General features: G+C 34.4%; 23 protein-coding genes and 2 pseudogenes across 45 annotated transcripts in view; 11 read left to right on the top strand and 14 right to left on the bottom strand.

Moving 5' to 3' along the window:
- Positions 1-5,634: 5,634 nt before the first annotated feature.
- Positions 5,635-7,648, top strand: LOC148194206 (uncharacterized). The gene is made up of 2 exons (XM_088097139.1): positions 5,635-7,335; positions 7,586-7,648. The coding sequence occupies exons 1-2, from the start codon at positions 5,635-5,637 to the stop codon at positions 7,646-7,648; spliced, it is 1,764 nt and encodes a 587-aa protein (XP_087953265.1).
- A 7,810-nt stretch (positions 7,649-15,458) lies between these two features.
- On the top strand, positions 15,459-17,294 carry LOC148194205 (pentatricopeptide repeat-containing protein At2g44880 pseudogene; annotated as a pseudogene).
- Positions 17,295-17,645: 351 nt separating this feature from the next.
- Positions 17,646-18,587, bottom strand: LOC124845914 (uncharacterized). The gene has a single exon (XM_047323108.1). The coding sequence runs from the start codon at positions 18,585-18,587 to the stop codon at positions 17,646-17,648; it is 942 nt and encodes a 313-aa protein (XP_047179064.1).
- Positions 18,588-41,592: 23,005 nt separating this feature from the next.
- Positions 41,593-48,027, bottom strand: LOC124845919 (methylenetetrahydrofolate reductase (NADH) 2-like). Its single transcript, XM_047323113.2, has 12 exons — positions 47,872-48,027; positions 47,169-47,591; positions 46,495-46,555; positions 46,303-46,385; positions 45,811-45,984; positions 45,225-45,398; positions 45,024-45,124; positions 44,821-44,932; positions 44,061-44,141; positions 43,793-43,970; positions 42,049-42,383; positions 41,593-41,940 (listed from the first exon to the last, which is right to left on the bottom strand). The coding sequence occupies exons 2-12, from the start codon at positions 47,571-47,573 to the stop codon at positions 41,857-41,859; spliced, it is 1,788 nt and encodes a 595-aa protein (XP_047179069.1). The 5' UTR covers positions 47,574-47,591; positions 47,872-48,027; the 3' UTR covers positions 41,593-41,856.
- A 13,138-nt stretch (positions 48,028-61,165) lies between these two features.
- Positions 61,166-64,717, top strand: LOC124845918 (BolA-like family protein). The gene is made up of 3 exons (XM_047323112.2): positions 61,166-61,542; positions 61,637-61,704; positions 64,369-64,717. The coding sequence occupies exons 1-3, from the start codon at positions 61,276-61,278 to the stop codon at positions 64,529-64,531; spliced, it is 498 nt and encodes a 165-aa protein (XP_047179068.1). The 5' UTR covers positions 61,166-61,275; the 3' UTR covers positions 64,532-64,717.
- Positions 64,718-67,903: 3,186 nt separating this feature from the next.
- LOC124845916 (P-loop containing nucleoside triphosphate hydrolases superfamily protein) lies at positions 67,904-78,601 on the bottom strand. The gene is made up of 7 exons (XM_047323110.2): positions 77,774-78,601; positions 76,766-77,074; positions 75,377-75,660; positions 71,802-72,833; positions 70,793-70,961; positions 69,804-69,961; positions 67,904-68,406 (listed from the first exon to the last, which is right to left on the bottom strand). The coding sequence occupies exons 1-7, from the start codon at positions 78,411-78,413 to the stop codon at positions 68,164-68,166; spliced, it is 2,835 nt and encodes a 944-aa protein (XP_047179066.2). The 5' UTR covers positions 78,414-78,601; the 3' UTR covers positions 67,904-68,163.
- A 5,665-nt stretch (positions 78,602-84,266) lies between these two features.
- On the bottom strand, positions 84,267-86,174 carry LOC124845917 (HXXXD-type acyl-transferase family protein). The gene is made up of 2 exons (XM_047323111.2): positions 85,672-86,174; positions 84,267-85,445 (listed from the first exon to the last, which is right to left on the bottom strand). The coding sequence occupies exons 1-2, from the start codon at positions 86,107-86,109 to the stop codon at positions 84,495-84,497; spliced, it is 1,389 nt and encodes a 462-aa protein (XP_047179067.1). The 5' UTR covers positions 86,110-86,174; the 3' UTR covers positions 84,267-84,494.
- An 11,037-nt stretch (positions 86,175-97,211) lies between these two features.
- Positions 97,212-98,367, bottom strand: BHLH92 (basic helix-loop-helix (bHLH) DNA-binding superfamily protein). Its single transcript, XM_047322815.2, has 2 exons — positions 97,962-98,367; positions 97,212-97,713 (listed from the first exon to the last, which is right to left on the bottom strand). The coding sequence occupies exons 1-2, from the start codon at positions 98,331-98,333 to the stop codon at positions 97,417-97,419; spliced, it is 669 nt and encodes a 222-aa protein (XP_047178771.1). The 5' UTR covers positions 98,334-98,367; the 3' UTR covers positions 97,212-97,416.
- Positions 98,368-99,007: 640 nt separating this feature from the next.
- Positions 99,008-102,174, bottom strand: LOC124845671 (protein SIEVE ELEMENT OCCLUSION B-like). The gene is made up of 7 exons (XM_088095803.1): positions 101,952-102,174; positions 101,728-101,817; positions 100,873-101,285; positions 100,706-100,794; positions 100,483-100,619; positions 99,894-100,373; positions 99,008-99,808 (listed from the first exon to the last, which is right to left on the bottom strand). The coding sequence occupies exons 1-7, from the start codon at positions 102,138-102,140 to the stop codon at positions 99,203-99,205; spliced, it is 2,004 nt and encodes a 667-aa protein (XP_087951929.1). The 5' UTR covers positions 102,141-102,174; the 3' UTR covers positions 99,008-99,202.
- Positions 102,175-105,297: 3,123 nt separating this feature from the next.
- LOC124845674 (protein SIEVE ELEMENT OCCLUSION B-like) lies at positions 105,298-109,049 on the bottom strand. The gene is made up of 7 exons (XM_047322814.2): positions 108,799-109,049; positions 108,624-108,713; positions 108,060-108,493; positions 107,566-107,660; positions 106,976-107,109; positions 106,259-106,744; positions 105,298-106,162 (listed from the first exon to the last, which is right to left on the bottom strand). The coding sequence occupies exons 1-7, from the start codon at positions 109,006-109,008 to the stop codon at positions 105,524-105,526; spliced, it is 2,088 nt and encodes a 695-aa protein (XP_047178770.2). The 5' UTR covers positions 109,009-109,049; the 3' UTR covers positions 105,298-105,523.
- A 3,465-nt stretch (positions 109,050-112,514) lies between these two features.
- On the bottom strand, positions 112,515-118,722 carry LOC124845673 (pentatricopeptide repeat-containing protein At1g80270, mitochondrial-like). Its single transcript, XM_088095900.1, has 3 exons — positions 118,595-118,722; positions 117,817-118,345; positions 112,515-113,954 (listed from the first exon to the last, which is right to left on the bottom strand). The coding sequence occupies exons 1-3, from the start codon at positions 118,630-118,632 to the stop codon at positions 112,710-112,712; spliced, it is 1,812 nt and encodes a 603-aa protein (XP_087952026.1). The 5' UTR covers positions 118,633-118,722; the 3' UTR covers positions 112,515-112,709.
- A 1,076-nt stretch (positions 118,723-119,798) lies between these two features.
- LOC124829114 (pentatricopeptide repeat-containing protein At1g80270, mitochondrial-like) lies at positions 119,799-122,524 on the bottom strand. Its single transcript, XM_088095901.1, has 3 exons — positions 122,352-122,524; positions 121,595-122,123; positions 119,799-121,207 (listed from the first exon to the last, which is right to left on the bottom strand). The coding sequence occupies exons 1-3, from the start codon at positions 122,384-122,386 to the stop codon at positions 119,963-119,965; spliced, it is 1,809 nt and encodes a 602-aa protein (XP_087952027.1). The 5' UTR covers positions 122,387-122,524; the 3' UTR covers positions 119,799-119,962.
- A 6,269-nt stretch (positions 122,525-128,793) lies between these two features.
- On the top strand, positions 128,794-130,576 carry LOC124840149 (auxin-induced protein 22B). 2 transcript variants are annotated; one of them, XM_088096634.1, is made up of 5 exons: positions 128,794-129,092; positions 129,354-129,544; positions 129,643-129,742; positions 129,844-129,894; positions 130,002-130,576. In XM_088096634.1, exons 1-4 carry the CDS (start codon positions 128,869-128,871, stop codon positions 129,863-129,865), a joined length of 537 nt encoding a protein of 178 aa, XP_087952760.1. In that variant the 5' UTR covers positions 128,794-128,868; the 3' UTR covers positions 129,866-129,894; positions 130,002-130,576. The 2 variants fall into 2 exon arrangements, with proteins under 2 accessions (XP_087952760.1, XP_047172110.2); XM_047316154.2 differs by lacking the exon at positions 129,844-129,894 and having other exon boundaries at positions 128,796-129,092.
- Positions 130,577-134,535: 3,959 nt separating this feature from the next.
- On the top strand, positions 134,536-157,996 carry CPSF73-II (cleavage and polyadenylation specificity factor 73 kDa subunit-II). Of its 5 annotated transcripts, XM_088096635.1 has the most exons (14): positions 134,536-135,230; positions 141,118-141,163; positions 141,241-141,418; positions 142,171-142,243; positions 142,918-143,035; positions 143,339-143,412; positions 146,653-146,789; positions 147,636-147,699; positions 148,657-148,722; positions 149,174-149,243; positions 153,929-154,033; positions 155,008-155,149; positions 156,572-156,668; positions 157,312-157,996. In XM_088096635.1, the coding sequence occupies exons 2-14, from the start codon at positions 141,139-141,141 to the stop codon at positions 157,774-157,776; spliced, it is 1,614 nt and encodes a 537-aa protein (XP_087952761.1). In that variant the 5' UTR covers positions 134,536-135,230; positions 141,118-141,138; the 3' UTR covers positions 157,777-157,996. The 5 variants fall into 5 exon arrangements, with proteins under 5 accessions (XP_087952761.1, XP_087952762.1, XP_087952764.1 ...); XM_088096636.1 differs by lacking the exon at positions 141,118-141,163 and having other exon boundaries at positions 134,537-135,230; XM_088096638.1 differs by lacking the exons at positions 134,536-135,230; positions 141,118-141,163 and adding an exon at positions 141,515-141,632 and having other exon boundaries at positions 141,277-141,418.
- Positions 157,997-159,599: 1,603 nt separating this feature from the next.
- Positions 159,600-163,573, bottom strand: LOC124821850 (serine/threonine receptor-like kinase NFP). The gene is made up of 2 exons (XM_088096212.1): positions 162,204-163,573; positions 159,600-160,864 (listed from the first exon to the last, which is right to left on the bottom strand). Exons 1-2 carry the CDS (start codon positions 163,356-163,358, stop codon positions 160,127-160,129), a joined length of 1,893 nt encoding a protein of 630 aa, XP_087952338.1. The 5' UTR covers positions 163,359-163,573; the 3' UTR covers positions 159,600-160,126.
- A 1,111-nt stretch (positions 163,574-164,684) lies between these two features.
- Positions 164,685-166,027, bottom strand: PNSB5 (NAD(P)H dehydrogenase 18). Its single transcript, XM_047293799.2, has 5 exons — positions 165,751-166,027; positions 165,598-165,658; positions 165,296-165,358; positions 165,157-165,215; positions 164,685-165,057 (listed from the first exon to the last, which is right to left on the bottom strand). The coding sequence occupies exons 1-5, from the start codon at positions 165,952-165,954 to the stop codon at positions 164,827-164,829; spliced, it is 618 nt and encodes a 205-aa protein (XP_047149755.1). The 5' UTR covers positions 165,955-166,027; the 3' UTR covers positions 164,685-164,826.
- A 312-nt stretch (positions 166,028-166,339) lies between these two features.
- On the top strand, positions 166,340-174,769 carry LOC124821855 (acylamino-acid-releasing enzyme-like). 4 transcript variants are annotated; one of them, XM_088096210.1, is made up of 18 exons: positions 166,340-166,484; positions 166,839-166,943; positions 167,257-167,572; positions 168,352-168,576; positions 168,666-168,890; positions 169,014-169,082; positions 170,210-170,348; positions 170,715-170,866; positions 170,956-171,038; positions 171,128-171,249; positions 171,344-171,422; positions 172,097-172,274; positions 173,165-173,225; positions 173,370-173,492; positions 173,580-173,777; positions 174,207-174,275; positions 174,370-174,446; positions 174,514-174,769. In XM_088096210.1, exons 2-18 carry the CDS (start codon positions 166,847-166,849, stop codon positions 174,611-174,613), a joined length of 2,313 nt encoding a protein of 770 aa, XP_087952336.1. In that variant the 5' UTR covers positions 166,340-166,484; positions 166,839-166,846; the 3' UTR covers positions 174,614-174,769. The 4 variants fall into 4 exon arrangements, 3 of the variants coding, with proteins under 3 accessions (XP_087952336.1, XP_087952337.1, XP_087952335.1); XM_088096211.1 differs by lacking the exon at positions 166,340-166,484 and adding an exon at positions 166,544-166,577; XM_088096209.1 differs by lacking the exon at positions 166,340-166,484 and adding an exon at positions 166,610-166,740.
- A 592-nt stretch (positions 174,770-175,361) lies between these two features.
- On the top strand, positions 175,362-185,975 carry LOC124821849 (acylamino-acid-releasing enzyme-like). The gene is made up of 18 exons (XM_088096629.1): positions 175,362-175,521; positions 175,601-175,746; positions 175,829-176,138; positions 176,927-177,151; positions 177,243-177,461; positions 177,562-177,630; positions 178,955-179,093; positions 179,767-179,918; positions 180,012-180,094; positions 180,172-180,293; positions 180,380-180,458; positions 181,173-181,350; positions 181,789-181,849; positions 182,189-182,311; positions 184,190-184,387; positions 184,805-184,873; positions 184,982-185,058; positions 185,664-185,975. Exons 1-18 carry the CDS (start codon positions 175,370-175,372, stop codon positions 185,725-185,727), a joined length of 2,466 nt encoding a protein of 821 aa, XP_087952755.1. The 5' UTR covers positions 175,362-175,369; the 3' UTR covers positions 185,728-185,975.
- A 1,185-nt stretch (positions 185,976-187,160) lies between these two features.
- On the top strand, positions 187,161-191,350 carry LOC124821847 (pentatricopeptide repeat-containing protein At3g23020-like). Of its 9 annotated transcripts, none has more exons than XM_088097589.1 (5): positions 187,161-189,774; positions 190,026-190,075; positions 190,447-190,566; positions 190,646-190,907; positions 190,996-191,350. In XM_088097589.1, exon 1 carries the CDS (start codon positions 187,232-187,234, stop codon positions 189,623-189,625), a length of 2,394 nt encoding a protein of 797 aa, XP_087953715.1. In that variant the 5' UTR covers positions 187,161-187,231; the 3' UTR covers positions 189,626-189,774; positions 190,026-190,075; positions 190,447-190,566; positions 190,646-190,907; positions 190,996-191,350. The 9 variants fall into 9 exon arrangements, with proteins under 9 accessions (XP_087953715.1, XP_087953713.1, XP_087953714.1 ...); XM_088097587.1 differs by having other exon boundaries at positions 190,026-190,566; positions 190,646-190,723; positions 190,810-190,907; XM_088097588.1 differs by having other exon boundaries at positions 190,026-190,566; positions 190,635-190,723; positions 190,810-190,907.
- Positions 191,351-193,221: 1,871 nt separating this feature from the next.
- LOC148194204 (putative CRM domain-containing protein At3g25440, chloroplastic) lies at positions 193,222-197,574 on the top strand. Of its 4 annotated transcripts, none has more exons than XM_088097594.1 (4): positions 193,222-193,774; positions 194,098-194,422; positions 196,199-196,606; positions 196,922-197,574. In XM_088097594.1, exons 1-4 carry the CDS (start codon positions 193,686-193,688, stop codon positions 197,444-197,446), a joined length of 1,347 nt encoding a protein of 448 aa, XP_087953720.1. In that variant the 5' UTR covers positions 193,222-193,685; the 3' UTR covers positions 197,447-197,574. The 4 variants fall into 4 exon arrangements, with proteins under 4 accessions (XP_087953720.1, XP_087953721.1, XP_087953724.1 ...); XM_088097595.1 differs by having other exon boundaries at positions 193,223-193,774; positions 194,112-194,422; XM_088097598.1 differs by lacking the exons at positions 193,222-193,774; positions 194,098-194,422 and adding exons at positions 194,441-195,846; positions 195,928-196,062.
- Positions 197,575-198,660: 1,086 nt separating this feature from the next.
- Positions 198,661-200,996, bottom strand: LOC148194203 (tRNA(His) guanylyltransferase 1-like). The gene is made up of 2 exons (XM_088095928.1): positions 200,828-200,996; positions 198,661-200,512 (listed from the first exon to the last, which is right to left on the bottom strand). Exon 2 carries the CDS (start codon positions 200,275-200,277, stop codon positions 198,742-198,744), a length of 1,536 nt encoding a protein of 511 aa, XP_087952054.1. The 5' UTR covers positions 200,278-200,512; positions 200,828-200,996; the 3' UTR covers positions 198,661-198,741.
- Positions 200,997-201,130: 134 nt separating this feature from the next.
- Positions 201,131-210,593, top strand: LOC124839413 (neurochondrin family protein). 4 transcript variants are annotated; one of them, XM_047315228.2, is made up of 19 exons: positions 201,134-201,381; positions 201,473-201,650; positions 201,724-201,871; positions 201,956-202,092; positions 202,431-202,534; positions 202,668-202,763; positions 203,061-203,154; positions 203,984-204,104; positions 204,185-204,384; positions 204,915-205,006; positions 205,277-205,332; positions 206,307-206,396; positions 206,475-206,574; positions 207,915-208,016; positions 208,102-208,174; positions 209,518-209,681; positions 210,086-210,128; positions 210,211-210,288; positions 210,381-210,593. In XM_047315228.2, exons 1-18 carry the CDS (start codon positions 201,349-201,351, stop codon positions 210,264-210,266), a joined length of 1,887 nt encoding a protein of 628 aa, XP_047171184.2. In that variant the 5' UTR covers positions 201,134-201,348; the 3' UTR covers positions 210,267-210,288; positions 210,381-210,593. The 4 variants fall into 4 exon arrangements, with proteins under 4 accessions (XP_047171186.2, XP_047171185.2, XP_047171184.2 ...); XM_088096285.1 differs by lacking the exon at positions 201,134-201,381 and having other exon boundaries at positions 201,478-201,613; XM_047315230.2 differs by lacking the exons at positions 207,915-208,016; positions 208,102-208,174; positions 209,518-209,681; ... (1 more) ...; positions 210,211-210,288; positions 210,381-210,593 and adding exons at positions 207,185-207,224; positions 207,321-207,549 and having other exon boundaries at positions 201,131-201,381.
- A 718-nt stretch (positions 210,594-211,311) lies between these two features.
- On the bottom strand, positions 211,312-212,809 carry LOC124839415 (CBL-interacting serine/threonine-protein kinase 4 pseudogene; annotated as a pseudogene).
- A 33,524-nt stretch (positions 212,810-246,333) lies between these two features.
- Positions 246,334-248,247, top strand: LOC124839416 (3-ketoacyl-CoA synthase 20-like). The gene is made up of 2 exons (XM_047315235.2): positions 246,334-247,221; positions 247,288-248,247. Exons 1-2 carry the CDS (start codon positions 246,445-246,447, stop codon positions 248,071-248,073), a joined length of 1,563 nt encoding a protein of 520 aa, XP_047171191.1. The 5' UTR covers positions 246,334-246,444; the 3' UTR covers positions 248,074-248,247.
- A 1,765-nt stretch (positions 248,248-250,012) lies between these two features.
- LFR (ARM repeat superfamily protein) overlaps positions 250,013-251,047 on the bottom strand; it is a 3,663-nt gene continuing 2,628 nt past the window's right edge. Inside the window, exons 6-8 of the mRNA XM_047315231.2 lie at positions 250,887-251,025; positions 250,671-250,798; positions 250,013-250,556 (exon numbers count right to left, since the gene is read on the bottom strand). Coding sequence (XP_047171187.2) covers positions 250,301-250,556; positions 250,671-250,798; positions 250,887-251,025 — 523 coding nt within the window. The 3' untranslated portion in view covers positions 250,013-250,300. The remainder of the gene's footprint in view (positions 250,557-250,670; positions 250,799-250,886; positions 251,026-251,047) is intronic.

Below are 251,047 nucleotides of genomic sequence, written 5' to 3'. Positions count from 1 at the left end.
AATTAACCTGCTACTAAACGAATCAAATTTATTGGCAAGTGATTGTTACTGCTCTTTCATTTTATCCAATTCTAAATTTATTTTTGCTCGTGATTGTCAAGATTCAGAATCCCTACAGATTTAATTGTTAAGCATTCTCCTAAGTTTTTGTCTTTTGCTGTGAATTATAAATCTTATAACTGAATGACTAAATAAATAGCCAATAAGAAGGATAGAGGAGAGGAGTACCATCTTTTGCAACCGAACTTTTTTGCTATTTGTTTGAAGAAAGAGCAGGGACTAAAGGTGTTGGTTTTGTTCCTTGTGTTGTTGTGGTAGAGACTTGTGCAGTTCCCTGTATCAGGTGGGATAAATCATTATTAAGAAGGAGCAATATGGTGATATTTCTCAACCCAGAATAGTTCTTTGGTAAAATTAAGCTGCGAATTCAGAACGGAAAAGTGGCTAGAGAATTTCAATCAGAAAATGAAAAGGAGCCTGAGGCCGAGGCTAACACGTTCATAATTGGAAGATTTTATCTGCTGATACATTGTAAAAGAGAGAAAGGAAAGATGTTTCTGTAATGGGTTACTATGAATAATATCACTCTTTTTCACTTTTAACTTCATTACATTTGGGTATTGCTATTGGAGAAATAAATCTAAGATAGATGAAGGGCCTGAAAATCTCGGCACTCATTTTCTTAGTCATTTTTAGTTTCTTCTCTGGTGCTGCCGCCCAATTTGAACGAGTGCTTCCTGCATTTCCAAGTAAAAACACTTGTGTTTTTCATATTAGGATCTATCTAATTTCAGTTTCTGATTGATTTATTAATTTAAGATGACATTTAATCAGAAAGAATCCAACTGTCCCACTTTCGAGACTCTACCACTACCCAGAGGCGGGAAAATCAAAACCCAAAACGGTGCGTAACACGAAGCCCTCATAACAACAACCACCTTACAGTCCTATAGTTAACCCAAATACATAAGACGAACGGTTAACTCGGACTTTGGGGGCATTATGTACGGTATGATAATACCACTTGGGCCACTATTAAGCCCGCGATCGTATAACTAAGCTAATGAATCCAGCGAAGGATAAAACGTTCGCATATGACACAATTAAAATCTAAGCGGTTAGGATAAGTTTATATTTTATTCTGTTTATATTTTTATTCTGTTTATATTTTATTGGGCTTATGCCAACTTAATGTCCATAAAACAACTTATAAATACAAAGCCAGGACCGCAAGGTCAGGTAAGTCCTATTCACGCTCATATTTACATCAATAGATTGTTTACAGCCAAAAAGTATTCAATACTTGAGCGTCGGAGTACCTGTGCAGGTACCTCCCCCCTCGGTTGGAGATTGGAAAGTTGCTGAACGATCGAAGTGCAGAAGGAGCGAGCGTTAAAAGATAAAGGACCACCGAACGATGAGAAATACGGAGAGAGCGAGCATCCCGTTCAGTGTCAAAGTTGCATCTGCCAGGTTAGTATCTCGGTCCCACTAAATTCATACCGAAACAACTACTGTTCTTGATGTTATGTGTTGTATGTTTGGTGACTCAGTAATCTTGATTTTTTTCCTTTAATTCTGTGTTCTTGATCGATGATGTGCGAGCATTTCTTGTGTGTGTTGATTTGAAAATGAGTTGAACTCGTAGCTCTGCACATTGTAATTCCTTTTTGGAATTAAACGACCCCAAGGTGGGCGTGCATGACCGAGATGTCTTCTCGAGTCAGAGTTGAGTTCAACGATTAAAAAAAAATATTGTTTTTAGCTTTTGTAAATTCTTAAAAAAATCTGATTTAGACTATGTGACTCCACATAGTTGAAATTCCTTAGGGAATTACATGACTCCATAGTGAGCATGACATACCGAGATTTCTTCTTGAGTTTGAGATGAGTCTAATGAAAGAAAAAAAAAATTTGAGTTATGATTAGAAGCATGAATTGGATTTAGATTCATTGTGATTTGGATGAACTGAGTGATGATTATTGACCCTGTGATGGGCTTATTTTACCAGGATGTCTTCCTGATATATGATCAATGTACACTGAATCTGATGACAATCCCTTTAGGGACTTCCCATCCAAAGAAGTATCAACTTAACACTAAGACTAAGAAAGGGAAGTTGAATAAGGACTTGATCTTTTCTTTCTAAGTCTTAGAATGTTCTCTTTAACTAAATACATTTACCTTGTTTTATAGGTCACTAATAAGAGTGGAAAACCATAGCCAATCAACCAAAGAAGTTTGGTAAGCTAAGGGAAGCAAAGGAGGTAAAGAAAGGAAGAAAGGAAGTGCTTTTTGGATTGGAAAAGCAAAGCTCATATACAGCATACAGCCAACCAAGCAAACCAACGTTTCCACTTTCTTTTAAAGCATGTTTTCAATGTTTACTGTATGGAACATGTGGCCAGCTGTATATCTTCTCCTGCACACTTCTTATAGAGCTTCATGTACATTTCTAATATGTCCAGTAGCTTGCTAGGCACGTTTCTCTTCATCTATAAAAGAGAAGCCAAATCCTTTGTAATGGTAACTTGATTTGAAGTAAGGAAATGCTGCCAATTTTCAGCTTTTACTCTCAAGTTCAACCTTGTGCATTGTTATCTTGCACCTCCTCTAGCTTCTTTCCTCTTTGGAAAGCTTTCTGAGCTAGAACTCTACCAAACACAGCCACTCAACACCTCCAGCATATTCACAAACACCTTATTAGCACTCTGTAACTCCACTGATTCATTCAAATCCGCTGCCAGTTCTCTGCTTCGGGAAGCTTCTTCTGCATTTCCTGGAGTTGCTTCCATCATTTGGCATCAAGAGCCAGTCATTCACGCTGCCACTGCAAGAGCTAAGTTGCTCTTTCATTCACTTTCTCCGTTTCTGTCATGTGCTGTTCACACTCTGTCACTGTTTCATCAAATTTTTTTCATTCTGTTTTGGTTTAATTCGTGTCTGTGATTGCTGTAATCTTGTTTTCGCTTTTCCTTAGTGATTGTTGCTCATTTTAATCGGTGCTTTTCCATTGTGAGTTCAATTCAACCTTTATTTTTCATTTTCCAGTAATGTCATGGTCATGTCCTGTTGTGCAGTTTTTCAACTCTGTCATCAAGTATTTGATTCTGTTCTAGCTTTCATTTTCGTTTTAAGTGTGTCCTGAGCAGTTGCTAGCTCTATGTTGATCATATAAAGCAATGGCAACATGTCCAACTTTGATCATTTGAGCCAATTAGCATTGCAAATATTGATTCCAGTAGAAAAATCTGCATAAAACATCATTTCTGGATTAATTTGATATCAGCTGATGCAGTCCAGATTTCTTTAGTTTCAAGCTTTGTACAAGTTTGTTTACTGTTTTTACATGTGTTTGAAGAGATAGCAACTCCTAATAATCACAGAATTGAAAAATGAGTAGTTGAGTTGCTTGAACTCTGGTTTCAAATCACTGTTACTGTTTTATCCAAGTTTGTGCACCGTGCTTGACTTCTTTGTTGTGTCTTCGGCCATTTAATATCTCCTAGCTAACATTTTCCAGCTAGAATCTAGTTGCTAGGACCTTTCTTACACGTTTTGTTGATCCATCCAGTTTTGAATCTGTTGCATTTTAATTTCTGGTGCAGTTTTGTCCAATTTTGCTGCATAAGTGGCAACTACAAAAGTGATTTTGAGATTTTGTGTGCTTCTGTGGTGTTTGAAGGTTTGTGCACATACAATTGACCATTTCAAACTTGTTCTTACTGTTCATATGGTCATTTTTGAACCTATCCGAAAATACACCAACCAAACCACCAAATTTTGTTAAAATTGGAAGTCAACCACTGAAAAACTGATATGCACTTTGCTTTGGCTGTTTAAGTGTTTCAACATATGCCATTTGATGATACAAACTTGTTGGAAGTGTCCTCTACACATTTGAATCCCTGCTACTCATTTTCACCACTGCAGTTTCTAAATTTTTCTTGCCACATTTCAAAATCTGGTGCAGATTTGGTGCTTTTGTGTTTCACTTTTGGCTACAGCAGGTGTGAATTGTTGATTCTGGCTGTTTTTGTACATTGTAACCATTTGAATCAGTTTATTTTACCATTTGAAATTAGTGTGCACTGTTCATTTGGTGAATTTTGAACCTATATGCAAAATCACCTTCTAAACCATCATTTTTGCTTAAGTTTGGAAGTGGACTACTGATTTGCTGCTGCAATGTGATTCTTTGCTGTCTAAGTGTTTGTACACATCAAAATTGATGAGATAAACTTGTTTGACATATCATTGGAGCCTTTGATACACTGCCATTTGTTTTGCACACTGCTGTTCCAATTTTCCAGCCACATTTTTGGTGCAGTATGCATTTCTTTGCTGTTTTCTATACTTTAAAAGTTTCAATTTGAAATTTGGATTGGCAAAAGCTAGGGGATTCTGTTCCAACCATTTTTGAATCATTATACAAGTGAATTCAAAGCATCAAAAAGCAAATAACCCCTACAATCCAGTGTTCATGAATCCAAAACCAGAAAACACCAAAATCTGCTGTTCTTTGTGGCATTTTGTCAAACAGTTTGGCATTTTCATCAAACACTTTCACTGCACTTGAATTTGCTCTTTGTTTTGAGTTTTTTCTTGCTTTTCTAATCTGTTCTAGACCCTATCTTAGGTTCCTTTTGTGTGCTAGCCTTTATTCCAGCCCCAAAGTGTTTAGAAATCACCTTTTCTTGACTTCCATATCTGCTGTCATATTAATTCTGCATTTCAATTGGATGCACCTTGTTTTTCATCACTCACGGGTTTTGTGAATTTTGGTGTGCTGGAATATCATTTGGTGGTGGAGTTTTAACATCCAGCTAGGCCTTATCAAAGGGGTAGCATCTTAAGGAGTGGAGGTCTTGCTAACATTGCTTCAAGTGGACTTCAAGAGCAATTTCCATTGGTTGTCCAGCAGTTCCTTGCAGCAGAAAAACACCACTTTAAAGTTACATTTCAGCTCATTTATTTAGCTGTTGCTGCCACACTTGGCTTTGTTTACATTGTCTTACACTTCATTGTATAAGTGGCATTCTATCACGGAACCTTTGTGGTAATTTCCTCTTGGTTTTTGAAACTTAAAGTGACTTGGAAAAATGCTTTTCAAGCAATTCCAGGTGCACCATACAACATTGTAATAGTTTAGTTTCCACTTCTTAGTGTGAAAGTGTGTCAAGTGGCTCCAAGTGTCATTTGCACTTTCACTTAGGGTCGTGCCTCACTCTTTCATTTCTCTATCATCTTTCTTTACTTTTTGCTTGTTGATATTTGTGTTCTAAGTCTCCGTGATAGCTAGGTGCGCTACCATATAGACAAACCTTCGTTTGGTTTATTAGGAGCATCACATTGTTGCATTCCAAAAAGATTTTGAAAGACTTCTATCTAGATATTTTGGTAAGAAACGTCAGGAGACACTCTGGCTAAGGAAGGACAAGGTTTCTAAGCTTGTCTATTGTGACTCACCTCTCCTTCCTGGGAGCTATTCGGTTTCTTTACCTTTAGCATCTGTATAGAAGTCATTCACCAAAAAAAAAAACAAGAAAATCTTCTTTTTTCAAAAGTTTTGCTTCATACTTGTGCAAGGCTTTCAAAAATATTTGTGAAAACACTTTCTCTACTTCACAAGTATGAGTAACTCTAGTATTCAAGGCACCTTTCATCATGATGAGGACAATATGGAATTGAGAGAGGAACTTAATAGAACTAAAGCTGAGTTAAATGAACTCAGACAGATGGTTGCAAACCTCACTCGCAATCAAAGAGGACAAAATAATGAGGAACACTCTCATAGGCAACACCATGATAATGGTGATCATTCCCAACATAGTGATCACAATAGTTTTCATCCTTTTGATCACTATCAACACCCTCCTAGGAGACACCACCATCATAGGAACCATCACGTGGAACCCAAACTTGACCTTCCCCCCTTCTATGGCAGAGATAATGTGGAAGAATATTTTGAGTGGGAGATGAAGGTTGAACAGATTTTTGAATGTTACCACATAGATGATAGGAGGAGAGTGACCTTAGCCACCTTGACTTTTCAAGGATCAGCCCTCTATTGGTGGACATCCATCATAAGAGATCAAAAGATGCATGGCGACTACACCATCCAATACTGGAATGAATTGAAAGCAGCCTTACACAGAAGGCATGTCCCGGCCTATTATGCTAGAGAAGTCATGGACAAGCTCCATCGACTTCAACAAAGAAACATAAGTGTTGAGGAATACTGGCAAAAGTTAGAATTACTCATGTTAAGAGCTGGGATAAAAGAGGAAGAGAGATTCACCATAGCTAGGTTCCAAAGCGGTCTTAACTATGAGATAAGAGATAAGGTAGAACTTTTACCTTATTTAGATCTCAATGATTTTGTGCAGCTATGTGTGAGAGTGGAAGAACAAATTAGAAGAAAAGCTTCCACTAAAAGGAATTACCCTACCACCTCCGAGTATAGGAAAGATATTAAGAGGGAGGGTAGTCCAAGGAGGTATGAAAAACCTCAAGAAAAAGAAAAAGAAAAAGAAAAAGAGAAAGTGAGAGGTAAAGAAAAAGAGAGAGAACGAGAAAGAAATACCTCTCACAAAGAATTTTCAAGAGACACAAGGGGTAGAGAGACCAAATGCTTTAAGTGTGGAGAGAGAGGACATTATTCTTCTGAGTGTCCTCACAAAAGGTCTACTTATCTCTTAGTCCATCAGAGTGAAAGTGAAGATTCTTCTAGTGACTCAGATACTTCTGTATCTGAGGAAGAAGCCTTACCTTGTGAAGGTGAGTTATTATTGGTAAGAAGACTTCTTGGAAGTCAATCCCAAGAACTAGAACAATCAGAAAGAGAAAATCTATTCAGAACAAGATGCAAAATCTTTGAAAACACTTGTTCATTGATTGTGGATAGTGGTTCCTCTTGTAATTGTTGTAGTTCTCGAGTGGTGAACAAATTGGCCTTACCTACTATTTCTCATCCCAAGCCTTATAAGCTTCAGTGGATAACAGAGGATGAAGAAATAGTAGTCAACACACAGGTAACCATACCAATATCCATTGGCAACTATGAAGAAAACGTTTTATGTGATGTTGTTCCAATGGATGCTGGGCATGTATTACTTGGTAGGCCATGGCAATTTGATCATAATTTCACTCATGATGGCTATACCAACAAAATAACTTTCCTCCATAAAGGCAATAAAATCACATTGATTCCTCTTACACCTGAACAAGTGAAAGAGGATGAGATAATAATCAAAGAAAAAATTGAAAAGGAAAGAAAACAAGATAATAGGTTGGACAACCAACATTCTCCAAAGATGAAGAAGGAGACAAAGGTATGCATGTTGTTAACTTCTTCCTTAAAAGGTAAATACCTTGATTCTTCTTCTAAAAAACATCCCTTTGTTTCTGCATTTTATCATGGGGAATGTTCAAAACAAAGTGAATCCAAAAATATGATAAAGGCCAAGACTTCTTCTCATACCATTTTTGTCAAAAGGCCTTCATTTTATCTTCTTATCTTTGCATATATCTCATTCATCATACTAAGTTTTGCTATTTTTTGTAGATATATCTTTGACCCAGGTGGACAATAAACACCAAAGTTGTGCTTTGGATGAACTGAGTGAATTGGATTTAGAAGCATGAATTGGATTTAGATTCATTGTGATTTGGATGAACTGAGTGATGATTATTGACCCTGTGATGGGCTTATTTTACCAGGATGTCTTCCTGATATATGATCAATGTACACTGAATCTGATGACAATCCCTTTAGGGACTTCCCATCCAAAGAAGTATCAACTTAACACTAAGACTAAGAAAGGGAAGTTGAATAAGGACTTGATCTTTTCTTTCTAAGTCTTAGAATGTTCTCTTTAACTAAATACATTTACCTTGTTTTATAGGTCACTAATAAGAGTGGAAAACCATAGCCAATCAACCAAAGAAGTTTGGTAAGCTAAGGGAAGCAAAGGAGGTAAAGAAAGGAAGAAAGGAAGTGCTTTTTGGATTGGAAAAGCAAAGCTCATATACAGCATACAGCCAACCAAGCAAACCAACGTTTCCACTTTCTTTTAAAGCATGTTTTCAATGTTTACTGTATGGAACATGTGGCCAGCTGTATATCTTCTCCTGCACACTTCTTATAGAGCTTCATGTACATTTCTAATATGTCCAGTAGCTTGCTAGGCACGTTTCTCTTCATCTATAAAAGAGAAGCCAAATCCTTTGTAATGGTAACTTGATTTGAAGTAAGGAAATGCTGCCAATTTTCAACTTTTACTCTCAAGTTCAACCTTGTGCATTGTTATCTTGCACCTCCTCTAGCTTCTTTCCTCTTTGGAAAGCTTTCTGAGCTAGAACTCTACCAAACACAGCCACTCAACACCTCCAGCATATTCACAAACACCTTACGTGCACTCCGTAACTCCACTGATTCATTCAAATCCGTTGCCAGTTCTCTGCTTCGGGAAGCTTCTTCTGCATTTCCTGGAGTTGCTTCCATCAAAATCTATATAAATTTGATTCCAGTTCTTGAATCTAACCAATTTTCCTTGCTGATTCTTTGATTTTTAAGATTCCTTTTCATTTTAATGTTCTGCTAGTTGATTTGCATCTATGATAGTTTGATTTGGTATTGTTTTAAATCTGCATATTTCATTTAGTTGTTGATTTCAGTTTTAGTTGATAGTAATAGCATGATTGTTTTGATTAATTCTGTTTAAAGTATAGGATTTGATGTTTACTTTAGATTTTAGGTCTTACCTTTTGATTCATATTTTATGCTTAGTTTAGGTGTATCTCTTGATTGTTAATGCATTCTTTTAGAATTAGGTTTAGCTTCTGTTATGCAGTTTTGCTTCAAAGAGTTTCTTTCCTTATTTTTTAGCATTTGAGTTCTGTTTAGATTGTATGATACTGTTCTGTTTAGATTGTAGGAAGTTGTAGTAAGTAGATTTTGTTGCTGTTTTGATAGTGTAATTTTCTTCTATTTCATTACATTTCAAATTCTTTATTCTTTTAAGCAGATGTTAGTTTAGATTAGTTTCAATTCTTTTATTTTAGTTTCATTCATTTAAAATGTCCCCACCTGTTTAGTAGTTAGTAAGTAAATAATTAGTAAATAACTACAAGACCTTAACCATACACTTTAATCTTAATTAGCTGAGTTCTAGGATTCATACCTAGGTTGTCCCTATACTTCATTAGTGGGGAAACTTAGTTTGTTCTGATTTTGTGCGACCAAATATCAGTTTAACAAATGACACCGTTGTCGGGGACTCGACGAGTTAAGTTTTAGAGTGTTAGGTTAGTCTTGTCTAGTTTGTTTCTTTTTTTTGATAGATTTTTGCTTGAGTTCTGTATTAGAAATTTTAGAGGTTGATTGGTGTTCTTCCATTGAGCCTTTGGTAAGCATGAATTACTACTCTGCATATGATAATTGCTATTTACCTTATAATGCTCAACCACCACAATTTATCTTGTTTTGTGAGCCTTTTAGTGAGTAACCTCCCTATTTTCAACCTTATTGTGAGCAGCCACCCTGGCCTGTTCAACAAGAGTTGTCTCACTGGGACCAGTATGCTGAACCTGAGCAGGAGAATTATCAGTCGCTACAGCCATGGCAGGACCAACTCTGTGACCAATTGCAGTAGGGAAATCCAGCTTCTGAACTTCAAGGGATGACCAATCAAGTGGCTCAGTTGGTAGCTGTTGTCCACAAGCTGACAGGGAGATCTGAAGAGGAAGAGGGCACACTTGCTGCCATTGAGTTTCAAACTTTTGAGAGTCAAACCACTTCAGCCATTGTGAGCTCCACACCACAGTTTTATCAAGACTCAGGTCAACCTTGGCAACCTCAATTTGGTGAATCAGAGCAACAAGATGCATACTCTCCAAATTGTATGGCACACATGTGGAAGGTAGCAGCAAAGTTTGTTAGGAATGAACCTGAAAAGGTAGCTGGTGAATCAAGAAAACAGGTTTTCTCTGAACTGAATATTCAAATTAATATTGATGAGGTTCAAATTCATTTTAATGCTTTTGATCTAGTTAAAGTTGAACCCATAAAACCTGCCATTGATACTGCTGTTTTGATGCCTGCACACACTCACATTTTAGATTCAGTCTTTCACGTAGAACACATTGATATACCTGATGCTGTTTATGATGTGTGCACTGAGCCTGATCACAGTTTTGATGATAATTTTGTGCAATGTGCTGACTCAATTGATTCCGTTGTTGTTTCTGAAGACAATTTCTATGAGTCAATATAGGTTTATTCTAACCTTGAAACTCCCACTGCCACATCTGAATTTCCTATGCCATTTGATGCATTTGATTGTATGTGCTTAGATCTTATAGAGCCTGTTGTTAACACTGCTGAACTTATTGCCTCTAAGGTTATTAAAGCAGCATTTGAAATTGAGCATATTGATGTGTCTATTGCTGTTACAGAGTTATACACTGATTTTGACACTATTTCAATTGATGGTAGCTGTGCAGAATGTGATGTTGTGGCCACTGAATCCTCTCATACTGGTGAGGTTGTCTTTGACGAATTAGTCCAGGTTAACTCTGAATTTGATATTGCTACTGGTATAGCTGAAATGAACACTATTTTTAATCCTTTGCTTGAGTTACCTGTTGTGCCTGATGCTCCTTATAATTCTGAATTGGTAGAAATAATATTTGCTGTGAGTTATACAAATGCATCTACTGATGGGTGCTTTGATTCTGATGCTTATATTCTGGATGATCTGTTAAATGATTCCGATTTTTCCTGTGACAGTTTTGCATAATGGGATGATTCAATTGTTCATATTAACTTTGATCTGGATGTTGCTGATGATATACTTAGTGCAGGTACTAATATTGAGGAGGTTGCATACACTGAAGGCACAAAGGTTATGTTAGGACTTGGAGGGTTTATGAGAGGCGAAAGGTGCTTGGAGGGTTTATTAGAGGCGAAAGGTGAGGCAGAGTACTTAACTGTAAACAGTTAAGTGGGGCGGGAAAAAGGTCTCTGTTATTGTTTTCAGTTAGACAGTTTTTTACTCTTGAGTTACAGACCAGTTTAGACTCGGTGAGGGAGGTTAAACTTCTGGTTTCCTAATTGTATTCTTGATTCTTTGATGTGAATACAAATCATTTCTTTTACAATTGCTTTGTGTTAGAGACTGAGGTGTGAGAGTAAGGGAGATAGATAGGATTCTTACAAAGGTTCCTAACAAAGTGGTCCGACCTGCCGGATCCAAATCGAAGAGAGAACGCGATGGAAGGGAAGTTACATGCTCTAGAGAACATAATTGAAGGAAAAATGAACGTAGTTGAAGGACGAATGGAACACCTGGAGATGGCAGTAGACGGGTTGAAGGCGGAGTTAGCGGCAAACCGGCAAGACTCGATAGCGATGCGTAAAGACATCCAAGAACTGTTACGGTTGATGGGTGTGTGAAGCAAGCCAAACGGGGAGAGCTCTGACGGGAGCCATGGGTCAGTCAATGATAATGGGGTGGCCGGCGCGATGAAGCCGAAGGAGAAAGAGAAGGGGAACGATCAGAGAACCAACCAAATTGGAGGCGACGGGTAGAGTTACCAGCGTTTGAAGGAGCCGATCCTTTGAATTGGATTAATAGAGCCGAAAAATTCTTTGAGATACAGAAGGTGGCGGAGGCGGAGAAGATCGAACTGGCTCACATCAGTATGGAGGGAAGCGCCGGTTATTGGTTTAAATTTTGGAAGGAAAAGGCGAGCGACCGAACATGGGAGGGGCTCAAGGAAGCGTTGTTGATCAGATTCGAGAGTCGATACTAGGGCGGCATTTTTGAGAGGATGGCGGCGATCAAGCACACAGCCACGGTGGAGGAATATGTGAAGGAATTTGAAGCTCTAACCGGACAGACGAAAGCGTTTTCAGGCGACCAATTGTTGGGATACTTCCGGCGGGCTTACGGGAGGAATTGCGATGCCAGGTGAGACCCCACGACCCACGAAACTTGATGACGGTAATGAAACTAGCGCGGGACGTCGAAGAGGCTCTACGCGGGCTAGGTCTGATGGGGTGGACGACATCCAAGAATCCCCCATCATGGGGACGAACGACAAGAGGAGGAGCGGGGGTGGTAAGAACCGATCCGCCGAGGAGCCAATCGATGCGAACGACCCCGACCGAGAGCGTCGGATCCGTCAGACTGACAGTGCTACGGGAGGCGGTCTGGTGAGAGGCGGAATGCACGGAGGAAGTGATAGCCGTGGAAGAAGTTCAAGAAACCTGCCTTACCCGGAGTTTCTGAAACGCAGAGAAGAAGGAAGGTGTTTCCGATATGGGGGCCATTTAGCCCAGGGCACCAGTGCCCGGAGAAGAGTTTACAGGTGGTGATACTGGCCGAAGACGAAGAAGAGGATGTTGAAGGGGAAGAGGTAGAGTTGGAGCCCCCCTGCATGGAGTTATCGACGTTCTCGACCGGTGGGTTGACGCAACCTAAAACATTGAAGTTGCAGGGGAAAGTGGGAGGAAAAGACGTGCTAATATTGGTGGACAGCGACGCAAGCCACAACTTCGTCAGTAAGAAATTGGTGGAGGAACTGAAGCTCGGAATGGAAGACACTCTTCCATATCACGTAAGCTTAGGGGACGGTCATAAGAAGAAGACCCGAGGATGTTGTCCGAGGGTGGTGGTCGACATGGGGGGAGTTGAGATTGAAGAAAAGTTCTATTTGTTTGAGTTGGGAGGAGTAGACATGATCCTCGGAGTTGAGTGGTTGGCCAAATTGGGGGAGATCACGCTGGATTGGGGGAAATCCACCATGTCGTTCCGACAAGCGGGGAAGAAGATTGTCATAAAAGGGGATCCGACGTTGGAGAGAATGGTGATTGAACCCGAAAAGTTGTTGAAAATAAATGAGGCCGAGACATGGGCTCTAGTTTGGAGCTTGGAAGGTAGACGAGCGGGACGAGAGGAGGATAGAGAGGAAGAGGGGCTGACGGTGGAACAGAAGGAGGAAATGACGAGCGTATTGAAGCAGTATGAGGGGGTATTTAAGGAACCCCGCGGACTGCCTCCTGATAGGGACGAGCGACATCAGATCATTTTAAAAGATGGGGCCGACCCTGCCAACGTACGTCCATACCGCTATCCACATGTCATGAAAGAGGAGATCGAACGCCAGGTGGCAGAAATGTTGCATGCAGGGATTATTCGACCAAGTACAAGTCCCTACTCCACCCAGTGATTCTCGTAAAGAAGAAAGACGGAAGTTGGCGATTCTGCATAGATTACCGAGCGCTCAACCGAGCGACTGTCCCCAACAAGTTTCCCATGGTGTTTTTGTGTTTCAAGTAGGTGATGGTGGCGTAGTGTGGCCTGAAATGGTGGGGCCAGAGAAGAAGTTGATGAAGAAGAGGTTGGTGAGACCCACTATGGCGTCGTCAATAGCGACTCTATCGCCGTCAAACTCTGGCGTGTTGCAGTGGACAGAGGAAAGCAGTGATGGAGGAAGGAGCTCATCGTCTTCATCAACTAGGTCGTGTGGGAGCAGTAACGGTGGTTTCTCATTGTTCTTTGGCAAATTCATGACTTCACTTATGAAAATCGATTTTTAACTTGTTTCAATTAATGAAACTATTGTTTTCATGAGATTTCAACTTTGAATATTGTCCTGGATTGTAGCGCAGTCCTGTATCTCAACTTTCTGTATATCTTGTATAGTTATTTGATCTCTTGGGAATTATTTATCTTAAGTTGTCTTCAAGTAGTATGAACAAAATAGCTCAATGGTTATCTGTTTCTATTCCTCTGTGTATCTATCCATCTATCTATATATACATATCTATCTATACACACACACACACACACACACACATATATATATATATATATATATATATATATATATATAAAGATTAAGGCAGAGCACAGTAGCACCTTGGATTCTCTGATTCAATAATACCATCTCACCATTAGACATCATATGGTAGGCAAAGTACAGATAGAAAGGTAACTATATCTTTCTTTAAAATATCAGAGATTCTCTGCAATAGGACTTCTTTATTTACTACCACTTTCTAACATTAAATCTACCCCTGGGCTTCAAAACTAGTGTGAAATGAATTTGGCATGCCAGAGAGGCCTAAAAGATCGGCAAACATTGTGCAGGCTGGCCACTGAAATAGTAAAGCCACATTGTTTGAGATTGCAACTCCAAATTCCTATGCTTCATCCTATAAAAAGTGGGAGGAGAGAGTATTTAAAGTAAAAGAAAAGTAGGAGCGAAAAAAAAACTGACAAAAACCTGTATTGCACAAAAAATAGAAAAAAAGTAGAAGAGAAAGAAAAATAGTTAACGTCGTTTGTACATATCTAACGGAAAGGATTTCATTGACATAAATTCTATTAAGTGAGGACTTAATTGATGCACTTTTTAAAGGATAGATTAATTTGACATTTTTGAGCGAAACTAGAGACAAAATAAGATATTAAACCATTTTTTTTTACTCAATTGAATTATTATTATTATTTTTTAAAAAGTTGAACAATGTTGAATTCAATTTACTTGTAATTTATTTTATTTTATTTATTAAAAATTATTGCAAAATATACTATTTATTTTATAAAATTGATTTCTTCCTTACCAGAAACTAATTCATCTTGTATTGTGTGATTAGTGTGTTGTTTAAAATAAAAAAAAAGTTTATTTTCTTTGTGTTGTTGTTTGGAAATGTATAAAGTTGTTTTTGTTCTTTACATGAGTGGAAGTAATAAACGAATGTTGGAAGAGAATTTAGAAGGCGAAAAGGGTGTAAGAGGAAAATTTGCATGTGTGATAAAGAACTATATCTTGATTTTAAAGAAGAAGAACTTGAAGAAGACACGTTGAAATTTAAATAACATATGACAAAGTTGAAAAATAAACATTTGGAAGAACATATCTTCTCGAGGCTCACGATACTCCATGAAAATTGAAATTCAAGGAATATAGAAATCATAGTTTGAAGCATAATTATACAATAATTTAGACAATTAAAAATATTTGTAATTCTTTTAATTACAAACAATTTGTTTTTATATTTTTTAAATTTAAAGTTATTTTTAGACTTAATGTCTTTGTCTCCTTTCTTTATGTCTCCTTATTATAAAAAGGAGATCTTTAACAAATTACAAAATCTTACTCCAAAAAATATGACTATTGAATAGTATGTCCAAGAAATGGAATGTCACTTTGATGAAAATCAATGTAGAAGAAACATCTATGGCTATAATGACTAGACTCTTGAATGAATTAAATAGGAAGATTCAAGATGCGGTAGAAATTCACCATTTTTTATATTTATTTGATTATTTTTTATTTTTTGAAAAATATAAAAAAATATTTTTTTATATATGTGAAATGTAAATGTTTTCACCTTATATTTATCCTTGCTTTTAAGATGTAAAATGGAAGAGTTGAGGAAGAAGTAGAAGAAGGAAGAATAATGGGAGATGAATACCAACTTCCACAAAGAACCCTATGGAGCAACGTAGAGAGAAGATGCTTAAACCTTCTCCAATGCAAGACAAAGAGCGTTACCACCCTTCTTCAAATCCACGCCTTTATGCTCCGACATTCTTTCCACAACAACCTCAACCTCCTCACCGCTTTCATCACCACCCGCGCCTCCCTCGCCGTCGTCTCCCCTACGCGCCATCACGCGCTCGTACAACACGCGCGCTCCTTCTTCGACCTCGTCCGCATCCGCGACACCTTCCTCTGCAACTCCATGATCGCTACTCACTTCGCGGCTCGCCAGTTCTCCGAGCCTTTCACCCTCTTCCGAGACCTTCGCCGCAAAACGCCGCCTTTTACGCCTGATGGGTACACCTTCACCTCGCTCGTGAAGGGTTGCTCGGCTCGTGTGGCCAGGCGGGAGGGTTCGCAACTTCACGGGGTGGTTTTAAGAAACGGGCTTTGCTTTGATTTGTATGTGTCAACTGCTTTGGTGGATATGTATGTGAAGTTTCGGATTTTGGATGATGCCAAGAAGGTGTTTGATGAAATGTCTGTAAAGAGCATGGTTTCGTGGACCGCGGTTATTGTGGGGTCTGCGAGGTGTTGGAATATGGGTGAGGCTAGGAGGCTTTTCGATGAGATGGAGGATCAGGACGTTATTGCTTTCAACGCAATGATTGATGGGTATGTAAAGACGGGATGTGTGGATTTGGCGAGGGAGTTGTTTGATGAGATGGAGGAGAGGAACGTGGTTTCTTGGACTAGTATGATTTCTGGGTATTGTGGTAATGGTGATGTTGAAAATGCTAGGTTGATGTTTGACGTTATGCCGGATAAAAATTTGTTTACTTGGAATGCCATGATTGGAGGCTGTTGCCAGAATAGAAGATCTCATGAAGCGTTGGAGTTGTTTCGTGAAATGCCAACGATATTGGTGGAGCCAGATGAGGTAACTGTTTTGTGTGTTCTTCCCGCTGCGGCTGATTTGGGTGCGTTGGATTTGGGGGGCTGGATTCACAGGTTTTCCCAAAGGAAAAAGTTTGATAGGTCTATTCGTGTTGGCACTGCTTTGATTGATATGTACGCAAAATATGGTGAAATTATGAAAGCGAAATTGGTTTTTGAGGAGATGAATGAGAGGGAAACGGCTTCGTGGAATGCTTTGATAAATGGTTTTGCAGTCAATGGCTGTGCCAAGGAAGCATTGGAGGTGTTTGCTAGGATGATGGAAGAAGGGTTTGGACCAAATGAGGTAACTATGATTAGTGTACTATCTGCTTGCAACCATTGTGGTTTGGTGGAGGAAGGAAGAAGATGGTTCAACGAAATGGAGAGATTTGGAATTGTGCCTGAGATTGAGCATTATGGTTGTGTGGTTGACCTTCTAGGAAGAGTTGGATGCCTAGATGAGGCTGAAAAATTAATTCAAGCCATGCCTTATGATGCTAACGGGATAATACTGAGTTCTTTTCTCTTTGATTGTGTTTACTTCAATGATGTATCGAGGGCAGAGAAAGTTCTTAAAGAGGTGGTGAAAATGGATGAGGATGTTACGGGAAACTACGTGATGTTGAGAAACATGTATGCTACGGAGCAAAGGTGGAGAGATATGGAGGGTGTTAAACAAATGATGAAGAAAAGAGGAACAAGTAAAGAGGTTGCTTGCAGTGTTATTGAGGTGGATGGAAGCTTTAGTGACTTGTTCCTCCTTACGCCCCAGGCTGAAAGGCCTTGTTTCTCCCATTGGTTCCATCCGGTCATCGGTATTAGTTCTTGGATCCAAGTCTGCCATGGCCACCTCTAATCGTCTTATCCTCTGTCTAGAAGAGGATGGCTGAACCTTCAACCCTGCTACATAACATTCTCTAGCGATCCTCTGATATGTCCGGACGGTACAAATAATTCCCCTATCCGACGGAAACTTAAGTGTGAGGTGGGGCGTGGAAACAATCGCCTCAAATGCATTTAGGCAAGGTTTGCCCAACAACACATTGTAGGTTGTGTTTGCTTCTCCCAGCAAAAACCTGGTCTGGAACTCTTTATCATTCCGCTCGATCCCCAGGCAGGTTCTTAAATCCACATATCCTCTTGTATCCACCCTTTCTCCAAAAAATCCTACTATCTGCTCGTTATACGGAGCTATCAGATCCTCTGATTAATCCATCTGTTGGAATATCTTCCAGTAAAAAATATTAACAGAGCTTCCCTGATCTATCAAAACCTTCCCCACGTTGTACCGAGTGATAATAGCTGTTATTACCATCGGATCATCTTGATCAGGATCAGGAGCATGAAAATCTTCATCGGTGAATGTGATTGGCGACATTGAGTGCTTCCTCACATCTACTCGATGAACACTCTTTAACTCCCTCAGGTTTCTCTTCCTTGCTGACGCTGATGGCCCTCTAGCAAAACCTCCAAAAATAGTGTTTATTGCGCCGCGCAGTGATCCGTCGTGGTTACGACTTCTACTTCGCCTGCGATCCGGGCGTCTATCATCTCTTCTATCATTTCGTTCCATCCTAGTCTTCCTCGGTGGACTTCTCGTCCTCCGTTCCTCCTTCACAAACTTTCTCAGATGGCCTGCCCGAATCAGTTCTTCCACCTTATCTCTCAACACCGTGCAATCTTCAGTGGTATGTCCTATATTTAGATGATAGGTACAATGTTTAGTCCCGTTGGCCGTTGTTGACAACCGAGAGGGTCTTAAACGAATAAGATCAGCACTCAAGGCTTCTTCCAAGACTCTAGACCTTGGCATGTTCAACGGAGTATATTTTTCGAATCTGGGCCCTTTTGGACCATCTCTGTATTTCTGGCCTTTTGGGCGCTCGCTAGGTACGAACGGCTTCTTCCCTTCTTTCTTCTCTTGTTCTGAAGTTGAATTTTGTTCATGTTGTCGCCTTTGAACAACCCTCATCTCCTCTATTCTGATGAACCTTGCTGCTTTTTCTTGCAACTCATCCAGGGTTATCGGGAGTTCTGTAAACAGATTATCCACGAAAGGGGAAGGCCTCAACGCCGTGGCCAGAGTGCTAATGGTAAATTTCTTGCCTACTCCCCTTACTTGCCGCGCGGTTTTATTGAACCGTTCCATGAAATCTCTGAAACTTTCTCCCTTCTCCTGCTTATTATTTGTCAACTCCAGGTACGTTAAATTTTGAGCTTTACTGGCAGAAACTACCGTTCAAACATGTCCCTCAGGATTGCGAAATCGTTGATGGTTTGGGGTCTAAGAGAATGGAACCATGCTAATGCTTCTCCCTTTATTGATAAGGAAAGGACTCTACACCACACATTTTCGTTGGGGGAGTAGATGGTCATAGCATCGACGAAAGACCTCAAGTGTTCCTCTGGATCGCCTGATCCATCATACTTCTCCAGGACTGGGAATGCTCTTTCTAAAATTTGTTCCTCCATAACCGTCGCTGTGAACGGATGAAGTGTCGTTGCTCGACCGGCCGGGACCGGACGGTTTATGGTTCTACACGAGCCGACCTCGCTATGATCCTTACCTTGGTGGCGGGTGATGAGCCAATATTTTTCTCACTTCACTTAGTTTAATGTGCTAGAATTAGTCGGGGAATTATGCTTAAACGTCCGGTATTTTCCTGTTTGTCCTAATTGTGCTTAATTTGATCGGGAATTCTTATTTTAACTAATTTGAATTATCTGAGCTTATTATTTTGCATTATTAATTATGGGAAAATTTTGGATAACTTTTTGGGACATTTGAAGGTTAAATGAGAAATGGCAATTGAGCCCGATGCATCTCAGTCATTTCAATTTTCGCACAGTGCTGCGTGAATGTTGTGTCGACTTGTGTGACCTCGTTTGAGTTCAATTCTTATCCGTTTTCCATGCAATTTTTTTTCATAGTTTCGTCTAGATGTCTATTTTCACGTATAGTTTTTACTTTGTTCAAATTATTTCTGTACTGCTCCCAGTAATTTTTTTACTCTCCTATGTCAGTCCAGTGATTGCTGTTTGAGTGTTCTAATATGTTTGCATTGTTTGCTTGCTGTTTAGTACTTGTGGTGGCTGGAATTTATCATTGGACAATGCATCTCATGGCCACAAAGAGAAATTAAATGTGAATCTAGACTCTTAAATGGTTGCAAGGAGGTCCAAATTGTTTTGATTTGAACAAAGCTGCACGTCCAGACGATTGAAGAAATAAAGTGCAGCTGCCAAATATTTCAATTGTCACGGCCTTGGTCCAGCTTGCTGCATCCAGTATGCACACATTCACATGGATTGCAAAATGCTAAGGTGAATTTTATAGAGTTAGTGAAAGTGGTGTCACGACACATTCATTGTGGCAGCAAACATCACATGTTTTGGATGGAATCAAAGTGGGAGCCGCGCCACCTAGGATTGGAGAATTTCTCTTTGGCTTAGGAGAATGTAGTAAGCCGTGAAGCATAATTAAGGGGGCTGGAATAGGCCACACGTGAAAGGGAGCATCTAGCATTGTGGGTTACGTGTCTTTGGTTGCCACTTCCACCTAAGGAGAAAAAGTAATTTGGCAACACCTTCACGTGAAAAGGGGATGCGCTGTCCAGCACGACCCACACTTGGAAGTAGCACATCAATGGACTCACGACCTTGGCCCAACACACGTCCACGCACACGGGAGGCCCAGCAGCTGTGAAGACGTGGTGCTGGAAGAAAAAAAAAATCATTCACGGTCCAGAAAAAAAAGAGGAGAAGCGAGAGCTCTCGGTTAGAAGAAAAAGGGGGTTTTGTCCAGTGCACAGGGAGAGCGTCAGCCGCCACCCTTTCTTTTCTGCTTTTCACCTTTGAACATTTGTGGGTGGTCCAGCTGCCATGAAGGATTTTCATTTTGGCAAAAAGGGGGGCACAGCACAGCCAGGGAGAATGGAGGACTACGGGTAGCTTGAAGGCACACGGTCTTGGTGGAGAACTCTAGAGCACCCTTTTAGTTTGATTTTCATTTTAGATAAAACAGTCACTCATTACGCTACTTTCATTTTGCAAGTGCTGGATTTAATAGGAATGTTTGTTTAAATTTTAATTGAATGAAAGGTGCATTTTAATTTTGTTGGAGCAGTGCATACTGTTACGGTGTGGATGGAGTCTTTTATCACATTTTCTTTTAAAAACAAACGGTGCATTCCCTTTTGGAGCAAGAGGCTCACTGTACGTCCATGATGGAGGGCACACAGCTGTCACGTCCAGCTTGGTGTGCAAGGGAATTCTCTTTATTTGAAAAGAATGGCACATGCAGTGATGGACAACGAGGTGTGCAGGGGACGTTTTATTTATTTATTTTTTTTTACTTAGAGTCTGCACCGAAATCACTTGGTTGATTATTGATATTGGAATACTACACTATGCTTTTTATTTATTATCTTCATTGCTTCTCGCATTTCTATACGATGCATTTATTACATTCAAGGGTTGATGCGTACTGTGGATTATGTATTTAATTAGTTTAGGCATGGTTCCAAGGCTAACATAGACAGTTCGGTCTTAGAAGCTAGCTCTTTAATGTGTTTTTAGTCACTAATTTGTTATGTTTTATTTCATCCATTTTTCAAGTCCAATTTAATTAACTGGTTGGTGTGCGGTTTAGAATTGTTCGGTTTAATGTTTCCATTTACTTTAAGGTTTCCAAGTATATTCGGTTGTGTTTAATTCTCAATTTTAATTTCGTTATTTGCATTCACAAAACTTTCAAAACCCCCCACTTAGCGTTGACCTGAGACTGAACCACAAATTGGTCCTTGAGAGACGACCTAGGAGTCACTTCCTAGTCTATACTGCATTCTTTTATGCACAACTTTTGTTGGGAGGTGCGACCCTCACATCAGCGGGCATGACCCTCACCTTGGTGACTACTGTGACCGACATGATCTGTGTCTTCTTCCGAGTCCGGCTTCGTTTCCGGAATTTCCACGATAGGTGGTGTTGCAGCACGTGCGGAAGATTGTTGATTAGCTTGCGCCCCTCTAGCCGCATCATGCTCGCCTCTAAGGGTTTCAATTTTCGCCTACATTGCCTCTATTCTTCTTCTCATCTCCTGCATAAACGTTGTCGGGTCCTGTTCCATCCTTATGGCTTCAATAGGGTGTCTTTAAAAATCCTCGGCCCCACGGTGGGTGCCAAAATGTTTCTGCTGGAATGGGACGAGGAAAACTCCTGTTGCTTCTGCTCGGGAATGCTTCGCCTCCACCGATTGGTCCTCCGTCCTCCTGTCTTACCGCTTGGATCTTCCTTTCTCAATATCAAGATGGGGGTGACCTGCAAGAAACACTCTGACGCTCAAGTCAGAATTTATCTCCGCAAGTCTATAAAAATAAGAAAATTAGGGTCTTTACCTTCCTAATAAATTATTATTTATAGGGTTTCAAGGAATATAACCCATTAATTTACCTCTTAATGAGAATCAGTGCAAACCTTAACCGCTCCATGATAACCGTTACATCATTAATTATGCGTTTAATGACATTCAAAGGTTTGTCTCTAGCAAACGACTGCAGAAAGTTCACAAGTATTACTCTACTGGCCGATCGGGAATGAGTGGTAACAATTGCTATTCTGAAATTTTACTGTATGGTTTATTTAATGTATAGACAGAGATAGATTTCTCGCAGCTCATTCTTTTTGCAGGAATATCTTACCTGCAAACAATGTTTTACCTGCATGTTTAGGCAATAAAGTAAACTCCCCACCTGTTACCCAAAAGCTAGATCAGTCAGCAACTATACCTAACAGCTTCACTGAGCAGTCCAACATACTTGAAACTTGTCATGAGCAAGATGAAAACTCCTTATCAGATGATATAACTAATAGTTACAGTTTGAGCCGTGATGATATTTTTGAGAAAAATATGCATAATGGAGTATCTGATGCTATCAATTTTATGGAGACAAACATTCTGATTGCCTTTAATGCTACCTTCGTCGATGATAAAATAAACTTCCTTCCGCTTGTCAGAAAAATAAATCAGTCAACTCCTGTGCCTAACAACTTAACAGGGCAACCTGATAAGCTTGATGTTTGTCCTGAGCAAGGTAAAATCTCCCAGTCACAGAAACAAAATGAAGAATTTTTGGAGAAAAATATACACAGTGGAACTACCAAAGCTTTCAATTTTATGGAGATGGACATTTTGACAAATGCCACAAAGTTGAAACAAAGAAGTTCTACTGATTCAAATGTTGGTCTCGTCCTGTTTGAAACAAAAGCATTTGATTCAGAATCAAACTTAAGCATCTCAAGCAGTATATTGAATCCTCTAAAATCACATGAAAATTGTATAGTAGAATAGTGAACCGAGCAGATATCAACAAATACTCAAACGATCGCTATGCTTAACGATCGGTTTGGAAATTATCACAACCACTCATAAGTGAACGATCAAGTAAAACCAACTCAATTCGCGAACGATCGTCAACCACCTAGACCAAACGATCGCCATATCACCAGATATAATATTAACGACACGATCAGTTACATCATACGCTCGTTAATGTAACCTTTATCAGTGATCATCCACCAACTAAACATAACGACCAGCAAGGGTCAAATACAGGACAATGCCAGGTCGACCCGGTCAAATTACAGTCAACAGACGATCGATTATGTTCATTCAAGCTGGATCAGTTAATCCAAATAAACCAAGGAACAAGCAGTCAAAAATATCTAACCATGATAACGCAAGTTACGGAACTAACTAACCAAGTAGCAAAGACGAGGATCACGATCAAGTGACTGGATTATCCAACTAATCGGATTTTTAGGTAAATGGTTTATCTTACTTCTAGGTTAAATACGAAAAACCAAAGGAAAATAGGTACGTTTTGGATGATTAGGAAGAAAGGGAAAACATTGATATTATTACTGAACCAGTAAGATTCCATCATTCTTTTTTTGCTGACTTGAGCGTCGGAGTGCTTTCGCAGGTACTCACCCCACTCTCCTCGAAAAGCCTTGTGCAAGAGGAAGATATAAGGATAACTGCATTGCGAGAAGATTAGGACGTCGTTCATTAGGTTTTCATCTCGATCCCAACAAATTATACTGAAACATTTTGGTGCCTACCGTGGGGCCGAGACTTGATATACCCAGAAAAGACCACAAGATCCATGGAAGAGAACAACACCCGAGACTTGATCAAGCAGCTGCAGGAACAGATAGAAGCGCAGGCGAAAACCATACGAGAGCTGCAAGAAGTTCAACGCAAACAAACAGAGGAACTAGCGGCGTTGAGAGCGCAACGACCTCCGCCGGAGATATCGGCCTCAAACAAGCAGGACGATAATGAAGGAAGCCACCATGGAGGAATATCCGAACCTGGCAGAGGAAGGAAGGGACCCACTTCTCTGCGGCTTACCAACCTGCTTTCGTTTACGGAAGCCATCATGCAAGCTAATATGCCAGAGAAACCCCCTCCAACATTAGAAAGATATGATGGCTCAGCAGACCTAGACAACCATCTACGAAACTTTATTGACGCCATGGCATTCTACACAGACAATGATCCAGTCATTTGCCGAGCTTTCTCGTTATCCCTGAAAGACGAAGCACCGGAGTGGTATCACACCCTTCCTCCTAATTCAGTGGATTGTTTTTCTACCGTATAAACTCTTTTTGGAAGACAATATGCTGCCAACAGACGACAGGAGATGACACCAGCTGAGCTCGTGAATACTAAACAAGAGAAAGACGAAACCCTGAGAGCATTTATGCAGAGATACAACGAAGCGGCCAGACGCATAAAAGACGTGAATCACACATTCATAATAAACAATTTGCCTTCGTGTTTAAGGCCAGGGTATTTCGCTGAACAATTGTATGCCGATCCTCCAAAATCAATGGAAGAACTCCAAGAAACGATCGCGAAGTTCGTACGCATCGAGGACCTCAGAATTTCCAGAAAAAGGCAACAATAAAATCCTAACAACGGTACCAGGAAAGAAACGAAGCGATCATCCAATGACTATAAAGGTGACAAGCCCCCTCGAAAAGAATCGGGGTGGATACCCAAGTATGATCGTTATACTGCTCTTAATGCACCCAGGGCAAAGGTACTTGAAGAGGCTCTACACGCAGAACTCCTCACCGTGTAGAGAAAATCTTCTCCGAAGAATGCTGATGAAAGTAAAGCCTGCCGTCTTCACCTAAACCGTGGTCATGACACCGAAGAGTGCAACATAGTAAAAGATGAGATAGAAAGACTCATCCGTGCAGGGTACCTCCAAAAATACGTAAAGGAGGAAACGTCCAAAGCACCGATCCCTATGCGGAAGGAAATGTCGTGGAGAAGTCCCGAATGACCGTTCCGCAGAGATGATAGACAAAGACGACGTTCCAGGAGCCGTTCTCGGAACCCAGAACGAGAGAGGTCAGTCCGAGGACGAATTGACACCATATCCAGAGGCTTCGCAGGAGGAGGAGCATCGACGTCTGCCTGGAAAAGACATTTGAGAAATTTAAACACGGTACACATGGTAGACCGACAACGTCGATCTATTCCCAACATTACGTTTATGGATGCAGATTTCCATGCTCTTGATCCTGATCATGATGATCCCATGGTCATCATCGCCGATATAGCCCGATACGAGGTCAAAAAAGTGCTCATCGATGAAGGCAGTTCAGTCAATATCTTATACTGGAATACGTTCCTAAAAATGGATATGTCCGAGGATCTGATAGCCCCTTTCAACGAGCAGATTGTAGGCTTCCCAGGAGAAAGAGTAGACACTCGAGGATACCTTGACCTAAGGACTCGACTTGGAATGGGCAGAGATGCAAGAGAGCTAAGAGTTAGTTTCCTACTAGTAGAGGAAAATACTTCGTATAACGTCCTACTAGGACGACCTTGCTTGAACGCGTTTTTTATTACTTTTTAAGTTTTTTTAATAATACTTGATTCTCATTCTCATGGGTTTTTTTTATGTTTATGAAAAAAAAAAATACATAAATTTATTATTTTTGTTCTTAATTTTCATATCTTTCATTTTCGAAGATAATTAATTTTCTTGTCTTATTTGATAGTAAAATATACTTTAATAATTAACATTTATTTTCATCTCATAAGTTTTCTAAATATTTATTTATTATGAAATAAGAAAAAATTTATATATAATTTTTTTTATAATTCATTTTTAATTGTATCTTGATTATCATATATTTATTTAATAATTATATTCACTCAATTTTTGATTACATTGTGATAAATAAATTTAGTCTTAAACTTTATTTTAAAAATTAAGCATATGAAACCCAAAATAAAAGATCTATTGGAACATGAATACATTAAGTTCAGATAATGAAAAATTAAAAAACATCATACAGTTTTAAAAATAATTAAATTCAGTTAAATGAACTCAAGAAGAAGAAAACCTCAATTTTGAAACACATTGTTCAGCACCCAAAAAGATATGATTAATTCAGGCCAAAATGTTCATAAACACCAAGTTGCACCAAACAAGTCAAGGGAAATCAGTTTGTGAAACCTTCTTGGGCAATTCATCTAATCCATATATCAAAATAATATACTGGTGCAAATTAATATTAAGTAACAAAGATAATGGCATGTTAGCAATAAATGCTTTTGGGCCATTGATTGAAGAGTCAACATTGTTAAGTTAAGTTTCTTAAGGTTAAGCTTAGGCTAAACTCACTTTCTAAGACACTACAACTACGACTGTGAAGTCTTCAAAGGGTAATATGTATATAGTATTATCTCCATGATTGGAATAAAGGAAAAATATTATACTCTTAATCTCTGCTCAAGTAGTATCTGATTATATTTATCAAGCCTATTCTCTATGATCTTAGTAACACTTGGTCTTATACCAAGTGTTCATTCTAAGCAAGTGTTTGGGTCTTACACCATGCACTCGTTCTCGCTCCTTAAGCTAAACTTCATAATAAGAGCGTTCGTTCAATCCCAATAGGGTTCGCTCACTATAGTGTTCAGTCTTAGACTGGCCTTCAGATGGTGATTGGTGTTTAGCTACTCTAAGGGCTAAATATAATTATTAACATTCGGTTTCATTATGTAAATTCTTATAAGTATTATTCGTTGAAGTGTCTGTATTCATTGTTTCCGGTCTAGAGCCTTAGCATTGGGTATGTTCTTTGAGGTGATTGGTTTGTGCTCACGAGAGTCATTTCATTTAATTGACTCATTTTGTAAGTAGCGTTCGTTCTAGTCGTGTCTGTTATATATTAACGTTTGTTCTAGTCGTTCCTGTTTTATATGATTATACTCAGTTTCTTTCTCAAACCGATAGTAATCCCCTTGGTCTTATTCTATTTTGGAATGGGAGATTTCTCTGTCTCGTTCCTAGTGTTCGTCCTCGTTCTGAGTGAGGATTGAACGTTCGGTATCTGATGTCATTAATATTATAGACGTCCGGGCCCTAGAGTACCGGACGTCTAATAGTATTAATACTAAAATGCGAACCCGCGAGTAGTTGCGCTCACTGTTCATCGTCTTCCCCGCGAACGCTGTCTACGCCATTGCTTTTCCAGGTGCGTTTTCTCTCTTTTGGACCGTTTAAATTTACTTTCGACCGATTACATTGCCCTGTGATGAAATATCTTTGATTTGAACCGATTAAAAATCGTTTTCGGTGCGTTTTGGTGCAGTCTCTTGCGTGTTCTTGGGCGGCTTCTTTGATTGTTTTTGGGCTACGTTTTAGGTCGTTCCCTCCTCGATTTCCCTCCCTTTCATTTGGAATCTACTTTTCAGGTTAGCTTGTTCGTTGATAAATTTTTGTATGCATGAAATTGGGTTTTGTGTATGCATGTTTTTTACTCTAAGGTATGCATGTGTTATTGGCTTTTGAATATGCATGTATTAGTTGTGTTATTATAAGTATCAAATCATTGAGAGACACTTAGTTCCAGTTTGAAATTTAACACAAACGATTATTCTTTTAATCATTTGTGTTAAATTTTGAATTGTCCAATTGGACAGTTTGAGAAAACTAATTTTCATAATTTGCAATAACATGCCAATTGAAGTTTATGGATAAGATTGATAAAATTTCGGTTCAGTATTTCTGTTGTTCTCCGGATGCATATTTGATTGTGGTCATCGTTGACTACTCTCATTTCGTGTATTTCGGAGACCAATGCGAAATGCTACCGAAATCTTATCAATTTTATGATGTAGACTTCAATGCACGTGTCTGAGCAAATTATGAAAATTAATTTTTTTGAATGGATAGGGCCTAACCTTGTGAGAGTTAAAAAACTTCAACTGATGTAAAGGTTGTAAGTCATTTATAGTTCTAATTCATTTTCTATGTTATTGAATGATCTAAATTCTTAACTATTTAGTTTGTCAGTTTAGTGTAACCAGCAGCTAGATTCATGGGAATGTGGCTTCTATGTGATGTGTTGGATTAAGACCATCATTCGAGCTGTCATTACAGATGACTGGAATAAGGTAATGATGTATACCTTGAATACATTACAAATCAAATTCATCTTCAAACATATAGATGAAACCATAATGAATCTTTCTTGAATTTTGCAGCGCTTCAAGAGTACATCTCCTATACCAGAGGACACAATTAGGCAGATAAGGCAGGAGTGGACCGCTTATCTTCTGCAAAGATGGAGTTAGGAATAGTTTTATTTGTTGTTGAACATTGCTTAGTTTTAGTTTAAGTTTTATCTTCATAGTTTTGGTAGTGGATTATATTTTACATTATGTAGAACTTTGTTTATATCAAACGCATATATATATTGATGCAAAATTGTTCTGGGACAATTTTCTGCTTTTCAGGTGTGGTTTTATTGCAAAAATAAATTGATTTTTTTAAAAAATACACTCAGTAGACGTCGGTTAATGCACTGTAAGACGTCCAACCCCAGCCCTACCACAAAACAATTCAGGCAGCTGGACGTCGGGGGAAGGAGAGACGGACGTCTGTGTAGACGTCGGGGGGAAGGAGGAGACGGACGTCTATGTGGACGTCAGACGGGCACGTGGGACGTCTATATGGACGTCCGATAACCCTGAAACCCTAAAACCCTGAAACCCTGAAACTTTGAAACCCCAAACCCCAAACACCAAAACCCAAAACCCAAACCCCAAACCCCAAAACCAAAACCCCAAAACCAAAAACCCAAAACCCTAAACCCAAAACCCCAAACCCAAACCCCAAACCCCAAAGCCCACACCCCAAACCCCACACCCCAAACCCCAAAACCCAAAACCCAAAACCCTAAACCCTAAACCCTAAACCCTGAAACCCTAAATAACCTTACAGGTGTATATAAACCCTGAAAAATGAAAACTGAAACCCAGAAAAATTAAAACTGAAACCCTGAAAAATGAAAACTTAAACCATGAAACCCTGAAACCTGAAACCCTAAAAAACCCTACGGGTTTATATAAACGCTGAAAAATGGAAACTGAAACCTTGAAACCCTAAACCCTAAACTGAAACCTTGAAACCCTAAAAAATACTACAGGATTTTACAAACCCTACGGGTTTATATAAACGCTGAAAAATGAAAACTGAAACCCTGAAACTCTAAAAAACCCTGAAACCCTGAAACCTTGAAACCCTGAACCCTTAAAAACCTTAGGGGTTTTTAAAAACCCTAGGGGTTTATATAAACCTTGAAAAATGAAAACTGAAACCCAAAGAAAATAAAACTGAAACACTGAAAAATGAAAATTAAAACCCTGGAACCCTAAAAAACCCTAGCGATTTTAACAAACCCTACGAATTTATATAAATCCTGAAAAATGAAAATTGAAACCCTTAAAAATGAAAACTGAAACCCTGAGAAATTAAAACTGAAACCCAAGTAAAATAAAACTGAAACCCTGAAAAACTAAAATTGAAACTCGTTAAACCCTAAACCCTAAACCGTAAAAAACCCTATGGGTTTCCACAAACCATACGAGTTTATATGAAGCCTGAAAAATGAAAACTGAAACCCTGAAAAATGAAAACTGAAACACTGAAAAATAAAAACTGAAACCGTGAAACCCTGAAACCTAAAATCCTAAAACCCTAAAAAATCGTACGGGCTTTTACAAACCCTACAGGTTTATATAAACGCTGAAAAATGGAAACTGAAACCCCGAAACCGTAAAAAACCCTGAAACCCTGAAACTCTGAAACCTTGAAACCCTAAAACCCTGAAAGCCTCAAAAACCTTAGGGTTTTTTACAAACCCTACAGGTTTATATAAACCCTAAAAAATGAAAATTGAAACCCAAGAAAAATAAAACTGAAACCTTGAAAAATGAAAAATGAAACCCTAAAAAACCATACGGGTTTTTACAAACCCTGAAATATGAAAACTGAAACCCTGAAACCTTGAAACCCGAAACCCTGAAAACCTGAAACCTTAAAAAACCCAACGGGCTTTTACAAACCCTACGGGTTTATATAAACCATGAAATATGAAAACTGAAACCCTGAAACCCGAAACCCTGAAACCCTGAAAAACCCTAGGGGTTTTGACAAACACTACGGGTACATATAAACCCTGAAAAATTAAAACTGAAACCCTAAACCCTAAACCCAAGAAAAATAAAACTGGAACCCTGAAAAATGAAAAATGAAACCCTGACACCCTAAAGAACCCTTGGGGTTTTTACAAACCCTACGAATTTATATAAACCCTGAAAAATGAAAATTGAAACCCTTAAAAATGAACACTGAAACCCTGTAAAATTAAAACTGAAACCCTGAAACCTGAAACCCTAAAACCCTAAAAAATCCTACAAGTTTTTACAAACCCTACGGGTTTATATAAACCCTGAAAAAAGAAAATTGAAACCCTGAAACCTTAAAAAACCCTGAAACCCTAAAACCCTAAAACCCTGAAACACTGAAACCCTGAAACCCTGAAACTTTGAAACCCCAAACAACAAAACCCAAAACCCTAACCCCAAACCCCAAAACCAAAACCCCAAAACCAAAAACCCAAAACCCAAAACCCTAAACCCAAAACCCCAAACCCCAAACCCAAACCCCAAAGCCCAAACTCCAAACCCCAAAGCCCACACCCCAAAGCCCACATCCCAAACCCCACACCCCAAACCCCAAACCCCAAAACCCTAAACCCTAAACCCTGAAACCCTAAATAACCCTACGCTGAAAAATTAAAACTAAAACCCTGAAAAATGAAAACTTAAACCATGAAACCCTAAAAAACCCTATAGGTTTATATAAACGCTGAAAAATGGAAACTGAAACCTTGAAACCCTAAACCCTAAACTGAAACCCTGCAACCCTGAAACCCTAAAAAATCCTACAGGTTTTTACAAACCGTACGGGTTTATATTAACGCTGAAAAATGAAAACTGAAACACTAAAAAACCCTGAAACCCTGAAACCTTAAAAACCTTAGGGGTTTTTAAAAACCCTAGGGGTTTATATAAACCTTGAAAAATGAAAACTGAAACCCAAAAAAAATAAAACTAAAACCCTGAAAAATGAAAACTGAAACCCTGGACCCTAAAAAGCCCTAGCGATTTTAACAAACCCTACGAATTTATATAAACCCTAAACCCTAAACCCAAAACCCAAAACCCTAAACCCAAAACCCAAAACCCAAAACCCAAACCCTAAACACCAAACCCCAAACCCCAAAACCCAAAACCCTAAACCCAAAACTCAAAACCAAAACCCCAAACCCCAATCCCCAAACCCCAAAACCAAAATCCCTAAACCCTAAAAAATGAAAATTGAAACCATGAGAACATGAAAACTAAAACCCTGAAAAATTAAAACTGAAACTCTGAAACCCTGAAACCTGAAACCTGAAACCCTAAAACCCCGAAACCCCGAAACCCCGAACCTTGAAAACCTAAAAAACCCTGAAACCCTTAAAATCGTAAACCCTGACACCCTGAAACCCTAAAAAACCCTAGGGGTTTCTACAAAATCTATGGGTTTACATAAACCCTGAAAAATGAAAACTGAAACCTTGCAAAATGAAAACTAAAACCCTGAAACCCTAAAAAACCCTACGGGTTTTAACAAACCCGAAAAATGAAAACTTAAAACCCTAAAAAATCCTGAAACCCTGAAATCCTAAAAATCCCTATGGGTTTTTACAAACCCTGAAAAATGAAAACTGAAACCCTAAAACCCTAAAAAATCCTGAAACCCTTCAAACCGTAAACCCTGATACCCTAAAACCCTGAAAAACCCTAGGGTTTTTTACAAAATCTACAGGTTTACATAAACCCTGAGAAATGAAAACTGAAACCTTGCAAAATGAAAACTAAAACCCTGAAACCTAAAAAACCCTACGGGTTTTAATAAACCCGAAAAAATGAAAACTGAAACCCTAAAAAATCCTGAAACCCTCAAATCCTAAAAAACCCTACGGGCTTTTACAAACCCTGAAAAATGAAAACTGAAACCCTAAAACCCTAAAAAATCCAAAAACGCTGAAACCCTTCAAACCTTAAACCTTGAAAACCTGAAACCCTGAAAAACCCTAGGGGTTTTTACAAAACCTACGGGTTTATATAAAGCCTGAAAAATGAAAACTGAAACCCTGAAAAATGAAAACTGACACCCTGAAAAATGAAAACTGAAACCCGAAAACCTTAAACACTTAAACCCTGAAAAAACTCTAGGGTTTTTACAAACCCGACGGGTTCATATAAACCCTGAAAATTTAAAACTGAAACCCTGAAAAATAAAAACTGAAATCCTGAAAAGTGAAAACTGAAACGCGGAAACCTTAAACCTTTAAACTATGAAAAACTGAAAACCTAAAAAACCCTACGGGTTTTCACAAACCTTACGGGTTTATATAAACGCTGAAAAATGAAAATTGAAACCTTGACACCCTAAAAAACCCTGAAAACTTGAATCCTTGAAACCTTGAACCCTTAAAAACCTTAGGGGTTTTTAAAAACCCTACGAGTTTATATAAACCTTGAAAAATGAAAACTGAAACCCAAAAAAAATAAAACTGAAACCCTGAAAAATAAAAACTGAAACCCTGGAACCCTAAAAACCCTAACGGTTTTTACAAACCCTACGAATTTATATAAACCCTGAGAAATGAAAATTGGAACCCTTAAAAATGAAAACTGAAACCCTGAAAAATTAAAACTGAAACCCAAGAAAAATAAAACTAAAACCCTGAAAATTGAAAACTGAAACCCTAAAACCCTAAAAAACCCTTGGGGTTTTTACAAACCCTACGAATTCATATAAACCCTGAAAAATGAAAATTGAAACCCTTAAAAATGAAAACTGAAACCCTGAAAAATTAAAACTGAAACCCCTCAAAACCTGAAGCCCTGAAACCCTAAAAAATCCTACAAGTTTTTACTAACCCTACGGGTTTATATAAACCCTGAAAAATGAAAACTGAAACCCTAAAAAACCCTTAAACCCTAAAACCCTGAAACCCTAAAACCATGCCACCCCAAAACCCAAACCCCAAACCCCAAAACCTAACACCCAAAACCCAAACCCCAAACCACAAAACCAAAACCCCGGACCCCAAAACCAAAACCCCTGACCCCAAAACCCTAAAATGAAAACTGAAACCCAAAAAAAATAAAACTCAAACCCTGAAAAAAAAACTGAAACCGTGAAACCCTAAAAAACCCTAACGATTTTTACAAACCCTACGAATTTATATAAACCCTGAAAAATGAAAATTGAAACCCTTAAAAATTAAAACCCAAATCCTGAAAAATTAAAACTGAAACCCTGAAACCTGAAACCTTGAAACCCTAAACAACCCTACAGGTTTTTACAAACCCTACGGGTTTATATAAACCCTGAAAAATGAAAAGTGAAACCCAAAAAAATAAAACCTAAAACCCTGAAACCCTAAACAACCCTACAGGTTTTTACAAAACCTACGGGTTTATATAAACCCTGAAAAATTAAAACTGAAACCTTGAAAAATGAAAAGTGAAACCCTGAAACCCTAAAAAACCCTACGGGTTTTCATAAACCCGAAAAATGAAAACAGAAACCTTGATACCCTAAAAAATCCTGAAACCCTGAAAACATGTGAGAGAGTGTTTTGAGAGATTAACAATAGAAAAATTCTTTGTTCATCCAAGAAAAATCAAGATCTTAGTGAAAACTTTTACTTGGTATTAGATGAAATTGTAATATTTTCGCATATTAGGTGATTTCTTTTATAAAACCTCAGAAAAAGGTATTTTGGAAGTGATGATAGTTTAAAAATAGTGAGACTCGATAATTTTAATATTAAATGATTTAGTTATAAATAGTTTTGTTATAAACGAGTTTCATTATTTTAAAACGTACCATCTCTCTGGAAACCACTTTTCTAGAGTTCTCTACCTTCTCTCTAAGAGTTTTGACTTCTGAGTCATCTCTTTGATGATTAGGAGGTGTCAAATCGATCACGACGATGAGGTCTACATTTCTAGCCGATCAATTTTTGTCATAGAGCAAGTAAGTTTCGACTCATTTTTTTTCTCTCTCGTTCCTAACCTGTTTTTAGAAGAAAGAATGGTCATTGCATGTGTGATCATGTTTCTCCTAGTTATTCTTGGTTAATCTAGAGTTCTAAGAACTCTATTCGCTTCCAATTTGGTGTTTCGTAAGTTCGTCTAGCGATTCCTTGTGTTTCAAGTAATCGACAGAATGTTCGTTGAGTCGGACAATTTATTGTGAGGCAAGGAAAGCTAGAATTTGCTTTAGATTATTGTGTTGGTTTGAACTTAATATATTTATGTAGGATAAAGTGAATTGCATGTATTTGAATTAATTGTTCTAATTATGTTTGAGTTTTAATGATGATCCAAGTGGTTTGATATTTGAATGTTTGGCATGATATGTTTAGAATGTTTCTGCTATCATGATTCTATGTTTGAAAGTTGTATTGTGGTATGAAATATATCTTAAAGTGTTTGGAGTAAGGAAGAGTGAATTACTTGAGTTTCAAGCTTAACAAGAAAGGTTTTCATGAGTGATTTTGAGTAATAGGGGCTGGTGTGAGGGAACTATTTTCTTGGGGATGTTATGAAGTAATTTAAGACTTGTTAGAGGTGTTAGTGGATTAAAATTTGTTATGGAATATAGGGGTAGTGATTTGTTGAAGTTTTAAGGTGTTTTTAGTGTAAAAATAATGTTTTGAGTAGTGAGATTTTGAAGTAATGAGTGTAAACAGTTTTGGGCAGTTGGGAGGTTGATATGAGACCTATTAGGACTTGTCTAAGTTGTTAAATTAGAAAAAATCTGGTGTAGAACAATTGGTGTCATCTTGGGGTCAATTCTTGAGTGTTTTTTTATCCAAATTGAGGTTTTACATGGTGGGATTTTGAAATAAAATGACTATGAGTATTCTGAGGTGTTGAAGTGTGCTAACAAGTGTATTTAGACTTGGTCATGTAGTTTGTAAACTGATAGGGAGGTTAGAAAGTGTATAATTGAGTTTGGGTAGCTTATAGGAGTGAAATTGGGTTTTAATGGGTCATTTTAAGTTACAACAGTGTTTTCAGAGTTTTCTCAAGGTTTGAAGGGTCCTAGAGGCCTTTAGAAGTTGGGGGTAAAGTGTTTAAAGTGAGAACATTGAGTTTTTATCTTACTAATAGCATTGAGCACCCAAATAGGGCCATTTTCCAGTGGCCAGGGTGCTGAGCGCCAGCCCTGGGCGCCCAAGCGTCACTGGGCGCAGCTGAGTGCCACTACACCAGTTTCGAGGGGGGTTTTAGGGTTTTGGATGTTCGTTTTAGACGTTCTTTAGGTCATTTTTGGGGTTTTGAACCCTTTCGGAATTGTTGGTGAGGATTTCAAAGTTGTTTTTCTTACCTAAATATGAGTATCAAGATGTCATGAAAAAATTGTGCTATTGTGTGATTTTATGATGACTTATAAGGGTGTTTGTATTTCTTGAATGTATGATCAGTAGTCTCATATATTGGCATAAGATGTAAAAGTGAAGTGATATCAATGGTTTCAAAGTTATGAAGGTTAGTTTCAAAGTGGAACTTCGTGGTGCGGTTTAAAGTGTGTTAGAATGAATGTAGGTAGCTTAGTCTTGGGGCTTTTCCTGACGCTCTAATGGTCATACATTCTCACATAGAGAGGTTTGACTATATATATATATATATCATTAATTGTTTGTATTCTAGCTTACCCTTGCTTTTATGTTGTATATCTTTGTGTATGTTTTCTCTTTTACGATGATCACCTTAATGGTGTGAGCTTAGGAAGACATTCTTTACAGTTGCTCTAGCGAGTGGTGAGGGTAAAATAGTTGGGAAGTCAGATGATTCTACAAGTGTAGATCTTGTCTTTCGTAGGTTTGTTTTCTTATAATAGTTCCATTATCATATATGTAATATTCATTTTAGTAGTATTTTTACTATTAAAAATGGGATGTTACATCTTTCCATTGTATTTTATTTGTATCACTTTCCTTTGTATTTTGTTCACCTTGTTGGTAACAAGTTAGGATAATTGTGTGTAACATTACCTTTGTTTGTAAATCTTGGAGAGTTTTTCAAGTTCTTTTGTATATATAAAGTGTAGGTTACGTAGGTGAATCTTGTAATCTTAACTCTTGATATATCTTTAGTGAAATTTCTAGCTAAGGTTGTTAGAAAAACTATACGTAGATTCATTTGAATTGAACCAGTATAAAAATTGTGTCATATACTTTTCTTTCATATCAAAGTCTATATCTTGGTAACTGATTAAGTCCTTAAATTGTGCATCGTCCATCTACTTTATTAATTGATTAAAGAAGTATTTTTAAAATTGTTTTGAAAGATTAAAAAAAACCAGATTTTGCAAAAGAACCAATTCAACCCCTTCTCTTGGTTGAAAATATTATTATTAACCATTTTTAACATTTATAATTTCAAAAATATGTACAAAACTAAAAAAAGGCTTATCTATTATTTGAATCCGATGTAATCATGTAGGAGAATTCGAAAATGAACATTTTCACTTTTTTTAAAAACTATATTATCCTTAATTTTCAATTCCAAAAACACTTTAAGATAATGGTGTTATAGTAAAGAAAATAAAGCCCTACAAAAAAATTGGCCAGAATAGTGTTAAACGAAAACTTCACTTCTAAAGACTTATAGGATGTAGTAATGAATATTTTCAACTATTTACAAAATAGAAATTACATTATATCGATGATTAAAATGACTCAATATTAAATGTGAAAAGATAAGAAGTCCAAAATATTTTCCATTATTTTGACTATCTTGAAGGAAATTCTACAAAGTTTGATTTAATAAACAATAGAAGAATTTTACTTGAATATTTTAAAACATCTAAGGTCGGTAGAGTTTATAACTCTAAAATGCTTACTACTAAAAAAATCATTCACATAAGATTTAATGAGACCCACTTAAGCCTAAGTAGGTAAAGTCTTTCTATTAACCATATTTACTAAATAATAGTATTGATATGAGTAATATTCTATATTTTCAATTGCATATGTGGAGAAGGAATGCTACATATTTGTCACAACCTCATTCTCACACCCATTCCAATACACATCTTCGTCCTCATCCTATTTTCATGTAAATTACTAAAATATCCAAAGTTTATTAGGTAACATAAAAAACTTTGTGTGTGTGTGTGCGTGTTTTATATCACAAAATTCACTCATAATTTTGAGGTACTTTCTCTCTTATCACAATCTTTATGCGATGATGTTCCAATTGTATATTATCAACTATAATTAATCAAATATTTTTTAGGTCTATTTTTACTCTTTTTTAATATTTTTATTTCTATTTTATATTTTCACATTATATATGTTTCACTCTCGTTCAATCACAAAAACCCTTCATTTACTAGGTAATATTAAAAACCGTATCTTTTTTATTCTCTTTAATCTTTAATTTTTGTTTCATTTGAAAAGTTTTTGTTTTACTAAAAGTTTTTTGGTTTTTTCAGATTTTCAAAGGACTTTTCATTATATCATACCATTAATTATAATTTTTTTAACATACACATGATATAAATTTTACTTATTTTTAATATTTTTATTTCTTCTTTATTTTTATCATGTAGAATACTTTTTTGATAATTTTTTATATAATTATTTTTATCTTTTAACTCATTTCTCATATGTATAATTTTATTGTTGCAATTGTATAAAGATGTTTCATATATTATGATATAATAATGACTCAATTACACTTTTGGTCCTTAAATTAGTTTGTGCGGTTCAAATAGGTCCTCTAAGTTTTTTTTGTCTAATTAAGTCCTATTTTTTTCTTAAAAATGATTCAATTTGGTCATTTTGGTTAGATTAACTTAGCGTAGTGTATGTACATGTCACATGTTAGTTTGTAGTATTTTTAATTTTTATTTTTTAAACTTTTTCAAAAAATAATTACTGCGTCAAGTCATTATCGTGCCATGTGACAATGTCAGTGTCACCTGACATTGTGTTATATTCAATGTAGTCCTTGTATTTCAAATCTTGATTCAATTGAGTCTCTATATTTTTTAAAATTGAGCAATTTTGTCACTCTCTAGTTTCATCGAGAGATTCTTTTAAGACAATCATAAAGTAATGTAGAAATGTATAAGACTCATCTTGTGGCTAAGGGCTATACCTAAAAGGAAGGGATTGACTTTAAAGAGATTTTCTCTTCGATTTCGTCGAAAGACTCTTTTAAGACAATCGTAAAGTAATGTGGAAAAGTATAAAGTTCGTCTTGTGACTAAGGGTTATACCCAAAAGGAAGGAATTGACTTTAAAGAAACTTTCTATCTGATTTCATCGAAAGACTCTTTTAAGACAATCATAAAGTAACGTGGAAAGGTATAAGACTTTTTTCTTTGGCTAAGGATTATACCCAAAAGGAAGTGATTGACTTTAAAGACACTTTCTCTTTGGTTTCATCGAAAGATTCTTTGAAGATAATCATAAAGTAACGGGGAAAGGTATAAGTTCATTTTGTGGCTAAGGACTATATCCAAAAGAAAGGATTTGACTTTAAAGATACTTTCTATCCAATTTCATCGAAAAACTCTTTTAGGACAATCATGGGTTTTGTTACACAATGTGACTTAGAGCTTCATCAAATAGATGTCAAGACGTCCCTTCTCAATGGCAAAATTGATTAAATAATCTATGTAGTGCATCTAGAAAAATTCATGTAAGAAGACCCAAAGAATATGGTTTACAAACTAAAAAAATCCTTTAATGGACTAAAATAGGTGTCTCGTCAATGGTACTACAAATTTCATCAAGTAATTCTCTCATTTGGTTTCAAGATGAATCTTTTTGACGATTGTGTGTATTATAAATTCAGTGGAAGAAAGTGTGTTTTATTGGTCTTATATGTTTATGACATCCTACTTGTCACTAATGATATAGGCATGTTGCACGAAACCAAGAGATTCTTATCAAGAAACTTCAAAATGAAAGATATTGGCAATGTCTTCTTTGTATTAGGAATTCAAATACATCAAGATTGATTTCAAGGTACTATATGATTGTCACAAAGGAGCTATATCAATAAGGTACTTAAGATGTTTGACAATGTAAGTCAAAGGATGTTATATTTGCTAAGGGAGACAAATTTAGTCTCAATCAGTGCCCAAAAAGAATGTAGTAGATTCCCTATGCATTTGTCTAATGTTTACCCAAATGTGTATACATTCAGATATAGCATACATAGTTAAGATGTTAGACAAATATTTAAGCAGTTTAAATCATTGAAAAACAGTTAAAGGGGTTATCATGTATTTAAAGAAAACAAAGTATTGTTTGCTCACATATAAAGAGGTCATACTAGTTGGAAATCATTAGATATTTTGACTCAGATTTTGCTAGATGTAAGGATGATTTGAGATCCACTTTGGGCTATATTTATCCGTTGGTTAGTGATGTAGTTTATTGGAGGAGTGTCAAGCAAACTTTGTCATTGGACTACAAATCTTTAAAGAAATGGAAAGACTATTTAAGTTATATTGTGACAACAAATCAACCGTCTTATATCCCAACAGTGATAATACTTTGATCAAGTCAAAACACATTGAGATCATGTTCTTAGTTGTCAAGGAAAGGGTACAAAGTGGACAGGTTTCCATAGAACATATAAGGATACACTCAATGATAGCATACACTCTTACAAAGGGTTTTTCACCTAAGGTCTTTCTTGAACTCACTATTTAGATGGGTGTTTGTTTTGTAGTTTGAAGAATTTTTAGTTCAGTGAGAGTCAATTATTTACATGATTTATGTTTGCTATTATGCATGCATACTATTGTATTTGGATAATTTCTTTTGATCAAATATAAAGTTTGATGTTCAATAATTATACTTTGTATAATGATATTGTTGATTGATCTAATTATTGTAAAGTAGGACCCGTTGAAAATCAACATGTACATGTCATTTTTAAGTTATTTTCATGTTATACATTTCATGATAAGTCTATGTGTTTTGGTTGCATCAAAATTAGTGATTATTGATGTGTTTAGTTATAATTAGTATGACAAAAACCACTTTGGTTGTATGTATTAATATAATTAATAAACATGATGAAGTGGTTACGTCCAAGAAATATAATAACAAATTTTGAACTTATAAAATTTAACACATTTATAAAGATATCATGTTTTCTTCACCATGATTTTTATTTTTCTTTTATAAAAATTGAGTAATATAAAATAGTAAAACTCGTACAAGTATGGTTAAATATTGCATTGAGATAAAAAAAAATTATACCTAAATATATGTAGGGAAGTGGTGAAGAATTTTCTTTTAAAAATAAATGAGATAATAAAAACTTTTCCCACTCATTTCCATCTACTTATAATCCCGAGATACATTTACTCATTATTAAACATTTATTTTGTGGAACATACTCCCTCCATTCAAAGAGAAGGATTGCTATTTGATCAATGAAGTGAAGATCATCACAACCTTGGAATGATCATCGTAACTTTCTTATGTAACATTATTTACGACCATTTTATATACAAATTTTTGTCTATGTATATAACATTATTTTATATACAAATTTCTGAACTTACATATAAATTTTGGCCGAACGTAACTATAATATACAAATATGCGATAATATATTTTCATAATATTTATTCACATTTTCATGTTCTAAAAAATAATAATGAGATGTGAAACAAACAGCCGTATATGTCTGATCATATTTTTCAACTTTATTTTTTAGACCAGAAACTATTTAATATCTTAAAATACGTGTTAGAAAAACAATTTAATGGGTTTGACTAAGTATCGGCACAAACTTCTTACATGGTATAAAAACGTTTTACTAGATAAATGAAAATTTATTTTATTTCAGAAAAGGATAAGTATCAAGTAATTTCTCTTTTAGAATATTTTTTATCCCATATAGCATTATTTAGAAAACAAAAAATTAACATTAACTTCACATCTTTTTATCCACATTTCTTTTTTTCAATTTAATCTTTAATAAATAATTGTCTTCTCAAATTAAAATAATTAGTTTACCAATTTTATGAAATAATTATTGTCTAAATTTAATCACTTTTTTATTTGACATGTTCTAAAACTTAATCATTTTTTTCAAATTAAAATAACTATTTATAATAAAAAAATTATCTACAAAATAAGTAAAAACTATTTTTTAATGTAAAAATTATTTATTTTTATTTTTATAATTATAATTTATTAATTTTTGTTATTATAAAAACAATAAACACACATTTTTTTCACTAATATATATATATATATATATATATATATATATATATATATATATATATATATATATATATATATATATATATATAGACACACACACACAACTGTATAATAGTTTTAGACTCTTTATTCTTCACCGTAAAGTGCTTCACGTTAAGTTATATATAAAAAACACCTTCTAATAAAAGTGAAAACCTAATTAATACATTAATCAAACATAGAAGCTTTAATAGCCTTGCCTTTTATGTAATTTTTTTTCTGTTAATTTATTTCCCAAATTTTCACATCGGATTATTAAATTTTCCTAATAGACAGCCGACGCAGATGCTAAAGCGAGGATATCAACTAATTAGCAATTGGAATACATCTGATATCTTTCTCAAGTGTCAACATAGGACGACGAGGTTGCCTGAAACAAAGAAATAGGGGGCAAAATATAAAAGGCACGAGACTTTAATCTTTTACTTTTACAGTTCACTCATGTAAATATAAGAAACAGGAATCCGGTCGTATACAACCATCAAACTCATCCTGGCACTATGAAGAATGACAAAACAAAGACGCATGGGACACAAACATACCCTAAAAATAACTTGCCACTTCAACCATGTGTTACACGGATCATCATATTGAGAAGAAGAAAAGAAAAAGGAAAAGAACTTGACAACCAAGTGAAAGAACGAATAAATAAGAAGCTTCAGTCAGAAATCTGCAAAGGCCGCAAAAAGATCACCATTGATGTAATCGTTGTCCACCAAACTGACCAAGAAGTAGCTTCCACCCACCTGTGACACAGAAAGAATTATCAAAGCTCTAGCTTGTAGCTGAAAACAAAAACACGGCAATGCCATCAAATACACAGGTTTTACAGGACCATAGCCTTATGAACCAACCTCTTCAACAAATTTCCTGGATGCATCACCCTCAGGGTACAAGCTGGCCCATCCTCTTGACCAAATTTCAAATGCCTCATCCTTCCATACATTAAAACTGACAGGATCCACAATGGTCGGTTGTTTTATCTCCTTAGCTGGGAAGACACCCCATGTCACAGCATTAACATCAGTTTGACCCACATTAGAACTCCAGCTCCCTTCTTTATTCACTGCCATATAAGTTAAAGAGATTCGATCCTTGCATTTATCAACAAGTGTATCCAGCTTTTCCTTGGAGCAGAAGAACTCTACATATGCCTTCTGATAAACATACCCACCAGGTCCACCCCAGCCTAGGCCATATATCAAAAACGAAGGATTTAGTGTATAATTTATCGTAAACACACAAATACGGACAAGATATCAATACCCTCAGTCATAAAATTCACTGGATATTCTGCTCGGAAAATCTCAATATATTCTGAATCCCTATTTTGTTTTCAATGTTCTGTTCAATCTTCCTTTTTCATTTTACAAGTATAGTCAATATAAAGTGGTATAGCCACATCTCACTCAAGAATCCTGATCCAAAAATTGAAACAAAACCCTTCCCGTTATCTGGCCGTAAGTTCAGTACTATTTCCTAATCGGCTAAAAGTTAGTTTAGGATTTTAGGCTATAAACAATATAAAGTAATCAATAAAACACTATACCACTGTATCTGTAATATAAATTTAACAAACAAAAATCATATCGGTAAACACCAGATTCGACATGATGTAACTTTTACTAACAAAAAATAAGGAAAAGAAATTAGAAATATAACATAACTACATTTCCCCTTGTGTAGTCACATTCCGAATTGTGGCACCATACTATTTATCCATTAGCAACAGCATCAGATTTAGCAAACCAACAAGAAGCATGAAAAAGAAATTACTAGGAAATTATAAAAAAAAAAAAAAACAGATCTGCAGAGACAAAAATAAGAAATTAAAAAGGCTGGATTCCATGCTTTGAATTTAGATTTGCTTCAATAGAATTCCCTATTTAATCCAATCACAGGCTTCAATATTCAGGTTATGAATAAAGACAGGACAGAAATCCGACAGCCAGTGCTAAAAGTTAACATGCCTACTTATCGTTGTTGAAAATTTGAACCAAAGATACCTACTGGAAGACCATGTTCAAAGGGTAATCAACCTAACTGTTAGTAGCCTCTTTGACAACTAGTAAATAAATGATAGAAATAGAAAAAGGTATCAAAGTATTGGGGAAGGAAATGAGCCTTACTCAACCCTAAAACCTAGCTCAATGGAATAGGATTGTGCGATTCTTGTAGGGAATATTTTGGCAATATTGCTAGCTAGACATCTTAGCATACTCCCATATCCCAGAACTGGACATGTGCAGGTAACCTAACACCAATACTTTAGGCTCTGAATCCCATAAACTAGCTAAAAGGTAGATGATTGTCAAAATCTTGTAGCGAGTATTCTAATCATACCTCTAACAAATGTTGCACATTTGACCATAACCATGGTCCGGACACAAGTAACTGTAGTTGTTTGTGCTTCCAGCCTGCCACAAGTACCTAACACCTTCTAACTCATTCCAAAATGAAAACCTATAGAAATGTTCAACTATCTAACTTGAATCAGAAAGTTAGGCATCTTTCTATAGCTAGTACAAACTAAAATACTGTAAACCTACGACCAGATAATATCATGCATAAATAAAAATAAACTTCCTTTACACCCACCTACAGTAAGAGAATCCGACTTTTCCCCATTAACAGCTGGCTGGCTATTGATTGTGAGGAAGCCTTTTGCGTTAATCCTCTCCAGCTGCTCATTGATGATCTTTGTCTCTGGCTGAAGACCATCTAATTCTGACCAAGGGTTGGTTCTCAACTTTCCAATGCAGTACATTCTGAACCGCTGGTATATAACAAAGGGGGTAAATTTAGATGACGTTTAAGTGTTAACAAGATTACTCTAGCAATGCTCGAAGTGAAAAAATAACTCCACCTCATATATATCTTCAACGCTTTTCAAGGGAACTACCCATTCTTCAATAAGCTTCTTGTCCCGTGCACGTGGTCTCATGAACTACAAGAAAAAAACGATGAATTCTAGCCCTATCAAATAACAAGTACCAATTTCTAAAAGCTTCAATGTAGTTTTAACACTTCTGCTTCTGCCTTGTTTCCTTTCCCATCTGTTTTAGGCTTTGCATGAAAAAGTAATTAGGCTTTGCAATATGACCTTTCTATTCATTTTTTTCAAAACAAAGTTTATACAGCATCATAATCACAAAAAACAATATATGCTACGCAAACCCTTGATTTTCAATGTAGGGCAACTAATATAATTCACATGAAATCCAAGGTTTCAAATTGCAATTTACACTACAACCATAATTGTAGCCACAATATTGTGGTTTTGGAGGTTACCGTATCGGCATCAGAATCATAATTGGGATTGCATCAACTACATTTGTCAACAACTTTCCACATTTGAATATCAACACAATTGTGACCACAATTCAAAACCTCGAACAATTCTTATTAGATCCATCACTGCAGTATGTTTCCCATTTGGATTGATGCATTGCACTTTTAGTTTCTCCACAAAGAAATAATAAAATTTAATTTTAAATAAATGGTCTACTGTTAAACAATCAATTTTGATCTACCGATAGTGTAGAGACCTTTTTATCCTCTGGGAAAGAAAATAAAAGTGTTAAATAACATACATAAAAATAAAATCAGTAAGCAACCGCGAGCACCTGGTAATCAGTTAATGCACCATATGATGGGTTACAGGAATCACCCCAACGCCCATGTGGGTATTGGTCCCATCCTATGGTTCGTGATATGTAGCTTTTTGGACGATTTGCCCTATAATAGTTGTACAAGGAAAGTAAGAAATCCTTCATACCGATTCACTCATGTTATGGAACACGACATGACAATTGCAAAGGTAACATACCAAAAGATTGGACGGACATCTTCTTTAACACGGAAAACATTAGTGGGACGTCTCCATGGTAAGGATCTAGAAATTTTGGACTCTTCAATTAAGCCAAGGTTCTGCCAGGAAAAAAAGAAACAGTAAACATTAATATCAACTTTCAAAAGTTAAGTCTTCCACAAATAACAAATGTACACATCGCATGCCATAGGAGCCAACCATTAGTATTGCTAATGCTGATTTCTCCATATTTAGTGTATAAAGATGCAATGTCTTAATTCCATGAGATAAAATCTTTTTGCACATTTCAGTTCCCAAGTGAACTCCATAAGACTTGACAGCTTCTTCATTGTCCTTGATAGGCTCTAGAGCAGACATAATGTCAGCTGGTATCTAGATTATGTCATTGAAAATAAAACAATGTATTAGAGTCCATGGCAGTTAAGTAATATAACAAATTGGTAAAAAGTGACAAGTACACGAATACCAAGTAACAAAGACATATTATGTGAAAACATTTTATCTTAACATTCATCCCTAGTACTAGTTAAATATGTTCACTCGTCCAACACAACAATCTAGTATGGGATCAATCATTACTCCCAGTGTATGTTCAGGTTTATTTTTTAATAATGTTCTGAAAGAACAACTGATATTTTCTTCAAGTATACATGTATAAAGAGAGATCAATATTTAACATTCAAGTTACTTTTTATTCTTTCTTTAGTCCCCATCCAACAACGTCCTAGAGACTTTTAAACATTTCCAATACTAAATACTTGGTCTACATAAAAAAAAATCTTACCTTGGTTTTACAAAACCCAGTCATACGAAGAAAGCCCTTGTAATTATTAATGGGCATAATTCCAGGTACAATAGGACAAGTTATTCCGATTTGGCGACAGTCATTCACAAATTTCAGGAATGTATCCGTATCATAAAATAACTGGGTGACAATCACATCTGCTCCAGCATCGATCTGCAAAAAAAACATGAACTCAGAATAGGAGGCCCAAAGAAGAGGTAGAGAGATCAACAAAAAAATACCTTGCAAAAGAATCCTTCACCACTGCCTACCCCTCACTTGCTACATTTCATTTTCATTTAGAAGAAGAATAGCCAAGTTTATCCAAGAATGCAGCATTTCTCTTAAGTTTTTTTTTTTTTCTTTTTGCCCTTCTTGTTTAAGAAAGAAAGTCACAGATTAAAAGAATTCCCTAAATTATATTCTAGAATTGAAAAAAAAAAAAAAAAACTTTTAACACAAAATGGGTATATTCTAATTCAACAACTAGACCTTGCTCTTCAGGTATTCAAGATCTTTTTGATAACCTTCTGCTGTAGCCAATCCATCACTTCCTATAACATCCGGATGTGCCTCTGAAGAGAAAGACTATAGATTGTAAGAGAAAATGATGGCAGAAAAAGGAGCATAAAAGCACTTAACAGAATGAGATAATGAAGTTGAAAATAATGAGAAGTGTGTAACCTGGATAACCAGCAACAGTAATGCCAAAGTAGTCACCATATTTAGCTCTGATGTGTTTCACCTACAAAAAACATTAGCATCCTGAAAATCAGCACTCAAGACCAGACAAACTGAACTAACAGGATCACCAGCTAGTATCAAATTTTATGAAACTAAGCCCACGGTTTTATCATCACTAAGAATGCAGTATAATGTTCCAGAACTCATTAACAATGGATTTAAAAATTTCCATTCTTTGTATTTTCAGACAGTGCAGAGTACCCAGGTGCTTTGCCAATATCAAATTTCCATCAAGGAACATGACTGACCCACTTTTAGTGGGGTCTCCCCTCCCCAAACACATTTTTTCCATCCACAAGACTTCAATCCAAATCTAACTCAAAAGAAGCAAGCCAATTCAACTCCAACCAAGAACTTCTTGGTCCAGCAGATCAAATATAGAATAACAAATGACACTCTGACAAATTATAACAGAGGACTCAGTCTGTGCAAAATTGAAATCTTTTCTTAAAAAAGGGTTTCTACGAAAATAGCTATAAACCATCAAAGTCTAGAATTGGTAAAAGAGAACCTGGGTGAGGGTGCTATGGTTCTCTAACTATCCGAGCTGAGATTGGCAAAAATAGAATAAATTATATAAATATGAGGAAATTGGAGGGGAAAGGAATTGGTACCAGATCGCGTGCACAGGCAAAGCCGCCTTCAACCTGCACAAATTTGTCTTGGCCATGTGGGGGGTCACCTCGAAGAGCAAGCACATTCTGGAGGCCATTGGACTTGATGGTCTGGAGAGCATGGTCTATCTTCTCAACAGGCATGTTAGTGCAGGTAAGGTGCATCATGGTCTCCACACAGACAATGTTCTGCATCCTGTTGGCAATTTCCAATGTTAGATCAGCTGTGGTTCCACCAGCACCCCAGGTGATATCACAAAACGAGGGATTGTGAGCCACCATGCGGTCCATCCTCTCAAACAAATTGTCCACCCCATCCTCAGTCTTGGGCGGGAAGAACTCAAAGGAGAACACCACCCTGTTTGGATCAGCTGCGGCATCGCGTATTTTCTCTATGATCTTCATTTTCTACCTTTTTTATAGCTAAGACCATGCCAAACAAAGCAGTAAGTAGATCAGATCAGCTAGATCCAACAACAATGGATTGGAAAACAATAAGAGATTGATTATTCACACAACAACATTTCACACCTCCATCTCTCGCCATTACATCATTTTACATTAGTTGTAAAATTCAGATGTGTAATTATAAAGAAAGGCATGGAAAGCAATAATCCTGAGTCCAATTAGGAACATTTTATAATTATAGCATCAAGAAGGAAAGGGAAGGAAGAATTGAAAGGAACGAGAGCAATAGTCGTACCTTAGTGGTATGAGGTGAGGAAGGGAGAGATAGAGCAAGCGCGCAATGTGAGGAGTGGAGGTGTGGTTATATAGAGACGTACCGACACATATACAATGGTAGATCTGTGAGAGACTATGGTTGGTGGCAACTGGCTACCGGGTAAGGGTCTTGTTCAAATTTCTTCACATTTATGGGTGAGTGGGGACAACAACTAATGCTATTATGTTCTTTTTCACATCTCTTCACAAAAACTTGGAGATATTCTTTTTCAACTTATTCAAAATGGGTTCTGCTGCCACTGTCATTTCCAATAAAAGAAAAAAAAATACATATATATATATATATATATATATATATATATATATAAAGAGACTTTTATATATAATTATTACTTTTAGGTTAAATATGTTTTTGTCCCTAAACTATTAACTATTGTTTTCGTCCCTGTTTTAAAGTAAGGTACAATTTGGTCCTCATTCTTTTCGAAACGTTCGTTTTAATCCTTGGAATTTTGGTTTTAGTCCTCATTTGTTGCTAAATGAGGACCAAATTTTTATATAGTGTTTAGTTTTCGAGGACTAAAACGAACGTTTCAGAAAAGAATGAGAACCAAATTGTACCTTATTTTGAAAGAGGGATGAAAACCAGAAACGACCAATAGTTTAGGAACTAAAAACATATTTAACCCTTACTTTTATTTTACTTTTATAATATTTTTATTTTTATTTTTTTTAAAGAATAAAAATTTGTTATACTTTAAATTTCTAATTAAAATTACTTAATTTTTATTTCGTAATACTATTACAACTTACTCATTTTTCAATTTTATAATTTAATTACTTTTATTAGTTTACAAATTTTAATCTACATTCGAATAGTTAATTATTTACAAAATATTTAAGTACAAATTATACTTAATTTTATATATTCATAATTTTGTAACTCTAAAATTTTTATTTTTTTTCTAGTAATTACATTAATTATTTACCATTTTTAAATATTTTTAACACTTATTTTTTATATTTCATTTGTATCTGTAGTTTAAAAAAATATATAGTTTTCCTAATATTTTAATTAATTATTTATTATTTTAAAACATTTTTAACATCTTATTTTTATATTTTAATTAACTGTTTGTAATTTAAAATTTTTACCTACATGGAATAAAATTATTAAAAGGATTTTTTATTTAAGTACAAATTATATCTAATTTTATGTGTTTATAATCTTGTATAGTTCCTAAAATTTGTATTTTTCCTTTTAATTTTCTCAATATATATATATATATATATAATGTTATTGCTCAGACAATTTTGAGATATATGATACATTTCTGCATAAGCATTTGTAAGATGTTGTCTCTTAAAAATAATCTATAATAAAATATTAAAAGGTAATCAAATAATTATTGAACTGACATTATATATACATATATATCATAAAAATGTTTTAAAAACACTTCAAAACAAAATTTATTGAAATTTGTAAAACAATAATATAAGTATCATAAATTTGAAAAAAAAAATCAAGTGAGGCACACAGAAAAAACATGCCATACACATAATAATTTTTTAAAAAAATATTTAACAACTAAAACATGATTAAATATAAATAAATGTGTTAAAATTGTGTGTATATAGATATATAAAATAATATTTTACTATGATACAATCTTAAAAAAAAATTCACCATTCATATATATACTAACAGTGTATAAAACAGGTTACTAATTATATTAAAAGAAATCATTAAAGAAGGAAAGACATGCAAAAAGTAATAGATTTACAAGCAACAAAATAATTATAAATTAATATATTTAATGTAACGTCCCAAAAATATAACATAAATATTATATTAAAAGAGTCAACACAATAAAAATATAATAAAACAGTTATTTACTATCATATAAAGTAAAGTCTTACCGTCATCCCAAAATAACTATAAAATTTAAACTTTATATACAAACATCTTACACCAAAACTATTTACAAATATTACTCTGGAGACAACTACTCTACAGCATTACCTCCGTTAAGGACATGCTCCAAAGATACCTCATCTCCTTTTGCTCATACCCATAGGACGATCATAGCAAAGAGAGAACCAAGAAAAAACATACAACACAAACACAAATATAAGGGTAAGCTAGAAGAACACAAACACAGATAGAAGGGTAAGCTAGAAGAAAACAAACAATGATATATGAATAAATATTAAACATTTCTCATGAGATACTCACACAGCACATCAATTCAAATTAAACTTTATTTATGACCACCACTTTTTGACTTGACCATCCGGATTAGTATGAATATGTAGTTATGACAGTTCATGCACTTGTTGTGGTGAAATAGCTGGCCCACCCCAAGCTACCACACAATATTAGTCCGTTATCACTCACCTTAGGTCAAGGAAAAGCCCCTAGGTTAGGACCTCCTACTATTCTCACGACATGTCTCACCCCTCTCTACTTAAGAATAGGTGATTATTAGAATGTCAGGATGAACTCCAAGACTGAGCTTTCCATATTCATACTTACAAAACTTTGCAACCACCACTGAGAAATTCCTCCTTGGAATTATCTTCCACACTGTTAGAAACAATCCACTTTACTTTGATACTCCTATAATACTCATACATAGTCATACATCATCCACAAATGTATCAATTACATAACTCAAACCAGTCAAGAACAAGGAAGAAAAGAGTACATTACAACTTGGACCAGTCGCTCAACGCACACACACTCGCTGAGCGACCATAGAGTTCTCTCGCACAGCGATTTGGGTCGTTGTGCGAATCCACTAACAGTAACCCCATACTCCAAACCACTCGCTCAACGACCCAGCTCGCTGAGCGAATAAAACACCAGTAGTACTAGACCCCCAACTCACTCGCTTAGTGACCACATTCGCTGATCGAATAAAACTCACAGTGCTTCCAAACCTCAACCCCTTGCTCAGCGTCCCTGCTCGTTGTGCGAATCATCAAACAGTGTGTCAGACTCTATGACCACTCGCTGAGCGACTCCACTCGCTCAGCGAGTCTGCATAATTCTGTAGCACAAATCTGCAAAATTTTCCCGATCTACCCATAATTTACAACTTCCAAACATTTTCCTCAACTTCTAATCCTCCTAGATTGTGTTATAAACTCAATTGAACTTAGTCAATTGTTTCTAAACCTTACAAACATCATTCTAAAGCGTTTACTAAACAAATTACACTTCAAAATCTACAAAACACCAACTTATAGACCCAAATCTTGTTCTACTACTTTTGGCAAAGTTTTAAGCAACTTAGGGGCTCTAACAAGTCCCAAATGACTTACCTAAACTATTACAATTCACCATTTGAGTGTCCAACCCCCAAATCAAAATTTCACTACCCCACTCCCTCAAAACTCACCTAAAATCAAATGAAAACTACTCATAAAAACATAGCTCCTACCTTGTATTATTCTTAGGCTTTGTTCACTTGGAGGAGATGATTTGGAGGAGAGTGAGTTGATGGATTTGAAGGGATTTAAAGGTAAATTTTTTGTTGTTTATTTGAGTAGATTTGGAGGTAAGTAATAATGGAGTTTGGAGTAAAGTTTGTGAAAATTAGTGTAGGATTTGATTGATATGACAGATAAAAAAATTGTTTAATTGATAGAAATTGAAAATTACCAAAATATCCTTTGTGATAAAAATAATATAAATTTATATTTATTAATAATATATTTTTTTGATAAAAACATATTATAAAGAGAAAAAAAATCAAAATTATTTTCTAAAATAGAAAAAAATGTATTTAAGTAAAATTAAATAATTATATTTAAAATATACGTTTTTAAGAATAAAGTATTATTTTATTCAATACTCATATTTAAAATATTTTAACCGAATAAAGTAATTAAAAAAAGAAATCATTTTAAATTAAAAAATTATTTCAGTATTTTAATTCCTCAATAAAAATGGAATAAACTGATGATAAATTATAAAGTAAAAAAGAACAATAGAGCACTCCTCCCCTAGGTTCTCTGCATTACCATGTTCATTTCAAGTCTACCACCAATCATTATCATGTACCTTGTAAATGGAAGAGGTAAAATGGACTTTTAATAAATAATTAACGCAAATTCCTTTCCATCAGAAGAGATAAAAAAATGCAATGTATTTCGCAAATCTTCGCTCTTCCTTCTTTTTAAATTCTTAAAAGTGAACATGAATTATCACTTAAATCTGTCTCTTCAAATTTGCTTGAAGAGTCCATTGAAGTGAATAGAGCTTAGTTATATCAAAGAAATCACATTCAATCCTCTTTTACCTATCCACAAATGTTGTGCTACTTGGCTAACATAGGTTAAAGTTTAAGAAAAACTAGTTAGAAGCTGAAAAATTAACATTTGTAAAAAGCTATTAATAGATAACTATTAAATTATAAGTTCATAAAAAAAATCTCTACTAAAATAATTGATAATATATAAAATGATAGAAACAAAATTTAATGTTGATATAATATTTCAATATAAATTTTATTTGGAGTGCATAGTTGTTATCTTTATTTATTTTATAATAATTTTTAGTTATAGATCAATGCTTTAAATTACATTTGGTTTCCTTAAATTATTATATTTTTATATTGTATGTTCTACTATTCATCTTATAATATATTTTAAAATATATCCAATTATTAAAAGAATATTTGAAACAGAGCAAACTTACAATTATCAAAAAGGAAAATGACACTTGAACAACCATTTTTGACAACATTTAGACACGCGCACACGTGTCAAAATCTGAGTGGTCCATTTTCATTTAATTTTTCCAACTGGACCACTCAGATTTTGACACGTGTGCGCGTGTCTAAATGTTGTCAAAAAATGGTTGTTCAAGTATCATTTTCCTATGAAAAAAGCTTGTTGAGTCAGTAGCTTCAATTTTACAAATATACAAACACTTGCAGTTTATAACACTATGAAATCCAAATAAGAAAATAAATGTTGGCAAAACTAGAGGGTTTTATATATTAATTTAACTTATAGATTTTAATTTTAAAATTTCAAATCACATTTCAACCCAAATTATATAATGATTAAGTATATTTTTAATTCTTAAATTTTTATGAAAAACTGAAATTCATTTTTATGAAATTTTCATATATTTTAATTATCAAATTTTGAAAATAAATAAATATAATTATTTTACTTTAATTATATTGAATTTTGTATATGTTAAAAAAATTTAACATAATTAAATTAAAAAAAATTATATTAATTTATTTTTAAAAATTAAAATATATCAAAAAAATTTAAAAAAATATTTTTAATTTTACATCAAAATACTAAAATTACATTTAATACTTATATAAATTACCGTAATAAACTCGCATTTTCTTTGTGCTTATTTGCTATTAATTTCCATATTCCTTCTCACTTTTTAATATAGACAGTTACTGTTGTAGTTGGTGGCTTTGGTAGGTAAAGGATGTGGTGGTAGACCAAATACTTGGGTGGTAGTTGGTGGTATGTTTGCATTATCTTCTTAAAACAGAGAAAAAGAAAATGTCCAAGGGTATTTTTCACTCGTACATTTTTCTTTTGCACTCATGAATATTAAAATTAAGTCTTATGAATGATGTCATCTAAATGTTATATAAATTTAATTTTTTTGTTATAGAAAAGAATGACTTTCAAATTTATATGTCTGTAATCGTTTAAGATTATACCATTCGAAACCTTCACCCTCTCTCCATCTCCCCCTTTATTTCCTTGGTCTGCCTCAATATAAGTAATTTGTTGGCTATACCATTCCAAGCCTTCCCCCTCTCTCCATCTCCCCTTTATCTCCTTGGTCTGCCTCATAAGTAATTTGTTGATTCTTAGGAAATATAGTTGTTGCTTTTACTTTGTTATTTTTCTGTTTCAATTCAGTCAAATAATTTATTAGTTGTAGTTCTATTCTTAGGAATATGCATATAAGGATTAGATGATTTTATTTACCCACCCACATTATTGAGCATGTAAATTGTGGATATGGTTATCGTTTTATTTATATGGCTATAAAGTCAACCTATCATTTTATATTCAATGACACATTCCTTAAGGATATATCTTTAAGTATTGTTTTGTGTTCAACTATTGGTATCAGAACTCCTTCACATAGGCTTATCCTAGATATAATTGAATGTGAGAGAAACAATTGTAAGTGTGTGGAAAGAAACTGCATATTTCTTTCAAAGAGAGTGTGAGAAAAGAAATGGCAGAAAGTAGTAACAATAAGTATGTGCAACCCGCAGTTTCGAAATTTGATGGCCACTATGACTATTAGGCAAAATTAACGAAAACTTTCTTCGTTCCAAAAAGTATTGGAATCTTGTAGAGAAAGGGATCTCAGTAGTAGTAGATGTAGCAGCATCTTCAGAGGTAGAACTTAAATTAATGGAGAAGCAGAAATTGAAAGACTTAAAGATAAAAAATTATCTTCATCAAGCTATTAATCGTGAAATTTTGGACACAATCCTTAGTGACGACACATCCAAAAACATTTGGGATTCAATGAATAAAAAATTTCAAGGTTTTATAAGGGTGAAGAAAGTGCAATTGTAAGCCTTGCGTAGAGATTTTGAAGTTTTGAGGATGAAGGAAGTGTTCGTTTGAATGTTGATGTAGTTACTCATGTAATTTCATATGTTTATTACATTCATAAACTCAAGAATAATCTATTAAGTATAGGACAACTTTAAGGAAAAGGCCAAGCTATTTGGATTCAAAATGGGAAGTGTAAAGTTTATCATTCAAAATGGAGATTGAAATGAGTGGAAATAGGATGTTTTTCTTGGTAGCCACTATGATACCGAAAAATCCTACATGTTTTCAGATGGAGTTAGAGAATGAATCTCATCTTTGGCGCTATCAATTTGGTCATTTAAGCTATAATGGCTTAAGGATGCTTTCCTCAAAGAAGATGGTTAATGGGTTGCCCTCTATCACGAGCCCAAAGGATCTATGTACATATTGCTTAGTGGGAAAGCAACATCGAAGTGCTATGCCAAAAAAATGTTTGTGTAGATCATCAACCAAGCTTCAACTTGTTCATGCAGACATATGTCGGCCTATTAAACCAACCTCAAACAACAATAAGAGGACTCAAGGCATAGGTAGACAATTGACTGCAACTTGTACTCCTCATCAAAACAAAGCTATTGAGAGGAAAAACATAACAATAATGGATATGGTGTGGTCTATATTGGTTGAGAAACAAGTTTTCAAGGTATTTTGGCCCGAAGCTATAAGATGGTGTGTGTATGTTCTCAACAGGTGTCCTACAGTAGTTGTGCAAAATAAAACTCCAGAAGAAGCATATAGCGGAGTGAAACCCACAGTGGATCAACAAAGGAGCAAGTTTGACGACAAAAGCAAGAAGTGTATCCTGTTGGGAATGACCGATGAATCAAAGGCTTATCGCTTGTTTGATCCAATCTTCAAGACAGTCATTGTAAGCAAAGATGTAGTATTTGAAGAACAAAAGAGTTAGAATTGGGAGAAGAATGAAGAATAATGCAAGTAGGATATTTTACACTGAGGAGAAGATGAGGAATATGAAAGTGAGACTGAGGAGCATGAAGAAAAAAAAATATTGATGTTTCCAACTCCATGGGTACTGCTGCTCCTATTAATGAACTGCATAATAATATGCATGAGTTTCTAGTTGAAAGGAGGGTTAGAAGAAATAGAGGAGAGTAAATTTGAGTGACTAATTATGAAAATGGAGAAGGCTTGTCAGATGAAGATGGTTTGAATGCAATGAAGATGGTAATCAAGGATGATCCACTTTTCATTTGAGGAGGTTGCTAAGAGCAAGAAATGGGGGGATGCAATGATGAAAGAGATGGAGTCAATAGAAAAAAAATAAGACTTGGGAGTTGACTGACTTGCCAAGTGGAGTAAAGCCCATTGAAGTTAATTGGATTTTCAAGACCAAACTTGACGAGAATGGAGAAATAGACAAATTCAAAGCAATGTTAGTGGCGAAAGGATATACTCAACAATATGGAGTTGACTGCACATAGGTGTTTCCTCTTGTGGCCATGCTTGATATTATTTGTGTTATACTTACTATGGCAACTCAATATTGGAATGTTTTTCAATTAGACGTGAAGAGTGTTTTTCAAAGATGATATTTATGTGCAACAACCTACTAGTTTTGTGAAAAAGGGTGAAGAAGACATAGTTTACAAATTAAGAAAAGCTTTGTACGGTCTTAAACAGACAATAAGAGCATGGTACAACAAGATAAATACACGGTTTACAAAGTCAAAGGAGGGAGGTCAACTTTTATTTGTAAGTCTTTATGTTGATGACTTGATATATACTGGAAATGATTGGAGCATGTGTGATAAGTTTAGAAGCTTAATTATATCAGAGTTTGATATGTTCGATTTAGGAAGGATGATGTATTTTCTTGGAATAGAAGTTATGCAGAGTCCAAATGAAATTTTTAAATGTTAAAGAAAATATGTGAGGTTCTAGCAAGGTTTGGGATGGAGAATAGTAATGTAGTGAAAAATCTCATTGTCCCGGGCACAAAACTTTCAAAAGATTATGCATGAACCAAAGTTGATTCAACCATGTTCAAGTAATTAGTTGGCAACCTTATATATGTGACTGCAACTCATCTTGATCTTATGTATGGAGTAAGTTCAATTAGCATATTCATATCTTGTCCTATTGGGTCTTATTGGCTTGCAGCAAAACGTATATTAAGGTACTTGAAAGGAACAACTAAACTAGACATTTTTTACAAGAAATGGGGAGTACATATATTATGACATACTCTAGCAGTGACTTTGCCAGAGATCTAAATGACCGAAGAAGCACTTTTGGCTTGCTGTTTTTACTTGGTTCCGAACAATTTCATGGTCTTCAAAGAAACAATCTATAGTGACATTATTTGCTACCAAGGCTGAGTACATAGTAGCTTCATTTTGTGCTTTTTAATGTATTTGGATTACAATAGTATTGGAAAAGCTTAGCCTTACAAAGCGTAAGAGCACTTTGATTTTGTGCAACAACAATTCAACAGTAAAATTACCCAAGAATCTAGTGTTTCATGGGAAAACAAACATATTGACATAAAATATTTCAGTTTTTGAAAGACTTCGTAAAGGATGGAGTGGTCAGGTCGAGCTATTGTAATTAACAAATTCAAGTTGCAGACATAATGATCAAGCCTCTTAAATTGGAGCAATTCTTAAGGCTACGTAGCATATTGGACATGATTGAGGCTTCAGAACTAAACTAAATACTATAACATTATGGTTTAAGAAAAAGAATGTTGGCTGTTAGGAAAGATAGTAGTTGCTTTTACTTTGTGTTACGACCTGGCGGGTGTACGAGAGAAGAAGATATAGAAGGAATAGAGGAGAGGACGAGCGTCCATCACAGGAGGACGAGCGTCCATCACAGGAGGTAACGAGGGGCGAGGACGAACGCACTCAGCGAGAGGCCGAGCGAGCGGGGCAACAGGGAGTGAGGACGAGCGTCCGGGATGAGCAGAGCGAGGACGAGGACCGAAGAGAAAGGACGAGCGTCATGAACGAACGGAGCATGGACGAACGTCCTGAGACAAGGGGAGACGACGACGAACGTCCAGCTACGTCTAGCTGGCAAGCGGAAGGATAGGCGGGAATTCAGGGGACGTTCAGCAGAGTATTACTGTAATAAATACAGTAATAAATAGAGTAAATAAGGACAGAATGATTCTTTCCAGATAATTATAATAAATAGGCAATTATGTTTAATTATAATAAATAGGCAATAGCGATTATTCCTTACCTTTTCTGGGAGGAGTAATTAGTATTAATTAAGGGGGCACCTAGGGCTCAGGATATGTTTTGATTATTGAGGATTATTGTAAGAGAGGTTATGCTCTCGTGTGACTGAAGGAGAACCTGCTCCCAGTCATTGGTTGTGTTTGTGCGTCCTATACCGTTGCAGTAATAAAGGAATTTATTCAGTTATTTCTTTTGTCAGTCGTGAGCTGAGAGATTACGTGATCAGGCACGTAACACTTTGTTATTTTTCTGTTAATCAAATAATTTATTAGTTGTAGTCCTATTTCTTAGGAACATGCAGATAATTAAGGATTAGATGATTTTATCTAACCACCCATATTCTTGAGCATGTAAATCGTAGATGTGGTTATTATTTTATTTGTATAAACTATAAAGTCAACCTATCATTTTGTATTCAGTAACACATTCCTTCAACATATATCTTTAAAGTACAGTACATTTTTGTGTTCAACATAATTACCTTTCATCCTAAAGTGAAGAGAGTTACTCTCTCCACCATCACTGCTCCCTACACTTCCCCATTCCTCTTTTATCCTTCAGAAAATGACGGATATCGACATCATCTAAGAATATTTATAATTTCCATGGATGGAAGGATGTTTCTTTCCCTAAGCCTGTCTATCCACTAGTGCACCCCCGCTGTTTTGGTGGAAACATATGAGAAGGGTGAGAGTGTCGCCTATTATGTTGATGATCTTCAAGTACATAAACGGCTTAAATATTCTCTTGCTCATATTGGGACTCACGCTTCTCTGAAAATGATTCTGGTAAAGTATCTCTGATTTTTGGGTTTTGCACCAAACTAGGCATATTTGCCTATAATATTACCGAAATGGGCAAATTCAACCAAATTTACGAAAATGGGGAAGTCGTGGGGGGCCCAAACGACTTCAAATGAAGAAGTCGTGCCCCCCCTGCACGACTTCACACTGTTCATAGCAACAGTGTTGAAGTCGTGCACCCCAAAAACGACTTCAAGACCTTGTAATCGATTACAATGTAATGGTAATCGATTACAGAGTGTTGAAATCATGACCACCCTGCACGACTTCAAATTTGTATGCCACCAAAAGCAATGGTAATCGATTACAAAACATGTGTAATCGATTACCAGGTTGTTTTGGTGCAAGGCAGAAGAGGACACTCGTCTAGGCAGAAGCGGACTCTCGTCCAGGCAGAAGAGGACGCTCGTCCAGCCAGGCAGAGAGAACGCTCGTCCAGAAAGTAAGAGGACGTTCGTCCATCTAGCTAAGAGGACGCTCGTCGAGATGCGCTCAGTGGACGCTCGGCAGGAGCATTGGACGCTCGTCCATTTTCAGTGAACGCTTGTCCACATACAAATCGTCCGCGCCCGGGCGCGATTTTTCCAGAAAGTTTCACGCAAGAGTGCTTCTTCCAACATAACCCACCTGGTAATCGATTACCAAAATGGCGTCATCGATTACCAGTACGTTTTCTGCCTTCACATTTCCAGTCTTGCAGGGGTCAGGATTTCAACATTGTGTAATCGATTACCAAAAAATGGTAATCGATTACAGGACCCAGAAGTCGGTTTTGGGGTGCACGACTTCAACACTGTTGCTATGAACAGTGTGAAGTCGTGCAGGGGGGCACGACTTCTTCATTTGAAGTCGTTTGGACCCCCCACGACTTCACTTTTAGTCAATTTTTGCCTACTTAGGTAATAAATACCACATTTTTGCCTACTTTGGTAACAAAGCCCTGATTTTTAGTTTCTTATGCCACTATTTACTTGCATATATGAATGCTTTATTTGTTTATTTTACACATTCTTTATTTGTTTTGCAACATAAAGCATAAGTCATCACGATTGATGACCTCAAATCTCTCACGACTTCTTGTAATGCTTGTTTTTATTTATAACAATAGCAAATTTTAATAATTATCAACTCTTTCTAGAAACTATCTTTTCTTTGTGTAAACTGATTTTTCATATCATTACAGATTAGATTTAGAGGGTTTCTTTGTTGGATATTCATGAAGTATGGTGATGTTTACATGGTCTTGGTTGTTTAGATCTACTTTGTATATTATTTATTGAGTTTTCTTTGCCTTATCAGTCATACTAAATTTTCTTTTGTCCAAAATAATAGTTTGTTTTTTGAAGGAACATCTTCGATTTGTTGATAATAGTAATCATATCATGCATGTCCTAATCTTTAATTTGAACGAAAAGAAATTGACTTCTGTTAGGATATAGGATGATAGAATAGATGGGTTTATAAGTTAAGGGTATGGGGTGTCGGTTGTAAAGGGATGAGCGGGTCATAACTGTTCTATAAATAGAACTCTTGTAACTCTGTAGGGGTATCGAATATACTTTGTATAAAGTCAGACATTTTAACTTGTAGAGAGGAGTTATGTCCTCAACTAGGGAGGTTATGCTCCCAACTCATTCTTGTAAAGAGGTCTCTTTTCCTGAATAATACAGGAAACCCATTCTTTCTTTCTGTCTCCATCTTTTGATTGAGTTCTTGTTAGGTTCCAAATCCAAGAACCTAACAACTTCTTATTTGAAACTGTAACATTATAAAGTTTTAACTTCCATGATATTGTAGTGTCTTCTTTCAAGTGAACAACTTCATTCATGCATACATACATTCTGGAAATATCCTTATTCAAATCAAAGCCTCGTGTAGTTTTCCTTCGTGTGGGTATGACTGTAGTGAGGAGGTGTAGAGAGTATTTGGTAAAAGTTAAATTAATTGTAAGACATTTTTGAAATTAAAAAGGTAGTAAGAAAGTGTAGAGAATACGAGGTGATGGAGGTAGCAACTCTCTAATGTTAATTGTCTGCTTAAAAAATATGCAAGACCCATAAGTTTGTGATATTACGAAATATTCGGAGAGGTATTACTCAGTGAGTCTTGTAAAAGTTGTTTTTGTTTTTCCGAGAACATCCCATGATGCAATAATTTTTTAAGAAATTATCCACAACCTAAATGAAAGAAAAATTGTGGTTACTGAAAATTGACTTTGAAAAGACATATAACAATGTGGTTGGAACGTAATTGGTACAGGAATCAATTGCCTTAAAACTAAAGTAATTGAAAAGATAAAAGAAAAAAAAATTAAAATAACATTTTAATCCATAAAAAAAATTTAATCATTCTGGCTATTGTCGTTTTTTGTTGAAAGTCACGTAATTATTATTTTTGTCAGTTAGATCCTATTTTTAAAATAAAATAATATATATATATAATATAAATTAAATTAAGTGTAAATTAAATTTAATAAAATATAAATTAATTTTATTTTTAATTAATTAAATTTTAATTTTAATTTTTTAATTTTTTAATTTGTCGTGAGTAATGAATAGTGATTCTACTGTACCAACCAACACTCAATTTATTTTATTTATAAACTGTTATTAAATAATAAACAGATACTAAATAATATGTTACCATTATCTAAATGGCTACCTATTTAAAATATTCACTGACAGGGAGGATGGATATTTTTGCCATTGAGAGGAAAGGAAGGGCACCGCGTGGTTTATCTATTCCCATCCATTTCCAAGAAGAAGGAAAACCAGCGCAGAGGAGATCGGAGATACCATAAAGATGCGGTCTCAGGTGTTCTCGCTCTCAGCCAATACCAGCTTTCTGCGCCAAGCTCTTCCACTTCTCGTTAAACCCTACAAAACCATTCTCTCGCCCACTGCTCTCACTTCCTCATCTGCTTCACAATCCCTCCTTTGCAATATTCCACTTCTTGCACCCGTCAACCTATTCCCCTCCAGTTCTCTTCGCAACTTCACCTCACGAGCCACCCATGTCAATGACGCTGGCTCCGTCGACTTGCCTCTTATTCAGTCCATGCACAACAAGGTATTCTTTCCCACGCATAATTAACAAGATATTTGGTCCATACACAACAATATTTTCTTACACATCTTTTATTAAATTTCATTTTCCCCAACAGATAAAGGAACAACTCAATGCAGAATCTGTCACCGTGAAGGATGCTTATGGCGATGGTCGGCATGTTAGGTGAAATTTTCTTTCAACCCATGAATTGAAATTTTGTGTCTCAGAATTTAATTTAGTCTGTTAATCATATATTTTTTGGAAGGGATTAGATATCCTCTAAAACATAGAAACTGAAATGCAATAAAGTGCTTTAAGAACCTCAAAAGGCAATAAACTAGTAAACCTCCCTAACCCCTATCAGAAATGCAAACTCTTAAAATAGACCATGAGCTGAACACCAGAGAAAGTCCACAGACTGGATAACACAACATATATTGTTGCAAACAAAAATATATACACTTTACTCCTCTCACTCACACCCCTGAATGGTCTTGACTATTGAGCTGTACTCCCAGGCCTATTGGCGGATACCTCCATTTTCATGACTAAACTACACGAATATCTCTTGTTGAGTTGCATCACGAGTTGGGTAAGGTTCAAATTTAAATACAACTATACAAGCAACCTTGTACCGGTCAACATCAGAATACCTAACAATTTGAGTTTTTCTTTTATCTTTGTGAACAAGGTTTTGCCAAAAGCATTCTTAATGTATGTTTGGATCCACATGTCTGCATTCCTATGGTCTTAACAGGGAAAGTTTAAAAGTTTATAAAGGCAGTGTGAAAATGAGTCACAAAGAGATAACATAGCATACCACCTAACTGTAAGGATCTCCCAAGGTCTAAATACAACTCTCCTTGATTAGGTACAAGTTTAATACTTGGATCCATTGGTGTCTATTAGCTTAGCTTTTAACATTCCCGTTGTTCTAAAATATCTCGAGCATATTTTCTCTGTGATATGACCAAAACACCTTGGACTGAACAACTTTAATACCAAGGAAATATTGCAATTGACCAGGTTCTTTTATCTGGAAATGTTAAGCAAGACATTTTTTTAGATCCTTATCATTATTTGTGATAACACTTAAGATTAATAATAGAGAAAATATACTTTAGAGGGCTTGAATACATCTAAGATCTCATATTTATAGTTATAGAATTTTGATACCATGAGAAGAGGACAAATCAAAGGCCTGAACTAGAAACCTAGATACAAAACTAGGTACAACTCATGGGTACAACAGGTATTAGTTTCCAATACAACTACTTTCTACCCAAATTTAATATTTATTTTAACAATAACAATGTCATTCACATATGTGTGGAACCAAACACACATGGGGAAGATTGTATGCAAGGGAATGATGATGTATGTTTTTGCTATATACGGCTCTATTTTGAGGAGTATGAAGGCATCAAGTTTGATGAAGCATATCATTGGATCCATGAACGGTTGGAATTGGCAAGACAAGTAGTCTCTATGAAACACACATGGATATATCTAATTATGTTTTTATTTCATTAGAAAATGTTTGCTAGATAGGAAACGACTCTAGTTGATTTTTAACTAACCAAATTGAAGTATATTTAGAATAATCATTAATAAAAGAACTACTGAATACTGCACCTTCTTTGGTGGAAACCTTGTGACTTGGAGGAGCAAAAAATAGTAGTAGCCAAATCAAGTGTTGAAGTAGAATTTCAAGCAATGGCCTAAGAAATATCTCAAACTTTTATGACTGGATATTATATTGGAAGACCTAAAGATAAATTGGGATGAACATATGAGGTTATATTATGATAATAAATTTGCGATTAGTATAACTCATAATCTGGTGCAGCTCAATAGAACTAAATGTATTGAGGTAGCAAAAAATAGTAGTAGCCAAATCAAGTGTTGAAGTAGAATTTCAAGCAATGGCCCAAGAAATATCTCAAACTTTTATGACTGAATATTATATATTGGAAGACCTAAAGATAAATTGGGATGAACATATGAGGTTATATTATGATAATAAATTTGCGATTAGTATATAACTCATAATCTGGTGCAGCTCAATAGAACTAAATGTATTGAGGTAGCAAAAAATAGCAGTAGCCAAATCAAGTGTTGAAGTAGAATTTCAAGCAATGGCCCAAGAAATATCTCAAACTTTTATGACTGAATATTATATTGGAAGAACTAACTATAAAATGGGATGAACATATGAGGTTATATTATGATAATAAATTTGCGGATTAGAATAACTCATAACCCGGTGCAGCTTAATAGAACTAAATGTATTGAGGTAGTCAAACACTTTATCAAGGAAAAGTTAGACAGTGGTTTGATTAACACTTCATTTGTGTCCACTCAAAACAACCTTATAGACATGAACTGCATTACCTTTGAAAGAATTATTATCCAAGTTAAGAATGAAGAACACTTACAAACTTGGGAGAGTGTCAAAATTGTGCTGCTCATTGTGTATTTTGGAAAGTTTTTTATGGAGTATATAGTTGGTTTAGTGCAATAACTTTAATTTTGTTAATTTTATTTGAACTTTGTTAATAGTTAAGTTAATTAAATACATGTTTGGCCTTTAATAATTGTCATTTGCGATTGTTATAGGAATAGTTAATGTTAATATGCGATTATGCTTGAAAGAACCACTAAAGATTTAAAATTTATAAAGCAAAAAACTAAACATAAAAGGTTCCTTTCAAGAATAATTGTATTTTAACATTAATTTTTCACTTAATAAACACATGACAATAATTTTTGTGCCATCAGCTGCTTTTGGGACTTTGATCACAGCTCGGCTGGGACATAACCCTAATATGTGTTGTGATGTTGCAGTATTGATGTGGTATCTACTGCCTTTGAGGGACAATCAGCAGTTAATAGGCAAAGGATGGTCTATAAAGCTATATGGGAGGAGCTTCAGAGTGTAGTCCATGCAGTTGATCAAATGACTACTAGCACTCCTGCTGAAGCAGCCGCAAGAAGTGACAGAGGATAATGAGAGCATACTTTGACTTCTTATTCACGCTCTTTATAGATTTTTGCATTGCTGTTTTCTAGGAATGAATTCCAAATTTTAAACTACCATTACAGTATTTCACATGCTACTGAACATCAGGTTTTCAATGCCACACTTCCTTGGAGTTTCTACATTCTATAATTTGGCAGTCAATTACTTGGCCAATCTGCCTAGGTGAGGTCTTTTACATGGATTAAGTTAAATAAAAAAAAATGCAATAATCTCTTGTTGTATATCATTTACGGACAAAATTATTGACATCTAGATCCTTAAAAATATTTGTCCATTCCTACTATACTACGTGATCTTATAATTAATTACGTCGAGATTAAAATCTTTGTACTTTCATACTATAAGTTCTACGTCGTCAATCAATTAAAATTTATTCATAATGTCTTTTAAAAAATATTATTGTATTAATCAATAAATTTACAACATATGAAAATTTTATTTGAACCACGAAAAATAGGAAAAGTCAATTAATGATGTACGAAGATTTTAATTGAACAATAGCGTAAAAATATTTTATGTACCAATCATTTTTTTACTTTTATTTATCTGTTGATAATAATACTTTGACAACATTGTTTGACAACATTTTGACATGGGTCACGTGTTAAAATGTGATTGTTTCACATGGAAAACAAATATGAAAAATTAGAATGACGTGAAAACAGAATTGAGGACAGGGTTTTAAGTGTGGGGTTTATTTTCACTTTTTAGAATTTGAAACTGAGGCAAGTTTAGAGAGAGAACCCAAATCCTAGAGCGCTTCCTCCCACCCACCCAACCTACGAGAGAAGGAATTCCCTCACACCCATCCATTGCCGCCAGAGTGTCGTCGTTTACGTCAATCCACCCACCCACCAATCTTCGTGCGTTTTCCTATTGTTTTTGCACCATGAGTTTTACTTTAATATTTTAATGTAATGTTAAATTATAATGTCACATTAATGGAAAAAGTTATTATTTGTAATGATTTTCAACTTAAAAGTGATGTGGAAACAATTATTATCCCATTTATGAAGAATTTCGTGGCCAAAGAACCATATTTAGTAAAACTCATGGTGTAGAAACAACAGTGGTAGCAAAGGAAAAATAAGTGGGTACTTCAGACAAATGTTTTGCACAGGCAGGTCAACTACGAAGATCACACTCATTTTGGAGTGCCTAATTTATTTCTCATCATTTTTTCAACTTAAAAGTGATGTGGAAATAATTATCATGCCATATATATAGAATTTCATGGCCAAGGAACCATATTTAGTAAAACTCATGGTACAGAAACAGCAGTGGTAGCAAAGGCAAAATAAGTGGGTACTTCAGGCAAAGGTTTTCCACAAGAAGGTCAAATAGGAAGATGACACTCATTTTGGAGTGCCTAATTTATTTCTAATCATTTTTTTCAACTTAAAAGTGATGTGGAAACCATTATTATGTCATTTATATTGAATTTCATGGTCAAGGAATCATATTTAGTAAAACTCATGGTGCAAAAACAGCAGTGGTAGTAAAAACAAAATAAGTGGGTACTTGAGGCAAATGTTTTGCACAAGCAGGTCAACTGTGAAGATCACACTCATTTTGAAGTGCCTAATTTATTTCTCATCATTTTTCCAACTTAAAAGTGATGTGGAAACAATTATCATGCCATATATATAGAATTCCATGACCAAGGAACCATACTTAGTAAAGCTCATGGTGCAGAAACAACAGTGGTAGCAAAGGTAAAATAAGTGGGTACTTCCGGAAAAGGTTTTCCACAGGAATGTCAACTAGGAAGATGACACATTTTGGAGTGCCTAATTTATTTCTCATCATTTTTTCAACTTAAAAGTGATGTGGAAACAATTACAAAGATCACACTCATTTTGCACAGACAGGTCAATTACAAAGATCACACTCATTTTGGAGTGTCTAATTTATTTCTCATCATTTTTTCAACTTAAAAGTGATGTGGAAACAATTATCATGCCATATATATAGAATTTCATGGCCAAGGAATCATATTTAGTAAAACTCATGGTGCAGAAACAGCAGTGGTAGCAAAAGCAAAATAAGTGGGTACTTGAGGCAAATGTTTTGGACAGACATGTCAACTACGAAGATCACACTCATTTTGGAGTGCCTAATTTATTTTTCATCATTTTTTCAACTTAAAAAGGATGTGGAAACAATTATATTATGCCATTTATATAGAATTTCATAGCAGAGGAGTCATATTTAGTAAAACTCATGGTGCATAAACAGTAGGGAAGACGCACGAAAATGGGTGTGTGGGTGGTAAACGTAAACGGCGACATTCCGGCGGCAATGGGTGGGTGCGAGAGAAGTCCTTCTCTCGTAGGTTGGGTGGGAGGAAGCGCTCTAGAGTTCGGGTTCTCTCTCTAAGATTAGGTTTTCTCTCTAAGCTTGCCTTAGATTCAAATTCTGAAAAGTGAAATTGAACCCCCGCACTTGAAACCCTGTCCCCAATTCTGTTTCTACGTCATTCTAATTTTTCATATTTGTTTTTCATGTGGACGAGTCACATTTTGACATGTGGCCCGTGTCAAAATGTTGTCAAGCAATATTATCAAAGTATCATTATCCTAAAGTAAATTATCCTAATTTATATTTTATATTATGGTCTTTGAACTTTTACTCAACTTAAATTCAATATGTGGTATTTTTAATTAGAGCACAATCCCTTGCTAAAGAGGGGTATGAAAAAAATATTCAAATTCGTATTAGTTCAATCCACTTTAATTTAAAATGGATCGTTAAAGTTTCTATTTTTAAATTGAAAATTTTAAATTAAAGTTTCTATTTTTAAATTGAAAATTTTAATTCAATTAATTGAATTTAGATTGAATATGGATTGAATATTTGTTTAGATTAAAAAATAAAATAAAAGTAGTGTTCACCTTAGGAACTGAATCGGTCTAAGACAATGTTAAATAGTTTGGCATCGTTAGGTCTAAGACAATGATATTCTTAACGACTTGTTCTACAAAGCTAATCTTAATACCTTACCCCTCAACTTATAAGTACAAAATCCATACAACATATATAAAATTTAGTTATCTTTTATATACAATGACCAAATTAAAATTTAGAAAAACGTGAAGATCATCCTATGTTGTATGTCTAACCTAATTATTTTAGTTTGGATTTGAAATAAAACAAATCAAATAACTATATAATTTACATTAATTTAATTGGTTAACTTTATATTATTGATTTCATCATATTCATGTTTTTGTGTTCGTTAGAATCGATCAAATCCTGTAAACACGTTCAGAGTAAAAGATCACAAAATCTAAAACAATCAGTTTTTTAAATTACACCCAATATGAAAAGCAAGGTCTGTAATGTGAAATCAATCATGCTATAAATGTCATTCCAATTTTCAGGGTTTCAGTTGTTCCCAATTGTCATGCTCGTGCGGTACTTTATATGTTACACAATGTTGAATTTATGAATTGCTATACAGCTATACAAGTTTTGACGACACGAAAGAAAAAAAGAAAGAAAAAAAAACTATTCACCCCTACCTCCCGTCCAACATTAAATGCCCATAGAGCAATTGATAGGTCATTTTTAAATGTGTTTCATGCTACTATTGCACACTAATTAATGGAAGGTAATATTGGATTCATCCCAAGCCCGTATCCTCCAAAACTACCTGGTTCTGCATGCTTCACTCTACCAAAGTGTCTAATATGACGAAGAAGTCTTGCTAAGAAGGTATTGTGGCATATAGTCGAGCTGTCACAGACCAAAGCCACATGTTTGCGTGCTCTTGTGATGGCAACGTTGATTCTTCTGCTATCCCCGAGGAATCCAACAGCTCCCAATGTGTTTGATCGAACCTATTTTATTATTATTATTATTATTATTAACGGGGGAAAACAAGTACAAATATGTCAGTTCATGTGGAAGATCATAATCAAATTGTTTTTCAAATTTAGAATCTCTTACATGGATCACGTATCTCAAGATTTGAAGGTTCAATAGTAAACTGGTAGTAGCAACTAAGTGTCAACAAACATTAAAGAATAACTTTACATAACATCATATGTAGAAGTTATTTATGAACAAGTTAAACGAGATAGTGATTAGAATAGGACATTATGGAATGAATACAGTGACAGTATCAACGTTTAAGGAGTGAGTTTACATAAAGCCTTCATAGGATGGTGGTTAATGACAGAATCGAGGTTCTATGGACCAAGTGATTAAAAATGTTTGATCCTTGTTATCACTATCTTTTAATAAAAGTAAAAATAAAAAAATTCTATTGGGTCTCAAACCCAAAAACCTCTTGCATAAGGAAGCACAAGAGAAATAAAAACCATTCTTTTAATGTAATGACTAAAATAAACTAAGATGACCAAACTTCAGTTATTGAAAAGAGGTTATATGATGAAATCTTCAATAGGAATAGGATGTAAGGAACTTCTTTCAACTGGCTTCATCCTACTCTAAATGGTGTATTGTGATCATAATTTAACTTTCACATGTTTATTGACACTTTCCAAACATTTATTTTTGGGAAAATTGCACTACCTCTTAAAGTCTTTAAATGATACTCACAACCCCTTTAATTTGTACAAGTGCTCCTCAATTATATTTAAAGTTTCACCTTGGTAATATGTTTTTTTATCAAATGCATTACATATTGCCAGAGTAAACCTCTGAATATGATTGAAGAATAGCACCAACAGTACTGTAGGTACCGTATGTAAGTTTTTTCCCTTAGATAGGCATTTACTCTGTAATGTGATTTTAATAAAGTGACACATATACTCCTTTATTACTCCATTTTTTCCAAGTCCCCGATTGTGTGTGTTTTAAGTTCAAGATTAATTAATTTTCCTTAATTATATCCTTACTTTCCATCAAACTTTTAATTAATTTACATACTTATCATAATAGTGGAAATGAAAAACAACTCAATTGCATTTATTGTATAATATAAATGAAAAGGCTAAATTAAGAACTTCATAATTATTTTAGGAAAAAATTTGTTGTATTTCTTGGTATGTGAACAAAAAACTTACATGATACTTAAAAAGAAACAAATGTGGTATTGTATAGGGAATGGTTTTTCTTTTAAAACTAGAAAGGATATAATTGTCATTTAAGAAGACCTTAAGAGAGGTAAGGGCAAATTTTCTTTTGATTTTTCATTAAGTAATAACTTATTTTTATTTGTTAACCAAAACATTGTTGAAATGATGGATTAAAAATTGGATTTGGATCATACCATCGATAAAATTACCGCATCAGCTTCCCGACCTTGAAAACTGTCAATGGTTGCAACCTCTGTGCCTGCGGCTTCTGGAAACTCATCCAGCCTGTCCCTCAAAAGTTGTACTTGAGCAACATAGGGAGATTGCACTGCAATAGCAGCTGGGCTAACACCTGCATTTCCGGTTCAAATTAACACGGAACTTACATCAGCAAACACAAATGACATAAGTTGAATCAAAAGATTTCAAAAATGTGAAAGACAACTTACTTTGCTAAAATATGATAACAAAAAGTGATATGCAGTAATATCATTTTCTTTTTCCTTGAATTGAAAATACTATGCTCAAATATTAAGGGGAGGATTGCACTACAATAGCATAGCGGTTAGGTGAACGCCACATTTTAGATTCAAATTAAAAAGAAAATCTTACGTCAGAAAAACAGAAAATAAGGTTTCAAAATTTGAAAGCCTGAGTGCATGGCGAAGTATGATGGCATAAAATAAAATGCAGTAATATCCTTTTTCTTGGATTAAATATAATATGCTTTAAATATTAATGAGGTTTGGAAGCAGTAGAGAGACGCTGACACTATTTTTTCTACTCTTTCTATACATTCTTAATTATAGTGTGAAAACCTAAATTTTGACATCTGCTACTTGGCAAGACGGTTAATTTTAGAAGATGTCGAGGAATGAATTAATTATCTGTTTGTAACAGTAGATTTTGGTCTATGAAGAGAACAGACTCATGCACCAAGGTATGGACGAAAACACCTTTAGGAATAGACCACATTGATCTAATGTTAAAGGTCCATTCACTATAGTAGTTGGGCGTCGGGGTAGTGACCAAAATACCATTTATTGCCCGCCTGTCATCTTTCAATCTTAATCATTGTGTTTTGTTCTTGCAATTTCTTCGTTAATCGTAAAACATTCACAAGGGGAAATGTTTTATATTATAAGCTATTGCCAAAATTTAAACCTTAGTCAAATGTCATTACCAGAATAAATTAAGGAAAAGACATGCTGCAAAACTATCTCAGCTTCTCCTTCATTATAAAGTGAGCCTGTTCCAGCTGGATCTAGATGCTCTTCGCAACCAACTGACAGACTTCCATATGGCATTCTGGTATCTAACAATAGTAGTGGGCATTGTGTTATCCAGGTAGGCTGCAACAACAGCAAAGTCAAACTTTCCATCCATTTAATAAGCAAAATATGGCAAAAGTAAAACAGTCCATAAAATTGCAACAAACAAGAAGCTGATATTTCATTTGCTACATTCATACAGTAATTCTTGACAAATCTCTTTCATGAAAAGTTGTCTTTTGAGCATTTGTAGCATTATATCGTCTATCGAGGTCATCTTCAATACAAGGGTCACATCATAAGGTTTTATTTTAATTTATGTGGGTTTCCACAATGACACATCACTCTTAAAGATCTGACAAGTTTTACTCTGATGCAAAAGGTCTGTACACTTTTTTATTTACACTTTAATACAAGTACAACCTATGCGTAAGTAAAAAATAATCTTTTATTATTATGATCCAAAGTCTTATCTAAGACCCTTTTTTGTCACATTAGCATGCTCCAGTGAGGGTTTCTTATAAGACCAAGGTTTTAAATTTAAGACCATGATTATGACCCTTGCATTGGATCTAAGTATCTGGTAGTTAAACAGCGTAATGTAACGCATTTAGGAGAGTCCACGGTCTTTAATTTCTCAGGAGCATTGTCATCTAGTATTTCCCTTTTTAGGCTGTACTACGTTGAATCAAATTTGAAGCTTGTTGCTATTCAACAAAGATTCTTTCGCTCCTTTATCAACAGTGACAGGGTATCAATATCAAAGAAAAACATGATCCTGTCTAGAAAGATTTGTTTTGTAGAATGTTCAAAAATCACTTGAAAGATTTTGAGTAGCATCTCTAGAAATTAAAGACCAAGATATGAAAAAAAAAACCTTCACTTCAATGAAGATGGAGATATCATTGATGGGCATACTACCTTGACGAAAGGAGAGTCTACAAGAAGATGAGAAGATACAGTATCAGAGGACTTCAACAATCCTCCGTACATCTCCTTCGAAGCCCAACTAGAAATAGCATCATTCATTCGGTATTGTGTAGTTAACCTAGTGGTGAGAATCCCTTCATGTAAAGTTGCAGCTCTTTCCAATAGAGATATTCTCAGACCACCTTCCAAGGCCTTTCTAGATAGTATGACAGGAGCAAGTTGGCATTGATCACCAGCAAGAATACACCGCTTACCTTGCAATATAGGAATCCAGCAAGAGGGTTCAATTGCCTGTCCAGCTTCATCTATGACGACCAAGTCAAAAGTATCTAGTCTTCGAATCAAAGGGTCAGCCGCTCCAGTATTAGTGGCAAGCACAACCTGAGCACTGGATAGAACTTCATTTACTATCTGCTTTTCCTTTTTCTTCAGTGACCTTCCCAGCTGCTTCAGAAGTTGCCGTATGCCCGCAGCTAGTGAATCATCCCTTAAACAATGTCTTAGATCTTTTCTTAAATCTGACTTCTTTCTCTCATATTCTTCTCGAAAACTTGCAAGCTTAGCATTTACAATTTCTTCCAAAGACTTCGATGCCACTGTTTTTGATATCCGGGCTGGATTTCCAACCCGCACAACATTTAATCTGACATTAGAAAGTTTTTCAACCATGTTATCTACAGCTGCATTAGTAGGTGCTGTAACAAGAACCCGTTCACCTTGCTGAACAGCACATGCTATAAGATGCTTGAGCAAACCAGTCTTGCCTGTACCGGGAGGGCCTTGGATAACTAACACAGGCCTCTTTTTATTCAAACCCAGTGCAATTGCTCTCCCTTGAGAATCATCAAAGTTGTCACTTCCTAAAATTCTATAAGATTTTTCTTCTGCCCAGTCAGCAAAATTATTCTTCTCTAGCCATGCAACATCTTCCCCATCTCCAAACAGAGTAGCAACAACAGAAATTGAAGGATTCTTCTTACGCAAACCATTCTTCTGAAGCAGCATTAGAGCTTCACAGTTCCGCTGATAAAGTCAAAAGCTTTATAAATTATGTGTATTTACACATAAATTAAGTGAATTAAGCACTACAATTGTAATGAAATTAAAAACCAGAACCATCACTGTGAATTATCTTAATTATATTAGTTTGTACAAAGCTGAGATCACCAGAATGTAAAATTTCTTTTTGGCAGAATAAGTAGGTGCTGGGTAGTTAACTCGTTTAAAAATTTCACAATGCCTGACCTTTCCATAGCAAGTGGCAGAATGTTGTAACCACACGACATGTTTTACCACACAACTCAAAATGGTAATTGAATTTATTACTACGTATTCACTTTATCAACATATAATAGTTAAGTTATTCACTTTCATAGACCACAAGAGCACTGAAGAAATAAGTTCACTAAGGACAATTAGTACTATTTTTCACCCTCGAAGGCAAAGGAAATATAGCAAAAGTTAAAAAATAAGGTGCTGACCTATGCTTTATTAACAGACTAGGGTCATGCAAAACAAATAAAAAGAAATAAGACAGCAATGCCACCAACAAACTATCCACTATAAAATAAAGTTGTTGAAATTATAGAACTTTAGGTGTTGAGGGAAGACAAGGAGAGAAAAGAAATAGAATATTCTGAAATCAATATTGATTTTATATGGCATAATGTCACACAACATTTAACATTGAGCCTCATCTATATTAATACTAGACTCATAATCTGGATTAAATGGGGAAATAAATGATGAAAATATAAGCAAATATGAAAACTAATCTCAAGAGATAATCTAAGATATTTCAAATTACTCCAAGACATCAAGATTTTTTCATGCACTCTTCTAACAGAAGTAACTGAAGGATAGTAAGTAACGAACAGCATCATTTACAAATTATTTCATGACTAAAAGTATATATGTTTCCGGATCAAATGCAGTTGATGAGCAACTTAAAACTTTGAAGTAATGAATGACTATTCTTCAGAAAAAGAAATGCACACTTTTTAAACATGGCTTAAGACTACATACACTGTCGTTTTGCATCTTATCACCAAATCACGCTTCCCAATTATTAACAGAAATATGACAACACTAAGTCCACTACAATTTTTCCGTTCAATCCTTATTGTTTCTATCACAGTTCAATAGATGCTAATGTATGATGAGTGATCAACATATAATCATTAGAGCAGAATATATAAATATTATTCATACATAACATCAGCAATTCCTTAACCCCTAGAGCACCTTGGCAAGGCAGAGAAGACAGCTATAATAAATCAAAGATTTAAATTAAGTAGATCATAGAATTTCTTAAATACAACGAGACATACATGTTTCTTTTTTCATAACCTTGGGGAATACCTACATAATATAAATAAGAAATTTTGAACCAACTAACTTCCACAGCTAGCCAAGCAGCAGATTTGTCAAAATGGATTAAAACCCGTGAGCCAACCCGACCCACCACATATTCGAGCTGGGTAAGGTTAAAAAAATTGGCAAATTCCAGTTTGGACCAAAAATGGACTCAGTCCACTAAGAACCTAGCTCATCCGGGTTGAACTCGTCGTGAACGAGGTTAACTCATCAACTCAAACATAAAAGAAAATCCACTTTGCTCTAACTTAAAAATCCAGCCCAAAACACAAGCAATTTTTCTTTTTTTAATTTTGGGGGAGAGAGGCCCAAGCCCATGACAAATTTTGGGATGAATGATTTATTTATCATAAAAAATGAGAATAAACAAAATTTTAGAAAAGACTTGGACTTTTTGATTTTAGTTACATATTAAAAACAATGTTAAGTGAGTAACTTGTTTAACCCACCGACCGTGGGTCAGACTGGGTTCAAATTTCTTGAACTCACTAATAAGTGAGCTGGGTTGGGTTGATTCACTAAGTAGCCAACCCGTGGTGGGCCGAGTCGCTGAATAGCTCATTTTGACAGCTCTACCAAGCATATAAGAGAGCAAAGTCATTATGATAAAAGTGGTAAGGGGTGATAATCTTTCTATATTGTCAACTGTCAAGATTTAACATCAACTTTCTAGTAGTAAAGAAGTTGTGGACTAGGATTACGAAAAGGAAGATGCATATTGACAGTTTATATAGTAAATATGTTCCTAATTATTGGATTTGTTCACCTTCCTAATAAAAATAGTTGAATTAACTAATTAATAGTTGACCATATTTTTTTTGTCTTTAGATATCGATGATTTTATTTTATTGTACTTGACTAAACACAAATAGTAGACACTCATTACACCTTGATTTGGATCTCTACTCAAAATTTCTTAGCTTCAGATTTCATAGAAATCATTGCACCCTTTCGCAATTTTTTCACAAATGTTTCTCAGAGCCACAAAATTTTTGGGTAAACACAATAAAAAATGCTAGCAACATGCTCTTTTGAAGACAAAATATTATTGGAAAATAAATAATGAGTCCCTCTCATCCCATGATTTTGTACTTTTCAGTAAATTTTAACTAACATTAGAAATGTGTTAGAAAGAGAGAGTGTGTTGTTAACAACACTCATCCAAGAAATCAAAAAATAGATTGCAATACCTCGTAGGTAAGTGTATCAGCCAGTCCTTGAATACGGTCAATGCGCACATTCTTCCCAAATAGTTTAGAGAACGTAGGGTCACCATGGCGTGACTCTAAAGCAACTGTAATACTATAGCCATCATCTCCAAAACTGTTCACAAATCCTTGTATGCAAGAAGTTGTAATTGCACCCCTGCTGTCGTATGTTCTTACACAAACCATGTCTCCGGGTGAAAGAGCAGTAGGTGGTAACCGGTGGTTCCCTTCAACCTTGAATAAAACCAGATGCATTCCCCCCAGTCCTGTTTACAAAATGAATTATGACCATAGCAGGCAGACTGGATTTAAGTACAAGTTACAAAGACTAAATTGATATAACTAGCATCCTATGCATGCACCCCATCAGTTAAGACGAAATGCTTATGCATCATTTAGACATTTAAATATAGCTTATTGATTTTCTTTGGGTTTTTAACTTAGAGTATAGACATCCAAGTGATTGAAAAGACCACACATACTTATGATTTACATTCTAAACCAAGATGAGTAAAGGTTCATCTAGGTCTAAATCTATGATTGGGATTGGGATTTGAGTATGGAGTACCTAAGTCCCAAATCAAGTATGGGATGTTTGGCAGAGTATTTAAGTGTTTGATTCTATCTCCTTAATAGCTAGCTTTTGAGGTTGGGTTTCCTAAGTGTTTGGGTGTTTATCATTCTACCTTCCACGTGTATCTACTTTCTAACCTCAGTAATATATACTTTCACCCAATATTAGATGCAGTAAATAAAGCATGCTCAAGTGATTTAGTAAACATATCAACATTCTGCATTTGGCCACCCTGGTTACAGGCATGATCACATAATGATTGGAGAAGAATTTCAGGATAATCTCTAAATGTTTTAACGAACTAAGACAAATGTTGGCAAGCATGATCACTTTACAAAGAACAAATTGGAAAACCGAATTGAGTCTTTATTTCATGACAAAAACATTTGAAAGAGAGAAACGGCTTAGACTGATTTTCCATTAAAAACAATTGGGTACAATAAGCATAAACATCAATAAAATCAACAAATATCTGACTCTTGAGTAGATGCAGTACATTTATGAGGCTTCCTCAAAATGAACAAAAGAAAATGGAGATATATCTCAATAACTGAATTGATTGGAAAACAGACTGCGAGTATGTTTCACCAAGATGTTTTATATAGTCCATATCTAAAATATTAATGAATTTCCTGTAGTTTACTACATTAGATCATATAACTCATTAGCATGTGAACAGTTCAACTTGTTATATAGCACACAAACACATAAAGGAAAGACTAAATTTTAGAAGGAAGGTCAATGCAATATCATGATTTGTCTGAATAAGTGAAAAGAAAAGAGCAAAAGGAGAAGACCTGTAGAGGTACTGATGGCAGTTAAATTACAAATGGTATCGCAGTGTTCTTGTTGAGGCTGGCTATGACTAACCAAGAAATCAAGAGGTTTTGAAGAATCAGAAACATCATCTGGTTTAGGAACGGCATCCAATTCCTCCTGAGTAAACTCCAATTCAGCATCCCTTTCGACACTGAGTAGTTCTGACATGCGATTGGTGAATTCATCAATCCTGTGCTGTATTGCTTTGACCTTTTCCAAGTCCATTCCTAAAACGCCTTGGACACTCTTGGGTTGTTCTATCTTTCTCACAACTGCTCTATGCTGAGCTGTAAATGAACCATTAGACACTAAGACCATTTCTTGAGTTAAAAGAAACTGATAGAAAAATCCCCTCCCATTGAACACGGATCAAAGATATGAGATACACACAAAGACACCACAAATAGAAAATACAAAGCTTCATCTTAACACATTTTGTAATCAAGTAATTGGTATAGAATATTCACCAACTTCACCGATGACTCATCTCTGTTGGGAAACTTGACTGACCATCTTTAGTAGGACTTCCCCTCCTAACCACTTTTTTTTTTTTATCAACGAGGCTCGATCCTGAAACTTTGTCCATGGGGACCGTATCTCATATTTTTTATGTCGTAAGATTACAAGTTTTCTCGACGAAAGAATTCTCTCCACTACACGACCGCTCTCAGTCAGAGTAACCCATTCTTCAGGTTGAAGGTTATTCTCATCCCAATAACCTCTGTTTACAGAGTAGTGAATGACTTAAAGAGACTCTGAATAAGCAACAAGTAATTGTTTCTCAAAATTCCAAGAGTCACCCCTTCATAAATTGTAGCAACAGTTGCAACCTTTCACTTGTCAACTTATTACATCTTGAATTCACATTAGAAATTTGAATTGATTTTCTCAACACAGTTGGCTCAGGCAGTGGGAGCACCGAATGCATAATATAGTAAATTAATTTAGATTAGTAAGTGTTTAGGTCAGGAGAAATAAAGAGAAACCTGAATTGGCGAGCTGCTTAAGCAGTTTCCAAGACTTGGTGTCCCGCCAGTCCTGAATGGAGTTGTCGTTCTGCAGGTCTTGGAGAACAGCGCGAAGCTCCCTCTGAAAATGGTCGAACAGAGTGGGGTAGTGCGTGCAGGCCTTCAAGCAAACACCTTCAAGGCCAATGGGCATAGGAACCGCATTGAGATAGGGCTGTGCCTGCATAATAAAAGGGAGACCCGGTCCCATGCGCTCCCACAACTCCATCTCTCCCAGCATCTCCGCCGCAGCTAAATCAGACGACATGGCCCTCATGCTGTCGCGAATCCATCTCATAACACTCTTCCCGAGATCCTTCTTCCCAATTGGGTCTCCGTTGTGATGGACAGCAGCAGCCTCCTCCACCACCACCTGAGTCTCGCAACTTCTTCTTCTCCTTCTTCTGGTTTTAGAGTTGGTGGAAACCTTGGGTTGGGTGCTGTTAGTAGCGTTCGGAATTAGGCGATAGAGTCGAAACGAAGGGGGGAAGGAAGAAAGCAGGTGGGTGGAGGCATTGTTACAAGGGAAGTGGTGAGTTGGAGTTGCAGTTGCAGCAGGCCCCAATTTGAGCGTGGGTGGGACTCTGCCACAGAAGAAGCAAGTGAGCGCAATTTCCATTACTGCAATTCAAGAACCATGGTATTACTAACTTGACTCATTCAGGAATTAGTACTGTAAAGCATAGATTTTTCTTGGAGAAGCAGCGAGAATAAGAAGATGCCATGGTGGAGAATTTGAACCGCGAACTGCATTTGAGGCGTGGAAGGAAAGTGGCTTTGTTTTATTTTTCTTTTTTCTTTTCTCTTTGTTTAGTTATGTGACACGAGTGAAAAGGAAAAGTAAGAGAAGGGCAAACTCAAGATCCCAGCTCCTTCTTTCATTGGCTCCTACGATTTTGTGGCCTCACGTGGCACCCTTTAACCCTTCTACTTCCTGCTCACGTGTTCCCTTCCCAACCCAAAGCTTTTTTATTTCCATAATAATAAATTATTAAGCTGTATCTAATATTCACAAACGGTCACTATTTCTATTTTCTTTATTTCTAAACTCAGTATTGTTGTGCCTTATGCACAATTTCTTCCTTCACTCGTTTTTTTACCTGACATCTCTTTTCTTAAAGGAATAAATATTATTTTATTCCTTTAAATATCACGCGATTTTAGGTATAATAATTTTTAATTTTGGATGGCATTAACTTTTGTTTGATGTGACTAATGGTCAGTCTACATGTCATGTCACCTAACTACTTGATATGATAGTAAAAGTGTGGTGGTCGATCGGCCTAGTGGATGGTCGACCACTCGGTCTGGTGGTCGGTCGGCCTGGTGATCTTTGTCCATAACTGTTTGGTCTTTTCCCAACACCGTTCGGTCTTTCATATATTGCACTCCACCCGTCATCATAATCGTTTGGTCTTTGCCCAACATCGTTCGGTCTTTGCCCAACACTGTTCGGTCTTTCATATAATCCGCTTCTATTGCATTGTTCTGTTGATTGTAATAGAACCCACCAGACCGACCGACCACCAAACCGAGTGGCCGACCACCCACCAGGATGACCAACCTCCACACCTTTACTGTCACATCAATTAAAAATAGTCAGGGAATGTGGCATCATACGTGGGTTGGCCATTAGCCACGTCAAACAAAAGTTAACGTCATCCAAAATTATGGATTATTTATAATAGTTTCAAAATCACGATGACTAAAATGAGAATAGAGACAAATCGCGTGATAATTAAGGGATTGAAAACATATTTAACCCTTTTTTGTATTTGAGCCCATTTTTCGTTTTTTCAATCATTCAATATTCATTGCTGGCATTAGTTAATAGTTGGTGTTCTTACTTGTGATCTCTTATTTTAGACAATTAATAAACAGTATAGTCGGAAATTGTAACATCCCAAAAATACAGTAATCACCATATAATAGAATTAATTACATTTAATAATAAACAGTGCAGTCTTACACTAATATTAACGTTCAAAAAGCCGAACGACGTTAAGTACAAAGTTAATTACAATTTAACAGAATAAGAAAAGTCATAGTCGAACGGTTTTACAAAACCAAATTACCGAACGATCAAAACTAACTAACTATCAGCTAAAACAAAATAACCGAACGCTCTAAGGTTCGGCCTTGACTTCCACGTCCACCAGATTCTCCTCTTCGATTACATCTTCCAACAATGCTTCTCCTTCTGCTCACATCCACATGGATGATCATTGTAATAGACAAGACGAACGTACAAGAACGAGAACATATAAGGAAAAACACAAGGTAAGCTTATGTAATTTAATTCATACATCAACATATAAATTAAACATTCCAACAATACAAGAGCAGTTCAACACATATAACTATATGAAAGCTACCACTAGACGGACCGTCCGGACTGTATGAATCTGTGTAGCTACAGGCGTTCATGCACCCGGGTGATGTAGTAACTGGGATACATTCAACAGCTGCCACCCGAGGTTAGCCCTATGCAAAGTACCCCTAAGGACTAGGACCTCCTGCCGTTCCCACACATGATCTACCCTCCTTTACGTGAGGATGAGTACTCACGGAACATCAGGATGAACTGCCAGCATTAGCATGCCCACAGTCATACTTTACCAATTCCAATATTCCATACATGAGTCGTTCCTCCCCGGAACGCTCGTTCAAAAACCAACACTGTTTATTCATCTCATATACTGTTCATTCTTTATAATCTTTCACTTTATTTTTGTTTTTATCATCAGTTATAAGGACATAAAATAACGAACATTCAGCCCTCTTCAGAACGAGGACGAACAACAAGAACTAGGTCGATAATTCTCCCTTTCAGAACAGAATAAGAATAAGAGAGTTGCTTTTAGATTTAGGAAATGAATCGAGTAAAATAGTGAAATTGGTGACGAACGGTATTTACCACTTGAATCAGTTAAATGAACTGACTCTCTTGAGTTCAAATCAATACTTAAAGAATAAATCAAATATGGAGACCTTAGAACGGTTCCAATGAAAGAAGTCTAGTAAAAAGGTTGATGAACGATATTTATACTAGTTCATATACAAAAATTCAATGCCAGTAAGTGACCGAACATGGTAAGGGAAAATATTACTGAAGTTGGACGAACGCTATTTTATCAAGATTGATTATACAATAGTACGACCGCTTGGTATAAAACCGAGCATTAATCAGTACGAACGCTAGTTATAAGACCGAGCACTACTTAGTACGAGTGCTAGGTATAAGACCGAGCACTACTTAGTACGAGCGCTAGGTGTAAGACCGAGCACTACTCAGTACGAGCGCTAGGTATAAGACCGAGCACTACTAATCTTAAAGTACGAGGGCATATATATATATATATATATATATATATATATATATATATATATATTACTTTATTTCAGATATCAAGGTACAACTATGGTGGACCGAACGCTCAAACATAGTGTTTCCACATGGGGACGCTCGTTCTCAACTAGAATTCTCTCCAAATGAAAGAATTCCATTTTTAAAACAGTTTACTAGAAAAACTGAACAGTAGAGGACCGTTCGATTACGAACGTACATTATCATAGTGAGAATTTCATATTCAGATTTTCATCTATTTCTAACTCAAGTTTCAACACATCAATTCATACCTTATAACTTCATATCAAATATCAATTTACATACTTTAGAATCCATATTAATAATTCATACTCCAAAATGATTACTCATATTCACATTCATACATATCAACCATCATCATACATATCAACCAGCATGCATCATATTCATTCAGTCAAACCAAGGACGTTCATACAGTAAGACAACATACAAATACCAATTAAATTAAATAAGCTTCCCTTACCTGGATCAGTGAGTGAAACGTCCTAAACGTAAGATTTTGGGTTCGCCCGTCTACAGCTTTCTACCCTCAAAGATCACTTACTCTTCCAACTAAATCTAACCATATAAAATCAAGAATAACTTAGACTATACCCCTTCATGCAACCAGAATTTGGCTTTGCATGTAACAAAAGAACGCACGACAAAGAAGAGAAACTTACCAGCTCAAACTTGAAACTTGTTCGGTTTAAGAGGAAGCTTGGGACGCCGGGAATACTCCTACGGTGCCTGAACGGTGATCGGAGAAGAGAAAGATGAGTTATAGTAGAGAGAAGGGAAATGTTTTCTAGAGAGAAGAAGGAGGAAATGAAAGATCAGATTTTTGGAAGAAGAAAGGTGCATGCAGAGAGAGTGGGAAGAAGGTTTCAGAAAAATCATTTTTCTTCCCAAGTAAAACGAGCGTACACTCTCCTGTGGACACCTGTCCTCCACTACTGATTTTCGAATCTTCCATTCTTGACACCTGGCGTCAGCTTACAGAGTTGTGGGTGCGTTTTAATGGTTCTGAGCAGGGGTTTTGAGTGTATTTAATGAGATTAAACAGGTGGGGTTTGGGTTGAATTTCCGAGGTCTCACAGAGATGAACGTTTGTATAGGTCTTAAAGTTACTTAAGTTTTTCAAGAAATAAGTTTTTTGTTTCTTAAATTCTTTTAACAATTATGAATTTCACAAGATTTTTTTTAATTATTTATGGATTGTAAAATATGTGTGTATATATATGGGTGAAACTATGCATTTTATTATATTGATTTTAATAAATTCATATTATTTGTATTAATTTTTTTATTTTCCTATTTATTCGTGTATGTTTCTATTATTTAATTTACCTTAGTAATAAATTGATTTTTTTATAATTTTATCATGTAATTTATCTCTAATTATTAATGTAAAATTATTTTAACGACCTAAATTAACCACGGTTCAAAAGTTAATGTAGTAAAAAAAGTGCAGTAAAAGAAATAATTTTGTAAATAAAACTAAACATAGTACATATGTCTGTTGGAAATTGTATCGATTATATTTGTTATTTATTATATATACATTATTGATAATTTATTATGGTATGTGTTTAGATGAGGGGAAACTAAGAGCCTCAACTTATTCAACTCATGGGTATAAAAAGAGTAGAAACATACATCAATACATTAATGAAGGAAAGGAAACAAATTAAATTTATTTGATTATCAACCAACGAGTACATATTTATTGAACAATATATAGTAAAATAATTAAACATGTTGTAGAAACTAACATTTAATGTAGGTATAATTGACATTAATTATATCAATCAACTATTATTATATGGTTACTTTACATATGAAATCTTCTCAAACTATTTAAACAAAAGACTAGTAAGTTTAATTTATTTGCCATCTATTATTTATATTATAATATCAAGTTTTTCTATCAATGAGAACTTTAACATGTAATATTATTGATAGATTTTTATTTTTATTTTTGTCGAAAATCAATACTTGACAATACCTAAACATACATATATTTCACAATTTTCTACAATATTGTATCACAATATCAAATAGAGATATATACAACAATGCTCATACATCCAAGCATTCTCTTCGCTCATAGTCTATAATAAGTCAAAGGAAGAATATGTTAAGTTACACCACATAATTGCAACACAAGACAATATACTTGGTAAAAATATATTCTTTTTTAGTATGGAGGCCTCATGAAAATGCCTACAAATTCACTTGTCTTAATTTCAGGAAAAGTCCAAAACCGTTTGTAAAAAAAAAACAAAACTATTCATTATACTTATTTCTAATTCTTAATAATAGAGCGGATATGAAGTCTTTTTTATGAAAATTTTCTTTGTAAATCTACGTAGTTAAAAAAATCCACTCTAATATATAACTTTGTGTGTTTTGAAATCTTATACAATGATACATTGGTCCTAAGCTTTATTATATCTTTATAAAATGTCACTTAATTTTGGCATAAATTTTATATTTCTTATACTTAGGAGTTACATTTGAAAAATATTTTTTATTTTCTAAACTTTAAATTTAAATTGATGTGAGGTCATGTGTCACAAATTAGACTAAAATTTTAGACAACTTTTATTTAAAATTTAATCACAAGTTCTTTAGAATAAGTCTTATTTATTTAATTACTAATTATAAAATTATTTAAAATTAAAGTAATAAACATGGTTGGGTTTGTGGGGTCAAGATTAAGTCTTTTAATGTTAGATGTCTCTTTACTTTTAAGTCCCAATATAATTCTTTAACTGTCTTCACAACTTTGAATACGCTAGAGTGTAATCGGAAGAAAGCACTCTAATGCTCAAGTTAATAAATAGTAGTAAAAGTAACCAACTATTTTAATATTAAACATGTATTAATAGATTTTTGTGATGAACTTTTGTTAATTCAATTAAGATCTATATAACTTGGGTTAGAATTAACCTAATTATTTTTAACATTTAATCTTGTTAATATTCATACATTTTGTTGCTTCTCGTCACGACGGCGTTCATACAGTAAAAAATAACTATAATTTTGGACGTCTAACTATATTTCAATGTCTTTATTACATAATTTAGATACTTGTGGGAATTTGTGAAATAGTATATACTGATCTATGTATTATGTTATCAGCAACGTTTTCTCAACTCAAACTTGACTTTCAATAGAGACAAGGGTACAAAAGATAAAGGATTAAAAAGTAATGACATTTAAAGAGAGAAATAGTACTTAATTTAGTGGCGGTAGAAAGTAGTGTAGTGATGGGTTTGTGAGAGAGTGAGAAGAAGGTGGAATTCGTTCCTGGATTGGTAATTTAGACTACAAGGAAGAAAGAAGGAGCTGCCTGGAATTTGAAGAAGAAATAGTATTAATAGTTGGTGGAAGGCGATTGTTGAGCACAGAGTCCAACTCCTTCTCAAACCTCTGCATGGCTTCAGAGGGTAAGCAAACTGGCATAACCAAACCTTCTTCTCCCTTATCATTTCTGAAGGGTATGTAAAAGCTAGCCACACCAGGAATGGCTCCAACACCGCCCTTCGCGGGTCCTCCATACACAGCTTTACCCCACCCAAAGTCAACGTCTTCGAACCCTGCTCGTCTCACATCCGACACCAGATACGACCTCACCACCGTGAAGTGAGGCCGTCCTCTTGTAACCATCAGATCTGCCAACGACTGCATGTACTCCTCGCTCACATCCGCCTTCGCCTTCCTCACCAACTCCAAAGCATACCCCAACGGATTCTCGCATAACTTTCCCGCAGTCGTAACCGCCACGGAGAAAGCAAAAACGTTGCCGTAGTAACCTTCTGGCAGAGGAGGGTTGAATTTGGAGCGCGCGTTCACGATGCATATAATGCGGACCTCCTCGTCGCTGTCAGGTTGCAGGGCCAGGGTGCGGCACCTCCATAGGCACGCGGTCAGGACATCGAAGCTGGAGCACTGGTTCTGGTGAGGGGGGAGGAGGCGCCGGATGGCCGAAAGTTCGCTGCGGCCGAAGAAGAAGGAGCGGTGGGCCATGTCGTCCACGGGGATGATCGTGCCTTTCGTGTCGGGGACGACGTCGTACTCACGGTGGATGCACGTCACTCGCGGTGGGTCCCGCGCGTTCAGAAGTTCTCTGCGCCACACAGGTGGGACCGATGGCTCCTGCCTCCCGCGCGCTATCTCTCCCACGGCGTTCATGAACTGGACCAGCCCCGCTGCGTCACTCATGGTGTGGTTCAGACGGAGCGCGAATATGAAACCGCCGCACTTCAGGCGCGTTACCTGCACGCACCCGTCTGCTTTGTCAACTCACGTGTTTTCACCATGCAAAATCTTATCATCATATTTTTTCAATTTTTTAACCTCTTGTTGCTCAACTATTATTAGTGTGCTCTGCTTTTCCATTAGGCTATTGGCAGTAATACCACTGATATACTCTAAAGTGACGTTTTCCTTTACGAAGAAAGATGGTTGAAGTGTGAATGAATGAATGAATGAATGAATATACCTGGATGAGGAGAAGGGGAGTGTGAAGAACTCCTTGGGAGGAAGGAACATCGTAAAGAAGATTCTCCCAGCAGGGGAAAGGAGGTTGAAGAGCGTGACCAAATTGAGCGAGTGTGACATCTGCATCAGCTTCAATGAATAAAACACCCTCCCCTGTGCAGTCCACCATGAGTTTCCGACCGGCTCCTTCCCTCAGCCTACCTGCAAAGGGATAGTAAAACACAAGCGTTTTGGCCAAAGCCTCTCTGATAACCCCAACAGGGTCTCTCCCTGCCAGCGCTGGATCATATCGATAGAACTGTATCACTGGAATCTGAAACCTTAACCCGTCTTGGTCATCTATGTCTGAGAGCAGCTTCACTTCGCGAGGAGTGGCCTTCGCCGGAGCTATCAGCTCTGGCTCCCGCCTCTGCACCTTAAACACCAGAGATGTGTCCATTATCCTAAAGGAGAAGGAAGAAAAGGGAAAGAGAATGAACACTGATGTGGAGGAGATGCATCCCACAGCACTTGTATATATAATTGAAATAATGCCCCCACATCCCACATTCTTGTTCTGTCTCCACTCTTTTACTGTTTTCATAATTTTGTGGAGACGTCTCTGTCAAATTATTTGTATCAAAAGTATATTTCAAACTTTAACATTAATCTATTTTATTTTAGAATCATTATTTTTCTCTCTTTATTTTATTTTAAACTCATAATTCTTTTCTTGATTACATTGTTTGATTTTGTTATTAGTGGAGGTAAGGTAGTCATTTATTATTAATTAAGTATATTTTTCAATTGATTTATAATTAAGTAAATTTTATTATGTAATAGGTATAATTAAATCTTTTTTATCATGTAATAGATACCTAATTTTTTTATATTTTAATTGAACTTTTGATAAAAGTCATTAAAATTTCAAATTTTTCTTTGTTTAACTGTCTAAATTTATAATGTTACGTTTAACTTTCTATTATAAAGATTTTTTACTTCAAAGGAAAAATAATTACAATAAAGAGATATAATAAAGAAAAAAATATTTTTTATTTTTTATAAGTAACAATAATACAAAATAAATATCATATACACTCGCTTGGTGATAAAATAAGTTAAATATAAATGAAAAATATTAAAATTTAAATATTTTATAAATATAATTTTTTAACAAAAAAAATTAGATTTGATATTTAACTAATTTTTAAATTAGAATAGTAATTATTATATACTTTCTTTCTTTTCTATTTTAAGTAGTCGACAAACGCATATGGCAGGCATGGAGAAAATATCTAGTTGGAAACCAAACATCTTTGAGTAACTCGTAGAAAGTGAATTTGATTCACTTGATTTCCATCCATTCATTGCAAACAGCCAACTTTTCCATAAAAATCCAACATTCTTTACTATTACCATGCATAAGAAAGTAACGAATGACACACTTTTATATTTATAAAAAGTAAATTAGTTACAAAAGTGTAAATTTTTTATTGTTTTAAAAAACAATAAAAAAATAAGAAAAAATAATAACAAATGAATATAAAAATTTTAGATGTGTCAAAAATATTTATTTTTCTAAAACCACTTTCCTTCATAATCTATCTATAACTAATTTGCGACATTACGACTAATTGTATGTTTCAAAAGTGAAACGTAATTAATTAATTAATTCGGTTTAAGTTCGATTTGATACGATGAAAATGTTAAACTGTTTCGGTATACATTTTCCTGTGTGTCTCTGTTGCTCCTGGATGTCTGGGATGCTTGCATTTCTTCAACTGTTGTCCTTCGTATTCACCAAAGGAGGGGGAGGTACCTGCAAAGATACTCCGACGCTCAAGTCAGATGTGAGTTATGGAGCTGAAGCTCTCAAGAGAGTAATTGGATACTGCTCTGAAATATTATTCAGGATCTCTAGAGCATAAAGAGAACGTACCTGGACTTTGGTCCTGTCACTGTATTTATAAGCAAAATAAAAATAACCACCTTACCTAAAAATGTGGCTAGTGGCTTTGACAAATATCTTAACTGTCTAAAATATCTAAGATATTTATGTTATTACATAAATATCCTTACTACATAACATGCCCCCCAAGTCCGAGTTAACCGCTCCGTTTTATGAACGTGGTAACTATAGGACTTATGAGTTTGAGGGAGGCTGTCTTTGCTGTAATTAGAGAGCGTGTGCAAGTGAGGAATTTGATGGACCAAAAGGAGGCGAAGATGAACGGCAAAAAGCTGGAGCAAATGAGGCCGAACGTGAGGATACGTATGACCCAGCGATAGAGGTCGAGTGGTATGCGAGGCCGATCATGAGGACTGTTACATAGGTCGAGCGGTCGAGTGGCATGTGAGACTGAGTGGTTGAAAGCAAAGGGAAGTCGAACGGCCGACTGTCTTGAACGCTCGTACGCATGGGTTGTCGAGCGCTGAAAACCAAAAGGTTGAACAAATTTGGGGCCGAACGGCCAATTTCTTGAGCGCTCGTAAACATGGATTGCCGAGCGGTTGAGCGTGAGGATGGTTTGTGAGCGCTCGTAAACATGGACTGCCGAGCGGTTGAGCGTGAGGATGGTTTGTGAGCGCTCGTAAACATGGACTGCCGAGCGCTCGTTGATGTGAATTCACGAGCGGCTCTTGAATGCTCGTTAAAATGGAATGTCCAGCGAAGTTTGGACGCTCGTTGTTTGTCGAGCATTGAGGACTGAGTGGATGAACGTCGAGGATGGTTTGAACGTTCGTCCCATTGCTCATCGAGCGGTTTTCTGAACGCTCGTTTATATCGACTTGACGAGCGCTCGTCGCCGAAGGCGAGGCCGAGCGGTCTATTGTTTGAACGAATCCAATGGTCGAGGCCGAAAGGCCGATTGCTTGAACGCTCGTCCACAGTGACTGTTGGACGTTTGAGGACGAACGTCTTTGTCGCCGGATGGCTGATCATCAGCTGGGTCGAACGATCGTGACGCTCGAATGTCATAGCGCTCGTCACGAGGCCGAACGACCGACAGACGCTCGTACAGAGTGATTTTTCGAGCGCTCAAGTGGGATGTGAGGCCGACTGTTTGGACGCTCGTACATAGTGATTGTCGAGCGTCCTTGAAGCCGAAAGTCGAGGTCGGACGCTGGATTATTTGAGGAATAGAAGTTGGGTTGGATGACGTGGAGGCCAAACTGAATGACGCGTGGGTGGAGCGAGTCTTACGGAAGACGTGGAGAATGGGTCTGACAATGCGGCAGACCTGGAGGCGCCGAAAGGGCTCGTCATTGATTTGGGAATTTAGGGTTTTCGGTGCTCAATCTCGATTCTGTTCCTTGGGGTTTCGATTCCTGTGTGAAGAGTACGCCATTTTGAAGGCGTGAAGATGGCGTTGACAGCGACGCAGTGATTTGAAAAAGCGGCGGCGCCATTGAGCTTTGGGTTGCGATTTGGGGTGTAATTGGGAATTTGGGAAATTAGGAATTGTGGTTTTGTGCAATCCTGGTCAGAGTTTTTCTCGTTGGGGATTTGGGGTTCTTTCGTTCTCATTCTCGAATCTGTTTTTAGGGATTTCTGGTGTGCCTCTGTATCCTTAGTTCTAAGGAGACATGAACTGAAGTCTGGTGGATGAAGCACGACCCAGTGATCAGAACGTTAGTGACGGTAGTGGTGGTCTTCTTTGCGGACCAGGCTCATCACCAACTGTAAAGGATCGTTCCCGTTTTGGCGAATTAGGGTTGGTTTTGATTGCGCGTGCGAGTGCAGAGAGGCTGCTGGTGGTGGTGCGGTGGCATTGCTCTTCATTTATTGGACGCACTCATGGAAGATCTTTCATCCAGTAAGGACGATACCAGAAATGGAAGAGTGTTATTGAGTAGATAAGCAAGGAACGATGTCGTCAACCATAACGGCAAGAGAGATTCGATGTGCATTCACGATTTTATGGAAATGGATTCACCGTTGCACTTCGATGGGACAAAACGATACCAGTGTTTTTCGCTCCCAACAGAGATCTTTTACATTCCCAGATTTGATGATACTTCTGAATTAAGGTGTTCACCGGCGCGACTTCGCAGAGATGTTCGCGGTGGCGTTAATGGCTCGCGGAGGAAACTCTTGGTGACAATGCAGTGATTTGAGGGAGTAGCTCCTTCCGAAAAAGTGATTCATCGAGGCCGAGTGCTCCTCTTGCGGTTTTTGTGAGATGACACTCGGCCCCACGGTGGGCGCCAAAATGTTTCGGTATACATTTTCCTGTGTGTCTCTGTTGCTCCTGGATGTCTGGGATGCTTGCATTTCTTCAACTGTTGTCCTTCGTATTCACCAAAGGAGGGGGAGGTACCTGCAAAGATACTCCGACGCTCAAGTCAGATGTGAGTTATGGAGCTGAAGCTCTCAAGAGAGTAATTGGATACTGCTCTGAAATATTATTCAGGATCTCTAGAGCATAAAGAGAACGTACCTGGACTTTGGTCCTGTCACTGTATTTATAAGCAAAATAAAAATAACCACCTTACCTAAAAATGTGGCTAGTGGCTTTGACAAATATCTTAACTGTCTAAAATATCTAAAATATTTATTTTTCTAAAACCACTTTCCTTCATAATCTATCTATAACTAATTTGCGACATTACGACTAATTGTATGTTTCAAAAGTGAAACGTAATTAATTAATTAATTCGGTTTAAGTTCGATTTGATACGATGAAAATGTTAAACTAATTCAATTATTTCAATTTCATTGGTTGAATGTGTTGATTGATTCAATAAAACGGGCATCTAATTTTAAACTTGTTCAATTTATTGTTTTTTATTTTAAATTTTGATCATAAAAATATCAGGAATATTTTGACAAAAATATAAGGTTACTATTTAAAAAATAAAATGGAAAGAGCTCCACAAAAATTATAATATTTAATAATAGAAATATAAAGTAGACGATGTATTTTTTAGTGTAAGGAAAATACAGTTATACTTTTAATTAGCGTTTTCGTATGAAATGTTTTAAATTAATCTTATATAATTAAAAAAAAGTGTTTCTGGACCGGTATTGATGAGTTCTTTTGCATGAAGAAACTAAATTTTGAAAGAAATTATTACAGAAGAGATTTTATGTGACATCCAATTTCTTCGATTTAAAAAACTTTTCTCGTATATAAACAATATTTCTAAAGTAAAAACACAAATTTTAAAATAAATGTACTAATAGTAAAATTTATTTGAAACCTAATTAAATAAAACTAAAAATATAAAAGTAAGTTTTTTTAAATTTCTTGATATATTCTTTGTTACTACAATTGTAATATTAGGTGATAGGAAAATATAGAAAAATAATGGATATATATCGAAGAGTAAGAATAATCCATTCATTGATGAAATGATCTTATCCTTGTGTAAACATCATAATGTGTAACTTAGTTTTATATTATAGAAGTGAATCTGCATATTTTGAAAATGATATAACAAAACTACAAAATGTAAAATAAAAAGTAATTTTAAAAAAATATAATAAAAATACTTAATATATACTTTTACATATATCTTATATCATAGTAAACATTGCCTTCTAGCCAGAAGTTGAATTATAGTACACAATTCATCATGGAAGACAAAGGTCAGGATTCATAAGTTCTTAAGAAATATTTTTTATAGAGTCTTAACAATTTTTTTTTGTTAAATTATATATCTTTTGTAAGTTCTTTTATATTAAGAATCTTAACAAAATTCTATTTTGATAGTTAAGTCTTACTGACGGATGTAAAGACTTATTTATAAATAATTTATTAAAAAACTTATTCAATCAACGTGTTGATATTATCCAATGAAGTTCCATGAAAGATTAATTAATTTAAGCTGGGAAATATTGTTATTTTCTTTTCTCTGTGCTTAATTTTTCCTCACCAAAAAAAGTGCAGATTTTAAAAGAAGTCTTGGTGCTTGAATATAATAAAACAAAATGTTTTAGAGGATAAGATTTGCGCAGTCAGTTTGGACTGCAGAATATCTTAATTCCTACTTTTGACCAATTTCTTCGTGTTTAATATTAAGTCTTTTGTAATAAGTACATAATTCTTGTTATAATAACTTCTAATTATTTAAAAATTAAATAAGAATTATTTTATTTCAGAAACTAAATTACCATCTATTGTTTTTATATATTGGACAAATTCTTGGTTGTTGTAATCAGATCTTTATTATTTGGTTTAAGGAAATAATGCAATGCAACTTTAATAGTGACTTTTGAAACGACTTGACTTGGTAGGAAGGGAGTCACCTCATATGACAAAATAATAAGCACTAGGTTAATAATTTATCATACTAAACAACAACCTATAAAAAGAATATTACACTTACACACAGCTAAGAATAAAAACCATAAAAAATAATATGAAGAAATTTTGTCAAAAGTTTTTTTATTAAATAAGTTAATATTATATCATTGATTCCCTCTAATATCAACAAATTATTACCATCGCAAGTTTTTTACTTTTAGTTCCTGAAATTTAGAATAAATGCTATAATATTAAAAAAATGATTTAACTCCATCAAGCAAAATTTCCACGTTGATTAATATATGAACACTTAAAACAGATGTAGACATAATCATTAAATTTAATAAAACAAAAGAAGATGATTGTAAACTTTGAACAAGGAATGGTACAAGTCCTTGTTCGCGTGGCAGAAAAAATTGCAGAAGTCAGTCATGGTGAATATGAACATGCAATTTATAAAAGAGAAAACGACAAATTGATATTTGTTACAAAAGCAGCTTTTGTCAATTTTTCTTGAACTCTCTTTCCTCGAAAATTTCCAAAGTCTCTCAGAAAAGGACTTAGAATGAACATGTAGTGGGTTGTTGAATATGTTACTAAAAAATAGTTGAGTGAAGTTGGAAAGCATTGGAGCAAAGATATATAAATAACAGTTTTGATCGATCGTCAAAAACTAAGTTTCCTCCGACCTTCACTTCATCCATATCGCTTTTGATTTTTCATATATATATATATATATATATATATATATATATATATATATATATATATATATATATATATATATATATATATATATATATATATATATATATATATATATATTACTATGTGCTTATAGTCGCCAATCGGTACGGTGACGTACTGAATTGAAAAGATCGAGTGGTCGATGCAGAGTCTCACAATCCGTCGACATCAGTTAAGCAGAGTTAAAATGCAATTAATAATATAATAATTATTGATGAGTGGTTAAGATTTATATTAATAATTATTAAAAGATAAATTAATTACTCAAATTCTTATAAACTCTATTAATAGAGTTCAATGTTGAGATAAAGACACTTTTATTCATGAATTACTTTAAACCTAGATAGAAAAATTCTGATTTGAGTATATTTTGTAGGTCATCACATATATCGATCAATCGTTCACAGCAAAGCGGAATAAACATTCAAACATTCAGCGGAGACAACAATATTACAAGTGGCGTTCTCGTCTTATTACAGCAGAAAATATATATATATATATATATATATATATATATATATATATTATTTTTCATTATTTGAAGGATAATTATAAATTTCAATATTACTTAAAAGAGACAATTTTCTTTTCATCGTGAAACATCTAGTTTGAAATTGTAAACTATATTGTTCTCTGTTTTTTTTGGAGTTCTATGAGTAGGTATGTTAAAGAAAGACCTTCGGATATCTATTTAAAATTTTCTCGACTTTCACACTAAATAAATGCTATAATCAAATATAAGTGTACACACTCATTTCTAATTTCTCCGGTAAATAATATATTAGATGGTAAAAATTTATAAAATAATAATTTGACCATGGGGTTAATTGGGTAGATAAGTTAAAATTAGTCTAAAAAAATTGGGTGTTGGAAAGTGGAAAAATGATGTTAATACCATGAGCCTGCCCATGAATAATAAGATGTGAGAATTTCTTTTATTATTTCTATACCTTCTTCGCGTACTTGTATAAATGTGAAAAAAGTTATAATTATTTATGGGTAAGAAATATTTTGGACCGTAAAACTTTTTAAATTGTATATTCTACATTATAAAATATTTGTTTCGATAAAAGATGTAAATTAAATTATATAAATATAAAAATAAAAAATATATTTTAAATTAAGTACATCAATACATTTTAGATTGTACAAGAGTGAAATGCATAAAAAATTTAAAAATTTAATGGTGGTTGATTTGATCAGAGAGAGAGAGGGAGAGGGAGAGAGAGGGAGAAAAAGAGGAGAGAGGGAGAGGGGCAGAGAGGAGAGAGGGAGAGAGGCAGAGAGGGAGAGAGGGAGAGAGAGGGAGAGGGAGAGAGAGAAGAGAGAGAGAGAAAGAGAGAGAGGGAGAGAGAGAGAGAAAGGGAGAGAGGGGAGAGAGAGGGAGAGAGAGAGAGGGAGAGAGAGGGAGAGAGAGAAGAGAGAGAGTGAGAGCGAGAAGAGAGAGAGGGAGAGGGAGAGGGAGAGAGAAGAGAGAGAGGGAGAGAGAGAGAGGGAGAGAGAGAGTAGGAGAGAGAGGGAGAGAAAGCGAGAAGAGAGAGAGGGAGAGGGAGAGGGAGAGAGTGGGAGAGAGCGGGAGGGAGAAAGGGAGAGGGAGAGAGAGAGCGAGAGAGAGAGGGAGCGAGAGAGAGTATATCCATTTGATAATATATACAACAATAATTTCTTTCTATATATTTTATATTAAAAAAACAAGAGTATATCCATTTGATAATATCATGTTTTCTTTGCAATGATTTTTTATTTTTTTTATAAAAAATAATTAATTGATATTGAAATAGTAAGAAATCAAATATCGACATGAGTATGTGTGAATACACGTTACCCAATAGGGTGAGGATTAGATAAAAATGTTATAGTCATTGGATATGTGTAAGGGGATGAGATGATTTTTTTTCTTGATGGGTACGAGATAATGAAACTTGTCCCCATGTCACCTTGTTTCCATCCCTAGTATTGGGAGGGTATGAGGACGGGGAGGATATGTACATACTTATCTCGTCCTCATACCTAATTGAAAAAATAAAGTATTATCCGTACTTAAAACATGAATGTGTTTTGAATAATACCCATGAGAACCAATTTATTTATGATCGCCATGTCTTATTTAGTTTCTTAAAAGAGGCAAAATGTAGGATGGAGATGAAAATATTTCAATAATTTTATTAGGTTTGTGCTTATTTTTGTATATAAAATTATAATTATGAATTAAAACTTTTTTAATTTAGTCTTGGTTTATAGATTTCTTATTTAATTTATGATTTCTAGGAGTGAAGTATTATAAGAACAAGGATAAGATGCTAAAGAAAATAAAGAAAGTGAAAAGAGTTTTAATATCAAAACTCTCAATGCACAACAATTATGTTGTTACATTATAAAATAAAATAAATCCGACCTGGTGAAAGATTGAAAAGAGGCTAATCTTTATATAATCTTAAGATCAATTATTTGAGTAAAAACACTTAAGCTCGTTCATTCATCTTGCACTTCATTTGTGAATTATGAACTTGGGGGCTTATGTACCTATTTGTTCTTATAAGGATGAATACATCTCTTCAAAATTCTTCTAACAAAGACTCCATATTCTTCAAACCGAAATAGAGACGTCACAATTTAGGTTCTGACTTTGGATTCCTTCTGTAAAATAAATAAGAAAATTGGATAAAGAATACAAAATTAGAGAGGAATGGAGACGTCACAATCTAGTAGATTGATAATTCAAGAAAGATTTGCCACAAAGATGTTAATCTTTGATAAGAACCATTGTCCTAAGACAAGAACCAAGAGAATAATTTTTCTTAATGAATTTATATTCAATTAATGACTAAAAGTGCTTACATCTATTCGCCTAACAAACTCAAACTTGTTCGTTCAACGAGATAATTAAGCTCTCCTAGGGACGCGACACCTAGGGAAACTTACCTTGTCCAACGAAACTTATAAATTGTAAACTCATAAATACATTCTCACCCAGTGAACCAGGTCGCCGAACGAGCTTACATAAAAAAAATTACAAAACTTTTAATTACCTAAAATTATTCTTCAAGTGTGCTCTAAGTCATGATCTTCATGTCCTTTAAATTCCAATAACTACATTGGTTCCTTCTGAAGTTTTTCTTGTATGTGATCAAAGGATAGTCCTATATCATAAGTTGTCCCCTACAGCTAAAATTTGTGTGTTCTTGGGCTATGATAAAAACCAAAAAGGGTATATACCGAGGTATATACATATCGAGTGTTAGGATAGGCTCTAACCAAACTTTGATATGATGTTAAGAATTAGATTTTAAGCTTAACTCAACTTCACAAAACCATGTTGTAAATTGAAGTTTGCACCCACTTATATATTCTAAACTAACCTTATTTCTAACTGATGTGGGGGATTTCCAACATTTAGTATTATATACGTAGTTTCGTGAGATATTTTTTTTCTTAGTCTAAAATTCAGGGGAAGAATTATAATGAAATTTGGGCTTTTATTCCATTAAAATTTTGATAATAAGTTCAAAGTGGAGAAAGGAAGTAACAAATTTTAATTAGAAAATCATGAGTATAAAACAATATCATAAAAGTGTGTAAAAATATCATAATCAATAACCATATAATGAAGAAGAATTTGAGCACGTAGATATCGAATATTTGTCATGTTGAAGATATACCACACCAATTGTCTTCTAAAAAACCTAACACAACAAAAACACTTATGCTAGATCTTGATCTTATCAAGTTCTTTATGGGAATTGAGGTTTAAGAATGAAAGTATGCACCTTGGATTTATATATGTTAAAAAACTAGGTTGACAATGTACAAACCAACAAATTTTATAATTGAATGGAGATTAAAGTTGTATATTGAAAAGATCCAACTTTAACTAATAAGGGAAGATATCAACTGGTAAGGAGACTGATGTATCTCTCAAACACTAAAACAGATTTAGCTTATATTAGTGTAGTTAACCAGTTCATGCATAATCCAAGTTAACAACATGTGAATGTTATTATATGAAGGATGTGATGATAATAAAGTTGGACTGTTTGTAATAATAAAGTTGTACATAATATTACTCACAATAGTACATGGTTGTATGAAAAAGGTGGATGTTGATAGTTTTTTCATCAAGAAAAAACTTGATAAAATTATTATTGAATTTTCAAATACTTGATCTAAAAATCAACTAACATGTATACTCTCACCAAATTTATGACAAGCCAAGTTTTTTTTTTGAGAGATTATCAAGTTAAAATTATATGATATGCATTTACTTGAAGTATTGAGATAAAGATATTTAATATTATAGATTTATTCCTTAGTTTTTGTGTACAAAATTACAATTATATAACAAGTTATACCTCTAAAATTGAACCCACGTAACTGTTCGAATTTTGGAAAATTATCAATTTCTCTAAAATCATAAAGAAAAAACTACAGGACCCTTCTATTAAACATCGTTCATTGCTCCTTAGACCTCATGTTTGATTCACGGTTGCATTAATAATTTGTTACATTTTGGAAATCTTCATTTACAAAAAGAACACACTAATTCTATCCAATGACTGAAACAAGACAGGGTATTTATTTAATAACTGAATTTGAGTTAAAATTGAAACAGTGTTACACGTGTACAAGCTTGACCACCATAAAGAAAAGAGGAGTGAATTGACCTACCCACACGTGTGTCTGTCTATCATCTACATTATTTACAAATTCAAGCTTCACTTATAACAAAATCCCGACTCTATCGTTTTGTTCTTACAAGTTTCCCATGAACCTTATACCTCCTCACCACTCTCTATCTCTAACACTGCAAACAACTCCTTTGGGGAGAAACTTGATTTGATCCTCCTGCTCTCCACTCCTTCCTCTTTCAACCACTTCAGCCTCTCAACCATTGAATCAATTCCACACTCAGGATCTGCAACTCTCAAATATGCAATCTTTCTTCCTCCATCTTTCTTCCTCACACAAACACCTTCAGCCTCGCTATTTTTCCTCTGCAGCTCTTCTCTGCATCCTTTTAGCCTTACAATCTCCTTTGCTGCTGTTTGAATTACAGAATTATTATCCGTCTGCCACAAAACATGAAATACAGAGTGTTGGGGAGATTCAAATTTCAAAATATATACATGCATTCTGTTTCGACCACTTTCCATCACTTTTACGTGAAGAAGAAAAAATGGACTTTTCTTAGAATTACTTTATGAATAAGTTCGATTAGTTTTATTTTTCATCCTCAAAATGTTTATGGGTATATATGTATATATATAATTACACAAAAGATATTCGTAATAATATATATAAACCAATATCTGTATACTTTGGTTCCGTGTGGTAAAATTGAATGCAGGGCCAAGCAACATTGTCTCTGTCTCTGTCTTCTCATTCTCTCGTTGATCATGTGCCTGAAACTGCGATCTCTTTCATTCTCTTCTACGTTATTTCTCTCCACAGGGGAACTTTTTCTCAAGAATGCAAGCATCCTCTTACTCATGCTCTCTGAATTTGACCCGTTCAGAGGGTTATTTCTTCTGGGTAGGTCTCTATATTGAAGAAAAGCACTTTGAGTTGCTGGAGGGAAAGCTTCAGCCTTGATGATACGGGAATTTTGAACTACATCACTTTGATCAGTGGGCAAAAGTTGATCCCAGAAGATCTCACCCAGAAGTTTCTCGGGAAAAAATGAATCCATGTAGTACTATTGTTCTCGGTTAATTTAGTTAAGAGCATGTACGAGAGAAAGGGTATTTATACATTATAGGCAGAGGAAATGGGGTGCGAGTAGATAGCACATTCAAAACACGGTCAATTAAACTGTGTTTGACCGTTGGTGGGTCAAAGTTTATACACATAATCAAGCTCCAACCAATTATTTTGGAGGGTAGCCCCCGATCAAGAACCCACCAAATGACGGACCCACTTCATCACCCACCTTTCGTGAAACTATAGTCAACTTTGTTTCCATTGGATTGGGGGTGGTATAAGCAAGAAAAACACATAAAACAACTACAACTTGAGAGTGACCCAAACGAATGATGTCAACACTTGGCATTAATTTAGTTGAAATTAGAGGTAAAAATAAAATTGTCAAACAAGGTTATTTCATGTACTTTTTTTGAAATTATAAATGACTGGGTGGTGTAGTCTTGGAATTTATAATAAAGAGAGAAGAAAAGTTTTAAAAGTTAGCTTACAGAAAACCATTTTTTATGCAGCTACTGAGTGTAGGTTACTTTCAATAAGATCGTGATCGTATATTTGTAAGCTTGATTGGTATTCAACGGCACCCTTATACACATTAACTTTTGACTAAAAATAACTGAATATGAGCAGTGGAAGTACTAAAAGATTGGAAGGATTTCGAAATGCGGTCGGAGAAGGAATTATTTATTGAATAATCTGACTCAGAAGATACAAAATATGGCATTATTTATGAAGAGGTCGCAAGGGACCGAGTCGTTCAGACTCACATGCATGCAAACATAGATATATAGTAAAAAACACACACTTAATTCAGGTTGGCGTAGTTTCTCCAAAACAAACTGAGGTTGTAATTGAGGTTTATAAGGTTTGGGTTGTCGGAGATGGGAAGGCGTGGTCAGCAACATTGCCACCATGGCAGCACTTGTAGTTAACGGAAGTGACCTCCATGACGCGTCCACAAGAGGAATTAGGGCATGTTATGGTTGCGAGAACATCAAGAGTGTTGAATTCGCATGGTTGAGGAGCAGGAAGATGACGCTTGGTCTCATAGTACTCTTGGAAGGCAATGTCGAAGCCTTCTTTGACCAGAACTCTGTCTTTCCACTTTTCGAAGTCAGCCACAGTCTGATACATGGGTTGGGCGTGCCCTAAAATCTTCACGTTGGACCCTTTGCTGAGAATGGCCCATCCCTGCGTGTCCTGCTTCAGGCAAAGCAAAGACTTTACAATCTCTTGGATCTCACAGTCCAACTTCTCCGAATGCTTTTTCTGTCTCTTCCCTTCCACTCCGATCCAGAACCGAGGAACTATCTTCGGATCGTCCTTCCCCAAATGGTAATGCTCTATTATTGCATCTGCCCTCTTTATTGTTTCGTGCCTCTTTATTTTATCCACTGCCACACTGAATTCTCGGCTCCACTTGTCGCTGCCTCCATATATGAACACGTACCTATCACCTTTCACCTATTCATTCACACACACAACAATTTTAGGGTTAGTCGGTGAATGTACAGAAAACTTGGTAAGCTTGTTTTGGGGGTTTTATTACCTGTATGCCGTGAAGATTTGTTTTCTTTACTTCGTCCCAGAACCATTTCCATTTCTGCGCAAGTAGGTAGGCATCCGATTTTCTGAAAGGGAATGCGTCGATTCCCCATTCGAAGATGATGTCCAATGCATCATCGTTCAGCAGCACGCCCTGTGGCTTCACCACTGGAAGAATAGGTTTACCCTGGAACTTTAGATCCTCTTCAATCAGCCTTGTTCCTGGCAAGGGTTCAACGTACTCCACCACGTACCATTTTATGTAGCTTTTCAGAGTGTTGAACACCTCCCTCCGCGCATCACCCCATCCACTCTCCATCGGAATCCACAAGATCTTGAACTCCTCTTTCTTGAATCCGCTCTTGTCATTCGGATCCTCCACTAGTCCCTCGTAGATTGAATTCAGAAGCCGAATCTCATCTTCTATTCTGTCCAACCCCGAAATGAATAGCAACACGTACTTGTCCTTGAAAACCTCAACATTCTATTCACAAGCAAAACAAACCATCGTTTTTTATTTATAGTAAGACGATTGAGACCTTATAATAATTCTACACTGAATTAAACCTCGAAACGACTAATATGATACGAACCACTGTCCTTCTGGCGTTGCCATCGTATATTTGAGCGTTCTGAGAGCCATTTTTACTGATCAAGAGCTTCAAAAAGTCTACAATGTCTTTAGGCTTGTTAAAGTTCCTCTTACGCCTCCGGTAGTCTTCTACACGATCTGCAACAGTAAAATTTTAGCGAGTTAACTTCTTTTCATCACTTAAGTAAAGTAAAAACATGCAGAAACTCTGAGCAGACAAAAACCTTTTTGCTTCTCGCATATCACTAGTAGCCTGGCGAACTCATCCAGAGCGAGAGAAAGTTTGGCACGAAATTCCAGTAACGGATAGTTCCTGAAACATAAAAAGTTTAGGATTAATTACTCGACGACATTTGACATGAAGAACATGTTTTGTTGAGATAAGACTTACGATACACCCTGGAGGTTGCTATTGCAAGCGACAAGGGAAGCGACAACCCAGTAAACAACAAGGGGGATCTGCTCCAATGCATCCGACAAAGCAGGCACATCCTCGGTGTCATAGCTTTCATCAGCAGACAAGGTTCCCCAACGACTGATCTTCTCAACAGCCTCCAGCACCAGCTTCACTGTTGAGTTCAGATCAACCACCGGAAGCTGTCTATGCTGAACCTGATTCAGCACTTTCAACGAGTTCCCCAGAGGGTCTGATGCCTGATAAAGGTTCCAGAAGTTTCCATACTCCAAAGCGAAACCGGCTAGAGCTACCAACACTTTTGCATCCCACGAGAAGGTTCTCAGTTGTTGAAGAATCCTTAGGGTTGTTTGGTGTGCGTTCTCCATCCCCCAAGGGGTTGTTATCATCTGTCACCATAATCAATTGCTAAAAACATTTTCTAATTCATTGCTGTATCAACTAAAGTTTATTAAAATTTAAAAACATGCAGGTTTCATATTTCACTTAGAAATGATCTTATAATTTACATTTTTTAATAATTTTAACAGATAATTAAAATCCATATAGTTTTATCTTTAAATAATATACAAAAAACATTAGTGAATTCTTTTATCACACAAATCATCCATCTAACGTTTTAATTCTGACAGAAAATGGTCTTAACAACCCTTGTAATACTACATTTAAGTTTTGCTTTAATAGAACATGTGAATGCATGAAGTGTATATTAGAAAATATGCTACTATATGTTCCTAAGTATATTCAAATGGGGTGATTTCTTCGCAAACAAATCATAATTAAAACTCGATATATATGATTTCTAATAAAATGGAGTGAGCGACAAAATACATGACAGGAAATGAGCTTCAGTTTTGAGAATTCTGGTTTGGAAATGTTTATGGCAATAGCATTTCCTGCAAAACCATTTTGCTCATCGATCTGCATGACAACCAAAATTATAGTCAGGTAGCTGAACACTGGAAGCTATAATTACTGATGACTTAAGAAAAGGAAGCTATAAAACATAAAAAAAGAGATTTTGTAAGTTATGAATTTGATTTTTGTTAATTTACCTTGAGAATAGCCCCTACAACTCTACTTGATAGCTTGATAACGCTGGACACCACGTTGAAAAGGGGCTCACTATCAAACACTTCGTCATCGTAAGTGTGGGATGCGTACACTTTCTCAATGAGCTCAATGTCACTCAACTGAAATGGGTTTGGCAGAAGAGGCTTTTGTTCAGGTTTAGAGATCGACATGTTGCTATTTCGTACGTTAATTAATTTGGATGGAAATGATGTCTCTTGTGCTATCATTAAGTTGCTCGACCTATTTATAAGTTAAGATTCTTGGAGGCTTTACATTTGGAATAATTATTAACTTTAGGTTGGAGGAGACAAATTTTAGAGAAGAATCAAAAAAGCATATAAACAAACAGCTTCTTTATTTGCTGTATAGAAAACGTGAAATGTGCTCTCTTGTGCAAAGTTCAGGTTTGCCCTAATGGATTCTTTGGTGAGTGGCCATATGATAAAGGATATAATTGCCATGTTTTTGTTGGTGTTGGAATTCGATGAAACTTTAGCTTTCTCAAAAGATGGTAGGTCACTTGTCTAAAGGTTCAAGGCAAGAAGATTACCGTGGACAATGTTACCATGCAAACCTTATATGACAGTGATTTGTTTCCTTTGTTGGAATGGAATTTCCTTGAACTTTTTTTTTTCTAGAAGGATGTATTGAAGGTCACTTGTCCATAGGTACAAGGCAGGAACATTTTCGTAGGTCTTCATGGTGAATTTTGTTTCATCATTACGCTATTTTTATTTATACTTCAATAAAAATGTGTACGAAATATATAATAAAAAATTTGATGTCGTCAATTAAAAGCTATCAGCAAATAAAATATAAGTAACTTGAAAGCACTTTGTTTGATGTTCTTTGAAAGAGATGCAACATACATGAATTCATTACCCGTATATATCCTTTCAAATATATAATACTTTATTAACTTGAAAGCTAGATAGATCTTTCTAAATATTATATTTAGGAAGATAGAGAGATATTTCAAGTTGCTGGAAGAAGATGAATCTCTTTTCTCGTTCCCAAAACACCCTCTGTATAAGATTTCATTTATGAAAATATTATTTGAAATGGATCAATCAAATCCGAGACGCATTGTGAAAAAGTTGGCAAAATGAGTTGTTAAAAAAACATTTTCCATTTAGTAATTGAAGGCTCAATCACTCACAATTTAATTGCTTGATCTTATTTTGCGGTGAAATTTTCATCATTAAAACTTGTGCTCATTCGTAAAGAATACATTTAAAATCTCGTGGACCCTACAATTTGGTCATTTTATAATTTGTTAGGTTTATCATTTTTTCCATTTGAATGATAAGATTTCACCGAAACATTTTCCTTGAGAAAGACCGACCAAAGGTTAGGGCAAGAACTATGTTGGGCAAAGTTATTCCATGAAATCAAATCGAGCCGACAAAATAAAGAACCAGATCCTAATACGCATAGTAAAATTACTATTTTTATAATAACAACACAGTGAGTTTCCATAACTGAAAAGTGTGAAGTTATAAATAGATTTTGATTGGACTATACTTTTTTATAATTTTTTAGAAAAAGAAATAAAAATAAAATAATTTTATTTATAAGTTATACCATGACCACAAAATATATGATCCCAAGATAAAAAAGAATCAACTAGGTTGTATAAAATCAATGGTCCAAAAGACATTTGAGATGGTAATGTTACTTTTATATATGTTGTATAGGTACAAATTTTAACTAGGTTTTATATGATCTTTTTATAGTAAAAGAATATTAAATTTGCTTTTGTTGTTTTATTTAATTTAACATCATATTATCTTATTTTATTTTATTTTTCAAAAGAAAGAAAGAATTAAAAAAATGGCTAATCGCCAAGTGCAGTGGAAGTATGAAAGGCTATACATATGATATTAAGGGCACATGAAAGGCTGTACATGAGATTAGGGATAGGAAATAAATTTGTTCCTCAGGACATTTTTGGAACTTGCCCTCATTATTTATTTCTCAAAAAGTATTTGATATTTAAAAAGTTTTTTATCTTTCATTATATATTTATTTTTATGCGATTTTATTCAATCGTCTATCATATAGTTCATAAGACACCTTTGATATATTTTTTTTAATTTTATTTATTATAATATAATAATTTAATGTGATTATTACGAATATTATTCATCATTATCCAATATATAATGACGTTCAAAAGATAAGTATTTATGTTAAATTTTAATTATTATTAGTCTAATCTTTGTTATTTATGTAATTTGGTTGGAATGGTGTATTATATTTTTTATTAATTAATGTAAAAAGAAAAGAGATTTCACTAGTGTTCCATTTTGGGGTCGAGTCACTCTAAACACCTTCATAATTTGCTCGTGAAAGTTGTCTGGTCACGTTCTCTAGTCACCTCCTTCGCTTCAAAGTTGTCCGGTCACACGCTCTGATCTCTTCTTTCGCTTCACCATCTAGAGGTGTACTTGTTAAATTTGTTCAGCAATTCAATGTAACAGTAATAAATGCAACCACCTACCTCTCCCCTTTGACCTATATTTATAGTTTTTGGCGTGAGCCTAAGATTAACGATATCTTAATATCGGCTCAATTCCGGTCCATTATCCTTAATCATGATTTACCTTAATCTTCGTGGGATTGGTTTGTTATCATCTATCGCAACCGACCATCCTTATCAAGCGTCACTATTTCTTGTTGTTCACGTCGAATCGTACAGTACAACCAGAATTTAAATAATGAAAATAAAGAGACTTAAAATATTTTTAATTTGAATATATGTTTTCCTTTCTTAATTTCTAAAAAATACTTTTAAATTTTATTAACTTTCTTTCATTGAAGTTTACAAATTTAATAAATATTTTGGTTCTCATAAAATTTTATTTAGTTCTCTTAATTTGAAATGTATACAATTATAATTTATTTCTAAATATTTGATATTGAAAAAACAAAAATATTTCCTTTTGATATTAAATATATGATAATATTGTGTTTATAATTTTTTATCATTTTATAAAAATTAATTAATTTATATTGAAACAATAAGAAAACAAGTATATATACCCGTTGTCCGAATAGGTATGAAAATTAGATAAAATTTTGATACCGTTGGATTTGAATATGAGTTTGATGATAAAATTCTTAGGTATGAGATAATGAAACTTGTCCCGCCTCATCGTAGTCATCCAAGATCTAATGGAATTTGGTGTATTTCGAAGAAATTATGATAAGTAAAATATTAATATTTTACTTTTATTTTAATATATCGTCTGTTATAAGAAAAGTTGTTAAAATATCAACATATAAATAAATTATGGGGAACAAAGAGAAAAAAAGAACAGAGGAGAAGAAAGAAGAATAGTCTGATTTTGTGCAAGCCCAAGGTATCTCTTAAATTGAATCAAAATCAATTCAGAAAAACAAACAGAAGCTGTTTGAAGCCATTATTTTCAACCACAGAAGGGCACAGAAGAGGCTTCATGGCAACAGCTGACACGTATAAAAATGATAAGATGATAATAAAGCAGCAGTGCAAGAAGTGAATTCCACAAAACTCATGACGATGAATCGATTAAGAAGCGTACTTCTTCTCAATCATGACATCGCCACTCTCAGGAACTTCAGCCTGGTTGTGAGTTTGACCATGGCAGCACTTGTAACTGACAGAAGCAATCTCCATGGATCTGCCACAACCAGTATCAGGGCAGTTAATAGGGTGGAGAATGTCAGCAGGGTAGTTAGCCAACTGCATGTGGGAACATTCCTGAGGGTAACCGCGCCGCTTGTGCTCGTAATATTCCTTGAAAGCAACGTCAAATCCTGCTTTCTCAAGCACCTTCTCTTTCCATATTTCAAAATCTCCTGCAGTCGCCAGCATTGCTTCCCCTTTCCCCAGAAGCTTCACGTTCGACCCTTTGCTCAGCAGAACCCACCCTGGTTGCTTCTGTTTCAGGATCAGCAAGCTCTTTATCTCGTCAATTGTCGGGTCCTTGTGTGTCTTCTGAATCATGTTCGCGAACAAGCTCTCTATGCCAACCCAGAACCGAGGAACGATCCTCGGATCTTCCTTTCCGAATGGGTAGTGCTCTATCACTGCGTCTGCCCTCTTGATGATCTCGTGCCTTTTGATTTTCTCCACTGCCAGTGTGAACTCTTGCATCCACTTCTTGTCATTGCCTCCGTAGATGAAGATGAAACTGTCCGCTTTGATCTGTTTCACAAGTTTATTTCCGTTTTCAACACTCAAACACAAGCAACAATGTTAACAATTAACGCTCAAGCTTTTTCTAGTTTTTGATGCACTTACAATGTCTTGGAGTCTGGGATTGACTTTCTTCATTTCGGCCCAGAACCAGTTCCACTTCTGGGTAAGGACATCATCGTCAGACGGTCTGAAGGGGAAGGCATCGATGCCCCACACGAAAATCATGTGCATGGCATTGTAGTTCACAACCCTTCCCTGAGGGTTCAGCACAGGGATGATGGGCTTGTTCTTGTAGTTCAAGTCCTCTCTTATGAGTCTGATTCCTGCTAAGGGAAAGAAGTATTCCACCACGTACCATGGCATTTCTAGCTTCAGACTATCGTACTCTGCCCTGTGCAGAAGATTCCAGTCTTCCACCACGGGCAGCCACAAGATCCTGAAGTCCTCTTTCCTGTATCCTTTCACTTCCTTAGGATCTTCTTGCAATCCCTCGTAGATTGATTGCAGCAGCCGAATCTCATCTCTGATGCTGTCCAAGCCAGAAATGAACAGCAACACGTGTTTCTTCCTAAACACTTCGATGCTAACCTGTTTTTTAGGTTTAAAAACAAAATGATAAGCTCATGTTTCAAAGGGACATCATCGTACACCAACTCAAGGAATGACAAACATACAGAAACTATTATATGATCAGGACCAATCTCACAATATTTACATGACACTTCATTAGCGTCTTCTTTTACCATTAGTATTTTTTTTTTTGTGAAATCATAAAAGATTTATATTGTGGGATGATGATATCCTGAAATAGTTACTTACCATTTGCCTAGTGAGACCATCGTACACATGTGGGTCGTGAACATCGTTGTGGTAGATAAGAACCTTGATAACCTCTACAATTTCTGTGGGGGTTTGGAGCAACTTCTTACGCCTCCAGTAGTCTTCTAGGTCACCTGAAATAATTACACAGACGATCCTTATCAGCATTGAATTTCTATTTATATTTATCCTTACATGCCATTGTTATTAAAAGGTAAACATTTGAGATGGCAATTAATTAATATCACAAGTGGTTATACATGAAATTGATTTTAAGTTATTTTCAATTGATGATTTCAGAAAAACTAAACAAAAAAGTGTAACTGCATTTTAATTTATATTAAATACTTCCACACTTTATAACAGATGGATCATGTTTTTCTGATTACACAGCTCTTGGAAACATTATTTTCTTATATCATATGTTTTAACTCTATTTTTTTATATTTCTCTTTCTTTCTTCACATTCCTTAACATTTAGGTATCTATTACCTTCTCATTTTTAATGTTTTTTTCTTTCTTATCTCTTATCACACCAACCTAATAATGCTCACTAAAATGGGTTTGATCATAGTTTTTTTTTCCCAAACCTATTTTCTTTCTGCTCCTGGTCAGATTCGCCTTCAATTTGCTGATAACGGCGGAAAGCTTATCGTCGAAATTAGCTATTTCATATCTGTCATCTCTGCACGAAAGTGATTGCAATATATGTATGAGCAATGTTATTTATATAATCAAGTTTATAATAATAAGAGGAATCGAAAAAAAAAAATAGCATTGAGATAAAACTTATCAGTATATCTATATATAAACTATTCCATGAATTCCTCAATTTATTAATACAAGGTACCATGTGACAGCCACGAACAAAAGCAAACAGAAAATGCCAGTGTCGTTGTTGTAATACTTAGACATAAAAAGAGATTAATAATTAGACAATTGTTGTTTTAGGAGCATATACTATGATCTAAGAGAAATTATGAAGATGTGAAAAAATGAATTACATATAACATGATTGCAGGTTGAGATCATAGGCACGCATAACCTAATGAAGTATATCTAATTAGTGTGAGGATGAACTTACGATTCACCAAGGAAGAAGTCAAAATGATTAGCACAAACAACAGTGGTGATGATTGCCCAGTAGACAGCAACAGGGATCTCTTGCATGGCTTCGGCCAAAGCTGGGACATCCTTCAAGTCATAACCTTTGGTGGAGAGCCTCTCCAACTCAGTGATGCACTCAACTGCGATCAGCAAGTTCTTCACCAAAATGTTGTAGTCAGCAACGGCTTGCCTGTTCCTCTCCACGATGTGAACTCGATTCATCTGTGCCAGTGATCTTCCAAGATGGTCTCCCGTTGGAACCTGGACAAGATGCCAAAAATTTCCATATTCCAAAGCCAAAGCAGCTAGAACTAGTATTGCTTTTCCATCCCACGAGTAGCTTCTCAGCTGGTCAAGTATCGACATTGCTGTCTCATGCGCGTGATGCTCGCCATGAGGTGTGTTCATCATCTGCACTCTCAAAACTAATTACTAAGAATACATGGATATGCATATAGAAAAGATTGGTAGTGGCAAAGTAAAATAATAATCCAATAAGAAGGAGTAGTAGTAATGAATACTGTGCTGCAGAATTATTGACCTGAGAAGCAATATGCTTGAGTTTAAGGAACGGTGGATCGAAAGTGGACAGAGCAACCTTGTCTTCAATGAGACCAACGGGTGTGCCAGTCTGCAAAAGAAATGGAAAACGATTAAACACATATGTTTGTGGAAGCGATCAATGTATATAGATTCATGAATTGAAGTTTAATTACCTTAACAGCAACGCTGTCGGCAACTGCGGTAGCACGCTTGATGACGTTGGAAGTAACGTTGAAAAGCGATTCCACATCGTACCTTTCAGCGGTGTGGACGTGAGTGATGTAGACTTTCTCAAGGATCTGATCATCAGTCCAACCCAAAGGGTTCAAAGTGTTGGTTTGAAGCAAAGGGGTTGCTGGGATAAGTGAAGTTGCCAATGCCATTGTTGATGCTCTCTTTGTATCTCTCAGGTTTTGATGCAAGTTGTGGGTTCTGGTCTCACTGCTTGGCCTATTTATAACAGTTAGAGTGAGTAAGAGTTTACAGTTGCAGCAAGTGCTTTAGCAGAGAGAACCTAAGAGGCAACTCTTTTTGTGACATGGATGATGGATTTTACCGTTTAGCCATGTGAGTAAGTAATTGATATGATGTGAGGAGGGATAGTTTGGAGATTTGGTGATGATTTGGTGCAGCTTTTGCTTTAGAAAAGGAGAGGGTATGTTTGTTCTCAAAATGTAGAAGGAAGGAATAATTGTGTGTTACTAAAGGTTAAAGGAAGCGAATGTTCATCAGAAGAGTGCCACAAGCTAGCAACGGATACCGTCATCTTCTTTTGTCTCCATGGGCTCATCCGATATGTAGTAGTAACGTAACCTGCATGCACAGGATCACATCACTTCGATAGTATTAATGAATGATCATGTGATGTGATGTGATGTCTCCAGTCATCTTATCTTTTAATACTTAAATTCAAAATTAGATAATTAACAACTGTTTAAAACTCACTATAAAACTAAATTATTTTCTGGAACTGTTAAATTATGTGGCACTATGAGAAGAAAAATATTACCGAGACTCTCAAACTTTTATATATATATATATGGAAATGCTTTAAAAGAGTGTACATTAATGGATTTTTGCCATTTTAGGTGCTTAATTTAAATCTTATCATTTACTTCTTCCTGTTCTAGCTACTGATATTATTACCAAAAGCGGAAAAGCATTTCAAATCTTACTTTATTCTTGTCTTTGAATGAAGTTTTGTACCCAACATAATCATTGGAATCATAAATTATATATATATGGAAGAAAACACAATGTTTTATCAATTACAATAAATAAATGATCAGAACTGTTTATCAACAAAGATCCAAATATAAATAGTTTAGAAAATCTTTGTAGAAACCTTTGTAAAACCTTAATTTTTTCAATTTACTGGTCTGAAATATATATATATATATATATATATATATATAGAGAGAGAGAGAGAGAGAGAGAGAGAGAGAGGCAGAGAGAAAGAGAGAGATTGACTAATTTCGTTCACAAACCTAGATAAATATTCTTTATGATCTCATCTTTTAATCCTATTTTTATAAATTCAAGACTGTATTTAAGATATTAGAATCAAATTCAACATTAGTTTATTTAATATAGAAGGTAATAATAATATTAAAAAAACTAATGTTGAATTTGATAAATTATCAACATTCAGAGTAATGATATTTTTCCACTGGACACAAATATATGGTATCAAGAATTAGCTAACTAGAATAAGATTTTTTATAAAACCTAAAATAATAAATGATAACTTTAATTTATATATAAGTTATTTTAAATTATAAAAAAATTACTTTTTTTTTTTCTATAAAAAATGGTTTGGAGAAACTTACATCGATCTTCTCGCTGAAATATCTAACTGTTGCAGTGTCTTGTCTCTTGGGGTTCTTGAATTTAAATGTGTAGAATGAATCAAGAAATCATATATTTAAATTCTACCACTTATTACAAAAGTTGTTATTTAGAGGAGAATAATTCAACAAAATATAAAGTAGAGGTAATAATAACATGCAGCGCTTAAAATATATTATAAAAAAAACATTAGAAATATTAGAACTGTATATAATATTTTTAAAAGTCCCATGACAGATATTATTTAATTGTTGACTTCTTTAATGTATTTTTTACTTATAAGTATGCATAAAAATTATCTTTATTTAATGATAGTGTTTTTAGGTTATTTTCCTTCTCATAAACTATCAGTTTCCAACGTCCAATGTTTGATTCAATTATGAATGATTAATTGTTCAAGATGGACTCAATATAACAGTATTAAGGAAAAAAAAACCATTAAAAAATAATTCTACATTCGATGATCAGTGGTCTAAACCTGATTTTGTTATTTAAGAAAAAGGAGATAAAGTAAGGAAGTTGCATATCCAAAGTTGAAGGAAAGACGTCTGAATTAAGAACATAGAAGACTTTATTAAGAACATAAAAGACTTTACAGATACTAATTGTTGTGAGAGCATGTTGCTTTACAGAAATGTATCAAAGGTTGTTCAGAGCTTCTGAATAATGCACGTCAATTGCTAAAATAGAAAGTAAAAATTAAGATCTAAAACCCTTTATTATGGGATATTTTGTTAATTAATGTCTTAGGAGATATGGTCCTTCATTTATACTTTTCAGGTGATATCATATGAATATTTGCCACGTACCTACCGGGCAAAGCTATTTTGGTTTTCATATATTTTGTTTGAATTTTAAATTCAAAAGAAAAAGCACTAAGAAGAAAGGTTTAAAAATATTTGCTTTTTAGAAACTGGGTTTTCTTTCTTTTTATTTTACTTTGTTTTCAATCGAACAAAAAAATAACTACAGTTAATTAAGTTAACAATAATGACGTAAAAATTTGTCGTAATGTCATTTTCTTTGAAGATGTTTTTCCTAGTTTAGATAATCCTAGTGATCATAACAACATATGTTTCTGTCTTTATACAATTCTCAAATCTATGTAGTCCATATGTTTTTCATGATAATACTGCTAATAATGATGTCACTGTTTTTCTCCTGAAAACATACTTGAGAATAGTTCTCTTAGAAGATGTAGCAGAGCGAAACTCACTCCTGATTATTTAAAAGACTATCAAGTTAAATTTAACACCTACTTTTCATAATTTATTTGTATAAAGACAATAGTGTACTTGTATTTGTGGACAGCTTGAAATTAAATTACACATCGTATTAATTTCAATTCAAATGTAATATTGTCGTGGACTGCAATTTCATTTATCTGTATCTCAACCTAACCCAATTAACTAAGCATAACAGATGTTAAATATAAGGTGATTGGTGCCTAGAAATTGATTGATTACTTTAAATGACATTTTAATGAATAACCAAATTAATAGACCTACTAAATCAAATTACCAAATTGTCAGAGGTCAAAATATATTTAATGCATTAATATATCTTGTAGTAATATTATGTTTCTCCATATTAACATAGCATGAATTGATATATTTATAAATTCATCAGAATCTCAGTTCTATTTGAGCTAACCTAATAATAAACTTTGTTGAGTGAATAAACATTCAAAACTGTAAATAAAAATCAAGGCAATAAATTAAATCCATTTCAAACACAACTCATACAAACAACATATGCCATCAAAATCGGCTTGCCTAAACATCCCTGAAAGTTACAAGGTTGTTTATTCCTTCAATTCGGGAAAATGAATCGTATTTGATAGCAGGTAGCTTATAACAACTGAACTAAAACTTCTTGGCCGAAAAAAATCAAGTTTGAAAATGCTAATATTAAACATTTTTTTTCGTTTCGACTAGATACTATAAATACTGCTACGAAAAGCATTTATCTATCTTTTTATCCTATGTGTAAAAAGATTGTAGCGTCTAATTAAAAAAGAAAGCTTCACAACCAATGGTCGTTACAGAATCCTAAAACCAGGACCTAAACATTAATATATATGCTTAAATACAAAACTGCTAACATGTAAATAGCAGTACAAGACTAAACATCCAAACTTAGATTGTGCAATCTGCAATTTTACTAACTAACAATATAATAGTTGCATTGAAAGAGTTGAAACAACTGTCACATAATACCGAATATACCAATTTTCTCAATCAAGTAAATCGGAAAGTGCCTTTTTCTTAAATGCTTCAACTTCAACCAACCGGTTAGCCACTGATTTGTTGGGAAATATGTTATCAGATTTCATCCTCTCTCTAATACCATAAGCTGGAACCTTGGCGTTTCTATATGCCTGTATCAGAGCTTCGAACTGACTTATTCGAGATGTATATCCAGAACTTCTCATTGCATGAAAAATCTTCTCCGAGTTATGGACGTCGCCCCTTCTTGAATACTGCCATAAAATAGTCATATAGGTGCTAAACATTGGTCGCATATTATACCGTTGGATTGCCTTCTGCAAAATAGAGTCTGCCTTTTCAACTTCACCTGCTTCGATATACAGTTTCACAAGTGCATTCCAGGCAAAAGGGCCTATATTGATCCCACTATCTGCCATTCGCTTAATAAGATCCTTACCCTTCTTTAGCATATTATTATTTGCATAAATCATCAGAAGAACTGAGTATTTCTTGGAATTAAGTTTCCATTTCTTTGACGCCCTATCAAAAATTGATTCAGCTTCTTCAATTTTCTTTAACTTTCCCCAAGCTTCAACTGCAGCAAGGCAGTCATCAACCCCAGGATTTGATTCACAAACCTTCCAAATTCTCTCCACTTCATCGGCCTTTCCCAGGTTTGCATAAAGACGAATTAATGTTGCACATAGCCACCGATTCTCTTTCAAGTTTTCACCTTCTATCTCCTTCAGTACAGTTTCAGCCTTTTCATTGAGCCCAGCTTTGGTGTAATGTTTAGCCAAGAGTTCCTGAATTTGGATGTCTGGCTCAATCCCTTCCACCTTCATTGTCTCCAATACTTGCTCCATTCCAGCAATATCATTGAAGTGGCCCTTCGTGTCTAATAAGAGTCTGTAAGTAAAGATACAAGGTTTGACATTCTCTTTTTCCATCAGTAGTAACACATCAGCCATTTTCTGCTTGTTCAAATTCTTGTACAAAAGCAGCAACTGGTTACAAGTAAATGATGTAAGTGGAAAATTCAAGTCCTTCATTTTGTTGAATATTCTCTCAGTTGCCATTATATTGCTCCGACCAGCACAGTTAGCCAGCAGCGTTCGGTATAATAGCTCACCTCTAAAAGATTCTGGAACACTCTCAATGTATTTCTCTGCCTTTTGGAGGCCATGTAACTTGGCAATCAAATCGAGTTTAGAAACATAATCTCTTTCACCAAATTCAAGCTTCTTGTTTGACTCTAACCACTGAAAGAGCTACAGCTCCAATAAAGAAAACATTACAGCATAAAGCATTATATTGAAAAACCAGAAACTTAAAAAAGGTTATTATACATCATCAATGTCAATTCGTAAATTAAACAGATACCATAGTTATTGTTCACATAAAGCTGAAGAGCAGAAATTTTGATGATGTCTAAAAGTCAAGTCTCAAGTGCTCTTATTGCAAGAAGATCTTCATGAAGACTTGTTTTTATATTAAAGCTTTTGTACTTTAGTAGATTTATGTATAGGGTGTGGTTTATCTTTGATTCTATGCCTTAGGCTGCGATAAAATTTATTTTGAATAAGAAAACCTCATTTTATACTCAAGATAATTGATTATCAACTTATAATAATCGATAATCGATTATCAACAATCAATTATGACTTGCCATAATTGATCATCACAAGCAATTATAAGAATTTTTAAGCAAGTTTTTTACCGTTGTGCATTCATTAAATGCATAATCAATTACCACACGTTAGTTAGTTGACAACGGATTTTTGGAGGTATCCTTGAGTAAGATCTCTATAAATTAGATTGGGACTCTCATTCTAAAAAACGAAATACGAAACATGCAAAAAGTGTATTTCGAAATTCTTATCTGCAGGTTGCGGTGATAAGTGTTCTAGGGTTTGTTGAACCCTTGTGTTGTGGCTTTGAGAACTTGGCGTGTTGGCATAGAGCGAGAACTTTTATAGGGAGTGTGATTGAGTGTTGTTGTTGTTGGTATAGAGAGAGAACTTTCACAGCGAGTGTGATTGAGTATTGTTGTTGTTGGCATAGAGCGAGAACTTTCACAGGGAGTGTGATTGAGTGTTGCTGCTATTGCTGAGTTAAAAGCCTATCATCCTTCGTGAAGCATTCAGAGATCTCTATAAATTAGATTGGGACTCTCATTCTAAAATACGAAATAAGTGTATTTCGGAAAATCGTATCTGCAGTGTGCGGTGATAAGTGTTTTAGGGTTTGCTAAACCCTTGTGTTGTTGCTTTGAGAAATTGGCATGTTGGCATAAAGCGAGAACTTTCACAGGGAGTGTGATTGAGTGTTGTTGCTATTGGCATAGAGCGAGAACTTTCACAACGAGTGTGATTGAGTGTTGTTGTTGTTGGCATAGAGCAAAAACTTTCACAGGGAGTGTGATTGAGTGTTGTTGTTGTTGCTTAGTTGAAAGCTTATCATCCTTCGTGAAGCATTAAGAGGAAGTGTTCATTCTTTGTGAAATTCAGAGGAGGTGTTTATCCCTTGTGGGTCACAGGAAAAGTGAATTTCATCTCTTGGGTTAACAAGAGAGGTGTTGTAACCTTCAACTTGTTTATTTTCTTTGTAATTGTAACCGTTTGTTGGTTTATGCTAGTGAAGCGTTAATTCTCAATTGAGATTAACAACTGGATGTAGGATCTCTGTGATCCGGACCAGAATAAAAATTACTTGTGCAATTTTCTCTCGTCCTTACTCTTTTAATTTGTTTAAATTTTTTTAAGGAATTTTTATATTTATTTGAGAAAATTATTAAAAGAACGATTTGATATAAGAAACCAATTCACCCCATCTTGGTTTGTTGAACGCGTTAACTATTTTGCTGCGCCGCACTGACAGTTACTACCACAAAAAATAACACATTAATGGAACAAAACACTTCGTGCAAAACATTGCCTATTTATTATCAACTGAAGGAAAAAGTGCGCCTCTAAAAACATTTGCAACTCATAAATATGCCAGGAAAAACACAACTACTCCCCAGTCCTAATCATAGTTATAAAATCCTGGAAAGAATGGAGCACCAAACTACAAAAGTTCTAGATAAGTTAAAGAAATTCTACAATTTATGTTACGGGTATGCTCAACTCTAACTAGCCAACAAATCCATACCAATGATAATTTTATCTGAATAGTTTCATCAATATCTAAACTATATAAGATGAAATGAGTTTTTCAAACTATTATCCACTAACGTGAGTTTTGAGAAAAAGAATCCTCCCACTGATTGTATGGAAATATTTTGCCTTGTAGACTAACATCTCTTTTCTAACGTTATTCTATTGTAAATGGTTAGTGTTTCAGATTTAATAATCCATATGTAGTAGTTATTGAGGTCTGCATATGTGTTTCAGAAAGGTTTTAATCCTACAATTGCAAATAAGACTATTTTCTCATTCCCAATATTAGCAAAACCTATCTGTAAACACATTCCATGCTCGTAACCTGTTTTAGCACTGTCCATCATTCCATTTTGGGTTTCTGTACACACCTTTTGATTAATTGAATTCTGGTTTTGGAATACTTGCTTGAAATTTCGACTTTTCTGTACGAGGTGTCTAGTTAGTTTGCTCCAAATTTGGTTGCTGTATCTATGAGATCCGTTTTAGAATAAATGGAGACTTTATTGCTTTAGTTTTTGCCTGATATGTATTTCAGCTGAGAGTAAAAGCACTTAATCTGATTTACAATTTTGAACAAGATTTCCTCAAATTATTGAAACTGCTTGGAATTGTAACTTGGTTATGATTCCCAAAGTATTGAGTATTACTTTTCCACAAAACCCATGAGTATTTGGTTTCTCTCAACATCTCAAACTCATTTTAAATACTAGAAGGAATCCTAGGGTGATTTTCCTAATAATTATTCTCGTAGTTTAAACATCATCGTACAGAACTTCAAAACTAAAATGTTATAATTATGCCACATATTTACCCACCATGAATATGCCACAAAATAATGCAACTATCCCTCTAAAACAATTGTCCCACTAGAAATCGACCTTATGACCTTGATTTTGATACCAATTATTGAATTGAGTACTTACCACAAAACTAAAAGTTATAGTATATGGTTAGAATGAAATGCTCTCTACTTAAGAGTGTGGCAGCTCGAGCCATGATTCAATTATTATTCGACCCACTTGTCCTTCCACATGAAGCAATTGATGCACCTTGTAAGATAAGATAAAAGTTGTCTAGATTCACAACCCAAAAAAAGATTGGTAACCAACGTTTATGGTGTATTCCTGGTTTCAATACTGTATGCAGTAGATAATGTGCATAAGCAGGATGAATAGGATACCAATCGTAGTTAACAGGAACTGACAAAAAAGTGCAGTAGCAGGATGGCTGATCATGGGAATGATTTTCATAATGAGATTATAGATCTACAACAGTAATTTATGGACAATGCTGGCCAATGCCACAAGGTTACTAATTAACAGGATATGTAATATTTAACATACATAAATACATGGGTGTGCACATGCGAGCAGAAAAAATAATATCCTTTTCCCATTATATGAGATTGACTGCAAGATCAGATGATAGCACTGCATTCAATTAAAATTAAATTCCCAGAAATACTTTCACTACGAGATTCATAGACCTTTAGACATTTAAATCACCTCTATCATTTTCTCTTTGATGAGTGTCACAGCAATATCTAATTTTGTCCTAACTTTCCATATCCTATGCTTTCTTGCAAGACTTCACAATCCTATTAACGTACTGATTTATACCACGCCAACTTTTCCTCCAGCATTCACTACAATAATACGCTAAAACTTGGTATTGAGCTTGGTATCTACTTTGTGTTCACAAACTGTATAGGTTCTTTAAAGAACTATTCAAAATTAAAAATATTTATAAAGTCCGTCTGGAAATATCATAAAAGGATTGGTAGCAGAATACATAGGGATGTAAGAAAAAGATTTGCTAACTGTCACAACACAAGGGTGTAAACAAGGAAACTGGGTGGAAAATGTCAAGCAATAAACTTGAAACGCCAACGGCAACCTAAATTTGTAGAAAAATATTCGAAATGTTTAGCTGGATAAATTGATGGCATATAAAAGTTTCACTAATTTACCTGGAGAGCCCTCCCATACATTTTACCCTTCCGAAGATTGCGCACGGCCAACATGATCTCCTCCCGACCTAGTTCTTTCCCTTGTTGGACCCACTTATCGATAGCAGAATCAATTGACAAACCATGAGCTTTTACAATTTCCTTGAATAGTTTCAATTGAGACTGTCTATCTGGTGATTGTTTCTTGGTTGGACCAGTCTCATCATCAGATAACTCCAGCTCATCATGTAGTTTTTCACTCTCCTCATCCCCATTAGAAAAGTCTGCGTCAGATTCATCATTACTCCCACCCTCCAGCTCACCATCATCCTCTTTCGTACTGCTAGCTCCGGCTTGCGAGGAAATCCCGCGCCAGTCTACAGCAAAATTCAGGGAAGCAATGTCCGTGGAGCAAAACACATCAGCTAACAGAAACCTACCGTACGAGATGTCAAGATACTGGTGTATACCACGCTCGTTTTCAAGACAAGTGGTAGGCACTAAATTGACACAAGGAGCACGGGTAGCTCCCGCATTAAGCCTTTGGCTCCTACCACAGTAAAAAAACAAGCATAAACTAATCAGATTGTGATGCAAAAACAAAAATAAAAGCAACAGTTCGGTAGAATCATTAGCCTAAAGGCACTAAGAAACCTAGTTCACAAAAAATGATACAATCAGGCAGTGCGCAGAAGGATTAAACTTTAATCATAAGATGGTGGAGACGAAAGGAGAGTTGGTGTTGAATGTAATTTGGAGAATCTGTGTCTGAATGAAAGAGAGTGAGTTGATTGGTTACCTGAGACAAAGAGAAGCTCGTCGGAGGGTCCACATCATAAGAACAGAGCCCAGGAGAAAGCGAGAGAAATTATGTTTTTTTCCCAGCTTAACACATATTACTGTGTTCCATATTTAGATAGAAGAGAAAAATAAAGAAATTATAATTTTTTTGTAACGGGAAGATATGTTTTTATATGTTTAAAATTTGTTAAATTATAATTTTGAAATAAAAAATTTTCGAATTATTTATTATATGATTTTGTGAAATGATATGTTTATATATATATATATATATATATATATATATATATAATTGTTTTTAATTTTTATAATTTTTTTAATTTGAGTTATTGTATTAATGAAATTAAAAACATATAACTGAATACAAAATTTGTTTATTCAATTTAACCAATAATTACACGTATTGGAACACAAAGAAAATGAAATTAAAGAAAAAAAATTACAAATATATAAATATTTACACAATTTTTCTTTACTAGCTTTTATTTTCAACTTCTAATATTTAATAAATTAAATTTTGAAAATTAACAATTTAAATAAATTGAAAACTATACGAAGTTAAAAAACATGAAAAAAAAATTCAAACATATAAATACATATCTTCTCCGTACGAAAACTTATAATTTCCTTATTTTTCCTTTTTTTATTTTAATAAAATTCAAAATAAAGATAAAAATAAAAAATCAAAGAATTCGATTCTCAAAAACCAAATTATAATTGATATTTTGGTTAACACTAAAAAAAAGTCAAAATTCGATTCCCAACAAACTGAGAAACCAAATTCTAAACTAAAATAAAAAGTGTGCTATGCAAATATAGTGCACAGTATATTATACAGGTAATTTTAAAATTAATGTGTTAACCGGAGACGTATTCACGGGCAGTTTAATGTTTTCTCTTTCTCTAATAATTTTGTTAAGTGTTGTTTCACATTATTTGACTATTTAAAGTCATGATTGCACTACATAAAATTCACCAAAATGAATCGTATATGATAGCAGAAAGCTTATAACAACTGACTAAAATTTCTTGCCCGAAAAATATCAAGGTTGAATATGCTAATATTAAACATTTTTTTGGTTTCGACTAGATACTATAAATGCTATTACGAAAAGCATTTACCTACTGTCATGCTATCCTATGTGTAAAAAGATTGTAGCGTCTAATTAAAAAAGAAAGCTTCACAACCAATGGACGATATAGAATCATAAAACCAGGACCTAAGTATTAATATATGCTGATAGCAGTATAAGACAAAACATTCAAACTTGGATTATGCAATCTGCAATTCAACTAACTAACAATATAATAGTTGCATTGAAAGAGTAGAAACAACTGTCAGAGAATACCGAATGTACCAATTTTCTCAATCAAGTAAATCGGAAAGTGCATTTTTCTTAAATGCGTCAACTTGAACCAACCGGTTAGCCACTAATTTGTTGGGAAATATGTTATCAGCTTTCATCCTCTCTCTAATACCATAAGCTGGAACCTTGGCGTTTATATACGCCTGTATCAGAGCTTCAAACTGACTTATTCGAGATGTATAACCAGAATTTCTCATTGCATGAAAAATCTTCTCAGAGTTGTGGACGTCACCCCTTTTTGCATACTGCCATAAAACAGCCATATAGGTGCTAAACATTGGTTGCACATTATACCGATGGATTGCCTTCAGCAATATAGAGTCTGCCTTTTCAACTTCACCTGCTTGGATATACAGTTTCACAAGTGCATTCCAGGTCAAAGGGCCTATATTGGTCCCGCTATCTGCCATTCGCTTAACAAGATCCTTACCCTTCTTTAGCATATTATTATTTGCATAAACCATCAGAAGAACTGAGTAGTTCTTGGAATTAAGTTTCCATTTCTTTGACGCCCTCTCAAAAATTGATTCAGCTTCATCAATTTTCTTTAACTTTCCCCAAGCTTCAACTGCAGCAAGGCAGTCATCAATCCCAGCCTTTGATTCACAAACCTTCCAAATTCTCTCCACTTCATCGGCCTTTCCCAGATTTGCATAAAGACGAATTAATGTCGCACATTGCCACCGATTTTCTTTCAAGTTTTCACCTTCTATCTCCTTCAGTACAGTTTCAGCCTTTTCATTAAGCCCAGCTGAGGTGTAATGTTTAGCCAAGAGTGCCTGAATTTGGATGTCTGGCTCAATCCCTTCCACTTTCATTGTCTCCAATACTTGCTCCATTCCAGCAATATCATTAGACTGGCCCTTCACGTCTAATAAGATTCTGTAAGTAAAGATACAAGGTTTGACATTCTCTTTTTCCATCAGTAGTAACACATCAGCTATTTTCTTCTTGTCCAACTTCTTGTACAAAAGCAGCAACTGGTTACAAGTAAATGTTGTAAGTGGAAAATCCAAGTCCTTCATTTTGTTGAATATTCTCTCAGCTGCCATCATATTGTTCTGACCAGCACAGTTAGCCAGCAGCGTTCGGTATAATAGCTCACCTCTAAAAGATTCTGGAACACTCTCAATGTATTTCTCTGCCTTTTGGAGGCCACGTAACTTGGCAATCAAATCGAGTTTAGAAACATAATCTCTCTCACCAAATTCAAGCTTCTTGTTCGACTCTAACCACTGGAAGAGCTACAGCTCCAATAAAGAAAACATTAAAGCATAAAGCATAAAGCATTATATTGAAAAACCAGAAACTTAATAAAGGTTATTATACATTATCAACGCCAATTCGTAAATTAAACAGATACCATAGTTACTACCAATACAAAGAACACATTAATGGAACAAAACACTCCGTGCAAAACATTGCCTATTTAATATCAACTGAAGGAAAAAACGTGCCACTAAAAACATTTGCAACTCATCAATATGCCAGGCAAAACACAACTACTACCCAGTCCTAATCGTAGTTATTAAATCCTGGATCGCCCACTTTGGCAACCTAAATTTGTAAGAAAAATATTCGAAACGTTTAACTGGATAAATTGATGGCATATAAAAGCTTCACTAATTTACCTGGAGAGCCCTCCCATACATTTTACGCCTCCGAAGATTGCGCACAGCCAACATGATCTCCTTCCGACCTAGTTCTTTCCCTTGTTCGACCCACTTATCGAGAGCAGAATCAATCGACAAACCATGAGCTTTTACAATTTCCTTGAATAGTTCCGATTGAGTCTGTCTACCTGGTGATTGTTTCTTGGTTGGACCAGTCTCATCATCAGATAACTCCAGCTCATCATGTAGTTTTTCACTCTCCTCATCCCCATCAGACAAGTCCGCGTCAGATTCATCATTACTCTCACCCTCCAGCTCACCATCATCCTCTTTCGTGCTGCTAGCACCGGCTTGCGAGGAAATCCCGCGCCAGTCAACAGCAAAATTCAGGGAAGCAAGGTCCGTGGAGCGAAACATATCAGCTGACAGAAATCTACCGTAGGAGATGTCACGAGACTGGTGTATACCACGCTCATTTTCAAGACAAGTGGTAGGCACTAAATTGACACAAGGAGCACGGGTAGCTCCCGCATCAAGCCTTTGGTTCCTACCACAACGAAAAAACAAGCATAAACTAGATAAAAAATACAAATAAAATCGACAGTTTGGGAGAAACATTAGCCCAATCGCAATGAGAACCCTAGTTCACAGAAATTGATAGAATCAGACAGTGTGCAGTAGTATTAAACATTAATCATAAGATGGTGGAGAAGAAAGGAGAGTTGGTTTTTGGAGAATCTGTGTCTGAACGAAAGAAAGTGAGTTGGTTGGTTACCTGAGACGAAATGAAGCTCGACGGAGTGACCACATGATAAGATCAGAGTGAAAGAGGAAGCTTGAGAAATGCAATGAGGCTTAAACCCTAATTAGAAAACCCTCTCATTTTTATCACGGCGGCAACTCTGCCTAAACCCTCCACACCCTTTTTCTTTTCTTTTCTTTTACACAAATATCCTCCACACCTTATAAGGAAAGAAACTCTTCAATAAATTATACCTGCCAATTTTTATTCTTACTTTTCTGTCTGTCCGTTTTTAATCTCTTCGTCTTAAAATGCATCATTTTTAATCCTATAAAACATTATAGAGGAATCAAAATATTTTGGACAGTGCTCATTTAAAAAATATATATATTTTTTATAAATGAAGCATTTTTATTCCTTCGAAAGTTGGCTTACTTTAGTATTTTCTTAATCTCTTATTTATGAATTTAACACATGGTTTTATAACTCTAAAGATTCGTTTTGTTAATTTTATTTAGGAGGTAAAAGGTAAGCTTCTCAACTTTTATCTCTTTTGAATGTCTAAGAAAATTAATGAATATTTACAATATGAGATAAGTGAAAACAGTTTTTCTTATTAATTTGAATAGTGTTTCTATTGATGATGTTCTCCAGAACTGTGCATACATATTGAATTTAATTATTCATGAAGTATTAAAGGTGATTAGTGATGTGGTAGACCATATTAGAAATAATATTAAATGTGTAACCAATTTAGAGATTTCAATGCTGTCTTGAAAAATTTAGTGATATTAATATAATATGTCTTGAAAAGTATAGTGACATTATACATAAGTGGAAGCATGAACTTGATTGTTGAATCTTGTTAATAGACAAAGAATGAAGGAGAATTAAAAAGTTGTAAATTTTTACTATCTTTTATCATATCACTATAATGATTTCTATTCTTTATCATGACACAAGTTTTTATATTTTTTATAAGTTTAAAAATTTTAATATTTTTTAATGTCAAAGATGAAAAATATTGAATAATTATATTGTTGTGCTTACATTTAGTACAACTTTATATTCAAATATGAAGTTAGAAATATTGGTCTTTACTATGAAAACATCAATTCACTTTTGAGAGTTTAAATTGAAAAAATCAATTAAAGAAAACACATTGGTGATCAAACAATTAAACAATAAGACCGTCTTTATTCATGGAATCTTAAAGAAAAATGTCTCAATACAACAATTTGAAGAGTTTGTTGAAGAGGAAAGAAATGTGTGTCTCTTGAAGAAATAATTGCATGGCTTGAAATAGAATTCAAGGTAGTGATACAAGATATTTGATGACTTCCTAAAGTAGGCAAAGCTTCAAATAAGTCGTTATGATAACTACATCTACATCCTAAAAAGATAAGAAAAGTATGTGGTGTTCTTGCTCTTATATGTAACGACATCCTTATAACCAATCATAAAATGATTTGGAGGAACTTGAAGAATACATAAGCTCAAAGTTCGAAATGAAGGATCTTGGACTCACAAGGTGTATACATACTGGGGATGGGCATATAAAAGGATCAGATGGTTGGGGATATTGTGCCTGTCTCAATTGGGATACTTATAAAATGTTGTTGAGAGGTTTATAAGACTTAAATTTAAAACTTTAGGAATACCTTTGGGACATTACGCAAAGTTCTCAATTGTCCTTAGTACAAAAAAGGAAGGTAGGGAAGTGAAGACTACTTAATATGCTAATAAGGTAGGAAGCACCATGTATGGATGGTTTATAGGAGACTAGATATGGTTCCTATTGTTAGTGTGGTTAGTAGGTACATGACAAATCATGGATATGCTCATTGGGAGGCTTTGAGGTATGTATTGAAGTAAATGGAATAGTATCATTTAGTATAATATATAGGTAGTATGTCCATGACAAAGCTATTAAGGGGTTTGTAGATGTTGATAATACAATGAATTTTGATACTAAAAATCCCTTTCTATGAATGTTTTTTACATGATTTGGAATTGTAGCTTGCTAGAAATCCAGTTTACAATTAGTAGTGACTTTATTTATTATCCAAGCAAAGTATATTGTGCTCATAAAGGGGGTAAATGAGGTCTTATGGTTGAAAGGGATTATTGAAGAGTGGGAAGTGTGCAAGATCGTGTGATTATTCATTGGATAATCAAAGTTTCATTCATACAACTGATCATCAAATTTATTATGTGAGGACAAACACACATAAATGTTAAATTGCACTTTTTACAAGACACTATTGGAATTGGAGAGGAAGAATCGAGAAAACTGTTTGGAGCGAGAATTTCGCAAACGTGTTTATTGCCAAGATCCATGTTAAGACAGTGCTTGAAGCAAATTATTTTTTCATTTAGGCACATAATTTTGAGAACTCTTTCATTATTTGGAATTAAGGTGGAGAATTTTGACAATTGGCTTTAAATCACGTGTACCAAGTTATGTGATAAAAAAAAGAATAATAATATTTTGACACGATTATTTACTTTGACACTCAAATGACATGTTGTGAATCTCTAATGACTTTATTCAACCAATCACATTACACAATTTTACAAATTAATGAGATGACATCATGTGAAATGAATGTATTTGACACGTCGACGTGTCAAGATACATGTACTAAAAAGAAATATGAGACAACAAAATCGTCTAGTGGAACGAAGCAAAATGTCATCTAATATAAGGGAGTTGAATATGGTTTTGGAGTGTTGCGACCATCTAGTGTAAACATTTATTAGGCTTAGTTGTCTTAACAATTTTTTGTCATTTCCTTAACTTACATTCTGAATATAAAGTTTTTTTTATAGGTTCATCTTATCTCGTCTTTGAGAGTTTTCCAATTTACCTTAAGATATGATATAAAGTTTGGGTTAAACTTAGTTTAATTTATCATACACAATCTTAAACACATCAAAATACTCTTACATCAAAATGAATGTCATAATTTTTACGCTAAAAGTTGTTTTCTCAACTCATTTCTGTCTTACTAAGTTTAGTATAAAAAAATCTATAACTAAATTTCATTAGATCATAGAGAAGAGAAAAGTAGAAAGAGAATATAAAGAAAAAATAATAAATAATAATTCTAAACAATTAACTTTTATAAAGAAAAATATTTATGAATTAGTTAAAAGGATATATTGATTTTAATTTTTTATCAGTATAATTAAATCATGAAACGCCATCAACATGTGTTTGTTTGAGAAATTGAGAAAAACAAATTGTTATCAAATAGAAATTTGGGAAAATACAATGCTTAATAACCAACTAAATATATCCTTCCATGAATGCTAGCTAGCCACATCAGGACATGTGATTCCAACATCACGGCAGCGGCTATCATCATCCATCAGATGCCAACTATGATTCGTAAATGTTGTATTATGCTACATTATTCTCTATTCAACCGTAGTTAAACTTCAAAATATGGAGAACGCGTAACCAAATAAAAATCACATCTAGAGCAATTAAATTTTGTTTAATCTACTTATAAATCATAGAACAAATAAGTTTATTGAAATCACTGTACAATTAAATTCAATTTAACTTTTAATTATAAAATAGTTTAATTCAATTAATATATTTTATACTCTGGGACTTCCCTTCACATGGTATGCTTCCTTAAAATTAATGCTCTTAATTTGCCTTCTACTATGAGATCTATACCTTCATTTCAAAGAATGAAAAATTAAAATAAATACTTTAAATTAAATAATTATCTTACCACATTCAAAAGTTTCACAAATAGTTGAAGATCAAACACAATTTAAATACATTTTCCTTCTTTTATTTTATAAAACTTTTAAGGACAACATTGCGACAGAATTTTAGACTCTAAAGCAAACAATATTTTGGGAACACAATGATTGACTATGATGATGCCACTCGACAAACTTGAGATTAAAACATTGACACCCATTACGGAGGTTATATGACAAACCATGGATCCCTTAGACCTCAACTGAGGGGCCTACATTCTTACTATCCCAGCGATACTCGATCACATATTCCAGCATGTGCACATTAATCCAATCGTACTCATGAATACATGGCAAGTTTAGTTCATCTCTTTCACCATTTGCATTAACATCCACACCTGCATTACACTGAGAAGTATCATTCTTTAGAGAAATAACTTAATCGCCTGACTGCGACACTGATCCACTATCCCTTGTACTGGAGCTTTAAGACTGGACACTTCCCAAAGTGGAAAACCCCCTTGATTAGAACATGAACCCAACACTGATAAGGACGGGTCATATAGTTGTCATGTGGCCTCCCTACCCAAAAGCTCATTAGATGATGAAATCGTTTTGGTCATTATTACCTTATTGCAACCCTACAGTGAGAATATGATCTAAAGAAGAATTCAAAGTGCTAAATGAAGAAAATCCTACTCCTATTTATATAAAAGACTAGTTCAAATCAAGTCAACACGTCAAACCCCAACCATTGGATCAAACACGATCCAACAATCCAAATTTTGTGACATTTTGACTTACTCTAAAATGCACAATCCCCAAAGTGTTACGACTTCCCACACAATGTGGACGACAATAAAGACAACTCACACTCAAGGCAAAACAGTATAACCCCTCGCCTCGTCATCCTTGCACTCAAGCTTGGGATAATAATGTGTATACCACCTCAGAAAGAAGAAAATATAAGTCTAGTCAAACTGATCGGTCTCATACCTCAAGCAACGATCGATGGAACTGATTAAACACTAAGAAAATAAACCTTTGAATTAATCATAATATTAGCACACTAAACAAGATTAAAAGGTTATTAGACCATCATTAGACCCACATTATGGTAAAAACCCTTTAAAGGCCTATAAATATAACTTAATGGTGAGACATTTAATACTTTGACATCTAACATATTTATCATACCTATTAACACTGAACACTAAGTTAAACATGAAAGTGGTTTTGCAGGTATTTCTATCAGTCAGTCACATAAAAAAGAACAACATAAAATAAAAAAAAACAACAAAAGACTTTAAAAAATTACAAGTAAATTTGATCCCACAGGAACAATTAATATTTTAAAAATGACTAAAACAAACAAATTTTAATTTTGAGTTTTAAAAATTATTTTAAAAACAAATTCCAATGTCAAAATCATTTATTTATCTCTTTTATTATACAACAAGACGTGATATTTATCAAATATTTCTAAATAATTGGTCAATAAACTATTTTATCTACTAGTGTATATGTGACATGCATAGGTTTTTTAAGAATATTATTTATATGTCTTAAACAATGATAGAGATAAAAAAATAATGATAAACTTTATTAAAAAATGTTTTATCGAAATTAACCCATTTCATTAAGAGAAAGCATAATAATTTCTATCTTTTTAAGGTATACAAAAAATAAAAAACAAAACTTAGATGAACTAACAAATAACAGTTTCATTTTAGTAATTATGAATCACAATTGGGTTGCAGCATCTGCTAGCTTTTAAAATGTTTTGTTAGCTTACACCAAACTTTGCCTCATACATTTGGAGGCTCAAGTTGGAAAAGGGTAATGAACCTATGATGTGTGTGTGGATATATATATATATATATATATATATATATATATATATATTTCACCATTTGACTTTACAATTTTTTCTAAGCAAAGTGTGTAGTTTTCTCATATAAACTTAATGTTTGTAGCTACAAAATTTAACCCTCCAAACTGTAGTAATAGCCCTTAATTTTGTATTATCTTGAATTTTGTGAAACTATTTTATAATTATATTTATTATTTTAATATTATGTTATAGACCCAAAAGCCAAAAATCCTAACATATTTACACACAGATTTGAAACTAAGTTAGTTTTTTATTTTAAAATTAAATTTTGAAATTAAAATAGTGATTTATGTTTCATATATCATTTTAGGGATGTAGCACACTATTAGCAGCCCCACATGAGTGGTTCTTACCACGATGCCCAACCCTCACAAGGTCCCTCCATTCACATGCGCTGCTTCCTTCAAATCAACGCACCTTATTTCGATTTGTCCCCCAAACACATCGCAACCGTCCATCCACTCCCAACCCGACCAAAGGTGGGTGAGTGTGTCCCACGTTTGTCCTCCAACCAGGGGGACATGTTCCTTTAAAGCCTCTGTGACTGCTACCGACACGTTATGTGAAAAAAAAGAAAAAACACATTTTTTAAATTGTACAACGTTTTTTTACATCATTTTCTACGCGTATAATCTTAATTTTTTTATTGCTTAAAAACGAATTTTATTTTCTTTTGATAATCGTGAAAGAGAAAACCTATTAAACTTTTTTTTTTCTCGTTTAAAAAGTATATTAGTTTAAAAAGATATATAAAAATTCGGTACTAGTCTTTTTCTTTAGAAAAAACAATGTACCCTCACGGCCACACATCCTTTATTCCGACTTTGCTATAAAATAGGCTTCCAATTTCAACTTTCTCACGTTTAATTTCAACAGGAATAATTAAGATTTGGAATATATTTTGGTGGTGGGAAATTGTGGTCACAGAGAAAGATGGAAAGCAGAGTGGTATTTGAGAGTGATCTGAACCTCAAGGCAACAGAACTTAGATTAGGGTTGCCAGGGACAGAGGAAAAGGAAGACAAGAACCTGCGTACACATGCTGTTCTTAGAAACAACAAAAGACAAGTGCGTGAAACTTCTCAAGACTCCATTTCCATTTCCAATGCTTCACATCACCAACATCACGTAGAGACTGTTTCAGCTCCTCCACCCAAGTACGTTTACCAAATTAGTTTTCAAGAATCGTGCTTTTTTTTTCATAACTCTGAATCTGCCATTTCTGCTAATCTTTGTATGAAATTCGTATAGTTCTTTTGTATTTAAAACATAAAGAAGTAGAAGAATAGGTTTGAATTGGTTTGGTACTGGTGGCTTCACTTCAAAAATGGAATCAGTTTGTTAATAACTTTTGTTGTGTTGTTTGAATCTGAGTTTTAAGGTTAATGGATTGAATGTGTTTATTATTGGGGTGGCAGGGCAAAGATAGTGGGGTGGCCACCAATCAGATCCTACAGGAAGAACAGTGTGCAGGAGGGCGAGGGGGATGGGATCTTTGTGAAAGTGAGCTTGGATGGAGCACCTTACCTCAGAAAAATTGACTTGAAAGTCTACAGGGGTTATCCAGAACTACTCAAAGCTTTAGAAACCATGTTCAAGTTGGCCATAGGTGAGATACCAATTTTCATTGCTGTCTTCTTTTGTTGTGGTGTGCTGAATGAGACAAGTTTGAATGAAAATAACCTGAACTGGGTTTTGTTGGATCAGGTGAGTACTCTGAAAGAGAGGGTTATAAGGGGTCTGAATATGCTCCTACATATGAAGACAAGGATGGTGACTGGATGCTAGTTGGAGATGTTCCATGGGAGTAAGTTCCACCACTCTCTTTTGTTCATGTGTCTTGTGTGTTGTCTCTTTGCTGTTTGTGTAAATGTTTCAGAGGAAGAAAATAACAATATTTTTTTTCAGAAATGAAGCTTTCTCGTATTAACTTTGAGAAAATCATATTTTTACTTATTTGTAAGTTTCAGCTTACGGCAAACACATTGTTTATTTGTTTATTTCTGATCAGTTTTCATAACATACTCAGAGAGAGAACTTAGTTTTTGTTTTTTATTTTTCTGCAGCATGTTTGTGATTTCTTGCAAAAGGCTAAGAATCATGAAAGGCTCGGAAGCAAGTGGGCTGGGTTGTGTTGTATGAGAAAGAAACAGATAAATTACTATGGCCATGATGAGGAAAATCATTCTTTTGGAACTAAGAGATGTTGAATCAATGCATTGCTATCACCATGCATACCAATCTGAGTTGGAATTTAAAGTAGGGAGATGGAAGACTCTGTCTGTCTACAAGTTTTGTTGATATGTATTTCTGGTTATTTAGAACTACCTGTGATGAGGTGCAACATGCTGTTGCTTCCATTGAACCCTTTCAATGAGCAACCTCATACAAATTTTCCTTAACCAAGTTGGTTGGTGAACAAGAGAGATAAAAGGGGTCGATCTGTTCATCAAAGTATTTCTTTGTCTTTTTTTATGACAAACACAAACACAGGGTAATACATCAAATATTCATGCAATATTTTGCTGTTCAATGGACACAAAATTAACGAAGCATGTGCTTGTTTAAATTTGGTGGATGATCAAACGGTTGTTAATGTGGTTTCAGCTAGGTTAATATATGTTTGGTTGGCTTTTGAGAAGATTATTTTATAGTTCATTTTGTCTCTTTCTCTCTCCCATGTTGTAAACAACATTTTAATGTTCACAAATTATTATTAAAAAATTGATACTGAATTTTATTGTTAATTTGTTTTCTAAAGAAAAACAAATTAAATATGAGCCGCTTAATTTGAACTAAAACTAAATTTACAAAGTTGATTATATTTATTAAAACAGAATATGTTAAGAGTGAATTCTACACATATGGTATGAACTGAAAATCAGGAGTTGTCTCAGAAAACATGTTATATGGTTATAAAAATTTGAAATATTTGATCATCCAATAATCAGAGAGAAAATCGTGGTAGTAATACTAATTGGTTTTATCATCACCAAATAATCCCACATAATACGCATCATGAAATGGAGTTGTAAGTCAAATCAAACCGAATTTGTTAAAGGAATTGGGTTATACACTATTAGGGAGGCGTGTAGGTTGGTTGGTTGTTGGCAAAATAATTAATCTTCACACCCTTTTATTAAGAAAAATATAATGAACAAACAAGTTAAGAAATCCACAAGATGCATGCTTAATCTTATAAAAAAATTTATTTGGAAATTTCATAATTTTTAAGACACTTAAATACATTAAATTTAAATTGGTCTCATTTTAAATTATTTTTACTGTTTAAATATTTTGTCCGAATAACACAATTTAAATTTAGTGAATTTTTTATAAAATATTTCCATTATTATTAAATTCAAAAAATTATCTAAATATCAAATAATTGTTAAGAACTAAAAACAATATCGATATTAATAATATATTGATGTTGATTGATGTAAAATACAATTCATTTTGTATTTGAAAAAAAAAATCAATTTATGTTAAATAAGTTTATTTTCAGGTTATAAAAACTTAAATTGGATTAGATTCAAAGTAGGATAGTACTATATTAATATAAGATTGGGTAAAGTCTTTTTAAGTCAGTGTCAAATCAAGTTTATCTAGATTTAGGTTTGAGCCCAACTTGAACCAAGTAATTCGGGTTCCAATTAAGCCTAATTGGCTAAACTTAGATCATGAAAAATTGGTTCTATATCAGGTCAAGTGGGTCAAATTAAGTCAATTTGAACCCAAGTCAAGTCAGATTAATTTAGCACAGGTTGAACAAACTCGTCTTAAGCCCAAGTTAAGCCTAGTTTGACCAATCCAACATTCAATTAAGTTAGCGTAGGTTCTCATTTATTCAAGTATGTGTTGACCTATGCTCAATGAAGTTGAGCTAGGCCCAGGTTAGTCATGGTATGATAAAGACCAAGTTTTACCTAGTTGGTTCAAGACCAAGTCAAGTTTTCCCAAACTCAAGTTGAGTTGAGTTAGTCTGAACATAATCAAGTTGAGTCGACCAGACCTGGTCGAGTTAAGTTGAGTTGTCTCGGGGCAAGTTAAATTTAGCTAAGTTAGCTTGGACCAAGGTTAAAATGAGTCAAACAAGGCTTAGGTTGAGCTGAGTCGAGGCAAACCCATATTTAGTGGAGTTAGAACGGGTCCATATTCATTTAAGTATAGGTAAACCCACATTTAGTTGAATTGGGTAGGCCGGAGTTAATCCTCCTAACCTAATCAAGATCAGGTCATTTAAGTTCGAGCCAACATTGCATTGGTTTGGTTAAGTCGAGTAAGCTTGGGCGAGTTGAAAAAAGTTTGTTTAGGCCCAATTTAATTTGAATTGGGACGGTTGAGCCAAGTCGACTTGGATCTAAGTCAAGCCAAGTCAGGGTAGGATCCTATTCAGTCGAGTTGGGCTAGGCCTATGTCAAGTCAAGTTCAATGAGGTCTAGGTTTATGTTAGAAGGCCAACCCACACATTCAATTGAGTTGGGCCTAGGATTCAGGTCCGGTCATGTCAAACTAAGTTGGGTTAATCCTATATAAAATCAAGTCTACATAGATACTTGTCGAATCGAATTGACCGAGACCCAAATCGATCAAAATCTTGAAGACCAAAATATAAATTTGTGAATAAAAAGAATTTCAAATTCTTATTTTTTAGGCATATTTTTTTTTTAATTTTATGTAATCCAATGAGTAAAATGAAATTAAAGAATTTTTTTTCCCAAAATTCCTTACCCAAAAGAGTATATTTTTCTCATGAACTATTTCAAAATATTTAAAAATATGAATTATCTTATTAAATTGTCTTATCCAAATGCTATATTCATTTAAATAAGAGATTTCCATAATTCTAAAAAATAAATACGTGATATCTACATTACTTGTAATTAAATTCAGTTATTTTTTAATACTTTTGTTTGAAAAAAATAACTCAGATATCTTTACATATTTTTACAAAGTAAGTGAATTTCACTTTTAAAATAAAATTTCATTTAAAAATGTGTATTTAAAATTATTTTTTTTAAAAGATAGTCAAACTTAAATAAGTCAAAAATAATTAATAACCAGACAATCATGCTCGAGATTTGTTAGGCGAACTATATGTTTGTTGGGTATTATCTCAGTGGCGTTAAACGTGAAGAAAGTGGCATTCGACACCTACTATTTTTAAATTTGAGTTAGCATAAGGTGATTTTGACGCTGAGCAAGCCTCTCTCATACTGCTAATCATAAATAGTTGTAGAAAAAAAGGTTGTTGGATGCATGAGTTTTAAAAGATAAAAACATAAATTTCACTATGTCATGATAAAAGATACGAGTTTCTCAAGATTTCATGAATATAAACAAATGTATAAGTTAAATTTGGGAGTGGGGGACTTAACCCACAACCTTTTTTCACCCTCCCCTTCAAACTCTTCAAACCAACCTTATATCTTCTTAATGTTAGTAAGGGAGTTAAACCCACAACATCTCTCACCCTCCCTTCTAACTTCTATCACTAAACAAACCTTATAGCTTCATAATCTATAAATAGGACGAACGACGTTGAAAATAATTCAAATGCGAGTCTGAATCTCACCTCGAGTAAAAATGACAAAGTTATACACCATATAAGATGAAAAACTCATAAATTCATTCTTTTAATATTTTAGGTTAAAATAGGTGTCAAATGCTTTATGTGGGGTAAGACTCAATGTCATGTCACATATATAAATATTAGGAGACGTTAAATTTTTTAAATTCGATGTTAAATTAACGCCGAATTTTGTAAATATACGATGTTAACTTAAGATCGAATTTTATTAATATACGACGTTAATCATTTTTTTTGTTTTTTTAATTAATTGTGATCTTTTTTACAACTCTACTAGATCTGAAAAACATAAAAACAACAAATTTCAGTTTTTTGTATTTTATAAAGCAAGAACTATGAACATAGTATCAACAACAAACAACAATAACCAACAACAAACAAGTTCAATAAAACAATAACAACAAAAAACAAGTTCAACAAAAAAAAAAACAACAAACAAGTTCAACAAATAAGTTTTTCAAACGAAAACAAAAACGAAAATTAACCTTGAAAAGGTGGGTTCGTCGGGATAAAGTGTCTCACCGGTGACAGAGAAAACAAAATGTGCCTATGAAGACCAAAAACACGAAAATAATCGGTCAAAACAAACGAAAATCATAAATAAAATGTATTTGTATCAAATGAAAGAAAAATTACATGTGATGGTCGTCAAACTTCGTTGGAGAAAAGTTTTAGAAGAGAAGAGGGTCTCGCACACTAAGATAAAGTGAATGAATTTTCGATCTCCCGCTCAAATTTTAATTGAATTCACTAACATTTTGACGTCTAACGTTGGGGTATTCGACGTTTTATATCCTTTTTTACGTCGAATTACAATTTTAAACGACGTTTAATAATTGCATTTATTTACAAAAATGCCACTGGTCATTTTTAATGTTGGCTATTCAATGGTTAGACGTTAAACACATGATGTTATACGTTGTTTTTGTACTAGTGAACAGAATAATAATATGAAAACAACATAGGATGAAAACACCAAGACTTTGAACCAAAATCCCCAACACATAAAACCTTAGGAAAACACCTAGGATTTTAGGAAACTGAAAAACAGCTAAGTCAAACACCTAAACGCAATGTTAAACGATTATCAAGTGTCAATACCGAATTTCGTTCGGATTGATTTTTTGGCTTTACTGTCTCCTATGTTTTGTTATTTATTTTATTTTTTTATTAGTTTATTTTATTTTCGTTTTTTATTATTATTTTTATTTATTTATTTATTTTTGTTATCTATTATTATTTTGTTTTTATTCTATCTTTATCTATATAAATTATCTTATTTTATTTTATTCTCTCTTTTATTTATTATTTTCTTTTTTTTTGTTTTGTTTTACCTTTTTATATTTTATTTTATTTTAATATAATTAATATAATTAAAAAGAAAAAAATATATGCGGAGCGTGAGGGACAAAAACGATTTTCTGCCGAGAGCAAAAGTGGTGCAAAGCGGTTTTGTCATACGGATTGGCAGAGACGATTTGGGCATTGGCAGAGGGGATATACGGATTTGGTTAGTACATAAAAAAAAGCAGAGAAGAAGGAGGGGAGGGGGAGAGTAAAAGGAGAATTTGGCATTGCTTCTCGGACCTTCATCTTCGATCATCATCCAGAGCTTCCACTTCACGAAGAAAAAAAGGACGCCAGCCAAGAAGGGAGAGATCACCGGAGACGAAGCTGACAAAGGCAAGCAGAGCTCCAAGAGGTAAGCACACCTTGCTCGTGTAGACATAGTCATGTAAGCTTGCTGCATTCTATTTCATTTTATGCTTGAGTATGTATTGTGGTAGGAGTCTTCCCCTTTCTCCATTGAATGTCATCCTCCTACATTCCCCCTGCTAGAGGAATTCCAGCAAGTCGTAAATTAATTTCTCATAATCCTCACCCACAATCACAACAAAAGAAAAAAACAATGGAGCCAGTATCATCTTCACCGGAACCACTCCATTCACCCATTAGAACCTCCATCCCAACTCGCGCATAACATCATCATCCTCAACCTGCATTGCACAAAGCCACAGCCAAAAACAATGACCAACTAGATTAAGGTAGTAGTGCGCATAGGGAGAAGAGAAACAGAGAAGGAAAGAAAGGCTTGGAGCTGTGGCCGGCGACGATTTCGGCGGTGAGCAGTGTACTCGCAACGCTTTGGACCATGGCATACGGCGGCTGGCTAAGACCGCGGTGGCGACCCGCATTGCCGGCAGCACCTCAGGTGGAGAAAGAAGGTCATCGTGGCAGCGAGGACTAGGCAGAGGGCTTCTTCGCGGTAGTCGGTTTGACGGGAGCGGCTGTACGCGCGCGAGCAGAAGAGGAAAAGGGGAACCCAGCGCCGTGGCTGACGGTGGCTCCGGTGACGAGCGGAGGCAAACCCCTCCCTGGGTTACCATTTTCGAAGGGAAACGAGAGAGAAGGCAGTGGCGCCGCGGTCGACCATGCTTCCGGTGGCGCCTGAGGTCGCCGTCGACGCCGAGACCAGTAGAGGGTCCTCCCGCGGTGGCTGTTCAGGCGGTGGCTGGTTCGAAGAAGCAGTGGCGCGGTGGCCGTCTGGGCGGAGGTGATCGCCTCGGATTTTCCTCGCTCAGAGAGAAAGAGACCCTAGGTCTCATTTGAGAGCAGTGGCGCAGAGAATGGGGGAACCCCTAAGGTTTCCTGAGCTGCTGGAGAATGAAAAGGCCTTGGGCCTACTGCTGACCCAGCCCCCTTTGCGCAACCCCATTCTTCACCCACGCACCCCCACACATCCTCGGGCCAGTGCTGGGCCAAGCCCAAAATAAAAATCAAACAAAGTTGTTTCTGCACCCCTTTTATTAGTATTTCGCCCCCTTTTCGTCTGGGCTTAGGGCCAGTCCGATGTTAGAAATAAATTTGGTTTAGGCACCCCTGTTCTCACTTCCTCACCCCTGTTCTCACTTCCTCACTCCTTTTAGTTTGGATTTAGGCCCAATCTGTTTTTAAAAGGAAAAAATAGTTTAGACACTCCCACCCCACTATTTATTTTATTTTTATTAATTATTTGTTTATTTGCTTTGCTTTATTTATTTTATTTTGTTCCCTTATTTATCTTATTCTATTTATTTTTTTTTATTTTATTATTTTTATTGTTGTTTTTGTTTTCATTGTTTTTATTTTATTTTATTTATTTATTCTAAATATCTATTTATTTTAAAATACATATTTAATAATACATAAATAAATAAATAAATAAAATATTTATATATATATATATATATACAAAATTTACAAAAATATTTTAAAGGTTTAGGCACATGTGTGATCGCACGCATCGTCCTCGTGCTAAAAACCTCTTTTTCTTTCTTATAAAAAATTACAAAAATATATTTTAAAGGTTAAGCACACGTGTGACCGCTCGCGTCGTCCTTGTGCTAAAAACCTCTTCTTCTTTTATAAAAAGATACAAAAATACATTTTAAAGGTCAAGCACATGTGTGATCGCTCGCATCGTCCTTGTTCTATAAACCTTTTCTCTTTCTTTTAGAAAAATACAAAAATACATTTTAAAGGTCAAAAACATGTGTAATCGCTCGTATCGTCCTTGTGCTAGAAACCTTTTCTCTTTCTTTTATAAAAATACAAAAATACATTTTAAAGGTCAAGAACATGTGTGATCGCTCGCATCGTCCTTGTGCTAAAAGACCTTTTCTCTTTCTTTTATAAAAAAATACAAAAATATTTTAAAAGTTTAGGCACATGTGTGATCGTTCGCATCGTCCTTGTGCTAAAAACTTTTCTCCTTCTCACATAAAAATACCAAAATATAAAACATTCACATCTTCAAACAACAATCAACCTTTCAGCCAGAACTACGTGATCTTTGATTCTCCATCAAAAGTGGAGATATGTAGGAGCAAGGCTAGTCCTTGTTAGGTTCACTTCCCAAAAATCCAAAATCATTTCAAAACAAATTTTCAAACAATTTCCAAACAAACTTCTCAAACGGTTTCAAAAGAACTACGTAACCCTGATTTCTCATTCTGAATGAGAATACGTAGGAGCAAGGTCAATCCTTGTCGGGCCCAAAAAAACCAAAAAATATATTTTGTTTATTTAGAATTTTATTTTAGGAGATAGTTAAACATTTTGAAATCACATTCGCGTATTTAGTTAAAGGTACTGCCTTCGGGCAGGCGCTGTAGGGTGCTAATACCTTCCATACGCGTAACCGACTCCCGAACCCAGAATCTGGCTTTCGTGGACCGTGTCTTATCATTTTATGGTTTTTCCGTAGTTTTCCAGAATAAACTATGGTGGCGACTCCAAATCTCTTTTTAAAACCCGTTCCTTTTCTTTTTGGATCGTCGTCCCGTCGCGATTCCGGTTGCGACATCAAGTCAAAAGTGTTTAAGAGAGTTGAAGCTAAATGCGTAAAGCTTATCATACCTAAAGGGTATTCAATTTAGCTATCGGGAAAACAAAACAATATCAAGACAATGCCATTGACAAAACACATTAAAAGACTAAAACTTAAAACACAAGAAGTGTTTACTCTGCCTAAACGATACCATGAGCTAAAACATTACTTCGTCAGACGATGAAGTTTTTAATCAAGGCTTTGTATATTTGGAAGAAAAGTTTACCTGTCAAACGCTATCTCAATGGTAGGAAATAAAAAAACACTTTGTTGTTCTAAGCAAAAGCATCAAATGACATTAAATGATCAACATTTAAAAGCAACAAAAGTGATAAGAAAAGACATATTTGTTGCATGCACAATCTACTATATTCTTTGCAGATGAGCTATTCTACATGCATTCACAAACTTCAAATCAACGTATCAGAAGTGGACGTTAGAGACAAAAGAGATATTCATATAATGTTCTTCACTTGAAGCCATGTCTAAAAGAACGTACAACCTACTTCAAATAAAGGACTGAAAAAGCATATCTGTTATGACAAGTTGATTTTATCCAACGACTGTTGTACACGAAGAAAGAGAAAACACAAGAATCAAGACCAAGAGCTTAGTCTAACGAACATACATCCAAAAAGCCTATAAATAGAAGAACTTTCAAATAAAGAATTAAGAAGATAACATACAACGAAATATTCATCATGAGAAGCGTTCAAAAGAAAAGAAAAGAAAGAGCTTAAGAAAAAGAATACACTTGAGTAGAAAAAGAGAAAAGAGAAGAAAAGAAATACTCTCAAGCTTCATTGTTATTGATTGTAAGAAATAGAGCAAGAGAAAAGAGGGAAACACCTGCGAGTGTTTAGACTGCATTGTATTGTAATTACATCCTCTCTACAAGAGTAATAGTTTAAACGACTTATAAGCAATCTTTGATTGCAATTTTGAAAAGAATTAAAACACTTGTTGAACTCATTTGAGTTAAAGAAAATCTAGGCAAGGTTGCTTAGTACCAGTAATGGTGCGAATACTCATCCAGTATAGGGTAACATGTGGTTATTTGCTGACTGAGACCAGAAGTGGTGAGAATACTCATTAAATCTTGGGTAACAAGTGGTTATTCGCTGACTGAGACCAAAAGTGATGAGAATACTCAGTTGTAATATTGTTGAAAATTATAGTGGAACCTTGTGCGGAGGAGACTGGACGTAGCTCATGTGGAGTGAATCAGTATAAAATATTTGTGCATTCATTTCTTCTCTTAACTAAACGTTTTTCTCATAAAACCTGTAGTTGTGCTCTTATTTCTAAAATAGAATAAGCTTCCAAGTTAAACGATTATTCTTAAACAAAGGAAGTTCTTACAAACTTTGCAATGTACATTATGAATAGCTCGACAAAAGCATTTCTTGTTGTAATCCTTTATCAGGTCGAGCGTCTAAGCGTTTAAAAAAAAATTCTTAAAGCTCGAAATCGTGTTATATCAGAAGGGTTGCAAAAAGAATTTTTCCATTAAAACCATTCAACTCACCTTCTAGTGTTTTTCAGGTACTTTAGGGTTAAGTCTTCAGGTCCAAGTACTCGATCTGCAAACGTTCACTCACAAGTCCAAGTCTTGTCCGATTTGAGGAGCCTTCCGTGATCAAAGCTACTCTGATGGTACTTGCACAAGATATACTCTAATACTAAAGTCAAATTAACTTAGACAAAAAGCAACGAATGACCTACCTCCTTACCTCAAATTTCTATTTATAGATTTTGTGACGGACTTTTGATTAAGGTTGACCTAGTTATGGTGATTTACTTTGGTTCTATTTGGACCATTCGTTCTGGTGATTGATCGTTCAATCTGTTGTTGGCTGTCTAGTCTGGTGATTTGTCGCCGACTTGATAGTTGACTGTTCGACTTGGTAGTTGACTGTCTGGGTTAATGGTCTGATGTCTAGTATGTTAGTTGACCGTCTAGATTGATAGTCTGTCATCCGATCAATTAGGTGACTATTTGGGTTAATGATTAGTCATTCAGTCTTTTAAGTGACCGTCCAAGTTAATTGTCAATCGTTCGGTTTATTAGTTGATTGTTTGAGCTATTCATGAGTGTCCGGGTTGATAACTTATACACTCTCTCTTTCTGTCCTTAATAAATCATTATACCAAAAAAAGAATCTATCTAGTGACAAAGTGAGTTTTACTTCTATTCCTACTCGACCTAATAGACATACCAAAGAGCATAACTTAACAAAATTTAGGCTTAATACCGTATTTTGTCCCCAGTTTCGCTCGACAATGTCAAATTAGTCCATCATTTAAAAAGTGCGTCAATTACGTCCTTACTTAATAAAATTTATATCAATGAAATCCCTTCCGTTAAATCCGTACAAACGGCGTTAATTATTTTTCTCTCTCTTCTATTAACGTCGTTTGTACGGATTTAACGGAAGGGATTTCATTGATATAAATTTTATTAAGTAAGGACGTAATTGACGCACGTTTTAAAGGATGGACTAATTTGACATTATCGAGCGAAACTGGGACAAAATAGGGTATTAAGCCCAAAATTTATTAAGTCTTTTCATTTTGGAAATGTCAACATTCAATCTCATCCAGATGAAAAATAAAAATATTAAAAAAATATATAAATAATAAAAGTAAAAGAAAAAAATAAAAAAATAAAAAAATAAATTAATAATAATAATTATAAAAAGTGTAATGTAATATTTTTTAATTAAAGAAAATTAATTAAAAAATAGATTATTTTGCAATAGAAATTTAAGAATGCATAAAGCAAATTAAAAAAAGAAAAATAAAAATTTAATTAAAAATTATTTGGCTTATTTTATTTTATTTATTTCTTTGTTTTTTATTTAGGCTTCCCGGCCCACTTTCTTTTTTTTCTAGGCACAATGGAATGTGGTGTTTTGTTCTTCCCTCAACACGTTTTTTTCACGTTTTGGCAATTTGGAGGGAAGTATAACAAATTTGTTAAAAACAATGATTATAAAAAACAGGTCACAAGGAGGGAATGAAAAGGGGAGTATGATATAAGCTTACCGGGGAAGAAAATAACTTCTTGAATTATTATTTTATACTCTTTTATTTATTTATATTTTCAAAAATTTAAATTTAAAAAATAACATCATCCATTGAGCCACAGACAACACTCCTAGGTAGCAGTATATTTAACCCTTGTGAGGCGTAATCCAAACTTTGCTGTTTTGAACAGAGACTCAGAGCAAACACATTCATGGCGATTGAAACGCTAGTGTTAGGTATTCCCTTGTTCATATTCCCCCTCTTATGGTGCAAGAACACGAATCAACCTTACCCCTACATGATTTGTTTGCAGGCGCTGGTCAAGAAGTTGGGAAGAGCTGCGTGGTGGTAACCATGAATGGCAAACGAATCATGTTTGATTGTGGAATGCATATGGGGTTCTTGGACCATCGTCGTTACCCTGATTTCACCCTTGTCGATCCCAATCAAGATTTCAACTCTGCCATTACTTGCATCATCATCACCCACTTGTTTGTGTCACTCCATTATGAATTTTCCTGTTTTTAATTATTATGATGTTAAACTATTCTCTTGATTGGTATTGGTTTCTGCGTTTTAAGTTTCAGTCTCTAAACGAGAAAATTGCAAGTTTTATCAGTGCCACCGGAAAGTTTTGTAACATCTTTACGATGTTGGAAGGTTGTTGTCTAGCTCTGATGTCAATACAAAAGAGAGACTGAAATTGTAAGTTGTAGTCCTTTGGTAAGATTAACATTAATATTGGAGAAAGATAATTGTGATGTTCTAATTTTAAAATCGTTATTGTCTTATAAACAACACAAAAAACTATCTACTACCATGTTGATAAGTTTAGATTGAACATCTACTGTCTAACCCTTGCATTGTCTTACTTTGCTGTGACAGTTCTTCTATTATTCCTATTTCTATATGTAGAGATTCTTTGTATGTGTTACGCGTTGGTCTGTATATAGAACCTTCTATGATACACATTATTTCTTTCACTCTTATTCTTGTTTTTTCTTGTGATTGTCCTAAGAATCTAACAATAACAACATTTCGTTTTGTAGAATTGCTACAAAACTTTCCGAGAATGATTAGCCACTACAAGATTTTATGTAGAGGCTAAAACTTGCCATTTTCTCGTAGAGACTAAAATATAAAATGGAGACAACAATTTGGAGAGAATGAAAGAGTTTAACCTCCTCACCCTTCTTGTTATTAGCATTTTGACGTTGCCTTGTCATTTCAAAAATTTCGGCAGTCATTTGGATCATGTTGGCGCTTTAGCGTACTTCACAGAAGTTTGTGGGTATAATGGACCAATTTACATGACGGTGAGTCCTTTTTCTGCTACATGTTTGATGAAATGTTTACCTGAACATATACAATAGTTTATGGAATTGTCTAATATAACAGAATTTGAATATTTGTACTAAAATATTTGGGTTTAATTTAGCTATAAACTTTTACTGTGCTTCACTAATTTTTTTGTTCCTACCCCCTGCCTAAAAGAACCATAATTTGATCCTTTTTCAAAACTCTTCATAGAACAGCCCGCTTTTGTTTTCTCAAGTTGCAAATATTTTTATCCTTGATGCCGTTTTGTGTTTAAATTCCCATGTGAAAAATGACCTTAGTTTTGGTCTTTCCATGTATAAAATTCTGCATTTTGATTGGTTGTATAGTTTTTCGTTTTATTTCCTATTAGAAAAATACTCTTACCTTATAAATTATGGAAACGTGGAGATCTATTTCCACACACACATATATATTTATTTAGTGACAAAAAAAATACAACTTTTTCATGCGGGGCCTAACACAAAAAGCAAGTCTAGGGAGCAAGATTATAATATCAATGAAACTTTGAATACACATTTTTGAAAACATATTTAAATTTTTGAAAATAGGAAAAAAAGAAGGTGAAACTAAATGGACCGATAAGCATTAGCTTCCAAGTCATAATTCTACATTAGTAAATTTAACTTGAGTTTTATTTGATTTTAAACAGTACCCAACAAAAGCTTTGGCTCCTTTGATGTTGGAAGACTATCGCAAAGTGATGGTTGATCGGCGGGGTGAGGAAGAGCTATTCTCATCTGATCAAATTGCTGAGTGCATGAAGAAGGGTAATGTAGGATCCACTTTTTATTTAAAGTACCCCATCTATAGGTTGGTTAGACAACTATTACTTTAAACATGCCACTAGGAATATTGGTGCCTATTCTAGTTTTGACTTTGTTGAACTTTGAATTGTGTGCAGCTGTTGTATTAGGGATTTTAAGTGGAGGAAAAAGATTCATCTTTCAGCCTATAAATGTGCCATTTAAGTTTTGTTTTTTCAAATTGATAAATCTTGGTAGATTTCATTTACATGATTTACATTTTTGTTTGCATTTTAAAATTGTAATTTAATTTGATTCCATGTGCAGTTACTGCTGTTGATTTGAGGCAAACTGTACAAGTAGATGAAGACTTGCAGATACGTGCCTATTACGCAGGACATGTAAGGCTTGTGACTTCATCTCTTTAGTCATGTTTACTGTTCTGAAAAAAGTATAGCATCAGATGTTGGTGAAATTTTTTACCATAAAAGTTCTGTTTTAGTTTTTGTGTTTATAAGTTGAAAGAGGATAAGATGCTGAAAAATTGAAAAATCAAATCTTTAGCTAGACGACAATCATAATAAAATAAAAATTATGGTAATCACTTGAAAGGATTAGTATGAAAGAAAGATTTTTATTCAATTTGATTCATTTGAAATAGTACATTAGCATCTATATATACAAAACTCTAACCCTAAAGTAATAATTACAAAATGATCTCTAGAACTTTCTACCAGCTTCTAACAACCTCTAGTAGAACATTTAATATCTTACTAACAACACTCTCCCTCAAGTTGGTGAATGATCTATCATTCCTAGCTTGCATGTGAGATCATGAAATCCCTCAATGGGAAGATCTTTTGTGAACAAATATAAATATGCTTATTGATGCCCAAATGGAACATATGAAGTAATGATAACACCACTATCTAGTTTTTCTTCAATAAAGTGTCGATATATCTTTATGCGTTTGATACTAGAGTGGATTGTGAGCAATTCTAATAGCTGACTTATTATCGCAATAAATAATCATAGGTTCTTCATATGTCACTTTAAGATCATTTAGAATAATTCTCAGCCATAACAATTCACACACTCCATGTGCCTAGCTTAGAATGCAGCCTCTGCACTAGACCTTGCAACAACATTTTGTTTCTTAGTTCTCCAAGTTACCAAATTTCCACCTAAAAACATACAATATCCTGAGGTGGATTTACTATTTGTGATAGACCCTTCATAATCTACAATAATATACACTTTCATTTTTAATTTTTCATTCCTCTTGAACAATAATCCCCTCATTGAACTTTTCTTCAAATATTGAAGGTTTTGTTTATAGCTTGTAAATGTCTCTCCCTTGGATCATGCATGAATTGACTAATTATACTAACACCCTAGGCTATGTCAAGTCTTATGTGAGCTAAGTAAATGAGCTTCCCTACAAGTTTTTGATATTAGCCTTTGTTCACAATAGAACTGCCTTCATCACTCCCAAATGCCATGGTTTTGTTCTATAGGAACTCCATTGGTCTTACAATTAAGATTACCTGTTTCTTTGAGAAGAACAAGAACATACTTTCTTTAGAAGATAAATATGCCTTTCTTCAAGTAAGTAACTTCTATCCCGAGGAAGTACTTTAATTTTCCTAGATCCTTCATTTCAAACTGAGCAACAAGCTTTTCTTTAAAGATTTGTTTCTTGTGTTCATCATTTTTTGCAACAATCATATCATTTCAACATAGCCCAAGAGTAGAGTAAGTTTTCCTTATGAGAAATGTTTGATGAACAAAGTATGGTTACCTTGACTTTGTCGATATCCCATGTAGATCATAACTTGAGTGAATCTACCAAACCAAGCATGGGGTGATTACTTGGGTCCTACAAGGCTTTCTTCAACCTACATACTTTATTCCCTTTGTCAATAGGCTTAAAACCTGGAGATATTTCAATATAGACTTCTTCCTCTAATTGTCCATGCAAGAAAGCATTTTTCACATCAAATTGTAATTCCCAACCAAAATAAGCTGCCAATGAGAGACTAATTCTAATAATATTCATTTTTGCCACAGGAATAAATGCTTCCTCATAATCAACACCATAAGTTTGAGTAAATCCTTTAGCAACTAACCTTGCTTTGTAATGTTCTAGTGCGCTATTAGATTTATACTTGACATTATAAATCCATTTGCTTCCTACGACCTTTTTATTAAGTGTCCTGTTAACAATTTCCCATGTTTGGCTTTTTTAAGGCACTCATCTCTTCATTCATGGCTCGAACCCAATTCTCATCCTTCAGTGCTTCTTGAACTGAAGTAGGGACTCTAATTGCGTCAATGGTAGAGAGGAAACTCTCGTACTACATAAATATGTTTTTAGAAGTCACAAAATGAGAAATAGGATACCTGGTACAAGACTGAGTTCCATTTCTCAATATAATGTGTAAGCCATCAAGGTTAGGTTCACAATTCATATTCATGGAGCAACCTCTTGGGTTTGTTGCTCAAAGGGAGTTTGTTTGGTTTGTAAGTTGTGCTGCTCTCTCTGTGGTTTGAAGCAATCTCCTTGTTCAAGGTTTGGAAAGTGTTGGAAGTCCCACATCGACTAGAGATAAGGCCAATTCAGTGTATATAAGTGGGTGCAAACCTCACCCTACAAGCCGGTTTTGTGGGGTTGAGTTAGGCTTAAAGTCCACTTCTAACATGGTATCAGAGCCATGGTTAGAGCCTATCCTAGCGATAATTTGTTGTTTGTTGGACATATTGTTCCACCCGCTATCGGACCACCCATTAAAATGTCTAATCCCACGCTCGAGATGTATATACCTCGGTGTGAGGGGGTGTGTTGGAAGTCCCACATCGACTAGAGATAAGGCCAATTCAGTGTATATAAGTGGGTGCAAACCTCACCTTACAAGCCGGTTTTGTGGGGTTGAGTTAGTCTTAAAGTCCACTGCTAACAGAAAGTTCAACCACATTGTTCAATCCTTTGGACTGACACATAGTAAGGCAGACTGGCCTTTTCTATTGTCACAGCACACATCCCTTGGGATATTGCATGCACCTTGTTCTAAGTCAAGGTTCCTATACCTATTGGCTCATCTGAGAAAAATTGTTAAAGAATTTTTTACTGAGTTTGTTGGATTAAATGACCAACTTGAAGATGTGTTGACCAAGTCCTTAAGGAGACCTCAGATTGAGTTCATTTGTTCTAAGTTTGATACATACAATTTGTATGCTCTAACTTGAGGAAGAGTATTAGAATAACTACTAAGTCTATGTATGTTAGAGTAATTATTAAAGTCTAAAAGTAGGGAGTAGTGTGTTGCGAACTACTTCCAGTTGTACCTTTATCTGTACTTAGGGGCCAAGGGCAGTCTTTTGATCTTTCATGTTCATCAGCTTAAGGGGGAGTGTCTAGTTAGGAGAGAAGATATTATTAATTATTGTTAAAATATTGTAGGGATAAAAAGAATTATTATTAATTATTGTAATTATTTCTAAGATGGTAGAGTTCTCTATATAATGTACTCCATTGTACTGTTTGGATTAAGAAATAGAATCAGAGTTTTCTAACTTCTTATAGTAGATTTTCCTTCCTTCAATGCCTTCGTTTTAGTACTTAAGCACATTGTTTTGATAAGGTTATTGGAGCTGCAATGTTCTATGCAAAAGTAGGAGATGCAGAAATGGTTTATACTGGAGACTACAATATGACACCGGATAGACACCTTGGAGCAGCTCAAATTGATAGATTACGACTTGACCTTCTTATAACTGAGTAAGAACATCATTGGTTGTATAAATGAACCTTATAACAAAGTTATCAATATTGTAGTGTCAGTGATAAATCTTCTTTTCTTGTTTATCTTTTACTCCATTTTCTACAATTATTTTAAGTTTTGAACATACTTTTCACAGACTATTTATCTGCATGCATTATCATTACTAACTCATTCTCATATTGATATTACTGTTAGAAATGCGAATTATTCCTTTTCTAGTACCTAATAGCCTAAACTTTTGAGATGTTGGTTCTTGAATTGTTCAAACCATATGTGACCAAGAGGTCATGTGATCAATTATTTTTGTCTTATTTTTTCATTATTACTGTTTTGAGGCAAAATCCGTTTAATTATTATAATTCCCATTACTTCATCACTTGCATGGTATTCCAACAGTTCCAGTAATAAACATCATTGGTTTTATTTCTATTTAGTAAATTCTTCATCCGTGCCTAAGAGGCATCATCGTAATTGTAAAAGAATGAGTTTCTGCCCATATGAAATGTAAACCAAAGTTGTGAAATTTTTGGATCTTTAAACTGAATTCTCTGGTATTTGTTAGCTGTTTGGATGAAGGATTTTGTGGCTAACTACCTATGTCAGATATAAAATTTGGTAGATTAGTACAGTCCATGGTAGTTTTTCATAAACATTATGCAATTGTCTTATGTTACCAAGGTACAGTAGTTTATCTGTGTTATCATCACTTTCTTTCCTCTTTTTGCTTAATGGTTTAATGGGTTTTAAATGCATGAATCCTATATTGGATTTACTGCTTGAAGTTATAAGATTGATTTTCTTGGATACATTTTTTATATGATTCTAAAAGAAAATAATTTCAGATCCACATATGCGACTACAATTCGTGATTCAAGATATGCTCGAGAGAGGGAATTCCTCAAAGCTGTATGTATTTGCAATACTTAATTTATGATGTGATGCTGCTTGTGTAATATGATGTCTTGTTTTCTTTCAGACATTTCTTTAAAAAAAAAACATTGTTGATCTCACTTTCCCAGTCCTTTCTTGTCATACTTTTGCTATTATTACTTTAAGAAAAAAAAATGTGTAATATGATGATGAAATTCTGAATAGCTCAGCACTTAGTGATCTAGCTCAGGGTCCAGAAGAATAACCCAAAGCATGACTCAGCAAGAGTTCGGGCCTGTATCCCTTTTCTCCATTAAGGTCCAATAAAGGAGAGTGCACATAGCATTGGAGGTTAGGCTGCCTTTGGGCCCACTAGAGAGGCACACATGGTTTGGCCATTTGAGGAGAGGAGCGCGTGACTTAAAGAGCAAGGAAGAGAGTGCAACACATCTTGAGCTTCTAGAACAGGGTCACATTCAGCATTAGGCACGTGTGAAATATGTAACTCATAGATCAATAATTAGTGGCACCAAATTAAGGAGCTAATTAGGATTAGTTTAAATTTGAATTTCCCTCCTCTTGCCTAATCAACCGGTCTCAAACTATAAATAGAGTGCCTTTCCTATTGCAAAGGTAGACTTGATTATTGAGTGTTGGAAGTCCCACAATGACTAGAGATAAGGCCAATTTAGAGTATATAAGTAGGTGCAAACCTCACCTTACAAGCGGAGTTTGTGGGGTTGAGTTAGACTTAAAGTCCACTTCTTAACATAGTATTAGAGCCATTGTTAGAGCCTATCCTAGCGATATTTGTTGTTTGTTGGACATATTGTTCCACTCGCTAATTTAGAGTATATAAGTGGGTACAAACCTCATCTTACAAGTCGGTTTTGTGGGGTTGAGTCTCTTTCAATTCTTTGCTTTTGTTTTTCAAAATGAACTCAATCCACCTACTCTGATGCTGGGTACTAATTTTCAAATTAAATTATTTAGGTTCATAAATGTGTATCATGTGGAGGCAAGGTGCTTATTCCAACATTTGCTCTTGGAAGAGCTCAGGTATTCTTATTATGATTGCCATTCATCTCACTGTTTGTAATTTATCCTTCCCTTTGTTATAGCTGATGGATGAAGTCCAAGCAACTATTTCTCTTATAAATTCTAAGTTTGTGTTTGGTTCAACATATTTTGAAGAAATTATCACTTATTCTTGCTTGTATTTTTGGGAGATCATTGAAAAATTAAATGATAATTTCCTAGAATTTAAGCTGTCCCACACAAGCACTTTATACTTATATATATATATATATATATATATATATATATATATATATATATATTTATACTTATATATAATTTAAAAGACTTGACAAAAGAACAATTTCACTAAGGTTATATTAATAAACCATGCCCACTGAAATTGATGTCTTTTAGTGACCAGTTCAATTTTCAAAACTATGATATATATGTAGTGGTTGTCTTATATTCACGAAGCTGTTACAATATCTAGGAACTATGCATTTTGTTGGAGGACTACTGGGAACGCATGAATTTGCAGGTTCCTATCTACTTCTCAGCAGGTTCGTTTCAGCCTATAATTTTGTGTCAATGATCTTTCTTTGATCTATTGTTTTTGTATATATAAACTATACATAATCATTTCACTATAATCCTTCCCATTTATAGAAAACAAGATTTTATCTTATTTCCTCAGTTTCACAATTACTTTTGTAAAGATATTATGTATATTCAATACATTAAATAAGGATCTGTCTTCTGCTCAGCACACATTTCTTTTTTTTTTAAATCTCTGCTTTTTGTATATTTCGTTCATATCCTATAAAAAACAAGCATGAAGGGAGCAAGCTGGAATAAGAACCAATGAGGTTCTGGAAAATGTTTGATGATGAGAGCCTCATTGGGTGGGGCAGTTTCAGATGAATCAGAAAATGGAGATGACAGCAACCTAGTGTAATTAGTGAGGATCAACGGAGAAGGTTGGAGATTCCTTGGATGAAATCTCCCTGAATGATTTATTATGGAAACTTTTACATTCTGATTAAATAAAAATCCAGAATTTATAATTGCAAATATAGAAATATGTTTTGTTGGTTTATATTGTTAGAATATCAACACAATATCTTAGAGGGGGAGAATGATTATGATAGATTAAGAGACTTTTGTTAGTTTAGGGATTACTATGCTATTCAACATTCTGCCCCTACTTTTTGGATATCATAAAATATATTATTGTCATTATAATGATAACTTTCAATGTATACAGAGAAGTTGTCATTCTTCCCCTCCCAAATATATGAATAGCTATTGTTGTCAATTTCTGTAATTATAATGATGATTTTCACTTAATTTTCAAAGAAGACAGTTATTATAACATAATTGTAAATATACACTTTAAAGAGATGTAGGGGAAGACAACATAAACTATATTCTCATTTCTTAGTTTGAAACAAGTACAAGAGGTTATTTAATCACCCTAGAGATCATTATTAATGAAATAACGACTCTTTGTATCCTTAATATATCTTAATATTAATATTTACTGTATCTAATAATATCTTCTCATAGCTCAACACTTTCCTTCAAGTTGGTACATGGATGTTAGATCTCCCACATCGACTAGAGATAAGACTGGTTTAAAGTATGTAAGTGGTTGCAAACCTCACTTTACAAATTGATTTTGTAAGGTTGACTTAGGCTTAAAGTCTACTTCTTAACATGTTATTAGAGCCATTGTTAGAGTCTATCCTAACGAGATTTATTGTTTGTTGATTATTGTTCCACCTGCTATCGGACCATCTATTGATGTCTAGTTTCACGCACGATATGTATATATTTTTGTCTGAAGGGGGTGTGTTGGAAGTCCCACATCCACTAGTGATAAAGCCAGTTTAGAATATATAAGTGAGTGCAAACCTCACCTTATCAGCCAATTTTGTAGGATTTAGTTAGGCTTAAAGTCTACTTCTTAACATGGTTTTAGAGCCATTTTTAGAGTCTATCTTAGCGAGATTTGTTTGTTGGGAATATTGTTCTACCTGTTATCAGGCCGTTATCGGACCATCCATTAATGTCTAGTTCCACGCTCGAGATGTATTTTGATAGGTTCCTGAATTGGGAACCTAATCAAAGACTCTCTCACTCACCAAGAAGACACAAGAAAGAGAGAAAACTGAATATTATTTCCAGTAAGAGTGTCTGTACAGTACGGGAAGAATTCAGAGGCTTAACCCTCTTCACAGGTTTGTCCACAATCAATGTACTAAAAAGCTCCTCCCTTCTAACTATCCAAACAATCTATTTATACAATTTCTATACCTTCTATCCTAATCCCATTTCCCATTATACCCTTATATCCTAACATTACACCCCGCTGCAGAACAACCTTGTCCTCAAGGTTGGAATGGGGAAGCTTGGTCTCATGGCTCCTCTTCCTCATCGGGTTACCATATGAAGGAAACCCACTGGCTTTGCCCTTCAATTCAAGTCAGGGGGCTTGGGCGGTGGCAAATTTTCCTCTTCTTCTTCGGCAAAGATCAACATTCGCAATCCCTGCTCTGGACATCGATGACCTGGGCTGAAAGGCCCTCCGCACCGGAAGCATCTTCCCTCTTCTCTCCTTTTCACGTACTCCGAATATGGTAGGTTGCGGGTATTCCTTTCCCTCCGGTTGCCAGTGGTTCTTGCGGCGCCGCCTCCGGGGGTCGCCTCTTTCTTCACGGAATCGACACTTTCCGCGGCCCCTCCTTGACTCTGCGTATCGCGTTGGATTTCTACTCGCGCCACCACCCCTGCCGTTCATCCCCACGAACTCTGGTTCTTGGGCGCCGATCCCCCTCCCGTCTTCGTATGCGCACCTAATTTCTCCACATCACGCGCGACTCGCATGGCTGTCATCAAGTCTTGGGGATCATGCGGCCTGACATGGTTGCCCACCTCCTCCTGGAGTCCCGCCATGAAGTAGCCCAGAATCTGTTCCTTTGGAATTTTGGTGGTCTGCCCCACCAACACTTCGAACTCTCTTACGTATTCCTCCACCGTCCCGACCTGCGTAATGGCCGATAGCCTCTCATACACCGTTCCCCGTGTTCCTCCCCCGAACCTAATCCCCAAAGCTCTCTTCAACCCTTCCCAAGAGTGATTCTTGGTTTTCTCTCTCCAAAATCGAAACTAACTCCCAGCATACCCCTCCATACTAATGAAGGCCAGTTGTAATTTCTCGTCTTCGTCCACTCTCTGCGCCTCGAAGAACTTTTCCGCCCTATTGATCCAGTTCCACGGTTCGCCACCTTCGAACACGGGTAACTCCACCCGTTTTCTCCAATTAATTTGTCCGTCCTGTCGCCCTTTTCCTCGTCTTCCTCTCTCCGCCTCCGGTCCGCCCTCGTTCTCGTTCACAGAGGATTGACTTCCCTCTCGGCGTGGCCCGTGTGGGTCGCGATTGCGATCCCCTAACATCTTCAGGATCGCTTGGATATCTTGGCGCATTGCTTCGTAATTTTGCCTCAATGCCCCGGTTTCATGCCGCAAGAACACCGTATCAGCCTTCGTCTCGGCTATCGCAATCTCTACCGTCTCCATCTGCCCTTCTACTGTCGCCACTCTTCCGTCCATCATGCGCGACTTCACCTCTTCGAATTGGGATCCGACAGGTTGAACCAATTGATAGGTTCCTGAATTGGGAACCTAATCAAAGACTCTCTCACTCACCAAGAAGACACAAGAAAGAGAGAAAACTGAATATTATTTCCAGTAAGAGTGTTTGTACAGGAAGAATTCAGAGGCTTAACCCTCTTCACAGGTCATAACTTGTTTACAATCAATGTACTCAAAAACTCCTCCCTTCTAACTATCCAAACAATCTATTTATACAATTCCTCTACCTTCTATCCTAATCCCATTTCCCATTATACCCTTATATCCCAAATACCCTATATCCTAACATATTTACTTCTACGTTTGGGGGTGTGTTGGATGTCCATTGACTAGAGATAAGATTAATTTAGAGTATATAAGTGGGTGCAAACATCACCTTACAAGTTGGTTTTGTAGGGTTGAGATAGGCTTAATGTCAACTTCTTAATAGATGTCAATCATTCTCAACTTGCATGTAAGATCATGAAATTGTTGTATGGGAAGTCCCTTTATAAATAGTTGATGAAATGTCCATCTATCTCTTTGTGCTTGGTTCTATTGCTATGGAAAAAATTGTGAGCAATACTAATAGTTGATTTATTGTCACAAAGCAAAGTCATAGTACCTCAAATTCAATTATACACTCCAAGTTTGGTAAGTACATTTTGTATGCTCTAGTTTGAGGGAGAATTTCATAATTGTGTAACTTATCTGGATGGGTTATGTTGGAAGTCCCACATCGACTAAAGATAAGGTCAATTTAGAGTATATAAGTGGGTGCAAACCTCACCTTACAAGCCGGTTTTGTGGGGTTGAGTTAGAAGTAGAGTCCACTTCTTAACATAGTATCAGAGTCAGGTTAGAACTTATCCTAGTGATAATTATTATAATAGGTTAAATTATGCATAGACTTGAAAGGATTGATTTGAAAGAAAGAAGATTCTTATCTACTTAATTAATTTGAAATAGCGCACAACTTCTATATATAGAGAACTCAAATCCTAAAATAATAATTACAAAGAGATCTCTAGAATATTCTAACAACTTCTAGAAGCTTCTAGTAATACATTTAATATCCTACCAACAACTTTCAATAATGCATTTAATATTCTACTAACAACACATAGTATTCCTATCTGACCTATTTGTGTAGCACCGATCATTACATTTTAGTATAGTTTATGTAAGGAACTTCTATAAATGAATGAATGACCTAAGAGATGAATCACTCTCTTAAGCATATTTTCCTTACTTCTATCTCACTTAATATCAATAATCATTACAGTATCTAATATTATCTTATTGTAACTCAACATTTGCAATTATCTAAAATATATCATTTAAAAAGATGGAACAACTAATTCTACAAGCATAATGGTTTAGCTGATTATGCATTATTCTTTTACCAAAGCTTCTTGTGCTGCACGGTGCACTCTATGTAGGCTTGTGCAGAATAGTTTTCCTTGTCCTTTTCAAAAGAATCAGATTAAGATAATAAAATACAGCTTAGTTTTGTAATTTCTTGAGTTGTCTATTATTCATAGGATGTTTCTTTTTTCCATTAGTTGTTGGGTCTGTGCTTCATACTAATACTCCATTTCTTTTTTTCCAGGATTAACAATCCAAGCTAATGCATATTATAAAATGCTTATTAGTTGGACAAGCCAGAAGATTAAAGATACATACTCTAAACATAATGCTTTTGATTTTAAGAATGGTAATTTCAATATTTTTTTATCATATCATAAATATTCTGTCTGGCATCGTTATGCATTCATATGTTCACTCACATCTGTGTACTGTTCCTTTTTTCAATGTTTGTTACATATCTTTAGTGCTGTGATACATAAGCCTTGACGTTGGGACCATTCCTAAGTCAGAGATTATAGTTCTTTAATTAGTAATTGTAACAGTCTGCCAAAGCATTAATGAATTTGATGTTTAAAGCATTAATTTCCTCATAGCAAAAAGGTGATGGCTTGGGGCTGATTTCGTTTTAATGGTAAAGGGTTTGATTATACTGGGCAAAAGAGGTGAAATGGCTAACATATGGTAGTTGACTGGCAGCTGTAACTGGTGTCCTAAAAGACTAGAAGTGAATAGTTGCTTTACAGGTTTTGTGAAAAGGAATTTCTGCCATCAGATTCCTAGGTTTGACATCTATATAACATATACCATAGCTAGACCTTTTGATGATATGAAATTTTAAATATTTTCTGTTCATATCTGGTGATGACAAAATTGAATTTGTTGAAAAGAAAAATAAATCAAACAAAAGGAAATTGGTCTATTCTTGTTTACAGTTTTTCTTTTCATTGTCTAACTATATATAAAATAACTATGGTGTGTCCTCAAACTTTGATTGGCAAGACGAAAAATATTGAGATAATTGTGTCATTGTTATGCTAGACCATCTTTAATCTCTTACGAAATTTTTATTGAAGTTTCAAGGTCAGTTAGTAAAAGTCTGGAGTAGTAAAAGTAGAAGTCCTAATGGAGTATCATGGGGAAATATATGAAAATTTGCTAATATGGCATATATTATTTTTACTTTAAAACAAACTTATTCAAATGCATCCATATTGAAACTTTTTTGTGAAAACTCAAGAAATTAAGATTAGAGCTTTTGTTGCAATTATGTGTATTATCTGATAAGTTCTACGTCTCATTCATCTGGTTTGGGTGTTACAGTTCAAAAATTTGAAAGGTCTATGATAAATGCTCCTGGTCCTTGTGTTCTTTTCGCGACTCCTGGGATGATAAGCGGTGGATTTTCACTTGAAGTTTTTAAGCAGTGGGCAGTGTCAGAAAATAACCTTGTCACTTTGCCAGGGTACAATCCTATTTCTTCTTTTTCTTTACTTTATTTCTCTTTATATTAGCCACTTGATAGCACGATGAGCATAATGCAGATAAATGTTTCCTAAAACTAACTTGTCACATTGAATAGTATATGGATACGAAGCTATTTTAATACTGCCCTTTAATGATAAATATCACGCTTGACTAAAACTTCTGGTACATGCATATACATTGGTGATAGCATGTCACTCTAGGAAGTGACTGGTTCACATTTTTTGGATGGAAAGAAATTTAGAAATTGAAATGCAAATGATTGTTTTGGATGTGTACGAGTGAAATTGTTTTTTAAAAGCATAGGAATTATTTCACACGATTGTTTTAGATAAAAGTTAAAAATTTTACGTTCACGATTTCCATTATATTATTTATTTTACTGGTTGCAATTAAATCAATTTACTCACTAACTACTCAGCCCATCCATGCATAAATCCTTCATTTTACCCAAAAATTAAAAAAATTGAAGGATAAGATCATTTATTATTGGATGGCATATGGACCAACATATATCGTAATGTGTAATGCTTGAAGGGGCAAGCCTAGGTTGAGGTTTCATGATTTAGAGAAAACTCCTCAAATTAATGTATTAGAGACTGTTAGCAATTATAGTTTATTATTTCGTATTTTAACAGATTATAATAAGTGTATGATGTAAATATCCCTGAATGATAGGGATCTGGTTATACCCCTGAATAATAGGGATTTGATTACATCAAGTGTTATTATTATATTCCCAAAATCAGTTTTCCTATCTTATGTACTCTTAGTAATAAAATTATTCAATTCTACCCTAATATTTGAGAGAGACTATTCAAAATTGTAACTGTTGGTTGTCATGCTTGACAAATAAAGAATCTAACTACTTTTTGATAATCAAAATATAATTTCAATTTCTATATCATTTATTTTCAATTAAAAGAAAATAAAACTACAGATTTTGTGCAAAGAAAGGACTTCGGTAAAATAATTAGACAAGTAAAAAAGAGGAAGGAAAAATAATAAAAACAGTGACAGAAAGTTGTGGATAAGGCGAAGGAGCACAAGGTAAAGATTGGTGAGAATTTGAGGGGAAACAAGGTGTCATACTAGTGGAAGTTGGTATTGCTTTTAGGTGTAACTACGGATTTTTGTGTTTTCTCTCATGTATAGTTTTTATGTTTTATTTTTTATTTATTTCATGGTTCTGTCTTTCTGCATTCTACACCATGGCACTACATGTATTCTGTGCATGGAGAGACTTTCCTTTGCCATTCGTTTTACTGTCTCTTAGTATTCTTTTTCTTTTTAAGCAAAATATGTATGAATGTATACCAGAAAAGTATGATTGATCTATTCCATTTTCATATATTCGCAAACCAGTTGTATTCTGCTAGTCAGTTACTTTGTACTCTTGTAGGTATTGTGTGGCTGGAACGATAGGTCATAAATTAATGTCAGATAAGCGGGCCAAAGTTGATCTGGATGCTAATACAAGAATAGATGTGCGATGCCAGGTAAATATTATTCCCTACCCAATTACAGGGAGATATATCTAGCAATTCATTATTTTTACGAACTCCAGTTTAAAGATGCTTCACATGGCATGGGTAGAAACAGAGTTAACAGCATGTACAAGTTGATAAATTTGCACGTTGAAATTAGGAGAATAAACATCTTGACTTTCAGAGTATTACATTAGTCTAATTTCCTGAGCTTGGTGTTTGAGATGATGAGTATGCTTCTGACATGACCTTTTTCATATTAATATACAACTGAAACCATATTTCTTCTTTCACTTCTCTGTTCTGTAATAGAAAATTTTGTCCTCTTCTTGAGTTGATATTGGTACACTGGGCATAAACTGATTTTAAGTTTCATGTTCCACTTCAACTAATCTATGTCGCTGTCACCTATCAATGTTCCTCCTATTATCTTGAAATTTGGTTTTGAAGACTTGTTTGCTATAAAAATAAGACCAAGATGATATTGTAATACTGCTTAAATTTAAATTAGTGTCTTTCTAGTCTTGAATTGCTTGAATATCCAAAAACAAGAAAGCCTTGTAGTCTTCTGCTATATTGTACAAATTAGCATTGAAGGTAACTGCGTCATTTCATCTAGTTTCTGGTATAACTTCGACTCGTCTTAAATTGGCAGGTTCATCAATTAGCTTTTAGTCCTCACACTGATTCTAAAGGGATAATGGATCTTGTAAATTTTCTCACCCCCAAGCACGTTATTCTAGTGCATGGAGAGAAGCATAAGATGGCTTCCCTTAAAGAAAAGATTCATTCTGAATTTGGGATTCAATGTTATGATCCTGCAAACAATGAAACCATATGCATTTCTTCAACTCACTCTGTAAATGCAGAAGCCTCAGACACTTTCATTCGAAGCTGCTTGAGTCCAAACTTCACATTTCAGAAATGTAGTTCTGCGGACGCATGTAACTCTACTACGATAGGCAAGAGCTTAATGCCTATGGTCCAAGTTGAAGATGAAAGGGTATCAGAGGGAGTTTTTATTGTGGAGAAGGGTAAAAAGCCAAAGATTGTACACAAGGACGAACTTTTGCTTATGTTGGAAGAACAGAAGCACGATACAATGAGCGGGACGTTCTGACATTGGTGATTCAATGGATAACTTAAGTGACAGGTGCTCTTAGCCTCATTTGTGCTTGCTAACAACTTGGTCAACTTCTACACGTCTTAACATTTATACACTCTCCAACTACCTATACCAATTAACTTGGTCATATTTAATGGTTCGTTGAACACAATCTAGTCAAAAAATTTCAAAAGAAAACTGTGTGCTCATTCATATAAGAAATCTCTTTACGTGACTCATGAGTATGGAAATTCTCTGTTTGGACGAAAGAATAAAATATATGTGAACTAAAAAATGTTGGGAATAAAAATATATTTTCATATATAATACACTCAAATCAGTTAATGAAAAACTCAAAAATCACTCAATTTCGCAAATCCTTGCCTTCTCTTACTTTTAAATACGTAAAATCAAACATAATTTTATCTACGAATCCGTCTTTACCAATATTTGTAAACAGTGACTCACCCACACGCTAGCATAGCATTAGTAAAAAAAAAACTTAATTATATGTTTTACTGTTCTCACATTATTATTTTTGTTTGAGAGGTTCGAGTTGTAGAAAGAAACACGAAAGATACAAGATTTACTGAAGATACCGTTTGTCTGGAAATGATGAATGAAAAGCTGAACCAATCATTACATCACTATAAACTTCACATTTCTAAAACCTAAAGTAAGTGCAAAAATGAATAAGTTTATCCTCCAGAGAAATTTATTATTGTTGTAAAAAATTGTGTCACATGTTTTGGAACCTGTTTGATACGTAAAGAGACATTACTAATTTTGGTTTAACCATTTTATCTTTTTTAATAATGAATTGTGGTGTGAATGAAATAAACGTGCGTGTCATGCACTTGAAAGAGGGTTGTTGAAGAAAGATCCGTTGACACGACGTTGTTTGATTGGTTGATAAAAAGTTAAATAAGTTTTCCTTATACAATGAATTCATATTTAAAATATATGGTTTAATGATTATTTTGTAATTTTATCACCTAAGTTTTAAACATATTATCATCATATATTTTTAATTTTTTGGTGTTTTATTCATCTACAAAATACATAACAGTGTATTGTGAAAAGAAAAAGTTAAACGTAATTGTTATCAATTTTAGTAAAATAGTATCATTTTGATATTTTGATTTTGTAAAAAAAATTACATATGAACGTGTTGTTGGACTTTTATTAGTCAATAACTTTACTTTTTTTTATGGAATTATCTTTAAAATGTTTTCATTTAATTAAAAATTACTTTTAATGAATCTCTTATTTCTTTATATCAAGTTGCAAGACAGGGTAATTTAAAATAAAATATATATTTTTGAATAAAATTCATGTAATTGAAATACTACTAAATGTAATTCTTTTGGGGTTTATTGAATTTACTTGTATTTAAGATTTGAAAAAAATATAAACTAAGGTATTGCTTAAAATACTGGTTAAGAAGTTAATTTTTCTTTATTAAAAATCATATATAAACACGTTAAAAATAACATTATGTATCGTAATAAAAAATCTAACCCCAATACTAATACTCAGGATATTCTACAGTTAAAGGCTTATTATATGGATGAATGATTATTTTTAAGGATATTACACATATCTTACATTTATTACTGAAACACACTACACATGTCTTAAAAACACGTGATAATTTAATGATTAAAAATATATTTAACTTTTGAATCATTCAAATCTTAGTTTTTATGCTCGATAATCTTCTTTTATCACGAATTAGCTTACTGTTTTAGAACATATTTCCCAACCGATCTGAGATGCATGATGAGATTCAACTATGATGTTTAACCAATTTCTACATACTGAAAAAAAAAAAAACATTGTAGAACACTACGTATGTTGCATTTTTTACTATATCACAAAATTACATTCACCAGTTTAATATATGTACATATAACTACACGACCTTGTTACAAAATAAAAAAAGTAGTTGGTTCTACAGCATGTGTCCAAACCAACTTAACCATGTGATATACAGTCCAAGATTATTTCTCTTCCTCATAAAATTTTGGTTCAGAAAGGCCTATTTCATGGAGGAGTACTTATTGTTGCTTTTTACACGTCAGAAACATCAACCTCCAACATATTTGATTTCAGAATGGGTATTCCGAAATGTAAAAATTACATTTGAAAATACCTATTTGAATAAAAAAAGGTAAGGTAGATTTTTATGAGATGTAGGAAGAAATACCTAATGCTTATTGAGGGTCTTTTAATTCCTTTGCTGTGGTCAGCATATCCATGGCAAAAAGAAGACCTAAAAGCGTACACCAGCTAGAGATCACCAAAAAAACCAAATGGATTTCTTCAGATAAAGTTATCCAAATGGTTCTCTGACCAAACCCATCTACCTAGCCACCACCCGTGGTGAGCCAAACCCATCATCTGAGATGTCAAAGCCCAAATCTTCACTTTTACACAGTGCATAGACAATGTCCATTATGCTTGGCCTCTTTGACTGGTCTTTCTGCAAGCAAGCAATTGCAACAGTGAGAACACCCATCAAACTTTCCATTGAACATGTCTCCCTTAAAATGTCCTTATCCATCCATTCCCTCACTCTCCTAGCCTTCTCTTGCTCACTGTCCACTTCAAAGGTTCTGATGGCACTTTCCCACAACAGATTTCCCTCCTTATCAATGGCTTCCTTCCCAGAAATTAGTTCAAGTAACACAACCCCAAAAGAGAACACATCCATCTTTGTGGAGACCACACCATCAGCCAGATATTCAGGGGCAATGTAGCCCTGTGTTCCCACAATGTGCATGGTGATGGCATTCATTCCAGACTTTGCAAGCCCAAAATTTGCAATTTTGGCTCTCTTGTTGTAGTCCAACAGAATGTTGCTGCTCTTGATGTCTTTGTGCACAACTCGTGGCCTTGTGTGCTCGTGGATGTATTGGAGGCCGTTGGCAATGTCAACGGCTATTCTTAGCCTTGTTTTCCAGTTCAACTTTTCCTTTCTCTCCTCATGCAACCACGAGTATAGAGATCCATTCTCCACATATTCATAGACTAGATAGCAGTTTGCTTCTTCTGGGTCTATGCAGAATCCCTCCAACTTCACAAGATTCCCATGGTTTACCTTCAACACAGAAAATGACACTTTGCTAATCAACCATTCAAGCATGAATAATGGTGCACATATATAATCATCCGAGTGCTAAAACATTTACATGGATACTGAGTAGCCTATTATATTATTACTTTGATATACTTGTTCATTAGAAATGTAACCACCTAAATTCAACCACTACCTAAAGGCTCAAATGGGAATTCATATTAACCAATTTGTCATGATTTGGAAAGAGACAAAAAGGTAAGCGGCGACTTTGTCTTTCGTTGTGCTTTTAACTGCCCTTGACGTGTTGCTTTTTAGTTAAATCATTAACACCATACTCTATGATATTAATTAACCCTGATCTGAAAAATATGACAAAGTTGGAATCATCTTTTATTAAATACCTAGAAGCAACTATGCCGTCAACCACTATTGTTTTATTCCTCTAGATTGACGCGTTTCTGACATACAAACCTGAAAATAATGAACATTGACAATCACCAAAATAAAAAGTCTGACAAAGTTTTACAAATCATTCAGACAAGTTGCTTTACAACTGAAGGTTTGTTCGCACAGCAACAACAGAATAATTAATTCTCAAGCCAGATTCCGATCATTTTTTGTCCCGAGTATTAAAATAATTCTGCATCTCCAAGGTATCTAGAGGTTTATTCCCTTGGTTTGATTATGCTAAATTATAAAAATTAGTGGCAGGTTGACTACTCATCAGACAAGTCACTTCACTTAATATCATCTGATTAAATCATCGACAATAAGATATTTATTAACTCCCAGCCTATTTTATTCAAAGTAAAAGCTCTTTTGACTCAAACCTTATCATCGACTTTTTCAAATTTCAATCTGTTCTTGCATATTTGCTTCTGCCGTCTCAAGAATAACACCAGGAACTAAGCACAAGTTACTGATCTTTTCATTAATTGTCTTAAGAGACACATCACTAAAAAGTTTTGATTGATTATGTTGCATGGAAATAAAGTTCTTAAAAAAAAAACTAATTCATACCCATAACGTGTTGAGGGTTTTTCTACTCTCATCCAATAACAATACCATAATCTTAAGTTTATTAAATTTTATAACACTTTTCTAAATCAAAGAGTACAATAACTTCCTCAAAAGTCGAGCTTGCCATAATTTTCAGGTGATTAGCAATGCAAACTTTGTCAGAAAATTAGATTCAAACAGATATAGAATTCAGTTCCACACCTTAATCCAAATTCCAACCACAAATGATGCTAAAACTCTTTACAGTGATGGCAGATGAAAATGAAGAACAAACAAAGAGTGATATGCAATAATGTGAAAAAAGGACTAAGGAAAAGAGATTGGTGCTGTGAGTGGTTACCTTCTGCAAGATCTTGAGTTCCTCATAGGCATTCCATTTCATCTTCTTGATGGCAAAGAGCTCCCCATCAATCTCCCCTTTGTAAACGGATCCCTCAATCAAGGACCTTCCATCAAACCCATTAGTGGCCTCCACCAGTTCCTCAACATCAAAAACCCTATACTTGTCCAAACAATCCGACACATTCGCCATCAGTTTCACATCCAAATCCCCTTTCTGTCCCTCTTTGCCTCCCGAATACACCTTCTTCCTCCCTCCCTCCTCCTCCTCATCCTCATATCCCAACCTTTTCTTCATCACAAACTCTCTCCACAACCACAACCCACTTACCAACACCAATAACATCCCCACCACCCCCAACCCAATCCCCAACCCTCTAACAGTTCCAGTTCTATCATTGCCACTCCCACTCCCAGTGTCACTCCCATTCCCACCAGGGGGCGCAGCCGGAGCCACCGCAGGCTGCGACAGAGACGGAAGCTGCTCCACAGGGATGAAAATGGTGTCGTAATCATGGAGTGTGTCGTTGTTGACGTCAATTATATCCTGTTCCTGAACCCCAAAAGCTGAGGCAATGGAGGAGATGTTGTCCTCGGGTTGCACAACGTAGGAGATCATATAGTTAGTGTTGTTGGTTTCGGGGCATTTGCAGAAGACAGGAAAGATGGTGACCTGGCCGATGGAGAGGTTGGTGGCGACCAAGGTGGGGTTGACGGTTTCGACGGAAGGGTAGGTGGTGAGGTTGTTGAACTTGTAGGTGGAGACGACGAAGAAGGTGTCGTTGGGTTGGATGGCGTAGGAGATGTTGGCGTAGGAGAGGGACCCGAAGGTGGCATTCACGGGGTTGCAGGAGCAGGTCAGAGGGACGAAGAGGGGCTGGTCTTCGACCAGGGCAGAGGACACGGAGGAGATGTTGCTCGGCGTGGCTATCATTAGGCGGCTCACCTCGAAGAGGTCGCCCACGGCCGCCAGGTCCAGGAAGTTGGGGGCGGAGGCACGGTAGAAGGCGTAGGCGGCGCAGGTGCGGGTGCCCGTGCACGTGAAGCCCGTGTTGTTCTCCTGACGTGGCGTTTGGGCGTGGGAAGAAGGGAGCAAGTGGAAGAAGAAGAAGATGAACATGAGAAGGAGGAAGTGATGCAGTTTGAGGGGTGTCATTGTGTTTGTGTAGGTGGTTGGTTTTGTTTTGGGGTTCTGAGTTTATATTCGAATCATCGTCTTCTTCCTTTTCTTCTTCTTAATAGTTATGTTGTGTTGTGTGGAAAAGTTTGTCTGAATTCTGGTCAAGATGGTTGAACAATGAATGTTCAGATTCCTTTTGATAAAGGGTGTTCCATTTTCTACAGCTGCCTTCTGCCACACGATTCTAATAATAAAGTTTTGGTTTTTAATAATTGAATATATCATTTATACTGTAGACTGAAACTGCGATAACTGATGATTAAGCTTCAGAAACTTGTATTTTAATCCCAACTCCTCGCTCACAATCTTGTTTCTTGCTTTGAGTCAATTACGTTATATTATAATAATGGTTTTCAATTTTATTACCTTCAATTCATACTTATCTTTGGTTTGGGAATATGAAGACTCAGTGGGAAGAAATTTCAGACGTGTAAAACCGGGTAGAGAACTAGAAGTGGAGTCTCTGCACTATGCAGAAAATGGACAGTAGTTCTTGTTGTTCAAGGTGCTTAATAATTAATGAATTAGTGCATGTGGCATAATGTCAAATTTGGTGTCATTTATTAGACTAAACCTGATCCCAAAAGTCTTAGAAGTTGACCTTAGATCTAGACTTCCATTATTGATGAGATGGCACCTGGAATTTTAATGGCTTGACTTGCTCATAGCACAACTTTCGAACAGTTTTTGGCAGAAAAATCAATTTGGTTAGATGTATTTAACCAAGGACCGCTATGTGATCTCATGTACATTCCAAAGTGACCTTCACAAGTTGATAATAAGAGATAAGGATTGGAAATGGAATGCAGTGTATTTCAGCAGTAAAAAATATAATGCATGAAAGTGGTGATTAGAAAAATCAATACTTAACACAGTAAAACAATCTTTACAATAGAATATGTTTATACCGATGACCATCCACTGAACTTTTATTCTTCCACTGAACATGGTATTGTTTTCTATTCAAACTTAGAGTTTTATCTGAATAATTTAAGTTATTTAGATAATATGGAAAAGGACACTTTTATGATTGCTCCTAAGTCCTGAAAAAGGCGTTGGATTGTGTGCTGTTGGTTTGTGACCTTAGAGAGGGTAGTGGCTGAGATCATATTTGTTTGATGGGATTTGCTGGAATTATAAAAGCTGGCCAAAGAATCAATGAAGGTTTTTGAGTCCAAATGAACAGCAATATTCTTAAGTATCCTCTTTAGAAACACAAGAAATAAGGAAAAAAAAAACACTGTTTTCTATATTCAATAATTTTGAGTTCATACAATTCAGAATAAAGAATGAAAATCAAAATCAGAAAGAACTTAAGTTTCTATTTATAAATAAGAAGGTAAAAAAAAGGGACATACATACACCTCTTGAAACAGAAAAATGGGAAAAGTAAAAAGTGAAAAGAAAATATCAATTGTCATTATAAGTGATGAAATATATACAATTATCTCTTGGTTATGTCATCCTTCTGGATAGTAGTATCCCACAGGTCACCATATTTTTCATTGAACTCCCATATGTTCATGGTATTATAGTCATTTATCAACTTGTCTCGAGCTCCTCTTTCCATATTGTATATGTGAGGTTCAAAGTGGTGGGGTTTATCAGGTTTATCCATCTCAATAATGCAAAATACGATTACAAATACGCCTGCTGCAATGTACAAATACTCCCCCTGAAAAATTGAAACTTGTTAGTCAGAAAGTTATACAAAGTTAGCAAACTAACAATGCAAATGCACTGTTTATATTCAAACATTTGATGATTCTGTTACCGGAACATTGAAGTACACCCCAAGAGCAATGGCTGGTGGGAAGAGCCATGACATAAGCCCTGCATAAAATGAATGATAGTAAGATAAAAAAGACCATTATATATATTGAAAATGTTGCGAATGATAATCAAAAACACACCCTGGAATCCTGTGGGGGGTTCTGCTGCTGCTATCTCTTCCATAATTGAACCCCAAAATGTTCCTGAAATGAATATTCATCATCAACTTTGTCAACTGAAAAGTATGTGTTTTATTCTATATCATATTTTCAACTTGTATGTGTTTTATGAATATGCTCAGATGTCAAGAAAAAAGGCTAAGAATGGACCCCATAATTCTCTTACAAATTTCTACAAATAAAATCATTCTTTTTAATCTTTTTGTTCATGGTCCTGTGACAGCGATGAAAAGAAAGTTGGAGCAAGAATGAAAAACACAGACCTTTCTGTTCTCCTTCAAAGTAAGTGTGATGGTCATCATAAATTCCATACTCAAAATCATCCTGAAATTGGCATGAAAGAAGTGAAAGTGACGGTGGAAGCAAAAGGGCAGAAGAAAAGAGAAGAAAACAGAAGAATGGTCGAGAAGATATACAGCATCAATTCCATTGGTAGCATATACGTCTTTAGGATCTTCATTGAGGTCAGGCTCTATCTCGTTGAAACCAGCATTCAACAAGAATCTTGTTGGGGTGTTACCGTTGGTGAAGATCTTTGTGAGTGGTGTTTGAGAAAACGAGAATGTTTTGGGTTGAGAAGGAATGGGAGGGAGAAGTGAGAGTGAGGAACACACTGCCATCTCTGCTTTTCTTTCTTCTCTGTCCGTCTATCTATCTATCTCATCCTATATAACATGCTCCACACAAACAACACACTTTAGTTTTATATTCAATTATCTTATCAACTTGTTATTCTATACGAGTTTAAGCCATATGTGTATATATATGTCTATTGGACGTTGGATTCTTGTTAGTAATAAAACTTCATAAATGAATTAAAACTTTTGAATAGTTAAAGAAAAATAAATTATTAAAAGTACCTATACAAGACAAAGACAAGGCTTTTTAAAGAAAAAAGTATTTTGTACATTACAAATATAAAAGTATAATAGATATGTCTTTTCGGATAAAATAATATCCACCTTCAGAAAAAACAAAAAAATTCACTATTCTTAATTTCACCGTTCTGCTCTCTCTGTTTTCGGAGTCAAACAAGACACACTACAAAAACCTATGTTTCTCTCTTTCCATCAAACTTAAACAGAGTTCTGTTTCTTCCTTTGATTGCATTTAATACTCCACTCACTCACACAGTTTACACCAATCAAAGGTACCATTCATACTCTCTCCTCACTACCCACTTCCATACTAAATCCTGATGCATTCAGTACAACTTCCTTTTAGCATCAGCTCGTCTTCCAATGTATTTATTTTTTCATTCTCTGTATAAATAAAAAAACGTTTTCTCTCCCCTGTATTGCTTACCAATTGCCACCCTTTTATACTTCACTAACTAATGCCACTGTTCATTCATGTTCTTCACTATATTATTTCTCATCTTTTATGTACCAAGGTGTTGATCCCCTGTAAGCTAATCTGCATTGTTGAAGAAACAAAAGTGTATTTTTCCTTTATGAAGCAACTAGCAAGCTAATTGCAATGATCTTTGGTGGTTTTGTTTCAGGCTTGGAAATGCATAAGGAAGCTGAGGATGACTATGCCCACCTTTCTAGCTTACTTCAAGAGTTCACCAGTATTCCCAACATTGACAAGGCATGGCTTTTTAGCTGTAAGTCTCCTTTGTTGCTTTCTTTGAAAAGCAATGAACTTTTCAATTATACTAAAGGGAGAAAAATAGAAATAACCCACAGAAGTTAAAATCAGATGAAGAAACTAAATGAGAGAGCTTTTTGTGAAGCAATTCATGCATCAGCTAATTTTAGCTCTCAGGAGAAGAATTTATTTCATTTTATATTCTTATTGTTTTCTTCTCATTAATTATTGTTGAGAAGTTTATCGAAACATAGTTCATTTATTTCATTGATCTGTACTAGTTCCATCGCATTGCTAGCCAAATTGAGACTTTGCCCTTTTGTCTGTAGCTCCAGGGTTGCACTTGCAAGGAATGTTTGCAGTTTCCCAATCAGATCTTTTAACAAACACGAGGAGGACATCCATCATGTCCTGTAACATTCTAAAAGAAAGGAACAGTTCTGTGAATTTTCTGTGGGCTCCGTTTCCAATAGAGATGTCTGGCGTGTCCGTGATTGTTCCATCACCATCTGGCTCAAAGCTCTTAGTGATTCGAAATCCAGAGAATGAAGCTGCTTGTTGTTTTCAGATTTGGAGCTCTTCTCGAATGGAGAAGGAGTTCCACATTCCTCAATCACTGCATGGCTCAGTATACAATGATGGATGGTAAGTAAGTAATATGTTATTCATGTCTTTTGTGCCTTTGAAGCTTGGTTACTTCAAAATCAGTTATGTATCCGTGTCCGGATATCAATACATGTATTATATGACTGTCTTTGTATTGAATCTTTACGGTCTAACTTATACATATATACACATACACACTCTTGGGACTGAGACAAACTTACTGCCTGAATTATACATATACACAAATACTTTTTGACAAATTTCGCTAGAGGTCAATAATCAATACTGATACAATAATGTTACTTCCAGATAACAACCTTTGGCCATGTAATCTATAGTGAATGATCCATATTCCGGGCTTTGACAAATTATCAAGGATCTAACATAGCCTTCCTCTTTTACCTGATTTTGGGACTGATTATCATGTGAACATAGGCAGAGTTGACAAATCAATACTAATATTAACTATATTAAGAGAAAAAGGAAATCTAAGAAATATATAATATAATTATATTTAAGTTAACATATATTGCCATATCTGTATCCTAGTTTTTTGTTTTTTTTTCTAAAATATCATATTTATGTATCATATCATATAATATTGTATTCAATACTTGTATCTGTATCTGCACAGCATAGTTTGGCATTGTTCAATGTTAAACTGTTACTCCTTTTAGCTCATTAGTTGTTTAGTTTCGTAAGTACTCATATTTTTAACTTAGTAGGGGAAACCTCTTCTGAACTATTACTACATTAATGTAGACCCTTCGTGCCATGCATTATGAGAACATTCGTTTTTCCTATTTTATATGGTTTAGGTTTGAGGGTGTCTCGTGGAACATGAATGAAACATGCGTAGCATACGTAGCAGAAGGGCCCTCTCCTGCAAAGCTCACATTTAATGGTTTGGGGGGCTACAAGATAGATGGCTGTGCAGATAAGGATTCAGGTTATTGGAAATGTCAAGGGGACTGGGAGGAGGACTGGGGAGAAACATATGCTGGAAAGAGACAGCCTGCACTATTTGTTATCGACATCAACAGGTTTTTCATCATTCATTTCAATGATGGATAATATTTTGATATGTTTCTTATATAGGAATGTTAGTTTGGTTTGTATTTTAATTTTACAGTGGTGAGGTGCAAGAAGTCAAAGGAATTGACAAATCCTTGAGTATTGGCCAAGTTGTATGGGCTCCATTTACTGAAGGCTCAGAACAATACCTTGTTTTCGTTGGGTGGTCATCTAAGCCAAGAAAACTTGGCATTAAGTATTGCTCTAACAGACCTTGCGGATTATATGCTGTTAGACTTAGAGCACTGCATCATGATTCAAAATCTAATGAACCAGTGCTCCAGTAAGTCGCATTAGTAAGATCTTATCAACTCTTATTCTTTTTTGACACCTATTTGAATGTATTTACTTATTGCAAAGTTGGTTATTTCTGAACTGAATTATGAAAACAATGTTTTACATGTAGGTCAACTGAAGAATTTCATGTGCTGAACCTTACTCAAACTATAAGCAGTGCATTCTTTCCACGGTTCAGGTAGGCTGTTCACCGGTCAAATCACATGTTTTAAGACTTTTTGTCCAATAGTTATTAGGTTTTGGTTGTGCTAGTATTGATTAATCTTCACTTGTTTCAAAATCTTGAGAGTGGAAAACATTTTTCCATGAAGTTTTTGGTGTGTATAACTGTGATTTTGTTCACAAGAAAATGGAAACATTTCAAAAGATGAAGATGACTAGCAGAAAGATCAAGGTTATTGTTATCTCGAATCATGTCAAGTCAACAGATAGTGGCAGTAAGGCTTGAAATTCTTGGATCTGGTGGATGGTGGTTGTAGCCAAAGGATAGGTTTCTTTTTCTTTTCCTGAAGTTTTATTTTTGTGTTTTTAATTTTCAAGTTTTTGAGATGTCATGGCTTATTTTCAGAGAATTGGAAGATATGAAAAAGGTTACTTGAAACTTACATGCCTTTATGATTGAAACAAAGGGTATTACTGTTTTGTTAGTGAGGGATGTATAAAGGTTCTTCTACAAAAAACTATTTACTGTTATTTCTTTTATCCAAGTCAAGTAAGTTGCCAACGTGGTAAATCATCTTGTACTCATAAGTTAATTTAATCACATAACACTAGTTTTCCTTTCGAAAATTCAAATGATTGGTTTATTAAGCAGCAACTTAGTGTAGTCAGTAGTGTTAGTCACGATTCATTCTTTGTTAGTCAAAGCTGAAAGGTTGGCATAATTTAACTGGTCAGAAATCAGTGTCAGTTTGTGCTGCCTTCGATGTTGTTGGTCACATATTGGACCTATTTGAGCTTCTTTAGCTCAATAATTTTAGATAGTTTCCACATTTTGCAGTCACACATCATATTTTTCCAGTTAGAAATTTTATATTATAGCATGGATGCTTGTACCTGATTACTGCAGAAATAATCCAAGTTTTTGTACTCTGGATTAAATTTATTTTTTTTCTGTTCCTTTCTTATAACAACGTGTCTTCTCACTTTCCCGTGGTCATTGTTTTCTAATCTTTTATATGAACAAAGTGACTTGTCTGAAGTTAATCAAATATTAGCTCATGAAAGTATATTAGTTGTTGAGAAATATTGGAACATGAGTTGTGTTCTTAATATTCTGACCGTTGTTCATGAATTTTCCACCAGTCCAGATGGAAAATTTCTTGTGTTTTTATCTGCAAGAAGTGCTGTGGACTCTGGAGTGCATAATGCTACAAATTCACTTCACAGAATTGATTGGCTAACTAATGGAAAACCTTTCCAATCTTCCAAAATTGACGACATCGTAAGATCTTCCTATGTGGCCAGTTTGATTTTAATGTATTTGGTTTAACTGCATTCTTTAATAACTTAGAGTGAACCTTTTTGTTACTTTCTCATCTAGTTCATTTATTAAATACACTGGATTCAAGTCTAAGTTCTTGGATCACATAGGCCATGTAGTTTTTCATTTGTGATTTTCAGATTGTTTATGTTAGTATTGAGGATCCTTGCTATTTTACAAAACAAAACATCATATGATACTTGGTGCTATAAATAAGATTCTTTTCTCTTCTTCATCCTACCCCTTCTCTTAGTGAGATCTAAGCATATGTCAATTAGTGCATATTGTTTTCGGTTAATAACTCAGTCTTTTCAATCAATTTTGGAGATTCCTGTTGTGATGTGCGCTGAAGACGGTTGCTTCCCTGGGCTTTATTGTACCACTATTCATAGTAATCCTTGGTTATCTGACAACTGCACAATGATTATATCATCCATCTGGCACAGCAGTGAAGTTCTGCTCTCAGTGAATGTGCTGAGGTAAGTAAATAACAACAGGAATGTTTTTTATTCCATTTATCAAAGGTTGTGTATTCTTTATTATCAATTCTTTTTTCATCACATTATAGTGGGGAGATAGTACATATCAGCCCTGTAGATCCAAATTTCTCGTGGAATCTTCTTACGCTGGATGGGAACAATATTGTTGCCAGTAAAAACAACTGCTCAATTTGTCAATACCTGGGACTTTTGAAGTGGAGGAATATGTTTTATCGTTTTTCTTTGTTAATCCTTTTGCAGTTTCCAGCAGTCCGGTTGATTTTGCTCAAATAAGGTATGGAAAGGCCATTAAGAAGGAGACAAACAATACTACATGGAGTTGGTCAAATATATCCAGTCCCATATTCAGATGCTCTGACAAGGTTTGTTCTATTTTCTTGTCAGATATTATCAGAAATCATTGTTGCAAACATATGTCATTCTATTTAGAAGCGAATCATAGGATTTTGGCTGCAGGTTAGATCTTTGCTGTCCTCTCTCCAGTCTAGTATACTGAGGATCTCAGTTAAGGATGCTCATGATGGTCAAACAAAAGGTTTTCAAGTTATTCCGGTTTCTTTCTCGTGGATATTCAGTGCTAAGTTGAATGACTTAATGAAATTTCAGATATGCTTTAATTTGTATCTGTGTATTCTCAGAATCCAACTGATAAGGTATCCTATTAGATTTATGAAATTCAATCCATATACTGCTCGTCAATAATGAGGTGAATTAATCTGATTCATGTGATGAAATTTAAACATATGGGACTAAATTCACTATTGAAAATCATACTGTGATTGTTCCCTCCACTCTCCCCAACATGCACTGTCCCCACCATGTCCTCTCCTAAAAGGGAAAATGAACAAAAGTTAGCTTTTGATTGGTGCATGAAGATAATACTATGTATTATATCTTGCATAAAATCTTGATTTTATTGACAAAGAAACAAGAAAGTAGAAATGAAGCTTTAGTTTATATGTTCACTATAAGGGGGCTATGTATAAACAACCATTTAACAGAGAGCATAAAAGAACTTTGTGGTATGTGACTATTGAAAATATTTGACTTGATAAATTGATGAAGATTGTCTTGTACAATGCAACCACTTATTTGGTGATACGGTACTTCAGGAACACACTTATTAATTACGCCCTATCAATAAATCTTCTCAAATTTATTGACCAGTCAATTGACTATTATATCTATCTATTTTAATTTTAATTTCAGGTGCTACAAAACCTTTTGAAGCTATATTTGTGTCTTCTAAAACCAATACCAAGATTGAATTTGATCCGTTAATTGTGATCCTTCATGGAGGGCCCCAAGACGTCTCTTTGTCATACTTTTCTAAGTATTTGGCTTTTCTATCTACAGTTGGATACAGCTTGCTGATTGTAAATTACAGGTAGCCAAAATACTCTTGAACTTCCAATCATTAGTTTGGTTCAGTATTGTTATGCCAAGAGAGATGGAACTAACATCATAAACTTAAATATTTTAAATTATTAGGTACCTAATTTGAAAAGAGAAATTATTGGTAACAAAAGTTGGTCACATATTGAGGACATGAAACTTATTTATGCTTTTAACTCCTAAAAAAGGATGTAAGACTATTGCCTTTTTTATGCAAAACAAGCTTAATTGACTTCATTAGCTCGAAGTACCTGTCAAAGAGGATTGGTTGTAGATCCTATCATTTGAATCCTTAGAAAAGGAAGCAAGTTTACACTAGATACCAGAGAAAATAAAGAACACGACTCTTTGCAGGATAAGTTTATAGAGTTTAAACGAGAATGTTAGCATATATGAAGTTTAAATAGCTTCCCCATGAAGTAAAAAATAAAAAATACTCAGTCTGATATTGGAATGGGAAATAAATGTGGATACCTATCTGTAAGAGCTACATTAGGAATTTAGAAATTGAAATGAATTATGGGAATTGTGAACAGAAGGATGTTTAGGGTTTAGTTAGACTTCATAATGGTAAACGCTGAGGAGTTGAAAGTGAAAGGCTGGTCAATTTTTTGTTATGCTATAAGGACTCTGAATAATTATACTTCGATAAAATTTCCTGGACACAAGTCTTTCATTCTCCATATGCATCTTAATTTATATTGTTTAAAAGTTTGCACTACTCGGACTGCTTTTCTAGAGAAATAAATGTCATTGTCAACACCCATAAGGAAACTCATTATGACCACGTATAGCTTATAGAACCTTTAGATGTCAAAACATGGATAAAGAATGTTTTTAGTTGTCCATTCTGAGGTTTCATATAATGTTATTATTTCTCAGAGGTTCATTGGGATTTGGTGAGGAAGCATTGCAATCTCTTCCAGGGAATGTTGGGTCTCAGGTATTTATTATGTTCTACTTCTGACGCTAAATACTTTGATTAGCTTATGCTATAGAAGCAAAGCTTTAATTTATAAGCTAGTTTAGCAATATAGATACGCTAGATTTTCTGGGTCGGACCTTAATTTTAGTTTTTCATATATAGGATGTCAATGATGTTCTCTCTGCCATAGATCATGTCATCAACTTGGGTCTTGCCAGCCCATCTAAGATTACAGTAATGGGCATTTCACATGGTGGTTTTCTGACAACTCAGTTGATTGGCCAGGTGCAATAACTCCACTTAATAGATGTTTTTGTCTCACATGTTGCATTATCAATTTGCTGTAACATACGAACTCTGCATTTGCTGCAGGCACCAGACAAGTTTGTAGCAGCGGCTGCAATCAATCCTGTTTGTAACCTTGCACTGATGATTGGAACAACAGATATCCCTGATTGGTGCTATGTAGAAGCTTGTGGAACCACTGCCAGAAATTGCTTTACTGAACCACCTTCCGCAGATGATTTGACTCTCCTTTATAACAAGTCTCCCATTTCACACGTCTCAAAGGTATGTACATTGAGCTGAATAAACACTTGCAGATTGAATTTCGCCGGTATTTATAAGAGCTCTCAACAAAACCATATTGAAAAAAGAAATCTACCTTGATCATTAAAAAGTAAACCATAAAAAACCCTTTGCTCATTGCAATATAAGAATGTAGAGGCATAGGCATCTCATTACTTCTGTTACCGATGATACTCCCTGCAACGTTGTTAAGCTTTTGAGCAAACTGAGTGGACCCTATTTTTTTCACTTGCAATGAAGCTTAAATTTCATCTCCTTTTATCCTTTGTGTCCTTTCTATTGATTCTGTATATGAAGTACTTTATATAGTATCACATGGACTGATGGAGCTCTTAAGATGGTAGTTTTTTTTTTTGTCCATCTTACAGCTGAATTCTGGAACGATAGTTTGTATTTTGATGAGTTATGCAGGTAAAAGCACCAACACTATTCCTATTAGGTGCCCAAGATGTTCGTGTTCCAATGTATGATGGGTTGCAAGTAAGTACTTAGTAGCTTTTGGATAGTCACAGTGAGGAGTTACCATCTTTATTGGTACTATTGACAGTAAAAGTTGAAATGTTTAAATGTGCAGTATGCTCGGGCTTTGAAGGAGAAAGGTGTAGATGTCAAGATCATTATGTTTCAAAATGATGTTCATGCACTGAAAAGGTAGACAACCTACTGGAATTAGAGAATCACTCCTGTTTTTAACTTATTTTCTGTTATATTTTTGCAGGCCACAATCTGACATGGAATCTTTCCTTAACATTGGGGTGTGGTTCAACAAGTACTGCACATACGGGGCAAGCGAATCACGAGATTTCCTGAAGACCTAAACGCTCAAGTAATGGACAGAGCCATGAAGGATTAAAAGAGCCACCAACTGTTTGTGATAATAAAAATGAGGACAAGCCTGTTTGTCACCCTCTGCTAGAAATGTGTTGGAAATAATGGTGTCGATATATTTTATTTATTTTTCCTATTCCCCTTAATTTTCACTAGCATACTAGGGGACTATGAGATATGTGGATATATTTTATCAAAGTATAAACAATAATTAGATAAAAATGAAATCATTATATAAATATTATATAATTACATATGAATAAAATTTCAAACAATCAAAATATTTATTAATTTTACAAGTGAAACAAAATTGAGTTTTTAATTTTATTGTATAAGTTAAATTATTTTTTCTTTGTGCTAAATTTTCACGTTTAAATCACTACAGAAATATCTATTGCATACTTATATACTTGTAAAGTATTTTTCTACACTATTAATTTTTCTAACAAATAAAAACATACTATATAAATGAAACACAACAAAAATATCTTTCAATACCAAAAATTAAAATAAGATTATGTAACATTGTGAAGTAAAAATATATATTTCAAATAATCATATATATATATATATATATATATATATATATATATATATTTTTTTTTTTTTTCACAACTTTAACACAATATACATATTATTTTCTTTACTGGTTTATTGCTTATTTATTATTATGATAATGTATTTTAAATCCAATAAAAGAAATCACATTTGCGTCTTGATAAAAAATCTGTGTTAAAATATGCAGCATGTTTGGTAGAACACCCAGCGTCTGTAATTGGTGTGGAAGAGTAGCACCATCTTTGTTTTTCCCACTTTATCTTCCAAATCTTAATCGTAATCCAATTTGTTCATTGTCAACGCTCATCACTCCAACTCCAACAACGCTTCCCCTCACTGCGTAACATTTTCTTCCCTAATCACCCATTTCGTTATTCATTCATTCATTCGTTCATTCTATTAGCTTCAATCTGTTGCAGAAGAAGGTTTTCGTTTTCACCACTTTCACCAATGGAAGACGAAAACCAAGCCACGGAGCAGGAATACGCCTTTCACTCCGACCTGCTCCACCAATTCACCGCCATCCCCTCCGTCGACAAGGCATGGCTCTTCAACCCCCACGCCGGTCAGTTTCATCCACACCAATTCCCTTCATGTTTCACTTCACTTCCCATTGCTCACCATTTTTGTTTCGTTTTGCATGGCAGGCTTGGCTTCGCAGGCAATGTTTTGCGTTAGTCAACCCAACCTTTTGACCAACAAGAGGAAGAAGTCCATCCTCTCCGCTTCCCTGCTCAGACAAAGCGACGGCACCGTTGCGTTTCACTGGGCTCCCTTTCCGATCGAATTGAGCGGAGTCTCCGCCATGGTTCCGTCGCCTTCTGCCTCCAAGCTGCTGATTGTTCGGAATCCCGAGAATGAAGGTCCTTGCCGCTTTGAAATTTGGAGCTCCTCTCAACTGGAAAAGGAGTTCCATGTCCCTCAATCTAAGCACGGTTCTGTGTACACTGATGGATGGTAAACTTATTATTGCTCTTTTGCGTGTTTGAATAATTTTTTATTCAAATATTAGAAAAAGTAAGAAGATAAAGTTAAATAAATATAACTTAAAAATAATCTTTTGCTCATAAAGTTTCTACGATTTAACTTATAAGCTAATTTTAATTTGTGTAGAAACTAAGTTTAACTTTTCTAAAACATGAATTTTTTTTATCTTATAAATCAACTAATTTTAATTTTCGAGAAAGTTTCTTTATTTATTTGTTATTATTTTCTTTTCGTATAGCTGTAAGTGCTTCTGAAGTAGTTTATTCAAATAGGTTCTTATACTGCTTTAGCTATGTTTGGGATACACTCTTTTCATAGATGACATTTATAACAGATTAGAAGATACGAAAGTAAAAGGAATTGAGCTTCTAAGTTTAACTTATTATGTACTTCAACTGTTTAAAAGTTAACTGATAGAGCTCCTATAAGGGTCTTGTAGAGAGGAGAGAACCATAGTGGATGAAATAAAATTGGCAAAGAAAAGTGTTTGTATGAAGAGAAATGGAGAAAAACAAGGATAGAAATGGAGATACGATTGGAAATAGGTCAGAGGTAGAGTGAAAAAGTAGTGGTAGACAGTAATATTAAACCTACGTACATGTTTGGAAGTGTTTATTTCTCGAGAAATAATTGCTCAGTTTTTAAAAAGTGAAAAATGAGCAATAATTTATTCAATAATGCACCAAATCAAACTTGTGCACGAAACTCTGTTGCCAGCTAAAATTTATGAGCTGGATTGCTGTTTTGTGTTATTGTAGGTTTGAGGGGATCTCTTGGAATTTGAATGAAACTTGTATAGCGTATGCAGCTGAAGAGCCAGCTCCTGCAAAGCCCACATTCAATGATCTGGGTGGCTACCAGAAACGTAGTTCTTCAGACAAGGATGGTGGTACCTGGAAAGCTCAAGGAGAATGGGAGGAAGAATGGGGAGAGACGTATGCAGGGAAGAGGCAGCCTGCCCTTTTTGTCATCGACATAACTAGGTTTTGAATAATATATGGTTTTATGTTAAATTGATAATGAGTGATGTAACCTTTTAGACAGGAAATGCTAATTACAACAGTTATTTTGCAGTGGAGAGGTACAGGCCGTCAAAGGAATTGACAAGTCTTTGAGTGTTGGACAAGTTGTATGGGCTCCAGCAATCGAAGGCTCTATGCAATATTTGGTCTTTGTTGGATGGTCATTTGAGACAAGAAAACTTGGTATTAAGTACTGCTATAACAGGCCATGTGCAATATATGCTGTTAAAGCACCACACCATGAGTCAAAAGCAAATGAAACTGAGACGTAGTAAGTGACTTCTGTATTACCTTTCATTTTGAAGGTGAATATCTTTTTATTAAGTTTGGTTTTGCTGAACTAAAGTTTGAAGGTGTATTGATTGATGTAGCTCAACTGAAGATGTTCAAGCTGTTAACCTAACTCAAACCTTAAGCAGTGCTTTCTTTCCACGGTTCAGGTAATAGCCAGGATCATTTTTCTTTTATTCTATTTTTTTCACATGCTGAAACGAAGTCCCACACCCTAGGCACAAAAAGGTAGAATTTTTAGTTTTCCAGTTTTTGGTGTGCATATAACATATTGGTCTGAGTATTTTACACTCGCACTCTTGTATTTATCTCAGATTTTGCCCAATACCCCACCGATTTGGGGTCCTACAGGACACCTCTTGATTGTTTAAAAAATTGCATTACACTATTACATTACACTAGTCCCCCTTATTTTTTCACAAATATCACATGAGCACGATTGTTGTACATGTTAAAAAAATAGGGGTATGATGTGAAAAATGAAATCTCTTAGCAGGATTCAGCATAACTTACATCATAGGTGATTGACAAGATGATAAAAGAGTTAACTAATCGTGAAAGTAAGTGGTTACTGCTTCAGCTGATTATTTTCATGGCTATCAATCTCCAGAATCTGAGAGCGATACTTGCCACTGTGTGGTGGCTAAAGCATTATAAATACCTTTTTACACAAAATGATTTCATTTTAACAAAGTTATATTTTTTATTTTTATACTTTTGAAAAGGCTGTAGAATTCTCCGTCAACTGCCTATATTTGTAGAATGTGAAATTACTCTCTGAGGTCTATATTCCTTGAGACTTACATTACATTCTCCATTATCTGTTTTTCCTAGTAAGATGTGTGAGAAACTATAACTCAAACATTTTCCTGAAAATTACTTACGTTCTAAAATGGAACATGTCATCACTTATCTGTTTTAGTCATGTGGAAGTAGTTCATCTTTTTCTTCTATTTGAAATTTAAGCAATGAGTTATTAGTAATAAGCATGTGAATTAATGTCTGTCAACTACCCGTATTTGGAGAATATGAAAGTAATCTTTGAAGCATATATTCCTTGAAACAGACATTAGATTCTCCATTATTATATATATTTTTTCCTTGTAAGGTTACTTCTATAAGAGTAATCTTTTGCACCGACTTTCCCTAGACCTGTGTACCAACTGCCAATTTTTGGAGAAATTGAAAGTAATCTTTGAGGCATATATTCCTTGAAACTTACATTACATTCTCTATTATGAATGTCTTCTTGTAAGACGTGTGAGAAATATTGCTGATTACAAGCTGTCCAAATCATCTCAAACTTTCTCCTGAAAGTTTAGTTACCTTCTAAAATTGTACACATCATCACTTGTCAGTTTTAGTCACATGCATCTCTCTTTTTTTTCCTGAAAGTTAAGCAAAACTTATCAGTAATATGAGCGTGAATTTGATTTCTATGATCTTGATTCCTATGCATTAATTTTCTACCAGCCCAGATGGAAAGTTTCTTGTATTTGTATCTGCAAGAAGCTCAGTTGATTCTGGCGCCCATTCTGCTACAGATTCACTTCATAGAATGGATTGGCCTGAGGATACGAAGCTTTATCAATCTTCTAAAATTCATGAAGTGGTAATTTCTTTTTCTTGTTGTCTAATTTAACTTTAATTTGAACAGATGCCACTGAGATCTATTTCTTTTGTTTCTCTTTTATTTATTCATTTTATTAGAGAGTATGTACTTCTCAACTATCCTATGCTTAAGAACTTTTCTTAGAAAATATAAAATTTTAACTATGAATCTCTGTATGTTTATGGTTTTACATGAAATTATTTGTTAAAGCTTTTTCTGTAATGGTTGAGTGGGGACAGTGTTCTTGTTGAAAATCTATATAATTTGTTTCAGTATCTATACTGACAAAACAGGAATTTTCCAGTTGGTTTTTTGTGGTTAGCATATTCAGCACAGTAACTTGTTATCATTTTGGAATCATGGCTTCAATTTCCATAGAAGATAATGAATGGATGGGTATCTTTCACAGAATCATGTCTAGCATCAATTTCATGAATCATTTGGCTGTTTGTACTGAGGAATTCTTGCTGTTAGCAATGTTTTAAAAACCTAATACTAGTTTTCTGAAGCAACAACACCCGGACGTAACCTATGAACTCAGTTTTATATTTTCTAAAATATTTTCAAAATAAATGTGGAAATATTCATTTGTTTTTTATTGCTTCATGACGATGTCTTTTTTTGTCTCCCAAACTCATACTAAATTTTTTTGCCTTTATTTCAAATTTTTAAGATTCCAGTTGTGTTGTTTGCTGAGGATGGCAGCTTCCCAGGGCTTTACTGTTCAAATATCCTCAGTGATCCATGGCTTATCGATGGCCAGACCTTAGTTATAGCTTCTGTATGGCACAGCAATCAAGTTTTACTTTCCATCAATGTGCTGAGGTAGCTATGATAGCGGTAATACATTTTGTTATGTTCGTGTAAATCTTTATGCAAATCATGACGATCAACATTCTACATTTTCATCAAATGTAGTGGAGAAATATTGCGAATCACCCCTGATAACTCAAATTTCTCTTGGAGTCTTCTTACATTGGATGGGAACAATATTCTTGCTGGTACTAACCGTTAGCTGCTCAATTTGTCTTTGACCATGTACATGTTAATTTATTCTAACTTGTTCAACTTTATATAGTTTCTAGCAGTCCAGTAGACGTTCCTCAAATCAAGTACGGAGCTATTGTTAAAAATACAACTAATGATAAAGAATGGAGTTGGTCAGATGTCTCAAATCCCATATTTAAGTGCTCAAACAAGGTTTTGTTCATTTTCCTTTTCGAATATTTGTAGAAATTAATTAAAAAAAAGTGTTACATGCTCAGTTGTATCATTGGAGGCTACAGGTTTGGTCATCGGTCTCGTCTCTTACATCCAATATAATGAAGATCTCAGTCAAGGATGCTTCCGAAAGCTTAACAAAAGGTATCTTTCTTACTTGGAGTCTTTAGGCTAATTAAATGCACGGATTTGCCTAGATCTTAACCTTGCCACCAATGGCTAAAGTAAACTCTCGTGGCATTATGTGGCTCATGATATCTACAATAGTTCTGCAACATAATCAATTGAACACTCAATGAAGAAGAAACCTAGCCAAATAATTTTATTGGACATCTAATGTTGAGTAGTATAGTATACGAGGAATGTTATTCATTCTCCTTAGCATTCTTACTTCATAAAAAGTAAAGAAAAAAAGTTTATGATTGGTTCATGAAGATGATAATGAAGATGATGCTAAGCTCTAAATAGAACCTGTATAAAGGTGCTGAAATTGAAATTTTGAAAAGCTAAATTATGCTAGGGAACAATAGAGAATAAAGACGGAGAAACTTCAGTAGAACTGTCCTGTCCTTTATGGATAGTATTAGTAGGGTTAGGTGTGGCTGAACTTGTCAGGATAAACAGTAGCAACATATAATTGATAGTTATTTTCTGTGTAAGATTGAAGTGGTTTGATGGTTTAGATGATCTTGATCATCCCTAAAGCTATAAAACTGATAGCAGAGTTGAGTTAAAATAAGTAAGTCTAAAAGTCAAAGGCATTTTGTTTGCCTGATCTTTGGTTACACAGACAAGGTTACTCAAATTTCTTTTGAGGAATTTATTTTCTTCCTTTTCGTTCTGTCACTTCAATTTCAGGTGCTAGTCAACCTTATGAAGCTATATTTGTGTCATCAAAAACTAAGAAAAGTGATGCATGTGATCCACTAATTGTGATCCTTCATGGGGGACCACATTCTGTCTTATTGTCAAGCTTTTCAAGGCCATTGGCTTATCTTTCTTCGGTTGGATATAGCTTGTTAATTGTTAATTACAGGTAAAGAATATCCTCTTTTGTTCCCAAGCATTTGATCAAGGCCATACAATTAAAATTCACGAGTTTGATATTCAATCGTGTTCCTGATGATTCTTTACATAGTGTTTGACCAGGAGATGGGTTGTTATTCTCACTGTGATGCTCTTTCTAATCAGTGCTGGGAGACTTGGTATTTTTGAGCTTGAATCACACATAAAAGAAATAGCACTACTAGGTGTATAAAGCTGCATTATGTCATTAGTTATAAGTATTAATTCTATTATGAACTATATAGTTCACATCCTGAATTTAGAGGGAGCTTTGGACTTTTAAAGTTGTTTGTCATATATGCTAAGTGTTTTAATGTAAAACGGAATAAGGTCGCTTTAGATATCCAACTATAGATGAAGATATGTCTAAATATAGTCTGTTCTAAGCTTACTTGATAATATTTCTCAGAGGCTCAGTAGGATTTGGCGAGGAAGCCTTGCAATCTCTTCCAGGAAAAGTTGGCTCTCAGGTATGTGGTAATTTTTTCTGTTTTTTTTTTCTAAATTTTTCACTTGACAATGCTGTTATGTTATCTATCTCATGGTTATCAAACTCGTTAACTCACATTTTCAGTCCTGATTTCCGAGTTAACTCAAAAGCAAACTCGATTTTTTAGTAAACTCAGTGGGATCGTGTAGAATTGTGATTTTAGAGTGATTTTGCGAGTTTGAAATGAGAAGATATTTTTTTTGGAGATATTAACGGGGAGATATTTCAAAACCATGTTCCAACTCCCAAAACAATTATCATATTCAGGAGATATTTTTTTTTCATGAGGTTGTATCTGATCATGAATTGGTACATGCAGGATGTCAACGATGTGCTCACTGCTATTGATCATGTCATTGATTTGGGACTCGCCAGTCCTTCAAAGATTGCAGTTCTTGGTGGCTCACATGGTGGCTTTCTAACAACCCACTTGATTGGCCAGGTGCAACTAGTTCTGTTACTTTTAAATTCTGATTGTAACAGTTATTGTGATAATTGAACCATGGATTTATATTAACTTTAAAAAGGTCTATAGCACATAATTATTTGTGCTCAAGATTGAATAGTTACAGAATTAGTTTGTGGTACTGAGGTCTGCTTATCCATTTTTAGTGTTGGCTGACATTATTACAACAACTTCAACATAATAATTGTTGTTGAAAGTATTTGTGACAAAATGGGTCACAAAGGATGGTGCCGTTCTGGTACCACATTAAGAAGAGAGAAACTGAAAAGGGATATGATGAATTTCGTGTTCTGTACCCACATGAGTATTCTTATTTATAATGAAGCGATACAATAATAAAGAAAAAAAATCAATACCTAATAGAGAAATATTTGGTAAGATGTTTCCCTGTAAAATCATATCATATCTCCCAATTTATTATCAAACCATACTTTTTACACTTCTCTCAAGCTGGAGCATGTATATCATGAGACAAATTTGTTACAAATGTCATTAACACAAGATTCCTTAAGAGAATCATGTTAACTAGTTGGTTGACAAATAATAAATTTAACATGCCGCTCTAGCTGGAACATGTGTATTATGAGTTAAGCTTACTACAAATGTCGTAGGAGGGCATGGCAGTTGCTGTTAAGCAAAAACTGCTTAGACAGCATAGTGGCTGCTGGTGAGAAAAATTGGTCAGAGGGCATGGCAGTTGCCAGAAAACAATTCTCAGAGGATACAGTGGATACCCTAAAGCATGAATGCTTTGAAAGCATGGCAACTTCTAAGAAGCAACAAGAAAAATGCTCAGAGGGTACATTAATTGTCGAAGAGCAGAAAATGTCATTGTTCAACAAGACGATATTCCAATCGCTGGCCAAAAAATTGGTTGGGAAAATATCAGCATTGAACATCAACCGTAAAAAGCTCCCTAGATAAATGTCAATGATGAAAAATACCTGCCAAAAAATGTTGGCAGTGAACCATACCTGCCAGAAAAAATCGAAATTTTGTTTCTATCCAAGGAATAAACAAAGGCAAGGATAATACTTTAACATAGGGAAGCTGTGTAGAAGATTAACTACACAAGAATGGCTGAACTTATTTTTTATTTATATATATATATATATATATATATATATATATTATTCTATCAAAATTAAAAACTCATTTTCTACTAGAAATATTATTGATATTTCAAAAATGGTGAAGAGTACCGTGCCAGAAAAGTGTTGTGGTGAACAGTATTTGTTGGAAAAATGTCAGCAGTGAAACAATGTGTGGCACGGAGAAAACAGAAATCGGTTTCTAAAAGAATTTTAAACCTACGAGCAATGGACCCTCTAGGAAAGCATGGATCTTGCTAGGTTCTTGATACTATCTTGAATGGATTGGTACAGATTAAGTCATGGTGAATGAAATTACTCTGGTACCATATTAAATTTCGTATGTTGTTCACAGTTGTGATTTCATAGATGAACATGGGAAATCAGGCGGTTTGAACCCTGACATCTATTGATGTCCAGAATTTCTTGAACATTTTAAACAAACCTGGGTTATGTATTTTGAAATGTCTGCTGAACAATACATTAACTGTACATATTAACAGTATGGAACAATAAATTCAACTTTAAAATTTAATTGGTATTAGAAGTAACTTATCTATGGTAGAAATTACCTTGCAATTAACTCAGCATAATTTTTATAAAAAAATTTAACTAATGTGACAAAGCTGTATATAGGTGGGCATTTAACTAAGTTTGCAAAATTAATATCCACTTTAATAGTGGTGTGACTTTATCTTTTAAAAGTTTGGGCTTTTACAATTCCGTTGTGGTTTTGTTTTTCATGTATTTCTGATTTCTGTAGGCACCTGAGAAATTTGTTGCAGCCGCTGCACGGAATCCTGTGTGTAACCTTGCACTGATGGTTGGTACAACCGATATCCCTGATTGGTGCTATGTGGAGACTTATGGAACCGAGGGTAGAGACAAGTTTACTGAAGCACCTTCAGCAGCGGATCTAACTCTATTTTATAGCAAATCTCCTATTTCACACCTCTCAAAGGTCTGCAACCCAGATATGGTTTTGAATATTAAACTGTAGTTATATTATTAATCAGTATTGTAAGCATGCTTCAAACTAAAGGATTAGAAAATAACAATTGCAAGAGCACTTGTATCAATAACAAGCCTGAAGTTTTGTCATCAAGGAATAGTTGAGGATTAATATTTTGAACAAATGCATTAACTATTTTAATTTTTCATGATCAATGAGACTTTGCTTGCCTAGAATTTTGATTTTTTTCATTTTTTCCTCTTATTCCTTTGAATTGCGTGATGAAGTTTTATTGTAGTATCCAGTAAACTGGTCTCAATGTTACTGATCCACCACACAACTTAATATGAAGTCTGTTTATGACATTTCGTGCTGCTTGCTGTTAAAATCTTGTATTGACGATTTATATTTTGATGATATGTTCAGGCAAAAACACCAACGCTTTTTCTACTTGGTGCCCAAGATCTCCGTGTTCCAATTTCGACTGGACTACAAGTAAGTATTATTGAGCTTCAACATATAGCTGCAAACTCTGAAGTGATTTTGCCTTATAAACTAGAACAGTATGACAGATAAATAAAACCATATTGTTTAAATTTGTAGTATGCTCGGGCTTTAAGGGAGAAAGGAGTACCAACAAAAGTCATCGTGTTTCCAAATGATGTTCATGGAATTGAAAGGTAAACAAATCTTAACACAAACATCTCTCTTTCGTCTATATGATGGCCTATTCAGGTAAATTTGTTCACTAGCGAAAACAATATTAAAAAATAGTGAAATAAATTTCTCCATAAATTAATACTAGCTTATGCGTTAAATATCTAATTTTGGAGAAGTTAATAGAAGAGCTGTTTTGCAAATTAATGATTTTAGTTTAGTACAAATCCACGTTTGTTCCCTATTAGACTTTAATTGCTGATTTGGTTTGGTCCACTGCTACTATATCATTGAGTTGTTAACAGAAAATTTCAAATATATCTGTCAGAGAACAACATATATTAAGGTTAATCGTCCAATTTACTATTAATATTATACATAAATGAGTAATTGACACTATTATCACATGCATATAAATAACATTTCTTGTAAATAATTAGATTATATGTTAACATTGGATCAAAATTACTTTTGAGATTAAAATTTTACAGGCACCAAAATGGCATATTTGTGAATCTATAAGAACTAAAGTTTAAGGCTTTTACTTTACACAGTTTGTCATTATTCTTGATTACTTCTCTTATAATAATTGCAATTGATAATATCGTTTGGTTCAACTTTTGTTCAGACCACAGTCCGACTTTGAGAGCTACCTTAACATTGCGATCTGGTTCAACAAGTATTGCAAATGAGATGCATTTTCAGACAAGTGACTTGAGCCATCATGCCATTAATGTTATTGTAATATTGGGGCGGAATATTTTATTTCTGAAAAGGAGTGTGGAGCATAATGCATTTGTAATTGGAATTTCTATCTATTTTTAATAAAAAGAATAATTCACTCAAGGTAATGTTGTAGCTTCGGGTTATTAAAAGCATGAGACACTGAATTATCACCGAATTTTCCATTATTTATTTATTTGCGGATAATTTTGTTTGAGATTTTGTACAACCCAAGGATGATTGTTTTTATGTCGAGCAATCTTTTTAGCACTCTTATATTTTTTAGCATCTATGAATAGAAGTTCAAATTATTCTTAAGCTGGAAATATTAATCTATTTTAAGTAGTATAATTTGAAATTCAAAAATATATTGAATTATATACTCTAAAAATAATTTTAGATGACACTATTCTAGATTTTACAATTTAGAATATATTTCTAAATTTATAAATCTGACAATAATGTAATTCAAAATATATTTGGATTATATAATTCAAAATATTTTTTAAATTGCATAGTTTAGAAATTTATTTCTTGTTGTACAATATAAAATATATTCTAGAATATATTTTTAAATATCAAATATATTTTGAATTGTATAATTTGAAATATATTTTTATGTAATTTGAAATATATTTTTATGTAATTTGAAAATATATCTTTTATTACATAATTTACAAATTCAAATATGTTTTTGGATTTAGAAAGAATGCCTATTGAAATTATACAATTTTTGGATACACAATATATTTCTAAAGCATAAACAATTTTTAATATGAATGAAGAAATTATAGGAACGAAAGAAGAAAAAACATTTATGTCGATCTTCCAAACATTCTTAAGTGTGGATGTGCTTTTTTCAAAACACGATAAGGACTAAGGAGAATGGTATTTTTTTTTCACTTATTATAAAGTTTCCATACAATTTTTAAATTATTTTGTATTGTTTTCAATATAAGTTTTTATTCCTCTACTTTCTTCTTTTAGTATCATAGTATACAAAATGAGCTAATTTGTCATTCTCATAATATATTTTTGAATGATGTAAGTTGGAATGTTTACACTACCGTAATTTGAAATATAATTTTGGATTACATTGTATTGTTTAAATTATGTAATTTGAAATATAACTTTGAATTATGTAACATAAAATATAGTTCTAGATTGGATAATCTAGTGTTATTTTGGTTTATGTTCTCTATAATAATATTCTCTGAATTGCAAAATTTAGAGATGTCTTGAATTATTATTATTATTTTGAAATATATTTAGAACAAATTATGACGTGAAAGATGGGGTGGGAAAAGAAAATATGGGGGTACAAAACCCTGCCTTCTTTAAATGTTTAGGATCAGGGGAGGGCCCAAAGAACATTGGCACATCAAAAAATACGAAAGAATAAGATAAAGGAATTCGAAAGCGCAGAGGCAAGTCTCTCGGCGTCGTGCTCTGCAGCACTGAGGTTTGATACCAATGCTGGCCAATCTTTTGGGTTTCACCACCACACTTCCTTCTCCACCCGATTCCTCTGCTTTCATTCCGACTAAAACCTATCACTCTCCGAATAAATATCCTTTCAACAAACTGAGTTTGGATAAAAATGCTGATTCCAGCACCCCAAAGAAGAGGGTCGATAAGAAGCTGCACTCCACGTGTTCGACGAGATGGGTCTCTCACGGTGGACGCATTCCTTCCCTTCTCCACGCTCTCGACACCATTCACGACTTGGATAACGCTCTAAGACAGTGGGAGGAGACTCTGTCCAGCAGGGAAATCAGTGCAATTCTGAAGGCCCAGGTCTCTTGGCAGAGGGCTCTGCAGATTTTCGAGTGGTTCAAGGAAAAGGGTTGCTATGACTTGAACGTCATTCACTACAACATAATGCTCTGGACCCTTGGCAGAGCGTGCAAGTGGGGGCTTGTGGAGAATTTGTGGGGTGAAATGAATGCTAAAGGGGTTGCACCTGTGAATTCCACGTATGGGACCTTGATTGATGTTTATAGCAAAGGTGGGCTCAAAGAAGAAGCTCTTGCTTGGCTTCAGAGGATGCAGAATCAAGGAATGGAGCCTGATGAGGTCACCATGGGGATTGTTGTTTTGTTGTACAAGAGGGGGGGAGAGTTCCGAAAAGCTGAAGAGTTCTTCCGAAGATGGATTAGAGGTGAACCTTTTAGATTAGGGGTTAGTCATAATTTTGCAGTGTGTGATGAAGGATCACGTGCCGATGTTTGTTTAAGCTCGAAGACATATACTACCTTGATTGACACGTATGGGAAGGGTGGTCAATTTCGCGCAGCATGTGAAACTTTTGCTAGGATGATCAGACAATGCATGACCTTGAATACAGTGACACTGAATTTAATGATTCGCTTATATGGAAACTGTGGAAGGCTACAACAAGCTTGTTTGTTGTTCCAGAAAATGGGAGAGTTTCGGTGCCGACCCGACACTTGGACGTATAACATTCTCATTTCGGCTTATATTAAGAATAATAATGTCAACATGGCAGCTAAATGTCTTGCAAGGATGAAACAGTCCTGCCTTGAGCCAGATGTTGTGAGTTACCGTATCCTCTTGTATGCATACTCGCCAAGGAAGATGGTCCAAGAAGCGGAAGAGCTTGTACGGGAGATGGATGAAAGGAATCTTGCAATTGATGAGGTCACCCAATCTGCTTTGACTAGAATGTATGTAGAATCAGGTATGCTTGAGCAGTCATGGTTGTGGTTCAGGAGGTTTCACCTAGCTGGGAATATTAGTTCTGCCTGTTATTCTGCTAATATTGACGCTTATGGAGAGCGAGGGTACACTTTAGAAGCAGAGAAAGTATTTATGTGCTGCAAAGAAAAGAAGAAGCTCACTGTCCTCGAGTTTAATGTAATGATTAAAGCTTATGGGATAGGAAAATGCTATGATAAAGCATGCCAATTGTTTGATTGTATGAAGAAATTTGGTGTTGTCGCAGACAAATGCAGCTACGGTTCTCTTATACATATTTTGGCCAGTGCTGACAAGCCGCGTGATGCAAGATCTTATCTTGAAAGAATGCAGAAAGCAGGACTTGTGAGTGACTGTGTTCCATATTGTGTTGTGATAAAAAGCTTCGCGAAGTTAGGGCAATTGAAAATGGCTGAAGAATTGTACCAAACGATGCTTGGATACGCCGTGCAGCCTGATGTGATTATTTATGGTGTTTTTATCAATGCTTTTGCTGATGCGGGAAGTGTTGAAGAAGCCAACAAATATGTTAATGAAATGCGAAAGGCAGGATTGCCAGGGAATCCAACTATATATAACTCTTTAATTAAGTTGTATACTAAATTAGGCTACCTGGAAGAAGCTCAAGAAACATACAAATTGCTTCAATCGTCAGATGAAGGTCCTTCTATATTTTCCTCTAATTGTATGATTGATCTTTATACTGAACTTGTTATGGTTGAACAAGCAATAGAGATATTTGAGAGCTTGAAGAAGAAAGAAATTGCAAATGAGTTTTCGTATGCAATGATGCTATGTATGTATAAGAAAATCGGAAGATTGGATGAAGCCATTCAAATTGCAACACAGATGAGAAGACTAGGTCTTTTGACTGATGTATTGAGTTATAATAATGTGCTTGGTTTGTATTCTGTGGATAGGAGGCTAAGGGAAGCTACAGAAACTTTCAAGGAAATGATAAAATCTGGCATTCAACCAGACGATTTCACATTTAGAGCTCTTGCTAACATTTTGCTGAATTGTGGAGTTTCAAAGCGGGCGGTTGGCAGGCTAGAAGTAATGGTGAAAAGGGATTCTCCTCATGGTTTGCAAGGATGGATGCTGGCACTCTCATGTGCATCTGAAGGAGATAATTCTCCAAAAGAATAGATGTGCTTAACGATGGAGCCTACATTATAAAAGCATGACTAAAATATACCTGGTCTGGCTTTCCTCTGGTGCTGAGTTTCCTTTAATTTGGTTACTTGGCTAAGGCTATGATTGGAGCATTTCAAGCACGGCATTTAGAATTACTAGTGGTAATTTCTATGATAATCTGTTATAATATATGGCTTGGTAGTTTGTATAGAAGTCCATAAAATTAGGCAAAGTATATGGGAATATATGAAATATGAAGATAGGATAAATTGGTATCAGTTATATTTTGTTCCAGAGTTGCTGCACGTTGCTATTCATTTCTTAATTCACCATTTTCTCTGCCAGAATAATTCCAAGATTTGAAAGAGCATACTTTTACCTAGTCATAACTACAATTCTCCCCTGTTTGCAGGATTCTTGGATGGGAAAAAGTTTTGACTCCTTTTACGCGTATTCTTGAAGGTCAGTAATGGGAATTGGAGTGTTGACACTCTTTGGTTGGAACTAAATGAACTGCGTTTCCCTTTTTTCCTCATTTCAAGGACGTAAGTCATTTAGTATACACGAGGAATAGGAATAGAATGAGTAAGAAAATAGAGGAAATCTAGAAATATCATACCAATATTTTAAATGTATAGTATGGAAATTAATCAAAAGAGATTTTCAAACTAAATTCATCTCATAGATTACTACTGGGCCAATGAATTAATTCTGTATCTAATTATCGGTGGTTCGTATTTGGAATGCATTTTCCCTCCATTGTTTTAGTTTAATATGTGCAATTAGCGCTTGATGATATTTGTTAAGTAAATGTTCAGATAAATTGTGCGCAGTTTTGGGATGTTTTTGTTTTTTTTCTGGGGATATCAGTCCTACTTGCTAGCTTCTTTGTTGTTTGGAGAAGATATGGTTTGTCAGTAGAGGTTCTTAATCCTGCACACCTCATTGTTCAGGTATACTTTAACATTATTACCTGAAGCCAGCATGATTGTCAAAATGTTGAACTAACTTTATACTTTAGCTGCATTCTAGTGCCTTTTGCAACTAAATGAAACTCTATCCTGGAAAGTTTGTTATTCCATATGCAAGTCTTTACTCGACATACTGGTGGTCAGTACTCAATTATTATTTGTCAGAGTTACATACTTAAATATCATGCAATTCAAACAGATGTGGACTTTTTCTTTGTATTTCAGCCCATTTTAGGACTCAAACGGTCATGTACTCTATGGAATGCCTGAATCTGACAATTGTTTTGGCCAAGTCTAAGCTTACATTTTCATCCCAATAGAAAGTAAGCAATTTTGCATGTTATCTTTTGGGGGAGACCTTTTCATTATTTATGTCTAGTATATTTATCACTTTTTTCTGACTTTTTTCAGCTTGAAGAAAAAGTAATTTTGTTGCGGGCAGATCTAATGGAAAGCTAAGCTACCAGAGAAGTATGGTTGCATCCCCATTTGGTTTTCCCCAATTATACAATTTTAGTCATTCTATTTCTATAAAATTGCAAACGCCAAATTTCAATAAAATTTGAATCACTTCTCCTTTGTTTTAAAATTTTTCATTTTCTATTTACAAGTATAGCACAATTGCATAAACCCTCTCATCCTTCTTTTCAAAATTACCATAACTCCCTTGTTTAAATATCATTAAATCATAAAGTTTCATCTGATTTTCTTGAACAAAATGTTATGATGTCAATTATGCTGTAATATTAATGTGGTGTTTTTCTTTTTTTTATGCTTTTTCTTTATCCAGATTAGTTAAAATATTTTACTACAGTATATATGCACTTCAGTATCTCAATATACTATGTAATAGTTGAGATGAGACTATCTATTCTGAAAAAGTGTTGCAAACATGGAACTCTTTTTCGATTCTGCCTTTTAGAGCTGGAATTTTAAAATCAGTATTGGATAAGAAAAAGCATATGATGATCATGTTAAAACAAAAAGTCCTATCAAAGCTTCAAATATCCTTTCATAATTGATTTTACAGGAAACCACAGTTACTGTAACATTTGATCATTATTGATTTTTTTTAAACAAAATCACATCTCTATTTCCTTTGCCAACTTAAATTTAATGACATGAATGTAATTACTTGTTTTTTAGGTTAAAAGTTTATTATTTTTAAGAAATACCAATTTCCTAATTTCGCAGTCCTCTTGCCAATGGAAAACACATTATTTTCCAGCCCCAAGCTGACGTTACAGAATTAGACTCACTTGAATATTGTTTTTAAGAACATTTCAATTGAAGTTAAATCGTAATTTTTATTTCTTTTCGACTTCTATTTAACGATATTGTTTTTTTATTTCATTTGCTTATAGTCCAATTCACCTTGAGATATGATACATTCGTTCAATATTTCATCAAAAAAATATTGTAGAAAAGTTAAAGTAACTGGTGTTCTAAAATGGAGGAACTACACTTTCTTTATCTGTTACACTTAGATTATAAGTTTTTCTTCCAAAGAGAAAAGGATGAATATGTTAAATCTCATAGAAGAGGAAGTTATAATCTAGCATGACTTTCATCCCACACTATATTATTCTACTTTTCTCCCCTTTAGTTAGTCAAATTTTAATCAAATGATTATTTTTCTAAAATTTCCTACTATTAATAAAACTTGTCTGTATAATACTATTGATATTAAAAATTTGATTTATGGTATTGCAATATTATACCACGAAACAATATCGACTTTTTATAAACATTATGCTTGTTTATAGTAATGGATATCAAAGAATAAAATTAGTAATAGATAAAGATGAATACTTTTATTAAATACTCGTAAATAGTAGATACATGCGTTCTAATTATCCACTTGTCAATTACTGTGTATAAATATTATGGTATTCCTATTCTTAGATATCTGGTATTTGTATTCAGTAATTTTAAAAAGAATTAAGTAATAAACATTAATAATTGAAAAGCTATTTAAAGTTTAATTTTATATATTTCTTGTTCTTTATTTAAATTTATGGAATTATAATTAATTAAAAATATTAACTTTATTTAATTTTATGTTTTGCAGCGTAACTTGTTTAAGTTTATATTTTTCACAGGCTCATTTTATTTGTACTAAATTTATAGTGCAACTTTATTTAAATCATACTTTAAGATAAAAAAAATTATGTGAAAATGATATTCACGTATATAAAATAATTCTTATTCTCTTTCAAGTTATTACGTCATGAGTAATAAATGAGATTTTTCTAGATAAAACCGATTTTGTTGAGATCGTTTTGAGGATTAAATTTTTCGTCAATTGGTTTACAACTTACATAAATTTATTAATATGCAACTATTTTTATGATATATATATATATATATATATATATATATATATATATATATATATATTACACAATTTTTTTAATGTAATAGAAAGTTACATAAATATCTTATAATATATGAATAATTGACATGAAAATTATAATTTTGTAAAATTAAAAATGTTATTAGAAACTAAATCCATAAAAAAATTATTAAAACTGAGAATCTAAGAATTGTTTCTATAAAAATTAAAAATAAAAAATAAATCTACTATACAAGACTTGAAATATATTTTAGTCTTGAAATAGAGCAAGGTAAAAACCAAGGGCTTTGAATGGCGGTTTCCATGACAAAAAGGCATTTTGGAGCTTCAAAATCAAATTGGGTTTTCTCCCTAAAGTATCAGTCTTTGGCTTCCTCTTATTGTTGCCGTGGCCAGGTTCAGAGATCTTGAGATTCTTTTCTCTCTCTTTACATTCCAAAAGTGAGTGCGATTGAAATTTTGAAGCGTATAAATTTCTTGTTTTGTGTTCATATAATCTTTAACAATACCAACTCCTCCTCTAAAACTCAACCCCCTTGTGCTCCTAATGCTAACCACCAAAATCTTGTAAAACAATGATGTGGGTATTCCACCCCAGTCCCAGATAGGTTATGCAGCCACTACCCATAAATTCAGCACCTTTCTCTTCGTTGTCATTTCTGTGCACAAGGGCAAAGCCAGCAAGCATGTGGTAATCGTTTGTTCTACGCTGAATTTCATTTTCGTCCTTTAGAAATTGGGAAATATGGCGTGGAGGCTTTTGGCATTACGCCCTCTCACTAAATTTCACTTCCACAACAATCTCTCCTTCAATTCCTCATTTCCAAAAACAAGGTACTAATTTCAAATATTGTTTTACATTTCAAGGACTAGTCTTGTTTTCATTACTATCCAATCTTGAACACTGCAAACAAAAAAATTGCACTTTATTATATTGGATTTTTGCCTACTTAAGTAAAATGAGGATTCTAGGAAGATAAACTTTAGAATTATAGTAAAAAATATAAAAAGGAAATTGGAAGGTAATATTCAGTTTACTACACTAATAATTTTTTGAGTTTTTTTTTTTCTTTGGTTTAGCTTGTAATATTGTGTGAGAATAAAAGAAACATAATTGAAACAGAAGTTTGCTTCGATATTGACTTACACTGCTGTAGCTTGGACTATGTAGTGTGCAAGGTTCGTGGCCAGGAACCTATTCTTTATCAGCTCTATTATATGAAAACATGTTCTATCCTGGGAAGCATAGGCTTTCATTCATGTTCATTTCTGAAGTATAACAATAAGGTTGCAGAGAAACACTATCAGGATTCTGAGAAGGCCCCGAGTGGTAATGAGGGTAATGGCAATGCCAAAGAAAATAAGAAAAAATTGAAAGGGAAAAGAGCAGTTGTAAGATGGCTGAAGTTCTTTAGATTTAAGAAGAAGAAAGAGTATGAAAGGATGACATCAGAGGAAAAAATTTTATACAAATTGTTGAAGGTAAGTTTTATTTTTTATTTTATATGGACCTTTCTATTGTTTTCAAACAGTACGTATGATTTTGCTGATTCTTTATTTTTTGCACCTTTGCCTCCCTGTTCTTGCAATATCTATACATAGGTTTGTATTTCTTATTAGTATTTTCATACTACTCATGGCTTGTGTTTACCTTTTAGTCTGAAACACTAGGATTCTGTCACATATTCATGAAATAGTGATGCTCTTGATAAAAATAAATCTGTTGCTGTTGGAAACTTTGTAATGGGATAGTGTTTTCTTCTAATGTATGCTAAAACTTGCTTATGAAATCAACTGGAACACTAGAAGCCTTTCAAGCAATATTCTGTGAAAATAATTTAGAGATAGAACTGCTTAAATTTCTTAAACCATGTCCTGTTGTCAATAAAGATAAAAATAAATTTATGGTTCTCTGTATTGAATGTTGGATTGTTGCACTAAACCTATTCAAATCTTTAAATACATAATTTCAGTAAGATAAACATGAATTAAATCTTTCAGTCTTTAATTTACAGAATTATTTTAGTGCATTCATTTTTATAATAAGGTAACAACTTTCCATCTAATTCCTCAAGTATTTTTTTTTTGTCTTTTTTAATTTTCATAGAATTTGTCAAAATATGTTTGGTAAATAGTGTTTGAAGATATCTAGATTTTTAAGAGATAAGACATTGTTAGGTACAGAACCAGAAATCAGGGTAAAAATGTAATCTTTATTTGTAAAAAATCAATCTCTGCCCTAGTATAGTATCTACGTAATACAGACGGATATGTTGTACATAAAATTCTCTCCTTTATCAAGATATTTGAGAAACCTGTATTCTTCCTCCCAATTTCTATCAGTTGTCAATTGACTCTAGCTAGCCACCCCTTTATCACCCGTCTTTTCTGAAGAGAAAAAGTTATTTTATGAACAAAAGTAATTTCTAATACTAAATAAAAGTAGTACTACCACTCTTGTCCTTCCAAACCAGGCACTAAGAGACACTTAATTACTTGAATAGGTGATATGCATTCCTAGTTACTCTTCTTACCCATATTAGCTTTATCGTCACATTTTCAACATTTTAGTTGCTTTCACTTTGTTAATGGCCCTTGGGTAATAATGTCGAGCCCACTTATCTTTCTCAAACAAGGGTGAGTAAGAGGTTCTATGTAATTAACTCATTATATGAGTGGTACTATTGGACCAAGAGTAGAATGAAAATTAGGAAAAATCAGAACGTGTAGTATTATTCAGTGGACGTCCATATTCTCAAAGTGATCCAGAGATAGGAGAAGATACTTGAGGTAAACCCCTCCTCCAGGAATTCATGAGATCCTGGTCCTCTCCCAGTCTGCTGAGGAGATCCCAAACATCCAAGATCTGGATAAGGAGTGGATCGTACCTAGATTGTCTTAACATGGTAAGCTTGACAGAACCATTTTAATTAGCATTCAACCAAAACTCTGACCAATAAGCTATTTTTTCCATTTCTGTGATCTAGAGATAAAAATATATACACAAGACAACTTCAGGGGTTTGAACACTCTTCAACCTGCCTACTCCAATAAAATTTCTCTGATCTTGGTACAACATCATGGGTTTGTCTGAAGAAGACATTTTTTTTCCTCAAACGAAGGTTGATCCTAGTGTTTCTATGTACAAACTATTCATACCGTAATTGAATACATCATACAGTTAAAAGTGTTATGAAAACTTAATTTGATTTTGTTGCGTCAGTTATTGAACATACAGTGTTTTCTCCATCATTCTAGGCTCGAAAGAAAGAAGAGAGACTTTGTGAAGCCCTAAAAAAGATTGAGCCTGCTGAATCTTCTGAAACAACCCACGATCCTGAGATATTGACACCGGAAGAGCACTTTTTCTTCTTAAAGATGGGCCTTAAATGCAAAAATTATGTGCCAGTTGGAAGGCGAGGAATTTACCAAGGTGTAATTTTGAACATGCATCTACATTGGAAAAAACATCAGACCTTGAAAGTAGTGGTGAAGACATTTTCAGCAGAGGAGGTTAAGGACATTGCTGTTGAGCTGGCAAGATTGACTGGAGGTATAGTGCTTGACATTCATGAAGATAACACAATAATAATGTACAGAGGGAAAAACTACTCACAACCTCCAACAGAGATTATGTCTCCACGAGTGTCTCTTTCGAGAAAGAAGGTACTGTGTTGTGTACTAAATTTTTAGTCACTTTTTAATACAGAATAGAAATTGAGTTTAACTGGGTGTGGGGTTTCAAAATCCTCCAACAGTTCTTGGTCTTTCATTGTCCAGAATTTTATGGTGAAATTTCTACTACATAATGCTTCAGTTGCACAACCACGGCTACGTTTGAAATTTTGCATTTGCGGACCTTTGATGCATACATACAATCACTCATGTTCATGCTACTTGTCTGTTTCACAAAATTTGATGTTTCTTTTTATTTTAAAAATTCTTCGGTGCCTTCATGATGTTGATTCTCATCTTTTGCAGGCATTGGATAAATCCAAATACAGGGATGCTCTCCGTGCTGTGAGGAGACATATTCCAAGACTAGAGCAAGAACTTGAAATTCTGCAAGCGCAATTCAAAAGAGCAGCAGAGAGTAATACATATGCTTCTGACGCAATCCAGGACATTGACAGAGAGAGAATTTCAAATTTTCAGTTAGACAATTCAGATAAACACCAAGAGTTGATGGATGATAACATTGGATGCACAGAAGATGAGACAGATAATGACTCTGAGTTGGATTCTGATTCCGATAAGTTATCAGATATATTTGAGACAGATTCGGATGTAGAGAATTTCACCAAAGAGGAAAAACCTCTTTATTTGGACGAGTTTGATAAGTTTCCAGAGCAAAGCAATGGAGAAACAATTGATTTTGAGGAGCATCTACGACAAATGTCTCTGAATTCGAAAAACATGGAAAAGGACCAAGACTTACCAAAGCTGGATGAAGTTGACAGGATTTTTCTACATGCCACATCCTTTTTAAAGAAAAAAACAAAATGAGAAATTTGCTAAACGCGAGTGTTGTAATCATCATACTTAAAGAAAGAGTAGCCTTACAGAAATTACGATGTACAACCATGAATGGCTTTTCTAAATTACAAAAGTTTTAGATTTAGCACTTTATTTGATACGCTTAGTATTTACTAGTCAATAAATCACAACTTATCCATGTTGAGTCATGTCAATGTAGGATTAGGGATAAAGTTCTCCCAACTCCTTTCTTTACAAGCATTAAATTTGAGGTTTTCCGTAAAGGGAAGTCAAGTTTTTTAATACTTATATCAGGAGTTTTGTGCCTTGAAATGAACAAATATTTTATCTAATTTGTTGATCGTTCTAAAGTATTACCGAGACAATAAAAATAAACATATCTTGTTCTAACTCTGATTTGAGATATCAAATTGCTCATTGTTGGTCTTGGTCTTCCTTTTAGTGTTAATTGTAACTGAACTGCCATTCCTCTGTTTTGTTGAACATGCTCTCTGAGTCTCGCAATCTCATTTGCTACGACTATTATTTGTAAAAAGACGTAAGAAAAAAAGTTAATATGAATTCCACATACATAGTACATATACATCTCATACATTGATTTTGATACCAAGTGTTGTCAAACCTGCGAGTTTTGGTTCGGTTCCGTGCTAACAATACATGCAATTGGAAGAAGGGCTACCACTCAGATGGAGAAATCGGTGTTAAGCTCATAAACTTACATTGGCTACTTGATTTGTCATAAATATTAACAGATTTATTTATTAGAGATAAAAGGTGATATGTTAGACTTTTTCTAATTTAATTTTGATAAATATTAACAGTTAAGAACATGAAAATCAAAAGTGTTTATCTTTTTTCTTATAGCGGTATCTCTTTTGCTTGTGTTACAATGATTATCGGCTGAGTTTTTTTGTTTTCAGAGACAAATATACCGATTATTAATTTTTTAAAATAAAGCAGAAAGAGAAAAGTAAACTGAAACGAAAGTTTTTTTCAAAACAGGGACAGTGAGGGTGCATGATTGGTTATACTCGTAAAATTTTGTATTTATTCTGTACTCGATTTGAATTTTAGTTTTATTGTAAATATTATATTATAAAGATTAAATGTTAAAAGGAAATAGGTTTGGCATGCGTATTTGTACTTTAAGCAATAAAATATATGTAGCACTTTCTGATTTCAAGCAAATTAAATGAGAAAATATAAATATAAAACCTAGAACGTGAAACAAAACCAGTAAAAATTTCCATCAACAATAAATAAAGTAAAAATTTAATTTGGAGACTCAATGGCTACACATGCATCTATTCATCAAGGATGTTTAGGTGTTCCAACCAAAAGGTTGGTCCAATAATGTCAACATGTTCTACAATGACCTTTCCTTTACTTTCAAAAGAGTTACCATTCTCCTCGTGAGTTGGAACAGTGTCTACTTTGTCCCTATAAACTGAGGATCCTTGTCGGAACATGACTGGTAATTTATTGTAGTCAATAGCCAATTCTTCAATTTTCTTTTGCAACTGAGCACCCTTTAAACTATTCTGAGCTTCCCTTTTGCTTTTTCCAGATGCAACTAGCTTCCAGAAACAAGAGTTATATTGATTGTTGATGTGGCAATCCACCTGTCTCCATGAAAGGTAGTCCCTTAGAATCTCAGTAGATGGATAGCACACTGCTCGCCCATCAAAGGAAGGAGGGTATTTTAACTCGCTTTGTGGGAAGAACTCATTCCATCTCATCACATAAGTGGATGTGAAGAAAGACACAATTGCTGAAACCATTTTATTAGCTCTCCTTTGGTAAAGATTACAGGTTTTCTTAATAATAAAACTGTACTCATCACTAACCCCATAGGCAAAGACTATATCCTCCCAAAACTTTTCTAAGACAGCAACTGCACACAAATTCATCAGGTTAAGGGCTCTATCATCATTTGGCTTCACAAATTCATGTACCTCAGAAAATCTGTGGAAGTGGCATCCATCTATTCGAACTACAATCCATGTAGATGGCATCAATTTGCTATCAAACTCAAAGGATCTCACATACTCTGGAGTCACATTGTTAATCTCTTCAATAAAACCACCAAGTTCCTTCAAAAGAACAATATGCTCATTCCAAAATCTCTTTCCAGCTATTTTCTTGGAATGCACAGGGATTATCTTCCGTCTGTGCCTTTTAATTGGAGCACCGTTATCTGTGTATTTCACAACATCCTCTACCACTGTCTTCAGAAGACAAGAACCTTGTCGGAATATTGGCTCTAGTGTATTGTAATTGACATTGAACTCATCGAATAAAAGATTGTTTAGATCACTTTTGTCAAAACCCTTGATAAAATCCCATGCTTCCTTCTCATTCATTCCACGTTCAACAAGACGCCAAAGGCATTGTTCATGTTGATTACTCAAATGACAAATATTCTGCCGCCACAAAAGATAAGCTTGAAGGGCTTCTGTGGACGCACAAGGTATGACTCGCCCATGGACGGAAGGAGGACTTTGCAGTTCCTTTTCCGGAAAGAATTCACCCCATTTTCTCACAAAAACAGAGGAGAAAAATGAAGTAATTATGGACAACACTTTGCTAGCACGCCTTTCATAAAATTTGGAGGTCTTCTTCAATACAAAAGTATACTCATCGCTAAATCCATATGCAAAGACTACATCTGCATACTCTTCAAGAATTTCAACAGCACAAGAGTTCATCAGCTTCAACGTGTTTAGATCATAAGGTTTATGAAGGCTACAGGCATTGATCCAAACAAGGATGATATTGGGAAACATGACCTCGTCTTCAACTTCAAAACACTTGACATACTCATACTTGCTGTTTGCCATTTTACTTGCAAAAGTTTACAAATGTATCGCTTTTTCTTCTCACATAAAACAACAACTACCACATGAACAGAAGTGACAACCAACCGCCAACTCACTATTATTCATAAAATCAATGTCAATTATTTCAAAGCAAAACTTCAATCTTCCCCCACTAATCACTTCAAATAGGACTTGCAAATCCCGTGTTAAAATCAATATGCTGGCTACCGTAACAAAAGCATCCAAGGTAGGAGAACTACAAAACAATGCAATTTGTGATTAGTTTCGGAAAACAGTATAAACAGCTTATAAATTTCAAGTGTTCGTATTTGACCAAAAATATGATAAAGCCACCAACTGACACATTACATGAATATGTGCAAAGTGTTCTTAGGAAATTGGGAAGTTAAACACGCAAAGAAGTGAGATCACAAAGGGTGGGGTTTACAAGAATATCCAAAGAGAATGAATTATTGTATTCACATTAACAAAAGATACCTTTTGAACTTTTATCTCTTCTCTTTTTCAACTTTTTTTAGTGGTTTGGTATCGGAGAGTGAAGAAAACTCACAGATTAGGGAATTAGGGTTCCACTCTTGTTCTGCTCGCCGTCGCCCGCCGTCGCCGTCGTCGCCTACGGCAGTTTGTGGGTAGAAGCTACGCGAGGTTGGGTAGGGTTACGCTGCGGAAGACTGAATTTTATGGTGGTGTTGTGTTGCCTTCGGGAAAAATGATTTTTTTAATTGAATTTTACAATTAAGAATTAGCTGTTTCGATTTCAAATTTTAATTAGAAATTATTACCTTTTATTTTATATATATATATATATATATATATATATATATATATATATTGAATAATATTTTCTACTTAATTTTAATTTCGTTTTACTCTCATTCTCTAGTGCTTTCTTCTTTCTTCTCTACTAATCTCCCCTGCGTTTTTCCGGAAGTCCACCATCGCTTCCCTGTTCCCGCTAGGTAGCTTTCTAGGTGGACTTCAATTTGTGACTTGCTCGGTAATAACAGTTATTACGGTTTGATTTAGGTGAAAATCGTTTGAATTTTTACCGAACCAACGTCTGAGGAGAAGATGAGGGCGGAACCTTCCATTGAACCTGAACAGGTACTTCCTACACCACTTTCATCTATGCATTTTCCGTTGTTTCTCTCTGTTTTCTGAATATATAAATTGTGAATGGTGTTCATGAATGAAGGGAACTCAGAGTCCCAACCTGGAGGACTGCTTGAAACTGCTGAAAGGAGAGCGAGACGAACAGCGTCTTGCTGGCCTACTTCTCGTCACCAAGTTCTGCAAAGCTGAGGATCACTCCTCTCTTCAGAGAGTGTATGATGCGGTTGGCCCTCGCTTTCTGTATCGCCTTCTTAGAACTGGTACTTACTTTTTTCTTGCTCCTTCTTTATTCATTTCTAATGTGTTTTTCACGTTTTTTTTTTTTTGAATTAGGTATGGGAAGTGGCTTCAATGAGAATCGCGATGCATATTTAAGCCTATCTATCACTGTTCTTGCTGCATTTTGTCGCGTTCCAGATATAGCTTCTTCGGAGGACATGGTTTTGAATATTCCACTTGTGTTAGAAGTAATATCCACCCAGTAATGATCTACACTTGCTTTCATACACCTTATTTTTGCCTTCGGCTAGTCCTTTTTTTGTTTATTTTTTAATCTCTTGTTAAGGTCTGGCTCGTCTGTTCTTCAAGAATGCTATGAGTTTTTGTACTTGGTGTCAGCTGCTTCTGGAAATGGAATCACGAGATTTTGTGAATCTGAAGGCATCAAGATATTAGCTTCTCAAATGAGTGCTTTGCAAGACGGTAAGATTTTATTGTCTGCTGGTAATGCTTGCTTTCACCGTACTGAAAAGTAAGGGACTGAGTGAAACCATTGGCAGTTAGTGTATTTTAATTTTTTGTATTAGGTTAATACACTAACACAGTATGCACAACAGTTGGGAATGGAATTTATTGGTAAACAAGGCTGTACTATTCATGTATCTGTGTTTGAGCTCTGTAACTGATATCAACAAGATATTGGTCCAGAATAATTAGGCACGGGTTTAAAACTAGTTCTTATATGTAAAAACCACATTTTTAGTGTGTATATAACACATCTACTAACATGGGAATTATAAACATATGCTCCTAATTTGCAGGTTCACATTTGATGGAATTATCTTTCAAACTTCTGCAATTGATTCTGGGTAGGATGTCCTTTGAAATATTCCAGAATAATGACTTATCTGACATTTCAGTTATTGTAAGTGTGTTTCTATAATATTTCTATTTGGTACTTAATTTGTTTTCATTTTTATTAAGTAATCTTGCATCATGGTAAATAAACATATATAATGTCTTTGGTGAAGCAATATTTTTGACACGTTCCTCTACAGGTGGCAGCAATAGCAAGGCAATTTGCTGTCTTGCACAATTCCTTGAAATTTGAAGCTCTCCACTTGCTGAATGCCATTCTTACCTCAAAAGATTCTGTATGTGATCTTGTCTTACTTTGTTTTCCTTCTGGCGTGGTTTTATGGCATAATGATATTCTAGTATACATGAAGATAAAATCTACTTAAATTGATATGGCCCTGGAATTTGGTTTATTTAGAGTTCTTTCTTTCCTGATATTTTATCAAGTTACTTCTAGATCAGAAATTAGATGCTGTTCTCCATATTCTAGTCATTCCTCTGCAGTTCTTTCTTTCCTGATATTTTTATAACTTATGTATGTGCAACTTAATTCATTTACCTTGCAACTGACTACAAGCAATCCACGTTTTCAGACACAACTTCGTAATGCCCTGCGATTACATCCTCAAGATAGCTGGTCAACCAATATCCACACTGGTATAATAGCTGTTCTGCAGAACCGTGTTGGTATGTTGAGACAATTTACTTAATTATGTGCACAGTACATTTTACCTGTTGTTTCAGTTTCTCTTGATGCATTCTTTCATTTGGTACTTTAAACTTGTAATTTTAGCAATTTTCCCTCAGCTGATAAAAATAATGAGATGGAATGTATGTAGCGAGAATGAACTCCGAGTATAGAAAACTCTATGGACTGGGGAATTAAAATTTAAGGAATGATTCCCTGTGTTCAAGGATAAGAGTAACAGAGATGAGAGACTGACAAAAAAAAATATTTTGATGGTAATCTGTCTATTGCAAAACGTAACTAGCACATATATGCATTGGTTGGTTACACTCGCACAGAGGAAATGAAAGGCTGTAATCAACCTCCTCAGTTCCCTATTTCAATAATTGTTCATTGCCACATCAGCAAATCACGTTAAAAGGAAAAAAAATCCAAATAAAAGTGCTAACATATGAAGCTATAAAAGTATGAATGAAAAAATAAATGCAAGTTACAGTATTTATAAATGCACCATATAAATGCTGTAACAAATTACATACTTGTTTGATCTTGCATACTGAAAGATTTAAAGATAGCAGGCTATGTTGTGGCAAGAAACTGAACACTTTATGGACTAATTCCTGTTCTCTAGTCTGGAGAGTTAGTTTTAATTAGGTGGTTGGTTTGAAGGAAAGGTTGTGGATGGAAGGACACTTCCTCTTTGCACTTTCATATGGTTAATCTGAAGTTTTATATTAGATGTTCTTATCTTACTGTACTGCATTATGGTTTTTTAAGACAATAAAACACTAAGCTGTATGAATTGGTTGATTTATTATTCATGTACAGCTCCTGCTGAAAGGTTGCAGGCTCTCATTTTAGCCGAGTCTATGGTTTCCATGCATGGAGAGGATTGGTTGGTTAGCCAAGTAAACACAAATGATGCACGAGATCCAGCTTCAGCTAACATGTAAGTTGTGCTTGCTAATAATTTTTTTATTCATCTGCATTGAGTGTCTTGGTTTATTTTCTCACCCCTTCCCATTTTAGGTGCCTTTTGCTTGTCTTGGAGCAGTCAAGGGTCGAAATTGCTGTTCTACTGAATGAGCTGGCATATTTGAAATATGAAGCGCCTCAGGATACTTCAGCTACTGCTGAAGCAATTTTTACGAAGCAACATAATGTGGCTGTTGCTTACTCTTTGGTTGAGAAGATAATAAAATTAATATCAAATGTTGAGGAAAATGATGGTATATTCAAAGAAACCCAATTCACTCAGCCTTTAAATTCTGTTTCATCACAAACGTTAATTTGAATACACACACAGAGACGTACGTATGTATGTATAAAAGATAAATTTGGGCTGGAGGGGTTCTTCTCAATTCTATTATCTGTTAAATGTGAAGATTAGAGTGTGTAGTATTTTCAGCAGCATTTTTAGAACGTATATGGGTGAGAATATGAATACATGGCTTTTAATTACATTTCAAATGATACTAAAAGGTTTCAACATAATGTAATTTTTAATCATGCTGGTTAGTTGTTTGTACTCCCATACAGTGAATATAGTGAACTAGTATTGTCAATTGTAAACTATATGGATATGGATACCATTTGGAAATTCGGATTTTATTTCTATTGTGATTTTGATTACTTGGTAATGTGATACTTGTCTCACATTTTGAAACCAGTGCTGCTGACACTTTTGGAAACATGTCTCTGTGGTTAAGTTCTTGTTAATTGAGTATAATGCATCTTCATCGTACTCTTTCTTTTACAGGAAACCTCCTAGATGAAGGCACACTAACAAAGCTGATTCTCCAGCTTAACGAGACAATTGCTGTTGTACTAGAGTATTTGGAAGATGCAAAGGTAAGGCTGATGTTTAATTGCTTAATGTAATTTTAATTATTAGTGTTCAGAGTCATTGTTGGTGGCAACTGTAGTATAAATACTTGGGTAACCAGAGACTCATTGTCTTTTATACAATTCATTTTCATTATACCAGTTGTTTTTCTCTTTAACATACTTTGTACTGCATTCTGAAATATATACAGTTCATCTCATTATAGTATTATTTTCTCCTACTCTCTTTATCTTGTTTACAAACTTATAGCAAATTATAATTATGAAATCATACAGGAACATGGGCAAAAGAAAGGGGATGATTTACTTGCTTCAGTGCGAATTATTGGGAGGTATGTTTTACTGTTGCTTTCTTTTGAATTATGTTTACTTTGACTCTTGATGGATTAACAATGATTTATGTCAAATCATATATGGAAGACATCTTTCATATATTGGTGTGGCATTTGTTATGTAAAAGTTTTAACAATGATAGACCTTCTTAATCTGTATATTATTCATGCTTTCACTGTCATATCATTGCCGTGTGTTAAGAAGTGATTTTAAGCCTAATTCAACCCTCCAAAACCGGCCTATAAGGTGAGATTTGTACCCATTTATATACTATGAAATCGTATTATCTCTAATTGATGTAAGATTTCCAACACACCTCCTTCATGCCAAGGTATATACATTTCGAGCGTGAAACTAGATATTAATGGATGGTCTAATAACAGTCAAATAACAGGTGGCACAATAGGCGCAACAAAGAACAAATCTCGTTAGCACAAACTCTAACTTATGATTCTCTAATCCTATGTTAAGAGATGGACTTTAAGCTTAACTCAACCTTATAAGCCAATTTTGTAAGGTTTAGTTAGGTTTAAAGTTTACTTCTTAATATGGTATCAGAGTCATGAGTTAGAGTCTATCCTAGAGAGATTTATTATTTGTTGGGTCTATCGTGTTACTTGCTACTGTCGTTATTAGACCACTCATTAATATTTAGTCTCACATTCGAGATATATATATTTTGTGACGGGTGTGTTTGGAGATTCCACATCAACTAAAAATAAGACGATTTCATATTATATAAGTGGATTCAAGTCTCACATTATAAGCCGGTTTTGTAAGGTTGAATTAGATTTAAAGTCCACCTTTTAACACAATGTATGTGTAGTATCAGGAAAAAAGCATGCAGATTTAATTTATTTTCTAGAAGCAAATTGCAATTGTATACATCATCTTAAACTAATTTAGATAGTTGTTTCATCAATTTTCACCTTGTTTCTTCATCTTATGCTAATTTGGATAGTTTTTGTTTCAGCTATCTTGCAGAAGCACCCCTAGCATGCAAGGAGAAGGTTCAAGATCTTTTAGGGTATATGCTTTCCATTGAAGGTGAAGATGAACAAAGGTATCTTCAAAGATAATTATGGGCAAAAGAAAATTCCTTTATCGTGGAGCATTTGCATAATTTAATTCTATGTTCCAGGCCCTTCTACTCTGTTTGCTTTCTTCTACCTATGCTGTCTCAAATTACTATGAAGATTGAAGGATGCAAAGCTTTGGCTTCATGCAAAGGACTTGAGGCTGTGAGTTACTTTTTGGTTCCAATACTTGTATTTTTAAATTTAAAATTTCCATTTATCCTTCCTCTTTTTTAGTGTTCGCTTATTAATGCATTTCCTTAAAGGTTATCCTTACAAGTAAATCAAGAGTCTAACGATTGCTTGATTGATGTGTAGTTCATTTTGATATTCTCACATGGCTTTCACATTTATTGCTGTTAAAGATATAGTTTGATTACATCAAACAGGGGAATATCTTAGAAAATATTTCTCATTATTATTTATTGATTTTGTTCCTTATTATTGTATTTCTTCTTTATTATAATAAGACTACTCAAATGCACATAAGATGCTCGGTTACTAATAATTTTTTTAACGATATCAGAGTGGTACCATCCTCGTCAACATGCTTTGCCACTATTCCACTGCTAAGTTCCCTTAAACAAAAAAATTGAAACTCTAATTAGTCACCTCTTCTGTTGTATCTGATTATATTTGTCGCTCTGTGTCATTCACTTGCTTTGTCACTTTGATTTGTAGTTGTTGTCGTTCATTGACTGTGATTCTGACTTCTTTATTTTCATCTTGGCTAAACAATAACCGCGGGAACATTTTTGCTCTATGACAATTGCAGCTTTCTTTGAGCATTTTTGCTCTAGTAACCGCCATGCCTTGTGAGCATTTCTTCTCTTTGGCAGTCGTCATGTCTTCTGATCATATTTTTCTCCTCCTTAGCTGTCCTACTCTATGATCACTTTTGCTCTTGGCAGCTGTTACACCATCCAAGCATTTTCGGTTCACCTGTTGCATCCTTTGACCTCTAATGTGACCTTGCAATCAGAGCCACCACCCTTCTCGAGGGACCACTATGTTGCCTGACTAAAGGTCAACAACTGCTATGGGCTGCAAGTTCCTAAACACGTGATCTTTACACACTTGCACCCAACCAACGTGTGAAGCTTTGTCATTATAGACTTTGTTAGCTCTAGCAACCGACATGTTCACCAAGTTTATCAGGAAGTTTTGTGTTGATGACATTCGTAAGGAACTTGACTCATGATACATGTGCACTAGCTTGATGGAAAGCCTTCAAGATATGATTTAATTATATTAAATAGGGAAATATGATATAGTTTGATTACGTTAAGTAAGGAAATATCTTAGAAAATATTGCACATTATTAGTTATTAATATTGTTCCTTATTAACGTTTTTCTTCTGCATTAGAAATAAGAGTGCTCACGTGTGTACAAGATACATATTTACAAGTAATCCCTTCAATTATTGCAATAACATCATTCAATAACAGTAGTAACAGAACAATTTTTATTGTCTGGCTGCTAAATATATTGTTTTTATTTGTAGGTTTTAGATTGCTTCAATAAGTTAGTTGGGTCAAATGCTTTTCTTGAGGACAATGGTTGCATTTTTTTGGCGTGTGATACAATAGTGAACCTACTATTGAAGGTGATTTTCTTATCATAGTGACCAGCCTTCTAATAATATATTGATTTTGCAAAATTTGACACGAGTATCACCTTTTTTACTGTAGAAAGACAAAATGCATATGATGTTGGATGAGTCTGCTATTGTTCGTCTTCTTAAAGCATTAGCTTATTGGTCAGGTACGATACTTGTCAGCAACCATTAAAATTAGTGTTTTCTCAAGCATATTTAAAATGTGCGAGAATAGCCTTGTACCTAAGTAGCATGTATGTATCTATTGAAGCAGGAGATTTCTGTTTCTCAGGCTTGACTACCCCAGTGCCTTGTACCTTACTGCTAAATTTCAGATCAGTTTTTGGTGTAAATGTGAGAGAGTAGCCTTAGGGTTTGAATCATGTACAAAATTCTTATAATCATCATACATGAGAATTTAAACTTAGTTGTGGGAGGATGTGATGTTTTGTCCAGAAATACAGTAAAACGAACATTTTTTTTCAGTTGTACTTTGCTGAAAAGCCAAAGTGAAGCAAAGTTTTTTCTTGAGACGATATAAACTAGGCATGTAATCTTGCTATGATCCACTAGCAAGATGTGGGACTTGAGTTCCACACTGGAGGTATTTGATTATACCTTTGAGCCCTCTGACTACAACGGCCAGCTCTTGTGTAGTGTGATTCACTAAAGGTTCTTATCAACTAGTATGAGAATTTTTTACCATGTCTCAGCTGCAAACGAGTAGTTCAAGTGGTGATACCAACATTGCTGTGCTCGCTTGTAACTAATCAAAAGGAACACAACTTGCCCGCTAGGGTGTGGGAGCTGCAGAGCATGGTGGGATTCAATGATATATGGAACATAAGTTACATGTATTCAATGATATATGGAACATAAGTTACATGTTGGAAGTATGAGATTTTAGTGAGATTTATGAGATTTTAGTCTCCAACTACAGTTGTTAATTTTTGTGTGATAGTAATCTTGTTTTGTTTAATAAAACCGTGTAACTGAGTTTATCTTGTATTCTTCAATATTATATCTTTTTGGGTGATATGGAATGGAATGAACAATGAGTGAAACCCTTAACATCAAAACTAGTATTTTATCATCAATGAATGTGAGAGAAGGTAATTTTTTATAATTAGATCTCACAGTGGAGAAAAAAACATAAAATTCTTACGGAGGGAATTGTTCAGTCATGCTGAGATACTATAATCAAATCTCCAAAGGGAAGGCAAGTATTCTTGAACAGGATCTTGCCACGCTTGGGCCAGTGTTTATTATGTTATGTGTGACAGGGCCCCATGAGAGAATTATGACTTTCAAAATTATAAAATCCTAGTAAATTAGATGGAATGCTTAGAAACATTTCACCATGGAAATTTCATGTATGTTGCTTAGCGATCCTTTTACTGTTGACTGTATCTCTGACAAGTACCATTTATTTTTTTTTACTTCATTTGATGAATTGACAGTATGAAGTAAAGCATGTATCTTAACTTAGTTGTTGAAACATGGTTTGTAGATAACACTGATGAAATGGCTAGTATGATGATGGCTGCAAGCATCTGTGCACTGGTTTTTGAGTATACATCAGAAGAGGCTCTTTTGAATCGACCTGATTTCAACTATAGCACTCTTCGCACTCTTTATCTGCTCATTGCAAGATGTCTGACTTCATCAGAACAGGTGCATTGCCCTTTCATTGTTAATTGTTAATTTGTCTAAAGTTGCATTGTTTATTTAGAAAATACTGTTGCAGCCGAACTACTTTGTAAAGAATTAGGCAAAAGTAATTCTATTTATGCCCTATATACGTTTATGTTCAATGATCTCAATAATGTGTCTTTCCACGCCAAATAGAACAGTTGTGTAACAATCTTTGTTGAATAGTATCCTTTAAGTTTTGAAAATCCTTGGTCTCTTTCTGTCTTTATTTTTTTGTTATATGATTTGATTATGATAAAGATATGATTTGAATCCATATACATAGTACATATACATCTCATGCATTGATTTTGATATCAAGTGTTGTCAAATCTACGAGTTATGGTTCGGTTCCGTGCTAACACCTGATTGGTTATCTGTTGCAGGGTACTAAAGAGGATATGGATCTTTCAGAAATTGTCTCATCTGGTGATTATGTTTACTGTAATGCTAGTTATTAGAGCACCAAAGGCTTTTGAGGTCCTTGCATTTTCTAACTCTTGTTCTGCAGGCTTCTCTCGATGGGCTCATCGGTACCCCCGTATCAGAGAGGCTGTCAAGACGTGATTTTGATCCTCTTATCTGGAAGGTACCATTACTAAATTCACTCTGTCAAATATTTAATTCATGAAAATCTTTTACTCTACTTTCTGACTGCTTGTTACAACATTAAATTACCAGGTATTCATTGTAAAAGTGAAGTGATGTGCCAATACATGCAATTGGAAGAAGGGCTAATTGATTTGTCATAAATATTAATAGATTTATTTATTAGAGATAAAAGGTAATATGTTAGACTTTTTCTAATTTATTTTTCATAAATAGTTTAAGTACATGAAAATCCAAAGTGTTTATCTTTTTTCTTATAGCGGTATATCTCTTTTGCTTGTGTTACACCATGATGATCGGCTGAGTTTTTTTTCAGAGAGAAATATTCTCATATTAATTTTTTAAAAATAAAGGAGAAAGAGAAAAGTAAACTGAAACGAATGTTTTTTTCAAAACAGGGTCAGTGAGGGGTGCATGATTGGTTATACTCGTAAAAACTTGTATTTATTCTGTACTTTATTTGTATTTTAGTTTTATTGTAAATATTATATTATAAAGATTAAATGTTAAAAGGAAATAGGTTTTCAATAACTAATATAGAAAGAATATAACTGTTAATTAGTTATATATAATTAAAATTCCATATTACTTACCATGTATACCATAAAAACTTGATTTGATGATGCGCGATTTCAGGTGGAAAAAAAACTGTTAAATAAAGATTGTGATAAAAAATAAAAAATAAATTGAGATTATTTAGTAATGGAAAACATCTTTCAATAATTTTAAAATAAAAAAAATATAAAATGTAATAATATATATTACTTATGTTCGTACCCAATTTTTAAAAAATTTACTATTATATATAGACCATATGTCGGTATAATTGATATTATATAATAAAATGGATTAGGACAAGATCAGTGTCGGTGGATTTTTAATCACAAAGCACTTTTTATAATTATATAGTTAAAGAGAAAGTAATTTTTACTTCTACCTTAATGAAAACTAGTAACATACAATCCATCAAACCGATTTCTAGCTGAACCAAAATGCTGTGTGCTTAACAAAACCATGATTTTATTCAGAGTGATTTATTTATAAAATAACTTAACAAAAGTCAATGATATGCACATACTGAGAAAAGGCTGAGATGAAACTGTGCTACTGATTCTGCTTATGTACACAAGACTTGATCATTCTATAGTGCAAAACAGTAGTAAAACAGAGTACTCTGCTGTTGGGAGCTCTACTCATTGTGATGCCATGAGAGAACAACATCTTGAAGGCCAAGTTTCCAATCATCCCAATGAAGTTGGTCAAACTCCATAGCACCATCTACAACTTTAATAGCAACAAGGAGCAAGTCAGACACAATCTCAAACACCTCAACTGCCAAACCCACTTTCCCCTTTCCTAGCCCAATTACACCGTTCTTTCCAACCTCAATCCTAAACCCTAACCTCTCCCCAACCTCCTTCACCTTCGCCTCCACCGTTCCCACGCTCTTCTCCGAACTGAACCTCTTCTCCCTCCGCCTCCCCTTCTCCGACGTCGTTTCGAACAGCCCTCGCAAGTCCAACCCCGACGACATTGATATTATGTCAAAAGCGTTCATCCCCAATTTGTAACCGTCGCAGCACTTGTTATATAAATCAGACTCCACAACACTCTCCTCCAACACATTATAGCAAACATGCTTCTTATCCCTTAACCATCTGTTATCGAAAACTCTGTCAAGCGAAATTCGCGATTTAGGATTGGGGTCCAGCAATTGGTGGATGAGGCTGCGCGCGGATTTTGAGATCCACGCCGGGAATTGATAGTCGCGGCGGGATATTCGGCGGCACATGGCAGGAATGTTCGAATCGTCAAAGGGGAGGTGGCCGGCGAGAAGGTTGTAGAGAATGACACCGCAGGACCAAGCGTCGGCCTTGGAACCGTCGTAGCCGACGCGGCGTAGGACCTCCGGCGCAGTGAAGGCCGGCGTGCCACATGCGGTGTGGAGGAGGTTATCACGGAGGTGTTCCGGGAGTGCGGAGAGGCCGAAGTCAGAGACCTTAAGGTCGCCGGCGGCGTCGAGGAGGAGGTTCTGCGGCTTGAGGTCGCGGTGCGCGATGCCGTGGCGGTGGCAGAAGAGGAGCGCAGAGACGAGTTGGGAGAAATAGCGCCGCGCCCGAGACTCCGGGAGGCGGCCACACCGGGAGAGCTTGGAGAAGAGCTCGCCGCCGCCGGCGTAGTCGACGACGAGGTAAATTTTGGTCTTCGTGGCGAGAACCTCGTGGATTTTGAGGATGTTTGGGTGGTTCTGGAGACGGCGCATAGCGTCGATCTCGCGCACAATGCGGGGTTCCATGGCGGCGTCGACCGTCTTGGACTTGTCGATGACCTTGACGGCCACCGTGGCGCCGTCGACGAGTGAGCGCGCCTGGTAGACCTTGGCGAAGTTGCCGCGGCCAAGGAATCGCGTGAGCTGGTACCTACCGAGGATGGTACGTGGTGGCGGCGACGCTTCCATCTTGTGGAAATGAATCACCACGCCAACCAACTGTCACGGAGTGTGCTTCCATATATATACAATTTTTTCTTTTTCCTCATTCCCATTCTGCCCTTGCCTTTTGATCCAACGAAGGAAATAAATTATACAAGTTTAATTAATTAGAGTTTTTCTCAATTCTCTCAAACTTTTGAAAATATAAAAGATCGTACATTCTTATGTATCTTTTTATCTTGTCATTTAATATTTATATTTAAAATTAATAAATATCAGATACCATCTCATATTAAAAGCGTAAAAATTGAAAAAGTAATAATATTACCTTCAATTTTAAAATGATATAATGAAAACAAATCTTTTAGAAAATTAGAGTATATTGAATATGTGACTTTTGTTCCTGAACAAATCGTAAATATCCCTTCCGGAATTGTGTGTATTGTTTTTGAACGAGAGAATTTTGATATATTTTTTTTATAATTCTTTTGTAGGTTTTAAATTTTTTAATTATTCGCATAAAATTAAATAACCTACTTATTTTTAATTATAATTATACTTTTTTTTTTCAAAAGGTGATGATAAATATTAATTACTCTCTTCTAAATATAGTTCATATTACTAATTATTAAAGTATTTATGCAATATATAAAAGAAGGGTTTTACTTAGTTTGAAATGAACAAATTCATCTTCAATAATAATACATATCAATTGTTCGCTTCTTATTTCTGAAAGGGACCGTTATTTTTATTATAATATTATTGTATTATTATTTGTTTACTTTTGTCATAAACGTATTTTGACTTAAATAACATAAGTTTGTTTTATTTTATTCTATTTATTTATTTTTTGTAGTATGCTAATTATGTTTAATAATTGAAATCAATGAATTCGTCCACATCATAGGATATGATTGGAAAATCGTTTTAAGGGATAAAAAATACAGTATTTGTTGGGACACAATAAAGAGGATCTTGAGAATAAATTATTTATAGAAAAAGTGTAATTTGTGAATGAAGTATATAGTAGTAAATCATTATAAAATATAGTTCAAATATTAAGGTTGGAGAAAAAGAGAGAAATATTAGAGGGATTTTTTTTTTGAGTTTTCAATTTAAATATTTAATATTTTAAAAGAATTTACCAAAACAAGGTATTCTCTGCGAATGACAGTATTAACAAAAGTAGCCTATGGGAGTTTTTCAAGTTATATATAATTTAAAATAGTAATATTTATTATATGGAGCAAAAAATACTTTAAAATTTTGATATTCTATTCGTTTTCACGCATAATTATTTATTTTAAACCAAATTATCATCATTTCAAAATTTTATTATATAGCTTTTTCATATATTTATCGTTATAATCTTTTAGATTATATATTATTTATCCAAGTGAGAAAGAGACCACATAAATTATCTTACCTCTTTAAGTATATCACTAAAAGTGATTAGAGGAAACTGTGTCATATCACTCAAATTACATATAAATCGTTGTTCAAATGACATACTAATTTAATGATTATTTTCATTGCATATATTTCTTTATGTGAAATTATTTTAAATTTTGCTCAATTGTAATAAAAACGTGTAATTGTTGATTATTGTTATAAATAATTCACACACGTTGTAGTTGTATAAGTAGAAATACTACTAAATAGATGATTTAGTGTGACCAAGTTAGGAATTTAATAACAATTTATATTTTACTAAAATGTTGAGTCAAATGGAAAAAAAGAAAATCAAATACTCATTATTGGTAGATGTTTCTAATATTATCTTGAAATAAAAGTCCTAATACATTTGTAATATCTACAAAAAGTTATATGCATTTAGTTCATGAATATATATATTATTTTACATGTGTAATTTTAATTATTATTTAGTACTAAGATATATTAAATTATTTATCAAAAAATATTGCAAGATGTGAATGAAAAAATAAATAAAAATACAAGAATAAATCTCACATAGGTAAGAGGAAGGTAAATTGTTTTATGTATTTGTTCGTGAACTGCTCTTTTATGTTGGGTTGCTTTCAATATTTATTTTTTATCATACCTTGTATTTATTAAAAAAATTACACACCTAAATTTATTACATTCATTTGACACTATCCTTACTTACATTTTACTTTCTTTTTTCTTGAAACAATACAAAAGTTTACACTTTTATGACTATTTTATCCTTATAGTCTATATCAAATAAATATAAAAGTGTGTCATGATATCATTACTCATTTATAAATCAATGAGAAAAAGAGAAGAAAAAATATTAAATTACAATATATATCATTGTTACATGGAATATACTATTTCTTAAAAAGAAATTAAACATAATAGATTCTTTATTCTCTATATATATTCTTGGTATATTTAATTACTTATATACGATGGATGAATAGAAGTTAAGAATTTGAATATGATAGGAGGATATAGAAAAGTATGTATAGTCTTAATTTTACTTTTAGTTTGAGTATCTATTTTGAATACATTTTGGGTTGAGGTACATCACATCACATGTGCAACAACCCAGAGAGAAAAAAATTGAGTACAAAGTACCATTCTCTTATAAAGTCAAGAGCTATTATAATTGCAAAGCTTATTAATAAGAAAAAAAAATGTAGTTAATGAGTGATGAATATTGAAAATAAAAGTCACTTATTGAAGAAGGTTGCATATGATAATAATTGGTCATAAAAAATAAGACCCGCCATTTTCATTTCCTTCTATTCATAGAGCCGTGTTGCCTATCACTATTGCGTGTTTCGATTCATTCGGAAAGACAACTTCCTTCTGTATCCACAAATTAATCTTATTCTATAAAATCAAATTGTCCAACCATAGTCCTAAACAAATTTACTAAAGTAAATGCTGTCTTTAATTTACTAAAGTAATACGTTGCCAGTTTTGATATTTCATCACTCTATTATTATAATTTTATGTTTAAAAAACGTGCAGAAATTGAAAAAAGAAATATATATTTACAAATGACTCTTCTAAACTTTTTAGTACGATGTTGATGATACATGAGTGGTGTTTGTAAAAAGGATTAACGCATTCGAAGTCTCACATCAATTAGAAATATGACCAATTGAAAGTATATAAGAGAATGCAAATCATATCTTACAAGTCGATTTTGTGAAGTTTAATTAGATTTAAAGTTTACATTTTAATAAATTAATGTCATTTTTATTTTGTTTATATCTAATGTAGGAAAAAAATTGAAGTAGAGTGATAAAAAAAAAAGCGTAGTGAATGATACGAGGTAGCCCGCACACGCAGTTTAAGTTTGGTTTCATGTAATTTCGAAGGAGATTCATAGATTGGTGCTTAATGATGGCTTCAGTTTGAAGACTTCGCTTTCACTTTCTCTTGGTACTTTGAATATTGGTTGGGAAGTCAAACTCAACAACGTTGTATGTTCTATCATTTTTAATAAAAAACAAAGGACAAATAACACTTGTGTTTTTTTTTCTCAACTGTAACTAACAACTCTCTTTTATTTTAAAACACACATTCATTTCCTAAACATTCAATTCTTTTTATCATCTAATACATAGTGTGCCCATTAAAATTTAAAATATAATTATGAAGATTAATAAGTTTTAATATATAGCCTTTAGAATGAGTATTTGTTTATGTCATTTTCTTAGAATTAATTTCTTATACTTTAAAAGTGTGTTCTTCTAACTCTATCAAACATCTTATATGTAGAAATAGACATTTTTGTTTGACTTTGACTGAGTTTAAAATTTATATTAGTTTTTTGTTTAAAATAATCAAATATCTTGGTAATTAATTTTATTGAAATATTCTTCAATCTTTAATAATGATATATTCTGTTGGAAGTTTCACCTCGACTAGAGATAAGGCTAAATTATAATATATAAGTGAGGTGCAAACCTCACCTTACAAACCGATTTTGTGGGGGTTGAATTAAGTTTAAAGTCCACTTCTAATATATTCTTTAATATTCAATACTATATCTACACAATTTTTCACAAATAAGAATCTAATGTTTTTATTTCCTTATTTTATTAATGTAACATCCCAAAATACAGTAATCACTATAATTCAGAATTAATTACAATTAACAGTAATCACAAACAGTCTTTGCATTAAAACAGGATTAAAAGCCTAACGGCATCAGTACAGAGGACGCGTATAAACGCATACAATGAAACCAAGAGTGAACGCTCTTAAATACATAAACTAACGAGCACCAAAATACATCTGAGATGAATAAGGCGAACGGCCTTACAAAATAATTGGCCGAACGTTATAACTATGCTAACATATACAGCCTAACTACAACGAGCACTCTAAGGCTCGGCCTTTACTTCAACTTCAACCAGATTGGAGTCGTCCAAATTTTCTTCTTCCAGCATTGTTTCAAGGGATGCATCACCATCTGCTCACATCCACAACGGATGATCATTGCATTTGACAAGACGGACGTACATATACAAGAGACAACACAATGGAAATGCAAGGGTAAGCTTATAATATTTAATTTATACAATCAACACATATAGTTACATTTCTAAACACACATACAGCATGTAATTCATCAAATAATAATCATATAAAGGTATATAATAAGACAGACCGTCCGGACTGTATGAACCATGTAGTTACAGGCGTCCTTGCACCCGAGTGGTGTAGTAACTGATCAATCCCCAGCTGCCACTCGAGGTTAACCCTATCTGTCCGGAGTACTCAATGGACTAGAGCCTCCTGCCATTCCCACGCATGACTACCCCCTTCTACTTGAAGAGGTGTATCACGGAATATCAGGATGGACCAAGCCAGCATTAACTAACCACAGTCATACCTTACCAATTCAATATTCAATCATATAAGAGACGTTCCTCCCTGGAACGCTCGTAAAAATCCAATTCCAATAATTCGTTCAACATATCATTCGTCCACATTAAACATTTCTCATTTTCACATTTTCATTCTATGTTCCACTCTCTTAAATTCACGAATGTTCACCATTTAATCAATAGGGACCAACATGTTACAGTACTCCTACCTTCTCGTTTCTGAACAAAAGAAACGAACCATTTATCCACTTAATTCGTTTCGACACTTAATAATTTGAAGGTACTGATCTTAGAAAATATGGATGATACTTAGAAAGATTTTAAGTGTAAAGAATCCAGGTAGAATCCAAAGGATAAACCAGTAAGAAAGTATTTAGATAAACAACCAAATATGAACTGATTTCAGAAAACAACACTGCCAGTCAAAGAACGAACGTTAATTAACAATTTGGACGAACGCCAGTTACGTTCGCTCAGAATTCAATGATAAGGACGAGCGTTCAGTTATAAAACCGAACCCTCCTTGGACGAACGCTGGGTCAATGACCGAGCACAAATCAGAACGAACGCTGGATACAAACCGAGCGCTATTTAGGACGAACGCTTCGGTATAAGACCGAACGCCATTTCAGACGAACGTTCAGTATAAGGGCGAACGCTCTATAGAACGATCGTTCGACATAAGGCCGAACGACATTAAGGACGAACGCTCGACATGAGGCTGAACGTCACTGAGGACGAACGTTCGACTTAAGGCCGAACGTCACGTATTTGTAAGGTTTCAAATATTTATCTAAGCTGAGCTGAAACGAACGCTCATTCACTAAATTGGGGACGCTCGTTCTCGAGCAGAATTCCTTCCAAATGAAGGAATTCCAAATCTAAGTTATTTTGCTGAAAAACCGAACGGTCTATGACCGTACAGTGACGAGCGTCATTCATAAAAGGGAAGATTAAATTCCAGATTTCTCAAACTTAACAGAATTTTCCAGATTTCATTTTTCCAACTTTATAACATTCATTCCAGATTTAATTCACCTTCAACATCATTATCATACAGTTTCAATATCCAAATCCTTCCAAATATATCATAAACATACTCCATTCATACATAATCCATTCAACATGCTTTTTAATCAAGATCAACAACATATATCATACATAAAAGTCAGTGTTCATCCATAACAGATCAATCAAAACCAGAATTCATATCAGATCTCAGTAACCATTCATAACAGCTCAACTTCATGAAATTCATACATGCACAATAACAGTGATCATCCATACATCTCAAATCTTATATTCTTCATTCATGCAACTCAGATCATTCAACATACAGTATAAATTAAACATATAAGCTTCCCTTACCCGGATTGAAATTCAAGCTTGTTCTAGATGTATAAAAATGGCTTCGTCCAACTACGTTTTGCTTAGGATTCTTGACTCTTCCAGAACCAAATCTAACCACAGATTACAGAACTCTTAGAATACCAGTTTGCATGCAACTAAAACTCTATTTTTCCAGAACCTAAGGACGAACTACGAAAGGGACTTACCAGTGTCAGTCTTTGAAGCTGTTCGGTCTAATGGATAGCTCTTAGTGCAGTGGTTGTTCCTACGGTGCTGAAAACGCGATTGGAGAAGAAACGTAAGGATTACAGCAGAGAGAAGTTTAGGGTTTTTAGAGAGAAGTTGGAGAAGATGAAAGGGTGAGTTCAGAGGTTGAAGATGAGTTCGTGCAAGTGAGAGAGAGTTTTCGAAAAGTCTGGTTTTGGTTAAACCAACGTTCAATTGGAAGAACGTGTCACAGGTTGCCACATGCACACCAAACTCTGATTTAGAAGATTCCAACGTGACAAGTGGCGTGTGTGCATGCAGAGTTTAGTGCGTTTTAATGTTTCAGAGAATGATGAGCGTGGTGCTTCGTGCACGTCAGACAGAATTGTGATCAGATTAGGAAGTGGGTTTTAAATGGCTGGGAATGAGGTGGCAAGCATTAAGGGTGAGGTGCCAGGATTAACTTAAGCTAATTATTAAGGATCTCACATTCTCCCTATCTACAAAAATTTTCGTCCTCGAAAATTTAGAACTTACCCGTGAATAGGTGTGGATATAAGTTCCTCATTGCACTCTCTACTTCCCACGTTGAATCTCCAGTCTTTTCGTCCCATACAATCTTTACCAAACGGATGTCTTTTCCTTTATGCAGCTTGGTACGTTCATCTTCAATGCGGACTGGTTGTAGCTCCAACGTTCTGTCTTGGCGCAGTTGAATGTTTTCCAGCTCCAAGACATGAGAAGGATTAGATATGTATCTCCTAAGCTGAGACACATGGAAGACCGGATGCAAATTTGATAATTGAGGAGGTAACGCGAGTTCATAGGCTACTGGTCCAATCTTCTTTAAAATCTGATACGGTCCTATGAACTTGGGAGACAGCTTCTTTGGACGAACAACTCTTCCCACTCCAGTGATTGGATTCAGTCTCAAGAATACGTGATCTCCTGCAGCAAACTCCAAAGGCCTCCTTCTTCTATCCGCATAAGATTTCTGCCTGCTCAGGGACGTCTTCAATCTGTCTTGGATCAATTTAACCTTCTCGGTTGTTTGCTGGATGAGTTCAGGTCCAGTTATTACATTCTCCCCTTCCTGGAACCAGCAAAGTGGCGTTCTGCACTTCCTCCCATAGAGAGCTTCAAACGGCGCCATTCCAATGCTAGATTGGAAACTATTGTTGTATGTGAACTCCACCAGTGGCAAGACCTCATCCCATGCGCCTAAGTGGTCTAGGACGCATGTCCTCAATAAATCTTCTAGTGTCTGGATGGTACGTTCAGATTGGCCGTCAGTTTGCGGATGATATGCTGAACTCATCTGCAGCTTGCTTCCCAATTCGCCTTGCAGTGATTGCCAAAACCGAGATGTAAATCTCGTGTCTCGGTCAGAAATGATGCTTGAGGGCACTCCATGAAGACGAACGATCTCCTTGATATACAACTTAGCCAAATTCGTCATTGACATCTTCAAATTCACTGGTAGGAAGTGAGCGCTCTTCGTTAGTCTGTCCACGATCACCCAAATTGAGTCATGATTCCTCACTGTTCGTGGCAGGTGAGTCACAAAATCCATGGAGATGCTGTCCCACTTCCATTCTGGAATTTCCAGTGATTGAAGCAACCCTCCTGGACGTTGGTGTTCAGCCTTTGCACGTTGACAGGTCAAGCAAGATGCCACAAAGCGTGCAACATCACTCTTCATTCCAGGCCACCAAAACGATTTTCGTAGGTCTTGATACATCTTAGTCATGCCAGGGTGCATGCTAAGACGACTGTGATGAGCTTCCTCCAAAATAATCCGCTTCAGCTCGCCATCGTTGGGAATGCACGTCCTACCAAGGTAACGTAACATACCATCTGTTCCAGCATTAAACTCCTTAGCTTTGTCTGTACCGAGTGCATCAAAGATCTTCACCAACTCTTCATCCTCTCTTTGCTTCATCCAAATTCTGTCAAACACATCACTGGAAATTCTAAGATTACAGCACCTTATCACATCCGCTCCTAGATCAAATTGTAATCTCAAATCCCTAAAACTCTCCACCAAATTAAACTCTTTCACCATCATAAACGAAACTTGCACTGCCTTCCTGCTCAGAGCGTCTGCCACTACATTGGCTTTCCCAGGGTGATACAGCAGTTCGAAATCATAATCTTTTAAAAACTCCAACCAACGTCTTTGCCTCATATTCAGCTCCCTCTGATCAAACAAATATTTGAGGCTCTTGTGATCACTAAAGACTTGAAATGTTGATCCGTATAGATAGTGCCTCCAAATCTTTAATGCGAACACAACTGCTGCTAACTCCAAATCGTGAGTGGGATAATTCTTTTCATGAATCTTCAACTGGCGAGACGCGTAAGCTACTGCACGTCTCTCTTGCATGAGCACACAGCCTAAACCATGGTGAGAAGCGTCACAGTATACTTCAAATGGCTTGGACGTGTCTGGGATAATTAAAACTGGAGCGCTCGTCAGTTTCACCTTCAGCTCCTGGAACCGTTCCTCACACATATCAGTCCAAGCGAATGGATGATCCTTTCTAGTCAACTGAGTAAGTGGAGCCACTATCTTGGCGAACCCCTCTATGAAACGTCTGTAATAGCCTGCTAGTCCCACAAAACTCCTCACTTCTGTGACTGAACGAGGGCTCTTCCAATCCAACACTGCTCTCACCTTAGAGGGATCCACTGAAATGCCTTCAGCCGAGATCACATGTCCCAAAAACTGCACCTCCTTTAACCAGAATTCACACTTTGACAGCTTTGCGTACAACTCTTTCTCCCTCAATACGGTTAGTACTGTTCTCAAATGCTCCTCATGTTCGGCATTGGTTTTGGAGTAGATGAGAATATCATCTATAAACACAACTACAAACTTATCCAAATAGGGTCTGAATATCCGGTTCATGTAATCCATGAAGATGGCTGGAGCGTTCGTTACTCCAAATGGCATGACCACGTACTCATAATGTCCATAACGTGATCTAAATGCTGTCTTCTGGATGTCGTCCTCCTTAACCCTTATTTGGTGATATCCTGAACGCAAATCGATTTTTGAAAATACCGTTGCTCCATGCAGCTGATCCAGCAAATCATCTATCCTTGGCAACGGGTATTTGTTCTTGATGGTCAGCTTATTTAATTGCCTGTAGTCTATACATAACCGAGAGCTACCATCTTTCTTTTTCACCAAGAGTACAGGAGCTCCCCATGGTGATACACTTGGTCTGATGAATTGCTTCTCCATAAGTTCTTCAATCTGTTTCTTAAGCTCGGTCAATTCTGCAGGCGCCATCCGGTAAGGTTGAACAGATATAGGTGCAGCTGTTGTCACCAAATCAATGGTGAATTCAATCTCTCTAACAGGAGGCAATCCTGGTATCTCTTCTGGAAATACGTCCAGAAATTCATTCACAACCGTGCTCTCAATACTGCTCCCCTTGTACATCCGTGCTTCTGTCAACCCCCTTAACTCCTTATCTTCATGCGTCATGATGAGAAAACAGCTTGCACCTTCCATTATATCCTCTTTCAATTGACCGAAAGTTACACCCAAGTATTCTTCATCCTCTTCAGGAAACACTAATTCCTTCTTGCCACAATCAATAATAATATGGTTGGCAGCTAGCCAATCCATTCCTAGAATTATCTCCAAGTCCTTCAAAGGTAAACAGATTAAATTCACCTTATAACTATGCCCCTCTACCACAATAGGACATCTAATGCATACGGTAGATGTCCTAAGCTCTCCAGCCGCTGGTGTAGATACCACCAATTCAAACTGCATATCTCTCTCCACTATTCCCAGCTTTTCAACACACGCCTTCGAGATGAAGGAGTGCGTCGCCCCCGAATCAAACAGCACACAACATTGCATTCCATACAACAAGCAAGTACTGGTGATAAGTGTACCTGAACTTGCTGCTTCCGCACCAGTAATTGCGTACACCCGCCCAGTAGCTTGGGCTCGACCACCCCTTCCTTGCTGATTTCTCCCTGCGTTTGGCGGCCTCATCACTGCTCTCCCACCAGAGTTGCACTCATTCGTTCCATGTCCACTTCTTCCGCAACGAGTACAAGATTTTCCTCTCGCCAACTGAGGGCATGATGAACGGTAGTGTGGCCCTCCACACTGAAAACAAGTGATACTACCTTGCTGTCCAGACTGTCCAGCAGGAATCAAGGCTTGAGATCCACTTGTGTTGGCTGCTGGACGAGCGTAAGGGGATCCTCTCTGATTCACATTCCCCCTTGAGACAATTGGCCCCCTTACTGTTTGCTGTTTCTTGTACCGTTCTGCCTCTGCCAAATTCTTCTCTAACACCTTAGCTCTTTCCACCATAGCAGGGAATGTTCGGATGCATAAACTGGAAATCACAACCTTCAGATCACTGCGTAGACCATTCTCAAATTTTCTGCACTGCCACTCCTCACTAGTGGCCATTGTATTGAATCGGACAAGGTGTTTAAACTTATTGGTGTATTCTGATACAGACATTCCACCTTGAACCAGTTGTAAAAACTCCACCTCCTTTGCAAACTTTACGCTGTCAGGGAAATATTCCTCATAAAACTTATTACGGAATACTTCCCAAGTAACAGGGCGGTGAGCGTCTACCAGTATGGCCCTTGTGCTCGTCCACCAATGGCTTGCTTCTCCAGTTAATAAGTATTCTGTATACGCCAACCTGTTCTCATCCGGACACCTTTTGGCGTTAAAAATCCTCTCCATATCCCTTAGCCACTGATCAGCCTCATCAGGGAGGCACTTCCCACTGAACTTAGCTGGGTGATGCTGCAGAAAGCTCTCCAAACTCCACTCGGCAGCAGGTTGAGCAGCGTTTGAAGAAGATGCTCCAGGCGCACCTCTAGTTGCAGCCAAGATTTCCATCAACTGCCTTTGCGTGTTTTCAGAATTAACACGCGAGGCCTCCAAACCTTGCATAGCAGCTTGGTTTTGCTGCATCAGGGTGGCGTTTTGCTCCAGCAACGTGGTGTTCTGTTGATGCGATCTTTCCACCACGGTTTCCAACAATCTAGTGTTGTTGGACGTTTCGGACTCATTCGGTTGAGGAGGAGGAGGCAATCTAGGTGCCATTTGTTCTCTGGATACAGAGAAAACAAACGATCGTTAGTAATGTCTAAGAGTTAAAATAGTGATAACTCATTAAACATGCAATAAGCACACAGCAAAACACAGTGCACTCATAACCCTACAGTGTCCCTTAATAGAACAAAACTGCTCTGATACCACTAATGTAACATCCCAAAATACAGTAATCACTATAATTCAGAATTAATTACAATTAACAGTAATCACAAACAGTCTTTGCATTAAAACAGGATTAAAAGCCTAACGGCATCAGTACAGAGGACGCGTATAAACGCATACAATGAAACCAAGAGTGAACGCTCTTAAATACATAAACTAACGAGCACCAAAATACATCTGAGATGAATAAGGCGAACGGCCTTACAAAATAATTGGCCGAACGTTATAACTATGCTAACATATACAGCCTAACTACAACGAGCACTCTAAGGCTCGGCCTTTACTTCAACTTCAACCAGATTGGAGTCGTCCAAATTTTCTTCTTCCAGCATTGTTTCAAGGGATGCATCACCATCTGCTCACATCCACAACGGATGATCATTGCATTTGACAAGACGGACGTACATATACAAGAGACAACACAATGGAAATGCAAGGGTAAGCTTATAATATTTAATTTATACAATCAACACATATAGTTACATTTCTAAACACACATACAGCATGTAATTCATCAAATAATAATCATATAAAGGTATATAATAAGACAGACCGTCCGGACTGTATGAACCATGTAGTTACAGGCGTCCTTGCACCCGAGTGGTGTAGTAACTGATCAATCCCCAGCTGCCACTCGAGGTTAACCCTATCTGTCCGGAGTACTCAATGGACTAGAGCCTCCTGCCATTCCCACGCATGACTACCCCCTTCTACTTGAAGAGGTGTATCACGGAATATCAGGATGGACCAAGCCAGCATTAACTAACCACAGTCATACCTTACCAATTCAATATTCAATCATATAAGAGACGTTCCTCCCTGGAACGCTCGTAAAAATCCAATTCCAATAATTCGTTCAACATATCATTCGTCCACATTAAACATTTCTCATTTTCACATTTTCATTCTATGTTCCACTCTCTTAAATTCACGAATGTTCACCATTTAATCAATAGGGACCAACATGTTACAGTACTCCTACCTTCTCGTTTCTGAACAAAAGAAACGAACCATTTATCCACTTAATTCGTTTCGACACTTAATAATTTGAAGGTACTGATCTTAGAAAATATGGATGATACTTAGAAAGATTTTAAGTGTAAAGAATCCAGGTAGAATCCAAAGGATAAACCAGTAAGAAAGTATTTAGATAAACAACCAAATATGAACTGATTTCAGAAAACAACACTGCCAGTCAAAGAACGAACGTTAATTAACAATTTGGACGAACGCCAGTTACGTTCGCTCAGAATTCAATGATAAGGACGAGCGTTCAGTTATAAAACCGAACCCTCCTTGGACGAACGCTGGGTCAATGACCGAGCACAAATCAGAACGAACGCTGGATACAAACCGAGCGCTATTTAGGACGAACGCTTCGGTATAAGACCGAACGCCATTTCAGACGAACGTTCAGTATAAGGGCGAACGCTCTATAGAACGATCGTTCGACATAAGGCCGAACGACATTAAGGACGAACGCTCGACATGAGGCTGAACGTCACTGAGGACGAACGTTCGACTTAAGGCCGAACGTCACGTATTTGTAAAGTTTCAAATATTTATCTAAGCTGAGCTGAAACGAACGCTCATTCACTAAATTGGGGACGCTCGTTCTCGAGCAGAATTCCTTCCAAATGAAGGAATTCCAAATCTAAGTTATTTTGCTGAAAAACCGAACGGTCTATGACCGTACAGTGACGAGCGTCATTCATAAAAGGGAAGATTAAATTCCAGATTTCTCAAACTTAACAGAATTTTCCAGATTTCATTTTTCCAACTTTATAACATTCATTCCAGATTTAATTCACCTTCAACATCATTATCATACAGTTTCAATATCCAAATCCTTCCAAATATATCATAAACATACTCCATTCATACATAATCCATTCAACATGCTTTTTAATCAAGATCAACAACATATATCATACATAAAAGTCAGTGTTCATCCATAACAGATCAATCAAAACCAGAATTCATATCAGATCTCAGTAACCATTCATAACAGCTCAACTTCATGAAATTCATACATGCACAATAACAGTGATCATCCATACATCTCAAATCTTATATTCTTCATTCATGCAACTCAGATCATTCAACATACAGTATAAATTAAACATATAAGCTTCCCTTACCCGGATTGAAATTCAAGCTTGTTCTAGATGTATAAAAATGGCTTCGTCCAACTACGTTTTGCTTAGGATTCTTGACTCTTCCAGAACCAAATCTAACCACAGATTACAGAACTCTTAGAATACCAGTTTGCATGCAACTAAAACTCTATTTTTCCAGAACCTAAGGACGAACTACGAAAGGGACTTACCAGTGTCAGTCTTTGAAGCTGTTCGGTCTAATGGATAGCTCTTAGTGCAGTGGTTGTTCCTACGGTGCTGAAAACGCGATTGGAGAAGAAACGTAAGGATTACAGCAGAGAGAAGTTTAGGGTTTTTAGAGAGAAGTTGGAGAAGATGAAAGGGTGAGTTCAGAGGTTGAAGATGAGTTCGTGCAAGTGAGAGAGAGTTTTCGAAAAGTCTGGTTTTGGTTAAACCAACGTTCAATTGGAAGAACGTGTCACAGGTTGCCACATGCACACCAAACTCTGATTTAGAAGATTCCAACGTGACAAGTGGCGTGTGTGCATGCAGAGTTTAGTGCGTTTTAATGTTTCAGAGAATGATGAGCGTGGTGCTTCGTGCACGTCAGACAGAATTGTGATCAGATTAGGAAGTGGGTTTTAAATGGCTGGGAATGAGGTGGCAAGCATTAAGGGTGAGGTGCCAGGATTAACTTAAGCTAATTATTAAGGATCTCACAATTAAATAAAAATCTTAATTTTCTAAAATATAATAATAATAATATCGATAAAAGATAAAAATAAATAAAATAAAAAAATAATGTTAATTATCATTAACTTTTTTATTCTTAAAAATATCTCTTTTAATATAATATATATTTACTATCCTAATAAAATACACAAATAAATACTGTCCAAGACGTACGTATAGGTGGCAAGCTAATATAAGAGTAAAAGATGTATATCTTTTCTTTTATGAAAAAATTGTTTTGACATAAATAATATTTGAAAAATTAGCAACATTCGTTTATTTACATATTTTAATATAAAAACAAAAATAAAAACTTAAGTACTATGTATTAACAAAAAGTGTTTGCTTTAGATCACAATTTAATTTTTAAAAAATGATTTGAAATCGAGCTTAATTGATATATAGGGTATAAAATGGAGTCAACTTTATTGTTAATACACACAAATTAAAAATGAACACTTGTCATTACAAATTTGTCACTATTAATTAAATTTTTTGTAACTGTGACCTATGACATATGATCATCATTACAAAATTCATCACAAAAATTTTTAAAATAGTTTGTCACTAGAAAATCTCTTTTACAAAATTGTAACTCTTTATAACAACTTTTATCATGACTGAAAAATATTTTGTTTTAGTGAAAATAAAAAAATGGAGTATGTAGGGTTATGCATGGGACCAAACGAAGGAGTAGCATGCATGGCATGAAGACAAGTATGCAAGAGTTCCAACAGTCCACAAACATGAGTTTGGCAAGGAATCTCTGTGACAATGGAAGACGTGATGAGGTGTCATTAATTTGTAGGTCATCGTTTCGAACATCCTCAGAGGTTCTGTCTGTCCAGGTTATTGTCTTCAACCAACCATTATTGAGTACCTTCATTCACAGACTCCTTGCTATCTTCCAAAAACAAAATCATATGTGTCCTTAATTTCATTTTTCTTCATTTTATGGTCCCAGAAATGCCACGTTACGCAAATGTAGCTGACCAACTTCTGTCTGTCTTTAGTTTAATAATACTACAATTAAGAGCAACCCTTACACAGCATGCCACCATGCACACACGTCACGCCATGCTTTAAACCTTCATTCTCATTTTACATCTTTCACAAAACATCTTATTTCACTTTTAATATTTTAATCTAATAGATTTTATTACCTTTCATTAATTAATATATATTTGTTGTGTATTAGTGTCTTTTCTGCTTTTCTTTGTCTTCTTCTCACTATCATCTATTATATTTTTTTTTCTGTCTTGTTATTTTCTTTGTGCCGATTTCAAAATTTTGATATACATATGTACTCTGCTGAAACTATCGTGGTTGGTGTTTGAAACGAGTAAAATCGTAGAGAAAGAGGCACAAATTCCAATGATTGATGTAATTTCTAATGTGTGTCAGAAGTATTCATATCAAAATCAGTCTCTTTATAGGATTCAATTATTGGGGAGAGAAGTAATTGTTATCTTCATAATTGATTAAAAACTAAATTTTATAAGAATATCTCAAAGTTCTATTTTTTAAACAAATATAAAAAAGGAGTAATAGGATACCTCAAGCCATATACAGAAAAATACAAAGAAGGAAATAAAAAGAAAAAGTTTGCCACTATATATCTTTGTCCCCTTGGTTGTCCACAAAATTACATGAATATGTTAAAACAACAATTGTAACAGAAAATGCAGTCTTATTCGCAAAAACATAGGAGGAGTGAATATAACTTTTTGATAACTAAAGCATTCAATTTACAAAAAAAGAAAATGTATTTTTTTTAATTTTTAATTTACATAATATTTAATTAAGTTTAATTTAATATTTCATTTTTAAATAAAAAGTGGTTATGCTTTATTAAAAATATGGGAAAAAATTATTATTATTTTATCAAAAAATATAAAGAGAAATCTTAGGTTATATAAATCTTAGGTTATATAAAACATTATAGTTTTTGTGGAGGCACGAAAATACAAAGAAAAACGATTAATAATATAATATAAAAGAGGAGAGATTTCCAATAAGATGTCACAAGAGAAGTCCAAAAGCACTTATTTATTTATTTGCTTACATCGTTTCCAATCTGTCTCTGTATTATTATTATTAAAAAGTTTAATCCATATATATAAATTAAATAATATTTTAACTATAACATACAAATTCTATTTAAAGCAAAAGATAAATGCGAAAAATACAAATTATTTTTTAAAATTTATTTTAGTTTTATTAACATTTAAAAAAGTTATTAATTATGTACTTTCATGCCATCTGGTTGTCCGTTAAAATAATTAAGGGAAGTGGCAAACAACGTTAACTCAATTATTTATTAGTATTATTTTTGTTAGATTCTTAATCATTATTTGATTCAATGATTTATTTGGCTCCTTTTCTTTTTTTTTTCTCCTTTGGGAATTTGCCTTAATTAATTATCATTCCACTTGTCTGGTGCTGCATGTCACAATACCATGATAGAGATTTTCAGCCGTAGAAATTCCAAAATAGTTTTTCAACTTAAAATTATTAAATTATGCAAGTTGCAATAATATTTATATAAATTTTTTGATAAATGATTTTAAAATAGTTATTACTTTTATTTAAATGCAATTTTTTAATACAAGAAAAAAAAAAGCAATTCATATTTTTATTTTACTCTTTATAAATATAACTATTGTTAACTTTTCTTTACAGATAATTGCTATTTTTGTTAAATAAAATTGTTTTTTATTATATTTGTAAAGATATATTTAATTTAGTTAAGAATAAAAATTTGTTTGATATATTAACTTAATCAATTTATAAATATTAATAACTTATTATAATACAAATATTGAAAAAGTTAAATGTGTTTCCGCTAAGAAAAAAAATATTGAAAAATAATGTAGCAAGTTGCAATATTCATAAAATTAGTTTATTTGTTCATAATTTACTTTGCGAATATAATTTATGATTTCAAACATACACTTGAAAATATAAATAGTATTATTATTTAGAAAACAATTAAATTTTAAAAATAATTTTAAACGTGCTCTTGGAATAAAATTGAAATTTTAATAATAGAAAAAAACAATATTCTTAATTATTTTAGTTTTTGTAATATTCAAGTAAAAGCATGATAATTTGTTGATTGATGTAACCAAAGTATATGATTTGTGCAAAGACCAAAAACCTGAAAGGTAAACTTAATTAAATTGATTAAGGTGATGTAACAAGAAGATATTTTTACTAATTCAAACCAATATATATTTCTTAATTTGTATGGAAGGTTGGATTAGTGGTTCCTGTAAGAGAATGTATAACCAGTTATCAACGGAGTAATCATTATATATATTTTATTAATTTTAAATAAAGTGACACTTGCTCTATTTATCATACTGAAACCATTCAATAATTCAGCCAACCTGTCCAGTTTTATGAATTAAATTATTTATGCCAACTTTAATTAAACTTATATTTAACAATCAATTACTTTATGTGAAAAATTGATTAAGTAAGAATCAAATGTTTAAAGCGTAATTAACATATAAAGTCAATTCTTCTTTTTGTCCTGTAGGTATATTATAAATTTTATAACATATAACTTATTTTATATACATGTATATATAGTCATTTAACTTATACATTTTATGTTGTATAAAATATATAACATCACATATCTTCTATGTTACAAGTTAGGAATGCTTAATTACGTTTTTGTTTTTGTTTTTATTTTTATTTTTATTTTTCATTTATAATATGATCATTATTTTTAATTCTTGTCTTTTTTTTTCCAAAAAATCATTATAAAATATTAAAAACAAATTTTCATTGTTTTTTGATAAAAAAAAAAGTGACCTCTAAAAATTGTTTTCATCTGTAAAAACTATATTTACCTTCGCTAAACTTAGGTGAATATAAATCAAACCTAACTTGAAAAAAAAAACAATATATATATATATAGGATTTATCTTTTTTCCTATATATTTATTTCTATTTTTATCTTTTAATTATTATTTCTAAATTAAAATAATCATTTTATTAATTTTATGAATATTGTAACCATTGAAGTTTGGACATAAAAATACATTTTCCATTGAAATTTATAAATAATCATGATTGTGTACTTCTGTTTTAAATGGATATTATTTAATGTAATATTTTTTTACATAGTTTATTTGTATATGGAATGGAGCACTATTTTATTTATTATAATTTTGTTTTCTCATAAAATATATACTTTTTTTAATTATTTATATTATTTATTGATTGGCCTAGTTGTTCATATACGTTGACATCAATTGTCAATAAAACTCCTTCTGCAATTTTTAACTAATTCTAAATATTAATTTTTTTAAAATACTAAATTTTAATTCATGTCATATTTTCAAGAAAAAAAATCTATTGAATAATTTGGGACAACGATGATGAATAAAATATGTGGATTTAAATGATTTTTTGGTAGCATATAGCTTTTTTTCATACATAATAATATTAACTTTAAATTGTAACAATCCAAAATATATAGTATAAACTATATAAATAATAGTCAACATCATAATATGATAGAACAATTAAATACTTGCAGATAAGGAGTTAATCTTACAGTCATCCAAAATGGCTATAAAATTTAAAATTTTATCTACAATAGAGTATTCCAAAAAGATAACCGACAACTAAAAGATTATATCTAAAATAGACAGCAGCGTCATCGCCCTCCAATGCCTGCTTCAAAGGAACCTCATCCACTTCTGCTCACATCCAAATAAATGATTATTGCAAAAGGAAAACATCACACGGGCAACATACAAACACAAACAGAAGGGTGAGCTAGATAAACAAAGATCATACAATTAAGATAACCTATAACATGCAAAGTTCAATCCAACACATAATACTAAATCATACATCCTACCATGTTAAATTCTAGACTTGACTCGTCTGGACTTAGAATAATTGCCGAGCTATGACGGGTTATGCACTCGTGGTGGCCTCTACTGCTTTGCAAAGTCATTGTCAAAGGGTTTCACCTTGCCACCCTCACGAGGTTAGTCTGTTCCGGGTCTTGAGGCATATTGGAAGCCCTCAAGACTAAGACCTCCTGCTACTCCTCACCACATGGTTCAATCCTCTCTACTTGAGAATGAAAGACCATTGGAGTTTCAGGAAAACCCCCAAGACTGAGCTCCCTGCAATTACTCTAAACAACCTGGAATCTCACCAAGAGATTCTATACTGATCTTACATTCCTCCCCTTGAATCACATACTTTTACTTGTAATTTCAATCATAATCATACATATTTATATATTGCCATACACCTTAAACATACTTCACAAGATATATCAACATTTAATAGAATTTCATCCCATATAATAACAAAAGAGACAAATCTGCTTACCATCATTCGCTCTGCGCACCCAATTCGCAAGGCGAGACCAGGAGTCACTCACATAGTGATTTGTCTCGCTATGCGAATTAACTCGCAGAGGTACCAAACCTCAACCTCTCGCATAGCAGACTTAGGTCGCTATGCGAGAACCCCAAACAGAGACAAACCTTCCCAAACCACTCTCTATGTTATCCTTTTCTCCATTCGAATAAAATTAGAATTAACCCCAGACCCTTACCAGGCGCATAACGCCTTGATTCGCCATGCGAATCACTAGACAGAGAGCAACCCACTCCAACCATTCGCGCAGCGCCCAAATTCGCTATTTAAATAAACAAACAGAGAGTAACCTCTCACGTCATCCTCACAACGCACCAACTCGCTGTGCGAATGCCCTTGACAGAGAACACCTTATCATAGCGACTCGCTATGCGAAACTACTCGCACAACGAGTCTGCATAATCTACAGAACGTAATTCTGCAGATTTATGCAACACAAACACCAAATACCTATTCTAACTATTTTTCTCAACTTCTAACACTCCTAGATTGTATTATACACCTAATTAGACTTTTCTAAGTGATTCTAAACATGCCTACCACCAATATAAAAAGATTATGAACCAATTTCTACTCTAAAACACTCAATTTCACCACTAAAAGACCCAAATCAAAATCTATCACTTTGCACATGTTCCTGACCATTTAGAAAACTCATACAAGTCACAAATGACTTACCTATACTGCCTAAACAGACCAAAAGAGCCACTGACCTCAAATTCCCAATTTCACCATCTCACTTCCTCTAGAATACCCTAAAACACTTCCAATTTCCTAACTTTCTAACTGGCAGCTACTATCACAGAATACCAGTTTATAATGTATCAAATTACAAATGCACAATTAATCACAATCAGCTCACAAACCACATTTTATCAGATTCATATTAATCATTCAAAACATATAGGATTTAACTTACACAATTACCACATTTCAGCTCAAACAACAACTACATGCAGAAATCAATACACACACCTATCAAACTATCAATTTAAATATAAATCTAACTCCCCTTACTGTAGAGATTCACAGTTCAGCTCGCCGGATTACCTCTACAGTACCTTGCACCGCAAGGAAACTCAACAGGACCCTACAAATCACCAATTGGTGACCAAGAACAACTCTTAGAGCTAAAATTTGATAGAGAATGGACAGGAGAACACCCAAAACACATGCAATCAGTAGAGATTGCCTGGTCTAGGTTTAAAAACAGCGGAAAGATGGAAAGAACAATTTACTAACTAGAATCGAGAAATTGATCGGTCAGTTACAAAGCTTTCAACGTCGTGGACGTCTGGGCACCTCTTGATCGTCAATCCGACAACTCAGTGAGAAGGAATTCTAGAGAAAAGACAGAGAACGAGTAGAGAACGGAGGTTTTAGAGAGATGAAGTGATTTAGATAATGAATTGAGCTTTAGTAAGTTATATCTATATTATATAATTATTTTAAAATTAAGAAGTTCGTCTCATTATTTCAATCCACTTATCTACTCTATTACTCTATTTTTCAGGTTCTTACCTAAATATTAATATTACAAAATATATATATTAAAATACACCGTTTACTCATTTAGTATTTATTGTCATCTTTCGTTTTGTTTTTTTTAATTGTCATATAAAATCATACAAAGGTTTCTTTAAAATGGATGACCATGACTTCTATGAACCTCACCAAGGAGATAAACACCAATTTATCATCACTTCAAAGCTTCTATTAGGCTGATATTTGACATAGGAAATCTTTTAATACTTTTGAGAAAAGTGATATTATGAAAAAGTGAACTAATTATATACTTTAGTGTTAAGTTTGTTGTGATACTAATTAATATTATTCGTTTTTCTTTCGAATATAACTTTTTTTTCTTAAATGGTCTATTTTTAATCTCTTTTGTTTTGAGTTATACTGTTTTCTATTCTCTAAATTATATAAACAGTCTTGCATAGGGAAACCAGTTTTTGAATTTTATGTTTTACTAAAAAATAGTATTGTTAGTCTCGAAATAACTGTTATTTAATAATTTTTCATATAGATTAAGAATAAAAATAACTAGTATGATTATATTAAGGTGCAATGTCGTTTGTTAATGGAAGTTGTAATTATCGGAACCTAGATGTCAATATCAAAGTAAAAATATCTGCAATAAAAAAAGAATTAAAATGCAGCAACAGTTACTGAAAGGTATATTTAAAAAAGAAGGTGGAGTTAATGGGGTTTTGTTAGTGCGATGTGAATAAGAAGATATTATTATATGGTTTGAATTGGACCACTGAGAAGAGAGTATTAGATATTATGTCCATATCATGTCACATTACTTTATTCTCTAAGCTTTCTCATGAACAAGAGAAGAAAAGCCATTTGATGTAGACAAACAAAAAGTGTGCACATAATTAAATTTGCTTAATTCCCAAATGCCAAACACACACTTACCAAAAAAAGAGACAAGGGTTGGCTGCCCTTTTGCTTGATCTAGAGTCACATAACAATTAGGGTTCTTTATGAAAATATAATAATCTTTTTCTGATTTTGGATAAACATGTTTTGGTTATTCATCATTGAATTCTGATAGTTGAATAATATCGTTAGAGTTTATTATTATAAATGTTATTTGTTTTAAAACATTAAATTTTATTACGGTTTTATTTTTTTAAAAGATGTTTTAGAAAGTGAAAAAGATAAATAAGTATTTAAATGATATCAACTTTTAAACACGTAAAATTATTAATTACTATAGGAATTATGATAATACTTATTATCAATAATACTTTTTTTTAATACTTAACACAGTGTATTTAAAGATTTCAACTCAAAATCTAAGAATTCATAATAGAAGATTTGATAGAGTGAATGTGATCTAGTTGGGAAAACATAAGTTTGGAAATGAAGAAAATAAGATATGTAAGTAAACATTTTTGTTTTATTTAACATCATCATCATCAAGAATAAAACAAAGACCTATGTATCAAATAAAATTCTCATTTTCTTCTTAGTAATGAAATAGAGAAAGACAGGTACATGTTCTTCAAAAATCCAATTTGTTTAATAAATACTAACTAATTCACTAAGGCTATAAAATTATAAGATTACGAGATTATAAAAAGAAAAAAATTGGGTGCAGGAAGAGATATCAAGGGTCCATGGGCTCTTTCAAAGCCCCATACGCAGAGCCTTCTTTCTTTCCTTCGTTCCCGCGCGATATAGAGCCTTAAATAAAGGTTTTTTCTTTTTATTTTCAAATTAAGAGTGTTTATTTTTCATATTTATTTATTGTTTAATTTAATCCTGTCACGTTGTTGTTCGTATTTTTATATTGAACCAAACCAATATCTAGACTCATTTTTTTGTTTCTGTCTTTAATGGGTAAGCATTTGCATGTATATGTATATATATAGAGAGAGAAAGAGAAATTAATAATAAAGAAAAAAAATGTAACTTTGTCTTATTAATATTTATTATATATTATACATGAATAATTGTTTATGAAAAATTTGAATTAATTAATTAATTAAATCGTACTGCAATGCAGGTAAAAACCTTGAAAGTCAAAACACCAACAAAAGAGTATTGAGCAATTATCCAAGTCGACTTTATTCCTACACTATTTCAAAATTTAATAGGAAAATAATAATGTTTTTTCTGATTTTGGATAAACATGTTTGATTAATGATCATCATCCGGATTTAAAGTATCGATTATATTTAATGCATTGTTTGTTTTGAAACGTAACATAATAGTTTTATAATTGAAAAGTGATTCGAAATGTAAATAAAGAAATAAGTATTAACTTTTAAAGAATATGAAATTATTATATAAGATAGAAATTAGAATTAAATTGTTATCAATAATATAACTTTTTAATATTTAATACTATGTATTAAAGGATTTCGACTCAAAAATATTTTTTATTAAGATGTAATATTAATTTCACATGCCAATTGATTTAGACATTCATAATAGAAGATTTGATAAAATAAACCTGATCTTGTTGGAAAAACATGAATTTGGAAATGAAGAAAGTAAGTATATAATTAAACATTTTTGTTTTATTTGACACCAACATTATCATGAATAAAACAAAGATCTATGTATTGGATAAAATTCTCAATTTTTTTGTTAGTACAAAATTGAATTCAAAGTCCCTTTTTAAACAGTTAAATAATGTCGTTTTTAAATTATTAATTTGGGCTTTAAGTTTTGAAGGTTTATTATTAAATGAAATATATTAAGAAAAGAAAAATATGAATGTGTATTGATGTATTGTTTACGAAGAATAAGCTTTACGATGAATAAATATTTAAAATTTTTACAATATATAAAATAATAATTCGTAAATTTATATAAAAATTTATAGATTACTAATGAATTATTTAAAAGGGCAAATACATGTACAGTTAATTGTAACAAATACATGTAAGTACGAAAATAGGAAAACTGAAGGTGTATTGATGTATTGTTTTGTATTCCTCATTTTTATATTTTTTTTTTTTACTTTTCATATTTTATTCATTTTACTTTTTAATTATTTGATCAAGTTGTGTTTTAAAAACTTCTGAAAAAAAGTTGGTTCATCATCAATCGACAAAAGACCAATTTAAACTATTTTAAAAGCTTAACGAAATAAGCTTATTTTTTTAAAAAAAATTAAGAAATCAAATTGATCATAAAAAAGTTTAAAACATTACGATTATAATTTATTCTAAACTATTATGAAATCACCATAGCAAACAAAATACAGTATAATTATAAAAATATTTTGTAAAACATGATAAATTGATAACTGCATTATACAAAAATTATTTAAGATTTAATAATTTAATTAATTGTTTTAATTAAATTGTGGACCTTTGAGACCGAAGTATATCATATAATGATATTTGATACTAAATTTAGAAGAACCAAACTTATATTTGTATTGGTTCTTTCATTCAGTTGTGATTCTTTAAAGATTAATTTTTTTAATGAAAACTAACTAATTACTAATATAAGATTATGAAATTATAAAAAGAAAAGATGGGGTGCAGGAAGAGATATCAAGGGTCCATGGACTCTTTCAAAGCCCCATACGCGCAGAGCCTTCTTTCTTTCCTTCGTTCCCGTGCGATATTGACCTTTAATAAAGTTTTTTTTTTAAAATTAAGAGTGTTTATTTTTTATATTTATTTTTTATTTAAAAAATACACCTTTTAACCTGTCACGTTCTTCGTATTTTAATATTGAACCAAACCAATATATAGACTCATTTTTTGTTTCTATCTTTAATAGGTAAGCATTTGCGTGTATATGCATATATAGAGAGAGAAAGAGAAATTAATAATAAAGAAAAAAATGTAACTTTCTCCTATTAATATTTATCATATATTATACATGAATAATTGTTTGAAAGAAATGTGAATTAATTAGTTAATTGATTAAATCGTACTGAAATGTAAAAACCTTGAAAGTCAAAACACCGACAAAAGAGTATTCAGCAATTATTTGGCAAACATTTTGGGTTATCCATGTCGAATTTATTCCTACAGTATTTCAAAATTTTCAATAACAGTTGCAATGCGTATTAATTATTGGTGCGACAACACATGTGCACTAAATTCTATTTAATGATTTGTACAAGCTCAAAAATCAAATCTTTATATTTTGTTCACTAAATTCTATAAACAATATATTTAATCATTTTAACTTTTTTAAAACATGTTTAATAAGCTCAATATATTGTTAGTGTTCAAAATTTTACAGCTGTGATGGCCAAAAATGTCTTCTGGTTATGTTTGTTACTTTTTTTTATCCTTTTTATTAAGATATTTATATTTGTGTTGACATGTAATACTTTTCATTATAATAACGTTAATTTAAGAATAATAAAATTAGTTTTAAGATTAAATTATCATAAACATCAAAATTAAAGATAACAATTTTAATATAGATGATAAAAGAATTGTAGGTATGATTAAAATTTATTTCGATTTTAATTTGGTGGAGAATTCTTTTATTTAAAGCGTATTTGATATCAACTTTTAAACTATGTAAGATTATTATTTGTGATAGGAATTAGGATAATACATGTTCGTCAATAATATACTCTTTTATAATATTTAACATTTTGTATTTAAAGATTTCAATTCAAAAATCTTTTTGTTAAGATGTCATATTAATTTCACATGCCAATTGATTTAGGAATTCATAACAGAAGATTTGATAGAATATATGTGATCTAGTTGGGAAAACATGAGTTTGGAAATGAAGAAAGTAAGATATGTAATTAAACATTATTGTTTTATTTGACACCAACATCATCAAGAATAAAACAAAGACTTATGGGATAAATTATCATTTTCTTCTTAGTACAATATTAAATTTGAGTATCTTTTTTAATCAATTAAATGATGTTGTTCTTAAATTATTAATTTGGGCTTTTAAGCCTTTGAAGACCCATTATTAATAAGATATATTCTACTTAGCAAAGACGACGTGGATGTTGCTCCCTCCACCACCACACCTTTCTCCCTCCACCTCCTATTTACTATTTTGCTCTTAAGTAAAATTTTATTTTTAGGGTTATTTTTTAATTTTACCCATTCACAACCTATTCCACTATGAGTAAAATATTTTTCTTTCATTTTAACATTATATTTCTTCTTCTCTTTCTTTTACAAGTTGCAAAGGTTGGTGGTGGTGGAAAAAATTATCAAGCAGTCTCCCTCTCGTGGTGCAGTGTCGCTCTCCTAGTGCAGTGTGTGGAGTGGTGCAGTGTGTGTTGCTTCCTCAAGATGCGTATTCAAATAAACCTTCAAATAAAACCCTAAAATAAAAAACGTAACCTTTAAGACATCCTTCAACGGATGTCAAAATCCTTCAACGGTGTCAAAATCCTTCAACGGATGTCAAAATCCTTCAATGGATGTCAACATTAATATAAAAATGTTGACTTGCTGACAACATATAGTACTGTATGACGTGATGGGTTACTTGCAAATATTTTTTGTGATATTTTCTCTGTCAAATCATAATAATGTACAACCATTAGTTGTTATTTACTAAAAATCCTTGTAAATTCTCAACACACATGTTAGTATTATGTAGTCTTAATCTTAGATGTTGTCAATTTATGTATATTATCAGCCAATCCTTTAATAGGGTTATTTTCTTTATTGTAATACTAACAAAACGTAGAGTTTTTTTTTTATTATTATGTTTTGTATAATTTTATTTATTACATGAAAAAGTAGTAAAATATATTGTTTTATTATATACAATTATAAAGTTATGCTATAATAAAAAAATTTAATCATATAAAATCAAAATAAAAAGTTTATAATTTAAACTTATTTAAAAAGGATAGATATTTAACAGGATTTTAATTACTTATTCCTGATTATTATAGAACAATCATTGCACAACTGATATTGGGATTAAGGAATGTAAATGCATCAAGACCTTCATAATACAGATACATCAATTCACAACTAGACACAAAAGACAAAATTAAGCACGAATAAAATTAAGGGGAAAACACTTATTTGGTTAAAGTCTTTATGTTTAATCATGAATTCATTTATACACCGAGATTAAAGAAACTATATGCATTATTACACAACTAAACCATATTGAGATAAGTAGGGAGAGTTTCCACTTGGTTGGAAGGTCAAGATAAAACTCATGCATCCATTCACTCAAGTCTGTAGAATGAAACAAGCAACATTTTTGTATTAACATTTCCAAAATCTGTCTATTACACATGTAGTTCCTCTATTTATAGGATATGTTATTGATTAAGAAATCTTAATCCCTTACTAATCTGTGATTAACCAAGTGTATGAACAAGCTCCTACTAAAGTCAGCATACCAAGCAAGCTACTAAAACTTGTACCACAAGCTTCTAAAACTTACACCCAAACTATTGGTATCTACAATTTCAAGAACTAAATTCCTAAACTCTCTCTCTCTCTCTCTCTCTCTCTCTCTCTCTCTCTATATATATATATATATATATATATATATATATATATATATATATATATATGACCGTTGAGTGAAAATATTCCTTCATAGGACACCAATATACTAATGCAAAACTTTTTATGAACCATGCTTCTAGTCAATAGTCAATCAAATCCTCATTATGCACATCTCAGTAGGAGTAAGAAGATTATAAAACCGTAAACAATCTTAAAATGGGAATGGGATGTGGTGGAATGCACAAATCTATTATAAGCAAACTCAGTGAGGTAGGAGATCTTCCCATATCCTAGGATTCGTATAAATAATGCATCTTAACATTTGAGACAATTTCATTGACCCCTTTAGTTTGTCTCTTTAGGGTGACAAGTAGTAGAAAATAAAAGCTTATAGAGTCAAGCTTACCCAATAAAATATTTCAGAATGAAAACAAGCTGCATTTTTGTACTAACATTTTCAAAATCTATTACACACATAACTCCTTTATTTATAGGAGAAGCCATTGATTAAGAGATCCTAATCCTTTATTAATTCGTGATTAACCAAGTGTATTATTACTAAAGCCAACATACCAAGCAAGCTATTGAAACTTATACTAAAAGCTTCTAAAACATACACCTCAAGTTGCTGTTACCTTTCAAGAACTACAATTCTTGAACTCTGAAATGTGTTACTAATGCCACTTGTGTTGAGTGTAACCATTAAGCACCATCTTTACTAAACATTAAAAATCCTTCATTGAATACTAATATTAAGTAAAAAAAAAATATTTATGTGATTAAAGGTGAAGTTTAACTAATATATATTATTCATATAACTTCTCAATATTATCATATCATATTAATGATTCAACACATCAATTTACCAAGTGAAAGAGTCTAAAGGCTTAGTTACCAATATTTTCTTTTTTCTGATGTTTTACTTGTCCATCAACATTCGGCTTGTACCTTAATCTAGCTTATAAATATTTGTTCCGTAACCCAACTTTTTCATTAAATCAATAATTAATTGTTAGAACTTGAGCATATATAAAAGAAAATGTTAACCTAAAATAATAGTTCATTAAGTGAAAATTGATACCTCGATACTAAAGTATAATGCATAAGCGGTTTATCTTTCCATGTGCAACTCCTAAGTTAATGTAAACCTTGATAACTTCTAGATCTAACATTTTTTTTTTATTTATTATTCAAAAAAATTGGTATTTGGTTCAAATGAAACGAACTCGTAATGTTTTGGATTCGAACCTTGTGAATGAAAAAAAATATAATATTAAAAAAATTTCATTAAAATACATCATGCCAAACTTTAAATAAATTATTTCTTTAGCAAACTTTACCTAAATAAAACAAAATATTTATCACTTATAATACATGCGTGTGCATATACACTACTCTAAGTTATATATTAATATAAAATTATTATTGATATATATATAATTTTTCTAAAAGAGTACATATATAAGTTGTAATTGAATAAAGTTGGATGATAGCCACTTGTTTATAGTTCTGATATTTTTTTTTAAGATAACATGTTGTAAGCAAAAGACTAAGTCGTGAGTAATAAATGATAGTTGATTGTTGTCTTGGTTTTGTAGGTTTTTGGTGGCTTTGGAGAGAGTGAAGGCCTTGTTGTTCTAAGACAATGACTCATAATGAGGGCTTAATGAAGGGTGGTGACTTTTCTAATTTCATGCAAATTATAATTAATTTTTCAATCTCCTTCAAACGAATGTCAGTGTCAATTTTCTTAATAACAACAGCAAACTGCGACTTCATCAACATAACAATGACGATTAGCAGTAATGATTAGTGCGAAAAATAGAAATAACAATGACAATTTTCACTCACTTTCGTGTGAAGGATGTGAATAATAGAAATAATAGAATCTTATGCCCTATAAAAGGTGTCTTTTTCTTTGCTAATTTTTTGAAATTTGATGAAATTGAGGTTGTAACCAATAGGTAGGTGTTTGGTGGGAAGGTTTAGCATTTAAGATAGAAATAGTTAAGAGTTTGTTGTTGGATGGATGATTAATGATTCATTCTAGACACAATTACCTCACACGTCTCATTTTAATTTACAGAATCTATGAATAACTGTTCTAATTATTTCATGTTTTTAAGGTTTCTGAGAGATTTTTGTCATTAAATTACAATCATTCATTTCACCTTCTTTTTTAACGCTCGATTTAATTTATCAAACAATATCACCATATTCAAACTATTTAATTACTTAATAATAATCTTTTCCATAGGTAATTAAAGCCTATTTTTATAAACCTCCGTTGATATCCATACCAATATTAGCTAAGTTCATTAAAAAATAGAACTAATAATAAATGTGAAATGAGAGTAAAAAATATCAGAAATAATAATAAATTTCAATGAATAATAAAATATGGTAGAGAAAGTTCATTTTCCAAAATTATTTTCATGCAGGGATGGGAAAAATTAAGGGTTTCTTGGTTTTTCTAAAAAGAGTAGAAACTTTTAGTGGTAAAAATTACAATAAAAAGTGAAACATTTCATGAGTTTAATCATTTTCTAAAATAGGTTCTAATGAATAAATTAATATAGAAAAAGGGAAGGATAGATAGAAAATTGTAGTTAGAAGTTAGAGTTTAACTTTTATACAAAAGCGTAAAGGATGAGAAGACAACAACATAATATAAAAGGAAAGACAGAAAGCAATAGCTTGTCATATACATTATATTTATAGTTCACCAATTACCAACGTACACTTTTGACCCAACCAACCCTCCTCTCACGTCCATGCATTTTTTCCCCTACTTTATTCATTATGGTAGTTATTTGGAAGAAGAATCATACAAAAATATAATATAATAAAATATAATTCAATCTAGCATTCACATTATTTTTTATCTAAAATCAATGAATTTATAAATTTTTATCTTTATATAATATTTAACTTTTTCACATTCAATATGAAACTTCAATTCATAAATTTTTATTGTAGTATATTTTTTAATTAAAATACCAAAATGGACATATTTTTATTATTATTGATTTTGTATAAGTCGTGAGTATGAGTGTTAAATTTGGTCATTTTGGATTATATGGGTTGACTCACCATGAGTTGATTAAAACTGAATGAATCCAATCTAGCTCACTTTCTAGTAAGTAAGAAATTTTACAATCTAGTGAAACCTATCACATGTTGATGGGTTAAATGAATAGCCTTATTAACCAACATAAAATTAAAAAAGTATTTTTGGAATTATTTACAAACCTTAAAAAACAAAAGAGTACGAGGTAGTAAAGGAAGGTGAAGGACGAGTGGAAGTGCGATAAAGGAGCGACAATGGACCGTCGAAGAGATGCGGAGGAACACAACGAACGTTGAGGAGAACCTGAGGAATCCAAAGCAACACAAAAGAACACAGTGGACCAGGAACCAAAGAGTGGTGTTCAATGAAGGAGAACACGACAAACAATGAATCAAAGCAATGGTGTTCGAAGAAGGAGAACGCAAAAAACCACGAACTAGAGTAGTGGTGTTCGACGAAGGAGAATGCGACAAACAACAAACCATACTGGTGGTGTTCGATGAAGGAGCACAAAGTCGAAAATGGAGACAATGTTTAAAGCCCATTGGCCTAAGAAGGCGCAAGCAGTGGTGTTTGACAAAGGCAAGCAACTAAGCGATTGTGTTATGTTCGACAATTTCATTGCTATTGAGAAGCTTTTGATCCAGTGAACATGGGAGAAAAGGCAACGAAATCAAGGCTTCTTTTCTAGTTCAAAGATAGAAAATAGGTTTTTCAAAAAATAAGTGGGTTACGGGTTATGTGAGACCAACTCGGCTCAAACCCGCTTAACACGTAGGTTAAGTGAGCCTATCCCGTTCTCACCCATAATTAGAAAAAAATTCAATTTCTCAACCTGACTTGGCTCAAACCCGTGGTGAGTCGAGTTGGCTCATAGATTCTAACTCGTTTTGACATGTTTAGTCTTAAGCTGAAAGAATGACGTCAACACATAAATTATTTTGTTGAACAACTTCCAATTTTTGACCTGAAGTCGTTTATACGACTTTTATTTAGCTGCAAGTCTCAAATCTAAAAGGGAGAAGAGCACCCTCACACGCAATGAAGAAGGAGAGTAATGCAACCACACCAATGACGATTATGGTTGCGCGTTGTAGTCGTGTTGATGGTAGCCTAAGTTGGAAGATATAGTGAAGGCCCAGTGGCAATGAAGGAACCCATGATGTTTTGTGACTCACCAAGGGTTGGTGCAAGCAGATTTAGAAGGATGCACGGACGACGCAAATAGGGTGCTTTGCAATATGACTACTTAAGCTAGATGAGTCGTGTGTATTGACGCTTGTAGCGAGAGGGCCTGAGTCGCGCAGTTAAGATGAAGAAGAGAAGAGTGTCATCAATGATGTTTACAACTCCGATTTTGATAAGGCAATGACTATGATCCACATGTGATGAGTGTTACAATGGGGAGATTCAACTACAATCCAATTGAAAGTCATACACATTGCAAATGATTTCAGGACAAAAGTGTGCACAAGAAACACGATTTAGTGTATGAAAATACAAATTGGAAGTCGTGGCCCAAGTAAGACTAGTGTAGGTAAGGGCTTTGGCACTAGTTATTTTGGAAATTATAAATTGGTTCTTTAACCGAAACATATTCAAGAGAGGTAAAAAAAATGTAGGATTCAAGTGAGGTAATAAAAAAATGTAGGATTTTAGGCTTTAGTTCATAACCGAAGCCTATTCTATACTTTATACTTCTGGTCTTTCTTGAACCAAATCTTATTCCTTTATTTTTTTTAAAAAGAAAGTATTGTTTCAATTTCTTCTCATCCTTACCTTTCCACAATTTCCCACCCTAGAATCATTGTACTCCCTGCCAACGAATAGAGCCACTTCACTTTGAATAAAAGACTTTAAAAAATACTTCCATTAGAAAAAAAAAAAGCAAAACGAGAGAACGAACATCTCGCCACTTTCAAAATGGGAAAGAAAGAGAGGCTCACAGTGATGACGCGACGACACAATTCATCTTAAAAACGAGTAAGAAAAAAGGAGAGTAGAGTAGTAACAATGAAAAAGACAATGTGATTCGCGTTTGGTGACAAGGATGGAAGAAGAGTGACTCTTGCAATGGAGGAGTGATACAATGATGCAATTGGAAAATTTTGATAGGAGTATAAAATTTGTGAAATTTTAACCCTAACATACAAATAAGTCTAAATTATTTAAATAACTAATACCTATAATTATAAAAAAAATAAAAAATTGTGAGTACGTTTGGAAAGACTTATTTTTTTTCTGAAATCGAAACATATTATTTCAAAAGCATTTTTCCATGAGTGTAAACGACGTTTTAGTTAACTTATTAAGAAAACGTTTGGTTAGCTCACGACTTACCCCGAAACCTTGTATCTATATGGTATTTTAGCTAGAAAAATGCACCATACAAGTGAAAAAAAACCTAGACTAACACTTGTATTTCCAATACTAATATAGAAACATTAAAAACCATACTTTTTATTTTCTTGTATAATTTAATGAATCTTTCTTCTTATATATATTATGATTTTTGAAGATAGAAAATACGCAATATTTTCCCAGTTGGCAAATTGAATGCCTGTGCATGTTCTCAATTAAAAGTTCGTTGGGGTAGTTGTATCCACTACCCATCTCTCCTTTCCCACTTACATTCTTTAAAACCTTCTCATCTTCCACATTTTCTTGCACCACATTCATATTTCTCTCCCTTTTCTCTTTTCTTTTACATTTTTCTCACAACAACTTTCTATAAACTATTCTGTCACCACTTTTAATTTTTCTTCCCTTCATGGCAGATCAGAAGAAGGAGAACCCAAATTCGGGAACTGTTAATGTTGAATCAGCAAAAGGAAGGAATAAACTTCCAAACTTTCTGCTATCTGTGAGGCTCAAGTACGTGAAGCTAGGCTACCACTATGTCATCTCCAATGCTATGTACCTTTTGCTCATACCCCTTCTTGCCGTAGCCTCAGCTCATCTGTCAACCCTTTCCATCAACGACTTTCTCCAACTCTGGGAGAATCTCAAGTTCAACCTTCTCTCGGTCACTGTCTGTTCAAGCCTCATGGTCTTCCTTGCTACCCTTTACTTCATGACCCGACCAAGGGGTGTGTATCTCATGGATTTTGCATGCTACAAGCCTCACGTCGATTGCACGTGCACAAGGGAGACTTTCGTCGAGAAGTCTGCTCTCACAGGGACATTCTCGGAGGAGAACTTGTCCTTTCAGAAGAAGATTCTGGAGAGGTCTGGTTTGGGACAGAAGACTTATCTGCCCCCAGCAATCTTGAGTTTGCCACCAAAACCTTGCATGGCTGCGGCTAGGAAGGAGGCCGAGGAGGTGATGTTTGGAGCCATTGACCAGCTGCTGGAAAAGACTGGGGTCAAGGCTAAGGATATTGGGATTCTGGTCGTGAATTGCAGCTTGTTCAATCCCACACCTTCCCTCTCTGCCATGATTGTCAATCACTACAAGCTCAGAGGGAATATCCTCAGTTATAATCTCGGTGGCATGGGTTGCAGTGCTGGTCTTATCTCCATTGACCTTGCCAAACAGCTCCTCCAGGTTTATATACAATTCACAAAGCATTTAATGTTTAGCAGAGACAGTTTTGATATTGATAAATTTTAGGTTCATCCAAACTCTTATGCCTTGGTGGTGAGCATGGAGAACATAACTCTGAACTGGTATTTTGGAAACAACCGATCAATGCTGGTGTCAAACTGTCTGTTCAGAATGGGAGGGGCGGCGATACTTCTCTCGAACCGCTCCGGCGACCGGAGGCGGGCGAAATACCAACTGGTCCACACGGTGAGGACTCACAAGGGAGCAGATGACAAGTCGTATGGGTGTGTGTTCCAAGAAGAGGATGAGACAAAGAGAATAGGTGTGGCACTCTCAAAGGACTTGATGGCAGTGGCAGGAGAGGCCCTAAAGACCAACATCACTACACTGGGTCCCCTGGTGCTTCCCATGTCAGAACAGCTCCTTTTCTTTGCCACCTTGGTCGCTAGGAAAGTGTTGAAGATCAAGATAAAGCCCTACATCCCTGATTTCAAGCTGGCATTTGACCACTTTTGCATCCATGCTGGAGGTAGGGCAGTCTTGGATGAGCTGGAGAAGAACCTTGACCTAAGTGAGTGGCACATGGAACCTTCTAGAATGACCCTATACAGGTTTGGAAACACTTCTAGCAGTTCCTTGTGGTATGAGTTGTCCTACACTGAAAGCAAAGGGAGGATAAAAAAGGGTGACAGAACTTGGCAGATTGCATTTGGTTCAGGTTTCAAGTGCAACAGTGCTGTTTGGAGGGCTTTGAGAACCATCGATCCAGCAAAGGAGAAGAATCCTTGGATCGATGAGATTCATGACTTTCCTGTTCATGTCCCTAAAGTGGCACCCATTAATGCTTCCTGAATCAAAAACATCCTTTTTCTTTTACTAAACCAAACAGACTTGTTCATTTTTAATGTTATAGCTGATCTTAGGAGTTGTGAAAAAACGGCACACAAGATTATTACCTGTGTCTTTGCTCTTGTAACAGTGTGTTCAAGTTATAAAGACTTTGCATGCAGCTATTCTCTGATTCAACATAGATTTCATTATTTTTCTTATAAGGATTTCTCTAACAGAATGACCTGCATGATTACTAACATCTGTGTTCGATATTATATATATTACGTTTCTTAATGTTATTTTCAAAGTTAATACTCAAAATTAGGTTTTAGTAGAAACGATCAAGTTCGACTATATCATATGTTATAAAATAAATAGATGTATTAAAAAAATTATTCTAAGTGACTAACTGTTAAAAGGAAATATGGCAATTGTTCTTGGATGTTTTAGTTGGAAATAAAGTCACGAGTTTTTTTTTTTTTCCTTTTTTGGGTGAAGCTACTCAGTTTCTTGTACATCACGGAAAAGATCATTGTCTTAATGTAATTCAATCAGTCAATTTAATTCTCCTAAATGTAAATAGAGACATTTAATTATTATGACAATTTTTTCATTTATGGTGGGTTTTCATTTTCAAAAATGGTGTGCTTAGACTTTTCGTTGTACATGCATGTATAAAAAAATCTTGATACAAACGAAAATATTTTTAAGAAAATTAATTATCTAAACAAAATTTCTGAAATCATGATGATCGCAACTAAATTTTATAATTGTACATCCAACCACACTAATAAAGTGGGGTTTTAATTGTAGCGTGTAGTACGAAACAGCCATATAAACCCAGTGAACTCGTGCCATAAAATAGAGAACAAAACACTTATTTAAGGTGGACAAAATAACCTATAATAAATATGTTCATAAAACATTGGTTAAATAACATTTAATATATGTAGATAAAGTCATTTGAATTGCTTAAAAAAGAAAGATGTCAAATAACTGTTGTTTTTTATTATCATCAATACTTTCTATTGTTTATAAAATATTGATATTTATATTTTTGTTAATAACTATCCGTATCATTTTATATGTACAAAACGAAAAAATCGTGTTTTTTTATTTGCAATGAGAAGCATCCTCTAGAAATATTGGATCAGAATGATTATTCAAGTACGTAAACTTTTCATTTCAGAAACGAAGGGGATAAGTAAAGAATTTTATAATGTCAAAAAAAGGATTTTCTTTTTTTCTATTTTTCGTTTTGTTCACTGTACGCGTGTTATGGATTGTATTCAAGCTACAATTTTAACTATAAAACTGTTTATATGATGATATGTGCCATTAAAGAAGATTTTTGAAACAAATTACAATTCAAATCGTACAATTCTTACCATTCTAACTACTCTGGTTGAATACATTTCGAGAGTTTTTAATAGAAATCGTCATCCATGATTGTTGCTACATAAGAAAAGCAAAAACTTATGATTTGGGCAAAGAAACGACAAAGTGATGAGTGTGGGCACTAGTTTTGGATCTATCACTCTCTAACCTAGTTTGTCAATGAATGGGAAGAAAGCTAAGTAGAAGAAGTTTTTTTCAAGATGGTGGTTGGGAAAAGATTCTTAGAACTGGAGCTATAAATATGAAACAAAGCTTGTCGCTTCGTTGATGTTTTATGAACTATTATGAGAACAAATTATGACAACAGGATACATTTTCAGCATGGTGAAGACGACACCTAATAGGAACATGGCAACAATGTGAGGGAGAGTAGAACTCTGGGTTTCTTGTTTCAACTTCGTTGTAGAACCAATGGCTATTTTTCTTTTTTTCTTGTAATTGAATATTGTACTGCATGTATGATATGTGGTTAATCCCGGATGCGTTTTTGAATTTTGACCTAATAAACTGATCAGATATGAACATAGTTATGAAAAAATTCCATGAGGGAGACCATTTCTCATTCTACGAATCGGGCATTTTCCAGCCAATACATCTAAAATGAAATTTCTAATCTTCACAAGGGTCTTAAACTGAAGAAAAAATAGAAAGTAAAAGGATTTGTCATCATACAACTGGAGTACATTAACATTACAACTTAATACACACGAGGTATTGTACAATCCTAGAGAGAAGACATGTACATATATAATTTGAATCTTCAAACGAACCAGTCATCCAAAAAGCTGTCCAAGTAGCAAAACTATATGTAGAACTAATCACTAATGAATACCGTATCAAGGTTTGGCGTTTACATACCCCATATGCCACGAGCCGTTGCCACTTTGTTATTTGGTCTAGATGTTAGTTCATACAATATCCTTGCAAATGTATCAGAATATCTTCCATCAGTGAAAAGTATCTCAGCAAACGCATTCTCATAGGCTAGCAGCAAACTTCTGTTCTGCGGTTCAGAAACTAGGCTTTCCAATATCATGGCAGCTTTCCGGCAAACTTCTGGAACCGGATGCGGTGTCTTTATCACTTTAAGCAACCGATCAATAGCCCTGTGTTTGAGGGATCTTGATGAGTGTTATTTAAAGAAAATTACTGATATAATTTACCTTTTCTCAGAATCAAAATATGTTAGTGTTCTAAAAAAAATGGAATAAGGGGTTCACCATCTCTCGTTAGCAATCTTCAACCTGCAGTCCATATTAACTTCTGCAAGGTTATAGAGTGCACCTATAGCAGCTGCCTGTGCATCCAATGCCGGCATGCTGATGAGATCAATTAAGCGCTTGTGTATCTGCATAAATAAACCAATCTTGATTATATTTTTTTGGAACATACAACAAACTAACAAGCAACATCACACGCATAAAATAAAGTTTAACCTGAGGAAAAAATGGCAGCAAGAAAGGTTCATTGTCAGGATTAATAATCAAACGCCCAAGTAATTCAGCGGCAGCACAATGCCAGGCTTTGACTGCAGATTCCAACATCCCCATGATAGCCTGAACTGCCCGTTTTTCTCTGTAAATAATACAACAATTTA

This window comes from Vigna umbellata, chromosome 8 (genome assembly GCF_029865625.1).
Source record: "Vigna umbellata cultivar VRB3 chromosome 8, Vumbellata_1.0, whole genome shotgun sequence".
Taxonomy (NCBI): Eukaryota; Viridiplantae; Streptophyta; class Magnoliopsida; order Fabales; family Fabaceae; genus Vigna; species Vigna umbellata.
The sequence above is the reverse complement of the archived record's forward strand: the minus strand, read 5'-3'. Positions and strand labels throughout refer to the sequence as shown.

Coding starts and splice junctions, on each gene's coding strand:
- LOC148194206 (XM_088097139.1), top strand. CDS start 5,635: ATGAGTAACTCTAGTATTCAAGGCACCTTTCATCATGATGAGGACAAT. Junction 7,336..7,585: donor AGATGAAGAAGGAGACAAAG/GTATGCATGTTG, acceptor TCTTTGACCCAG/GTGGACAATAAACACCAAAG.
- LOC124845914 (XM_047323108.1), bottom strand. CDS start 18,587: ATGGAACGGTTCAATAAAACCGCGCGGCAAGTAAGGGGAGTAGGCAAG.
- LOC124845919 (XM_047323113.2), bottom strand. CDS start 47,573: ATGAAGATCATAGAGAAAATACGCGATGCCGCAGCTGATCCAAACAGG. Junction 43,971..44,060: donor GCGTTGAAGATATATATGAG/GTGGAGTTATTT, acceptor GTTATATACCAG/CGGTTCAGAATGTACTGCAT. Junction 41,941..42,048: donor CCAGGAAATTTGTTGAAGAG/GTTGGTTCATAA, acceptor TCTGTGTCACAG/GTGGGTGGAAGCTACTTCTT.
- LOC124845918 (XM_047323112.2), top strand. CDS start 61,276: ATGCGGTCTCAGGTGTTCTCGCTCTCAGCCAATACCAGCTTTCTGCGC. Junction 61,543..61,636: donor TTCAGTCCATGCACAACAAG/GTATTCTTTCCC, acceptor TTTCCCCAACAG/ATAAAGGAACAACTCAATGC. Junction 61,705..64,368: donor GGCGATGGTCGGCATGTTAG/GTGAAATTTTCT, acceptor GTGATGTTGCAG/TATTGATGTGGTATCTACTG.
- LOC124845916 (XM_047323110.2), bottom strand. CDS start 78,413: ATGGAAATTGCGCTCACTTGCTTCTTCTGTGGCAGAGTCCCACCCACG. Junction 75,661..76,765: donor TGCCATCAGTACCTCTACAG/GTCTTCTCCTTT, acceptor TTTTGTAAACAG/GACTGGGGGGAATGCATCTG. Junction 70,962..71,801: donor TAGACTCTCCTTTCGTCAAG/GTAGTATGCCCA, acceptor CTGTTGTTGCAG/CCTACCTGGATAACACAATG.
- LOC124845917 (XM_047323111.2), bottom strand. CDS start 86,109: ATGGACACATCTCTGGTGTTTAAGGTGCAGAGGCGGGAGCCAGAGCTG. Junction 85,446..85,671: donor CTCCCCTTCTCCTCATCCAG/GTATATTCATTC, acceptor GGGTGCGTGCAG/GTAACGCGCCTGAAGTGCGG.
- BHLH92 (XM_047322815.2), bottom strand. CDS start 98,333: ATGGATTCATTTTTTCCCGAGAAACTTCTGGGTGAGATCTTCTGGGAT. Junction 97,714..97,961: donor TTTTACCACACGGAACCAAA/GTATACAGATAT, acceptor GTTTTGTGGCAG/ACGGATAATAATTCTGTAAT.
- LOC124845671 (XM_088095803.1), bottom strand. CDS start 102,140: ATGTCGATCTCTAAACCTGAACAAAAGCCTCTTCTGCCAAACCCATTT. Junction 101,818..101,951: donor TTGTAGGGGCTATTCTCAAG/GTAAATTAACAA, acceptor GTTGTCATGCAG/ATCGATGAGCAAAATGGTTT. Junction 100,374..100,482: donor GCAACGCCAGAAGGACAGTG/GTTCGTATCATA, acceptor GCTTGTGAATAG/AATGTTGAGGTTTTCAAGGA.
- LOC124845674 (XM_047322814.2), bottom strand. CDS start 109,008: ATGGCATTGGCAACTTCACTTATCCCAGCAACCCCTTTGCTTCAAACC. Junction 108,494..108,623: donor TCAAGCATATTGCTTCTCAG/GTCAATAATTCT, acceptor TTGAGAGTGCAG/ATGATGAACACACCTCATGG. Junction 107,661..108,059: donor GACTTCTTCCTTGGTGAATC/GTAAGTTCATCC, acceptor ACTTTCGTGCAG/AGATGACAGATATGAAATAG.
- LOC124845673 (XM_088095900.1), bottom strand. CDS start 118,632: ATGATGTGGACCCTCCGACGAGCTTCTCTTTGTCTCAG. Junction 118,346..118,594: donor CGAGCTTCTCTTTGTCTCAG/GTAACCAATCAA, acceptor TTACTGTGGTAG/GAGCCAAAGGCTTAATGCGG. Junction 113,955..117,816: donor TGTATGGGAGGGCTCTCCAG/GTAAATTAGTGA, acceptor TTGGAGCTGTAG/CTCTTTCAGTGGTTAGAGTC.
- LOC124829114 (XM_088095901.1), bottom strand. CDS start 122,386: ATGTGGTCACTCCGTCGAGCTTCATTTCGTCTCAG. Junction 122,124..122,351: donor CGAGCTTCATTTCGTCTCAG/GTAACCAACCAA, acceptor TCGTTGTGGTAG/GAACCAAAGGCTTGATGCGG. Junction 121,208..121,594: donor TGTATGGGAGGGCTCTCCAG/GTAAATTAGTGA, acceptor TTGGAGCTGTAG/CTCTTCCAGTGGTTAGAGTC.
- LOC124840149 (XM_047316154.2), top strand. CDS start 128,869: ATGGAAAGCAGAGTGGTATTTGAGAGTGATCTGAACCTCAAGGCAACA. Junction 129,093..129,353: donor GTTTCAGCTCCTCCACCCAA/GTACGTTTACCA, acceptor TTGGGGTGGCAG/GGCAAAGATAGTGGGGTGGC. Junction 129,545..129,642: donor CATGTTCAAGTTGGCCATAG/GTGAGATACCAA, acceptor TTGTTGGATCAG/GTGAGTACTCTGAAAGAGAG.
- CPSF73-II (XM_088096635.1), top strand. CDS start 141,139: ATGGCGATTGAAACGCTAGTGTTAG. Junction 142,244..142,917: donor ATGGACCAATTTACATGACG/GTGAGTCCTTTT, acceptor GATTTTAAACAG/TACCCAACAAAAGCTTTGGC. Junction 155,150..156,571: donor AACCTTGTCACTTTGCCAGG/GTACAATCCTAT, acceptor GTACTCTTGTAG/GTATTGTGTGGCTGGAACGA.
- LOC124821850 (XM_088096212.1), bottom strand. CDS start 163,358: ATGACACCCCTCAAACTGCATCACTTCCTCCTTCTCATGTTCATCTTC. Junction 160,865..162,203: donor AACTCAAGATCTTGCAGAAG/GTAACCACTCAC, acceptor TCTGTGTTGAAG/GTAAACCATGGGAATCTTGT.
- PNSB5 (XM_047293799.2), bottom strand. CDS start 165,954: ATGGCAGTGTGTTCCTCACTCTCACTTCTCCCTCCCATTCCTTCTCAA. Junction 165,659..165,750: donor CTACCAATGGAATTGATGCT/GTATATCTTCTC, acceptor TGCCAATTTCAG/GATGATTTTGAGTATGGAAT. Junction 165,216..165,295: donor ACCCCCCACAGGATTCCAGG/GTGTGTTTTTGA, acceptor CATTTTATGCAG/GGCTTATGTCATGGCTCTTC.
- LOC124821855 (XM_088096209.1), top strand. CDS start 166,671: ATGCCACTGTTCATTCATGTTCTTCACTATATTATTTCTCATCTTTTA. Junction 170,349..170,714: donor CTTCCAAAATTGACGACATC/GTAAGATCTTCC, acceptor TCAATTTTGGAG/ATTCCTGTTGTGATGTGCGC. Junction 173,493..173,579: donor CAACTCAGTTGATTGGCCAG/GTGCAATAACTC, acceptor CATTTGCTGCAG/GCACCAGACAAGTTTGTAGC.
- LOC124821849 (XM_088096629.1), top strand. CDS start 175,370: ATGTTTGGTAGAACACCCAGCGTCTGTAATTGGTGTGGAAGAGTAGCA. Junction 180,294..180,379: donor TATTTAAGTGCTCAAACAAG/GTTTTGTTCATT, acceptor TGGAGGCTACAG/GTTTGGTCATCGGTCTCGTC. Junction 184,874..184,981: donor CAATTTCGACTGGACTACAA/GTAAGTATTATT, acceptor TTAAATTTGTAG/TATGCTCGGGCTTTAAGGGA.
- LOC124821847 (XM_047293790.2), top strand. CDS start 187,232: ATGCTGGCCAATCTTTTGGGTTTCACCACCACACTTCCTTCTCCACCC.
- LOC148194204 (XM_088097594.1), top strand. CDS start 193,686: ATGGCGTGGAGGCTTTTGGCATTACGCCCTCTCACTAAATTTCACTTC. Junction 194,423..196,198: donor TTTTATACAAATTGTTGAAG/GTAAGTTTTATT, acceptor CCATCATTCTAG/GCTCGAAAGAAAGAAGAGAG. Junction 196,607..196,921: donor TGTCTCTTTCGAGAAAGAAG/GTACTGTGTTGT, acceptor CATCTTTTGCAG/GCATTGGATAAATCCAAATA.
- LOC148194203 (XM_088095928.1), bottom strand. CDS start 200,277: ATGGCAAACAGCAAGTATGAGTATGTCAAGTGTTTTGAAGTTGAAGAC.
- LOC124839413 (XM_047315228.2), top strand. CDS start 201,349: ATGAGGGCGGAACCTTCCATTGAACCTGAACAG. Junction 201,382..201,472: donor CTTCCATTGAACCTGAACAG/GTACTTCCTACA, acceptor TCATGAATGAAG/GGAACTCAGAGTCCCAACCT. Junction 205,333..206,306: donor TCAGTGCGAATTATTGGGAG/GTATGTTTTACT, acceptor TTTTTGTTTCAG/CTATCTTGCAGAAGCACCCC.
- LOC124839416 (XM_047315235.2), top strand. CDS start 246,445: ATGGCAGATCAGAAGAAGGAGAACCCAAATTCGGGAACTGTTAATGTT. Junction 247,222..247,287: donor TTGCCAAACAGCTCCTCCAG/GTTTATATACAA, acceptor GATAAATTTTAG/GTTCATCCAAACTCTTATGC.